The sequence below is a fragment of the Equus caballus genome, chromosome 17 (assembly GCF_041296265.1).
Source record: "Equus caballus isolate H_3958 breed thoroughbred chromosome 17, TB-T2T, whole genome shotgun sequence".
Classification (NCBI taxonomy): Eukaryota; Metazoa; Chordata; class Mammalia; order Perissodactyla; family Equidae; genus Equus; species Equus caballus.
Window position 1 is genome coordinate 15,089,051 of NC_091700.1, and position 238,478 is coordinate 15,327,528.

Below are 238,478 nucleotides of genomic sequence, written 5' to 3' on the forward strand. Positions count from 1 at the left end.
ATCTTTTCCAGACAAACAAAAGCTGAGGGACTCCGTAGTCACACGATCTCCACTACAAGATATCCTCAAGAAGGTTCTCGTACCTGAAAAAAGAAACAAAGGGAGTAAGGGGTCACAAAACACAGAGTAGGGAGACAAATAGATAGAATCTAAATAGGATAGCAAATATCCAACTATAGCATTAAGACAAAGGGAAGGAAATCACAAAAGCAAAGACAATCTTATCACTCTAAGCACAAACTCACATCACAAGTTGGAATAAGAGACGAAAATAATAATTTAGGAGGGGAGGAGGAAAGGGACTGAAACAGCGTAGGCTGAGGAAGTAAGTGACCACCAGAAAATGGACTATGTCATACATGAGATTCTGAATACAAACTTCAGGGTAGCCACTAAACTAAAAAACAGAACAGAGACACAAAACATAAATAAGGAAAAATCTAAGAAACCCAGCAAAAGAAATTGCAGAAGTCAATGGGTAGGCTAAAACACACAGGACGAGAAACAAAGGAAACACAGGAAAACCAGCAACAGAATGACAGCATTAATCCCTCATGCATCAACACTCACCCTCAATGTAAACGGACTGAATTCTCCAATACAGAGACATAGAGTGGCAAAATGGATTAAAGAACAAGATCCAACAATTTGTTGCCTCTAGGAAACACACCTCACCTCCAAGGACAAACAAAGGCTCAGAGTGAAGGGGTGGAAGACAATACTCCAAGCTAACAGCAAAGAAAAGAAAGCAGATGTCGCAATGCTTATATCAGACAAAACAGACTTCAAGATCAGGCAGGTAAAGAGAGACACAGAGGGACAATATATAATGATCAAAGGGACACTTTATCAAGAAGAAATGACGCTTATAAATATCTATGCACCCAACACAGGAGCACCAAAGTTCATAAAGCAGCTATTAATAAACCTAAAAGAAGATATCAAAAATAACACAATAATAGTAGGGGACCTCAACACCCCACTCACATCAATGGACAGATGATCCAGGCTGAAAATCAACAAAGAAACAGTGGAGCTAAACGAAAAGCTAAAACAGTTGGACTTAACAGACATATATAGAACACTTCATCCAAAAACAGCAGAATACACATTCTTCTCAAGCGCTCATGGAACATTCTCAAGCATAGATCATATGTTGGGAAACAAGGCAAGCCTCCACAAATTTTAAAAAATTGAAATAATAACAAGCATCTTCTCCGATCATAATGCTGTAAAGCTAGAAATTAATTACAAGAAAGAAGCTGAGAAAGGCACAACGATGTGGAAACTAAACAATACACTATTGAATAAGCAATGAATCATAAGGAAGAAATCAAAAAATACCTGGAGGCAAATGAAAACAATAACATGCCATACCGACTCATATGGGATGCAGCAAAAGCTGTATTAAGAGGAAAATTAATCGCACTACAGGCACATCTTAACAAACAAGAAAACTCCCAAATCAGCAATCTTAAACTACACCTAAGTGGATTAAAGAAAGAAGAACAAACAAAGCCCAAATTCAGCAGAGGGAGAGAAATAATAAAAATCAGAGCATAAATAAATGCTATTGAAACAAAAAAGACAGTAGAAAAGATCAACGAAACAAACGGTTCTTTGAGAAGATAAGTAAAATTGACAAACCCCTAGCCAGACTTACAAAGAAAAAAAGAGAGAAAGCTCAAATAAACAAAATCAGAAATGAAAGAGGAGAAATAACAACAGACTCTGCAGAAATACAATGAATTATAAGAGAATACTACAAAAACTATATGCCAGCAAAATGGATAACCTAGAGGAAATGGATAAATTCTTGGACTCCTACAATCTCCCAAAGCTCACTCAAGAAGCAGCAGACAATTTGAACAGACCAATCATAAGGAAAGAGACTGAAACAAAAGCCATCAAAAGCATCCCAAAGAATAAAACCCCAGGACCAGATGGCTTTCCTGGGGAATTCTACCAAACTTTCAGAGAGAATTTAATACCTATCCTTTTCAAGCTATTCCAAAAAATTAGGGAGGATGGAACACTTCCTAACACACTCTATGAGGCCAAAATCACGCTGATACCAAAACCTGACAAGGACAGCTCGAAAAAAGAGAACTACAGGCCAATATCACTCATGAATACAGATGCAAAAATTCTCAACATAATTTTGGCAACCCAAATACAGCAATTCATCACAAGGATCATACATCATGATCAGGTGGGATTCATACCAGGGACACAGGGATGGTTCAACATCCGCAAATCAATCAACATGATACACCACATCAACAAGCTGAGGAATAAAAACCACATGACCATCTCAACAGATACAGAGGAAGCATTTGACAAGAACCAACAGCCATTTATGATAAAAACTGAACAAAATGGGCATAGAAGGGAACTACCTCACCATAATAAAGGCCATATATGACAAACCCACAGCCAACATCATTCTCAATGGGCAAAAACTGAACGCCATCCCCTGAGAACAGGAACAAGACAAGGATGCCCTCTATCACCACTCTTATTTAACATAGTACTGGAGGTCCTGGCCACAGCAATCAGGCAAGAAAAAGGAATAAAAGGAATCCAAATGGGGGGGGAAGAAGTGAAACTCTCGCTGTTTGCAGACGACATGATCTTATATATAGAAAACCCCAAAGAATCCATTGGAAAACTTTTGGAAGTAATCAACAACTACAGCAATGTTGCAGAGTATAAAGTCAATTTACACAAATCAGTAGTATTTCTATACTCTAGTAACGAACTAACAGAAAAAGAACTCAAGAATACAATACCATTCACAATTGCAACAAAAAGCATAAAATACCTCGGGGTGAATTTAAATAAGGAAGTGAAAGACCTATACAATGAAAATTACAAGGCTTTTCTGAAAGAACTGGATGACGACATAAATAGATGGAAAGACATTCCGTGGACATGGATTGGAAGAATAGACATAGTTAAAATGTCCATTCTACCTAAAGCAATCTACAGATTCAACACCATCCCAATCAGAATCCCAATGACATTATTTACAGAAATAGAACAAAGAATCCTAAAATTCATATGGGGCAACAAAAGACCCCAAATTGCTAAAGCAATCCTGAGAAAAAAAGAACACAGCTGGAGGCATCACAATCCCTGACTTCAAAACATACTACAAAGCTACAGTCATCAAAACAGCATGGTACTGGTACAAAAACAGGTCCACAGGTCAATGGAACAGAATTGAAAGCCCAGAAATAAAACCACACATCCATGGACAGGTAATCTTCGACAAAGGAGCACAGGGCCTCCATTGGAGAAAAGAAAGTCTTTTCAACAAATGGTGCTGGGAAAACTGGAAAGCCACATGTAAAAGAATGAAAATTGACCACTGTTTTTCACCATTCACCAAAATAAACTCAAAATGGATCAAAGACCTAAAGCTCAGACCTGAAACCATAAGGCTTCTAGAAGAAAATGTAAGCAGTACACTCCTTGACATCAGTATTAAAAGGATCTTTTTGGACACCATGTCTTCTCAGACAAGGGAAACAATAGAAAGAATAAACAAATGGGACTTCATCAGACTAAAGAGCTTCTTCAAGGCAAGGGAAAACAGGATTGAAACAAAAAAACAACCCAATAACTGGGAAAAAAAATATTTGCAAGTAATACATCTGACAAAGGTTTAATATCCATAATACATAAAGAACTCTCACAACTCAACAACAAAAAATTAACCCCATCAAAAAGTGGGCAGGAGACATGAACAGACATTTCTCCAAAGAAGATATACAGATGGCCAATAGGCACATGAAAAGATGTTCATCATTGCTGATCATCAGGGAAATGCAAATCAAAACTACACTAACATATCACCTTACACCCATTAGAATGGCAAAAACAGCTAAAACAAATAGTAACAAATGTTGGAGAGGTTGTGGAGAAAAAGGAACCCTCATACACTGCTGGTGGAAATGCAAACTGGTGCAGCCACTATGGAAAACAGTATGGAGATTCCTCAAACAGTTAAAAATAGAACTACCATATGATCCAGCTATTCCACTACTGGGTATCTATCCAGAGAGCTTGAAGTCAGCAATTCCAAAAGACCTATGCACCCCAATGTTTCTTGCAGCATTATTTACAATTGCCAAGATGTGGCAGCAACCTAAGTGCCCATCAACAGATGACTGGATAAAGAAAATATGGTATATACATATATATATATATATATATATATATATATATATATATATATATATATACAACGGAATACTACTCAGCCGTAAAAAAGAACAAAATCGTCCCATTTGCAACAACATGGATGGACCTTGAGGGAATTATGTTAAGTGAAATAAGCCAGATAGAAAAGGACAATCTCTGTGTGACTCCACTCATATGAGGAATTTAAACCTGTGGACAAAGAGAACAGATTAGTGGCTACCAGGGGAAGGGGGGTGGGGGTGGGCACAAAGGGTGAAGGGTTGCACCTACAACACGACTGACAGACAATAATATACAACTGAAATTTCACAAGATTGTAAGCTATCATTAACTCAACAAAAAATTTTTAAAAAAAGAGAATGAAATATGCAGGAATAAATTTAATCAAAGAGATTCAAAACTCAAACAATGAAAACTACAAAACATTGCTTAAAGAAATTACAGAAGACCTAAATAAACAGAATGGCATCCCGTGTTCATGGACTGAAGGATTTAATATTGTTAAGAGAGCAATATTCCCCAAGTGACCTACAGATTCAATGTAATCCCTATCAAAATTGCAACAGCCATTACTGCAGAAGTAGAAAAGTCAATCCAAAAATTCATAGGGAAATGCAAGGGATCCCACACAGCCAAACCAATCCTGAAAAAGAACGACAGAGTTGGAACACACTCACTTCCCAATTTCAAAACCTGCTACAAAGCTGAAGTAATTAAAACAGTGTGGTACTAGCATAAGGATAGACATAGAGACCAATGGAACAAAACAGAACAGCCCAGAAATAAAACCATACATCTAGGGTCAACTGATATTGGACAAGGATGCCAAGACCACTGAATGGAGAAAGAAGAGTCTCATCAACAAACGGTGCTAGGTGAATTGTATATCCACGTGCAGAAGACTGAAGTTGGATCCCTATCTCACATCACGTACAAAAACTAACTCAAAATGGATTGAGACCTAAATATAAGAGAGCTAAAATTATAAAATCCTTAGAAGAAAATAGAGACGAATCTTCATAACTTTGGATTTGGCAAAGATTTCTTGGATGGCATCAAATACAGATACAACGAAAGGAAAAATAGATAACTCGGACTTCACCAAAACTGAAAACTTCCGTGCATCAAAGAACACAACCGAGAGAGTGAAAAGACAACCCAGAGAAAGGGAAAAAATACTCACAAATCATGTATCTAATAAGGGATTAATATCCAGAACTTATAAATGACTCCTACAACTAAACAAAAAAGACCAAACACCCTAATTTAAAATTGGGCAAAAGACTTCAATAGACATTTCTTTAAAGAAGATACATAAACAGCCAATAAGCACGTGAAAAGATGCTATACATCAGTAATCATTAGTGAAATACAAATCAAAACCACAATGAGATAACACTTTACATCCATTAGGTTGGCTATCATCAAAAAAATAAAATAAAAAGCATTGTTGGCAAGAATGTGAAGAAACTGGAATGCTTATACATTGCAGGGAATGTAAAATAGTACAGCTGCTGTAAAAAACGGTTTGTTGGTTCCTCAAGACATTACAGATAGAATTCCACTTCTAGGTATACACCCAGAAGAACTGAAAGCAGGGACTCGAGCAGACATTTCTACACCACTGTTTACAACAGCACTACACACGATACTCAAAAGATAGAAACAAACCAAATGTCCATCAACAGATGAATGGATAAACATGGTATATACATACAATTAATGGAATATTATTCAGCCTTACAAAGGAATTAAGTTCTGATACAAGCTACAAAATGGATGAACTTTGAGGACATTATGCTAAGTTAAATAAGCCAAACACAAAAGGACAAATATTGCACGATTCCACTTATATAAAGGTATCTAGAAAAGTCAAATTCACAGAGACAGAAAATAGAATGGTAGTTACCAGAGGTTTGGGGGGAGAGGGGATTGGGGAGCCATTGTTTAATGGGTACAGAGTTTCAGTTTGGGACAATGAAAAAGTTCTGGAGATGGATGGAGGTGACAGCTGCACAACAATGTGAATTATTTAATGCCACTGAATTGTACGTTTAAAAAGAGTTAAAATGGTACGTTTTATGTTTTGTAAATTTTATTACAATTAAATAAACAAAGCCAAAGCCAAAGCCTTAAGGTTTTCTTGCAGGTCCTACAAGATGGGAGCCCCTGTTTCCTCTATGGCCTTCTCTCCTACTAAGACAGCACCTGATGAAATTGCAACATCCCACCTTAGAACATCTACTCTGATCAATAATAATATTGAACTCTTAAAATGTACACGACATTATCTTATTTAATATTGACTTCCAATTACTTCTTTACTTTTAATACCCATTTTCGGTAGAGGTAATCATCAAGATTCAGAGATTGAGTTTCCAAGGCAAGCATGGAACTCAATTAAGATTTTAAAAACCCATGTCTTTATTACCATTAAGCTATACTTCCCCTTATACTATGAGAGAAAAGTTGGGTTCCCCATAATGCACAGACATTCGCAAGAATCTCCAAAACTTTTATTTTAATAAATAGTACATAGTAAATTTCATTCAAAATTAGTACGAATTATTTCTCACTACTCGTCTCCAGTCCCTAATCACATTTTACAGCGTTTATAATCTCAGACTAAAAATATCTTGGTTGAAATTGTTTTTTTATACTGAGTATTGCTTGGTCTTTTTAAACAGGTTCTAAATAAACTTGCTTAAATAAAAAAATAAAATAGACCACAATGACATATCACTTCACACCCACTAGAATGGCCATATTTTTTTTTAAAACACCAGAAAAGCGTTGGCAAGGAGCTGCAGAAACTGAAACCTTCAAAGATAGCTGATGGCAATGTTAAGATGTGCCACTGTAGAAAACAGTTCGGCATTTCCTCAATAAGTTAAACACAGAATTACCATAAATTATGATTATGACTCAGCAATTCCACTCTTGGGTTTATATCCAAGAGATATGAACACATATGTCCAAACAAGAAAATGTACATAAATGTTCACAGTAGCACTATTCACCATAGCCAAAAGGGAGAAACAAACCAAATGCCCATCGACTGGTGAATGGATACACAAATGTAGGATATCCACACAAAGGAGTATTACTCAGTCCTAAAAAGGAATGAAGTACTTGGGTTGGCCCTGTTGCTGAGTGGTTAAGTTCACAGGCTCCGCTTCGGTGGCCCCGGGTTTCGCCGGTTCATAATCCTGGGTGCGGGGACACGGCACCGCTCAGCAAGCCACGCTGAGGCGGCGTCCCACACGCCACACCTAGAAGGACCCACAACTGAAAATACACAACTGTGTACCAGGGGGCTTTGGGAGAAAAAGGAAAAATACAATCTTTAAAAGAAAAAATAAGCAGCACAAGAGAAAAACAGCCTCCAAACGCACTTGATTGCTAAGAGGTGGCCTGCCAGGCACAGCTTCCCTTGCAATAAATCTTACTTCCCATCAACCCACGTTAACCAGCTCCCCATCCCTCGTGGAAGAAATAAATAGGCTCTAATTACTTTTGCTCGAAATTTGCCCAGAAAGTGGAGAAACATTTGAGGCCTGCCTTCCCACCCACTAACGCCGGACTTCACAAAAAGTAACGCACACGAGTCCTCCAGGAGGAAAACCCTGCGTTAGTATCCCCCGCCTGAGGTAGACCCAAGGATATCCTTCAGGATCGGCGCACAGAAAGAACGGAAATTCCAGGCAAGCCCTCCCACTCACCCCCAAAACACGGACTGACCCCACAGGCTGCCGAAGAAAACATTCCGCAAGGACGGGGTACCACGAAGCCGTCCCAGGATCTCGCATCCTCCCGCCCGCTCGCCCGCCCCTCCCCCGCTCCCCACCCCCGACCCCCACTGCTGCCCCACGCAGTTTCCAGGCCCCAAGATTAGGAGGAATGACCGGGACACCAACACCCGCCTCCGGCTTGGGAGTCTCAATCCCACCAGCTCCGGAGGATCAAGAGAGGAGGGCGGCTGAGCCGCGGCGGCCGAGGAGGCTGCAGGGAGCGCCCCCACGCCACCCCAACCCCGGCCTGAGTCGAGCGCCGAAGCCTTCTCCCCGAAAGGGAAAAGGATGCCTCTCTCCGCCAAGCAACGCGCGAGCCTCAGCCCTCACGCCAGCGCTTCCCGACGCAGAGGGCGCGGAGGCCCGGCCCGCCGGGACCCGGGAGACGGGCTTGTTTTACCTCAGGGGTTCAGCAGTCACGGTTTCGCTTCAACGCCTTGTCGGCTTCAGCGAGCGGAGGGCGCCGCTCTGCGCTCCCAGCGCCCGGTTACGACAGAAATGCACCGGCCTCGTCGTCATCCCCGTAGCTGCTGCTGGATCCTCCCCACAGCTCGAAGGCCGCTGCCGCTGCCACCGCCGCAGGAGCCGCGGAAACAAAGCGCCGCCGCCGCCGTTCTGTGGGGCCGAGGCTCAGGCAGGAGAAGCGGCGCGGCCTCCCTCTGCCGCGTCCTGTCGTCCACGGGCTCCCTCCGCCGCGGCGCAGGCGCTTCTTGGCCGCGGAGACGCACCTTCGTTGGGGGCCTGTTGCTAAGGCGGTCTGTGTCGTTTGATCCCGTCTACCTTGTCGTGGGGGGTCCAGGTCAGTCCCATTGACCTGAAAGTGCTAGTGACGTATTTTGACTTTACTCGGAAAGTGCTTTTTGACCCGTCTTCTTTTCTTGCACTTATTGACAAAACAATAATATTTTACTATAGAATAATACTATATATGAATACTATTAGTATATTACTATACTAAGCCTTTATCTGGGTTATCTCATGTAATCCTTATGCCCTTTGAGGCAGATAAACGCTCATTAGCTACATTTTCCAGATGAGGAAACCAAGACACAAAGTCCCACAGTCATGGAACTGAAATTCAGACCAGACACTGCCCTCTTAATCACTACTCTGTATGGCCATATTGTATATTTTTTCTTATATTTCAGGTTATCGAGTTCTTTGCTTTCCTAGATGTTTTATATATAATAGTCACCATGCCACAATGCTTAAAAACATAAACCCGCGGCCGAGTGGTTAAGTTCCCGCGCTCCGGGGCAGGTGGCCCAGTGTTTCGTTGGTTGGAGTCCTGGGCGTGGACATGGCATGTTCATCAAACCACGCTGAGGCGGTGTCCCACATGCCACAACTGGAAGGACCCACAACGAAGAATATAATACAAATATGTACCAGGGTCTTTGGGGATAAAAAGGAAAAAGAAAATCTTTAAAATAAAAACAAACATATACACAGACATACCTCGTGTTATTGCGCTTCACTTTATTGCTCTTCTCAAATATTGCACTTTTTACAAATTGAGGGTTTGTGGCCTTGAGCAAGTCTGTTGGTGCCATTTTTCCAACAGCATTTGCTTACTTCATGTCTGTGCACCACATTTTGGAAATTCTCGCAAAATTTCAAATGTTTTCATTATTACTATATTTGTTATCATGATCTGTGATCAGTGGTCTTTGAGATTACTACTACAATTGTTTTAGGGCACCACGAACCTCACCTACATAAGACAGCAAACTGAATAGATGTGTGTTTGGACAGCAATTTCCCTTCTCTCTCCCGCTCCTCAGGCCTCCCTATTCCCTGAGACACAATATTAAAATTAGGCCAATTAATAACCCTACAATGGCCTATGGGTGTTCCAAGTGAAAGGAAGAGTCACATGTCTCTCACTTTAAATCAAAACCTAGAAATGATTAAGCTTAGTGAGGAAGACATATCAAAAGCCAAGATAGGCTGAAAGCTAGGCCTCTTATGCCAAACAATTAGCCAAGCTGTGAATGCAAATGAAAAGTTCTTGAAGGAAATTAAAAGTGCTACTTCAGCGAACACGCAAATAAAAAAGCGAAAGAGCCTTATTGCTGAGATGGAGAAAGTTTTAGTAGTCTGGATAGAAGATCAAACCAGCCACAACATCCCCTTAACCCAAAGCCTAATGCGGAGCAAGGTCCTAACTCTTCAATCCTCCGAAGGCTGAGAGAAGTGAGCAAGCTGCAGAAGAAAAGTTTGAAGCTAGCAGAGGTTGGTCCATGAGTTGCAAGGAAAGAAACCATCTCCATAACATGAAAGTGCAAGGTGAAGCAGCAAGTGCTGACGTGGAAGCTGCAGCAAGTTCTCCAGAAGATCTAACCAGGATAAATGATGATGGTGGCCACACTAAACAACAGATATTCAATGTAGACAAAACAGCCTTATATTAGAAGAAGATGCCACCTAGGACTTTCATAACTGGCGAGGAGTCAATGCCTTGCTTCAAAGCTTCAAAGGACAGGCTGACTCTCTCGTTAGGGGCTAATGTACCTGGTAACTTCAAGTTAAAGCCAATGCGCATTTACCATTCTGAAAATCCTGGGACCCTTAAGAATTATGCTAAAGGTACTCTGTCTAAGCTCTATAAATCAAACAACAAAGCCTGGATGACAGCACATCTATTTACAACATGGTTGAGTCAATATTTTAAGCCCACCATTGAGACCTGCTGCTCAGAAAAAAAGATTCCTTTCAAAATATTACTGCTTATTGACAATGCACCTGGTCACCCAAGAGCTCTGATGGAGATTGCAACGAGATTAATATTGTGTTCGTGCCTCCTCACACAACATCCATTCTGCAGCCCATGGACCAAGGAGCAACTTCAACTTTCAAGTCTTATTATTGAAGAAATACATTTTGTAATGCTATAGCTGCCATAGTTAGTGACTCCACTGATGGACCAGGGCAAAGTAAATTGCAAACCTTCTGGAAAGGATTCACCATTCCAGATGCCACTAAGAATATTTGTGATTCATGGGAACAGGTCAAAATAGCAACATTAACAGGAGTTTAGAAGAAGTTGATTCCAAACCTCATGGATGACTTTGAGGGGTTCAAGACTTCAGCGGAGGAAGTAACGGCAGATGTGGTGGAAATCGCAAGAGAACAAGAATTGGAAGTGGAACGTGAGGAGGTGACTATATTGCTCCAATCGCATGATAAAACTTTCACAGATGAGGAGTTGCTTCTTATGGATGAGCAAAGAAGGTGGTTTTTTGAGATGGAACCTACTCCTGGAGAAGATGCTGTGAAGATTATTGAAATGACAACAAAGAATTTAGGATATTACATAAACTTAGTCGATAAAGCAGTAGCAGGCTTTGAGAGGATTGATTCCAATTTCGAAAGAAGTTCTGTGGGTAAAATGCTATCAAACAGCATCACATGCTGCAGAGAAATCATTCATGAAAGAAAGAATCAATCAATGTGGCAAACTTCACTGTTGTCTTATTTTAAGAAGTTGCCACAGCCACCCCAACCTTCAGCAATAACCACCCTGATCAGTCAGCAGCCATCAGCATTGAGGCAAGACCCTCCACCAGCAAAAAAAATTATGACTTACAGAAGGCTCAGATGATGGTTAGCATTTTTTAGCGATAAAGTATTTTTAATTAAGGCATGTGTATATTTTCAGACATAATGCCACTTAATATTAATAGACTTAATAGACTATAGCATAGTGTCAACATAACTTTTATATGTCCTGGGAAACCAAAAAGTTCCTGTGACTCGCTTTGTTGTGCTATTTGCTTTATTGTGGTGGTCTGGAACCAAACCCACAATATCCCCAATGTATGCCTGTGTGTGTGTGTGTGTGTGTGTGTGTGTGTGTGTGTGTGTAACATAAGACCAACTTGAGATCTGCATACAATTCTTTCAATATTGAATAAATCCAAAACTGCCACTTGGAATACACATACACATCGACCTTTTCCCCAGTCTGATGTGATATTTAGCTCACAGAACAACCAATCTAGGTCTATTTTCTCCTCATTACAGAGGTTTGGCTGGATGAGCTCTAAAAGCCTCTCCAACTTTCATGTTCTATAAGTTAATTGTCGATTGGTAATCTCTGCAAGTCACAAATCAGTTCTCTAAAATCAAATGGCCTCAAATTTTATTTCCAATTTTATTCCGCCATACATGTTTTAGTCCATTCCATTTACTTTTCTTGAAATTTGCAAGACCTCCTGTTGTGTTTAGGTGACAGGGTTGCTGCTTTCTACTGGAATAGCAAGTGATGAGCCTTTCTTGAATGGAACACTTTGATAATCTGATAGACTCAGGCAACTTTTTAATCAAGAGAAGCTTTTACACATTTCAAGTCCTCTGTCAAGTATTCAAGTACCATTGCCAAATATCAAACTAGACTTCTGTATCTGGTATACTGATTTTATTCTTGTCTTCCATACATTAAATGTCACGTAAACATACAATTTGCAGAAGTTATATTTTCCTCCTTGGGAAATGCAATAAATTTGACAGGAGAGCCACTCCATTACATGACAGCACATGACTTTTAAACTAGTTCTTGCTGACAGGACTCCTTAACACTAAACAGCATTAAATGACAAATTCCACAAATAGAGAAACATCTTAATAACAAATTGACAATCACAGAATTTTTAAAATTTGTGAATCATAAGAAAGACAAGTCCAATAAAGGATGACTAACAAAGTTTTACTGATAGATTATTGTACATACATCACTTTTAGTAGATGATTCTCAATGAGTTTCCTTCAGCTATATTTTAGAAAAAGTTCACTGGCCCATATCGCTTTCATATTTTTCATCAAATTGCCACAGAAATCAACATAAAACCCTTTCTTGGACTCTTGACCATAAATGTGTAATTTGTGAATCTGCTTTCGAAGAAAGACAAAGTAAATTACCCTTAAAAGAGCAAATTGGAGGAGAAAATACATGCTCTCATAATTTGTAATAAATACCATCACAAATTGTGACTATTTTATGTCAAAATCATAATGCTTTGGCAATATCTATGAAATTTTTAAATGCGTATATCCTTTAATCCAGAAATTTAACTTGTAGGAATTTACCCAACAGATATATGTGAAAAATGAGATGTTCACAAGACCATTCACTGCAGCATTGTTTGTAACATCAAAGCTTTGTAAATAACATAGATATTCCTCAACAGGACACCGGTTAAGTGAATTGTGCTATGCAGACAACAGAATACCATATAGCACCTTAATATAAAAATTTTTCAAAAATCATTTGCATTTCCATGCACTAACAATGATCAATCCAAAAAAAATTTTAAACAAATCTCATTTACTATAGCAACAGAAAGGATAAAATACTAAGGAATAAACTGAACCAAGGAGGCAAAAGATTTGTACACTGAAATCTAGAAACTATTCCTAAAAGAAAGTACAAATGAATGGAAAGATACGCCATGCTCATGGACTGGAAGACTTAGTGTTGTTAAATGGCCACACCAGCCAAAGGGACCTGCAAATCCAATGAAATCCCTATCAAAGGCCCAACATCATTATTCGCAGAAATAGAAAAAAAACCTAAAATTCACATGGAAGCTCAAGGGACCCTGAATAGCCAACACAATCTTACAAAGAAAGAGCAAAGGTGAAGACTACACATTTCTTGATTTCAAAAAATACTACAAAGCAACAGTAATCAAGATGATGTGGCATTGGCATGAAGACAGATATATAAACCAATGGAACAGAAAAGAAAGCCCAGAAATAAACCTTTGCATATATGGCCAAATAACTTTCAACAAGGATGCCAAGACTACACAATGGGGAAAAGAAAGTCTGTTCAACAAATGGTGTGAGGAAAATTGGATATCCACTTGCAAATAGTGAAGTTGGACCCTCAACTTACACCATATACAAAACTTACCTCAAAATGGATTAAAGACCTAAACCTATAAAATTCCTAGAAGAAAACATAGGGGGAAAGATTCAGGCCATTAGATTTGACAATGGTTTCTTGGATATGACACCAAAAGCACAGGCAGCAAAAGTAAAATAGACAAATGAGACTACAGTTGTGTGCCACATAACAACGTTTCAGTTAACAACGGACCACACGTACAACAGTGGTCCCATAAGATTAATACCATACAGCCTAGGTGTGTAGTAGGTTATACCATCTAGGTTTGTGTAAGTACACTCTATGATCTTTGCACAACTTGGAAACCACCACATGATGCAGTTCTCAGACTTCCCCATCTTTAAGTAATGCATGACTGTATATCAAGCTTAAAAACTTCTGCACATCAAAGGAAACTATCAACAGAATGAAAAGACAACCTACTGGGGCTGGCCCCATGGCTGAGTGGTTAAGTTTGTGTGCTCTACTTCCATGGCCCAGGGTTCCGCCAGTTCGGATCCTGGGCACAGACATGGCACCGCTCATCAGGCCATGCTGAGGCAGCATCCCACACAGCACAACGAGAGGCACTCACAACTAGAATATACAACTATGTAGGGGGGGTCTTTGGGAAGAAAAAAAAAGAAGATTGGCAACAGTTGTTAGCTCAGTTGCCAATCTTTAAAAAAAAAAAGACAACCTATGGAATAGGAGAAAATACTTGCAAATCATATATTGATAAGGGGTTAATATCCAGAATATATAAGGCACTTGTACAATTTAACACCAAAAAACAAATAAGTCCATTAAAAAAATTGGTAAAGGACTTGAATAGACAATTCCCCAAAGAAGATATACAAATGTCCAACAAACATATGAAAAGATGCTCAACATCACAAATCATAAGAGAAATTCAAATCAAAACAACAATGAGATATTACCTCCTGCCTGTTGGAATGGCTATGATAAAAAGACAGGAATAAATGCTGGTGAGGATGTGGTGAAAGGGAACACTTATGCACTGTTGGTGGGGATGTAAAATGGTGTAGCTGCTGTGGAAAACAGTATGGAGGTTCCTCAAAAAGTTAAAAATAGGATTACCATATGGTCTAACACTTCCACTTCTGGATGCATACCTAAAACAAAAGAAAGCAGGGTCTCAGAGAGATATTTGATACTGATGTTTATGGTAGCATTATTAACAATAGCCAAAGGGGGAAACAATCCAAACGTCCTTTTACGATGAGTGAATAAAGAAAACGTGATATACCTCAACAAAATATTGGCAACCCGAATACAGCAATACATCAGAAAGATTATACACCATGATCAAGTGAGATTTACACCAGGGATGCACAGATGGTTAAACATCCACCAATCAATCAATGTGATACACCATATTATGAAAATGAGGAATAAAAATCATATGATCATCTCAATAGATGCAGAAAAAGCATTTGACAAGATCCAACACCCTTTTACAATAAAAACTCTCAATAAAATGGGTATAGAAGGAAAGTACCTCAACATAATAAAGGCCATATATGACAAACCCACAGCCAACATCATACTCAACAAGGAAAAACTAAGAGCCATCCCTCTGAGAACAGGAACAAGACAAGGGTGCCCACTCTCGCCACTCCTATTCAACATAGTAGTGGAGGTTTTGGCCAGAGCAATTAGGCAAGAAAAAAAAAGTTGTCCAAATTAGAAAGAAAGAAGAGAAACTCTCCCTGTTTGCAGATGACATGATTTTATATGTAGAAAACTCTAAAGAATCCATTGGAAAACTATTAGAACTAATCAAGAACTACAGCAAAGCTGCAGGGTACAAAATCAACTTACAAAAATCAGTTGCATTTCTATGCTCTAATAACAAACTAACAGAAAGAGAACTCAAGAATACAATCCCATTTACAATCGCAACAAAAAGAACAAAATATCTAGGAATAAATTTAACCAAGGAGGTAAAAGATCTATACACTGAAAACTACAAGACATCATTGAAAGAAATCGATGATGACATAAAGAAAGGGAAAGATATTCCATGCTCATGGATCTGAAGAGTAAACATAGTTAAAATGCCCATAATACCTAAAGCAATTTACACATTCAATGCAATCCCAGTTAGAATCCTAATGACATTCTTCACAGAAATAAAACAAACAATCCTAAAATTCATATGGGGTAACAAAAGACCCCAAATTTCTAAAGCAATGCTGAGAAAGATGAACGAAGCTGGAGGCATCACAATCCCTGACTTCAAAACATACTACAAAGCTACAGTGATCAAAACAGCATGGTACTAGTACAAAAACAGGCACACAGATCAATGCAATAGAATTGAAAGCCCAGAATGAAAACCACACATCTATGGACAGCTAATCTTTGACAAAGGTGCCAAGAATATACAATGGAGAAAGGAAAGTCTCTTCAATAAATGGTGTTGGGAAAACTGGACAGCCACATGCAAAAGAATGAAAGTAGACCATTATCATGCATCATACACAAAAATCACCCAAAATGGAGTGAAGTCTTGAATGTAAGATGTGAAACCATAAAACTCCTAGAAGAAAACATAGGTAGTGCACTCTTTGACATCAGTCTTAGAAGGACCTTATCAAATACTATGTCTCTTCAGGCAAGAGAAACAAAAGAAAAAATAAACAAATGGGCCTACATCAGACTAAAAAGCTTCTGCAAGGCAAGGAAAGCCATGAAGCAAATGAAAAGACAACCCACCAACTGGGAGATAATATTTGCAAATCATATATCTGACAAGAGGTTAATCTCCAAAATATATAAAGAACTCATACAACTCAACCAAAAAACAAACAACCTGATCAAAAAATGGGCAGAGGATACAAACAGACATTTTCCCAAAGAAGATATACAATAAGCACATGAAAAGATGTTCAACGTAACTAATTATTAGGGAAATGAAAATCAAAACTACAATGAGATACCACCTTACACCTGTTAGAATGGCTATAATCACCAAGACAAAAAAACAGTAAATGTTGGAGAGGATGTGGAGACAAGGGAACCCTCCTACACTGCTGGTGGGAATGCAAACTGGTATAGCTAATATAGAAAGCAGCATGGAGATTTATCAAAAAAGTAAAAATAGAAATACCATATGGGGGCTGGCCCCGTGGCTGAGCGGTTGGGTTCACGTGCTCTGCTTCGGTGGCCCAGGGTTTCATAGGTTTGGATCCTGGGTGCGGACATGCCACCGCTCATCAGGCCATGCTGAAACGGCATCCCACATAGCACAACCAGAGGTACTCACAACTAGAATATACTGGGGGGCTTTGGAGAGAAGAAGAAGGAAAAAAAAAAAAGAAGAAGATTGGTTGGGGCCAGTCCCATGGCCGAGTGGTTAAGTTCGCGCACTCCGCTGCGGCGGCCCAGGGTTCAGATCCTGGGCGTGGACATGGCACCACTCGTCAGGCCATGTTGAGGCAGTGTCCCACATCCCACAAACAGAGGGACCTGCAACTAAGATATACAACTGTGTACAGGGGGGTTTGGGGAGATAAAGCAGAAAAAAAAAAAGACTGGCAACAGTTGTTAGCCCAGGTGCCAATCTTAAAAGAAAAGAAAAAAAAGAAAAAAAGAAATACCATATGACCTGGCTATCCCACTACTGGGTATTTATCCAAATAATTTGAAATCAACGATTCAAAGAGACTTATGCACTCCTATGTTCATTGCAGCATTATTCACTATAGCCAAGATACAGAAGTCAACCCAAGTGCCCATCGACTGACGAATGGATAAAGAAGATGTGGTATATATACACACAATGGAATACTACTCAGCCATAGAAAAAGACAAAACCGTCCCATTTGCAACAACATGGACGGAGTTTGAGACTATTATGTTAAGCTAAATAGACCAGGCAGAGAAAGAAAAACACCAAATGATTTCACTCATATGTGGAAGATAAACAAATATATGGACAAAGAGAACAGATTAGTGGTTACCAGAGCAGGAGGGGGTTGGGAAGTGGACAAAAGAAGTAAAGGGCACATATATATATGATAACTGACAAATAATAACGTACAACTGAAATTTCACAATGTTATAAGCTATTATGACCTCAATAAAATAAAGAACATATATATAAAAAAGAAAATGTGATATGCATACATACATATATACATACATACATAAATACATACACACACAATGGAATATTATGCAGCCTTAAAAAAGAAGGCAATCCTTTCATGTGCTACGACATGAACGAACCTCGAGGATATCACGCTAAGGGAAATAAAGCAGTCACAAAAGGACAAATGCTTTATGATTCCATTCCTATGAAATATCTAAAATAGTCAAAATCATAGAAACAGAAAGTAGAAAAGTGGTTGACAAGGGTTAGGGAGGGGGCATTAGTGTTTAATGGGTATAGAGTTTCAGTTTTGTGAGATTATGCGGTTTGAAAGATCTGTCGCACAACAATGTGGAGATACTTAACACTACCGAACTGCACACTGAAAATGGTTAAAGTGGTAAATGGAATGTTTTGTGGGCTTTTTTGCCACAATAAAAACTTTTTTAAAGAAGGCAGGGCTAGATGTACAGATATGTGAGATGTTTTCCTAGTTATACCATTAATGAAAAAAAAAGCAAGTCACATAACACTGTGCATAGTATTTTAACATTTGTGTTAGGGGTGAGTGGGGGGAGGAGAGAGAAGATAAGATAAGATAAAAAGTGAAATAACTCGGAAAGAATGAAAATTACGCTTGATAATGGTGGCAGCCTTGGGAAAGTAATCTGGTAGCTGGGGGAACAGGGCAGGAGGCGCCTTCACTATACTTCACTATATACTCTTCGTCCCGCTTATATTTTGTACCATCTGAGTGGATTTCCTATTCAAACAATGGACGTAATTTCAATATTAAGGCAGTGTACTATTAGTGGAAGAATGCACAGATAGATCAGTGGAACAGAATAGAGGGCCCAGAAATAACCCCACACAAACAGTCAACTGATCTCTGACAAAGGACCAAAGGCAATTCAATGGGGAGAGGACAGTCTTTTCAACAAATGGTGCTAGAAGAACTGGACATTTACATGCGAAGAAAGCAAAGCTAGACACAGACCTTGCACTTTTCATAAAAATTAACTCAAAATGGATACAGATCTAAATTTAAAATACAAAACTATAAACTCCTATAAGCAAAATGGGAGAAAATCTAGGGGATTGTGAGTTTGGCAATGACTTCTCAGATGCAACACAAAAAGCATGATCTATTAAAGAAAAAATTGATAACTTGGATTTTATTATTAATTAAAAACTTCTGCTCTGCAAAAGACACTGTTAAGAGAATGAAAAGATAAGCCAGAGACTGGGAGAAAATCTTTACAAGATATATCTAATAAAGGACTGGTATCCAAGATATGCAAAGAACTCTTACAACTCAACAATAAGAAAACAAAGACTCAACTTAAAAATGGGCAAAAGAACTGAACAGACACCTCATCAAAGAAGATATGCTGATGGCAAATAAACTTATAAAAAATGCTCAACATCATATGTCATCAGGAAATTGCACATTAAAAGAACAATGAGGGGCTGGTCCGGTGGCATAGTGGTTAAGTTTGCATACTCTGCTTTGGCAGCCTGGGGTTCATGGTTCAGATTCCAGGCACAGCCTACACATGTCTCATCAAGCCATCCTCTAGTGGCAATCCCACATACAAGATAGAGGAAGATTAGCACGAATTTTAGTTCAGGGCCAATCTTCCTCAAGCAAACAGAGGAAGATTGGCAAGACTAGCTCAGGGCCAATCTTTGCTGCCTGCCCCTCCCCCTCCCCGACACACACAAAAGGATACAAAGCACTCACTGGAATATACTAATCAGGGGCCAGCCCCACGGCTCAGTAGGTTAAAGTTCTGTGGGCTCTGCTTCAGCTGCCTGGGGGGTTCGCGGGTTCGGATCCCAGGTGCAGACCTATTCCACTCGTCAGTCATGCTGTGTAGGCATCCCATGTACAAAGTAGGGGAAGATCAGCACAGATACTAGCTCGGGGTTAATCTTCCTCACGCAAAGAAAAAAAAAGGGGGGGATTGGCCAGGGATGTTAGCTCGGGGTGAATCTTCCTCACAAAGAAAAGAAAAAAAACAGAAATATACTAGTCACCACTGATTCTGCAGGCAGGGTTTACTTGAACGCCCCTAAACTGTCACCCAGAAGAGCCTGAAGATCATGCTTCAACGTTTATGATGAGGATTTTTAGGCTGCTTAATTTTAAAATGGCTTATGATGAGGATTTTTAGGCTGGTTAGTTTTAAAACTACAGATGAGATTCAGGCTCCAAGGAGTGGAATTTGCTTGCCCCTTTGTTGGGAAACATTTACATTTCTAAGGGAAACCTCTATCTGTGAAGATGCCTCCCTCTCTGTGCCAGGAAGAGGGGGGGATGGTCTTATCTCTAGAGGCTCTTGGTCAATGCCAGAGGCAAGAACTTAAGTTGGTTGCTGTCTGGCAATCTCATGTAACTGGTTTAGGGTGGTGGTGTCTGACCTTTCTAATGTTTACTTAATCCGATTTGATTCTTGTCTAAAAGTCATGGGATCACCCAATGACCAGACCCCACCCGCACTGATACCATTTTAACTTTTTTTCATGTTCTTTCCTTTGTCTTGTAAAGAGATGAATCATATACCTATGCCTTATAAAATTAGCCCTAACCCTCAACTCGGGGCAGCAGCAGGAGCTCTGACTGCCCGTGGGTCCTGTCCCCACGCACCAGCTCTGCCTGCCCATGGGTCCTGTCCCCATGCCAGCGGGGGCAGCAGCAGCAACTCTGCCTGCCCATGGGCTCTGTCCCCATGCCAGCGGGGGCAGCAGAAGCGGCGGCAGCAGAAGCTCTGACTGCCCATGGGTCCTGTCCCCATGCTATTCCACACTATTTTCTAAATAAAAGAGCACTACTGCCAGATCTTGAGAGTCTAAGAAATCTTTCTTTCGACTCCTCGGCTCACCGATCCCGCATTAATTTCCACCACGAGTCCTACTCTATCCAGCTATACTCACATTTTCAGGACAATGACCAAATACAAAGTGGTGTCAGCGAGGATACATCAATACGGCGTCGGGGCCAAGGCATTAGTGTCTGTTTTAATTTTGAACTGTGGTACAATATACAGAAATTGACCATCTTTGCCATTTGTAAATGTACAGTTCAGTAGCGTTAAGTTCATCACACTATTGTGCAACCTCCAGAATTCTTTTCATCTTGCAAAATTGAAACACTATATCCATTAAAAAATAACTCCCTATTCTCGCTTCTCCCAGCCCCTGGCAACCACCATTGTTTCTGTCTCTATGAATTTTGATGAGGATTTTTAGGCTGCTTAATTTTAAAATGGCTTATGATGAGGATTTTTAGGCTGGTTAGTTTTAAAACTACAGATGAGATTCAGGCTCCAAGGAGTGGAATTTGTTTGCCCCTTTGTTGGGAAACATTTACATTTCTAAGGGAAACCTCTATCTGTGAAGATGCCTCCCTCTCTGTGCCAGGAAGAAGGGGGGATGGTCTTATCTCTAGAAGCTCTTAATCAATGCCAGAGGCAAGAACTTAAGTTGGTTGCTGTCTGGCAATCTCATGTAACTGGTTTAGGGTGGTGGCGTCTAACCTTTCTAACCTTTACTTAATCCAATTTGATTCTTGTCTAAAAGTCATGGGATCACCCAATGACCAGACCCCACCTGCACTGATACCATTTTAACTTTTTTTCATGTTCTTTCCTTTGTCTTGTAAAGAGATGAATCATATACCTATGCCTTAAATTTAGCCCTAACCCTCAACTCGGGGCAGCAGCAGGAGCTCTGACTGCCCGTGGGTCTTGTCCCCACGCACCAGCTCTGCCTGCCCATGGGTCCTGTCCCCATGCCAGCGGGGGCAGCAGCAGTGGCTCTGCCTGCCCGTGGGTCCTGTCCCCATGCCAGTGGGGGCAGCAGAGGCAGCAGCAGGAGCTCTGACTGCCCGTGGGTCCTGTCCCCACACACCAGCTCTGCCTGCCCATGGGTCCTGTCCCCATGCCAGTGGGGGCAGCAGAGGCAGCAGCAGGAGCTCTGACTGCCCGTGGGTCCTGTCCCCACAAACCAGCTCTGCCTGCCCATGGGTCCTGTCCCCACACACCAGCTCTGCCTGCCCATAGGTCCTGTCCCCATGCTAGCGGGGGCAGCAGAGGCAGCAGCAGGAGCTCTGACTGCCCGTGGGTCCTGTCCCCACACACCAGCTCTGCCTGCCCATGGGTCCTGGCCCCATGCCAGCGGGGGCAGCAGAGGCAGCAGCAGGAGCTCTGACTGCCCGTGGGTCCTGTCCCCACAAACCAGCTCTGCCTGCCCATGGGTCCTGTCCCCACACACCAGCTCTGCCTGCCCATAGGTCCTGTCCCCATGCCAGTGGGGGCAGCAGAGGCAGCAGCAGGAGCTCTGACTGCCCGTGGGTCCTGTCCCCACACACCAGCTCTGCCTGCCCATGGGTCCTGTCCCCATGCCAGTGGGGGCAGCAGAGGCAGCAGCAGGAGCTCTGACTGCCCGTGGGTCCTGTCCCCACAAACCAGCTCTGCCTGCCCATGGGTCCTGTCCCCACACACCAGCTCTGCCTGCCCATAGGTCCTGTCCCCATGCTAGCGGGGGCAGCAGAGGCAGCAGCAGGAGCTCTGACTGCCCGTGGGTCCTGTCCCCACACACCAGCTCTGCCTGCCCATGGGTCCTGGCCCCATGCCAGCGGGGGCAGCAGAGGCAGCAGCAGGAGCTCTGACTGCCCGTGGGTCCTGTCCCCACAAACCAGCTCTGCCTGCCCATGGGTCCTGTCCCCACACACCAGCTCTGCCTGCCCATAGGTCCTGTCCCCATGCCAGTGGGGGCAGCAGAGGCAGCAGCAGGAGCTCTGACTGCCCGTGGGTCCTGTCCCCACACACCAGCTCTGCCTGCCCATGGGTCCTGTCCCCATGCCAGTGGGGGCAGCAGAGGCAGCAGCAGGAGCTCTGACTGCCCGTGGGTCCTGTCCCCACACACCAGCTCTGCCTGCCCATGGGCTCTGTCCCCATGCCAGCGGGGGCAGCAGAAGCGGCAGCAGCAGAAGCTCTGACTGCCCATGGGTCCTGTCCCAATGCTATTCCACACTATCCTCTAAATAAAAGAGCACTACTGCCAGATCTTAAGAGTCTAAGAAATCTTTCTTTCGACTCCTCGGCTCACTGACCCCGCATCAAATTTGACTACCGTAGGCGCCTCATATAAGTGCAATCATACAGTATTTGTCGTCTTTTGTGACTGGCTTATTTCATTCAGCATAATGTCCTCAAGGTTTATCCATGTGATAGTATGTGTCAGAATTTCCTTCATTTTAAAGCAGAGTAATATTCCCTTACATGTATATACCACGTTTTCTTTGTCCATTCACCTGTCGAACACTTGGGTTGCTTTTACTTTTTGGCTATTGTGAATAATGCTGTTATGAACGCAGTGGTACAAATATCTCTTTGAGATTCTGCTTCTAATTCTTTTGGACATGTACCCAGAAGAGGAATTGCTGGATCATATGGTAATTCTACTTTTAATTTTTTGATGAATTGCCATACTACTTTCCATAGCAGCTGCACCATTTTATATTCCCACTATGCAGCAGTGCACGAGGGTTCCAATTTCTCTCTATCCTTGCCAACATTCAGTTTGTTCTTTTGATTGTAGCCATCCTAATGGGTGTGAGGTGGGATGCCACTGTGATTTTGATTTGTATTTATCTTATGATTGACAGTCATCAGTACTTTTTCCCCTAATTACGCCCAGGGAAAGTTGAGAGTGAAAGGAAGTACGAAGAGTTCTGAAGAGTAATCTCTAGGCTTCTGCTGCTGTCTCCCCACCCAAATTCTACTTTCACGTATTAAAAGGAGTCAATCAAAACTCCTCCTTACTGCTAAAACCTGCATCAGCCCCTCCGGGCTAATGTCTCTAATTAGGATCCTTCTCCCAACAATTCAGATGTCAGGAAGCAACCAAGGTCGATTAACTGCGGTCAAGGTCGATTAACTGCAGTTTTCGTGTCTCCAGGGAGTAATTTGAATCTCCAAGTGAACCTAATCCATAGGGAATATGCAGCAAAATGGGAAACCTGAAGGCATTTCCGTGGAATAACCTTCAGTAAATTGCTTCATCTCTTTAGGGCCAGTTTTCTTTAGCAGTCAAAATGAAGGGGCTGATTAAATGGCATCGAAGGTCCCTTGGGCTTTGACTTTCTATAATATTAGTATACTGTTACCATTGTTGATCTCATCCTTGTTCATAATTCGGCAGAACCCATCTGAATCAACATCTGATATTAACATATTGGTTCCAAGTGTATCCTTTCTAAAAAATATTTCAATGCATATTATTATACAATTAGCAGCTATAATGGCCCCCATAAGCATTTCACAGCTTCTTTAGAAATCTGACCACAAAACATCCTGCATTTCAGCTGATTTAATTTAACACCAAACCTGAATATCACAAATGATCTCTATTCAAAATGTAAATACATCTTTAATATTTTGCATCATACAACAGTAGTGCTGGAAGGGACACTGAGGTGATTTAGTACAATGCACTCACATTAGAATAAATAAATGGGTACAGAGAGGTTCAGGCGACTGCCCTATGGTCACAAAGCTAGACAGAAAGAGTAAGGACTAAAACCTGTTTAAAAGCCAGATCTCTTTACATCCTGTCCAATGTTTCTACTCCATGTTTGAAAATGTACTATTGCCCAGTCTCATAGAACTTATCATGTCTGGGTAACTGTTTCAAGTCAACTATTTAGTAGCAAAAAGAAACTACTTACAGTGTTTACTGACTGGAACAGAAGCTAGATAACCATTGAAAACAGCCATTCATCCACTCATCTACCTTGGCTGTTTTGACTAAACTAATGGGTGACAACATTAGCGAAGGATAATCTATGAAAGCATGTATCTCAATCTAGAAATCCTTAAGGAAATTGGTCTATCAAATTCACTGTTGTTAAAGAGAAAGAACAACAACAAACATATGGGATTTCATCAGACTAAAGAGCTTCTGCATGCAAAGGAAACCAGGAAGAAAACGAAAAGACAATCCACCAACTGGGAGAAAATATTGGCTGACCATATATCCAACAAGTCATTAATCTCCAAAATATATATAAAGAACTCACATAATTCAAAAACAAAAAAATAACCCGATAAAAAGAATGGGCAGAGGATATGAACAGACATTTCTCCAAAGCAGATGGCCAACAGGCACATGAAAAGATCTTCAACAGCACTAATCATCAGGAGAATGCAAATCAAAACTACACTAAGTATCACCTTACACCTGTCAGAACGGCTATAATCACCAAGACAAAAAAGAACAAATGTTGGAGAGGGTGTGGAGAAAAGGGAACCCTCATACACTGCTGGTGGGAATGCAAACTGGTGCAGCAACTATGGAAAAACAGTATGAATATTTTTCAAAACATTAAAAATAGAAATAACACAATATCCCACTACTGGGTATTTATCCAAAGAACATGAAATCAACAATTCAAAGAAACTTATGCACCCCTATGTTCACTGCAGCATTATTCACAACAGCCAAGATGTGGAAGCAACTCAAGCGCCCATCAACTGATGACTGGATAAAGAAGATGTGTTATACACAGACAATGGAGTACTACTCAGCCATAAAAAAAAGACAAAATCATCCCACTTGCAACAACATGGATGGACCTTGAAGGTTTTATGTTAAGTGAAGTAAGCCAGGCAGAGAAAGATAAACACTGTATGATTCCATTCAAATATGGAAGACGAACAAACACATGCACAAAGAGAACTGCTTAGTGGTTACTGGGGGAAGGAGGCTGGGGGGTGGGCACAAAGGGTGAAGGGGTGCATCTGTATGGTGACTGACAAAGAATAACATACAACTGAAATTTCACAGTGTTGCAAACTATCATAACCTCAATAAAAAAAAGTCCAATATAAAACAGTGTTGCAATATACTCCCTCTTGTGTATGTCTATATAATAAATATCTCATGTGCTGTACTCATATAAAAAAAAAATTAAGGGCTGGCCCCATGGACGAGTGGTTGAGTTCCTCCACGCCGCTTCACTGGGCCAGGGTTTCCCTGGTTCGGATCCTGGGCACAGACATGGCACCGTTCATCAAGCCATGCTGGGGCAGTGTCCCATATAGCACAACCAGAAGGACCTACAACTAGAATGTACAACTATGTACTGGGGGGCTTTGGGGAGAAGAAAAAAAAAGATTGGCAACAGATGTTAGCTCAGCTGCCAATCCTAAGAAAAAAAAATTAGCACATGAAATCAACAACACATAAAAAGAATTATACACCATGACCAAGTAGGATTTATCACAAGTATGCAAGGCTGGTTCAACACTCAAAAGTTAATTAATGTTATCCATCACATCAATAGGCTAAAAAAAACCCCACATGATCATTTCAATAGGTTCAGGAAAAGCATTTGACAAAATCCAAACCTATTCATGATAAAAACTCTCAGTAAACAAGGAGTAGACAGGAACTTGCTCAACTTGATAAAGAATATCTACAAAAATCCTACAGCTAACATCATACTCAATGATGAGAAACTCGAAGCTATCCCACTAAGATCAGGTACGAGGATGTCCCCTCTCATTACTCCTTTTCAACATCGTACTGGAATTTCTAGTTAATGCAATAAGACAAGAAAAGGAAATAAAAAGCATATAGATTGGGAAGGAAGAAAGAAAGCTGTTTTTGTTCAAAGATGACATGATCATCTATTTAGAAGATCTGAAAAAATAAACCAAGATAACTCCTGAAACTAACAAGGGATTACCGCAAGGTTGCAGGATACAAGGTTAATATACAAAAGTCAACTGCTTTCTTATATACCAGCAATGAACAAGAGAAATTTGAAATTAAAAACACATCATTTACATTACCATCCTCAAAAATGAAATGCTTAGAGATAAATTCGGGAAAACATGTACAAGATGTATACGTGGAAAACTACAAAACTGTGATGAAAGAAATCAAAGAACTAAAGAAATGCAGAGACACTCCATGTTCATGGAGAAGAAGACTCAATATTGTCAAGATCCCAGTTCTTCCTAACTTCATCTATAGATTCAGTGCTATCCCAATCAAAATCCGAGCAAGCAATTTTGTGGGTATTGACAAACTGATGCTAAAGTTTATATGAAGAGGCAAACCCAGAACAGCAAACACAATATTGAAGGAGAACAAAGTTGGAGGACTGACACTACCCAACTTCAGGCTACAAGTAATCAAGAAAGTGTGGGATTGGCAAAGAAAAGACAAACAGATCAATGGAAAGGAATGGAGAGCCCAGAAATAGACCCACATAAATACAGCCAACTGATATTTGACAAAAAAGAAAAGGCAGTTAAATGCAAAAAGGATAGTCATCTCAACAAATGGCGTCAAAACAACTGGACATCCATGAGTAAAGAAACAAACAAAAAACACCTAATCTAGACATGGATCTTACACTTTTCTCAAAAATTAACTCAAAATGGATCATAGACCTAAATGCAAAAGGGAAAAATATAAAACTCCTAGAAGATAACATAGGAGAAAACCCAGATGACTTTGGGTACAGTGATGACTTTTTAGATAAAACACCAAAGACACAACCCATGACAGACATAATTGATAAGTTGTACTTAATTAAAAATTTCCGCTCTGTGAAAGACAAAGTCAAGAGAGCAAGATGACAAGCCACAGAATGGGAGAAAAAATTTGCAAAAGACATTTCTGATAAATGATTATTATCTAAAATATAAAAAGAACTCTTAAAACTCAACAATAAGAGAACAATCTGATTTAAAAAGGGACCCAACGGGGGCTGGCCCTGTGGCCTAGTGGTTGAGTTCAGTCTGCCTCGCTTCAGCGGCCCGTGTTCCCGGGTACGGACTGACACCACTCGTCAGGTATGCTGTGGCGGTGACCCACATATAAAATAGAGGAATATTGGGGGCCAGCTCCATGGCACAGCGGTTAAGTTCACACATTCTGCTTCAGTGGCCCAGGGTTCGCTAGTTCAGATCCTGGGTGCAGACCTACGCACTGCTTATCAAGCCATGCTGTGGTAGGCGTCTCACATATACAGAGGAAGATAAGCACGAATGTTAGCTCAGGGCCAATCTTCCTCAGCAAAAAGAGGAGGATTGGCGGCAGATGTTAGCTCAGAGCTAATCTTCCTTAAAAAAATAAAAATTGAGGAAGATTGGCACAGATGTTAGCTCAGGGCTCATCTTCCTCAGCAAAAGACGCCCCCCGCACAAGACCCTAACAGACGTCTCACCAAAGAAGATATACAGATGGCAAATAAGCATTTGAAAAGATGCTCCACATCATCATTCATCAGGGAAATGTAGATCAGAACGAGATACCACTAAACACCTATTAGAATGGCCAAATAGCAGAACACTGACAACACCCAATGCTGAGGATGTGGAGCAATAGGAACTCTCATTCTTTGCTGCTGGGAGTGCAAAATGATACAGCAACTCTGGAAGATATTTTGGCAGTTTCTTACAAATCTAAACATACTCTTACCATATGATCCAGCAATCGTGCCCCTTGATATTTACTCAAAGGAGCTGAAAACTTACGTCTACACAAAAACCTGCACACCGATGTTTACAGCAGCTTTATTCATAATTGCCAAAACTTGGAAGCAACCAAGATGTCCCTCAGTATGTGGATGGATAAAGAAACTCTGGTACATCTAGACAACAGAATATTATTCAGCATTTAAAAGAAACGAGCTATCAAGCCCTGAAAAGACATGGAGGAACTTTAAATGCCTATTACTAAGTGAAATAAGTCAATCTGAAAAGTCTACATACTGTACGATTCCCACTATATGGCATTCTGGAAAAGGCAAAACTGGAGATAGTAAAAAGATCAGTGATTACCAAAGATTAGAGGGGAGGGATGAATTGGCAGAGTACAGAGGATTTTCAGGGCAGTAAAAATACCCTTTGTGATACCGTGTTAACAGATAGATGTCATTATACATTTGCCCAAACCAGTAGAATGTATATGACCAAGAGTGAACTGTAATGTAAACTATGTACCTCGGGTGATTATCATGAGTCAATGTAGGTTCATCAACTGTAACAAATGTAGCACCCTGGTTGGGGATGCTGATAAAAGGGGAGGCTCTCCATGTGTAAGGGCAGGGAGTATATGGGAAATCTCTTATCTACCTCTCAATTCTGCTGTGAACCTGTAAAATGCTCTAAAAAAATAGTCTTAATTAAAAAAAATACAAGTGAGAGAGGTCATGATTGACAGAGCGGGTGGGTATGGGATCCAGGGCACAGAAAAAGGCTTAAGCTTTGAACAAGATCAAGGAGCTTTTCCACTAAGACAAGAAGCAAGGGGGTAAAGACAGGTGCCTAGCTATACTAAGAACTTCAATATTACATAATGGTGGCATAATGGCGGGATTTATGCTGTGATTTACAAAGTTACTTGATAAACTGTACACTTCAAAATGGCTAATTGGGGCCGGCTCCGTGGCCGAGTGGTTAAGTTCGCGTGCTCCGCTGCGGCGGCCCAGGGTTTGGATCCTGGGTGTGGACATGGCACCGCTCGTCAGGCCACGTCCCACATCCCACAACTAGAAGGACCTGCAACTAAGATATACAACCATGTACTGGGGTAGGTTTGGGAAATAAGGCAGAAAAGAGAAAGAAAAAAAAATTGGCAACAGTTAGCCCAGGTGCCAATCCTTAAAAAGAAAAAGGAAGATTGGCAACAGTTGTTAGCCTAGGTGCCAATCTTTAAAAAAAAAAAAAAAAAGGCTAAAATGGTAATTTTTAATGTTTATTTTACCACAATAAAAACCATATATAAAATTACTTGATTACTACCCAATTTCCATATTCTAAAAGGTTAGCAGTGACCATTGCATTTCATGGTTAGCTCAAGTTAAGTTTCTATTTCACTAACTATTCTAGATTTTACATAAGACAAGTCCTATTTAACTTCTTGTGGCCATGGGAAAAGATGTATTCCACTTTTTCCAGTTTACCTATTCCTACTTAATAGAATAAACCAAAGATCTTACCATCTGAAATACATCAGAACCTTCATCAAAATCCACCATAGCAAAAAATATCCTGTTGGTAAATGCACTGGAGTATCGCCAGGAGTTTGCCAGGATCTGGAATTCTTCATCAGCTTGCCTGGATGCAATATGATTTTTGAAGATAACGTATAAAACATTTTTCAAAGCAATCTAGTTCATCAGCAGGAAAACATTCAAAGAAACAAGAGCAGTTTTTACAATGCGGTAAATATTAAAAAAAAAAAAAAAAAAAAGACAAGCAAATCAGGCACTACCGAGAGGGTTAGGACAAACCTTGGAAAACACTGCCATTGTCTTGGCACAAAAGAAGCCTAATCCCAACTGTTGGGATTTCAACAGAAAGTAGTAATTACCTGCCTTGGCTCCATAGTTTGTGCCTGTTTTCTTATCTCAAAGCTCTTTCAGTAGTCGCTGGAAAAATCCAGCTAATAGTCTCTGCAATTTTTTTTTAATTAAGATTATGATAGCTAACAACCTTGTGAAATCTACAACAATTTTAATACCCTAAATTACTTCTAGGAGTTCAAAGACAAGAGTAAAGTATTTCTCCAGAGAAAGTAGACGATAATATTAATCCATTAAAAAAATCTAAAGTACAAAATGCTACTTAGTAAATAAAAATACAGCCAGATGAATTATTAGGGTAAAAGATAAGAAGAATCTAGGGAATTGAGATTAATTGAAATCTCAAATCATGTTTGACTTTTCCTTTACCACCCACGTGCTTTCAGTTTCCAAGATCTGATAATTCTTCATTTGTGATTATTTTTTAACTCCATCCCCTCCCATTTATTTTCATTGCTATCATCTAAAGTCAGATCCTTAATACCTGACATTAGAATATTAAAATACCAGCTCTAGTTTCTCCCTCTCCAATCTTTCTTACACAGTCTTCCTAAATTACCACATTTTGAAACTCTTGAAAGATAGCGCCTTAGAGGGTGGTGGCCTCAATGATCACTGGTCTATCTTCCAGCCTTGACGGTCTAAAGGAGCTCTGGGCGGGCAGGGGCAGCAGGAAGCAGGAACCAGGGGGCAGACTGATGGGAACCGACTGGCTGAGGTTTACTGAGGGAGCCAGGAGGATAAGAGTAAGAGGCCGGGGGAGGGCCGGATGCAGAGAGCAGCAGCTAAGGTTATTGGCAACAGCCCTGGGGTCTCCCTCCTCCTCTTTTCAAGAGCAGTTTCTTCCTGAAAGATCCCAGGAGGTAGAAGGCTGGCCTGATCTCTCCCAGCACAAACAACCCCACTCATTATTTGAGAAATTACCGTTCCAGCTGTGCCCTGGAAGACTCGGGTCTGTGTCAAAATCCACAATTAAACTGCGAATACAATGAAAGGAGTAAAGTACTTCAAATTTTTGACAACCTCTCTTGAATCCAATTAATAATCAACAGACTTTTTTTTAATTTTTAACAGATTCAACTCAAATATGCAGATTTCACTCTAGTTTATCTAAGCTTAAGAATAAGAAAATAGGCCCGATGAGGTGTAAATACCCAATTTACCAAATTTGGCAGTCGCTTGGAGTAACCATGAATCTCTCTCAGAACAACCCTTGCCAAGCCCAGAAACTTCCTAAACCCAAGTTCACTATTCGGTAGGCAATTTCTGTCTTTTAAATTGTAAGAGAAAAAAGTTGAATAAGACCATTCCTTGCTTTCCACGACAGCCTGGTGAGGGTGGTAAACCCAGGGATCCCTAGTCCCAATTCATAGAAAAGGAAATGAAACTATACAAAGGGACTTGTTCAAGGTCGTGCAGCTGAAAGTGACAGCAAGATTAGAAGCAAAGTCTCCTGACTCCTGGTCCAGGACCCTCATCAGCACACAAACTGCTTCCCAGAAAAAGGCGTCCAGTCAAGAAGAGAGAACCTCCCTTAAAGCCCACCCCCCACCCCAGAACACTCACCAGGAAACTGAATCCCACCCTTTCCCAAGCTGACCTGGCCCTTCTGCCCTGACAATCTATGACTTTGCAGCCTTGAGTGTTTGGTTAAGCTTTTGGTTTTAGATAAAAGGGGTCTTTCGCTGGCTGCTGGGAACCTGACCTCAGAGGAAGGCACCACATCCCAGGCCACAACCCCTGCCCTGCCACCCGACTCCGCTCTGCCATGTAAACAAGTCAAACCCTGGGAGCGCTTAAGCACCATGAAAAACAGCCAGGCGCGGCACTTCAGAGCAATGTCTTCCATCTCGGGGGTTCTTCTGCAAAGGGACGGCGACACCTGGGTCACACCGGGCTGGAATGCGAAAGGAGCTCCCCTGGTCTCGTTTGGGGAGGGGAGGGAAAGCTCTCAGAGAATGGAGGCTGGGCAAGACGGCGAGAAGGGGCCACAGACGCCTCCTGAGGAGACGGAGACGAGGGTGGGTCAGGGAGGCAAGGACCCCGCACGTCCGAAAGCCCTGCCAGTGCTCTGGAGAACCCTGGGCGCCGGGAGCGCAGGCGACCGCTGAGGGCCCCAAGGGCCACCGGGGACCGCAGCCCAACTTCCCAGGCCGCTGTCACCCACACAAAGCCCTCCTCTCCGAAGCCACTCCAGGGACGGGCCCAGGACTCGGCGTCGTTGGAGGCGGCGGCTCTGACGCCGACCCGGGAGCTCCGGGACGGGTCCGAGCCCTCTCCCGACAGCGCGGGCCAGGCAAGGGGCCCGGCCCTCCGACCCCGAGTCCCCACTCCGCGCCCGGCGGGGAGGAGCCCCAGCCCCCCGCCGACAGCGGGCCCCCAGCCGAAGTTCGAAGGCCGGACGCTCGTGCCAGCCTTCGGGACCCTGCCCCGCTCTCCGGCCGCCGACGGCGACCACAACGGGGAACACGGCGGCTGCGCCAGACCAGAGGGGCGCCCACGGGCCACCGCACAGTCCTCCGGCCTCAGCCGCCCCGGGCGGACGAGTCCGAGCCCGGCCACAAGACAGACGCCGGGGTCCTGGCAGCGGCGGGCCCCTCCCGAGCCCTGTGTCCCCTCCGCGGAGAAGCAGGCACGTTGGAGTCTCGGCACACCCGGCACGACTCACGCGACGGCCGGGCCGCGGGGAGCGGGAGGAGGCGCCCCGCGGACGACCGGAGAGCCTCCCTTTGTCCCGCGCCGCCCGCGCGCGCTCCCCGCTGCGCCGCGCCCCGGACCCCGCACAGCCCCCCAGCCGGCCGGCGCACCCGCGCCCGCGAGGCCCGCGCGGCCCGCTCACCTGCGTCAGGTCCTCGTCGTTGAGCAGATGGGACTCGCGCGGCTTGAAGCAGTTCTGACTTGCACTTGTTGAAGATGTTGGCCTGGAACTTCCTGCAAGGGTTCTCCTTGGCAGCCGACATGGTCGCGCGGCGGCGGCGCAGGCCCCGAGGCCCGGCCAGGCCCGGCGCGCTGCGCGGCGGACGGCGGACGGCGCGGCGGCGGCGGCAGCATGCACGGCGGCGGGCGGGCCGCTCAGCGCGGGCGCCGCCGCATGCCCCGCGGCCGGCCGCCTCTCACCCGGCCGCGCGGCGGTCGGGGCCTCGCGGGCGCCGGGACGCGGGCGCCTCCCATCGCGTGGAGGCCCCGGGCGCGGGCCTCACAGAGCGCGAGGTCCCCGCCGCCCGCCCGCACGGCCGCCGAGCGCCCGCCGCAGGCCCATGGACGCGGCCCGCCCCCGCCGCCGGGTCTTGCCGCTCCAGGTCGGTGTCGCCGCTGCTGCCCTCGGCGCCGCGCGGCCGCAGCAACTGGGAGCGGAGCGGCTGGCGCGCTCTGGGAGGCGCGGGGCGGGGCGGGGCGGGGCCTCGGCAGGGCGACCGGCGGCCCTGCCGGCCTATGGCAGCGGCTCGCCCTGCTAACAAAGGGAGGCCTCGGCCAATGGGAGCCGGGGGCGGGACGAAAGGCCGCCGTGCGCAAGGTAACTTGTGCAGGCGCAGGAAGGTGGGGGCGCGGCCATGGGACATTCAGGTTTGGCGGACTGGCGCCCAGGCCGCCAAGCCCCTGACCGCTGCTGGGCCGGGGCGGGGGCCTGCGGGGGGCTTGCAGGGGGCGGGGGCCTGCGGGGGCGGGGACCTGCGGGGGCGGGGCAGACCTCCGGCCGGCTCTCCGCAAACCTGGCTTCCAGCCTGGTCTTCCTGCCCCCATTCTGGACACCCGGGCCCAGCTCCGAGCTCTTGTTTTAACACCTACTATGCGCCAGGCTGGGACTGCAAGAGGCAGGCAACACAGGCGGCCAGCTGGACCACCCCCTCCTTGGCCCCCCCATCTGCACCAGGGCCTGGAGGATAGCCAGCTGGCCAGGGCAGGGAAAGGCTGCCGCTCTTTGGCCTGCAGCCCTGCATGTGTCCAGGCTGGCTTATGGAGGTTTCTTTGGAGCCCGCATGCCTGAGTTCTCACCCTCTGGTTCACCAGGTCACTGTAGGGGCCATCCCTCTGCATGCGTGCATGCATTTGTGCATGAAAGTTATGGATATAGCATCTCCTTGGGTGTCAGTGTCCGTGCATGTCCCGGTGGGGTCTGGCTGCCTTTGAGAGTAAATAGAGGCATGGCCACGTTATGCATCTACGTGCATAGTGACCTGTTTATCCGTGGGTCCATGACGTGTGAGTGTGCGTGTGGGTTGTACGGAGGCGTACATCTGTGTGTCTGCTGTGTATGTGTGAGACGGTGCCGCCTGTCTGTGTGTGTCTGTGGGTAGCTGCGCTATCCAGCTGCCCTGATACCTGCATGTCCGTGTTTCTGTGGGATTGCCTGTGTGTTTACACTGTGTGTGTGTGTCTGTCTGTCTGTCTGCTCTGCCTGGTTGAGTTGTGTTTGCTTGCATGTCTGTTGTATGTATGAGCATCTCAGTGCGTCCATGCCTGTGTGTGAGTGTATGTCAGTTTCTGTAGCTGTGTGTTGTGTCTGACTGAGTGTATATATGTGTGCATGCACGTGAGTGTGTGTGTGTGTTGGATGCTGGGGGTCAGGGTTCGAATCTCTCACAATCAGCACCAGCTTCTCAGTTCCCTCTGCCTGTCCCCATAAGACGTACATAAGGTCCAAGCAGCCCCTGCCAGCCTGCTCTGGGGTGCGAAGGGCAAGGGCAGGCTGGCTGCAGGGTCCAGGCTTGGAGGGCTCTGGAGTCCACTCTTGGTGCACTCACACATTGCAGCTGCCAGCCTGCCCTGGCCTGGCTCCTAGAGGCCCCTTGCCCTGACCAGCTGGAGAGTCTGTGACCCAGGACACGGCCCCCACAGCCCGCCACCCCTTCGTCATCTGCCACGAGTGCTGCCTGAGGCCATTTGCTCATGGGCCTGATGTGATCACTCACCACACACAGCCTGTCTGGTCGCCCTTCCTGTGAGGTGGCTGGGGGGCCCAGGGGGGCGATGGGGAGTTGAGGAGATGCGTAAATGAAGGGCATCTTGGGCAAAAGAAAAGGAGCAGGATGCCTCAGAGCCTCAGGACCAGAGGGGCCCTTGGAGACCCTCAGCTCCAGCCCTTTGTTTTATAGATAAAGACACTGGGCCCAGAGGGGGCAAGATCCTGACCTGAGGTCACACTGCAAGTCCCTAGCAGAGCTAGCATTCCAGAGGCCGGCCCGGTGGCACAGCGGTTAAGTTCGCACATTCCGCTTCGGCGGCCCAGGGTTTGCCGGTTCGGATCCTGGCTGCGGACATGGCGCCGCTCATCAGGCCATGCTGAGGCGGCGTCCCACATGCCACAACTAGAAGGACAAGTGAAATATGCAACTATGTACTGGGTAGATTTGGGGAGAAAAAGCAGGAAAAATAAAAAAGATTGGCAACAGTTGTTAGCTCAGGTGACAATCTTTAAAAAAAAAGAAAAATGTAGTTGTATTTTGGCAGGGGACCCTAAAGTGATGTCAGCTCCTGATAGGGCCAGGGGATGGGTCACCCTGAACTTGACCCTCTTTCTCCTGGAGGCCCTGCCATGTGGCTCCTAGGAGGAATCTGGACCCTGAGCATCGGCTCTGAGCATCCCTGTGATAAGGCACCTGAGTGCACCTGAGCTGCCACCTGCAACCAGTTGGCTCCGGCACCCAGAGGATCTGAATAGACGTCCCTTGCACTTTCCACTTATTTCACTGCTTTTCTACATCCGGGGTCTTGTATTCAACCCCAGAACTTATGAGTAAATCAGCGGCTTTTGATCACATGGACTGATAATAAATCTCACTAGAATGTCAATTGCAGAAGAGTGAGGACTAGTCTTGTGCCCGCTGGCTCTCCATCTAGAAGAGTGGCTGACAGTAAGAGGCTTCAGGTGGAGGAAGGACAGTGACCATTTGTTGGGCCCTTTGCAAAAGGCACGGGTACACCCTTAATGTGGATCATCTCCTTCAGCTCGCAGGACAGCCCCATTTTCCAGACGAGTAAATAAAGACTCAGAAAGGAGAACATGCTTGTCCAGCATCACGAGGAAGCAGTGAGGCTGGGATTTGAACCTGTCTGTTAGACTAAATACCTCCTCAAAAAAGGTCAGAAAAGGGAGCTGCCCGAGCCTGCGTTTGGGAACCTGGCCGGGAGGCCAGAGTGGGAGCTGGGGCCAGGCCTCCCTTGCTCTGCCGTGCGAAGCGTTCACAAGGGCCTCTCCTCCCTTCAGCTCTTCTTCTCTGCCCCCACTCTCCTTCCTGGGGGCACAGAGGAGTGAGCAGAAAAGCATGCTGGAGGGCACAGTGTGCACAGAGGGCCCCCAAACCTGTGCCCCACATGGAGAGCAGCTCCCTGCAAGCTGAGTGTCTGCCAGCCAAGGAGTGATGTGGGCATCCAGGGAAGAGACTGAGGGAGGAAGGAAGGAGCCGCTCCTCTTCAAAGGGGCACCTGCTCTCAGTTCCTGAGGGACTGTCAGTGTTTCTGTCCATGGGGACCAGTCCCAAACACGCTGGAGCACAGGCCTTCCCCAGACCCGGGGCCGTCCTCAGAGAAGCCAGGAGGACAGCCTGTTCATCCCTCGCCGTGGGGCAGGACTTCTGGCCAGCCATCTCTTAGAGCCTCTGAATTACTGAGCATCGAATGTAAATATAAAAAACAAAGTAACTTGTGTTCTTTATAGCAGATTTAAAAACACAGAAAAGTATAACAGAATGATAAGATAACCCTCCACTTAGGAATAAACACTTTTCCCCCCACATTTTACGACAAATTTTGAACATCCGAAGCAGTTGGCAGAATCCCACAAAGACCTCCCAGGCTCTCGCCTCGTGACACTGCATTCGCGAGCCCTCCGGTCTTTACACACCTCTCTCCATCCCCCCACCCCGGCATCTAGCCGTCCTTCCATTTCCCTTATGTTTTCATGCATTTCAAACTAAGTTGAAGACAATTTTAGCATGAATACTATTAATTAGTGTAAAATAACTTTTTAAAAAGCTTTTAGTATAGAAATGTTCAAATACACGAAAGTGGAGAAAAATAGTATAACTATACGAGAGCACACATCTCTTAGCCTCACCAACTGTCAACATTTTTCCAATCTTGTTTCATCTATCCCTCACCTTTTTTTATGAAAAATCACGAGTTTCCTAAAAGTAAGTTTTACTTTAAATTGTAAAAGTAATACATACTTGAAATCATCGGGATAATAATTGAGTCAGGCATTTGATGGATGCTAAACTATGAGTAAAAGCTTGGTGGGGAATAGGATATTCACACAGAAATATCACTCAGAAATTACTTATTAATGACATGGGGCCAACCCGGTGGTGCAGCAGTTAAGTGCGCACGTTCTGCACGTTCTGCTTCGGCCAGGGTTCGCCGGTTCGGATCCCAGGTGCGGACACGGCACCGCTTGGCAAACCACTGCTTGGCTTTATATGTGGCAGGTGTCCCACATATAAAGTAGAGGAAGATGGGCACAGATGTTAGCTCAGGGCCAGTCTTCCTCAGCAAAAAGAAGAGGATTGGCAGCGGTTAGCTCAGGGCTAATCTTCCTCAAAAAAAAAAATTTACTTATTAATGACAGAGGGAACAATTACCTCCACACTGGAGGACCTGGCAGACACTACCCTAACCAAGAGGTCAAGGTCAACAACACCAGTGATGAGGAGAAGCCGACTTTGGGTGACTCCTGATAGGATGCACAAGGACAAACACAGCGTCACTGCTGTGAGATCCCAAACCTGCACAGCATGGAGCTAATCACGGGAAAACATCAGACGAACTGAAAGCAGAGACAGTATACAAAGCAACCGTCTACGCACGTTTAAAAAATCAAGGTCATGAAAAAAAAGACAGGCTGAGGAATCATTCCAGGGCAGACGGAAAAGAGAGATGTGACACCTGAAGGCAGTGCGAGGTCCTGGTTTGGGTGGTGGATCGGGGGAAAGTAACACAGAGGATGCTGTTGGGACACATGGCAAAGTTTGAATATCATCTGAGTTTGACCACCATAGAGAAAGCCCTTGATCCTAGGATCTTAGGAGATCACACTGAAGCAATTGCGGGTGAAGGGCATGAGGTCTGCAGTCTGTGCAGGGATGGCTCAGGAGGCAACTTCCCAGACATGTACATACGATGCATCACTATGTGTAACCAGAGCATATCATATATAACATAACTTAAAACACTTTTTTTAGGAAGATTAGCCCTGAGCTAACATCTGCCACCAATCCTCCCCTTTTTGCTGAGGAAGACTGGCCCTGAGCTAGCATCTGTGCCCATCTTCCTCTACTTTATATGTGGGACACCTGCCACAGCATGGCTTGCCAAGTGGTGCCATGTCCACACCCGGGATCCGAACCGGTGAACCCTGGGCCACTGAAGCGGAACATGCGAACTTAACCGCTGCACCACTGGGCCAGGCCTATATATAACTTATAATGTGCAATATATAATATATTATTATACCATGCATTATTACAAAGAGTGAGGGAGAAAACAAAGGTCATAAAATGTTAACAACGGGTGACTCTAGGTGAAGGCTATAAGAATGTTATTTTTTTAATGCTTGTAAATTTTAGATAGGTTTGAAATTATTTCAGAATAGAACATTTAAAGGTAACGCGTGCACACAGCAGAGGTTCCAGCTGCTCACACGGCACGCGCAGGGAGGCAGGGGCCCCACCACCCAGGCCCCAGGCCCTTGTCCGCTCACGGAGGCAGCCTCATCAACCCGCTCACAGGCAATCTTGGCATCTTTTCCAAAATACGCATAGTTCTGTATCCTGCCCTTTTTGTGTAACATCATCTCATGAGCATTTTCCTGTGTTACAAAAATTTCCTCAAAAATACCACTTTTAATGGCTCTCTAGCAGCCTGCCCAAGGTTTCTTTGGGTATTCCCCTCTGTCAGAATGTGTATATTTTTCTGCCTTTTCACCACTGTGAATAATGCTGCAGTGAACAACTTTAAATGCTCATCTCTGCTGCAGCTCTGACCAGTCTCTTCAGGAAGATTCTGAGGAGGGAGACCCGAGGGAGTCTTCTAAAGGCATTCTGCAGGTCCAGGACGCCCAGCAGGTCCGCACAGATTCAGCCGCGAGGTCCGGCGCTGCCGAGGATGTGGGCGCAGAGCCCTGTGGGTGATGGCAAGCCTGCGACGCTCTGGTGGGCAGTTCGGCAATGACTGTCAGGTCATGGAATTGTCACAGTGCTTTCCCTCGACCCAGGAATCCCACTGTAAGGACCGTTCCTGGAAGAATGTTTGTTCAGGCATGCAAGGGGACAGGCATAAAGGTTTTTATTTCAGCATTGTGTGTGACGTTGAAAAGTTGGTAACAATTCAAATTTCTATCACAAGGAGAATAATTAAATTATAGCACGATCACAATGTGGAGAATCAGGTAGCAGCTACAAACAGCGGAGTCAGTCTATGTGGCCTTCACGGAAAGAACATGTGGCGTAAAAAAAGATAAGTTATAAAATGATGTACACATGTATGATGCCATTTATTTATTTATTTATTTATTTAAAGATTTTATTTTTTTCCTTTTTCTCCCCAAAGCCCCCCGGTACATAGTTGTGTATTTTCAGTTGTGGGTCCTTCCAGTTGTGGCATGTGGGACGCCGCCTCAGCGTGGCCTGATGAGAGGTGCCATGTCTGTGCCCAGGATCTGAACCCGTGAAACCCTGGCCGCCGAAGCAGAGCACGTGAACCTAATCTCTCGGCCACGGGGCCGGCCCCAGCATTCATGTATTTAAAAACACAAAACAACCTTATATATTTTCTACTGGTTAGCCCAGTGGTAAGTAAATGTGTAGGAAAATGTGTGCAAGGATATGTGCCAGAATGACAGCAGTCACAGCCGCTGATGAGGGGGGCAGAGGCAGGACCTGCATGAGGATGCGCCCTGCGCAAAGCTGCCCACCAAGGGGAGTGGAGCCAGCCTGTGCTGCCTTCTCCAGGTCAGGCACCTTCAGGCTTGAGTCCACACAGAGGGGAAGCCTTTTTCTCCTTCTCCCAAAGGTGCTACGTGGGCAGCTATCTGTCTTGTGGAGGGACCAGGACTTGGGGGTCAGCACTGTCAGAGGGAGGTTCAGCGATGTTTGAATGGTTTTTCATGAGGAAAATATTTATGAAGTGCTTTTATCATCACACACACACACCCCCCCAAACACTTTTTAGGTGGGGGCTTTGGAGTCACACAGACCCCAGCTTGAGCTCCGGCTCCATCACTTAGCAGCTGTGTGACTGGGAGCCGGGCGGCTGCCCCGTGATCCTCAGTCTTCTCATCTGTTACAGGGCGTCGGCCGGGCTTCTGCACTTTTGCCTGCTTGGCTGCCAGAGAGCCCAAGTCTTCTCTGGGAAGCTGCTGTTCCTGCACTGCTGGTCTGTACTGTCTGGCGGGCCAGAATCATCCCTCTTCAGGTCGGAGCACGTGACAGGGGCCTAGCTGAGCAGGGGCTCAGTGACTGGTTCAAGAAAGGACGCATGGCCACCTTTGGACCTGGAAGCCCCCAGTTTTGTGACTTTCACCGGAAGAGCAAGAGCTGCTCCCTTTCCGTGGAGTTGTGGGGACCCCACATCAGGGGCACCACGTGGAGATGAGTGCATAGGAAAAGTGAGCCAGGGCCTGGAGAAAGGGGACTGCCTGGGACATTACCCAGGGCCCATGTCTAGCGTCTGCTTTCTGGTGACCTGGTCCCTGTCCGTGTCCCCTTGGCCTTCACAGTGGTCACCTGCAGAACTTGCTCACAGGAACTGCATGTGTGAGGCAGGCCAGAAAGTTAGTGCCTCAGGGTGACCCTCCACCACCGAGGGACACGAGCTGCTGAGTAAGGGCCGCCCGGCTCCCTTGCTGTCAGGCACATCCTGAGATGTGTTCTGGGACTCCTGGAACTCCCCAGTGGTCACCACTCAGTAGTGCACCCTGCACGGCCCCTCTTCTTCCTCTCTCACTGCCCTACATCCACACAGCGCTTTCTGGGACCACTCAAATGTGCGCCCATGATGGGTGTCCAGACTAAGACACTGAACCACCAAATCTCTCTCCCCACTCCTTCCCTCTCTCTCTCTCCCTTCCTCCTTCCCTCTTTGGGCTCCCTCTCTCATTAAGCCAGTTGGAGTCAATGTTCTCCACGTGCAACCAAAGAACCCTGATTAACACTCTGACAGTGACGATAACAACTAGCTTACAGCGTTTTCCTCTAAGGTGAGACGGTGTGCGCAGTCCTCGCCCTGCGCCTGCTGCACGGCAGACGTGGCCTCCTGCTCTGCTCCAGGCCCCTGACAGAGACAGCGAGCCTTTCAAGCGGACAGCTGGGAAGGGCCTCCTTATGTGGGTCTGCGGACGGGTTTAGGCTGCCTGGCTAGACATATGCCATATACACGCCCCCTTACCTGCCACAGCAGCTCAAGTACCCACAGCAAAGGTCATTCTTTTCAGTTAAATCCTCTTCTCAAAGCCAACCCAAATGCGAGGGGGCACCCAGCACTTCCGTTGAACTTCCCACGCTCATCACAATACACTTCTCGAGGACTCGTCCTGTGCTGAGCTCCACGATCTGCCAAAGGGAGGAGTAGCGCCCCCTCCAGGTGCTGACAGCACTGTCTTAAGTTCAAGACTCACACAGAAATGTGTGCAAATCCTAATTATATAGCTCAATGAATGTTGAAAAGCGAACAACTTGTGTGACTACAGCCCACATAAGAAACAGAACATGACCACGCCCCAGAGCACCCTTCACCCCATCCCTGCCTTTCCCGAGGGTGATGGTTATCCGACTGTCCACCCACAGGTGAGTTTTGCCCGGTTTTGAACTTTGCTTCAAAATGAAGTCGCACAGTGGATGCTCTTTCACGTCTGACTTCTGCTGGACGTTACGCCTGGAGAGCGATCTGTGTTGCTGTGCACCGGGAGACGGTTCACTTCCATCGCTGGAGAGGACTTCATCGGGGGATGCGGCACAACGCACTTGCCCATTTCACGGCACGTGGGCGTGTGGTTGTTTCCCGTTTTCTCCCACTGTTAGGAATAGTGCTGCTTTGGCACTTTGGTTCTTTGTTACTATAACGAGACTGTAGGATCCACAGAGGGAGAAATGAGACCAAGTGTTTCACCGTCATTTCTCCCTATTCTGTGCAGTACCACAAACTACCCCGGTGTCACCTGTCCCCACTCTGGCCCTATGCCAAAAGGTGGAATTCTCCCATTGTCTGAAGTGGGCCTGGGTCCCAGAGCTCGTGTGGCTTCCTCAGTGATGTCAAGCGGTCACCTGCTCCTGTAGCTGAGTCTCTGTGAGCAGGACCAAGTGGCCCTGTTGAGAGAGGGGCTGGGAGGAGAGAATCCCGTCGTCTCACTTAGGACCAGAACTGTGGACCTGTGGTGACATCTGTGTTAGTTAGGAATTATATCCAGCTGCAAGCAGCAGAGCGCTGGAAAATCGTGGCTGAGACAGAAGGTTTGTTTTCACAGGTCACAGAAGGCAGGGGCTCCCAGGACCAGGATGGTGGTTCTAGAGCATCATTAGGAACCCACAATCCTCTGTCCTTCCCTTCTGCCAGATTTAGAGTTTGGCTCCATCCTCAAGGTCACAAAATGGCCTCTACAGTGTCAGCCATCACGTATATATTCCAGGCAGGAAGAAAAAGAAAGAAGATAAAGAGGGCACACACAAGCTTTTTTGGAGCTTTTCTGGAAGTCCAGCCCAAGAACACCTACTTCTGTATCCTTAGCCATCCTTATTTACCAGGGAAGTGGGAACTGTAGTCTCTTAGCTGCTCACCTGGTCATCTTGCAAGAAGAGGAGACTGGATGTTGGGTAGGCAATGAGCAGGCTCTCGTTCAGCATCCAGCCCTAGTTTTCTTCTCCCTTATTTTGTGAGGGACAAGGAACTCTCTAATGCTAGCAATTTCTAAAAGCAAGTAAGCTGGATTTCTGAAATGAGATGCTTTCAACAGGGACTCTGCTGACATTCCTCCTTCATGAGAGCCCTGCGGTGTGCCCTTGGGAAGGGGGTACAGGCTCCTCCTTAAGAACAGCAGGTCCTCATCAGAGCCTATTAAGGGCAGGGCTCTGGGAGACGAGGAAGGCCCTCTCCCATGGCAATGTCGGCAGGGCTCAAGCTCCAGGGGAGAGCCACACACGAGCCCAGCTGATTCTGGAAGCAGCCTTGAGACAAGCATTTGTGTGCCAGGGGTTTGTACAGGAGAAGCCCGGCCTCAGCCTGACGCTGCAGGAAGCTCAGGGCATCAGCTCCACCTCAGAGGGAGCTGAGACAGGAGCTGGCCTCTCAGACTTCTGCACTTGTCGGTCCTTAGTTGAGGGCCTGGAGTGGGGGTGGAGGAAGGGGGCATTTGTAGGCACTCCCGGCTCTGCTCCAGGAGCCCCCGGGCGCCCCGTGAGGAGGGGTGCAGGGGGGAGGGCTGCAGGGAGTAAGCACGTGGTATCTGGGGCCGGGTGTGCAGACGTGATGGAAGAGCCCCAGGGAGATGTGGGCTGAGCACCAACGGCATCCACTGCATCATGTACCTCATTTACAGCCACAACGCCCCTGAGAGGCCAGGTGGGGAAACGGAGGCTCAGGGAAGGAAAGTAAGAGAACTGTTCAAGTGTCAGAGTTGGGATTCTAACCCAGGCCTAAGTGTCACCAAAGGCCCATGTTCCTGCCAAAGCTTACATTCCTTCCTTGCTTATTCAATAAATCGACAGGCATTTGCTGAATGCCTACTGTATACAAAGCCCAAGCCCCTGCCCTCCAGATGGGGGCTGCCCGCCCCAGGGACCCCTGCCCTCCTGATGAGGCTGCCCGCCCCAGGGGCCCCTGCCCTCCACGTAGGGGCTGCCCACCCCAGAGGCCCCTGCCCTCCGGATGAGGCTGCCCACCCCCGCTGCTCCTGGGCATCATCCTCTCCCAGGCTGAGTGTCAGACTCATCTGTTCATTTTCCTCTGTGCTGGCACCAGGAAGCAGACAATCTCAGACGCAATCAGGGCATGTGGTGTGTCAACTTGGGGCCTCCTGAGGACTGGGCTCACGGGAAGGTGGGTGACGAGGCCCAATGAGGGAGGTCAGCAGATGAGCTGGAGCATTAACCCGGCCGGGACAAGCTTGTCCTTGGAGTGACGGACATGACTCAACTGACATAGCCTGCAGTTCCAGAAGGTGCCACTGGGAGAGGACTTGGAGAGCTTGTGGGTCCTGTCCCAGTGGAGGGGGGACTCAGGGGGCAGACGGCCTATGCACAGGCACACAAAGCTTGGAGCCCTCACAAACCCCAGCTTTACTGGGGTTTTACCACTCGCTGGCTGTGTGACCTTGGGTAGGTTAATGAACCTCTCTGGGCCTCTGTTTCCTTACCTATAAAACGAGAGGAGGCATCATAGAGGGGCTGGGAGGACTCAATGAGTTATCAAAGTGGGGCCGGCACCAGTAAGCAGTCCGCGGGCTTGATGATGATGATGGTGATGATGATGACCATCACTCCCACGGCTGACGGAACTGTCTGGAAGGAGGGCTCCTCCTCCCTGGCCTTGGGTAAGGCTCACAGCGCCCCTATCAAACCTCCCGGCCCTGGGCCCGGTCCCTCAGAGCGGAGCTCTCCTGCCTCAGGCGGCCGCACAGGCTGCTGGCTTTGGCCTTGCTGGCATTCATGAGGGTCAGACTGTCAGGTAAGGCTTCTCCAGGGCCTGCGCGGCTGGACATCTTGCTGAGGAAGCACCTCCCATGCATTTTCCCACGTCATCCCCAACCCACCCCTTTGCTCAGTCGATCCCCAGGCTGGTGGCCCAGGGGGCTTTCGGGCCCTGCTGGCTGCACAGCCTGTGCACCCCATGCTGCGTGTTGGGGGCACAGGGCAGGGCACACACAGTGAGGGCTGAGAAAGGTGGCTGAGCGAGGGGCCCTCGAGTGAGCAGCTTGGGAGCCGTGTCTGTTCTGCAGGACCTGCCTCCTCGGTGCCGAGGGACAGGGGCTCAGGGAGTCTGATTCCAGGCGTTCTAGGCGACATCCAGGCACAGAGGACACCAACAGCAGCCCAGCGCCCGCATGGGTGGGACAGTCACAGCACAGGCAGAGCGTGCTCTCCAGCAGCCCGGACTCTCTCCGCGCTGGGGTGGGCTGGGTGGGTGGGGCCCTGGAGGTCTCTTCGTCTTCTGGCTCCTCCTGCTGAATGCTGCTGGGCCCGTGCCCTGGGGATCCTCGAGCTGCCACCTGCCACAGAGTGGTGCTAAAAAGGTTTCAGAGGGACTCGGGGCGGAGGCGGGGGGGCGCTGCCAAGGATGGATCAATGCTGCAGTCACTGCCGGCAACACCCGCTCAGGGGCAGAGGGCAATAGGGAGCCAGAGGAAGTGCTCCTGGAGAACGTGGCTGCTTTTATCCACCCCCAGGAGAGCACTGGACAGGGAGTCCTGCGGGTGTGGGCCCCCCGTCAGATGGGCCCATCTCTGCCCCTCGTGCTGTGTTGCGGTGTGCTTAAGGCCCAGCCACTCTGTCCTTGCCTTCCTCCTCTGTGAAAGGGGACAGAACAGGACACCCTCATGGATCCGGGACCCCCGCATGCTTGACAATGCGTCAGGCAGCTCAGAGCCCTCTACCTTCACTGAAGTCAGGTAGGCTCCTGACAAGTGAGGACGCAGATGCACCGAGAGGCAGAGCTACTCCTGAGGCCACACAGCTCCTAAGTGGCTGCAGCGGCCACGGTCGCTGCCCTGCCACACCTCTCTCCAGGATCCATCTTTTCATGCCAAAGGCCAGGGACACCTGTGACTGCACCTCAGGGCTCTTTACAGCTGCAGGAGCAGGTGGGCTAAAACAGCCGGGGGTCTGGGGAGTGAGTGTCCCAGAAGCAGTTCTCAGCCCACAAGGTGTGGACGAGTCCCCCTGCTCTGCTCCTCCCTTGAGCAGACTCTGGGACCTGCTCCACGCTGTCTCCCAGGGCTCGGCAAGGTGTCACCCTCGATCACACACCCTTTACTGGCTCCTTCCCTCCCCGGCCCCACAGCCTGCTCCCCTGACAGTACCTCCCAGATCAAGTACTTGCCCTGGAACCGTTGTTGCAGGGTCTGACCCTGAGACCCCACTCCCCAAGTCAAGAGTGGGACCCAGACAGCCGGGCTCCAGAACCAGGTTCTTAAGCACAACTCTCTGATGCCGCCCTTTGAGAGGAGGTGACGTGTAGTCCTCCCTCCACACCAGGCACCCAGGGACAGCGCAACGAGAGGCAACCACTGGTGCAGTTTGTGCTGCTCTTGCCATCTGAGGTGGGAAGCCACACTTTTGCAGGCCCCTTCCCGCTCCCACCTTCCAAGACTCTGTATCCAGTCGCAGAGGGCCTGGCAAGCATCGTGACCTCAGTGAGGACAAAGTGTTTCAAAAGGATGGAGACACCAGACTCCTGGGCATCTGAGATCCTCCAAGAGGACTTCCTACTGCCCCTCGACACTCTCTGCCTGTCTCACAGTATCCCTCACGAATGGTCTTTTAGTCTCTGCTTGCCTACCTCCAGGGACAGGGCGCTCACCACCTCTCGAGGTCACAGCTCTAATCATCTGAAAGCTTGTCTCTATACTGAGCCAACATCTACCTCTGCACTGGCCTGGCTTTGCCATCTAGGAGGTAGTGAAAATCCTGTTCACATGGGAGGGCCGAGGCCCAGGCCATGTGACCCCTGAGCTGTCGCTGTCCATCCCTCAGCTTTTCTTAGACCGCCGAGCTGCAGACAGATCGGGCACACCAGTTCATCACCTCTTCCTCCTACTGCCCCTCGACACACATACGTTCTCTGCCTCTAAACGCACCAGGCAGCTTTGACAGCATTCACGTGTCACGTGAATACAGTTACAGAAATATTACGGGTGCAGGATTTTAGGGATCACAAGTGCTGAGTTTCCAAGGCGAAAAGAGTCTGTCTTTTTTTGGAAAAGGTATTTGAACGTGGGACATTTTCAGGAAAAAGAGTGACAGGCATAGGTGGTTCTGTCTTGGAAACCCACCTTTCCTGGCTTCTCGGCTCAGCGGGGCCGCCGGGTTCCATCAGTCACAGATGTGGTTGTTCTCTCCCGGCTCTGGGTTTAGAACTCACGTTGTAAGCACGAGGCCCACAAGGTGGGTGGCAGAGAGCAGGCTTGTCCTGTGACCTTAGTGGGTCCTTATAGGGGGACCTTAGAGACAAGCATGGGAACACAGAGAGACCTCCATGTGGAGCTCATGGCCTAGCAGGGGAGCAGACCACTAGCACCAACTGTCACTGCGGTGGCCAGAGCCCTGAAGGAGGGCTGCACAGAAGGCCGACAGCTCATGGGGGGGGCATTCATTCTAGTCTGGGAAAAAGGCTTCCCAGAGAAAAGAACTTGCTTATTTTTACTTTTTTATTGTACAAAGTAGGCCCATTTTAAGTACACAACTGGGTGAACTTCTACTGATGTGTATACAGGGGCGATCCCCACCCTGACCAAGACGTAGAGCCTTCACAGCCCCTGAAGGCTCCCTGGGCCCCTCTTAGCCAACACCTCCCTCTAAAGGAACCACTCTGCTCAGCCCTTTTGCCATCGATTAACTTTGCCTTTTTTTGAGCTTCACACGATGGAATCACACAGAACGTGCTCTTTTGTGCCTGGCCTCTCCCCTCAACAATTACATCTGTGAGGTTTGTGTATGTTGTTGCACGTGAGGAGAAGCCATTCTTTTTCATTGCTGTACAATCTTCCATTGCATGAATACACAAGTTGATATGCTCAGTTGATGGCTATTTGTGGTGTTCTAATTTTCATCTACTATGAACAAAGGTGCTATGAGAACGTGACATTTTTAGCTGAGTAGAAGTTAACTTGATACAAGGAGGCAGAGGGAGTAGGGAGGAACCATCGAGAAGGAGGGAATGACACCTGCAAAGGCCTTTGGCAGGAGGGAGCCTGCAGGCAGGTATGGCTGAAGGGGTGCCACTTCCTGGCACCACATTTCTTGGGGATATCAAGGGTACTGGGTCCTGAGCCCCTGCTGAACCGGCATGGTGCGTGGCCCTCGGCATCCATTCCCACCTCTTCAAATGCAGAGGCTGGAAAGCCAAAAGACTACACTGGGCAGGCTCCCGTGCAGCTGGCTCTGGGTGTGGGGGAGGGGCCATCAGGAAACACGCTGAGGGAGGTGAAGGCGGGGCATCTCCGTGCTGCTTTGGGCTGTGTTCCACTGTCCAACAGGGCCACTGGGATGTGGGGTTTTCTGCAGCGGCATCCCAATGTCTGATCTTGGGCTGCTGCGCTGTGGGACAGGCCCTGATCCCAGCTCCCGGCAGCAGGGGGAGCTGTGCCCCAACCAGCCGGCTGTGTGGAGCGGGCAGTGACCTCCCGCCCTGCAGGCCGGCTCTTCAGAGCTCCGGGAGGCAGCCCAGGAGGCCCAGCCGAGGGTCCCTCTGTGACTTTGTAAATATCTGTTGCTGTATCAAATCCGGTGTGCTTCAAACACCTGGAGGCACCGCCCCCACCGCGGAGACAGCTGCTGTCAACACAGAGACACACACGGTGGGAAGGACGTGCAGAAACTGGCACCCTTGCACATTGCGGGTGGGAATGTAAAATGGAGCATCCGCTGTGGAAAGCTGTTGGCAGTTCCTCAAAAATCAAAAATAGGATACCCTATGATCCAGCAATTCCACTTCTGGGTATAAATTTAAAAGAACTGAAGAGACTTTTGTCCACCCACGTTCACAGCAGCATTATTCACAGTAGGCAAGAGGTGGAAGCAACTCAAACACGACAGGGACATGGATAAACAAAATGTGGCATACGCATGTCATAAAAAGTTATTCCTCCTTAAAAAGGAAGGGAACGCTGACACACGCTCCAACATGGATGAACCTTGAGGACGTCATGCGGAGTGAAACAGCCAGACACAAAAGGACAAACTCTGCATGGTTCCACTCATATGAGGTATCTGACACAGAGCCATCAAATTCACGGAGATGGAAAGTGGAAGGGTGGCTGCCAGGGGCCAAGAGGAGGGGCATGGGGAGGAAGGTCCTGTGGACATGGACCATGGGCAGGCAGGACTCTTCCTTCTCGGGCCCACTAGGGGCTCCCTGTTCACCTCTGACCTAGACTGGATCCCCCTGGGCTTCTGGTCCCTGACTCCCAATACCATTTCCTGCTTGTTGTCTATCCAAGGGGAAAGCTGTGGGATGCAGCTTTTAGGGCCTCAGCCAGGTCTCCCTCCAGAAACCCAGTGCTCCCAACAATCTGTTCCAGAAAATATCACCAGAGACAACACTTTCCAACTCATCTTATGAGGCCAGCAGTACCCTAAAAGCAAAACTAGAGTTTAAAATTAGGGAAAACTTGAGAACAGCAAGTCTCAGAAATGAGCAGTTATCGTCTTCTACAAATATTAGAAAACTGAAGCCAACAATGTAAAACAATCATACACCAGGACAAAGAGGAAATTTATTCAGGTATGCAAGGTTGTATCAGCATTCCAAAATCAAATCAATGTGATCCACCCTGTCACAAGCTAAAGGAGAAATTTATACATATCTGTCAGTTGATATGGGGGGGCAAGTCATCAGATAGTACATATTAGATATGTCAGGTTCTTTTTCTATCAATTGCACCTCATTAAAGCTCTTACAAAAATGAACATAGATATAGAATTTACACTTTCACAAACTTTTAGAAAATGGAACAGAGACCTAAATGTAATGCAAAACAATACAACTTCTAAAAAGATTATGCAACAAACTCTAAGTGGACTCGAATCTGGAATTATGTTATTAAGATACAAACTGAAAATGTAATCTATGAAAAAAAACTGATGTTAGACTTTATTTATTATTTTGGTAAGGAAGGTTGACCCTGAGCTAACATCTGTGCCGATTTTCCTCTATTTGGCCTGTGGGATGCTGTCATGGCATGGCTTGACAAGCTGTGTGTAGGTCTACACCCAGGATCCGAACCTGTGAACCCCAGGCTGCCGAAGTGGAGTGCGTGAACTTCACCACTGTGCCAGCGGGCCGGCCCCAAGTTAGACTTTATTAAATTAAAAACTCCTGCTTTGTGGAAGGCAAAATCGATGAGTCAAAGGACAAATTACAGACTGGCAGACGATATTCGCAAAACAGATATATGATAAAGAAAATATGTCCAAGATATATGTAAAGAATTCTTAAAAGTCAACCACAACAGGGGGCTGGCCCCGTGGCCGAGTGGTTAGGTCCGCGCGCTCTGCTGCAGGCGTCCCAGTGTTTCGTTGGTTCGAATCCTGGGTGCGGACATGGCACTGCTCATCAAGCCACGCTGAGGCAGCGTCCCACGTGCCACAACTAGAAGAACCCACAATGAGAAATATGCAACTATGTGCTGGGGGGCTTTGCGGAGAAAAAGGAAAAAATAAAATCTTCAAAAAAAAAAAGTCAACCACAACAAAAAAATAAACAACCTTATTGAAAAATGGGCAAAAGACCTGAATATATCCCTCACCAAAGAAGACATACAGATGGCAAACGAGCCTGAGGACAGACAACCACCACCACAGGTCATTCGGGAATTTCAAATAAAACCTCAATGAGACACTTCTACACACCTGTTAGAACTGATAAATGCAGGAAACTGACAATACCAACTGCACGTGAGGATGTGGGGCAAAGCAAACTCTCATTCATTGCGATCTGGAAAGCAAAATGGTACAGCCATATCAGAAGAAACTTGGCAGTTTCTTACAAAGATGAGCATAGTCTTACCACACAATCCAGCAACTGCATTCTTAGGTATTTACCCAAGTAATTTGGAAATAGGTTTACAAAACACCTGTGGGCTAATATAGATAGTAGCTTTATTTATACTTTCTAAGCACCGGAAATGACCAAGATGTTCTTCAATAGGTGAGTGGAGGAAGAACCGGGGTACGGCTATAAAATGGATTATTATTATTTAGTGATAAAAGGAAACAAAGCATTAAGTCACAAAAAGACATGAATGAATTTTAACGCTTATTTCTAAGTGAAAGAAGCGATCTGAAGAGGCTATTGTAGAACTCCAATTTTATGTCATTCTAGAATGGCAAATGTATAGAGACAATAAAATGTCAGTAGTAGCACGGTCTTCATGGAAGAGGAAGGAGAGTCGAATGGATAAAGCACAAGGGATTTTTTAGTGCAGTGAAACTCTTCTGCATAATACTGTAAATATGGACAAAACCTTAGATAGTTATCAAAACTCTGAATTTTACAGCACAGAGAGTGAAACAATGTGTGCAAGCAAAAAGCCACGTATGTGTCCAAGAAAATTCCCGAAGTGAATGAAAACTGTGGAAAAAATCTAACTGTATTACAAATGTATGAAACAGTCTGAATGAAGGGAGTGGGTAAAAAGGTGCAGAAATATGTAATTTGGGAAGTGAGTCGAGTCTGTAAAACTGAAGATGAAAGAAACTGTGCAGACGCACTGTATTGTAGCTGATAAAGTTGTGACCCGGGGGGTATTGTTAACAATGCTGATACTTCTATCCATGTGGACTGAAAATGAGCAGATAAGTAAATGGACAGTGAACAGTGGGCACAAGGTTATTATTTGGAGTAGGAGTTTACAGATAAGCAAGGAGAAGAGGCTAGAATGATCCACGTGGTGATAGAGTTGGAGACATCAGTGTGAACTTACTTTAGCTGAACATAGACACAGAAGGCTGTGTATAGATAGATTTATAGGTGTTTGAATACACACAGGCTACTACACACAGATATATTTCCCTGCTATGTCCGCTGAAAGAACCTAATGCCCTGACAGCTGCAAACACACCTGGTACCCAGGTCTTAATTCTAATACCACAGTCCAACAAAAGGAAACAGGGTTTCCAATTCTAGGATTCGGGAAGGAAATGTAAGAAAATGAGACTAAAGTGTCATTCAACATAAGAAAGTCATGAAATGCTACTCAAAAAAAGCCAAGAATGCTGGGGGGACGCCAAAGGGACACATCGGCTAACTGAAGGAGCTCTCAATCGCCAAAGCTGGAACAACCTGAGCAACAAAATAAATAAAGTTGTTGGATTATAATCCGGAGAATGTATGAATATCAATACTGTACCAATGTAAATAACTGAATAATAAGGAAATGAAAAGACACAAATCTCCTGTGCGGGAGAATACCAATGATTCATTCGGACATTCTGCTCTAAAGGAGGTTGAGGCTAACTCTCCGCTTCTTAGGCGTGGGCTGCACAGACAAAAGTCCCTACAAAGGGCACGGTGTGGACAGAGGGGACAGAGTGCGCAGGGGAGACATCTGACAAACGCTGCCTCAGCCAGGTGACCAACATTAACATCAGTGGGGGGAAGTCACAGGGAGAGCATGGACCCTTGAAATGATGAGATGAAAATGGCAATTTACCTCTCTGATCTTCTTGCCCCAAATCCATAATCCCAATCTAATCATGAAAATAAAACAGACAAATTCTGTTGGAGAACATTTTACGAAACACCTGACCATTACTCCCTAAAACTACCAAGTTCTTCAAGAACAAGGAAAGCCCGAGAACCTGTCACAGCCAGGGGAGGCTAGGCAGAAAGGACTAAATGTAGTGTAGGATAACAGACAGGATGTGTTCATAAGAGTAGAAACTGCGAACGGAGCTGAGGGAAACTCTCTGTACTATCACAGCAAGTTTTTCTAACTGTACAACTGTTCAAAAAATAAAGTGAATTAAAAATCAGAGTACTAGCGAAATGCAAAATACCTGGAAACCATGAGTTCTGAACATGTCTCCAGACTCCATTATGTGCCCTGCACAAGCACTGTCACTACAGTCACATTCTTCATGAAACAGGATAATGATACCAAATTCATAGTTTCTGGGAGATTTAAATAATGAATATAACATTTCTGGCATTGTTTCTAGTAAAAATTCACTACTTAATGGAAAAATTAATCGGAATTTTGGGATACGTTATTTTTCACCCCTCAGAGACCCGCTCCTCTCCTTCCACTCCCAGGGTTCCCGTGCTGTTTCCGTCCCTCAGTCTCTCTTACACTTTGAAAGCAGCAACAGTCTGTTCCTCACATTGACCTGGGTGACTTTTCCACAGAGCAGACCTGATCACGGCTGTCCCCTCACATGAAACCTGCACTTACCATCCACTAATTTCAGAATCAAACCACAATCCTGTAGCCAAAATATAAGGCTCTTTCTTAACCTGACTGTGTTCTCTCTGACCAGGCTCATTTCCCACCCTCTGCTATGCAGGATTGGTCAGATAGGAATAATCTGCATCACAATTACAATGTCGTATTGCAATTTTATACACACACCTTCCAGTCTAATTACCCCCTAAATGTCCTCCTCTCCCGGCTCATCCTGGAGTGCTCCCACCTCTCGATCACCTGGGAGGATTCCAACACCTTGTTCAAGGCTGAGCGCAGTCACAAGCTTGTCTGTGAAGCTTTCACTAGACTCTCACTGAAGAGTCAACTTCTTTGGATAGACTTCACCAGAGTTCAATGTCACCTCTGGATATTACAGTTTTTTTACATCTCCCATCATGTTTAGCCAATGAGTGCCTTGTGAGAATAAACAGTGTCTTAGTCATTACTTAATATCCAGAATAAGATTTAGTGCCTACCATACATCAATTGCTGGGAAAAAAAAGATTTTTTTAATGACTGTAAAAACAAACTATTGAAGGAGGATAAACAGACATTCCCAAAATGGGAGACAAAGAATAAACCATGAAAGACGGAAATACTATTGAGGAATGAAGGCCCCGTGATTAAGCACAGACACTGGAAAAGACAGAACAGAGAAAGAAGTTTGATTCCTGAGTTTCCTTCCAGAATCAGTCTGTACCGGCAGGGCTTGGTGTCACTACATTCTCTCTAACTTATTTTCCCTAGTGATGCCCCCAAAGTAACTACCAATAAAAAGGCTCCCTCACACCATCACACGTCCCCTCAGCACTTGTGAAAATGCTGTGCTCACCTAGATGTCATCACAGAACAGCCTGAGAGCACCGATCCACCTTCCTCCGTGGACGAGTCATCGCGTTGGAAGTCACGCCTCTACAAAGGTCAGATGGCCCCTCCTGGGCCCTTTCTCACTTGCTGTCAGCGAGGTTCTACGCTTGACACAGCCCTGCATCATCTCATCAGCTTAACAACTGCTGCAGCACTGAACACAACAGCAAGCCGTTACCCTGTAAATATCCGTGCAGATTGTTCACGCAGATGCTAGCGCTGAAGTGACAGGAGTGCTTCACATGGTGACCTGTTGTTAAGTCCAAAAGTTTGGTCACTGTGCCGACCCAGAATCTGAGCGGCACCGTCAGGAGGCAGAGAACACCACCTGCGGCCCCTTCTGCAGAGAAAGCCTTTAAGCGACCTCCCGAGACACCTTCCCTTCTCCAGGGAGCAGAGGAACATCGCCTTATCTACCCAGAAACTTAATGCCAATCACGACACGCCAGTTGCAACAGCATAAACACCAGCAGGACCCAATGGTGACAGGAAATACCTCTGCTTCCCTCTGCAACTGCTTTATGATCATAGACCAAATCCTTCCCCAAACCATCCTGCTCAGCATGGCCTCAAAAGCAAGTGGCTGTCGCTCTGAACTCCTACAAAGAAATGCTGCCCTGTGTTTCCTCCAACGCTTGCAAATTTCAGCCTCGACAGGCGATCCCAGTAAAACAGAGAACAAGAACAAGAACTCAGGAGGCTCTTCGACCGTCCCCCAACCCACCGCCCTCCCACAGCAAAGCAGGGCGTCCAGGTCGTTCCAGGACAGGGAGCTGTGGGGAGACGGGAGGCGTCCACACCAGGCGAGACACAACCAGGTGAGTCGCGGGGAGGCAGGTAGAGAAGCAGGCGGCCTCCCACTCCCTCCGCCCGGACTCAGCCGGCTGTCCCTCCCTCGAGCCCCTGAGAGCGGGGAGCTCAGCAGGCTGCCTCTCTGAGCCTCAGACAGCCGCCAGGACAGCCCCGCCATCGCTGGGGAGCGGGGACGGAGGGGACGGAGGGGACGGAGGCCCCGAGGAGCCCTGTGCAGCCCGCGAGCCCCGCGCCCCGGCCCTCGAGGACAGCGCCCCGCAAGCCTCAGCGGACACGGCGGGCCAAGGCCGCGCCGCCGCCCGGAAGGCTGTCCGGGACCCGTGCCCGGGCTCAGGGCGCGTCTCCCCTCGGAGCGGCCCTCCCGCCCCGCTGCGGCCCTGCCCGCCGTCCTCCGAGGGCCTCCTCGTCTCCGCGGAGCCCCGTCAAAGCGCTCCCGCCCGGGCTCCCCGCGGAAGCGACGCCCGGACCCCGGCGTTGCGGGCCACGGCGGCACAGACCGTCCTCCGCCGGCCGAGCGCCCGACGCGGCGCGCGTTGGACCGGCCGCCCCCGCCCAGGAGGGACGAGGCCTGGACGGGACAGCCCCGCGCGCACTGGGCTGAGGGGAACCGGATCGTCGCGGACGCCCGCGAGGCCCCAGCTTGCCGGCTCTCCGCGTCAGGCACGCCCCTCACGCCGGTCTGAACCTGCAGCCCCTTTCACCGGCTCCACACGCTGGCACCGCCAAGCCTGACGCGGATGTCTGGGGCTTCCCCATTGGCTCAGGGGCGGGGGGCGGAGCGAGTGAGGAGGCGTGGCGAGCGGGGAGGCGCGGAGACAGAGGAGCCGGGGCTGCAGCCTGCAGCCTCACTGGGGAAGGCCAGAGAGCGTAAGTCTGAGTGACAGGCAGAGCGGGGAGGCGGGGCGAGGGGGGCGTGGCGAGCAGGGGGCGTGGCCACAGAGGGGCGGGGCAGTCGAGCCGCCCTGAGTGGGGAGACGGCAGGAGCGCGAGGAGCAGTGTGAGCGGAGAGGCTGTGCCAGCTCGGGAGCACAGCGTGTTGGGAGGCGTGGCCAACAGGACGGCCCCCGTGGGGGCGGAGCCCAGGCTGGCCAACTGCCTGCTCACAAACGCCTGGAGCCGCGCCCCTCCTGCCCGCTGCCTGCTGGGAAATGGAGTCTTTTTTTACTGGAAACAGAGAAGCTGCGTGTCTCTGCCCCTTGGCCTTTGGGAAATGTGGTCCACAGTCGGACCTTCGGATCAGATGCCACAGCCCTCCATGCCAGAAAATCCCAAATGAACGTGTTAGGTCATTGATAACTCTATGTTTAATTTTTTCTAAACAAAATTCACCTTGAGGTGGAAAGTGGCTCCACGAAGTTGAGTTTCGTCCCCCAAAATAACTGCAATATTTTCCGTATTCTGCCTGCAGGAACCAAAACACACTTGTTTGGGTAGGTTTCCCAGGTTTTCCCTGTAAATCGAGATGAGGCAGTAGGTACAGTCCCGGACAAAGACAGAAGAAAAGAGACAAATCCATTTCCGGCATCCATGGCCTCTGACTCTGTCTTGACCCTGAAACAGAGGTTTTCAGCATATTGCTACTTAGGAAGACAGAGGCTCAACACAGGAATGTGAACAGCAACAACCAGAGAAAGCTTTGTGTGCTCGCCCCTGAGGGCTTCCTCAGGGGCCCCATCTGTTCTTAGATTTTCCTAGGTAGGAGCCATCCTTCTTTGTCTCTTTGTATGCTCTGGGGCTTTTGGCAGAAAACTTACCATTTGGAATATTATGACGTGACAACTAGGGAAATCAGGTTCTCCCCCTCCCCAGCGTTTCTGGGGGATGCTGACTGCAATCGATGGTGATAGTTTCTTTAGGAGATATTCTGATCCAACCCTGAAAGTTCTGTAGTGTTTGTCATGTGTGGCCACTGAACACTTGGATCTGTTAGCCTAAGGATCTTCTAGAGATCCTGAGTTCAGTGGGTCTTAGGATGTCCTCCTGGGGAAACAGGGCGAGGGAACACTGTATGTGACAGGGAGAGCGACTGTCTGCTTTGGTGTAGAGAAAGAGCGTGGCAGACTGCATCCAGTTCTCCTTTCATTCTGGCACACAGAAGACTAGGTTTCCTAGCCCTCTTGGTTTTCGAATGGACGTGTGGCTACTTCTGCCCAAGGCATCACTTTTAGGCCAAAGGAGAAAGGAGGGTGTGTAAGGCCCCAGGTGCTCTTTGTGTCCTTCAGTGGCAATGGAAGAAGGCGTGAGTTTCAGATGGTGTAGCAACAAGGTCATAGGGTCTCCATCAGCCTTGCCCAACGAGACTTGGGAAGCAGGGTTCCCTTCACCCCGGCGACCAATATTTGATGTAAATCTGAGGAGAAATACATCTTGAGTCATGGATTTCTTAATCATTGCATTTAATTTCTTACCAGAGCATTACCTAAGGTTGTCCTGAAGATTACGATGACCTACCCTCTCAGATTGTCTAAAGGGTGATTCTCCCAAAGCAGAATTTCCCGAATCTCATATTGCTATGGTCAGAAGTCGTGTCTGCTGACGGCTGCTTGTCACATATCAGGGCCCTGCCAAGAGACTCTAAGTCTGATGGGGAGTATTGCATGTGGAAAGTGTATGGAAGTGTTCTGGAGAGATATCCCTATGGGAAGGTAGCAAAGCAGAGATGGTCGCAGGAGAAGCTGAAGCCCAAGCCTGCTGCCACTGGGTCTCAGCCAACCCTCAGGGATCTCTGGAGCTGGGACGGCCCTTTGGTGTTGTCCCAAATTGAGACAAGGGGACCAGGCTTCTTACTCTCTTATCTGCCAGACATGGGCCCCTGGCTGTCCCTGGAGAGGGCTGCATCCTCTGGTTAGGCGCTTCCCTATGCTGTGGGAATGTCCTGTGAGGGAAAGAGCTGTGAGCTGTCCTCAGCCAATATTCCCAGGAGCTGTGGGGTGGATGCCTTGGCCTTGAGCATGAGTCTGGGCTGAGTCTCAATGTTTCAACGGCACTTCTCCTTCACCGTGGTCTTCCTTCCCAACCCAGTTAACAAACTCCCCATGGGAGGATGTCCCTGGGAGGACTTATGTAGAGCTCTGCCTTTCCCTGTGATTGGCTGAGAGAAAGGCATGGGGGAAGACCAGAATCTCTCTCTCCAGCATTCAGACCCTCTTACCTGGGGGCTTCTGGAGAGCTCCAGAAGGGTTCCGACCTCGGCTGACACTGCTGAAGTTGTTCCTGTAACAGTGGCCACGGATTTGCTGTAGTCCGGCGCTTGTAGTTAGGGAGAGTCCGATTCCCTCCACAGAGCCAGAACAGTGTGCTCTCCAAGGTCTTGGCATCACAGGGACAGGCCTGGTAGACATCGAAACCCAGGGGCAGGTTGGCGAGTCGAGGGGCGTTCTCGTTGGTCTCCTCAAGGGTGAAAGAAAGGCCAGTCTATGCTGGTAATTCTTCCAGACACACCTAAGCCAGGGGGCAGCATTCAGGAGAATGGTCGAGTCATGCCATTCAGGGACAAATCCTAAGCCAAGCCTAGAGAAAGGCAGGGTTCTGGACTCAGGTTACCCATCCAGAGATGCTCCTGTTTTGGCAGATAGAGGGGGTGTGAACATGGTTCCCAGGGCTCTAGAACTCCCTGGCATGGCTCTCTCACTGTGATGAGGCAAATCATGTCCAAATCAGCAAGACGGGTGTTCAGGGCACTGTGAGTGGGGGGAGACGGCATTAGGCTGGATGGTATGGCTGTCAACTGGACAGATTTTTTGTTAGCTCCCATAAATGGAAGATGCATCTGTGCATGGACCACACAGCAAGAAGTTCTCGAGGTCCGTGAGTGAGGAGTACAAACGCCGTCTCATCGACCACTTTGGAAAGACTGAGTTGAATCCCAAAGTGGCCTTGTTTTCGCTTGCACTGGAAGCCAAGATGCAAGCATCCGTCCTTAGACCTGGAATAGTTTAAATGGCACCCAGCTTACCAGTTCCTCAAACATTTTGAGCATTTCCTGCCAACACCATATTCACCTGAGGCATTTCAAGGGACTCACATTGTTACTTTCTCTTCCCCTAAGTCAGCTCCTAGGAAGCCAGTTTTGGTAACTTCTGTGTGCCTTGAACAAGAAACATTTCATCCAGATTTGCTAATTTCTTTCCTCGTGGACTTCCACAACCTACTTCCAATTTGGAAACCCAAAGATGGGATGAATGGTGCCTCCTGTGTCCACAGCTGTACTCCCACAACAAACTAAATATTGCTACCTGCCGGGTCGGCTCTCAGGAGCACCCCAGTCCCGGAGGAGACTCTCTTGGGACACCCATGCCTTCATCCCAGCCCTGGGCTAGCCCTGGGACCTGCCACGACTCTTTCTCCTCCGAGGGACAGCACAGCCTTCCCCACCTTCCTCTGGCAAGTCTCTTTGCTGGGTGGCTGTGCCGCATCAGCAAAGACCTGGGCTGCCGGGGACCAGGATTGATCCTCAGCTTCCCGCGGTGCTGAGATGGCCTCCCTGGCAGAGCCCAGCCTGCCTGTGTCTGAGTGACACTTGCAGCCACCAGGAAGGAGGGGATAACTCAGAAGTGCCAAGCGCTTCACCCTGCCCTTGTCTTTCAGGCTCTTTCCAAGGGACGACATTGCAAAGGGTGGGTGGTCACGCTTTCGCTCCTGCTTCTGGACCCGGTGCTCCTGTTGAGCTCAGAGCAGTGTCTGTTTAGCACCCAGATGGGAAGCATTTCAGCATTTCCCTTGGTAAGGCTGTGTCCACGCACATCCACAGATCATCAGGTTGCTGACATTCCCCACAAGACCCCCAACTCACACCCTTCTTAGGCTTCCTCTTTCAAAGCTCCCAACAGGAAAGGCACACATCCCCATGACAGTACCACAGCACAAGACTGTGGAAAAGAACACACCCAGCCGAGGGGCTGCACACTTGCTGGGCTCAGGCACAGCAACGACTTTAGGAAAATCACTAAAAATACTCCAGATTGTGTAAATTTGGGACTGTCCGACACCACAGGCCTGGGAAGCACACAGGCCCAGAAGTCACCCTCGGCAGCAGGGAGACTGTAGGGTCATTCCTGGTCACGATGATGATGAGAAAGGCTGGGGGCATCTAGGGAATTTCTGCCCCAAGATACAACTGTATGCAAAAGTGCAGAGATGCTGAAAATCCTACCTCACAGGGAGCACTAGGTTTATGGAGGGAGACCTGGCTGAGGCCCTAAAAGCTGCATCCCACAGCTTTCCCCTTGGATAGGCAACAAGCAGGAAATGGTATTGGGAGTCAGGGACCAGAAGCCCAGGGGGATCCAGTCTAGGTCAGAGGTGAACAGGGAGCCCCTAGTGGGCCCGAGAAGGAAGAGTCCTGCCTGCCCATGGTCCATGTCCACAGGACCTTCCTCTGGCCTCGTCCTCTCTATGTGCACGTTTTGAGCTTTTGACGGTATTTTCCCCACTTAGAGCTGAAGCCATTGCGGAGACTGAATCAGAAAACAAGGTCCTAATCTGTGTGCAAGAGAAACTGGGAAAATGTTCCCTCTTCCAGCAGAGTGTCGAAAGGCAGCCACTGTCCTGGGCAGGACGTGTGTTAGGGACAGGCACGTGCTAGTTTGACAGACACACCCAGCTTAGTGGTTGTGGCTCTGCCTGAGAAAACGCCTCCAACCGCTTAGTCCCAAGAGGTCGGAGGGGCCATCTCTGCTCCTGGACAGGGTGAACCACACTGCAATGATCCTGTCCTCGGCGGGAGGGGCACTTGGGCACGTCCTTCAGTAGCCAGGGAGGGGACTGGCACTTCTCCCTTCTCCACATAAACTGAGCCGCTCACTCTGGGAGATTTCTAAATTCGAGGAGGAATGTGAGTTTCTGGATCTGGTTTCCATGAGTGCTGCGAGCGAAAGACTCACACCTCCACTCCCAGGATTAGAAAGAAGCAACAATTTAATATAATACTCAAACGGAGCATTTACCATTGACAGCAAAATATGGCCCTGCCAAATAGGGAAATAGGTGCTGGGCAAAAGGGGGGAGGGGGAAGAGGGGTTGGTGCCTTCCCTCGTGGCCAACAGGGGACCCCAAGAAACGGATCACAAAGTTCTCCTCATCAGAATCAGGGGAGGTGGCCCTGTGCACCCTGAGTGTCAATGCTGTGTCCCCGCTGTAGCTCAGCTGGTCTCAGGAGGGTCATCGACCACCACCACTGGGCCCTTGGTTGGGGGTCTGGTGTCTGGAGAAAGAGAGGCATTTCCTGAGCGGCCTGCCCTGGAACCACAGTGCACACCCCATCCCGGCCCCCACTGCGCTCTGTGCTCAGTCAGCCAAGAGAACCCCATCTGATTTAGCGTCACCCACTTCACAGAGGAGGAAACCAGTCCCAGAAACGTGAGTGCAACCGCCCAGGACGGGACTGCTCAGCAGTGGAGCTGGAACCCAGGGCCAGCTGTCTGCCTCCCCAGGCCCACGCTCAGCCTGAATGTTTCCTGAGCCCATGGTTTCAGCCACTGCCGGTCTGGACACTCACTCTGGCCTGAGCGGTTCTTCTTGCCTTTGAAGAAGAGTCGAATCTTTCTGACCCAGTGGTATCGGGGCTCCAGCTGGCAGGACAGGCTGTAGCTACAGGACAGAGCGGAGCTGGGAGCTCTCAGGAGCCACACATCACATGTGCGTCCTGGAGCCTGCCAGCAGCTGGGGTGGAAGGGCCCCAGGGGTCGCCATGCAATCAGATCAGGGGCTGACCATGGAGCAACGGCCATGGGCTCTGGAGCTGGTCAGCAGAGAGAGGCTGCCCTGCCCTCCCCCAACTCCTGACCCGACTCACCTCTCCTCCTTGCTCAGGGGCTCCACGGCCTGGAACCAGGCCCCAAAGTGCTCGTCGGGCTGCACGGTGTACAGATTTGCAGCCTCCTGGAGCAGCTCGATCTCGTCCATCAGTTTGAATTGCTAGGACAGAGCAAGCACAGGATGCCCACAGGGCCTGAGTGGGGGACCCTGCAGGGCTCGTGGAGGGGGTGAGGAAGGGGGCAAGGGGCCAGTCTGGGGCCTTTGCCCACTTGGGAACCCTCCCTCCCTGCGATTCCAGTCAGGGCTTGCCTGCTGTCACACTTGGCCCAAAATAGCTCCTCCTCCAGGAAGGAGTCTTTGATGCCAGCCCTTCCCCCACCCACCAATGCCATAGGATCCCTAGCTCTGTATATCGAACTGTGCAAATAAATGTTCCACCCTGGGGATTGGGTCAGAGGGGGTCCTGCCCACTGCGGGGGGTTCTCTGATTTCCAACCCCCACCCTCCCCACCGGGAGGCCGCAGCCGCTTACCTCATTCCATTTCCGACAGTTGAGCACATTGCCCTGGAAAGCAGACAGCCGCAGTCCATCAGAAACAGCCCCCTGGGGCCAGCACTAGCCCCCGTCCACACCTCTTGCAATGTTGCACTACTGCCAGTGGGCAGGCCCATCCAGAGCCCGGACTTGGACCTGGGCCAGTCTCTGGGCTCCAGAGCAGGGGGCGCAGAGCAACTGAGGCAACAGACCTTGTGACCCAACCCTCTCTGATGACACGTGGGGAGACTCAGGCCTCAGGCAGGAAGGGACAGCTCAGCCTCTGATGTGCTTCCTGACTGGGAGGGGCCCGACTTCTCTTCCCTCACTGGCAGGGCCAGAGGGAGAGGCTGAGTCCAGCTCAGACACCACCTCCTGCGGCCACACAGTCAGGCAGCTCTGAGCCTCAGCAGCCCAGGGAACCTGGACGGTGGCTTATGCAGAGCCTGCATCACCCACTGGGGAGATGGGCCTGACACCCCAACTCCCACACGAGGCTGGAGGCCCTGCTGAGAGGACCTTTGCCAAATGCAGAGAGCTCAGGGCTCAGGACAGGACTCTCTCCTCCCCACCCTCAGGAGCCTGAGCCCCCGGACCCACCTCCGGGCTCACTCACCTCCACATAATCCTCCATCGTAGCGTCCAGCAGCTCCAGGGAATGGAAAAACGTCACCAGGGAGGGGACGACCCCCTGTGCCGCCATCGGGATGGGCATGGTGATGAGCTCCCGCTCTCAGGTGCCCCCATGAACCTTCCCCTGAAACCCCTCAGCCCAGCCTCCTGCCCACCCCACGCTCCCACACAGAGCAGCCTAGGATCCTCGGGACACCCCAACACACACAATTCCCTCCCCCGCTCCCCTCCAGGAACACCAAACTCCGTCAGTCAAGTCCCAGGGCTGGCTGTTGGCCCCTCCCAGGGGCAGTGGCCCCTGCCCTTCCCCACCCCAAATCTGCCCTGCTGCCAGCCCTTCCAGGCCTCCTCCCGCTCACTGCCACTGCAGGCCCGTCATGCTTGGCAGCCACAGCAGATTCGCCTGAGGAGGAAGGCCCCTCTCCTGAGGGAGGTCTCCAGCTGGGAGGGGGAGCCCCCTCTCCTCTGACTCCTAGGCCCCTCCCCCACAGTCACCCTCACCTGCTGCCGCTGCCTCTCCTGGGCTCCCTGGCGGGCCCTCTCTGCAGTCTTTAACACGGAGGTCGCCTCCTGTCGGGGCCGAGGACAGGGTCAGTGCGCCCATACTCCCCTCCGCATGTCCCCCAAGGCCCCTGATCTCAGACCCTGGCCATCGGCTCCAGTCCCCTGCTGCCTCTGCTGCTCCCACCTCCAGGGTGCTCTGATTCTAGACCAGTCCCAGCTCCAGGACTCAGTCCTGTGTGACCTTGGGCCTGCCCAGGCCTCCCTGGCCCTCTTTCCTCAGCTGAAAAGTGTGAGGAGAACGTCACCTGCTTCCAGGAGTCTCCTGAGGACACAGAGTCATCCGCGTGTCATCACTGCTCTCCCCTCACCTCTCGAGGAGGAGCCGGCACAAATCTCCTCACATTCCTGTCCTCCCTTGGATGGTAGCACCCCGCTGGGAGGCCTGCACCGCTGATCATTTCCCTCCACTTCCCAGAGGAGGAGACGGAGGCCCCCAGAGGGGCAGTGACTGGCTCAAAGACCCACTGGGAGAGGCTGCTCCCCGTGCCAGCTACAGGCCCTGTCCCCGCTGCCTTCACCCCAGCCCTGGCTCCAAATCTGACCAAGGCCCCGACCTCCGGACTCCAGGGGTGCGTCCAGACCCCAGCTGAACAGACAGGGAGGGGGAGGGCAGGGTGTCTTGCAGGGCCTGGCCGAGTGGCCCCGGCCTGCCCCACCCTCACCGGGCTCTCTGACCCCCAGCCTGGGCCGAGCCTTGCCATAGCCTCACCTCCTAGGATCCCCTCGGGATGCTCCCCTCCCCTCTCCTTCTGGCCTCCTTCCAGATCTCCAGCCTCCAGGTTACCTGCACCAGCAGCTCCCTGCTCACGCGTTTCTCTCTCCTGACCCACTTCTTCCAGGTTCGAGAACTCTCCCTGCGGGGTGGGGAAAGAAAGAAAGAAAGAAAGCAAGAAAAACTGTGGGATGCTTGAAGGCAAATCCCATTTATTTGAGAACCCAGCAGATCCAAACCGCCTGGGGCCTGGATGAGGGATTTCACTGGGGTGCTCTGAGCTCTAAGGTCCCCATGGGACTGCGGAGGGGCCTCCCCTCTTGTCCTCGGGGCCTCCATTCCCAGATGTCCCAAACAGATCTCTTTGGAACAGTGTTGGTTTCAGCTGCATAGAGGCTTCTGTTGCTGCAAAGGAAACACTTGACAATCTCCACCTGGGCTCAAGCCAGGATCTGGTCTGGAAGGAAATGAATCCCTGGGACAGAACTGCTGGCCTAAGGGCGCTGAGAGACTCAGAGACCCAGCACCCAGCTCAGTTCCTGTGCCCGGCGTTCGCTGTCTTCCAGGTGGCCTCAGCTGACTTTGGGGGACATGCCGGCCCAAATCAGGCTGCCTGGGCCACCTCACCCTCATGGTGCTTGGCTGGAGAGCAGACTACCCACCTGGAAACTTGTCCCCAGGTGTCTTGGAGACGGGCAATGGCAGGGCTCTGCAGGGCAGAAAGGATTGTGTGGAGGGAACAGAAGTTCCCGAGCCCTCGGCACTCCTGGGGAAGGGAAGAGATGGAGCCGTGATGGGGAGCTGAAGTTCTGCTGCCTCTGGTTTCTGTCCCCTCACGGACTTCCCCTGTCCTGGAGGAGACAGATGCCCAGGGAAGCCAGGGAGGGCACACCTGCCACCCGACGAGTAACACTGCCAGGCACAAGGATTTGTAGCTCAACACAAGGAAGGAAGTGAGCTTGTCCCCACTGGGACCTCAAGTCAAGGTCAATGTGGCCCTGGCATGAGGGTCAAGGGACAGTCCAGGGACTAAGACCCCAGACTTCAATCCTGAGGGCTGAGAAACAAGAGGCAATTCCCACGCATCCAGACAGGGCATGCCAAGGCTTACCTCAGCCACCCTGATCCACAGCTCAACCACCCTGGCCCTGTCCTGCGCTGTCATGCTGGGGTCCCCAAGGCAGGTGACGAGGATGCAATTGGCCACGGTGTTGTCGTGCATCACACTGTCACGGACGGTGGGTGCCAGGTACTCTCGTTCCCTGTTGTCACGCTCGGACCAGATGGAGCCGAGGCAGTGGGCGGGCACCAACGTCTTGAACAGCTCCTGCAGAAGATTCGGAGTGTCACCCGGTCCTGCCGCACCCCAGCTCGGCGTCCACAGTCCCCCATAGGCCCAGGCACGGTGAGATCAGAACTGGAGCTCAGGAAGCAGAGCATGTGGCCTGAGGCTTGTGGGAGTCCCTGGGTTTTGTCTGTGTCCACTGAATGCACCCAGTCCAGGATGACCCCGGACACAGTACTGTGGGGAAGGGAGGGGACATTTGCTCCCAGCCCCGTCTCACTTCCTCCAAGCTCCAGAAGGCAGCCCACACATGCCCACCAGAAGGGCCATTATGCACCCATCCCAGTGCCCCTCGGGTCCCACACCCCATTCCCATGCACATTCCCCCGAGGCAGGGACAACCCCCAGCTTTGTTTGATTGTCTCCACTGGAGTCAATACACATCACCTTCCTGCTAAGTGCTGAGGCTGTCTGGGCCACCTGCGCAGATGGGGGATCCACCCAAGGACCTGGCAGCACTTCAGTGAGTGCCCATCCCCCACCAAAGGGCCAGACTCTGCCCACCTTCCACTCTCTCCCACCTCATTCATCGGCACAGCCACCCTGTACAGCAGGTGCTCTGACTGTCCGTCTCTACTGTCCCCTGTTCGCTAGGGGACAGCGAAGGCTTGGGAGAAAGAAAGCTGCCCAGGTCACAGTGTTGATAAGAGAGGGAGCAGGGATTTGGACCCAGATCATCGGAATCCCGAGCAGGGAATGGCAGGTGTGGGGTGGCTCATGGCACCGGGAAGGCAGGGGCCACCCGCCCCGCGAGCTCCTCTGCTCACCGCAGCCATCCTCGTCAGCTGCTCTGCCACCAGCTGGGGAGGGAAGTCCAAGATGTTCAGCTTCTCCTCCCGCAGCTGGTCCTCGGTGGTCACGGCCCAGGGGCAGTTGGGCTCTGGGGCTGCCTCTAATGGTGGCCCTTGCTCTGGTCCTGGAGTGGCCGACTCAGGGGCTGCTGGCTCCAGCTCTACCACACGTGGTGAGACTGGAGGTGCAGCTGGCTCCAGCCCGGGGGCTGGCACTGGCTCTGGCTCTGGAAGTGGCAGGAGCTTTGGAGCTGGCTCTAGAGCAGGATAAAGAGAAAGTTTCACCCACACACCTGACAGTTTCTGTGCCTTTCCAAAGATAGGAAGGGCTCCACTGCCTCTAAGGGAACGCTAGCCCATGAACCTCAACACAGACAGTCTTCCCAGACTCCAGTCCCCTCACCTTTCCGTTCGGCCTCAATGGCCTTGAGATGCTCCAGGTGGCCTGGCAGAAGGTAGGCATGGCCCTCCACATGGGAGCCACCAAAGCTGACGTGCAGAGTGGCCAGCTGCAGGGTCCAAGCGGGAAACCGCAGGGGCTCCCTGCAATCCTGCCCTTGGCCCAGCCAGGTTCCCAGCAGGAAATAGATAGCACTGCGTGGAGGCAGATGGGCCAGAGAGTCAGTGGCCTGGCCTTTCCTTAAACACCGCCCTCCCAAGGCACTCTTGTTAGCATCTGCGCCCCTTTGCCAGACCCTCCCCCTCCAGAGGAGGGCCCCATCCCAGCCCTGAGCCCTGGCTGGCTGTCCTGGCTGTGGCAGGCCTGCTCATCCAGCAGGCTGAACACAGAGTCTGTGAGAGTCTCTTGTTCCCACCGATACTCTCCTCCCCAAGGGTCTGGACACAGCCCACCCAAGCCCTGCATGAATGTGGGCCACTGGAATGAAGACTCCAGCAGATTTGGGAGCAGCTTGCTCACACACCTCCTACTATGGACCTGGCGGTGGTGCTCACAAGGGGTGGATGTGGAGAAAGGGAGGCAGGAGGGGCTGGGACTCTGCTGGGAGTGGGTCTCTAGGGGACAACGCAGCCCAGTCTCCTTTCCAATTCTCAAGGGGCCTGGGACCCATGCACAGCTGTCTTTGAGTCCAGTCCTGCCGGAGTGGAAGCCACCAGAACTCAGCCCTCCCATGGGAATCACAAGATGGGTGAGATGCAGGGTTCTCCCAGGCCTGACCCGGCCACAGCCTCCATCCTCTCCCCACACCCTGTTTGCAAGAGACAGGAGGCCGTCCTTCTCGACCCAAAGACCACTCACTTTGGGAGGTGGTCCTGTCCTCCAGCATCCCGCACGCAATGGGCCAAGCTGCCTCCATGTGTCCCAAAGGGGATGAGGGCATCGCCCGGGATGGAGGGTAGATGGGACCTGTGAATGATGTCAAGTGTGACTGTCTGACTCTCAGATTAGAGGGGAGGGCCAGGGAGGCTGTCTGCTTCAGTCACTGAGTGACACTTAGTGTGTCCAGAAGTCCTGCTCAGAGTAGGTCCTTCATAGACATTGTTGAATGACCTCCAAGCAGAACCACCCTGGGTGTCTGAGTGGGCCTGTGGCCCCTCTGTGGCCCTAGAGATCCCTAAGTGGCTACACCAAGGACAAGCACCAGGGCCAGCTGGATGGCATCTCAAACTCCTTGACAGGGTGCTCTCCAGGTGCTTTTCCAAACTCAAAAAGCCACAAGCCAGTGAAGGGAGAGGAAGACTACTTTCCGTGGGGGACAGAGAAATAATCACCACCAGCAACCACAGCATGGCCCACCACCCTCTCTGCAGAGCCGGGCACCAGGGCAGCACCTGGAGGGCTGATCCCATTCATCCCTGGGAGAAGCCTAGCAAGTTCATCCTCTCCCACCCCACGTTTCAGAGGAGCCAACTCAGGCTCAGAGAGATGCGGTGACATTCCCAAGGCAAGACACACAGCTGGCAGTGGGCAGAGTCACCACTGTGCTGAGGGGGAGGTGGGCAGTCACCTGGGAAACAGCTGGTCCAGCACCTGGTGGGCTGTGCTGGAGCCTGAGTAGCTGCAGAGGGAGGTGATGACACTGCAGAGGACTCTGCTGGGGAAGGCTGGCAGCACAGTCTCTGAGAGCCTCTGCATCATGCCTGCCTGGAGGGCACGCATCCTGCAGGCCTCAGTGACAGACAGAGTGGACTCATCTTCACTCTGGGTGGGACGAGCAGGGACACAGAGTCAGGGTCACCACTGCGAACCACCAGCGTTATCGGGGTCTGCAGCTGACGCAGGAACTCCTAGCCCCTCCCAGACGTCTGCGACAGGAGAGACAGGGGTCCCAACTCAGCAAAGTTCTGGGCTCTCAAAGTACAATCTGACTTTGGTCCTGCGAAGGATTCCACACTGAGCTCCCTCAAGGCCATTTGCTCGCTGAGGGACAACAGAGCTCCCTCTGTGCAGAGCACCAGCCCAGTGAATCCTCAACAGACACCCCTCTCTAGAGAGGAGAACAGAGGCTTAGGCATGCCAAGTGGCTTCTCTAGGTCCTGTGGCTCAGAACTGAGAACCGCCCAAAGTGAGGGCTGAGGGACATCCCCTCTAACTGCCTGAGGCTTCATCAGACGCTGACCTGGAGGGAAATGTTATGTGGCCACCTCACCCCTCCCAGGTCTGGAAACAGTGTACAGGGCAGTGACACGTTCTGAGAACCCCTTTGACTTTCAAACACGCTGACGGTTATTTCTTTTACATTAAAGGGAGTTTGGAGACCCTTGTTATCGAGCTTTCATTTTCCAAAAAAGGCAAAATTCAAAGATACTCAGGGCCTATTGGGAAGTGACAACGACATCAACGTTTTCTCTAATCTTCCTAGGAAAATGCAAAGAGTGCCCTCCTACCCTCCTATGCAGCTGGTGGGGAGGAGCGGAAGTCCAGATTCCTTTGGGAATGGGACTGTGGGACACTCATGGGGGACAGCCCTGTTAGGGTCCCAGGAGAACGGCAGTTTGAGGTTGGATTCTGGGCCTGCCCTGGTCATCTCAGGGGCCTGGGTGGGAAGACCCCTCTGTGCCCACTCTCACCTCAGAGCAGCCCTGGTTATTGATGGTGGCGCGGTGCAGCTGGTCCCTGTCCAGGGAGATGGAGTACCCGAAGCCATCCGTCAGCTCTTCCACCACCTCCTGCGTGCAGCTCTGCAAAGACAGTGCCCGAGAGCCGGGCCGGGAGGTCTGAGGGGCATGCCTCGACTTGGCCACAGGAGGAAACCCCAGCACAGATCAGGTACCGAGCAGCATCTGCATAGACCTCTAGCCAGGGAGGGAATGAGATGACACCTGGAGGGCTCGGGACTAACCTATGGGTAGAGGAGCTTGGTTCCCAGCACCTACTCTCCCATCCTGCTAGCCACCACCTAGGCTGGGAACACGACACACTGCCAGGCTTCCAACACCGAGCAAATGGCTCCTGCCCAGGGTGGGTCCCCACTCAGCACCGCCGTCCCTCTCTCACTCCCCTCCGACACACAAGGAGGCTCAAATTGTTGTGCGGGTGGCATCCAGTTGTGGCCTAACCCGGTTGGCTTTCCCTGTGTTACCTGAGTGCTCCTCCTGCCAGTTGGACAGAGGCGGTGCAGGTGAGGGCCAAGCCAGTGTCTATAGTGACTGAAAAGGCTCTTTTTCTTGGCTTTCCTGAAGCCAGAGCCTCCACAACTCGGGAGACAGCAGGAGAACATCCTCTTGTCTTCAGTGTCGCCACTCAAGTGGGCTCAATAGGATGCTATGTCTAGAATGTGGACGCCTGGAGACCAGTGTGCTAAGTTCTGTTGGGGTCTGTCTCCAAGGAAGTGAGGTCACTTCCTCAAGTTTCCCTTACCTGGGCGCCTTCTTCAATAACACCCACCGAAAACCTCTCTGGGATCTTGGCTGCTCACCCTCCTTGCCCATGTCACCTCCAGAACTGTACACAAATAGCCAGCACAGATCCCAACACAGGACCTTGAGATGGAACCAGGGTTCCAGCTTGAGGACATCCAGCTGAGTTCCGACCTCTTTTTTCCTACAAGCTCTGTGTCCTGGAAATGCCAATGGGCCTCCCAGGGCCTCCTCAATCACCCAACCTGCACGATGGGGACGAGGCCAGAAATATCTCCCTTGGGACATCCTCAAGTGTAGAACAGACAATAGCGACAACACCTGTGGTCTGGTTTCCATGTGTCTGATGCACACACTTAGAGATGAAAGAATCACAAGAAGGGGTGGGATGTAGTGTGGAGTACCCCTCAAAACAGGACTGGGTTCCAGCTCTGTGACCTTGAGAAAGTCACTGCCCCTCTGGGCCTCATTTCCAGGTCTGCACCTTTAAGAGGTGGAAATTAGGGGAAATTCAGATACTTCCATTCACTGGCATGAAACCTTCCCAGGTCTCCTGTTTGACTTAGAATCAGACCCAAGTGCCTCGTGTCGGCCTATGTAGTGGGCAGCCTCCACTATGGCTCCTGGTGCTCACTGTCTTCTGCTGTGCACGTCCTTGTGGAACCACAAGTGGTCAGGAACTGCCTTGTGAATAGAATGCAGCCAAGGTGATGGGATGGCCTGCCACCCAGGGTTAAGAACAAAAAGCCTGGCCCTTCCTTCTTACTCATTGGCTTTAGTCCCCTCCGTCTTTCCCTCCTTCTGTTTCCATCTCTCTCTCTCTCTGCAGCTTATATCTCTGGAACTGGGGGAGCAAGTGTGCATGTTTTCAGTTGTCCTATGAAGATGTTCCATAGGAGAGAACGGAGGGAATGATCGACCAACAGACAGGCAGGAACTCAGACTTTCAGTCCAAACAAACCCCGTCAACATGCATGTGAGTGAACTTGGGAGCAAACCCTCCACGAGTCGAGCCGCAATATAGCCGCAGCCCCTGCTTCACGGAGACCTTGAGGCGGAGGCACCCAGCTAAGCTGTGCCCCATTCCTGGCACACAGAATTTGTGAGATGTTAAGGATTTGTATTTTCTAGGTGCAATGTCTTAGAGCAGTGTCATCAGAGAGCGACGGGAAAAGCACAGTCTGCCAGTTCCTGCCCTCTGGCCCTGCCTGTCCCCATCTACCCTCCTCTCCCTTCTCAGGCTCCTTCCAGCTACACTGCCCTCTTTCGGACATTGTCTGGTCAGACCCACTTCTTCCTGTGAGCCTCTGCGCCAGCGGTGCCTTCTCCCTGACACTCAAACTGTTCCCAGACACAGGCAGGCGTGCCTCTCATCTGGCACCCTGCTGACAGCAAATGTCACCCCTATGATGCCTTTCAGAGCCTCCCAGGCACAGGCTCCACTGTCACAGGTCTCCCACCTGCAAGGGCATCTCATGATGTCCTCCTCCTTGGTCTCATCTGGATAAAGTGAGTCCATGAAGGAGGGCTTTCTGCTTGGTGGACGAGGAGGCAGCTTCTTCTGGTTTCCTCAGGATCATGACTGTCTCTTCTGGGCTGAATGTTTCCCCTCCCAAGTCCATTGTGAAAGGAAATTCTCATTCCCTTGCTTTCAAGGGTCTGGTTTCCCCAAGAACACAGGGAGACTGGCCTCTCCCTGGAATGCGGCACCAGCCCCTACACCCAAAGCCAGAAAATTAGCACCCAGCTTGAAACACCACCAGATCCTGAAGTCAATTCCTGCTGAGGTCCCCCATCCATTTTGTAACCCCATAGTATCTCCTGATCTCACCTTTCCCCTAAGACACAGCTCCCAGCCTGCCCTTGGCTTCTTACAGGAACAGTGGGATTTCCCAGAAGCACTCCCAGCCTGGGCAAGAAATGTTTTGAAATGTTCTCTATGTATTTTCCAGGACATGGGATATGGGGAGAAGTCATTTTGGTTGTGTATGTGCAACAGTTTTGATGCGAATAGCATCTTTTTCAGACAGAGATCAAAGAGTGGGGCTACCGGGTGTAACAAGAAAATGGATACACTGAGCCAACGTCTTCATGGTGTGAAGTCATAGGGAGCAAAGAACATGGTTAAGAGCAGAGAATATGGAGCCACAACTTAGGTTCAAATTCCACCTCAATCACTTCCTAGATATTGGTAGAGGGCAAAGTACTTACCTCATTGGTGCCTCAGTTTCTTCATCTGTTGTTGGCAAGAAGGATAAGCATACCTAATTTGTGAGGATATGGAGAGTGCTAAAGGAGTTAATGTTTCAAAACACTTGCAACATCCAGCACATTGCATGCCCTGTACGCATACATTACAAATGAAATGTAAATGTTCTTCTGACGCTGTCTGTTTGCTCCAGACGGGAGACTAGGGGCTGGAAGGATGTAGACAGCACTCCCTGAGACAGGATGAATCGATGAATGAGCAACACTGTTGAAGGCATTACCAATGGCAGATCCGCCTCCCTATGGACATTCCCAAGGACAATCACACCCAAGCATCCCTCCTCCGTCCTGCATCGTCTTCTGGGATTCTATCCAGGAATCACGGGGGCTTCTTGAACCCTGGGACCCACACCCACCACAGGTTCTCTTCTGTCTGGCAGCAAACCCCAGGCCTTGTCCTAATGGCTGCAGCCCACAGGCTCTGACTCAGATCCTTTTCTTCACTTGAGGGAGACGTGTCATTCCCAGAGCTGGGCACACAGAGTGTCAGCCTTGGAGGAAATGCCTCCCTGGCCAGTGGCAGGTGGAAGAGCGCCGTGACGGAGTAGGATTTGGGGAGAGTCCTCCAGGTGTGGTCAGAAGGGGCCCAGCCAGGGCATTTGTCAGCAAGGTCTGGTTGGTGGACCTTGGTGGCAAAAGAGTGGTGGGGACAGCATGTTTTAGAGTTCCTGGCATGAGACAATCCACAGGATGGTCATGAAGTCAGAATCAGCCTAACGAGGTCCAGCTCAATCCACTGTCATCTGTTCCCTGACTGGCTCACTAATCCAGGAGTGATTTACAAGGGCGATATTCGTGTTCTACCATCTTTTCGTTGATTGGCAGGAGCTAGTATTCTTTACAAAACTTGTGTACTTTTACATAGGAAAGGATAGGTGAGTTCTGTAACAACCCTTCTTGCAAAGTTCTCACTAACGTATTGAGTCTCTAACAGAATCCGCCGCTGGGAACTTCACCAAAGATCCTGACCTTTACTCTCTGGTTTTAGATCTTCCTGGTTGGTAAATTTTCTTGACTCCTGGCTCCTTTCCTGAGGTTCGTCCACTTAGAGCAATGTAGGACTGCAAGCTCTTGCCACTTGAGAAGTAGTGGTTCAACTCTATGATGATGTTGGTCTTGCTTACTAAGTGTGTGTGTGTGTATGTATGTGTGTATGAGACTGTTTTCTGCATGTTGCCACGTGGGTCAGATTGACTCCTTTCCTTGGAAAAATTGTCCCTAACCACTTTCTCTGGGCTTTATTTTCACGTCTTGAACAGTGCTGTCCAACAGTAGAATTTCACACTCTATCTAATGAAATTTAAACTTTTTTTAAATACTGACATTTAAAAAAGTAAAAATAAACAAGTGAAACTAATTTTTAATGGTATATTTAAACCCATTATAACCAAGATATTACCATCTGTCCAGGCAATCTATATAAAAATTAATAGTGAGATAGTTCACATTTTTTTTTATTGGGATCAACAAATCCATTTACATAGTCTCCATTTGTAAGCTGAAACTTTTTACATATGCGGTTTCTGTGTCCCCCACTCAGAACCTGGGCTGACTTGTTAGAGAGGAAATAAAGCAGAACAGGCATAAGTAATGATCACTGTCAATCCAGCTCAGCACAAACACTCACAACTGACAAAAAGGCTGTCGCTGACCAGGGAGTAGAGGTCCCTCGGGGTCACATGGTGGATCAGCTGGTTCAGCACCCAGGAATGCTGCTCTCTGTCACATGGGGTCTCTGTCACACTCTCCATCATGAGCCATGGGGTCAGGGTGGTAGGTGCAGACAGCTTCCATGCTGGAGGCTGCCCCTTCCTCCGCAGGCCCGGGGAGAGAGGAATGTGGGGACTCTAGAGAGATGTCCTGAATCCTCTGATAATGGGGGCCAGAGGGAGGGAGGAGCAAATTGGCAGTCAGTGGCAAGAGTGAAAACTGCGGTGGTCACCGAAAGTGTTCATGACTCTCATATGCTCAGAAAAGGGACTTCCCTGAGGGAGATCAGTCTACAGCCCAAGACAAGGGACCCAGGCTGCTCTTCTTGAACAAGGATCCAAGCAGGGGAGGAGGCAGGAGGAGGATGAGCAGGAGAGACAGCAGGTGGGGTGCGGCTGGCTGGGACACATCCTGCCGGGAGCTGCTGGCACCAGGGTCTCATCAGGTGCTGCAGGACTCTCTCAGTGGAGTTCAATGTGGCTGAGCTCTTGCTCATGTCTGTCAAATACTGGATGTTGGAGATGGTGGAGTTGAGTGTGAGGGCCTTCAGGTCGTGCCCCTTGGCTGCAAGAAGAGAGGGAGAGAGATGGCCATCACTGAGAGCTGGGCTGAGACCAGATCAGAGTCCTGAACTCAGTATCATCTGTTGCCTTTGCTCCCAGTGGAACCACCACCCAATGCTGCGCTCATCCAAGTTGAAGCCAGCATATCTCTCAGCTCCTCCTCCCTCCCCTGCCGGTAACACCAATTGCACCTACAGATTGCTCCTCAATGCATTCCTTCTGTTCATTCACGTCCCAGGTAGGTCTGATCTTTTCTCACCGGAACCAACACCCTAACATGCTCACTGGATGCATTGTCTAAAGGATGTTCTCTGCCTTGAACATTAGAAGCATTTTTCTGAAATGAAGATCTCACTAGAACACTCCTGCTCTAGCATCACCCATGGCTCCCTAAGGCCTTCAGGGTTAAGTTCAAACTTCTTGACCTGGCACTCAAAGCCCTTGCACATCTGGCTCCTGCTGACTCTTCAGCCTCATTGATGCATTCACTCAGGGTTAGGCTTTGTGCTTCAGGCAAACCAAATTCCTGTCACTTCTCCCGTACACTATGCTGTTTTTGCCTACAGGGCCATTGCTCATGCAATTTCCTCTGCCAGGAACACGCTCCACACCTTATTTCCCTATATAACTCCTACTCCTTCTTAAAGACCCCAATTGGGCAAAACTCCCTCCAGAGAGCTCTTCCCACCCAAAGGATGCCAGGTGCTTCTCCTCAAAGCATCCCACCTTGTATTAGAATTTTCTGTGACTTTCACAAGACCAGGGGCTCTCTGAGGGCTGCATCAGATTGAAATATTGGTCTAATCCTTGTGATCAGCATGCTTGCCCTCAAAGCAGAATTGCACACCTCGGCTTCCCAGCTGCCCAGTAAGAATTGGTCAGTTGAGGTGTGGGGCTGGAGAGCTCCTCTGGGGAAGGAAGAGGGGCCCCCTAGGCCTGTGGTGTCTTCTGGTTGCTCAAGCAATGAGGAAGTAGGCAGGAACATGCTGCCCAGCTCAGGAGCTGTGGAAAGGGCTGTCATCTGGGAGACACAGAGACCCCACACAGTGGGTGAAGCCCCACAGGCTCCTCTGTACTCCAACAGTGGCTGTCCCAGGACAACCATTCACAGGTGAGCCATAAATGTGAGTGACAGAAGGAGGGATTGTGTGAGTAGAGGGATGTTCGAGCCTGTGAGCGAGATGAACCCAAGAGAGACAGTGTGCTTGAAGAAGAGAGACACACAACAAAGAGACAGGTAGAGGCACAGATAGAGGGGATACCTGGATGGACAGAGGAAGAGTGGACAAATGGAGGGTCACAGGGAAAGCAGGAAGAACAAAGACAAGGAAGAGAAGTTGAGAGATGGGAGGAAAGAGGATGGAAGGAGAGAAGAAGGACAAACAGGCGAACAGGCAGGAGGACAGTTGGACAGATTGATACCTGGACAGATGCTTGGGTGGATAGATGGAAGGAAGGAAGGAAAGAAAGAATGGAGGGAGCGAGGGAGGGAGGAATGAAGGATAGGAGGAAGAGAGGAAGGAAGGAGTCTGAGAGGAGGGAGAACTGGGAAAATCACCTGCCCACGTTCAGAGGGTGCTTTAAAGGGAGGGTAAGGCTGAGAATACAGGACCCCTAACTCCCAGGCTTGTGTCCACCTGTCCCAATGCTGCCTGTTATTACTCGTAGAGACGGGCATATGGATGTAAAGGAAACCTTGAGCCCTACCCTCACAACACACAAAGCTCAATTCCTGGACACTTTGACCTAAAGGGGAAAGGTAAAATAATGAAACTTCTAGAAGACAACATAAGAGAACATCCTCGGGACCACAGGGTAGAAAAAACTTCTCAAAGAAGACACACACACACTCTCCATACAAGAAATATCAGTAAACTGGGATTCATTAAAATTTAGGCTTTCGGTTCATCATAAGACACATTACAAGAGGGAATTTGCAAGTCACAGGATGCGAAGAGATTGTCCCAGTTCCAATATTCAACAAAGGATTCACATGCAGAATACAGAAAGTCTTCAGCATATTTATTAGATAAAATGCAGTGAAAGAGATACATATTAATGCTGCTTATTTTAATGAGCCACATTTATTTTACAAGGACAGTGAACAAAGCAATCTGAAAAGCAGGGGGTGGAAAACGAACAGTAGATAAACAGAATCCCAGGAGGGTTTGGAAAAAGCAAGAGAAGCCCCTTACATAACAGTTCATTGGCCTTAGAAAAGGAAAGTACTACTGGATTCTGTTAGGAAGTCAGAAAGATTGAAATATCTAGTGGCTTCAGTGGAAAAATAAGATAGGAAAAAATAACTATGATAGTTATTTGATTTTCCTCCAAATGACTTTATCCCTTAGAGAGCAAGGCACTTTCCTTTTCAATCATCAACACATCAAAGTTTAATTTCCCTCCATTTAGCCTTTTTCGTGGCCATAGGTTAGAAGCAGCAAAGGGGCTGGGCAGGCTGAACCAGTCTGCAGACATACTCTGTCCTGTTCCACACTGGCTCACACACGTGCAAAGTGGTCGCTTCTCACAGGGGAAAAGCCTGCAGGGCTGAGGGGCAGCCACCCCTTGGACCCTGTTTGTTAGTACCATTGGAAATTTCTCCTGAGTCCCTACTCAAAAAGGAAGTGGGTGGGGGGTAGAATAAGAAGGCCATATATTTGAAGGAAATAGGAGAAAATATTTCATTGTGAAAGTAATAAATGTTGCTTTTCAGAAGTCATGTGTATGTTGACAGTCTATGTCTTAAGGTACCATAATGAAACAATGTACACCTCATCTTCTCCCTCTTTTATCTGAGCATTAGGTTAAAATCCATGAAATTCCTAAGCTTAAAAAAACACACAAAAATCACAAGGAAAGTTTTGGAGGTCATGGATGTGTTCAGCACTTGGTTGTGGGGATGATATGATGGGTGTATGCATATGTCCAAACTAATCAATACACATATAGAAAACGTGTGCATTTTTTGTCTATTACTCATACCTCAACAGAGCTAAAAATTCAAATAAATTCCTAAGTTTACTTTTTGAGGGTGTATAAAAGTCAAAATTTCTAATAAAATTCAGATTCTTAATTTCTGAACATAAATAGCATTCCTGCTTTGATGGGCGACCCCACGACTCTCAAAAAAATCAAGAGCAATTGCTACTGTCAATCTCAGTGGAAGTTATTTTCAACACCTCACCCCCTTATTTACACCTCATTATTTAAAAACCAAGGAAATAGTCTTCAGCTTTTAAAATGAAGGAGTAAATGAGTCAGCTTGACATTATACTTTATTCAAGATTTAATGTTAAATAAAGGAAATAACTGAGCACGAGCAGAATCCCTTCCATAACTCATCTTTTCTCCTATGCTGATAATAAAAATGACACTCTACTTAAACATAGTTTGCATGATATATTCTCAAGTAAATTTACTTCACTGCTGGATATTTTATTTTGAGATTCTTATTCAATTTCTTCATATTTATCTATAAAACTTATTTGGCGTCTTTCATCTTTTTACCATTTTCATCTTTTTAACTTTCGAAGGTTTAACTTTCCAAGAGACGATTTTTTAATGACGAGCTAACTGATGAATTTGTGCACCGACTGTTTTTTTGAGACTGAATATACAAATGGACAAAGGCCAGAGCATTTATGACAGTATAACTCTGACCCCCAACGTGGGAAGCAAACATCCCAAGAAGCCAAATCACAGCCCCTGCAGCATTCAGCACAGAACAGTCAGCACTTGGTCAGTAACTGCCAGTTTCCAAAACTCTCGTTCTGCTTTCAACACAGGACCGCCAGAGAAAGCCACATATGCTCCCTAAACCATCACATAGGGTGCCTGCCTTCTACTTAGTGAGCTCCGGCTTCCCCGTGTCAACAACTTCCAATCAGGCCACCCCTCCCCCACTCTCCTGAACTCTGCCACCCTCTCCCCTCCCTTTCCCTTCTCTCCTCTTCTTGTGCATGCAACAATCCTCTCCTGTCGCATTACAGTCTCTGCAATATTTTTAACGTGTGATAGAGCAGCTCCTCCCTCAGAGTTCTTCCTGGTCCATATTTTCCTAGCTTAGCTTATGTGTTTATTTTTTCCATGTAGGATCATTTATCTAACTCAACATAAAAGCTCGTTAAAATTTTTATTGGCATTGTATTCAATTTATAAAGTAATGGGACTGACCATTTAATGAAACTTCCTAACTTAAAACATAGACTGACTTTCCATTTGCCAACTATTTTTAATTGAAATTTATAGTGTGATCGTTGTAGATTCTACACTGCTGTAAGGAATAACTCCAAAAGTTCCAGTGTACACTTTACCCAGTTCCTTACAATGATAACATTCTGCAAAACTATAGGACGATACCACAGCCAGCTTGTTGGCATTGATGCAATCCACTATCTTATTCAGATTTCTCCAGTTTTACTTGTACTAATTTGTTCCTGTGTATTTAGTTCTGTACAATTTTATCAGATGTGCAAGTTTGTGTATCCATCACAGCTAAAATAATGATCAGTTTTATCACTACAAGGTATTCTTGTATTGCCTATTAAAAAATCAATGGATGTTATTTTTTAGAGCAGTTTTACATTTACAGCAAAATTTAATGAAATACACAGTGTTCTCATATAGTCCTTGCCCCCACATGTGCATAACCTTTCTGTTGTCAATATCCCTCATCAGAGTAGTATACTTTTCACAATTGATGAACATACATAGGCACATCATTATCACTCAAAGTCCATAATTTACATTAAGGTTCACTCTTGGTGTCAGAGATCACTAGGGTATAACTCTGTGGTCCATTTCTGGATTCTCTACTCTGTTCCATTGATTTATGTAGCTGTCCTACAATGAAAATGATGATGCTGTGATTACAGTATGTACAAGGCAATACTAAATATTGTTAAAGTGTTTACTGCCGCATTATTCTTCCTGTCATGATTGTTTTAGCTACTCTCAGCTATGTGCCTTTCTATATAAATTTTAGAAAAAGGTGTCTCTGTCTACAAACTGTGGTGGAATTTTTATTAGAATAATATTAGACCTATAGATCAATTTGGGGATAATTGAGACCTGTACTCATTATTCTATCCAGTAACATGGTGAGGACTGCAGAATTCTCAGCACATAACAACTCCTTCCAAACCCCCACACCAGGAGGAGACTCAACCAGACTCTGGCGTGGCTTCTAGCTGCATGAGTCTGTGTAACCGGAATGACTCCAGCCCACCATTAAAATGCCTTCCTGAGAGCTCAAAGCTGACAGAAAAATTTGCTATTTATTTTAGTCAACACCCAATTATAGGCCTCTGATCCCCCTTCTTAGAGTATTTACTAAAGAGGGCTTACAACTGTAGATATGTATCTCTCACAATTCTCTAAAGGACCTAAGAGCCACTCCTTTGAAATACGATCATTAAGACAGATAGAGCCTCTTTCTCTCAACTTCTGAGTGAGGATAGAATCCTAACTTTGATAACTGCAAAGTAACGAACACAGTGGGTCTAATCACAGTTACGCTGACCAACCTTTGTACTTTTTCACTTCTTTGACTCTACTGAGCCCCTGAACCCTGCTCCTTCATTCCCTCTTTAAAATTCTAGATTCACCTCCGTACAAATCTGAGCGCAGCTCAGCTTCTGTCAGCTGTTACTGAATAAAATCTGCTTTCACCACTTTAACTAATTTCTGCTGCATTTGTCTTTGACAATAGTAAGGCTCTCAATTTATTTGCATCTTCTTTAATCACTGTAATCGGTATTTTATAATTTTCAGCATCAGATCCTGTACACATGTTCTTGAATTTATGCCTGAATATTTCATGTTCTTCGGAGTGGTTTTAAATAATACAGCATTTTCAAGTTTATCATCTGCAGGTTCATCATTAGTTGTAGAAATAAAATTGTCTTTTGTGTGTTGATCTTGTACTTTGTACTTGGTGAACTTTTTGTACTCACGTATTAGTTCTGATTTTTTTTTTTTTTTTTTGGAGATTCCCAGAGTTTTTTTACACAGACAACAATGAAACTAGGAATGGTTACATTTTTTCCTTTCTAAACTCTATGGCTTTTATTTCCTTTACTTCTGTTATTGCCAGAAGCTTCAGTATTTTGTTGAATAAGAGTAGTGAAAGTGGTATTCCTTTCCTTGTTCCTTATTGTGGGGAGAATCATTTAGTGTTTCCCTGTTAAGCATGAAGTCAACTGTGCATTTTCTGTAGATGACCTTCAACAAGTGAAAGTAGTTTCCATCTATTTCAAACTTGCTAGAAAATTTTATGACAAACAGGAGTTGGATTGTATCAAATGTTCTCTCTACATCTCTTGCTTATTAACAAGTCTTGCCCTTAAACAAATAGACAGCCAGTTATTTCTCTGGCAAAAATTGGTTTATCTGGGATTAGCGAAGAATAGCCATTTGGAGTGTGCAACCATGGCAAGCCATGCAGGAGCACCCAGCAAGGAAGAGAGGAGAAGCTCTTTTATCTCAGAGTGGGGAAAACTGTGGGGGCTATTGGACACAGTCTTGAGGGCAGTGGCTTTTCATCGGCAGAGTTGTGACTGTCTCTCCTTGGGTTAGTTTCTGACTGGTCAGGAAGAGAAAGTCTTTATTCTTCCTGTTGCACTGCGCCTTTGACATAGGGCATGAGAACTCCCTCTATTAGCCTTCCAACACTATTTCAACTACGTTTCCGTTTATTAACTTTCACATGTCCCCATTTTGATTTCGATCTTTCTCTGAAAGCACTGTTGATCTGCAGTCAGATTTTTCCAGTTTCAGTAGCCTCTCGTCCCTCGATGCCAGGAAGGAGCTTCTCTGGGAGTCATGTCCCAGGTTGGAGGAAAAACACACAGATTGGAAACCTATTGTGGCCACATTTGAGGAACACGGAGTGAGAGGAGGGAGAACTCTCTGGCACTTTTTACCTGAAGTTTGCATGTTATCAAGATCAGAGGCATTGGAGATGATCTGAAGTGTCATGTCATCCTCAAAGGTTTGGCAGACAAACTTCCAACAGACCTGGTCCAGACACCTTGGAAACCTTCGCATCAGATACTGTCTGCTTCCATTTGGAGAAATCTTTATTTTTAAGTCACCAAATGATGTGCAGTTCCCCCCAGAGTTTGTGCTTTCTTCAGGTGTGTCGCATGAATCCAAGTCTTGAGTTTTGTGGCAAAAAGCTTGGCTAGCAGCGCCCGATTGAGGAAAATACTATCATCTTGGTTGAGTTTTGTTAGTTTGAAATTTTTGGTAAGTTGTTCCTTGTTTTCAAGTTGTTAAATTTATGAGAATGGAGCTGTTTATATTATTTTCAATGGCTGAAGAACCTGCAGTGATCTATCCCTCTAGTGTGTCTCAGGCCTTTGAGGGTGAAGAGGCTTCCCCAAAGCTTCTTGAGGCAGAACCCTGTTTGCTGTTGGCCCCTAACAGCTTGAGTGCATCTGGGTTGGGGAGGAGACAGAGACTTCCAAGAACAAGTTGTTTCTTCTTGAAGGAATGCTGAAGATGCCCAAAGTATGGTACTTTGACATACAAATTATTTGGAGCCAAAAGCAATCGAGAGCCAGCAGATGCAGGAAAAACTCTTGATCTCCACCTTGACTGCTTTAAATGAAGGATAGACTTCCTCTTTGGAAAGGAAATTTATGTTTCTAAAGGAAATTTCCATTAGTAAAAGCATCGGCACCAGAAAGAGAATGACTCTTAGAGAATTTTTTTTTGAGGAAGATTAGCCCTGAGCTAACATTCCCCACCAACCCTCCTCTTTTTGCTTAAAAAGATAGGCCCTGAGCTAACATCCATGCTCATCCTCCTCTACTTTATACGTGGGATGCCTGCCACAGCATGGCTTGATAAGTGTTGTGTAGGTCCGCACCTGGGATCTGAACTGGTGAACCCCAGGCCATCAAAGCAGAATGTGTGAATTTAACCCGTGTGCCACCAGGCCAGCCCCTACAGAATTTTTTTTTTTTTGAGAAAGATTAGCCCTGAGCTAACTGCTGCCAATCCTCCTCTTTTTGCTGAGGAAGACTGGCCCTGAGCTAGCATCCACGCCCATCTTCCTCTGCTTTATGTGTGGGACACCTGCCACAGCCTGGCGTGCCAAGTAGTGCCATGTCTGCACCTGGGATCAGAACCGGCGAACCCCAGGCCACCAAAGTGGAATGTGCACACTTAACCAGTGAACCATCAGGCCAACCCCTAGAGAATTTTTTTAACTGAGAGATTTATCTGCATAACAAGGCAAGCTTTATTTATTATACATTTTCTCCCCTCATCTTCCCATAATTTTCCTTCAGCCACTTCCTGCTGCTGCTCACCCAGATGGCTTCCTGCTTCCAAGCTCCCCCATGTGCACTCAGTGTGGACTGGACTTGCAACTGGCAGCTGGTGTGGAGCTGCCTGCTCGAGGGCTGCAGAGCACCATCCTAAGTCTCATCCCCAGCATGACCTACCTGGCCAGCAATACTCAGGATCTGCCACCACTGCACAGGATTGGGGCCGCGGCACTGATGGTTCAGATTGTGGGCAGGAAAAACTCTTGATCTCCACCTCCAGCCCAATTCCCACTCACTTTTGTTGACCACATGCCTGTGCTGTTTGCAGATGGTACAGATTTAAAAGAGAAGTCATATCCTGCTATTAAAGTGGAACTGTTGGACTGACTTGAGGGATTTTTCAACACCTGTAAAACTAAAGAGAAGCTGGGAGAATTATCAGAAGAGTTCTACAAAAATGAACTACTATCGATTGAAATGTTGAATATACATGTCCCTGCAGTTGCTAAATTGAGACGTCTTTTAGACAGTTCTCCTAGGGAAGATTTACTAGACATTCTGACATCACTTATCCAAACAAGCAACAGAAATGCTCCAAATTTTAGATACTGTGACTCTGGAGGAACTGTCCAAGATGATGATACCACTGCTGGTGAAACAAATGCAAGAATTGAAATTGCTTTAAAAAGACAGAAAACTTGGGGCTGGCCTGGTGGCACAGTGGTTAGGTTTACATGTTCTCCCTCAGTGGCCTGGAGTTTGCCGGTTCAGATCCTGGGTGCAGACCTATGCACCACTCATGAAGACATTTTGTGGCAGGAGTCCCACATATAATGTAGAGGAAGGTGGGCATGGATGTTAGCACAGGGCCAGTCTTCCTCAGCAAAAAGAGGAGGATTGGTGGTAGATGTTAGTCAGGGCTAATCTTCCTCAAAAAAAAAAAAAAAATTATAACAATAAAACAGAAAAAGCGAGAAAGATGATAATAAATGCATTATATGAATACGCCTCAATAGGATTTCACACATCCTAGGTACTTTATTTTCTGGCACATTGTTATGGGATGTCATGCAGGTGATTTCGACATATCCTGTGTGTTTTCCATGCGTGTCCGACACCTGATTCTGGCGTGTCCGGCAGGTAGTTTCAGTGAATCAGGCACCTGGTTCCGGCGTATCCAACAGGTGGTCCCGGCATGTCTGGTAGGCGATTCCAGCACATGTGACATGTGGTTCCGGCGTATGCGGCAGGGGATTTCGACGTGTCCGGCAGGTGGTTCCAGCATGTCCAGCACCTGGTTCTGGCATGTTTTGCAGGTGGTTCCGTCATGTCGGCACCTGGTTTTGGCATGTGCGACACCTGTGTCTGGTGTATCTGGCAGGTGGTACTCACAAGACTGGCAGGTGGTTCACATGTGTCTGGCACCTGGTTTTGGCATGTGCGACACCTGCGTCTGGTGTATCCGGCAAGTGGTTCTCACAAGACTGACAGGTGGTTCAGCTGTGTCAAGCAGGTGGTTCTGGCATTTCAGGCACCTGGTTCTGGCCTCTGCTGTACCTGTTTCTGGTGTATCCATCACATGGTTCCAGCGTGGCTGGCACATGGTTCTGGCATATTCGGCAGGTGGCTTCAGCGTACTGGGTGCCTGGTTCCGGCGTATCTGACAGTGGGTTCCATGGTTTCTGGCAGGTGGTTCCTGCGTGTCTGGCATGTGGTTCCGGTACGCTCTGAATGTGGTTCCAGCGTGTCCATCAGGTGGCTACCATGTGTCCAGGACCTGATTCCATCGTGTGCGGTTGGTACTTTCAGAGTGTCCAGGTGTTGGTTCCAGCATGTCTGGCCGTTGGTTCCCGCATGTCCAGGGGTGATTCCGGTGTGTCCGGCAGGTTGTTCCGGCCTTTTCCAGAAATTGCTTCTGGTGTACCCAGGACCTGGTTCTGGTGTATCCGGCAGGTGATTTTGGCGTGTCCAGCAGGTTGTTCCAATGTGTTATGCTGGTGGTTCCGGCCTCCATGGCAGGTGTTTGTGGCATGTCTGGCACCTGATTCTGGCGTATACGGCAGGTGGCCTCAGGGTATCTGGTACCTGGGTGCGGCACATCCAACAGATGGTTCCGAAGTGTCTGGCAGGTGGTTCCGAAGTGTCTAGCATGTGGTTCTAGTACGTTCGGAAGATGGCTCAGGCGTGACCGTTGGGTGCTTCAGGCATGTGCGGGAGTTGGTTCTGGCGTGTCAGAGTCATGGTCCCAGCATGTCCGTCATTTGGTTCCAGGTGGTTCTGGCTTGTCTGGTGGGTGCTTCCAGTGTGTCTGGCGGGTCGTTCTGGCATGTCTGTGTGGTGGTTCCAGAGTGTGTGGCGGGTGGTTACGGCATGTCTACCAGGTTTTTCCAGCATCCAAGGTGCCTGGTTCCAGCGTATCAGGCAGGTGATTTTGGCGTGTCCAGCAGGTGGTTCAGGTCAGTCCGGGAGATGGTTCCGGCGTGTCCAACATGTGGTTCTGGCATATCTGAGAGGTGGCTCCGGTGTGTCCGGCAGGTGGTCCCGTTCTGTCTGGCACATGGTTACGGGGTATCATGCAGGTGATTTCAACGTGCCCAGTCGGTTGTCGAGGCCTGTCTGACACCTGGTTCTTGTGTGCCTGGCAGGTAGTTTCAGTGAATCAGGCACCTGGTTCTGGCATATCCAACAGGTGGTCCCGGCATGTCTGGTATGTGATTCCTGCCTGTGCAGCACATGGTTCCGGCGTATCCGGCAGGTGATTTCGACGTGAGCGGCAGGTGGTTCCAGCATGTCAGGCACCTGGTTCTGGCATGTCTTGCAGGTGACTCACTCGTGTCTGGGACTTGCTTCTGGCATTTCTTTAAGGTGGTTCATTCATGTCCAGCACCTGGTTTTGGTGTGTGCAACACCTGTTTCTGGAGTTCTTGGCAGGTGGTTCTCACAAGACTGGCAGGTGCTTCAGGCGTGTCCAGCAGGTGGTTCTGGCATGTCGGGCACCTGATTCTGGTGTGCCCAGCATGTGGTTCCAGACTGTCTGTCAAGTGGTTCAAGCTGGTCTAGCAGGTGTTTCAGGTGTGTCCAGCAGCTGTTTCAGGTGTGTCCGGCACCTGGTTCTGGCCTGTGCTGGACCTGTTTCTGGTGTATCCGTCACATGGTTCCAGCGTGTCTGGCACATGGTTCTGGCATATTCGGTAGGTGGCTTCAGCACACTGGGAGCCTGGTTCCGGTGTATCTGACAGTTGGTTCCATGGTGTCTGGCAGGTGGTTCCTGTGTGTCTGGCATATGGTTCTGGTACATTCGAAAGGTGGTTCCGGCATGTCCAGCAGGTTGCAACAGTGTGTCTGGGACCTGATTCCATCCTGTCCGGTTGATGCTTTCAGAGTGTCCTGGCTTTGGTTCCGGCCTGTCTTGCAATTAGTTCCCACATGTCCGGTGGGTGATTCTGGCGTGTCTGGCAGATTTTCCAGCCTTTTCCAGAAATTGGTACTGGCGTATCCAGGACCTGGTTCCGGTGTATCTGGCAGGTGATTTTGGCGTATCCAGCCGGTTGTTCTGGTGTGTTAGGATGGTGGTTCCAGCTTGTGTGGCAGGTGTTTGTGGCGTGTCTGGCACCTGGTTCTGGCGTATTTGGGAGGTGGTTTCAGTGTATCTGGTACTTGGTTCTGGGATATCCAACAGGTGGTTCCGAAGTATGTGGCATGTGGTTCTGGTAGGTTCAGAAGACGGTTCCAGCCTTTCCGTTAGGTGCTTCCAGCATGTCTGGAAGTTGGTTCTGGTGTGTCAGACTCATGTTTCCAGTGTGTCCAGTGGGTGGTTCCAGGTGGATCTGGTGTGTCCGGTGGGTGCTTCCGGTGAGTCTGCTGGGTCGTTATGGGATGTCTGTGTGGTGGTTCCAGAGTGTTCGGCGGGTGCTTTCGGCATGGCTGTCGGGTTTTTCCAGCCTCTAAGGTGCCTGGTTCAACCATATCCAGCAGGTGAGTTCTTTCTCAGCTTCCTAAAGAGCTGGAAGCAAGACAGTTTGTGGCTTGTCTCCGCTTGAGGGACGGAGGCAGTGCTTTGTGCCATCCACCTCTCAAGCAATATACGGCATGGTTGAGAGCAAATGGGCCTTTCTGACATAGGGGTTTTCTGACACTCTCTCCACGAATGCACAAGGACAGTTGGTTAAAAGCCTCTTGTCTCTATCCTCCTAAGCTTGTGGAATCACAATCATTTGGGCCTTGGCCCAATTGCTTAAGGGGAAGATGTAGCCATTACCCCTGAGCCGGCTTGGCAAGAGGGAAATGTGGCAGAAGCAGAAGTTCTAAAGCAGCGAGTTAAGGGCTGGGAGGAAATGGCGTTCAGCTGCCTGTGTATGAGAGGTTCCCAATATGCTGTAAGAGCACTGTGGAAAGTGACTTCTTTCTCAGCTTCCTAAAGAGCTGGAAGCAAGATGGTTTGTGCCTTGTCTCCCCTTGAGGGATGGAGGCAGTGCTTTGTGCCTTCCACCTCTAGAGCAATGTAGGGCACGGCTGAGAGCAAAGGGGCCTTTCTTCCATAGGTGCTTTCTGACACTCTCTCCTCCAGTGCACAAAAGCGGTGGTTAAAAGCCTATTGTCTCTCTCCTCCTAAGCATGTGGATGCACAATCATTCGGGCCTCAGCCTCCTTGCTTAAGGAGAAGATGTAGGCATTTTGTCTGAGCCGGGCTGGCAAGATGGAAATGCCCCAAAAGCAGAAGTTCTAAAGCAATGAGTTAAGGGCTCCAAATAAACAGCATTTCAGGTGCCTTTGTATGAGATGTTCAAGGTACACTATAAGAACAGTGTGGCAAGTGAGTTCTTTCTCAGCTTCCCAAAGAGCTGGAAGCAAGATGGATTATTGCTCATCTCCCCTTGAGGGTTGGAGGCAGTGTTTTGTGCCTTGCAATTTTAGGGCAATGTAGGACTCTGCTGAGCAAACTTGGCCTTTCTTCCATAGCTGCTTTGTGAACACTCTCTCCACCCATGCACAAGGGCGGCATGAGAGGTTGCCAGTATGCTGTAAGAGCACTGTGGGAAGCAAGTTTTTCTTAACTTCCAAAGAGTGGTTGGTTAAAATCCTATTGTCTCTCTCCTCCTAAGCATGTGGAAGGACAATCTTTCGTGCCTCGGCCGAATGATTCGGGCGGGACTTGTGTGACCCACCTGCCTTAAATGCTGGAACCAACTGTTGGACACTTCAGAAGCATCATCTGGAAACGGTGGAACCACCCACCGCAGATGTGAGAATCAGGTCCACAACGTGCCAGAAGCACCTGCAGGACACACCAGAACCATCTGACTCTAACGCCAAAATCACCTGCCGGATACACAAGAACCACTTGATGGACGCTCCAGAATCACATGACGGGCATGAAAGAACCATCTCTCAGAGTGCCAGAACCATGTGCTGGAAATGCCGGAACCACATCACTGACAGACATGAACCACCTGCTGGACACGCCTGAACCACCTGCTTCACTCGCCGGAACCACCTTCTGGACAAGCCAAAATCACCTGCCGGATAACCTGGAACCAGGCCCCTTAGAAACCGGAAAAAGCCAACAGACATGCCAGAAGCACCTGCCGCACACCTGGAACCACCATACAGACATGCCTGAATGACCCGCCATACACACCAGAAGCACCCACCAGACACGCCAGAACCACCTGGAACCACCCGCCGGACACACTGGAACCATGACACTGACACGCCAGAACCACCTTGCAGACATGCCAGAAGCACCCAAAGGACATGCTGGAACCATCTTCCGAACGTACCAGAACCACATGCCAGACACACAGGAACCACCTGTCACACACTTCGCAACCACCTGTTGGATATGCCGAGACCATGTGCCAGATACACTGAAACCACCTCCCGAATACGGCAGAACCAGGTGCTGGCCATGCCACAAACACCTGCCAGACAAGCCGGAACCACCAGCCTAACACGCCAGCACAACCTGCCGGACATGCCAAAATCACCTGCTGGATAAACCGGAACCAGGTCCTGGATATGCCAGAACCAATTTCCAGAAACGGCCAGAGCAACCTGCCAGACAGCCTGGAATCCCCCGCCAGGCATGCGGAAACCAACTGTCAAACACGCCAGAACCAACACCTGGACACACTGAATGCACCAACCACACACGAAGGAATCAGGTTCCGGACACATGGTAGCCACCAGTCGGACACGCTGGAACCACCTTCAGAACATACTGGAACCATATGCCAGACACACAGGAACTACCTGCCAGACACCACAGAACCAATGGTCAGATACGATGGAACCAGGCGCCCAGTACGCTGAAGCCACCTGCTGAACACGCCCAAACACTGTGCTGGACATGCCAGATCCATATGATGGATACATCAGAAACAGGTCCAGCACAGGCCAGAACCAGGTTCCAGAAACAGCTGAAACAGCGGCTGGACACACCTGAACCACCTGTTAGACCAGCCTGAACCACTAGATGGAGAATCCTGAACCACATGCCAGGCACACTGTAACCAGATGCCCGACACACCAGAACCACCTTCTGGACACGTCTGAACCACCTACAAGTCTTGTGAGAACCACCTGCCGGATACACCAGATACAGGTGTCGCACACACCGAAACCAGGTGATGGACATGACTGACCACCTGCAAGACATGCCAGAACCAGACATGCCAGATGGGGAAGAGGTGATTTTGGGGGAGAGGAGCTTTGTAGATTTCTCACTTGGGCACTTACCTGTTTTGTTCTCCATCCAGGTTTTTCTGGGAGCAAGTTCTTGAGAAACCTATAATGAAAAGTATGAGCTATCTACATAGGGAGAACTCAGACTTCGTTCAGCAATTCCCTGGGTGTCTGGAGACTCGATAGAATACTTTTTTCTTTTTCCATTGCCAACACCCATGCCCATTCAGGCCTATGTGAGTTTTTACAATGCTCCTCCAACTGGTCTCCAAGCCTCCAGCGTGCCTCATTTCTCTTCATCGTAGAGGACAATAGCAGATCAATGTTTCTGAGGCATGGCTCCACCAGTGCCCTCTCTGATGTGGAAACCTTCCTCTCACTGCCTACCTGATAGACTCCAACTCTCTGCCTTAGCACTCAAGGGCCCCTCCGCCTTTCATGTATCCCACAGTCCTGCCAAACCGAACAGTACCCACTACCCAAAAACACACATTGCATTCTTCTCTTTTACCTCTGCCTGATCAGATGATGGACTTGAAACAAAGCCATCATTTGCTAGTTAAGTGACTTTTGCACAGGTCATTTCACCTCCCTGACCCTCAGTTTCTGCATATATAAGTGATGAATATTAAGATTCACCTCATATTGTTCTTATAAAGAATTAAAATTGACTTAGAGAGCATATGCAAAAACAGTTGGCTCCCTGCCTGACATGCTGCAGTCACCAATAATTATTCGGATCTAAATATTGGCTCATGCCATGCCCTGCTTCTTTTCCTATTAAAACCTTATCCTTCAAAAATCGGTGTGTACCCTTTCTTGAAAACCAGCCCAAGGTGTAAACTGAAGTTCATTTTCCTAAGCTGCTCAGTAACATTTATAACGCAAAGTCTAATGCATTAGATCAGTTTTTTTGTTTAAGCAAAAGAAGCTAACTCTGGCTAACTTCAGTTTTCTTATTAAAGAAATTGACTAGAAGGACTTACGGTAACTCACATAACTGAAGGGAATTTTTGAAAAAATCAACAAACAAAAAGCAAAAATATGCTTTGGAAGACACAATAGAGCACAGCGTATAGTTATTATTACTGCCGTTCACCAAATAGTGTCGGCTCTTCTCTGGCACACAGAAGGGATGTATCTTCTTGGCCCCTTAAAGTCAAATGTGACTTTGTGAGCCTTTGGCAAATGAAACTTGAGCAAAAATGAGGCTGTCTCTTCCAGACAAACCTTTGGCAAACAGTAGGAGTGTGTTTTTCCTGCCTGGCAGTTGTGCAAGAAGTTGGATCGAGCATCTTTTAGCTGCCATCTACTCAATCCTCCAGACTGAGCAAGGATAATACAGAGCCAGCCCCTGATGACATGGAGCATGTTCAAGAAATAAACCTTGGTCACTTTTAGCTGAGACTTAGGAGTTTGTTGTGAATACAGCACAACATGGACTATCTGACTGATGAAAACATATGTAGGGGAGGAAGACATTTCCTCTTCCCAAGTGTGGGTTCGTCTGGCTGGAGAACGAATTAAATTCACATGAGACAGAAAAGCAAGAGAAAATTAAACAAAGCTTTATGAGGAACCGTGGCCCGGTGCCTTTCTTCCCAAAGGAAGAAAGGGCACCAAAGAAGTGGGGTGCACATAGTGGTTATATACCGCCAAATGGGGTGTTTCACATGTGATTGAAATGTCCCTCCCACAATAGTCACAAGATTGCCCTGTCGGCACTTGATGGACACAGCAGGTAGTGGGTCTGCTATCTCAGTGGGCATGGCAGGACTCAAGTCGATTGTCTGGAGCTGGGCGGTCACAGGTGAGCTCAGCAATCAGTTCCTAGCCTAAGGAAAGATGCTTAATCCTTAAGAAATGCCAACGTTGGGAGGGGGAGGAAAGTCAGTTACAGGAGGTTACCAGACTAGCACAATAAAATGCAGATTTAAGTCCTTGCCTTTGGTATTGATTAAGAGTTTTTAGAGAGAAGGTCATCTCCTTTCTTCTTCCTGGTACAGAGAGGGAGGCAACTTTTACAGATAGAGATTTACCTTACAAATGTAAATGTGCCCTAACAAAGGGCAAGTTCCATTCCTCCTTCCCTGTCCCAGTTTATCAAAAGCAATCAGCCTCAAATAATCCTGATGCCAAAGAGACATATCTTGGGGTGGCCATTTCCAGGTCCCCACACATACATATTACCGATTTCCTGTGCTGTTGACCAAAATGACTTCAGTGAGCCAATATTAGAATTCCTTTTCACAAAGGTGGATAAGTGACAGATTAGAAGTCTACACTGTCCCAGGAGTGTAGACAGATACCATGCTTATATCTAGCAAAAATATTTCCTCATTTTGTCCTTTACCTGTCAATAAAAAAGTATATCTATAGAAATCTGGAGGTAAAGCTCCAGACAAAACCAACATGGTGACAAGGAGGAACATTACATACTTGTAAAAGGAGCGACAGATGAGAAAATAATATTAATGGCTGGGAACTTATAGAACCTTGCATTGAAAGGGATCTCATATGGAACTCAGGAAATATTTATAGCTGAAAGCACTACATGACAAAATCTGGTGGATGGAATTAAACAATACTTAGAAGAAAGATACCTTCAACATACGTATCTAAAAAGAAAAATTAGAAACCAATGAGCTGCTTGTTCAAGAAGCTAGACAAAGAGCAAGACAGTAAAGTCAGGAAGAAAGGAAATGAGAAAGAGAAATGCCAAACCTTTGTTTCTATTTATTTGCTCTTTATTTATTGCTATGGACTGAATTCTCTCTCCCCACCATTCATATATGGAAGCCCTGACCCCCCTTGTGACCATGTCCAGACACAAGGTCTTTAGGAAGTAATTATGGTGAAAATGAAGTCATAATGGTGGAACCTAAATCAGATAGGACTGTGGCCTCATCAGAAGTGGAAGAGATCTCTCTTTCTGTTTCTTCACCCGCATACACACACCCCGCCATCTGAGGACTCAGTGAGAAGGGGACCTTATGCAAGCTGAGGAGAGAGCCCTCGCCAGAACCTGACCATGCTGGCATCCTGCTCTCAGGCTTCCAGCCCCCAGAATGGTGAGAAAATAAATTTCTGTTGTTTAAGTCACCCACGCTATGGCATTTTGTTATGGGAACCCAAGCTAAGATGCTTATCTTTCACAGTTTGTTCCTAGGTTCTGGTACCAATTCCAATGTGTGTGGGGTTGGGGGTCAGGGGAGTCCCCCACAGCAACAAGCAATTCTTGGGACACCAGCTGGGTGTCCTACAATTCAACTCGATTCTGACACTATGTACCCAGAGACAGCATCACATCCCACAGGTTAAGGGTTCAGCCCCACAAGACTGCCCCCACTGCGGGTGCCAAGAGCAAGTCTAGGCTGTCACCTATGCTTCTGAACAACTGGCTGTCAGTAAGAGGTTCTCAAGACTCTCTACTCCGGTTCGACGAATTTGCTAGGGCGGCTCACAGAACTCAGAGAAACCTCTTACTTACTAGATTACCTGTTTATTAGAAAAGGATATGACTCGGGAATAGCTCGATGGAACAGACGCACAGGGCAAGGCATGGGGAAAGGGCAGTGAGCTTCCACGCCCTCTCCAGGTAACCACTCTCCCAGAACCTGCACATGGTCACCAACCTGGATGCTCTTGGAAATCTGTCCTTTTGGGTTTTTATGCATAAGCCGTTTATTTATTCTCTTACCCTCGGCTGCTGTTTTTCCTTCCCCATTTATAGCCCAAAGCCAATCAAAGAAGGACATGTGCAGTGTGATGCTGTTCCTGTACATTTTTTAAGTGCATAACAATGTAAGAATTTGTTAACGGAGACATACACATGTATGTCTTGACTATGCATAAAAATGTAATCTTTTGTTAATGGAGCCATGCACATGGATATTCTTGGAATCATAAAGAATGTAATTAATTTTAGGATATTGATACCTATGATGAGGGAGGGAGGAGAACGGGATGGAAATGTGAATTTTAGGTGTGACAGCAACATTTTGCTTCTTAAAAACAGAGATATCGTTGTGGGCTGAATCATGTCCCTGAAAATTCATATGTTGAAGTCCTAACTCCAGGACCTCAAAATAGGGCTGTATTTGGAGAGAGGGCCTCTAAAGAGGTAATTAAGGTAAAGTGAGGTCACATGGGTAGGCTCCAATCCAATGTGACTGATACTCACATAAGAAGAGAAGATTAGAACTCAGACACACACAGAGGGAAGACCGTGTGAGGACACAGGGAGAAGCGGCCGGGGAGAGAGGCCTCAGAAGAGACTATACCGGCCAATGCCTTGATCTTGAACTTCAGCCTCCAGAACCGTGAGAAAATAAATTTCTATTGTTTAAGCCACCCTACGTGTGGTATTTTGTCATGGCAGCCCCAGCAAATGAATGCAACATCGGAAGCAAATAGGGCAGAATTGAACGTCTGTTCTTTCTGGGTATTGGGGCCGGAGATAGAGGTCATACTATGTACTCTTCTGCATATTTGAAATATTTCCATAATAGTTAAGAAAATAACAAGCAGATCCCGAAAAAGAATAACGAGAGAGTAGAAATTTATGTGTGATTACCTTACAGGCCAAGGTGGGTTTCGCGTTGGGCAGGTGGTTCTCTTCCACAGGGTGTGTCAGTCACCCATGAATTCCCGTCTCTTGGCTCTGCCATTCCTGATGCCTGTATCGTCGTCTGCAACCAATCTGCACAAGGAGAAAGAAGGAACATGGAGAAGACACACCTGCTTTCAAAAGTTCCAACCTGGAAATGGCACACACCACTTCCACTCCCATTGCATTGGCTGAAACATAGTCACACGCCACACCTCACTGCAAAAGTTGCTGCGTGACTGCCTTCCTGGGCACCCAGGACAAGGATGTGGACAAGCAGCCAGTAGTCCCACCCACAATGTCATCAGGTTGACCCTGGTCTTCATGCTGCTGCTCAGTCTACAGCGTGTCTGCCAGGTCTATGGTTAGGGTTTAGATATTTTACAAAGGCGCGGGGTTGGGGGTCATGGTTTGGGACTTCAAAGAGGAGGAAGCCAATTCACAAGGAGACAGAAAACCAAATGTTTGCTGGGCCATCTCTAAACAAATGAGAGAGAACTTGTGTAAAATGGGCCCGGCTAGGTACCTTCTTCTCTACCACATCTAGAGTTCCCTACGTTGACAGCTCCTTCCTGGAACAGGCCTTCTGTCTTAAATTCTTTTAGGCAGTTAGGGGCGAGGCCAAAGTTTCTTTTATATATAAATTTTATGTGTATATATGTAATTTATAGAACTAAATAAATGAATTTAAATATAGATACAATGGATTATATATTCTATTATATATCACTATTAATATATATTATATATATATAGATAATCTCCTTGGTTCTCCAGAGAACCCTGACAAATACAGGAGGAGTTAATATTCTTTTATCGATGGCATTTACATTTAATCACTTGAAATTCTTAGTTATGACATTGTTATGGCTTGCAAGGAAGTGTCCTTTTCAGTGTTTCATTTAGAGGCCTCAAGATACCAATGTTAAAAAGTTTCCCATTTTATTTGTTTGGTTTGATAGGCTTTTTCCAATTGAGTGCACAGATAAACCAATTTAGGAATTTCAAAGGAGCCCCATTTAGGCCAGTGAAGCCTTAAATCACCCTGAGTAATCTGAGCCCAGTGGGACAAAAATCTACATGTAGAAGGTCTGTATTCTTTAAAGACAAAACCAGCAGGAGTCCCAGAGTGGGGCTGTTCTTTGGTGGTCCTCTTAGAAAATGGATTTCTCATTTGTATGAACTTACCAAAGGATCAAAGGCCCAAAAAAGGAGTGAAAGAAACAGAAGTTTCTGACAAAGCTGACAACGGAAGGATGGCCAGAACCAGTATCAAAGGACGCCTACAGAAAGAGTCTGGACCTCTACCAAAAATGGGAGGTCCAGGCCCAGGAGGACTTACCACCAGGAACCAGAGCCACCAGGAGGAGACAGCAGAGCACAAAAGATTCTTTGCAGGCACCTTGCTTGTGTCTGTGAAGTGGCACCAGAATTGAAGGTCAGTAGCTAGGGATCCCACTTCTGTCACCATATAAAGTCAGCAAATAAGAGGCATAAACTGCAAAAGAACCAAAAAGTTTATTTGGGGTCTCAAGAATTGCAATTCAGGAGATGTAGATTCGAGTAGAAGCTCAAATGTGCTCCTAGGAAGACAAAGGAGGCAGGGGTAGATAAAAGGAAAGGACACAGGCTTACAAAGGTCTACAGTGAACAGTTACTGACTGGTTCTGGCATGGGGTGAGCTGACTTGCCAGAACATAGTTGGTCCTAGGCAGACTGTCCCTTCTTGGAATGAGGAAACACTTCAAGATGTGACCTCTGCTGTCAGGTAAAGCTCAAAAGTTCAGTTAACATCTGGTGGTGGATGTGGTGTACAAGCATAAGCCCCACTTCCTTAATGGCCTCCCAGCTCCATTTTAGAAGCCTTGAAAATGGTATTCCATTTTGTCATTGTCATCCACCACAGTCACGCACCACGTAACAATATTAACGATGTTTCGGTCACTGATGGACCACATATATGACAGTGGTCCCATACGGGTAGCACCACATAGCCTAGGTGTGTAGTAGGCTCTACCACTTAGGTTTGTGTAAGTACACTGTGTGATGTTCACACAGCAATGAAATTGCCTAATGATGCATTTCTCTAAACATTTCCCTTTCATTAAGTGAGGTACACCTGTACTGATTTTAGTCTAGTGAATGTTGAATAATGAATTACTCATTTCAGTTATTTGAGTCAGCCCCACTGGCTGAGAATGGTAAAGGCTGACTGAAGCAAAAAACTAAAATTTGTTATTCAACATTCACAAAACCAAATGAGTAAAGAAGAACTTTAAGTTCTATATCAGGGTTCATGTAAGGCAAAAACATTCTAAAGGAAAGATGGATTTGAGGACATATATGATTCTGAGTGTAAATGTCTGGGTACAAGCAAAAATTCCAGGGAGCATTTCAGACTTTCGAGGCAGTGGAATTGGTGAAACCAAAGTCAAGCTCTCCAAACAGTAAAGGGGGCCCAGGTAATATCTGGAGTACAGGTGGAACAGGCAGAAAATTTCATTAATGTAATTGTATGATTTCATGAACGGACAGAGTTGGAAAATAGGATGGCAGGGTAGGGCAGAGGGACCTGGAGGGCCCAGGATGGATGGAGAGATCAGCTGGGCTGGTGGGGGGAAGGGGCCATGGGCACACCCTCTTCATGTCCCCTCCCCCACCCTCTGAAACCCTTTGTGACTCTTCAGTGCTCTGTGATGCAGGCCTGGGATTATAAGCAAGTGCGGACACTCTCAGAGCTCAGTTGCCTCAGGCAGCCTTGCGATTCAGAAAATGGAGTTCAGTCAATGGAATGTTCTCTCATTTCTGAATAGCCATATTGAGTTGTTTTTGAGCATCTGCTCAACATTCTTAGATAGTGACCGCAACCTCACCATCGTGTGTGGGTTGTGGTTGCTTCTTCTGTTCCTGTGCTTCCTGGTGGGGATTCCATCTTTACCAACCTTGTGGAAAACCAAAATCTACCAAAAGGTAAGGATCCCTGGGCAAGCCACCAACAGGGATTTTTTATTGTTGTTTCCATTTCTAGTCCCACATTTTTAAATGAGTTGGTCCAGAGAGACTCCTAAGATGGCAAGTCTGAATAGAGGATAGAACATCATCCTCCTAGGGGAATAGGCCAGGCAGGACTAGGGGTTCAGCTGGGACTGTTTCCCATTTAAAACTCACAGACCATCTGGGTGTGGTGGAGGATTCCCGGATAAAATCCCATCAGTGATTTCACGGCCCTGCATTAGGTTATTTAGAGAGTTTGGGATCTGTGTAGGAGAACACTGTTCCCAACACTGGATCACGAGTCACATTCCCATGACGGGCGTCATTCGACCAAACCGTCCTTTGTATTGGGCAGATCAGGAGAGCAGGGCTGAGCCTCTGAGCAGACACTGGAGTGTGAGCTCTGTCCCAGGATACAGGGGCCTATCTGAGGAAGCACAGATGTGACTGTGGGCCTCAGAGTCTATGCCCTCCTTGAGCAGAGGACTTCTGACTGAGAAGATCAAGTGTGGACTCTAGCCAAAAATCCTCCGAGTTTTTCAAAGAAGGAAAAATTGAAAGTATGTTATCACCTTTAGAAATTCAGAAAGGGAAAGAACACAAAGTGCTAGTAATAAAAATAGAGAGTGACATTAATCTTGGATGAATATCTGAATTTCCTAGAGAGAGGAGCAAGCCAACTAAGTCCTCACTCCTCATTCTTTTCTTTTTGTTCTCAGCGTCAGGGCAGAGCCAAGAGGAGAAGAAAAGGTGGAACATCAAGTGGTAAGGTTCCACCTATCCCACCTGAGCTCTCCAAGGGTGACCCTTCCTGTCCTCTCCATGAGGTCCCAGGTCCATGGTCTCTGAGGATCAGTCGCTAGATAGAGTCCCTCTCAGAAAATAGAGGCCTCAGAGGAAAGGCTCATGGGAAGGTAGTCAGAACCCGAGACATTTCTCAGATTCCTGCTCTGCCCAGCTCTGGGCATGAAGCAGTGATGGGCCTGGACAATGGGTGTTGCCCAGTGGGTTGCCGTGGGAGATGTCAAGAGTCAGAACTTCTGTCTCCTGACCTTGTGAAACTACGTTGACTTCCTGGATGATCAGACTCCTCTTTGAGGTAACCATTGACCTATGTTCCTCACATGGTGGTTTTGAACATCCCATGGGATAATGTATGTGACAGTACTTTATAAATGAAGCAACAAACACATGTGAACCTTATTAATATTATCATTGACCGTTTGACCACATCTACTGATTCTTGGGGCTTTCAGAGTTAATATCCCGTTAATATCCCAAGGGTCTCCCATAAAGGGACTCCCGTGTAACACCTATGCTTCTACCTTTATTACATGTAATTCACTCTTCTGGTTTCCCAGGTTGGAGAAACTACCAGAGGGAAACAGAGGAGAAAAGGAGGCTAATTTCTATTCTGAAAAGGTGACTAGTCTTTTCTTTCCTGATCCTTCTTTAACATGTTCTCTGCAATTCCAGGGATTCAGTACAGCCTGCAGTAGTCATGGGAGGGGTTTGCCATAGGAACGGGTATGTGAATGAAGGCCTTGGGGTGAGGGCTGCTGAGTGTATGGTGAAGTCATAGATGTGGGGCATTGTGAAGGGGCAGCAGGCTTCAGGTGGCCCCTCCCCTGACAGGCCAGCAGGTCCTCCTTTCCTTGTTCTGGTCCTGGCTACAGTTTTCTACTTCCTGTCTCCCGCAGGCCCCTAGGCCGGCCTCTCGATACCACCCGCATTCGTCAACTATTATGCCCAGACCCCTCCTGTGAGGTGTGTAATAGCACAACTGCTGAGATCAATCGGCTGCTGTTCCTGGAGGACCTGGAAGATGATACTGCCTCTGTGTCCTCTATGGCTTCCACAGCTTCTGGGACTGAGTCATCATTCACTCTGTCCTCTGCCTTCTCAGAAATCCCTCCAGGAGACCTAACACCATCCCCTCCACCTGACCCTTCCCCACCGCCCCCCTCCGTCCTCTCACCTAACCCAATGACACCCTTAGCTGACTTTCTTTCACCCTCACCACCGGGTCACTCTATGCCACCAGAGCCTTTTCCTCCCTTGGAGTCCAAATTCCCAGCAGACCATTCCCCACCCCAACCCCTTGCCCTTCCCCCTCTCCCACCACATGACACCCAGGCAATGGATCCTATTCTCCAACCAGAGGCCACTCTGTCTCTGAATACGATCTTCTCTCTTGACCGCACCCTTTCCCAAGATATTAACCCCTTACCAAATTTGTCCCAGATAATGAATCCCAGTGACTCACTGGCTTGTCATCACGGACCACCAAGCCTGTCTGTCTCACCACCGACAGACCACCCTTTAACTGTGACTCAATCTAAATCGGTTTCCATTTTATTGAAGTCTGTTCCAGAGAACTCATCTCCAGATAGCCCTGGTGGGTTGTCCACTTATGTCCCAACAATCAGAGGCACTGACCATTCAAGCCTGTCAATTTCAGAATTATCCTGGTGGCAAGCTTGTGCCAAAGACTTGTTCTTAGCACCTTCCACCTTGGCACCACGTGATTTTAATCGAGAGTTTCTTGCCCTCCATTCTTCAGAGTCCTCTCTGGAGAGACACCCTACAGCTAACCTTATAGAGCCTGGTAACCTCTCATTTCTCAGCCCTCATGTCCTGTCACTCCTGGAGAGACAAGTCCGAAAGAGGAGTGATTTCCTGATGTGGAAGGAAAAGGAGAAGGAGAAGGGCTCTTTTCCAAAAAAGCTTAGGCCAGGCCACCAACTAGATCCTTCGGGGAAAATGTCAGAGTCAAATGCTGATGAGTGTGACTCAGCATTCTCCCTTCCTTTCTGGAGCAGTGCAGGCAGACCAAAGGAGCTGCACATGCGTGAGCAGCCCCCATATCCTAAAATCTTGGAGGACCATTTACAGGAAAAATGTATGCAGCTCTTCTGGGGTCTCCCATCTCTGCACAGCGAGTCCTTGCCCTCTGCTATCCGTGACTCAAGTGACTGCACCACAATCTTCCTTTTCAATACCATCTCAAATGCCTCCATGAGCCAAGAATCCCCAGTACCTCTCCATCGCCCACCTCCATCCTTGCCTGAGATCCAGCCCCAACCCTTGCCTCAAACCCTGCCCCAATCCCAGCCCCTACCTCTCACTCAGGTCAAGTCCCAGGCCCACCTTAAATCCCCACTCCCAATCCTACCATCTGGTCCTCTACCCCAGATAAGGATCTGTGGAGTGTGTTACCATAGACCCCAGGATGAATCAGAGTCTCTCACCTCATCTGAAATTCAACAACTGGAATGGAAAGTGTTGCAGAAGCAACAGGAAAGTTTGTGGGGTTCCCCCTCTGTAGTCCAAAGATCTCAGGAAGAATTTTGTTCTTCAGCTCCCAACTTTCCTTACCATCAGGCCTCCCAGGCCCATGCCTCCATCTCCACCCTTCCCGTAGAGTTTCCTCTCAGTGATGAGCTGAGGAAGAAACTGGAACATCACCTTCGAAAGAGGCTCATCCAACACCAGTGGGGCCTGCCCCGCAGGATCTGTGAGTGTCTGTCACTGATGATGCCTCCAAGAGATTTCTCAGAGATAGCTAAGTCAGAAAGCAATCGTGGACTCTCACGGATCTCGGTGAACAAAGATCTAAATGTTGGATTGAGCCAATCCAAAAGCTTCCATGAGAGGGGTTCAGAACTGCTTCAGGTAGAGAAGGAGATGGGGAAGGATCAGGGGCATAGCCCAGAGAACGGCCCAAAAGCTCATCTGTTGAGTGACCCAGAGAGCTCTTCAGATAAGGATCCGGCATATGACTCTGAGAAAGACCTAAATAGTCACATGGCAAGTCTGTCAGGGAAAACTTCAAGGGCCTTGGAGGAAAGTCTAGATCAGAAACAACTTGAAAATGTCCTGAAAGCACATTTGAGCAAGAAGTTTGAGGAAATCAGTGAGGCTCGGCTCCCTGGGACTGTGTGCAGTTCATGGCATGCTAGCAAGCAGACATTGCTGCTTTCTGACAAATCCCGCACCCAAATAACACAGAGGAGTTTGCCACCTTCAGTGGGTGGGGAATCCTCCCTGAATACCTTCCAGGAGCTTTGCTTCATTGATTCCAGTGCACAACAGATGATGGAAACCCATATTAAAAGTTTCCGTATGAGGATGGAGTGGGGCCTGCCCTGCAGGGTCCTTGAATCCATACAGGTGTTTAAATTGGAAGATGCTGCATCCCAGTCCTTGCCCTATTTCTACTGTCCCCCCTCAAATAACCCAACTTTGGAAGTCGACTCCAAATCCGAGGGCTTCGAGCCCCATAGAGGAAGCTCTAAATCTGTTCTTCAAGAAAAAGCGGAAACAACAAATTCAGCCCTGGTCCTGGATCGTCTTTGCCCTGCTACTTCACCTATGGGCAGGGAAGGACAAGGGGTGCCGAGACAATCACCCTCTGGTATCAACCAAGAGATTGCAGAGGTTGTTCAGAGGAGTAAGGGTGCCAGGCAGACTCATCTGCCCGTCACATGGGGCATCACAGGCAAAGCGAGTCAGAAATTTACTCAGCTAGGCAACAGATGCCCCCCAGAGCTGCCTGCAAGGCAAGCTGGTGCCAAACATGAGACAAAGGATGAGAGAGTGAGTTCCAGTGATAGAAGAGAAGGGCGACAGGACAAAAAGATGAAGTCGGAACACTTTTCCGTGCACAACACGGCCAGGGACATATTCAGGGCCAAGGAGCTCAACGCTCTGCAGTCAAAAACTGGTAATGTGTTGACAACCAGCAAGCCAGGAAGCTCCCAAATGATACGTGAGAATCACAGTAAAATAGAAATTACTGGGACCATTGAAAGCCCTGCACCAAAAAGACAAGTTCCCCAAGATCCAAAGTCATCGGATCTTAAGGAACATCTGTTTGGGGAATTAAAGTCGAAACTGGAGAAGAGGAATCAGAGCCAGGTCCAAGGCCAACACACTGACAGGTCCCCTGCCTCAGAGAGCTTGACTTACAAGGCCTCAGCGACTCATGCCGACGGTGTCTCCAGTGGGGACATGGGAGCTTCCCAGGTGCTGCGTGTCCATCTGGAGGACAGTGGGATCAGCAGGCAGCAGCGGCAGGAGCCTTGGGTCCCTAAGAAAGACCTAAAGAGGTCCGAGGATAAGAAATTCCCACCAGCTACAATGAGAGTGAGCCCTCCGGGCCCCAACAAAGAAGAGCTTGGTGGAGGGGATGCAGGGTTGGGGACATCCCAACCTACAAGAAAGAGTTTCCCTACTCAGATCACAGCATCAGAGGAGACGCTTGGGAGCAAGTCTTCCCAGACCTCATCACAGAAGGCACAGCCTCCTCCTGAAAGTCTGTTCAGAAAAAAGATGAACCACATTTTTCAATGGCTTCATCCTGGGACAAAAGGCAAAAAGCAAGAACATCCCCAGGAAAAGGGCAACCCCATATCATCTGCACAGAGCAGAGGCCTGGTTAAAGGGAGAGCTACCGTTACTGGGACCACCACGGCTCAGAAGACCAGGACGGTCCCTGGGAAGTTCCCAGTGGAGAAACTGGGGCAGCGGTGTGCAACAGAGGTCACCCGCCCTCAAGAGCCCCTTCCTTCCCTGAGGAAGTTTGTGAAAACTGAGCAGAAGGCAGAAGAGCAGGCCCAGGCAGAGCCCGTCCAGGGGCATCCTTCCAACTACAGGGCTCCCTCCTGTAAAGTGCCAAACACCAAGTCCTGCCACCAAGAAGTTGTCTTTGCTGGCCGGAATTATCCTACATGTTCTAGATGGATCAGAGACCAGAAAGGACACCCTCAGAAAGTCGTGGCATTTAAAGATCAGCTATTGGATCAGAAGCGTCCCTTATCTGTGCCCCGCAGGGAGCATGTGCCCCATCCAAGCTCCAGCTGCAGGCGTCAAGCCGGCCCAGGGGCCTCCAGCTGTTCTCACCACTGCTAAAGGCACTATGTTTAGGGATCCGTCTCTATGTCAACAGAAAACGCTTTTCCAGCGTTTCGAGAGCGGAAAATTTCCCACCGCAAAATAATTCCTTCTTGTGGAGAATATTAATTCTCCCCAATAAATGATTCTCTAATAATAGTGATGTCTTTTCTGTGTCCTGTGTTGGGGGCATGGGTTTCAGGTAACTCAGGGCTTGTGCTTAGGGAAAAGGAGGAGTGAGTTCAGCTCTTACTGATTGCTTCCTCTGGCTTCTGAAAGGTCACCAGTGCTCTGCAGCTCTTGTTGACAAAGAGATATCACGTGCTCCCAAAAGCCCATTTCCTCCCTGATGAAGTTTGAGGAGGTGGGTTCTGCCTCCTGCCTCTTCGCTTAGCCTTAACGAAAGTGTAGAGCAGCCCACACCTTCCGCTCACTGAATGTTTTACATCCTTCAGAGAGTAGGGAAGACAGGTGTTCTCTATCCGAAGAGGGTCAAGAATAGGTATGCAATTCATAAAACAACAATGAAGAAAAAACAGTGGCTTCATCATGATTTAAAGGTCAGTGACCAGAGGACCCCACAGGGGGTGAACCCTGAATGGGATTTGGGGGGTGGGGGAGGGTATTGCTGCAGTGGATCCTGGGCTGGTGGGGGAGGGGCTAGGAACAGCACAGACACACCTTAAGAATCTGTCATGTGAGTCATATTAATGTGTTAGGGAAGAATACTTTAAACTTTACATTGAGGTTTCCCTACTGGAAAGGCACCTGGGGGAAGTGGTTCCCCTCTGTAGGTATTTCTTCAGACTGCCCAATGACATTTTGTTGCAGAGCAAAAGCATCACTCAGCTGCCAGTAGTAACAATGTTGATCAGGTAGCCACCTACCTCCCAGGATAAAATAAAGCTGAGAGTAAGGAAAAGATGACATGGAGTAAGCGAGGAGGGAAGAAAAAATGAAGAGGGGAAAGAAGGACCTTGCTGGTAGAACAAAGCTTTATGCCTCATCATCCATATGGTGACCCTGTCCTGTTTCCTGTTCCCCCCGCCCCCTCCTCAATCTGATCCAGGCATCACCACCTTGAGGCTGATCCAGGCACTGCACAGCACACTGATGCCTTATTCCAAAAAGGCACTGGGCTGTTCTTTGAATACTAAACAATATCTGCAGGGAGGTCATCAGGCATGGCATCCCCCTCTTTGGGAAGGTGATCTTTCTGCCTTCCTTCCATCTATGCTTAATAAGAATATACAAGATCTTGCCCTTAGTGTGTACAGTTCACCTATCGGGATGGAAGTGCCGCCTCTGATATTCACGGCCTTGGTGGAGCCATGGTTGGTCTCCCCCAGAACACCTGCAGCTCATGAACCAGAGGTGAGTCCCAGACTGTGCACCAGGTTACAGATATATGGGGGTCTCACCATGGACTGCACACATACCCACCCTTACAATAGGGGTTTGGAGGAAAGGCAACTCCACTTAGACAGACTGGGACTCAAAAATTGGCTGAGTGTCAACTGGGGCCAAATTCAAAAAGCATTATGATGGTGAGCGTTAAATACATTAAGTTGTAGATGTCTAAGTAAAATAAAGATGTTACAAGGGTGGAAAAATAAAATACCAATTTTGTTTTCTAAAAACATGATTTTAAAAATGGAAGGGAGGAGAAAAAGGGAAAAATAGAATAAAATGATTGTTCTATAAGTAATATGAGGGGGTCAAGATATAGGTGACAAACGAAATAAGACTCCAAGTAAGGGAAAGGAATTTGAGGACATTAGAAAAGATACAAGTATAATGGTAACTATTGTAACAAAACCGAACACGCATGCGCGTGCGCGCGCGCGCGCGCACACACACACACACACACACACACACACACACACTCTACACAAATGGGGTGAGTATCCCAGAGGGCACTGGAGGTAGTTTTCCCAGAAAGACTTGTGAATGCTAGGTGTTAAAACAAAAACCAAAAACAAAACCGGTGTCCACTACAGCCTCTCTCACTCCACACTTGTATCTTCTTGTCCAGAGTTATGCCATTGACCCCACAATGTCTGAAACTTGAGGTCAAAGAAAGAATGCAGATTCTGTGGAGGTCCTGGGAGGGGGATGGGGCCCAGGGCAGGAGACTTGAAGAGGTGAGGAGGCCATGGAGGGCTCTACCATCGATGTGGATAGACCAGCCAAAGACCAGCCTCTCAGTTTCTGCATCATCTCATCTTAGGGTCCTTTCCTTCCATTCCAGTGTAGTTACTGCCACACTCCAGAGCTTATCACCAGGAACACTTCAGCCATCCAGATTATTACAGTCGGACATTCCACCCCTTGGCCTCGTCTCTCATTCTTCTGATTCACATGCCCCTTGTTAACTTTCCAACTCCAGGCCATTCATTTTTCCACTTACTCCTTGTCTGTCCGTGAAGCTCTTGTTTACATTTCCTCCCTCTCCGGGGTAGACTTGATGGTCTGTCAGGTAACCAACATTTAAACAGCTCCGCTACTAATGGGCCCCATCCAATCCCTTTTAATCCTTCCTGTCTGGCAAAATCCCATCTCTCTGCCTTTCCCAGAAATGCCTTCCTATATCTAATTGATCACTATTGGATTAAATCTCACAATGGAGTCTACCGATGCCACAGTAAATTCAGCCCCAGCACTAGCTGGAAATTACTCACTCATTCCACAAATAATTATCCCATGCTTACTAACATGAGAACAAAACAAATGGAGCTTAGGTCGCTGTTTCCTTACTCCATTCTCTCTCCAGGGACACTCAAATTTATTTCAAATCTCCTCCACTTTCCTCAAATTTAGGCTGTCTCCATTTGCTCAGTAGATGTGCTGGACCACTGATCACAGAGGAACTAGAAGTCAGGAGACAGGAACTTTCCGTCAATAAAGCTTCACAAAAACCTTTTCCCGTTCCTCCTTTCCTTCTTTCCAGTTATATGAAAAGACGTTTCCTTCCTAACCTCAGTGATTACACTTCCTGAAATGTCCTTATTGAGAGAGCTGAACCCTCGTCTTGACGGACTGAGCCCCCTTGCCAGGTCTCCTCTCGTCCCCTCCCTCTCTTTAGGAGGCACCCAGCTTCTTTCATTATTTTAAGCTTCTATTACAGAGATGTTTAAACACGCACAAGAGCCGTGGAACTTCCCATGCACCCCTGACCCCACTTTCACTGTCATCATCTTGCACGTGTGATACGGCCCGTCTCCTACACTACGGTTAAGGGGCAAAAGCCCATGGGAACATCCTGCCGTCCGTCTCTCAGGTGTATGCTTTGTGCCCATGTCACAGCTCTCATGTTTCTTTGACATTTACTACCTGTGGAGCTCACTGACCCAAGACAGATGGACAGAGCCATGGGGAGGAAACGCACTGAGCTTTAGATGCTCTGGCCATCAGTTCTGCTCAGCCCTGTAGTCAAGCCTGAAAAGTCACTGAGTTAACTCCTCCCTCCACCCCACGCAGAAAGGAATCTTCCTAAGCAAATGCAGTGCACGGTGTTGCAGTCCCTCAGTCACACAGTGACTGCAGCACGTAGAGAGCACAGAAGGAGAAAACTGTACATGTGATAAGGACTTCACATCACCATGCAAGTGTTTTCAAAGATTTAGAAGAAAGTTTTTTTCCTGTAATACATTTAAAACGAGCTGCTGTATGATGAGTTAAACACAGGAGATCAAACACTTTTTTATCTCCTCTCCTTCCCCAAAAGTAAAATATTACATGAAAAGATGCTCCACATCATTAGTCACCAGGGAAATGCAAATCAAAACCACTGTGAGATAGCACTTCACACACAGGATGGCTAGAATCAGAAAGTTAGATAATAGCAAGTGTTAGAAGGCCAAGAAACTGAAACCCTTCTATGCTGCTGGTGGGTATGAAAAATGGTGCAGCTGTTTTGGAAAACCGTCTGGCAGTTCCTCAAAAGTTAAACACAGAATTACCATATTACCTAGAAATTCCACTTCTAGCTAGACACTCAAGAGAAATGAAAACATATGTCCACACAAGAACTTGTACACAAATGTCCATAGCAGTATTATTCATAACGGTCAAAAGACAGAAACAACCTAAACGTCCATCAACTGATGAATGGGTAAATAAAGTACGGTATATCCACACAATGTAATATTTCTTGGCAATAAAAAGTACTGATAAATGCTACAATATGCACAAACCCTGACAACATTACGCAGAAGTGAAAGAGGCCAGTCACAAATAACCTCATATGATTCCATTCATACGAAATTGTCCAGAACAGGGAAATCTAGAGAGAGAGGAAGTAGACTAGTGGTTGCTTAGGGCTGGGGGGATGAGAGGACAGGGGCATGACAGCTAAAGGTTATGAAGTTTCTTTTTGAAGTCATGAAAATGCTTTAAAATTGACTGTGGTGATGGTTACCCATCTGTGAATATACCAAAAATCATGGAATTATACACTTTAAATGGGTAAGATGTATAGTATGTGAACTATATTTCAATAAAGCTGCTAAAACAAAGGATTTAAAAAGAATAAGGCCCTTGAGGATGACAAGAAGGGGAGAAGATATGACAAAAGATGTCAACACATTTTTTGAAGACGGAAATCCGGTGCAGGAGTGGTAACTGACTAGCAGAGCAGAGGAAGTGGCGGCAAACCAACTCACACCACAAAACCCCAGCAGACAGACAACCCAGTGGCACCAGATAAGGAAGAAATTAAGGGTTTCATGCTGTACACATGTTGAATATTTTGTTCTTTCCTTTGGTTTTTGTTTTATATTATGTATAATTTTTTAAAAAATAATTTTGGGGGGGGGATGCTCTTTTCCAGTATTTTGTGAAACCCTGTTGGAATGTTAGCACACTTTAAATGTGCAAAGAGGATCCAGGGTTTCTTGCCTGGGACAGAACCTGCGACAACTGTTTTAAAGTCACCATTGCACACTTCTGGGGTCTGGGTACGCTAGCGATGGCAGCTGCGGGAATCAAAGCCAGAAATCTCAAAGGTTAGGCAAAATTTGGGACAACAGCCAACGGTCCATTTTTAAAATGTATTTATTTAAAGATAAACTTGTGGAAAAGTTGCATGGATGGTAAACAACCATATACCCTTTATCCAGGTGTACCCATTAGTATTTTGACCCATTTTCGATATCTCTCCACTTTGTCTCTGTTTCCGCTCCCTCCCTCCCCTTTCTCTCTATATCAGCGCGCGCGCACACACACACACACACACACACACACACACACACACATGAATGTCCATGAATGTGCCAGGTCCGTGCTCAGGATCCAAACCGGCAAAACGCTGGGCCACCAAAGTGGAGTGTGCAAACTTAACCACTCGACCATGGGGCCGGCCCCACCTGAAACTATTGTTGGTGGAGCTTATCTTGCTCAGACTTTAAAGGATGATTTTACAATCATGAGTCCTGGGGACCTTAGGGGCAGTCAGGACCAGACTTGCTATAAAAAAACAATGCCAGAGAAGCAAAGATACATAGAGGGATTTGTCTGAACAGAGACCTCCTGCAGTCGAGGGAGGGTACATGAGAGGGGTGGGCTTGAAGTGTACCTTCCTTTTGGGTAGAGACGATGGTGAAGCTGTGGATGAGGGAGAAGACAGGGAAAGAAAGGAGCTGTCGTTACTGGTAAACCCTCTCACCTGGAGGGAAAGGATTGGGTGTCTGCGGCCAAGATAGATTCATCAGACTCAGCGAGGGAATGCAGGCACGCAAAGGGAAGACATGACACAGGGCTTCATTCCAGCAGTTTAGCACTAAACAATGAAGCTGTAAAAGTTATAACCATTAAATGACTAGCTAGCATGGGGGGAGATGAAATAAATATATATACACCATCAACAAAAATGACATTATTGTTTAAAAAGGTACAGAGATGTCAATGGGAATTTTGGGGAAAAGATAGAAAGTAGATGGGGAAAAAATCATACAACCTTTCATGGAAGAAGTAACCATAGGTGTGATTCAAACAAAATCTAAAGGTACTGTCAAATATGATTACAACTGTGCTCACTAGAAGTTATGCTAAAGAGAAGCCTAGTCCCTAAATCAAGAGGAGTTTGACTCTGCAGGTCATGGTCCAGCACAATTGCTCTGTAAAATAATGGAAAAGTTTAAAATTTTGCTGGGAGGAGGGGATTTGGCAGAGAAAAAGAGGGAGCAGCAGGGTGAGACACCGTATGGGTGGAGGGGGCCAGATTTGAGAACCTTTAGAGGCTGACTAGCCTAAGAGGGATTCGGGGAAAAGAAGAACTACCAAACATTTTCAAGTTGTTTGCCCTGGGTCCACGGATGTGCCACGCCCTTGTGGCCCTCTTTCTCATGCTTTCTGTTGGTTGATACAGGCTACTCTGTTCTCTCATGCTTTTTGGTGATAGTGGATTCTTTTGAGGAGATAACGGGAGGTGGGGCTGCCGCTGAGTGTATCTCTGGTTTCATACAGGTAAAAACACATTATGTATGAGGGGAAGTTTTAGTTGAAGGCCGAGTAGATCTTGGGGATGTAAATCCCTGGGCACAGGACCGACTTTCAAAGATGACGTGGGGGTCCAAAAGGAGATCACCAAGCAATAAAAGGCTCTTAGGTAATAGCTGGGTAACAGAATAAATAGAAAATTTCACCAAGGTGAAATATATGCTATGGTGAATATGTGGAGTTGGAAGTATCTAAAGGGCCTCAGAGGGGTGGACTGATTTGCTGGCCTGGATGGTGGGGGAAGGGTTGTGGGTTCATCACTTCTGTGTTTTCCCCTCCCCGACCTTCAAGAACCTCTGGTGTCTATGCTAAAGCTCTGTGATGCGGGCCTGGAACTCTAGTCTAGAATGTGCACTCTTAACGCCCAGCTGCCTGAGGTGGCAGTGCACTTCTGGTGATGCAGATCACCCTCTTTGTCTGAGGAATGTTAATGCACCATGGCTGAGCTCCAGCTTGAGTTCCTAGGTATTCCCATCCCTGCCTTCCTGTGTGGGGTGGGGCTCCTTCTTCTGTCACTCTGCTACCTAAAGAGGAGTCCATGTTTCCCAATATTTCGGAAAGAGAGAGACATCAATCAGGTAAGTAAATCAGGTCCCTCAGAAATATCAAATCTTTCTTTTCAAATAGATGTATTCAATGCTATCAATTTCCCCCTAAGTACTGCTTTTGCTATACCTTATAAATTTTAATAAGTTCTATTTTAATTTTCATTTAGTTTAAAATACTTTGAGACTTCTTCCTTGACCAATGTGTTTAGTAGCGTGTTGTTTAATCTCCAAACATTTTAGGATTTCCAGCTATCCTTCTGTAATTGATTCCTAGTTTAATTCCATTATGGTCTGAAAACGTACTTTGTACAATCTCTATTTATTTTTGTTAAAGTGTGTTTTGTGGCCAAGAACGTGGTCTATCTTGGTGAATGTTCCATGAGAGTTTGAGAAGAATGTGTATTATCGGATGAAGTACTCTACAAAGTGTCAATTAGATCACGTTGACTGATGGTGCTGTTCAGGTCAACTGCATCTATACTGATTTTCTGCCTGCTGAATCTGTCCATTTCTGAGAGAGAGGGTGAAATCTCCAAACATAACAATGGATTCAACTATTTCTCTTTGCAGTTCTGCCAGTTTTTGCCTCATATTTTGACACTATGTTGTTAGATGTATACATGTTGAGGACTGTGTGTCTTGTTGGAGCATGGTTATGTAAGACCCCTCTTTATCCCTGAGTTTTCCTTGTTCTGAAGTCTGCTTTGTCTGAAATTAATATAGTTACTCCTGTTTTCTTTTGGTTAGTGTTAGCATGGTACATTTTTCTCTGTCTTTATTTGTAATCTATCTGTATCTTTATTTTTAAAGTGGGCATTCTGTATACAACATTTAATTGGGTCTTGTTTTTATATCCACTGACAGTCTCTGTTTTTTAATTGGTGAATTTGCACCATTTATATTTAGTGATTTTTTAAAAATACGGTAGGACTCATATCTACAACGTCTATAACTGTTTACTATTCATTATATCTATTCTTTTTTCTTCTCTTTTTCTGCGTTTTCTGGTTTTAGACAAGCATTTTATATGATTCCATTTTCTCTCATCTCTTACTATATCAATTGTTCTTTAAAAAAAATTTCAGTGGTTGCTGTAGAGTTTGTAATATACGTTTATAACTAATGTAAGCCCTCTGTAACACTGTTTTCATTCCTTTCACCTATCCATATACTATAATCACCCAGTACATTGTCACTATTATTATTAGCTCAATTGAGAATAAGAAAAATAAAAGTTTCATTTTACCTTAATTTATTCCTTCTCTTCCTCTTTTTAATGAAGATCCAAGTTATCATTTTCCTTCTCCCTGAGGAACTTTTAAAAAATATTTATTGCAGAGCAGGTCTGCTGCTGATGAATTCCCTCAGTTTTTGTTTGTCTGAGAAAGGTTTTATTTCTCCTTCACTTTTGAATGATCATCTCACTAGATAGAAAATTCTAGGTGGGTGGTGTTTGTTCTTCTTTCAACACTTTAAATATTTCACTCTACTCTCTTCTTGCTTGCATGGTTTATGATGAGAATCCCACAATTCTCATCCTTGTTCCTCTAGATGTAGGGTGTTTATTTTCCTCTGGATTCTTTCAAGATTTATCTTTTGGTTTCCTACAGTTTGAAGACGATATGTCCAAGTATAGACTTTTTTAGTATTTATCTTGTTGGGGTCTTTTCTGAGCTTCTACAATCTATGGTTAACCTGTCATTAATTTTGGAAAATCCTTGGCCATCATTACTTCAAATATTTTTCTACTCTGTTCTTTCTCTTTTCTTCTTCTGGTATGCCAATTACACATGCTACATATTTTGAAACTGTCTCTCAGTTCTTGGATATTCTGGGCTTTAAAACTTTTTTTCTTTTTCTCTCTGCATTTCAGTTTGCAAAGTTTCTATTGACATATATTCAAACTCACATATTCCTTCCTTGGCCGTATGCAATCTACAGATGAGCCAATCACAGGCCTTCTCTATTTCTTGTAGTGTTTTTGGTTTCTAACATTCCCTTTTGATTCTTTCTTAGAATTTCCCTCTGTCTGTTGGCATTCCTCATCTGTTCTTGTGTGCCGTCTATTTTTTCCATCAGAGCCCTTAACATACTAATCATGGTTATTTTGGATTCTATGTGTGATAATTTCAAAACCTGTGTCAATGTGAATGTGGATCTGATGCTTGCTTTGTCTGTTTAGACTGTTTTTTCTTGCCTTTTAGCATGCCTTGTAATTTTTGGTTGAAAGCCAGACATGCTGTATTAGGAAATAGGAACTGAAATAAATAAACCTTTAGTGTGAAGTTTTATGCTCATGTGGCTAGGTGTTGGGCTGTGTTTAATATTTACCGTAGCTGTGCATGTCAGAGGCTTCCATTTCCTCTAGTGTCCTTGTTTTTGTGTTTCTTGTGTCTTTAGGTTCCCCTAAATCTCCTCCTTAAACAGAGCCTATGCCTTGCAACTCTTTCAGCTATGATCCCATCACTATACTGCAGCCCTGGGGACGTGGTGGAAAGGTGTTAAGGGAGGGGATATAATTAAATCTGTTAGTGGGCCTGTGTCCCTGGGTTGTGACGTTCACAAGTGTTTCTAAGCTTTTTTTTTCTTTTCTTTGAACTCTTTAGATGAGACGGGAAGGCTACAGGGGGCTGCAGTTGGGTAACTGCCCTTCACCCACGGGGGATAAGGCTTGGTAGTCTTTTCCTCTGCTAGGGAGGCTTCTATTATGGAGCACACTCAGGGGATATTTCAAAATCCTTTCAAAATGGTAACCTTTCTCCCCCACCCTCCCGTGCCAGAAACATCAGAGTTTCTTCATGGTTCTTCACTGTGAGAACTTAGTAGGGTTCCTGGAAGTAAAACTCACGAGTAGCTGGGGCCTCCCCTTAAACGGTCCTCCAGGAGTTTCTCACTTTCATGCTAGCCCACATGCATCCTCAGCAATTTGTCATTGTCTTTTACGTGTTTCTACCAGTTTATGGCTCTAGTGGCTTCTGTCCAGGTAAGCTGATCTTAACTGTGATTCTCTGCATTCACCCTCTCTGAAGATTCTGGGTAGTAGTTTGCCCTGCAACCTCAGTTCTCTGGTGACTTCAAGAAAAGCCATTGATTTTCAGTTTGCTCAGCTTTTGCTTCTCCTAAAGACCATAGTAAAGACTCCCAAGCTCTTTAAGTGTTGGAGCTGGAACCAAAAGTCAGTCCTCAAAGAATAATTCTTTATTTTCCCGTTCCCTTTCTCACATTTTTAAATGAGTTTGGCTGGGCCAGAGAGACACCTAAAATGGGAAGTCTGAGGAGAGGACAGACCATTGCTCTCTTAGGGGAAGAGAACAGGCAGAACTAGGGCTTCAGGGAGGACTAAGGATTCCATTTAAAGCTCACAGACTATCTGGGTGTGCTGGTAGGTTCCCAAATAAAATCCCAAACAGTGATTCTGTAGTCCTTGATTCAGTTATTTAGCGTTTCAGATCTGTGTAGGAGAACACCGTTCCCAGCACTTGATCATGAGTCATCTTGCCATGTCAGGCGCCACTTGCCAAGCCTTCCTTCATGTTGGGCAGATCAGGAGAACAGAGCTGAGTCTCTGAGCAGATGCTGGAGCAAGAGCTCTGTCCCAGGATACAGGGGCCTATCTGAGGAAGCACAGATGTGACTGTGGGCCTCAGAGTCTATGCCCTCCTTGAGCAGAGGACTTCTGACTGAGAAGATCAAGTGTGGACTCTAGCCAAAAATCCTCCTTCGAGTTTTTCAAAGAAGGAAAAATTGAAAGTATCTTATCACCTTTAGAAATTCAGAAAGGGAAAGAACACAAAGTGCTAGTAATAAAAATAGAGAGTGACAGTAATCTTGGATGAATATCTGAGTTTCCTAGAGAGAGGAGCAAGCCAACTAAGTCCTCGATCCTCATTCTTTTCTTTTTGTTCTCAGCGTCAGGGCAGAGCCAAGAGGAGAAGAAAAGGTGGAACACCAAGTGGTAAGGTTCCACCTATCCCACCTGAGCTCTCCAAGGGTGACCCATCCTGTCCTCTCCATGAGGTCCCAGGTCCATGGTCTCTGAGGATGTCACTCGCTAGATACAGTCCCTCTCAGAAAACAGAGCCCTCAGAGGAGAGGCTCATGGGAAAGCAGTCAGAACCTGAAACATTTCTCAGATTCCTGCTCTGCTCACATCTGGGCATGAAGCAGTGATGGACCTGGGCAATGGGCGTTGCCCAATAAGTGACCATATGAGATGTAAAGAGTCAGAACTTCTGTCTCCTGACCTGGTGAAAGTACTTTGACTTCCTGGATGATCAGATTCTTCCTTGAAGTAACCAGTGACCTATGTTCCTCACATGGTGTTTTTGAGCCTCACATGGGATGACATACATATATGAATGAAAGCTCTTTGTGAATGATAAAGCAACATACATACGTGAGCTTTATTATTATCATTAACCGTGCGATCTTGAATCCTAATTCTTGGAGCTCTCCAAGTCCAATCTACCAAGGGTACCATAAAGGACATTCTACTCTGCCTCCTAAAAGATCTCTTTGCTTCTGTCTTCATCACTTTCCTGTTTTCCCAGGTGGTAGAGCTTACCAGAGCGAAGCAGAGGAGGCAAGGAAGGTGCTTTCTCTGCTGCAAAGGTGACTAAACACAATCCTTCTTTCCTGTATTCCGCTTCTTAGCAGGGTCTAAGAATTTCTAGGGCCTCAGTGAAACGTGAGATTGATAAGGGAGGGAAAATCCTCAGATTTTGAAATCCAGATTGTGAAAGTCTTGGGGAGAAGGAAACAACATAGATTGTGAGCTCAAGGAAGTGGAGGGATGTGAAAGGACAGTATGCAATGGGTGCCCCTACCTCTGTCAGACCTGCCAGGGCCCCATATATTTGTTCTGGTCCTGGCTGCAGCTATGTACATCCTGTCTCCTTCAGTCCCCGGGGCCAGCATCGCGATACCATCTGCTTTCGTCAACTGCTATGTCCAGACCGTTCCTGTGAGGTGTGTAATAGCACAACCGTGGAGGTCAATCGGTTGCTGTTCCTGGAGGGCCTGGAAGATGATACTGCCTCTGTGTCCTCTCTGGCTTCCACAGCTCCTGGGACTGAGTCATCCTTCACTCTGTCCTCTGCCTTCTCAGAAGTCCCTCCAGGAGACCTAACACCATCCCCTCCACCTGACCCTTCCCCACCGCCCCCCTCCGCTCTCTCACCTAACCCAACGACACCCTTAGCTGACTTTCTTTCACCCTCACCACCGGGTCACTCTATGCCACCAGAGCCTTTTCCTCCCTTGGAGTCCAAATTCCCAGCAGACCATTCCCCACCCCAACCCCTTGCCCTTCCCCCTCTCCCACCACATGACACCCAGGCAACGGGTCCTATTCTCCAACCAGAGGCCACTCTGTCTCTGAATACGATCTTCTCTCTTGACCGCACCCTTTCCCAAGATATTAACGCCTTACCAAATCTGTCCCAGATAATGAATCCCAGTGATTCACTAGCTTGTCATCATGCACCACCAAGCCTGTCTGTCTCACTACGGAAAGACCACCCTTTAACTGTGACTCAATCTAAATTGGTTTCCATCTTATTGAAGTCTGCTCCAGAGAACTCATCTCCAGATAGCCCTGGTGGGTTGTCCACTTATGTCCCAACAGTCAGAGGCACTGACCATTCAAGTCTGTCAATTTCAGAATTCTCTTGTTGTCGGGCTCCTGCCAAGAACATGTTCCTCCCCACATTATCACACTGTGATTTTCAACGAGAGCAAGTTTCCCTCCGTCTATGAGAGACCTGTCTCTGGGGAGACTCTGCTACCAATCACATGGAGGCCAGCAGCCATTCTTTCCTTGGCCTTAACGGCCAGGCATTCTTGGCAAGACAAATAAAAAAGAGAATGGATTTCCAGATTTTAGAGAAGAAAGAAAAGGAGGAAGGACTATTTTCAAAACAAATGTGCTCAGAAAACCAACGGATGTCTTCAGGGAATTCATTGCAGCCACTTGACGTACAAGACACCACAGCCCCCAAAACTGGCTGGGACATCACAGGCAAACCAGAGCAGCTGAGCATTTGTCAACAGCTACTGTATGTCAAGACTTTGGGAGAAAACTTGCAGAAATATACCCAGCTCTTTTGGGCTGTTCCCTCTCTGCACAGTGAGTCCCCGGTGGCCACTCTCCTGGTTTCTAGTAGTAGTGCCCCACTAGGGTCTCATTTTGTCTTATTCAATGGAATCTGTAATGCTTCTGCAGTCAAGATGAGGAATCAAGAATCTCCACCACTTCCCCATTCTCATCCTCCTCCCCTCCCCGATGTACATCCACAACCCTTCTCTCAAATCAACCCCCAATCCCAGCACCCACACTTCACTCAGGTCCAGCCCCATGCCCACCTTCAATCCCCACTCTCAATCCTACCATCTTCTTCTCCATCCCAGATTAGGGACCATGGAGTGTCTTTCCATAGATCCCAGATTGAGTCAGACTCTCATATCTCAACTGAAAATCAACACCTGAAATGGCACATGTTGCAGAAGCAACAAGAAAGTCTATGGGGTTTAGTCCCTGCATTCCAAAAATCTCAAGAAGCCACTTGTCCTCAAGCTCTCACCCCTCCTTTGGTCAGCCAGTCCTCCCATGCCTATGTACCAGTCTCGGTCCTTCCTGGCCATTTTCATATCACCCGTGAACCCCAGGATAAAATGGAGCTCCACATTCCAAGGAGGCTATTCTCACACTGCTGCCTCCATGCCAGTAGGAATCTAGAGTCTCTGTGTAAATGCACAGAAACATCTCAGCAAAAAGGCAGACATGCTCACTCACAGCTCCGTCAGCTTCAGGGCCAGAGTAGCAAGGATCTAGCAGAGACTGAATTGAGTTTCCCAGGAAGCTTCCATGAGACGATCTCAACAAAGTTTCAACTAAGGCAGGACATGAAGAGGAATCTTGGATATATCCTAGAGAAGACCCCAGAAGATAGTCCTCCAAGGGTCTCAGAATGCTACCTACTAAAGAGTCTGAGGGCTGCCTCAGAGACAAAAAGTAGCTGTGTGTGTCACTCAAGGAATTACTCAGGGAATCAACTCTTAAATGTCTCAAGGAAGGACACAGACCAGAATGAAGTGAAAACCATTCTTAGATTATATCTAAGCCAGAAGTTTTGGCAGATCACTGCGGGGAGGATCCCCCTCGGGGTGTGTCATTTTTGGCTGGCTGAGGACAACCCATCCCCTCCTTCTGGGAGTTCCCAGAAGAATATGGAAAACAGAAATTTGAAAAACATAACAGTAGGTGGGGTCCACCCCCAGATGACCACTCCAGAGCTTTCTTTTCTGGATCCCAACACCCGACAGGTGCTAGAAGCCCATATTATAAGGTTTCGCGTGAGTCAGAGGTGGGGCCTACCCCTCAAAGTTCTTGAATCCATAAAATCCTATAAGTCGAGAGAAGCCAAAACATGGCCTCTTCCCCAATTTGACTTTCTCTCAGCCACCTATATTTCTGGGGTGGATTCCAAAGCTGAGGTTTCCAAGCCCCTTGAGGGAAGCTCTAAAAGTTTTCAGGGAAATAAGGTGAAAACAACGAATTCAGTCCCCATCCTGGATCTTCCACTCCCTGCTACCTCACCTGTGGGCAACGAAGGACAGGGGGCCGTAAAACCATCCCACTCTGATATCGACCAGGAGCTTGCCAAGGACATCCAGGCAATCGAGCATGGCAGACAGACTTCAGAGATCCTCACACACAGCTTTATAGACAAAGTGAGTCAGAGTAAGACTGCACTAGACAATAACAGATGCAGCCGAGAGGTGCCCACAAGGCAAGCTGGGGCTGGACATGTGCCAAGGGATGAGAATGTGAGTTCCAGTGATAGAGAGGACATGATTCAGGGCCAAAAGATGGTGGAGAAGAATTGAAAACATTTTTCCACGTTCACCATGAACTTCGGGGAGATATTCAAGGCTGAGGAGCTGTGCGTTCTTACATCACAATCTTGTGACATCTTGACAACCAACAAGTTGGGAAGCTCCCAAATGGTAAATATCAATGTGAGCAAAGTAGAAACTACCCTGACCAGTGAATGTCCCTCACCAAAAATACCAGTTCCCCAAGATTCCAAGCCATCAGACATTAAAAAACAGCTCCTTACCGAGTTGAAGTTTCAATTGAAGAGCAAGGAACATAGCCAGCCTAAAGGCTCTCCCGCTGACATATCCCTTACTTCAGATAGCTTGCCTTCTGACTCCTCACTGACTCAGTCCCAGAGCGTCTCCAGTGGGGACATGGGAGCTTCCCAGGTGCTGCAAGTCCACTTGGAGGACAATGGGCATTGGCGGGAACCCTGGGCCTCTAAGCATGTCTCATGGAAATGCCAGGATAGGAATTTCCCACCAGCTGCAAAGACAGTGAGACCTCTGGACTCCAGAGCAGGAGAATGTGGAAGCGAGGATTCAGGAGTTGGGACGTCTAAAGCCAGAAAGAAGAGCCACTCTATTGAGGACAGAGAATTAGAGGGTGCTTCCCTGTATCTGTCACAGAATGAACAGTTTCCTCCCAAAAGTTACTTCAGAAAAAAAATGAGGCAGTTTTTTCAGTGGATTAATTCCAAGAAAAAAATCACAGGGCAGGAAAGTCCCCAGCAAAAAGCCAAGTTCACGTCAACCTTTGCACCGCTCCGAGACCCAGCTCAAAGTGCAGCTCTCGTGAGCTGTGGGCCTCCTGAAGCTCATGAGCTCATGGCAGCCATCGGGAAGATCCTAGAGGAGAAACTGGCATGGAGATACGAACCTGAGGCTGCAGAGTTAAGTCAGCATAAGGGGGAACTGCAGGCCCAGGTAGAGCCTGACGAGGGACATCCCTCCAACTACGGGGCTCTCTCTGACCCACAGCCAGGGGAATGGGCAAGGACCACATCCTGCAGCCAAGATGCTGTCCCTCCTGACAAGAGTTTTCGTACAAGGGTTAGACAGAAAAGAGACAGGATCAGACAGCCCTGGAAAGTTGTGGCCTTCAAGGACCAGCATTTATGCCAGAGTCAACCCCCTTCCCCACCCTACAGGGAGTCTGTGCCCCATCCAAGACCCACCTGCATGCATGATGTATCCCACGTCCCTGCGGCCACCCTCACCTCTAATGAAAGCACTGTGTTCAGAGATCTGACTCTTCTATTCAAACAGGAAATGCTTCTCCAACACTTCCAGGGAGGAAAAATGTCCCCAAAGAAATCATTCAGTCCTTGTGGAGAAAGCATTGCCGTTTTCACGAGAACACATCCTCTGATGAGAACCATGGTTAGCACAACCAAGGATACTGATCGTCCTCAATAAATGTTTCTGCCAAGAGAGAGTAGTGTTCTCTGTGTGGTGCTTTGGGGGAGTGGGTTTGGGGTTCCCAGCGCTTATGCTCAGGGAAAGGAAGGAGGGAAGTCAGCTCTGACTGATTTCCTCATTTGGTTTCTGCAAGATGACCAGTCCCTTGTTGGGGGCCTGACAGTGGCTTTCTCAGTTTTATCTTGGGTCCTGTATTTGACCTTACTCAGATGTCCTGTACTTAAAACACTTTACTTTTTCATAAAAAGTACAAAAAGTTTACTCTAAAAACTTCCGGGCGTTTTCAAAATGAGAAAAACCCTTCAAGTCCAGAACTTGGCTCAACTTGTCTTTCCATCTGCTCCCTCACTATCCTGAACTATACACAGCTGCAGGGTGGGATGCGTTCCTCTGGAAGGATACAGCCAGAATTTCCCCTTGTTGCCTCAGAAAGTTTTGGAATTGGAAGTGTGGGGGTGTTTAGGCCCTGAGGTGAGTGGCAGGGGGAAATGTTGCTCTTGGATCTCTTGGTGAGGAATGAATGTCACCTGCTCCTAAGAGCCTTTCTCTCCCTCAGGAGGTCTGGGTGGTGGGCCGCGTCCCCACGCCTCAGCTGACCCTAACGAAAATGGGGGGCAGTTCACCCTTGCCCTTCCTCTACCCTTCCTGGAGCAGACGGGAGGAGAGACCTTGCAGCTCTGAAAAGGACCAGAGATATGAATCTTTTCCTGAAAACGGTAACTTACCTTCATTTAGAAAAAGTTGCTGATTCCTGAGTATCTCACAGGTGAGCAGTCAGTGCAGATGTGCGTATGGGTGGGTTTTGCGATTGTGGACACTGGAGTGGCCAGGGCAGGGTCCAGGAACTGGGTGGGTCCCGCTGAAGAATCTGTTATATGTGGGGTGGTAATCTGTCTGGAAGGCACATTCTGAGCTCAACAATGAGGTCTCCCTGCATGTGAGGACACCTCAAGGAACGCGAAGAGCTGCTCCCGAGGGAAACTTCCTCAGGAGGCCCAGCTTGGTAGAATTATTGCAAGACCAAGAGATCACCTGGCTATCATTTGTAGGAATGGTCGTCGGGCAGCCACCCAGAATTTGGGGCAACAGGAGACAACAAGTAGGGAAAAAGGAATGGTGGAGTGAGTGGAAAAGGAAAGAAAAAATGAGGAGGGGAAGAATGACCTCATCATCACTCCTCATGGTCCCTGAGGGTCACTTTGAGCTCAAAATGTCCCTTCCAGACAGATTAACACCCCACATCCTGGCCATCCACTCCACCCAGCACTACCTTACCTAGGCCTCACCTCCTGGAGACTAATCAGGGCTGGGGGGAGCACAATGATACCACTGCAGCTAAGAGAACTTGGGATAGTCTTCGAGATTGAAGACAGTGTCTCCAGGAATGTTGTCAAGGAGGTTGTCCTCTCATTTGGTGCCTGCCTTCCCAGCCATGCTACATCTTACACCAAGGTTACAGTAATTTAGGGGTGTGTTAGTTACTATATAACAAATACCCCAAAAGTTAGTGGCTAAAAAAACCAAGTATTTATTAATTCATAGTTTCTGTTGGTGAGGGATCTAGGCAAGGCCTACCTGGGTTCTCTGCTCCAAGGTCTCTCACAAGGCTGCAATTAAGGTGGCAGTTGGGGCTGGGGTCTCAGCTGAAGGCTTGACTGGGGAAATACACACTTCTTCGCTCACTTCTATAGCTGCTGGCTGGATGCAGTTCCTCAAGGCCTGTTGGACAGAGAGCCTCAATTCCTGGATGGCTGTTGGCTGGAGTTGGCCGGAGGCAACCTTCAGTTCCTTGTCATGTAGGCCTCTCCACCATGGCAGCTTGCTTCATCAAAGCCAGGAGAGAGTCTGCTAGCAAGACAGAAGTCACAATCTTGTAAACTAATGAGGGAAATGATATCCCATCACCATTCCCTTATTCTATTAGTCAGAAGCAAATCACGAGGTCCAGCTTACACTCAAGGGGAGCAGTTTATACAAGGGTGTGACTAGCAAAAGAAGGGATCTTTGGAACCTTCTTAGAACTCTTCCTAACACAAGGGTTTCTTCTTGGACATCCCACTGAGTTCACTGAAGCAAAAGTGACCAAAGGGACCAAGTGGATCCTTGTGCTCATCCATATCCACGTCATCAAAGGTAAAGCTGTTTAATGGCTAAGCGGAGAAACGTCTGGTAAGAAAAACATCAAAGAGATTGAAGCATCCAAAGAAGGAGGGAAAGGTGGCATGGAGGTAAAGGCGGTGTGGGGTCATCATGAACGGTAAAGTGAAAGGAGCCCTTAGAACCACCTGCCTCACCACTGCCAGTATTCAGACTTAGAGGGGAGGAAAAATTAGGAGCAAGACGGCTCATCCTCGCTCCGCCACCAAATCTCCACTCTGCTCTAGCTCCCCGACTATAGGCCTAAAGAAGCAACCTTCAGTTCCCATAGAGATAGCCAGGCTTATCGAGGAAGCAAACCCTACAGCTTGCAAGGTTTAACTTCCGCTCTTATTGATATATTTAATATAGCACATCCATCATTTCAAATTTGCTTCTCACAGCTTGAACATCAGAGAGAATGAATCACACAATCGATGGCAAAGCCAGTACTAGGGAATTCAGCATGTAGCTCCCATTCTGGGATGTTTTCCATGAACCCATTGCCAAAGAGCTTCTAACCAAGGGAGAGCTGGTGGCTCAAAAGGGCTGACTTACTGGCTGGGGTCACAAGACAAGTCATACCTGGTGCCCAGATATTTGCTTCTATTCAGAGAAACACTGGATGAGGCAACGAGACAGAATTTGCACACTCAGCACATCTAGGCAGTGAACTGTCCAAATGAGGTGACAGTACCACCCAGGAGTGATCCCACACTCTTGTTCTGCTTCTAGTACTGTTTTCCTTTCTCCCAGATTCCAGTTCCTATGGGAAAGCAGGACTCTTACCAAAAGAAGGAAAACGTATTAGCTGAACAGTGACTGGAGAGATGAGGAGGAATTTCTCTAGATTTCATGGGCTTGCTGCTTATACCCAGAGATCAGTGCTGTGCAGCTTGGGGGGCGTGGGGGGTGGGGGTGGGGGTCTCATTTACATGGTACTCTGTGGCACCTGAAGAATTTTCAGTGACATAGAATGTGATGGGAATGGGTTACCTGAATTTTTATACCCTCAAGCCCACACTCCAAACTTAATGTCAGGGCGAATAAAATGCATGAATTGACTGGTACCTTGATGTGGCTTGGGTATGGGAACCCCAGATCTCAGCTTCAGGCACTGTGAATTTCTCTGGTACCAGGTGCTGCCTAAGGGAATCAGCTTTCTTGAGGCAGCCTTCACATGGATTAACACTCAGAACTGTGCCGTAATCTGCAGCCACAATGAAGGGGCCCAGGCTATGAGAAGGGGCTCTTCTCTCTCTTTTTTTTTTTTTTAAAAGATTGGCACCTGAGCTAACAACTGTTGCCAATCTTCTCCTTCTTTTTTTCTCCACAAATCCCCTCAGTACATAGTTGTATATTTCAGTTGTGGGTCCCTCTAGTTGTGGCATGTGGGACGCCGCCTCAATGTGGCCTGAGGAGCAGTGCCACGTCCACACCCAGGATCCGAACCAGTGAAACCCTGGGCCGCCAATGCGGAGCGTGTGAACTTAACCACTTGGCCACGGGGCTGGCCCCGGGGCTCCTCTTGAGGCCTTTCCTCTGGAACTTCCATTGGCCCTGGATCAGAGCCTAATTTAGGCTATTTTCCTGGGGTCACAAGGACACGTTTGGTCTTCCTTAGGGAGGCCAAGTGGAAGCTCAGAGATTTGTGGAGGCTGCCTCCCTATCTCTCCCAGGAGACTCGGGGTCTGTTCCTTCCTTCTATGGGGGCCAGGAGGTAGAGAAGGAACTGAGTATTATGCAAGTTTAGCAATGCTTCACTGTGGGAGGGGGTTGGGCTGACAAGAGTAGGTAATTTTCCTTTGCAGGGATTCTTGCCCAGCTTGAGGCAACCTTCATTTGAAGCAGGATAATGCTGTTTCTACCCTCCACCTGAGGGGATTCCAGAAGGAATAAAAGTTACCTTTCCTCATTTGTCTTACAGGAAGTTCTGGGCTTCTGGGTTCAGGAGTTATTAATGGCTTTCATGTTTCCTGAACCCAAGCAGAAGTTGTGAGATACCTGTTGTACAGTCCTGTCCAGACCCTCATGTGGGAGGAGACTTTAGCTGGCTGCTCCAAGGAGAGAGGAGATAGGGGTTGACACAAGTGCTGGGGTGAGAGAAGGAGAGTTGCCTAAAGGTAGCAGTGGCTCCAAGACCCTGAGAATCAGGATGTAGAGACGAGTCCCTTAGGTGGACGGGTTCTGTGTGGAAGTCCTCTAGGAGACAGCACAATGTTTTAAGGGATGAAGTGATGATGCTGAGATGACTAATCATCAAGCCCCATCATCTTGAGAGCTGTCGCAAGACACGGCATTGCTCACACTTAGCACAGAGGCTGTGCAGCCACTGGCCTTTCAATGGGCCTGAAGGGCTTGGGCAATGAAAATCCCAGGGGCAACCAAGATGGACTCAAGATCACAGGCTCTTACCTACATATTTGATGGTGAATACTTAACTAAATAGGCAAAAAGCTCCCATTAATGACTACTTTTGTATATCTTCCTACCCTTTAAAATGGGGTCTTTGAGCCAGATTTAATTTAATTTAGAAAAATTAAGTACTGCTTCTTGTACTTCAATGTTGTGAAACAAATTTATGCTTTTTATGTATATTATCCCATTTAAACTTTACAATGCTTTGAAGTAGGTTTCTTTACCCTCTTTTATAGAAGGGCACGACCTGAAGGACAGAGAAGGTAATATATATTCAGAGTGCTAGCACAGAAGAGGGAGCCAGGGATGGAGAGCCCCCTTACGCTGTGAGGGATTCTTTGGATGTAAATGATGGCAAGCGCAATTCAACTGACTTTAAAAACAGGATCTGTTGACTCAGGCACCTGAAAAAGCTCTGGGAGTAAGGCTGCCCTCACGCAGGAGGATTCATATTGGGGCTCAGCTGATGTCATCAAGTTTCAGTTTCTATCCATTTCTCTGCTCTAGATTCTGGACTGGCTACCTTGTAAGTCTGTCTGGCAAGTTCGTAGCTACATCTTCCAAACTAAAAGCGCAGCTAAAAATGGGTTATTTCTCCCACTAGTCCCTTCAAAAGTCCCACTGTGCCTTATTGTCTCCTGTTGGGTCACATGCCCATCCCTGACCAATCACTGTTGCCAAAAGCATGGACCAATCTTTTTGGCCAAGCCTGACTTCAATGCCCTCCTTTAAAGTAAGAGCGTTAGTGATAAACAGCTCCACTTCACATGGACTGAAACTGACAACGGGGTTAGATCCCCAGAGGGCAAAAGAAGGACTATTTTTAGAAGGTGAGTGAATGCTGACTGTCAAAATAAAAACAAAAACAAAACGGATGTCTACTTCAACCCTCTCTCTCACCACCCCATTTCTGCCTTCTTGTCCAGAGTCATGCCATGGACTGAAGGTTAGAGTTAGAGGAAATGCCAATTCTGTGGACAGGAAAGGAACTCAAAGGGGAAGGAATGAATCAGAGGCCCCAACATCCATGCAGATAGACCATCCAATGATCTGATCTCTCACTGTCTGCTCCTTCTCATCTTAGAGTCCTTTACCTTCATTCCAGTTCAGTTATGGCCATATCCTAGAACTTATCACCAGCAACACTTGTGTGTTCTGAAAAAATACAGTCTGACATTCCTCCCTTTATCCTCTCAGCTTCTGCCCTCAGCATGCTAATGCCTCAACCTATTCAGGAACTACAAGTCACTCCATACTTTCCCCTGCTTACCTGACAACCTTTGTCTTCATTTCCTCCCTCTCCAAGGAAAACTTCATGGGGCATCACTTAATCCTAAACCTAAATATACTGCTCTGCTCTAAACAGCCTACCCCCTTCTTTCATTCGTCCTGTCTAGCAAAATCCAACTCTGCCTGTTTTAGAACTGCCTTCAAATAAGGGCCTGCTTCCTCTTGGATAAAATCACACAAGTGTGTTTGTGCCCCATAAACTTCTGTTCTACATCTGTTGCTCAGCTCCACCACTGCCTCAGAATCCAGTCATTCCTCCTGTGTTACCATGTGCCAGACGCTCTTCCAAGCACTTGGGACACCCAGTGGAGGCAACAAACAGAGGCCCTGTCTCGGGGGAGCTTCTGTGATTGTTTTCTCAGTCAACTCGCTTGCCTAAGTTCTCAAAACAATTCCACTTTCCTACACCTTGTCCACACTCCTCGCTCATTGATCATATGTGCTGGACCACCAGAGGGAAACAGAGAAGTCATCAGATGGGAACTTTTCTTCATAAAAACTTCAAAACAAAACAAAACCAAAACCAAAATGAGATCCTCCATCTCTTCTTTCCTCCTTCCTTCCCACCATACTGAAAGGTTTCCCTCAATGCTTTCCTTAATCCTCCCAACCTGGGATCTGCCCACCCTTTCCAAGTCACAACACTTTCACATGTGTGGACTATCTGCCTTAATTATCTACTTTTCCAGAGGACCAAGACTACATTTACCTCATCACAGCTGGAAACACCAAGCAGAGCTCAGAATCCTCTGGAGGAATACATTGGCAATGGGAGGGATCTGTGGGGAGGTCCTGCCCAGCATGCTCTGGGGCGGGGCCACGTCCGGGGGCAGGGCCTGAGAGACTCCGAGAGCCTGTTTGGCTTCTTGAGGGCGACGGCACTAGCAACACGGCCAGACATCTCACCTCAGGCTTCTGGAAGATATGAGTTGAGATTTAATTCAAAGACAGGTTCTGAGGAAGGTTTCTGGATGCCTGAGTGACCTTCCCCACTGCCCAGCCTGAAGGATCCTTTCCTCCATCTGCCATTTCCATTACGGTGGGCAGGCCCTCACAGCCCCTGGGCCCCCAAACTCTCACTCCAGGCCCAGCCTGAGAAGGCGCTCAGAGGCCTGGGGGCGGGCTGTGCCTGCCCAACACCACCCCCTTTGACGATGGCACTCTTAGGAACTCCACCAAGGTGAGAATAGTAATAAATAGAGTAACAATATTGACAACTGTTAAGGCTTCACCTTACACTGGCTGCCTGGCCTTGCACAAGTAGCCTGAGTCTCAGATCTCATTTATTATGTGCAGATACTGATGTGTACTCATAGGGTTGGTCCTCGGAACTGGAATGAATGAGTAAAGAGTTTTGAACAGTGTTTACCTAACACTAGAAGTTTAATATGTGCTACCCCATTATTATCACTCATTTAAAATGCTAGGCCTCCTCTTTATTATTTTAGAAGTATCAATTTACCACTCATTCATTCTTCCTTCCTTCAGAATGAATTTATTTAGTACCTAACATGTGCCAGACACTATGCCAGGGTCTAGAATACAATGGTAAGCAAAAAGGTAGAGTCTCTGCCTTCATGGATCTTACAGTCTAGAGGGGAGATCAGGCAGAAATTAATCATACGAGATTGTGTAAATGTCCCATGTTACATTCTATGAAGGGTTCATGAGCTGGTTGTCGGGGCCAAGGGAGTTTAAAACATGGGGATTTGGCCTAACCAAGGAGAAGAGGGTCTTCCTCACCCACCCCTCAGGAGCTGATAAGGCTTAAGAGGTAAAAGGTGAGTAGGAGACAACTTGGCAAAGCAGGGAGGGAGAAGTGTTCCAGGCAGAGGAATCTGGGTGATGAGAGCAGGGAGAGTGAGGAGGGAGGAACGTGATGCAGCAAGAAGAGGGAAAAGCGTGGGAGGCACCGATTAAGCAGAGTTCTCTGGGCCAAATCAACTAGTTAAGTCTTTGGAGCAATGGGGAGCCAGGGGAAATTTTTAAGTTAGGATTTATTTATATGTGTAGGGTATTCAGATTTTAGTTGTATTATTTGAGTTTCCAAAAGATTACTGTGAATTAATGAATTACAGTGATTTAATGTGAAGAATGCTTTGGATGGGGTAAACAGGATGTGAGAGACCAGTGAGAAGGCCACTGCGGTAATCTACGAGAGAAATGATGTCAGCATGGACCACAATGGTGGTGACCAAAGTGGAGTAACGTGGACGGATGTGAGTGGCATGACTTCATTAATTCTAATAAGATGGAACATTTTTCCTTTTGTTTCGCTCCAGTGCCCAAGAGGTACAGGTTGGTGCAAGATGTGGGGTCTTTTATAGAGTTGGACAAGTCAGCAGACACGAAACATTTGAAAAGGCTGCTTGAACTGCTGACTAGCCAAAATCAAAGAGGAAGTTGACCTTCAACCCTTTGTTTTATTCCAGCTGCAGAAGTCATTTTCAGTTACTCCCTGACTCAAGTAAACACCACTCCCTGTCACCTTATCCCTTTGAGGGTTGGTTCACTTCTACATTTTCACTGGGACATGATTCTCACCGACAGTAGAAAGTTCGGCACCCAGACCTGCAGCTGTGAAGACACTTGCTCCTCTCTCGAACTATTAGTACTTCTGGGAAACACGTCCCAGTGCCAAACTGTCCTGGTCCTGAAATGACCCCGTTATTTGGGGAGGTAGTAAAGGAAATTACATGTGTTAAACTCCGAGCGGCACTCTCTTTGGACATCGAAAGGTGTAAATGATAAAATACTTACTAGACTTAAAGACCAGGGAGTAAACGGGGGGCCGGATGCTGCCCAGACTCTGTGTGTCAGCAAAACATATCTGAGCTCAGCGAAGTAACCCAGGACCAAGTGTTTTCCTCAGTGGAATAATTAGACAACAGAGGTGGGCAATTTAGAAAAGATAACTTCTTCTGTCCCTGCTTCAGAATTTCTATTACAAACAAAACCCAATCCTTAGCAAGATTTAAGAGCATGGGACAAAGACTGCTAGATGTTGAACTGCTGGGAGTGGAGCCCACGTTTTATTTATCTTTGTATCCAAGCACATCCGCAGTGCTTGCCACGAGGCAGATACTCAGTGAATGTTGGGTGGATCAAGGATTCCTCTGTCTTTTCATGGGGTATTTATATGGTATGGGAATTCAGTCATTTTTTGCCCCACTAGGTAGAGATGGATGCTTTCTGTTCTCCATGTTTACTTTGAACACCATTTAGCTACAGGGATGTTCTAAAATGAAATAATAAGGAAACCAGCTTTAATACGATTTTATATATACAGACAGATACACTTTCTGACCACGTGCAGATATGAATGCTCTCCCTGGAAGATGCTTTTGTAACCTAAATTGCACTAGAATGAGGTTAGAGATGGGGAAGAAAGGGAAAGTAAGGCAAAACTCACAGCTTAATTTCTAGACAGGATTGCTGCTTTAAAAATGAATTTCAGGTGCTTCTTGGCATACTTGGCCCAAGCACTGGAGATTTAACAGTGATTTGTGATTTGGTGTGACCCAGAACATGGCCCAATGGTCCTCTATCCTTTGAAGCCGTCAGTCTGTTTTCTTGATTGCTGTTCTGGACTTTCTCACCGTCACTAACCATCAGGGCCCCATTCCTTCTGCTCTGTCCTAGTGGAACAGTCCCTTGACCTTCCTTCTCCCACTACTCTAGTCTCGACTTCTCCTTGTTGCCAGATTACTCTATTATTGCTTCTCAAATTGTGGTTCCCAGACCAGCAGCATTAGCATTGCCTGGGAACTTATTAGAAATGCAGATTCTCGGGCCTCACTCTGGACCTACTCAAGAAGAAACTTTGATGTGGGGCCCAGCAATTTTAACAAGCAAGGTAATCTCCAAGGAGAGAACCACTGCTGTACGTAAAGCTCAGTTCTGAGCATATCACCCCTTTGCCCAATACCCTTTATTGCTTTCCTGCCGACAACCACATGAGAGTGTGTGTGTGTGTGTGTGTGTGTGTCTCTGTGCGCGCCCTTCTATCCAAGGCCTTCTGCAATCAAGCACCAGCTCAGGTGTCCCCACGCAGGGAGGTATGTTCCACAGTCATCCTAATGGGTCACCTGCTCTTCCCTCTGCTCTCCTGCCGCCTCTCTCTGTTAATGTTGGGTCCTCTGCTATAAATACCCACCTCCTCCCTCTCCTTGGAGAAACCTTACTCATTCTTTAAGGCTCACTTAAAAATTAATATTTATCTAAGGAATCCATACCTGTGCCTTTAAAACCAAATAGTACTGAAGGCTTTATAAAGAACCACGGCAGGCCCTCCCCCACCTCACAACCCCAATCCTTCCTATCCCCCCAGTTCCATTCCCCATGGAAACCACTTGAGCCGTTTCTATCACAGTTGTTCTGGTGTTTACCTCTATTTATATAACTAATACGCAAATACTTGTATTTAAAAGTAATTTTAAAATATTAGACACTAACTTCTTGCCGTGGTAGATAAAATTTGAGTAAGTAAAATTGCAGGTGGATGAAATTTGGTCGACACCCCATTCCCCTCTTCACTCTTCTCAATCTTTCCTCACTTAAATCTTTATTCATGCAAAGTTCATCTTGGCATGGAAGGTGACTCCTTTCCTGGAACGTGTTCAGAGACTGCTCCTCCCCTGCTCCCACAGAGCTGTGTATCTCTCTTAGTGCACTGTCCCCCTTGCCCTTCCACGTTTGTATGTATGTGTCTCCCATTCCCACCAGCTTGTAAGAGCCAGAAAAGTCTAATCCGTCTTTTACTTTCCCAGAATCCTCCCAGGGCAAAGCACAGGGCCTGGGATATAGCACACACTGAGCAAACGTGGCCAATTTAACCGTAAAGTAAAATATCTGCCTGACCTTTGAAGCTTGCTGGTGTGACAGCAGTACTTGGAATGAGTCTTCCCGTTCCAATGTGGTTTTCCAACATTATTGTGGGAAATAGTAAACTGGAGTCAGGAGACTTGAGCCACACCACCTTCTTGGTGACTTCTTTTAAGACCTTGGGGAAGGCACTTAATGGTTTTGCTTCCGTTTTTTCATCTATAAAGTGGCAACAATAATATCTATGGACAGAGTTGTAGGGAGGACCAAATACAACAGCACAGGTTATCAGGTATAAGGCATTACATTGATTCCTTATGTTTAAAACAAAAAGGCAAACCATTTTCTGGTAGCACATAGGGCTATAATGAACATTAAAACCAACCTTTAAATAGAAAACTTTATTTTTAGATGATCCAGGGGGTCTTTCTTCCAAGATCAGCCTAAGATTTTTTCGGAGGAAACTGTATTCTCATTGTCCTGAAATTTGAAGCAAGAAAACTCAATCGTTTAAGACCATTTGCCTATTCTTACTTGTTGATGAGAAATCACGACTACTGCCACCCTTTTAGCCTCTGAAGGAATTGTAAGCTTTGTCTTGATTTGATGGCTCAAAAATAAAATCTACCAAAGGTACGTTTTCTAAGCCTCGTCTGGCTCTACCCATTAGAAAAGTGTGAGCTACTGTTCTATCAAAACTAATTATATTTTAAATCTACAACCAAGTCTCAATTACCAAGGCTAATGGGACTACATACATACATAATTCTCTCTTACATTTATCCAGTGTTTTTAACTTCTTCAAAGCACTTTTCACTGTACTGCATATATAAAACAGAGGCATTTTTTTAAATCCACAAATAAGGTAAAAAATAAATCTTCAGATCAATAATTTCAACTTTGTACCTGTCAAAAGCTATTAGAACTTGCAAAATTGTCTAATAGGACTTTCATTGCCCTACTCTCCTCTCGACCCCTCTCAACTAAGGCCAGAAAAGACCGAAAGATCTGGAGGAATCTCCAGAGGAGAGGAAGCCAGAGAGGGAAGGAAGCCAAGGACCTGGGCCATCCACAGCCTGGATCATTAGCTCCAGCGTAATTGAGAATAACTGACTGTATGTGTGACTATGGCCAGAAAATCCAGAAAGAGATAAAAAGGCAAAGAAAATGACGTGTGAGTAACAGTATTTACAGGGTCTGTCTTTGTCATTCTCTCAACAAGCATTACTGAGTGCCTACTGTAATGACAGGTGCTTTCAACAAAGAGGATGGACACAGCATGAACAACCCAGGCAAGACTGCTATTTTCATAGTGATGACCTTCCTGAATGGTGCAGACAGACAACAAACACAAAGACACACAACTTCACATAAACGAGATAACTTCAGGTGGCACTAAGCTCTGTGGAGTCCATAAACACAGGAATGTGATAGAGCCTTGGGGAAGGGATGCTGTTGTAGATAAGGTTGCCAGGGAAGGCCTCAGGGTATCGGAGCTGCAATCTGTGAGAAGAGCCCACCCTGTGCAGGTCTGCAAACCAGATGATGGAATGAGTGAACTCGCCAAGTATGCTAGAGGGAGAGGGGTCCAGGCCAGTTTCAAGGGGTTCCAGGAAAGTCACTGTTCTGTGGTTATTCACTTTGTGTCCTTTTAGGGATATTACTAAAACCTCTCCAGGACCCCGGATTTATTGCCTCTACAATGCGGGTTGCTAACACTGATCACCTGGACAGGGGAGCGCTGAGAAATAATGGGTAAACAATTGTGAGGAGCCACATAAATGCTAAATAATGCTCATGGTAATAAGCTTTTATTAAAGTCAGCACCTTGATAGGCAGCTCACAATCGGATACCTTGGCAAATGTGTAAATTGACGTGGCTGCTCCCTGTGCACACCAGCACCATCCTTTAAAACAGAAAAAAATAAATGAGCCTATGGTCATGATATTCGAAGTAGTTAGTGATCAAACAACTGTCTGGAGAGAAAGCTGGTGTGTGAAGTGTACAATGGGAGCAGGAAGATAACGGCACATCACAGCCCAGCTCACGCAGAGGATAACTCATGAATTGACTGGATGCTTGCTGGTGCACACACCATCCGCTCCAGGGTGGTACTCTAACCCCGTCAGGACTAGGTGCTGCCACCAAAAGGCCCAGCAGACAGGAAGGGGAGTGAGAAGGAGCCAGAACAGAAGCATCTCTGGCAGCAGCCCTCTCTGGCCCTCTTGGCCTTGGAAAGCCACCCCTGGGGGAGGAATGAGCAGCCAGCACCAAGGGCCCTACCTTGGAAGGGCACCAAGGAAGTGGTGGGGGGTGTGAGGGAGGAGGGATGAGCATTGCATTTCTCCCTACGAGAATGAAATATGCCAACGCCAGGAGAGACTTCAGTTGTCGTTGTAACTGAGCCTCCCCACACAGAGATATGAGTCCACCCCTTAGAAGCAAATCTTCCTCCCCCAAAACCTCCCCCCAAAATATAACATTAACATCACAAAAAATGAATTCTTTTTTGTGGGTCCTACCATCTCTTTGATATAAATACACAAGTGCCTAAACATTCTTTCCCATCTCCCATCCCACATCGGCAATCAGATTGTGACACACACACACACACACACACACACAAGCACATGCTCACACAAATACCACACACACCCAATTCCTTTGTTAAGCCCTGGCTCAGCTATTATAAGGTACCTGTGGAGTGTAGGTCACATAGTAGAAAAGTTTAAATTACTGTTGCTTCTACTCTGAAAAGCAGACAGGAAGAAAAGACAATAAAAAAGAAAACACTTATTTTAAGGCTGATACTAAACACTCTACTCCACGTTCACTGAGGTCAATTTCCCACCATGGGATGGGGAGAATCGAGATGATCTCTGAGGTGCTATGAACCCACAGTGCAGACTTCACGTTTTGAGGCTTGACTAGAAACGACGGGGACGTGAAAAAGAACATGGCGAGATAATCCTAGTCTTCAGGAAATTATGGTTTAAACTGGGCTGGAGAAAGACCAAGATCCTCAAAAAAATCTAATTGATTTTAACCAAATGGAGTAATTTTAAAATGTTAAATACACTGGGATATCATATTAAAAGTATTCTGGGAGAGCATGCCGCATGGGACGTGGTAAGTGCTGAATTTCCTGCTGCTAAGGGAGGCATTCCTATCTGCCAGTGTCTCATGCTGCTCAGACCTGAACCATTCATTTAGGTAGACCATTTGTCCAAGTGCGTCATTTCCCAAAATAGCCAATGGAGGACTCCAGGGAGAACTGTCCTGAGGAGATGTGGTCATCCTCAAGGCCAAATCAGTCTAGACTACGATGGTTCTTAGCAAGACTGCCCAAAGGGCTTCTAGACTTTGTTTGGTAAGTGTTGTTAATGCCTTGGTAACAATGGACTGTTGATAAGGTGGGAGATAATGTCAGAAGGAAGGAAGGTATCCGCTCACATCTTTTGCTTTTAACTTAAGCTAACCCATAAAATCCATTATCAAACCCCAAGGAATGCTCCCAATTATTGTCTTGGACCCTTCATTTCGCTTTGCTTTGTTTTTTTATTTTTTTTTCAACTCTCTATTTCTGTTTTTACCTGGCACTGACTCGCTTGACTCCTCTTCTCCTCTCAGCTTCTGGCTCTGTGCTCCCCCTTTAGACTTGATGAGTAATTTTGGTTTTCCTGCTTTTCACCTTTGGCACCCCTTCAAAAATGGGTTAGGTTTATCTTCTGGCTCTTTCTACTTCTGACTGCTTGGAAGTTTGGATCATACTTAGCCAAGTTTTGATCCCAGGACCTTTCCCTGGCTTTGACCTGTCTCAGTGGCATCTGTGCTGGGCTTGACTCCTCCAGGTGAGGGCGTCGGCAAGAGGGAGGATCAAGCAAAGATCAAGCAAGGAAACAGGAAGAATACCTGGCTCAGCTTAAACTGTGCAGGGCACTGAGGCCTTGCTGGCCGTCCAGTCTCTGCCTCCTTCTTCCTCTGCTGCTTTCATTCCCTCCCGTCTCTGACTTTCAATTTTTATTAAGTTTCCACCTTCTGACTGCTCAATCCTCTTCTAGCATCCCTTTGTAAGATTGAAATGGGAGTGGGAGTGATATCCATTAGCCAAAATAAGTTCCATAGCTGGGAGAAACTGCTGAATCTCTGGTGTCTTTATAGCACTTATCAAATCCCAATTAACCATCTTAGTTGGCAAACTGCTCTGGCTTCCCAGGCAGTCAGCTGGTAGGTGAGTCAATAAATATCTGTCAGATGGATGGATGCACACTCACTAGTTGTGTAGCATGGCATCAGGTACTTTAAATAATACAAAGTATAAGACTTCATCCTTGGCTGAAGAAGGACATCTTCTCACGGCCATTCACAAAAGGACTGTTTGGAAACATCACCAAGCGCTAGACCAGCTTCGCTACTTCTTCTAGAAAACAAGAAGAAATCTCTTGTTTCAAGAGATGTTTGTGTCATCTCTTAATGCACAACTGGCTTCATGTGGGCAAAAGGGAACATGAGCAAAGCCCTGGTTAAAGCATAACAGACACCCTTGGGCTAATGAACTGTCGAAGGTAGTAGTGTCAGCGGATTTTCTACATAACTGCTTTGTAAACAGCAACACGCATAAACCATAAACAAGGAGAATGAAGTGAGCACCCACAGACCCACCACTCATGTCAAATCATACAATGTTGATATCACCCCAGAAGCCTCCACTCTCCTATCTGATAATCTTTCACTTACTTTTCTTTATAATTTCATCACCTTTATAGACTCCCATAAAACATTTAGTTATATCCAGTTTGGGGATCAAAATAGATGAAAAAACAACAATTGCAGGTGCATTCAACATTGGACATGAAAAAGAAAACTGGTTTTTTAATAAGATACTTCAAGTGTACACTTTCCGTAGGTGATCAAGACATTTACTCTTTCGTCCATTTTTATGTTTGCTGACTGCCAATCACTCTACTCCTTAATACTTCAAAGGTATTTTTCCCAAAGCTGCCTTTTGTCTTACACTAATGCTTTCCCGGACTCAAGTGAATTTTGAAGGAGACTGAGCTCATCATGATGAAATGGATGTTGACATTCCATAACCATCACTGTAATTATTCCTAATTTGTACTTTGCTTCAAAAACTCTCTTCCCTTGCCCCCTAAAGTCTGTACTTTCAGAATAGCATCTACAGCTTTAATTATACCTGACAATAAACTACTCTCACCACAAAATCTTGTTAATCACGGTGTACGTTACTATCTTCAAGTATCCTGTTTTTTTAAAACTGCATTTATATCAGGTTCCCAAAGAGTTACAATATTAGCAATGAATGTTTTAACTGTTTCTGTAATTACCGTTTGTAATTACTACAAATCAAAGTTGTACAAACTTTGGATTGGAGGCTGGTTGAATTATCTACCAAACTGGGGTGAATGGTCTTTTAATCAACTGTATACTGAACAAATCTACCGAGTAAAAACTGAGATGGAATTTGAGTGACTTGGTGTCCATCGAGAATCAAATCTGATGCTGTAGTGTTAACAAGGGACTTCAGGTCCAGAATGATTCTGTTAATCACACGTCTTCCAAATTAGTCAGTTAATGTTGTGGGTCCTGATGAGACAGGATTTAGGAAGGCAGAGAGCGGCGGGGAATGCTCCTGGTGATAGGATCCTTAGAGCAAAGGACAGAAGACAAAAGGAGAAGGCTGTATTCATGAGAAGTGAGCTGGACCATAAGCGCTATAATTAGAAGCTTATAATGTCACCACACTGCTTTCTGTAATGTAATATTTTTGTTGTCTGTTATTTTCCTTGATTCAGGTTTTGTATTTTTCATGATGTAATAGTGAGATCTAGTCTCATTTTTCTGTGTATTTGGATACATTGAGTAGAGTGCTCTGGCTGAGTAAAGAGTTTCACATATGGGAGACTTGAGAAACAAGAGTGGCAAGGAAAGTTAGGTCAGATTATGAAAATTCTTAAAATGTTTATATTGGACTTAATCCTTCAGAAGTCATTTAGTGTTCTCTTTTCTTTTTTTGTAATTGAGAGCACCATGAGGAAAGGAGTGTTTTTGATGATCTATTTTATTTTATTTCTTTCTCTTTTCTTGGAGGAAGATTGGCCCTGAGCTAACATCCGTGCCCATCTTCCTCCATTTCATCCGTGGCTCGCCTGCCACAGCATGGCCTGATCAGCAGTGTATAGGTCTGTGCCAGAATGGGAACCTACAAACCCCAGGCCGCCAAAGAGGAGCACACAAACTTAACCACTACACCACCGGGCTGGCCCCATTTTTGATGATTTCTAAGGGGTAAAAACTAGGCAGGGAGATTAGGTAAGATGATATAGCAAAAATTCAGGCATTAAGAAATAAGGTTAGACTAGGCTGGCGATGGCGGCCATGGATTGGAAAGGAAGGAAGGATGGATGCAGCATCATAAGGGAAAAATTTGCTTCTTTCCCTTTGTCTTTTCAGCCATTTGGGCTTAACGGTGTTCAGTGCTCCTGATTTATTTCCCTTCCCATTTATATTTTCCTTCTTCCCTCGATAATCTACTTTTGCTTTCCCATTTTTCCCTCTCTTCTCTCCTTTGCTTGCATTCTTATCACCTTCCCTGATAGGACGATGACTGAATCGGGCAGGTAGACATGAAATGGGAGATCTGAGTAGAAACTAACTATAAGATTTACTAATTAGAGTATGTTGCTGCTTAACACATTTTTTTTTAACCTTTCATCTGCAGTTAAAAAGAAGAAAAGAAAGGTGAGGAGGCAAAAAAGGAGTAGAGAGGAAAAGGGAGAGACTCATTTATCCATTCATTCAAGAAGTGCTGTGTTTCCAGAGAAAGAGAGAGTGCCAAAGAGATAGAGAAAACACCACACAATAATTTGTGTTATTGTAGTTGTATCATCTATTTCCCCTTCTAACTCAGTTGGGTAAAGTAGAGATGCCAGATGGGAGGCTAAAGACTAAGGTGAGATGGGCAGTCTCCCTCCCTCCCTTATTGCCTGCTGCTTCTCATATCAAAAGATGGAGTCTACATCCCTCCCCCTAGGCCTCAGTGACTGGCTCAACCAATAGGATGCTGTGGAGGTGACTTTCTGGGACTTCTGAGGCTAGGCTGTAAGAAGCCTGGTCTTTTGGAATATATCCTCTTGGGATGCTTTCTTTTGGAACCCAGCCACCACTTTGAGAGATGCCCAAGTCACATGAAGAGGCCACATGCAGGCCCTCCAGTTGGCAGCCCCGAATAAGAGAACAGCCAGCATCCTCAGCAAACACAGAAATGAACCATCTTGACATCCAGCACAATAGAGGCAAAGAGGATTTCAGCCCAAGCTGACATCTGACTGTACTTCCTAGGAGACCCCAAGCAAGAACTGCCCAGCGAATCCCAGCCAATCCACAGAACAATAAGAGACAAGAATAAGTTACTGTTTCAAGCTACTCTACTTTGTTGTGGTTTGTTATACAGCAATAGATAACTTTTTTCATCCTTACACGAGACACAAAGAATATCGAAAGTTTGAAGATTCATGATGCCACCCGGAATGCATGTATATTTTTTACGTATTTTTTTCCTTTTAAAGGTCACTTTCTTATTCATTAGCCTTGAAATTGGAATTTGAATTGACCTTGATCAGAAATCCTAAGAAATGCTTAAGCAAATATTTTAAGCACTATCATATTTTGAGTACTAGTTCAGGATAAAGTGGTATTGATGTGACAAGAATAATGGATGTGTAATTAGAAGATGGAGTTTAAGTCCTAGTTCTGTCATTTATTACTGTGTGGCCTACAACAAGTTATTTAACATTTCTGCTTCCTAGTTTCCAATGCTATAATGTAATCGAAGGTATTTAGTGATGCATGACAAGACACAAACATTCAGTGAATTTCCATTTCTTTCCTTCCTATGAAAGTCCTGTACTCATAAGTGCAACCATATCAGAGCCTATCATACTGCTTCCTAAAACTAAATATTTTTATTATGTATCAAATGTTTCCCTTGATAACTATTGCATAAGCTTCCATAGTGTTGCCTTTACTAGTGTGATCTGCCTCACTTTTCCTGTGGGATAGTTTATTTAATAGATTTTGGGGACTCATCCTGTTGCTGGATTCTTACAAAGACTCTTTTGTGATAACCTTCTTTGGTTTTCAAGGACATGACCCTGTTTCTCGAGTGTGGTTCCCTACTGTAGCATAAATGTTAACAAGTTAAATGCATATCACATAAGAATTTTAATTGTTCATCATATGTTTATGTATTGAAATATAGAGTCGAATTGATATAATTGGTAACATTACCCATTTGCTTTGATTTGAGATGTCAAGTGATTGAAAAAATTTTTAATTCAGAATTGAATTACCTTGCTTATTTGAATTTATCATTTTTGCGTAATTAGGATGAACTAATTTTTTTTTATTAATGTTATGATAGATTACAACCTTGTGAGATTTCAGTTGTACATTTTTGTTAGTCACGTTGTGGGTACACCACTTCCCCCTCTGTGCCCTCCCCCCACCCCCCCTTTTCCCTGGTAACCACCGATCAGATCTCCTTATCAATATACTAACTTCCAACTATGAGTGGAGTCATATAGAGTTAGGATGAACTAATTTAATTTGCAGTTATCCTTAAATGACTTAACTGATGTCTGCTGAGGTTCTCAAGGCCACAGGATTATGGAGTCATGCTGAACATCACTCTGTCTCTTAGGGTTGGAAGTACAAGTGCACCTTGTGAAGCCTGGAGACAGAAGTTACAAGCTTGATTTTTTCTCCATTAATGTTTTTTTTCTGTTTTGTCCCCCTCACCTCACTCTAGGCTGCGTCATGTTTCCCAGAAGGACCACATATTGCATTTGGAGGTGGTCCTCCTTTTCCAACTTTGTTCTGATTTTATGTCATTTTTACTTGGTGTTGAGCTCACATCTCAGTTCTGCAAAGGAAAGCTGGTTATTTATCTGGTAACTTGTGGTTGGAATCCCCAAGAGAGTGCTCTTTATAGAGACTGAGGGTCCTTTAGCAAATATTGCTTTTTGATGATGCATTTTAATAAGCCTTTTAAAAATCTGGATACCAGACTACCGGCTAGGGTACCTGGAAGCAATAATTTTAAAATAGTGCTTTTCAAACTGCAGGTCCTGACCAACTAGTGGATTATGAAATAATTCTAGAGAGTGTGACAAGCACTTAAAAAACAATGAAACAAAATGGAATAGATAATATTAGAGTGTATTACACGTAAAAAGGTAAGAACAGTTTCATAAAATTTTTATATTCCTTTGGTGTGTGTGCGTATATACTGATTTACGATAAAAAATAATTTATAGATTTATTTTGTGAGTTGCCATCAAAAGAATTTGAAAGTCACTGCCATGGATTTAAAGTTATCTGAAACACAGTTTTGTAATATAGCAGTTTGAAATGAAGCCCCAACAATATATGTAACAAATAAAAGCGTAGATAGGTTTTAGCTGCAAATTTTAAAGGGATTGGCAAGTTACTTTTCCTGAGAAGTCTAGCCCTGGGATGACTGGGTATTTTCCAAAGGGCCAGGAACCAGTTATCCCAATAAACGGTAGGGGCCTCAATGCTCTCTCCCTGGGAGGCTCTGAGGTAACGTTCCTCATCTCACTTGTAATGCTGCTGTTGCCTTGCTGCAGTGGCTGTTGGAAGTACTGCGTCTTCCCTAACCAGATCAGAAGGACCCAGTTTTCCCAAAGTCTTGGTCTGCCAGAAAGATGGCATTGCACTTCTCCCCGATTTGTGGGACCTGCACCCAGCTTGGAGAGCTGGAAAACTCCAGCCCTTAACTCCCCTCTTTGCTAGGGAACCACGTTTTCCTTCCCACTGGGTCCTTGGAAGATGGGAAGCAGCAGTAAGGTTACTTGTGTTTTATCCACACCATGTGCGTCTGTGTTTTTGTGTGAAGGCTGACTCATGTGGAGGAAAGTTCTATGCCTAGAATTATAAAATTAATGCTAATCAGAGTAATGCAGCATGCCACTTCCAATCTGCTAATGAGCTTTGGGGAGAGATGGCACATCTTCCTGCAGCTGATGGATGCCCCTTTTAGAGGATCTACGACATCCTCCCCAGGTCTTCACTCAGCTGGGCTAACACACTTCAGAACAAAATAATCCTCAGGGCAGGATGGGACCCCTTGCTTTTTGGTTCTTGTCCCTTGAATCAGTCTACTCTCTGTGCCACTAAAATGGCTGCCTATTAAACTCATCAGTGGAATCTGCCATACTGTGTCACTTAAACTTTTTCCATCTGCTTATGGTTTTTACTTGTTTTTCATAGAAAGCCCTGACCTAAATCTCTACTCTTCTTTTATAATGCTTTCATTTTGACCTTACTACTGCTGAAAGTCAACCAAACTCATTCATCACTGTCCCTCCCCCCAATCTCCATGAACATTATCCTGTTATCCAGGTTTTTAACATCCACTCAAGAGATTGTCAACAAAAATGGACTAAACCTTTACATGGAACTTCTTTACCCCCACATGGGACATTTTCAAGAATAGGAGCTTTCAGATGAATTAGCAATGTAGATAAATTTGTTACCAACACTAGAATCTCATTCTAAAATATTTTCTACAGCTCAAAACATGGCATAAGGCAGATTCCTATTTAAGAGAAAGGGCCTTCTTTTAAGTTGTCTTGAAGATTCTGAGACTGTCCTTACGAGCAGTGCTATGAGAGGATATGAGGCACAATCTCAGTCACCCCAAGAGTTAATTTAAATGGAGAAAGTGAGATGGTTTCCCAAAACATTGGAATTGATTTTTCCCTGAGTCTCTCCATAGTTGTAGATTCTGATAATCACAGAATATAGAGAAGGAAGAAACTTGGTGTTCCTTCTAACTGCCTCATTTCACAAACCAAGAAATTGAGGATCAGAGACATGAGGTCATTAAAGTCATCCAGTTACTTAGTTGCTTACTTCGACTAGGGTGGTTTCAGAAAGGATGCAGAAAAGTACAAGTATTTGAGAGCTAGTTAGGGACTGTATTAATCAACACTGTAATAATCAGCTCTGTGTCCTTGGGTGCTGCGACAGCTGGGGGTCCACTGCTGCAGCTGACAAATAAAGTGTGAGGAAGAAACAAAAACTGAGGGAGTCCATCGCCACTAGACCTGCCTTATAAGAAATGTCAAAAAGAGCTCTCCTGTCTGAAATGAAAAGGCAAAGGATACAAAGCTTTAAACAAGTTGATAAATAGATAAAATCAGAAAACTGCAACTCTGTATCAGAACATGTTAGTAAACAATTATGATGCAAAGGTTAAAGGGAAAGAAAGCATTAAAAATAACATTAACCATTCCAATTTGGTAACAAATTCACAATACAGAAAGAAAGAATTTTGACAACAAAAATAGCAAGGGAAGAAGAAAAGGACAGAACTTGCCTAGTCAAATGAAGCAAAAATGCTATCAGCAGAAAAAGAACTATCTCATCTGTGAGACCTTTTATACAAACCTCATGGTAACCACAAAACAAAAATTAAGGCAGAGTCACGAAACATAAAAAAAGAGGAAACTGAAAAACACATCACCAAAAACCGTCAAGCTGAAATTGTAGTGAGAAACACAAGGAAAAAGAAACAAAGGAAATATAGAGCAACCATAAAACAAAAGATAAAATGGCAATAGTAAGTCCCTATATATCCATAATCATCCTAAATGTAAATGGATTGAATGCACCAATGAAAAGACAGAGAGGCTGGACAGGTTAAGAAAAAGACCCAAAAATGTGCTGCCTCCAGGAGACCCATCTCAGCTCTAAAGAAAAACATAGGCTCAGAGTGAAGGGGTGGAAGATGATACTCCGACCAAATGACAACCAAAAGAAAGTGAGTGTAGCCATAATTCTATCAGACGAAATAGACTGCAAGCCAAAAAAGACAAGAGACAAAGATGGGCATTATATAATGATAAAGGGGATAATCCATCAAGAAGACATAACATTTATTAATATATATGCACCTAACGTAGAAGCACCAAAGTCTATAAAACAACTATTAACAGATCTAAAGGGAGAAACTGACAGCAACACCATAAGAGTAGGGAACTTTAATACCCCACTTACATCAATGGATAGGTCTTCTAGAGAGAAAAATCAACAAAGAAACGTTGATCTTCAATGAAACACTAGACCAGATGAATTGAACAGATACATATATAATATTCAATCCAAAAGCAGCAGGATATACATTTTCTCTCAAGTACACATGAAACATTCTCAAAGATCCACTGTTTGTTGGGAAACAAAACAACTCCCAATAAACTTAAGAAGACTGAAAAGATATCAAGCATCTTTTCCAACCACAATGGTATGAAACTAGAAATCAACCACAAGGAGAAAGCTGGAAAAGTCACAAATATGTGGAGCCTAAACAACGTGCTATTCATTAACTATTGGAACAACAACAAAATTAAAGGAGAAATGGAAAAATATCTGGAGGCAAATGAAAAGGAAAATACAGTGTACCAAAATCTATTGGATACAGCAAAAGCAGTACTAAGAGGGAAGTTCCTAGCAACACAGGCCTACCTTGTGAGACAGGAAAAATCTCAAATAAACAATCTAACAATACATCCAACAGAATCAGAAAAGAAGAAAAATGAAGAGCCCAAAGTCAGGAGAACAAAGGAACTACTAGAAATCAGAGCTGAAATAAATGACATGGAGAGTAAAAAGAAAATAGAAAAGATCAGCGAAACTAAGAGCTAGTTCTTTGAAAATATAAACAAAATTGACAAACCTTTAGGTAGAATAAGACAAAAAGAGAGAAGCCTCAAATAAATAAAATCAGAGAAGAAATCACAAGCAATATAACAGAAATACAAAGGATTACAACAGTATTCTTTATCAATGTTATAAACTACATTAACAAAATGAAGAATAAAAATCACATGATCATCTCAACAGACGCAGAGAAAGAATTTGACAAGATTCACCACATATTTATGATAATAACTCTCAATAAAATAATTATAGAAGGAAAGTACCTCAACATAATAAAGGCCATATATGACAAACCAACAGCTAACATTATACTCAATGGTGTAAACTGATAGCTATCCCTCTAAGAGCAGGAACAAGACAAGGATGCCCACGCTCACCCTTCTTAGTCCTAGCCAGAGCAATCAAGTAAGAACAATAAATAAAACATATTCAAACTGGAAAGGAAGAAGTAAAACTGTCACTACTTGTGGATGATGAGATTTTACATATAGAAAACGCTAAAGAATCCATCAAAAAACTAAAAACAAACGAGCAGAAATAAAAAATCAAGAATACAATCCTATTTACAATCACAAAAAGAATTAAGTGGGTAGGAATAAATTTAACCAATGAGGTGAAAGACCTATACACTGAAGACTATAAGACATTGTTGAAAGAAATTAAAGAAGACATAAAGAAATAGAAGGATATTCTGTGCTCATGGATTAGAAGAATCAACATAGTGAAAAAGTCCATGTTACTTAAAGCAATCTGCAGATTCAATGTAATCCCTATCAAAACCCCAATGACATTTTTCACAGAAATAGAAAGAAGAATTCTAAAATTTACTGGAAACAACAAAAGTCCCCAAAGAGCCACAGCACTCCAGAGAAAAAAGAACAAAGGTGGAGGCATCACATTCCCTAATTTCAAAGTATACTACAAAGCTGTATTAATCAAAACAGCACGATACTGGCAGAAAAGCAGACACAGATCAATGGAACAGAATTGATAGCCAAGAAATAAACCCATACATTTAGGAACAGCCAATTTTCAACAAAGGAGCTAAGAACATACAATGGAGAAGGGAAAGTCTCTTCAATAAACACTGTTGGGAAAACGGACAGCCGCACACAAAAGAATGAAAGTAGACCATTATCTTACACCATGCACAAAAATTAACTCAAAATGGATTAAAGACTTGAATGTAATACCTGAAACCATAAAACTCCAAAGAAGAAAACATAGGCAGTAAGCTCTTTGCTATCATTCTTAGCAGTGTCTTTTTGAATATGTCTCCTCAGGAAAGGGAAACAAAAGAAAAAATAAGCTAATGGGACTACATCAAACTAAAAAGCGTCTGTATGGCTAAGGAAACATCAATACAATGAAAAGACAACCTAGCAATTGGAAGAAGATATCTGCAAATCATTTATCCAATAAGGGGTTGCTATCCAAAATATATAAAGAACTCAACAACAAAAGAACAAACTTAGTCAAGAAACGGGCAGAGGATTTGAACAGACATTTTCCCAAAGATATACAGATGGCCAACAGGCACATGAAAAGATGTTCAACATCACTAATTATTAGATAAATACAAATCAAAACCACAATGAGATATCACCTCATGCCCATCAGAATGGCTATTACTAAAAAGACAAGAAATAAGAAGTGTTGGAGAGGGGCCAGTGCCATGGCCGAGTGGTTAAGTTCGTGTGCGCTACTCACTTCAGCAGCCCAGGGTCTTGCCGGTTTGGATCCTGGGCCTGGACACGGCACCACTCATCAAGCCATGCTGAGGTGGCATCCCACACAGCACAGCCAGGATATACAACTAGAATATACAACTATGTACTGGGAGGGTTTTGGGAGAACAAGAAGGAAAAAAAGATAGACAACAGATGTTAGCTCAGGTGCCAATCTTTACAAAGAAAACAGAAGTGTTGGAGAGGATGTGGAGAAAAGGGAGCCCTCATACACTGCTGGTGGGAATGTAAATTGGTGCAGCCACTGTGGAAAATAGTACAGAGATTCCTCAAAAACTTAAAAATAGAATGACCAGGCATGACATCAGCATCACGGCGGAGTGAGCTCTTCCCTTAGACTCTCCTCCCTAAGAAAGAATGAAAAGGACATTCATAAACCAACAGAGGACAGGCACACAACACAAAAGACATCTGAGAGACCCATGCAGCCAAATGCCTGAAGGTGGAGGTGCTGGACCCCCCAGGAGGAAGGAGGAGGAAGTAAGGGGATCTCCTCTCCCTCCCCAGCAATGACCTAGGGCACAGGACCATGCACAGCTCTGAGAAAAGAGGGGCCTGGGGGGAGACTCTGTAGGAATGCCTTCGCTCTCCAAGTTCCCTCACATCCCATAGGAAAGCTCCACAGAGGAGGCTAAGCTATTGTGAGGTTGTCTTCATGAAGCCAGCACGCCAGGAGGACAGACAGCGAGGGCAAACAGAGAACACCCACGGGATGGCACATGCAAAAGAAGTGCCCCTCCCCCTGCTGGGCTCACAAGCTCAGCCAGTCAGCCAGAGCAAGGGACCCCCTCTAGAGTGCCCGTGCGTACATTAGCAAAGCAGCAGCTACAAGCAGGCAATCGCAGATGGGTCCTGTCAGCATAGATTCCAAAGGACAAGCACAGACACCAGGGATCACAGCAGGCTCAGAATACACAGCTCCTGAACCTCCTCCAGTGGTGGCAGGTGGAATCTGCAACCAGATACTATCTATGTGAAGGCACAAACCAACCCCATCAAATAGTATGAAGAAATATATTAATAGTCCAGACCAGAAGGAAAATGAAAAGCACCTAGAAATCAATCCTGAAGGCACACAAATTTACAATGTAAACGACAGAGAATTCAAAATAGCTAACATTAAAAAACTCAACGAGTTACAAGAAAATTCAGATAGTTCAATTAAATCAGGAATAAAATTAATAAACAGAGGGAATACTTCACAAAAGAGATTGACCCTACAAAGAGAAACCAATCAGAAATGTTGGAGATGAAAAACACAATGAGATAAAGAAAAATCTGGATACCCTGAATTACAGAGCTGACGTTATGGAAGACGGAATTAGCAATCTGGAGGACCGAAATATAGAAAGGCTTCAGATGGAGGAGGAGAGAGAATTAAGACTAAAAAGAACCGAAGAAATTCTCTGAGAAATATCTGATTCAATTAGGAAATGCAACATAAAAACTACGGGTATTATAGAGGGAGAAGGGAGGGAGAAAGGAGCAGAAAGTCTGTTCAAACCTGGAAAAGGAGCTGGAATTACAAGTAAAAGACGCTAACAGAACTTCTGATTACATCAATGTAAAAAGACCTACTCCAAGGCATAGAGTAGTAAAACTGGCAAAAGTCAGTGACAAAGAAGAAATATTTTTAAAGGCAGCAAGGCAGAAGAAAATAACTTACAAACACCATATCAAACTTTCAGGAGATTTCTCAGCAGAATCTTTACAGGCTACGAGAAGGTAGAATGAGATATTCAAAATTCTGAAAGACAAAAACCTTCCGCTGAGAATACTCTATCCAGGGAAAAATATCCTACAGATATGGTGGAGAAATAAAAACTTTCCCACATAAACAAAAGCTGAGGTAGTTCATCGCCACAAGACACCCCAAACAGGAAATGCTCAAGAAGACCTTCATACCTGAAAAAGAAAAAAAAGAGTTCACAAAGCCTTGAGCAAGGAGATAAATAGGCAGCCAAAGTCAGAAAATTGCAGCTCTCTACCAGAAGAGGTTAGCAAAAACTTAATTATGACATGAAAGATAAAGGGAAGGAAAACATCAAAAATAACTATAATCTTGTGATTTTAACCACAAAATCACAACACAAAACAGAATGTGTTATGACCAACAAATCAGAGGAAGAGGAAAGGGATGGAACTGGCTTAGACCAAGGAAATAAGAGGCTATCAGAAAATGGTATATCTTATCTACGAGATTTTTTATACAAACCTGATGGTAACCACTAAACAAATAATCAGAACAGAGACACAAATGATACAGAAAAAAAGAAAACTGAGGGGCTGTCCCAGTGGCATAATGGTTAAGTTCACGTGCTCTGCTTCAGCCACCCAGGGTTTGCAGCTTCAGGTCCCAGGCACAGACCTATGCATCTCTCATCAAGCCCTGCTGTGCTGGCATCCCACATACAAAAAACAGAGGAAGATTGCCACAGATGTTAGCTCAGCAACAATCTTCCTCAAGCTAAAAAAGAGGAAGATTGCTTACAGGTGTTAGCTCAGGGCCAGTCTTCCTCACACACAAAAAAGAGAAAACTGAGAAAACCATCATAGAGAACTACCAAACTGAACTGGCAGTCCAAAATACACAAGACAAGAAACAAGGGAAATACAGAGCTGCAAAACAAGTGATAAAATGGCAGCGTTAAGCCCTTATATATAAATAATCACTCTAAATGTAAATGGATTGAATTATCCAATCAAAAGACAGAGTGGTGGGATGGATTGAAAAACAAGACTCATCAATATGCTGACTCCAGGAAACACTCTTAGCTCTAAAGACAAACACAGGCTCAGAGTGAAGGGACGGAAGATGATACTCTAAGCTAATGGCAAACAAAAGAAAGCAGTTATTGCAATACTTATATCAGACACAGTAGACCTCAAGATAAAAAAGGCAATGAGAGACAAAGAGGGGCAGTATATAATGGTAAAAGGGACACTCCAACAAGAAGACATAACACTTATAAATATACGTGTACCCAACAAAGGAGTACCAAAGTACATAAAGCAACTATTAACAGACCTAAAAAGAGATATTAACAACAACATAATAATAGCAGGGGGCCCCAACAGTCTACTTACATCGATGGATAGATCATCCAGACAGAAAGTTAACAAGGAAATAGTGGAATTAAATGGAAAACTAGACGAGATGGACTATATAATAGATATATATGGAACATTCTGTCCAAAAATAGCAGAATACACATTCTTCTCAAGTGCACATGGAGCATTCTAAGGACAGACCATATGTTTCGAAACAAGATAGGCCTCAATAAATTTAAGAAGATTGAAATCACATCAAGCATCTTTTCTGACCAAAATGCTATGAGACTAGAAATCAGCTACAGGAAAAAAGCTGGGAAAGTGACAAATATGTGGACACTAAACAACATGCTACTGAACAACCAATGGATCATTGAAGAAATTAAAAGAGAAATCAAAAAATATCTGGAGACAAATGAAAATGAAAATACACCATACCAACTCATATGGGATGCAGAAAAAGTTGTCCTATGAGGGAAATTCATAGCAATACAGGCCCAGCTTAAAAAAACAAGAAAGATCTAAAATAAGCAATCTTAAAATACAGTTAGAAAATGGAGAACCAACAAAGCCCAAAGTCAGCCGAAGGAGGGAAATAATAAAAATCAGAGCAGAAATAAATGAAATTGAAACCAAAAAAGAAAAAAGAACAGTAGAAAAGATCAGTGAAACAAAGCGCTGGTTCTTTGAGAAGATATGCAAAATTGACAAACCCTTAGCCTGACTCTCTAAGAAAAAAAGAAAGAAGGCTCAAATAAATAAAATTAGAAATGAAAGAGGAGAAATTACAACAGATACCACAGAAATATAAAGGATTATAAGAGAATACTATGAAAAACTATATAGCAACAAACTGGACAATCCAGAAGAAACAGATAAATTCTAAGACTCATACAACTTCCCAAAACTGAATCAAGAAGAAACAGAGAATCTGAATAGCCCAATCACAAGTAAAGAGATTGAAACAGGTAGCTTAGTGGGAAACTACTTACCCTGACAAGGTTACCCACTCAAAGCTAACAGCCAACATCACAATTAATAGTAAAACACGCTATATTTTTCCTCAAGACTGACTTGATTTCTACTATTTCAACTTCTCCTTTTCCTTTAATGCATGGATCCTGCTAAACCTTATAAATCCATTACAATATAAAGTGGGGAATGAATAAAGAGCTCACCTGAGGGATGTTCACTCTCTGTGGCTCCTGGGCGAGTACAGAGGACTGTGGTTCAGCTGAGGGGACAGAAAGAAGACAGGGGTCCTGAGATTTAGCTGTCTTACAGCTCTTAGATTCACCTCCTCAAATCTCAGCACCCCAGTTGGGGATCATCCTCCCCATAGGCACAGGGCCCTCTGGGCCTTGAAAAGGCACAAGAAGGATCATGGACAGGCAGCAACACCTGTCTTTGTGTGATTCTGAAATGACCATGGAGCTGAAATCTGCAGTTTTTTACTGAGTGAACATAAACTTTACTCGATTGATTTAACAATAACGCATGCGTCCTTCTGGATAACAGAAAGAAATAAAAACAACCGATCAGTTGAATTAAAGTACGCCAAACGACAAGACACTATTCCTTCATTAAAGTTAACTTAGCAGAAAAATGCTCAGTATGCATCATTTATCTATTTTTCTCAGTAATATTATTCAACCCCTGGTATACACAATCCACGGAAAGCCTAGTAAAAGAGATGGGAGGATTTAAGGCAGGAATTTGTAATTGTTCATTTCAGCTGGGAAGTATTTCTCAAAAGGCCCTTTCGATAGATGCTTTTGGTAACTTACCTGTGAGAGAGTGAACTGTCACAAACTGCGTTTCCCTGGACAAGTCACTGAAATTTTCAGGCCCAATGTCTTTAAATCTTTCAAAAGAGTTAGAAGTAGGTGACCTTGGAAAACTCTTCACAGATCATCATTCTTGGATCCTGTGACATCAGGATAACGTCACTAATGTCACATGTGGTGGTGGACATGTGTGACAGCAGCGCATCTGTAAATAGCGGGGGCCATTTAAGGGGACTGGAGACAGAACTTCCTCCCTCTGCCTGGTTGTCCCTTACCCCCAGACCTTGCCCTCACGGCTCTCCAACAAAGCAGCCTTTCCTGAGCAGCCTGCCCCTGGGCCACCCCAGCTCACCTGTACTTCCCAGGGACGGCCCAAATGCCCCACTGTCACACAGTGTGGTGGCTCCTGAAGGTGGCATCATCATCAAGTCTGGTTCATTCTGGGCAGGAGGATCAAGACCTGCTTCTGATCTTGCAAATCTAGCATCTGCTCCTTTCTGGGCTCTTGTCTCTGCTCTGAAGCTCTGGAGAGAGGTCTAAGGTCAGAGGGGCGCTCTCTTCCAGGTAAGACTCCCTCACAGAGGCCCCCTGCTTCCTGCCTCACAAGGGCTGGTTTGTTTCAAGGCAACTGGGACATGGATCTGAGAAATAAATTCATCTTAGGGGCAAAAAGGCTGACTCTTAGAATTCATTATAACGTCAGACTTCAAGGACAGAAAGCCTGACAATGCAGAGGGGGCCAGGCACCTCTGTCTGACCCAAGGGACCTGAAAAGACACTAGAAATCCCAGGATACATGTGACACATGGTGGGATTCCATCCACATCCTTTCCTTTACATCCCTGGGGACGCAGGGACAGGCCATGTTCCTAAGTGCTGTGAAGGCTGTAATGCCAGTCTTGGGCAGGTGTGACATCAGACAAAGCCTGAGACTGAAGCCAAGCACACCTGCCCTCGAATCCAAATTCCCTGGCTGGGAGCTCCTGACTCGAGCACATCGGGCCACCGACCCGAGCCTCGGTTTCTGGTGAAGTGGTTGTCAGGGTACATTAAACTATCCAGTAAAAAAACAAAGCGTCCTCTAACTATAACAGCAGTTGTCACTTACTTAAGGCTTCCTACCTGGCACTTGTCTAAAATAGTGATCTATGTTTCCAAACGTCGCCGTGAAACAATCATTATTAATATTTATAGATGAGAACCCTGACTCTCGCCCAGGTTCCTTCTGTCGCCCCTGCTAACAGGTGACAGAGCTGGCACTGACCGGGCCTGTAGTGCTCCAGAGCTCGGGCTCCACCGCAGACCCACGGTCACCGTCCGCCTGATAAACGCACTCCTCCCTCCCGCACCCACCGCCGCCGACACGGGCTTCTCTCTGGTCGGGCTGCAGGCGGGCTGGTCACACGATCCTCGGGCATCCCGGACCGCCCCGAACACCTGCGCCCCCCGGCAGCCCGAGGGTCGGGGTCTCCCCCATCGGCCTTACCCGCTCTGACGGCCCGCCCGGGTTTATACACCGCCGCGGGGGGCGACGAGGTCCCAGACACTTCCTGCTCCCATCCCCAAGCACAGGCACACCCTTCCCAGCTAGTCCCTCGCCCTCGGTGCGCACCCTGCATTTTCCGAGCACACCCCAAAGTTCCCCAACGGTTCTCTGGAGTCCTGAGAAGACAAACGAGGAGGCTACGGCTGCACATGCGCAGAAGGAGCGTGGCGTCCCCTTCCCGGAGTCCAGGCGGTGAACCTCACCTATTTAAAACTACATTTCCCATAGGCCTCCGCGTCTACATTTCAAGTCACTTTTGGCCTTTCCGCGAAAGCGGGAGGACGGTGTTCTTAAATCTCTCCTGCCCAGGGTCCTCCGAGCCTGAAGAGGTTAAGGGTTAAGCCTGAACTCTGCTGTCAAATGCAAAGGGTAGTCCGCTATTGGCTCCCGATTAAAATAGCATTTTTTTCATAAGTCATTTGGAGGTAATTGGGGAAATTTGAATACGGATTGGATATGGAAAATATTAAAATATTACTTAGATGGTGTGAAAAAAATTTGGAGTTAGGTAGGAAAATTGACTTTGTAAAAAGAAAAAGACATGACGACTGAAGTAGTTAAATTATATAGCTGTAAAATTATAATTTTACAATTTTTCAACCTGGGACCTCCACCCTGTTCCTTTACAGCCGCCGGACCCACCAACCCCTGAGCCCCATCCTGGCGCGCCTGGGGCCCAGTGTGCAGATTCTACTGAGGGTCTGCACAGGTGCTCCAGGGGTGGATGTTTATAGGAAATCTGTTGGGTCTTCTACATTAACATTGATTCTTGCTGAATTCTCTTATTGTTTCATAAATTTTTATGTTAAATATCTTGGATTTCCATGCACATAACGACAAGTTTGCTTGCTTTTTGCTGACGTTTATAATTCTTTGTCATTCTTTACCAAATTACAGATAAAAGCACAAGAATGCTGGTTAAACTATATTAAATCAATCATAATAGACTTTAACATAAAGATCACGAAGGAGAGAAAGTGGTCACACATATGTCGTTTAACAAACATTTATTGAAAACTGACTGTACAATCGACATCATTCTAGGTGCTGGGATAGCAACATCAAATAAAAGAGAGTAAATTCCCTACCCCCATGGAGTTTATGATCAGGCTTGTTGTGGGGCCTATTAGTCAGGGTCCCCTGAAGAAACAGGTGTCAGTTGTCAAGAAACCATGGGACACTTGAGGAGAGTCTAATAAATAGGGCTCTAAAAATGTGGGTAGGGTTAGTGAAGCATCCTGTAACTAGTGTTGGTAGAGAGTTATCATCACCCCCAGGGCTGTAGTGAGAGTAGGTGACATTATCAGAACTTAGCACAAAAGGCCACCCTTATGAGAGCTGTGGTCTTAGGAAGAGAAACATTGTGAATGCCCATTACATGGCTCAGCACGGAGAGCCAAAGGAATAAATACCCAACACCTCACTTGTTCTCTTCCCTCTGATATCCTATCCTCCGTTAAGCATTTATAAACCCCATTCAATACCTATTCTTAGAATTCCATCCGCATGTGTCTCTTCTAGACCTTTTGGTCACCAATTTTCCAGTCTTATTCTTGTTTAGCCCCCTACTACCTGTCAACTCACTGAGCTACTGGACATAAATCAGTATAAATCGAAACTCAAGTACATGTCAGTTCTTCACAAAGTGAACTAAATATACCTCCTTAAACTCTACCCACTGGGAAGATTTTTTTTTCACCACACATTTCAGAACCACCCCTAAGTGAGACTGTAATCGTAGCAGCCATAATTTCCAATGATGCCACCATACACTGTAAACCCAGTTTGAAGGAGAGTTGATGGGTATGTGGCCACAGGTCTCCCTTGGGGACTTTTGGGGAATGTTTATTTGTATATTCTTGTGACCAAGTTATGAGGAATTTTGTCAAAGGGACCCAGCCTTCCCTTTAGTCAAAGCCTCCTGTCTATAAAGTAGGATATATCAAGGATTTAGAAAGAGAATCTAAATCCCTGTTGTGGTGATTTGTGTTCGTTTTCTGCCCACAAGATCCAGAATTTCACATGTATATAGATATATATCTCAAGAAGCATCTTAGTAGAATACCCATCTATTTCATTTCAATGAACTTCATGACCAAAGAGCCACCACCACTGATCCCTTCACATCACCACAAAAGATGGCTGCACATGAGAAACACTCTAAGAGTTTCAAAAAACATTTGTCAGTATCCCATTAGAGAAAATACATATTTCATTGCTTTGAAATGCAACATGGGCTGCTCCTGAGTCCACAGGGAGTATACTCATATTGATTAATTTGAGCCTATCCAAACATAATTCATCCTTCCTAATCTAATATGGTAAGGATCCACCCCCTTATGTGCTACCTAGTTTCTGCTTTATTGGGCAAGATCTTGAGTTCCTTTTGTGTTTTTGGTTTTTTAATTTCTGGATTTCTTGCAATTTTACTCTGAACATAGCTGGTTTTTTATTCCTATTATGGGCCTGGAGCCAGTAAGGAAGTTCGGACAGGGCCTGAGGATAGTGTGTATCTCCTTCAGGGGTAACTTATACTAGGATCACCCCTTAGGATTTGGAGAGAGAGAGAGAAGTGAGACAGACACTGTCAGAATTCAGTTACTCTTCACTTCTTTTTCTAAGCTCCTCAAAGCAGTGACTTTTAGTATACCTTAAAGGCCTTAAAATTGCAGAGTGTGTGGCAGGTACAACAAACTTGAACTGTCTAATAAGCCTCAAAGCTGTGCAGAGGCAAGTGTACACCTGCCAGGCAAAGTGCACAGAGTTTAGAACATCTGTTCTGACCAAGTAGTAGTATATGTTTGACCATATCCTTCTCCTCTGATAATAACTTTGGGCTTCCTAGATGCTCGGTAAATCCATGTAAGTGAAGGAATACAATTTCTTCACCTTAATCTTGACCTCACACTGATCCATCCTCGCAGTAATTGGGGGAGGTGTACTTACCTGGCATTCACCCTCATATGGCTAGTGATCATTTTATAAAATATTGAGGAACATAATGTCCCTCTTGAAGATATTCTTGTATTCAAACCTTATCTGAGTGAGTAATTGAGGCAATCTATTGAGAGCCCCAGTATATTGGATCACTTTTCAAACTGTTCAGACACCTCCATCTGGGAACTGTTTCTCTCTACACCTGTCAATATTAGATTAGTTTTATCTTTTTAGGGTTTCATGCAAAAGGAATCATACAGTGTATTTTTGTGTGGCTTTTTTTTCACTCAGGATAATGATTTTGAGATTCATCCTATAGTTGAATACCAGCAATGAAGGAACAGCCTCACACAGGGAGAAACAACTGCTTATGAAATCAAGGGAGACTCATTGTGCCCAATGAGTTCAGCTATATGTGAATCCAAATACATGTAATCATTCCAATTTCCAGGTTCCTAGACTTTCCCAGTAAATGTCCCAAATCTCATGTAATACACCTCCTCAAATTGTGGATCTAATAGTTATTGTAATTGTTTGAAGAAATAATGTCCAAAACTTCCCAAAGTTGATGAAACAATGTTAATTTACACATCCAAGAAGCTTACTGAACTCCAAGTAGGATAAATACAAAGATATAGTTTTACCTAGACACATCATAGTCAAACTGTTGGAAGCCACACACAAAGAGAAAATCTTAAGAAAGAGAAAAACAACTGAACATGTACAGGAGAGCATCAACATAAATAATATCTAACTGCTCATCAGAGAAAATAGACCCTAGAAGGCAGTGAAATGGCATATTCAAAATACTGAAAGAAAAAATGGTAACGAAGAATTTTTTTATCCAGCAAGACTATCCACTAATTATAAAGGTGAAATAAGGACATTCTTAAATTTAAAAGGACTGGAAGAATTTCTTGATATCAGAACTGAATTGTGAGAAATACTAAAGGAAATTCTTTGGGCTGGAAGAAAATGACATCAGACAGTACCTCGAATCAGCTGGAAGAAATTAAGAGAGCCAGAAGTAATAAATTTCTGGGTTTTAAAAAAAAGAATCTATAAATATATTTTCTCATTTCTTCTGTTAAATTCTTTAAAAGACATGAGATTGTACAAAGAAATAACTGTAACATTCTAGTATTGGTTTTGTAACATATATAGATATAATATATATAAAAACAAGAGCACAAGAGGGGAAAGTAACAGAGTTACATTGGAGGAAACATTCTATATTTCATAGGAATTAAGTTAATATTCGTTTGAAATAGACCATAGTCAGTTAAAATGCATATTGGAATCCCTACCACAGACACTAGGAAAATAGCTCAAAAACAGTAAAAAATATTCAATAGAGGAATTAAAATGATATACTGAAAGATTTATTTAGCACAAAAGAAGTTAATAAAGGAAGGACAGAGAACAAAAAAGCCTGAAGACAAAGAAAACAAATAGCAAAATGGCAAATGTAACTCTGATCCTATCAATAACTGCACTAAATGTGAATGGTCTAAAAAAAACAATTAGAAGACAGAGATTGGGAAAATGAATAATAAAGCAAGATCCAACTATACGTGATCTACAAAAGACACATCTTAGATTCAAAGACAAACAGAAGTTGAAACTAGAAGGATGGAAAAGACACATCACACAAATAGTTACCAAAAGATTGCTGGAGGGTTGTGTTAATACTGGACAATGTAGATTTTAAAACAAGAAATATTATTAGAAGCAAAGAGGGACATATCCAAATGACAAAATGTCATTAAATCAGAAAGATATAAAAATTATCAATGCTTACAAATGTAACAACAGAGCTTCAAGATACGTGAAGTAAAATTTGACGGAAATGAAAGGAGAAAGAGACAATTCAACAATACTTGGAAATTTCAACTGCCTCCTGTCCATAATGGATTAAAAAGAGGAAAGACAATCAGCAAGGTTATACAAGACTTGAAGAGCACTATCAACCAAATTAAATTAAGTGACGTGTATAGATCACTGCACTCAATGACTACAAAACACACATTCTTTTCAATACCACATGGAACATGCTCCAGGATAGACCGTGTACTCAGCCATAAAATAAATTCAACAGATTTAGCAAGAATGAAATTATATAAAATATGTTCTCCAACCACAATGGAATGTGAGCTATCAAGAATGGAATATATCTGGGATATCCACAAACATTTGGAACTTAAATGACACCCATCTGAATAACATATGAGTCAAAGAATAAATTGGGAACAAAATTTGAAAGTACTTTGAAGTGAATGAAAATTTAAAAAATAGAATATCAAAGTCTATGGGATGTGCCTAAAGCAGTACTTAGAGAGAAATTTAGAGTATTAAACACCTATAGTGGAAGAGAGGAAAGTCTCAAATCAATAATTTAAGTTCCTACCCTAAGAAAGGAAAGAAAGGAAAATAAACCAAACTGAAAACAAGCAAAAGAAAGGAAATACAAAAGATTAGAACACGTCTGTGAAGTACAAAACACAAACATCAATAAAACCAGAAATTGGCTGTTTACCACATAAAGTTGACAATCCCTTAGCTAGCATCCCCAAGGAAGAGAGAAGATAGAATTTACCAAAATCAGAAATTAGAAAGGGACACCCACAGAGAAATTAAAGGATTATAAGAGAATATTATGAACAACTTTATGCCACAAATTAGACAATTTATAAGATATTGGCAAATTCTTAGATCCAAATTTCCAAAACTGACTCAAAGAGAAATAGAAAATCTCCATAGATCTGTAACAAACAAGAAAGTTAAATTACTAATTAAAACCCTTTCAGGGAAGAAAAGCCCAGATTCAGATGACTCAACTGGTGAATTCCATTGACTATTAATGGAGAAAATAATCCCAATCTCCCACCATCTATTTCAGAAAATATTAGAAGGAGAGAGCTGGTCTCACATCATTCTATTAGGCCAGAGTCACCTTAATTTCAATGGCAAGTGAAGACATCACATGCAAAGACAAGACCACTATCCCTCATGAATATAAATGAAAAATCCTTAACGATGTGTTAGTGAGTGATGTCACCAAGATGGGGGAGTAGGAGATGTTAGCCTCTGTCCTCCCAGAAAGATCAACAATTAGACTGCTACCTACCCATGATCAAAAAGAGTTCTGGGAGAGCTCTAAAGCCCTCTTAAGAAACTTTAGCAACATAGCGGAACAAAAAATGTGAGAATAACCACACATAAAGAGAAAGAAGAACAGCTTCATTTTGCCTGCATCACCCCGTCCTTTAAGCTGGCATTACTCAGTGCTAAGAGGGAACTCCTCAGCTAGAAAGAGCTCTCCTTTCAGGGAAAGAGAGAGCAGAGTGAACGACCGGCGTCCCAGCCTTTCAGGGCACACAGGAAGTACCCACTTTGGTTTCCCCCCACCCAGAGACTGGCAAAGCAGAAAGATATAGAGATGGCTAGGGACAGGGAAGAAGAGCAGGGTTTACCAATATCGGGCACACAGCAGTAAAGACCACAGCTGTGTGACCTGTTCTATAGATAACCCCAACGTGGAAGGGCAAGGGGAACAGTGCACTAAGAGAGATACACAGCTCTGTGGGAGCAGGGGAGGAGCAGTCTCTGAACACGTTCCAGGAAAGGGGTCACCTTCCATGCCAAGATGAACTTTGCATGAATAAAGATTTAAGTGAGGACAGACTGAGAAGAGTGAAGAGGGGAATGGGGTGTGGACCAAATTTCATCCACCTGCAATTTTACCTACTCAAATTTTATCTACCACGGCAAGAAGTTAGTGTCTAATATTTTAAAATTACTTTTAAATACAAGTATTCGTACTAGTTATATAAATGGAGGTAAACACAAGAACAGCTAGGATAGAAATGGCTCAAGTGGTTTCCATGGGGAATGGAACTGGGGGGATAGAAAGGACTGGGGTTGTGAGGTTGGGGAGGGCCTGTCACGGTCCTTTATAAAGCCTTCAGTACTATTTGATTTTAAAGGCACAAGTATGGATTCCTTAGATAAATATTAATTTTTAAGTGAGCTTTAAAGAATGAGTAAGGTTTCTACAAGGAGAAACTTGTAGTTTCTCAGTTTACTTTTCCTGCCACTCTAGTGCCTACGACCACAGGGCGTGGGAAAGCCCTGGCCCCGGCTTCAGAGTGGCTGTGGCTTCACGGGAACATGGATGATCTGTCCCTGTGGTACCACAGCATCACGTCTGCCTGCGATCCTGCTCTAAACCAGCAGCCTCTGATACTGCCAGAATCCCAGCATCATCCCCGCTGGCAGTTCTTCGTGCCAGGCCCCACCCACTGGACCAGACTCCTGAAATGCTGAAATGGACCTGAATCCCTACTTTCTCCATCCCTAGTTCAGCCTCTTCTTTTTATACGTGGCCCACGTCAGCCTCTGGACAGCATCCACGATGCACTGATGGTCTCCCACCAGAACTCATTTGTACATTTCTGCCTGTTCCTCCTTCACCCGCTCTCTTCCTGCAGAATGGCTTGGCTGCTCCTTGGAGCTCATGCAGGATCGATGTATCACTTAGAGCAGCTCTAAGGAAACATCTGGTGAGGGGGAAACAGGACTCACTCCAGGCAATTACCAGACGTAGGAGGTACTGCCGATTTCCACAACCAAATAATGCACTGCACCAAGCTCCAAGGCAGGAAAGGGCAGAGATCCTAGAGCCAGGCTGCTGAGGTTGGAATCCCTATAATACCACTTACCAGCTGTGTGATTTGGGGCTCTTGATTGAACCTCTCTCTGTCTCAATTTTCTAATCTGTAAAATGGGGCTACTAATGGATCATGGAGGATCCAAGCCGAAGATACTGAAATTGGTTAAGAGGTTCTTGCATTAATCCAGACAAAAGACAATAAGGGTCTGAACTGAGGCAGTGACAGGGAGGATGAAGCTGAGGAGACCGAATTAGAAAGTTATTTCGGAGGCTGAATGGCACAATTTGGTACCAAGTGACCATGGGGGATCAGGCACGAGAAGAAGGGGACAGGTAGGAGGAGAGAGAAACCATTTAAGTGTAGCTTCTAATTTTTTTATGAGGGTAGCTGAGTAAATGTGGATGCTATTAACATTGACAGTTCACAAAAGAGACTCATATTTGCTGTGTGTGTGGCAGGGAGGGGCATATTCCAGAGAGTTCTGTTGTAATGATGACGTATCTCCTTTCATTTTCATCACCACACTGTGGTTCCGATCCTCAGATGATGAAAGTGTGTCTGCAGCCTGACATTTGTTACCTCACTTAATCCTCACACGAGCCCCATGAGGTAAACGTGCTGCTACTATCTCTGTGACGTAACAGGGTACTTGAGTCTCAGAGAGGTAAAGCAACCTGCCCAAGATCACACAGCACCTTGGCTGGGATTTAAATCCAAGAGGATTGGACTCCTTGAGCTATCAGCCTTCCAGTATTGCACAGTGCCTCTCAAATACACTCTTCCAGAGAGGCGTCCTAGATATTTTCATCTGTGCAGTCCTCCTGCATGAAATAGTTCAGATTCTTCTACCTAATTTTCATTTGAAACTCTCCTTGTATACTCTAGAATTTGTCCCAGCTGGTGAAAAGGTGTCTTACCATATTATATACTTGTCACAGCTGCTCTATAAACCTGCATGTGTGCACTGTGTTGGTACGGTGTGGTTTCTGTGTCTAATTACAGTGTTGAAAGCTACTACATGCACAGATAGATATGTATATAGAGATTAGGAACACAGAGCGGTTCCCCTTTCACATAAAAGTGCATGTGCTGTAGAGGAAGAATAGCATATTTTTAACTCTTGAGCACTATTTGCTTAGCTGATAGCTAAGTGAAATGAGGGGGTGTTAGAAAGCTGTGAATAATGTTCAATATGAATATTATAGGTTACCTGGGGAAAAGGGGTTTTACAGTATAAAATGATACTGCCAAAATCCAGCAAAAGGCTTAAAAGTCCAAACCACTCTAAACATTGATTTGACTCAATCGTGCCATTTAGAACATTCCATTTCCCCAGAAAGAAGTCATTCCTGAGAAAAACTGTGCAAATGGAATGTAAGAAGGAGAGAGAAGAAAAAGTAAGATTGCAGATCCACAATGAACAGCGTCCACTTTCACCTTTTGGGAAATTTATTTCTACCCCTCAAAAAAAGAGAGCCGCAAATAATGGTTTTCCCGATGAAACCACCCCAGCTGGATCATGCTAAAAAGCTTTCAGGAGGGAAGCAGTAAGTAAACTCAACTGTTCAGATGCATTTGGAAGTCATCCTAAAGCAGCAGCCCCAGTAATCGCTGCGCCATCAACAACTAAAAGGATCCAGACTATTAGATGTGGACAACAGAGAAATAATGGATGCTAAAGAGGTCGGACACAGAAATGATGGCATTCACCCACTACATAGCTTCAAAGCGGATGACGGGAAAATGGAGGCTCCATTTTCTAACTACTGAACTATTAAAACACACACACACACACACACACACACACACAGACTGATAAATGCCAGTATCAGTTTTATCACGTAGGTGGTTAAACAGTCACTTTCTTCTTCAATATTTTGAAATATACAAGGACTTTGGTCTTCTACTAATTTCAGAGTTGAAGAGGCAGGACGGCTTCCTTCTCTGCCAACGTGCAGACTGGGAAGATGTGATGCTGGGGCACCCAAGGTTCCAGAACCTTGGAGGCAGGATGCTGGAACATAAGGCAGGCAGGGACGCACAAAATGTCTATCCATGAGCTTAAAGAATTGTTGGATAAGAACCAGTTCTGCTTCTCCAGCCAAGCTTTCGCTACTTGCCAAGAACATTATGCTTTGGTAGCCCAGTGATTCTTGCAGTAAGGACCCACGAAGTCTGCTTACATCAGAATCAGCTGCATCCCTTGTTGAAATGCAGATGCCCAGGCCCCAACCTACTGAAGCAGAATCTGTTGAGGTGGGGCAAAGATTCTCATGCCACTGTCCTTGAGACTTAGCAAGGTAATTAATGTGACCAGATGTCCTGGTTTGACTGGGACAATCCGAAATTCCAAGATCTTCGAAGTATTATGATATAGACTAGGGGTCCACAAACTACAGCCCATGGACCAAATTTGGCTGCCGTTTGTTTTTGTAAATGGGTTTCAATTGGAACACAGTCATGTTCGTTCATTTTTGTCTTTGGCTGTTTTGACCCTACAACAGCAAAGGTGGATAGTTGCCACAGAGACTGTATGGCAGGCAAAGTCTAAAATATTTACTATCTGGCACTTTACAAAAAAAGCTGGTTCACTCCCAATGTAGACCAAAGGTTTTCAACCATTTCTGCACATCAAAATCATGTAGGGATTTTTATAACACCACTTCCCCAGACCTAGTCCCAGAGTTTCTGAATCAATTGGCCTGGGGTAGGACTGGATATAGCTATCATTTAAAAGCCTGTTCAGGTGATTCTAATGCGTGGCCAGGAAGAGGCCAATTGCTCTAAGGGAGACTGCACATACTTTGGAACCAGGCTGAAAAGACTCTGCTCCATAATCCCTCCCTTCATAATCCGGCTGAGTGTCCTTGGGCAGCCCGTGTAACTTGCATGAGTCTCAACTGCTTTATCTGTAAAACAGAGCTACCAATAGTCACTTTGTTGGGCGAGGTATTAGGAAGATGAGAGACTATATACGCACACCTCCCGAGACAGGGCTTAGCATCCTGTGAGACTAAATAAATGGTACTGGCGGTGATGAGGAGGATGATAATGATGATAACCATGATAAAGGGTAATGCCTATGGCTTCAATAATGCAATTGGATATACATTCATTAAGCACTGTCTGTGTGCTCTGGAAGGGGAAACCTTGATAAATAAGATGTGATGACCACCTGAAGGAGCTCACAGTCAAGTAAAACAAACAGGCACGTAAGATAGCGACAGCAAGAGAAAAGAAAAACGGGCCAAGAAGATGGAAAAACGAGTCACAAGAGAAACTAAATTCTAATAAATATAGACAAACATGTCAACTTCAGCAATAATCAGGGAAATGAAAAACAAAACTCGAATGAGACATTTTCTCCCAGCCAATAGGCAAATATTAAAAATATCCCACCTTCACAGAAGCATAATTTTTACAGGCTTTTTAAAGGGTGAATTGACAGGTTAAAATCTGCACACTTCAAATCCTCTATTTCCCTTCTAGGTATGTAGTCTGGAGAAACACATATGCTCTAACAGACCTGTGTAGGAACTTTCACTGTGGCATGGCTGCAGCAATGCGAACCATCTAAATACCCATAAGATGGGGAATGGCCAACTAAATCTTCATGCCTTCATTCTATCTAATTCAATGCTAAATTATTTTTTAAAGTGATTTAAATGCATACAGGTACAAAACAGACAATCACACAAAGTACTCTGTGTCAAAGATGCAAATCATAGAAAATGCCAGAACATAGGTATAATAAAGCACACACATGCACACTCAAAACAAAACTTTACTTTTTTATCCATGTATGTGTATGTAAATTCCCAGACAAGATTACTTCTGGAAAGGAAAGGTAGATTTTGAGAGTAGCCTAGAGGAGATCTTTCGCTTACTATATTGTTTGAATATTTAATAAAGTGAATGTATTCATGTACTGCTTATGTACATCTTTTAAAAGAAAAAAAAACACCAGACAATAATTGAATGTAGTGAGTATTATTAGAGAAGTATGTGTAAAGTATGATGGGGGAACCAAAAACAATGCTGCTGGGGTGGGATGGAGAGGAGGAGGTGCCGCAGAGATAGGGTAATGCTGAGCTAGGCCTTGAAGGAGAAGATGATGGTGGGATCCCAGACAGAGAGGGGACCATATGCAGGGGCTCAGGGGCATGGCATGTATGCTTTCATTCATTCATCCCATTATTCACTCAACAAACATTTGTGGAGTGTCACCTCTGAGCTCAGGAGTGTTCCAGGTGCTGGAGAGACAGCAGGGAACAGACAGACAAAGGTCCCTGCCCGCACGTTGCTTCTCTTCTAGTCTGTCTAGATAGATAACATGCAAGAAACAATCAAGACGCATAGTGTGACGGGGAGTGCTGTGCGGAGAATAATGCAGGGAAAGGAGGTGGGAGATGCTGCGGTGGGAACGGGGCCCCCTATTTTAGTTGGGGTCACCAGAGAAGATTGTGCTAGGAAGTAGCATAAACAGAGAGCTGAAGGAGCTGAAAGAGCTAGCCATGGGGACAACCAAGGGAAGAATGCTCCAGCCACAAGGACAGCAGGTGCAGAGGACCCCATGCAGGGCTGAGCTTGACGTGTCTCAGCGACCACCAGAAGGACAGCATGGCTGGAGTGGGTCAGCAAGAGGACAGAGAGACGGTGGATGGAGGCTGGGAGGTGTCGTGCAAAGCTTTGCGAAATGTGGAAAGGATTTTGACTTTTCCTCTGGGCGGGGTAGGTGGGGGTGGGGAGCGGTCACCGTAGGCTTTTAAACTGGGAAGTGGCTTGATTCATTATATGTTTAAAGATACCTCTGGATGCTTGACTGAGAGGACTCCAGGGGGCTAACGTGGAGGCAGGGAGACAGTTGGGAGCCTCCGGCATTTGCAGGGTCTGCTCAGGGCCTGGGCAGCTGAGTCACGGGGCGCTGGGTCACTAGACACAGGGGTGGGAACACGGGATCTCAACAGCACGTGGACATCACTGGCCTCTTCCTCGGGTAGCAGCATCCTGATGCTCTTTGACCGACCTGCCTATACCCTTGCAGGACCCAGAGGAAGCGTACAAATGAAGCGCCATATACCACATGCCCAGGGATTTGAAAGTGATAAAGCAATCTATTAAAGTGTCATTTAAAATATGTACTATCCTCCTATCTTCATAATGACCTGGAAGGCCAAGTTCAAATTTGGAATCCTCTGGCTTCTCAGATTTTCTTGCCAGAATATAGCAGCATGGGGAGAGCTGGCTCCTGGCTTATGGCTCCCGGATCCCTAGCCTCAGCCTGTTCCCCACTTCTCTTCCTACTCCCAGCTCTGCCCATCACTGTAGTGGCTTTTTGTACGTGTGTGAGTACATCATAACCTGCACAGTGAAAATGGGTGGACAGCAGTCTTTACATCCCCTCTGGCTTTCATGTGCCATGTGCCCTCGGGAGGACAGATCCAGGGAAGAGCCAACTTGGGCAGGGAAGTCCAGGGTCTCTGTGACCAAGAGAATGGTCCAGAAGAGAGGGTGCAGGTTGAGGTGGGCAAGTGCCCTTGGCCTGTGGCCTCCTTATCCCCTGGGAAGACGTGATGGGAGAAGGACTAGAGTGGAGACTTCTAGGGCGGATGACTCAGTGCAGGGATGTTTTCTGCATGGGCTTAAGAATGGCGCTGCCCTCCGCAATCAAGCCGGCTGAGCTTAGGTCACTGCTCCTTACCCAAGGGACGTGGGACACCTTGGTTGGGATTTCCTCTAAGAAGCCACACAATGGTGGTGGGAGGTGGTTCTTAGGAATTTAAATCATGAATGGAGGGGCTGAGGGAAATGTCTTGGAGCTGGTTTGTACCAGCCACAGCGTCTTGAAGAGAGTGTCGCTTAAGTCCTATTCTCTGGATTATTGGAGGTCTGCTGGTTCCAGTCCTTTCTTAGGCTTCTTTGATCAGCTATGCCTTCCATTCCATGAGCTTTCTAAGGCTTGCACCATTCAGAGATAGTTACTGTGCCTGTAACCAAGAAACCCTACAAGATGCAGGCTGTGTTACAAAGAATTCCATGTGCCACATTAGAGCGGCTGAACTTTAGTCTGCAGAAAATTGGAGGCTTTTAAACAGAGAGCTGGCTTTTTTTTTTTTTAATGTCTCTAGAGAGACACAGAAGATGGGCTGAAAGGGAAGAAACTCATCTGGCCTTCCTTGCTCCTCCAGCACTTCAAACGGTGGATTAAACAGAGGCACCTATTATGAAATATAAGTTCAACTTCAAGAAAGAAAGAAGAAATCTTCAGGGTAGGTAGGTGAGAGAGACACCAGGAGACTGGCGATGAGTAATTGAGCTCATTTTCAGGCAAGAACAAAGATTCAAGGCTGACTCCCAGGAATTAGAGATCGGGCAGTACAACATCATATCCCAGTTCAATTCTAGAAGACATTATAGAACAGATGGTTTCTGAGCAGGGAGAAGCCAACGGAGGTTCAGTATGACCAAGTCATGCCAGACTCCTGTCAGCCCCAGCCTGCTCCTGTATAGCTCCATGAACTGGAAGTCTTCAGCAGTCAGATGCATATTAGGTGCCTTGGCCTCACCACTAGTGTGGTCTTACTAACGCTGCCCTAAACTTGATATACGTGCCCTGATTCCACTCAGTCAGCTTTTCCCTAAGCCTCTAAGGTCTCTTAGTCTCTTGCTGAAACCATTATCTCAGCTCACCTGTACAGGGTCTTGAAATCCTGTTAATCTCTTGCAAAGTTCTTCCTTGACAAAACTCTCCCTTGAGAGACTGTCCTTGTAGTGGATGTCTGCTGTCTCTCCATGACCAGCATCCACTTCTCCTTGTGCTGTAACAGCTTCGTACCTGGCCTTGATAAAGGATCCTTCCTCCACTCCCACTTCCGTGCTCAGCTCGGGGGAGCTCACTTTGTCTCCAGCTCTAGAGCATATCTTTATCATATGAGCAAGGAGCCGCCACTGAAGAGTTTTAGTATGTCCCTATGAGGACAGAGTCAATGGCAGGATGGTGTGATCAGAGACGCATCTGGGGAGAATCCCTCTGGGTGCAGGGTGAGGAAGAAACTGCATGCAAGAAGACCAGCTGGAAGACTGTGGGGAGTTTTGAGGAAAGAAATGGCAGTTTGGACTAGCATATTGGCAGGAGGTGGAAGAGAAGTAGATCGACTCGAGTGACTTTTAGGAATTAAAGTCAACAGGCTGGTGATGAATTGGATATGGGGGATGGAGGGAGAAAGAGATGTCACAAATGATTCCTAAGTTTGCGCTTTGTGCAAGTGAATGGATCACGGTGACTTCACCGATAGAGGGAAATCAGAAAGAGAAGCAGACTTGAGGAAGGGAGTCATGAAGAGCATGGCTTCAGTTCGGAGTATTTTGAAACACCTAAGAGAAAGTGTTAAGAGGCAATTGGATATACAAATATGGAACACTGAGGATGTATCTGAGTTGGAGATATTAACTTGCCAGTCCACGTAGAAAGCCAAAGACGTGCATTATATCAGTGAGAGGAGAAGAGCGAGCCAGAGACCAACCTCATAACTGCCCCCTCTGTGTTCCCTCCGACAACACTCTCTTTCCATCTTACATTTATGCTCTTGGATTTTCTACCTCTCAAAATGCACGCACACATGACTTGTTCCTACTTAAACCCAATATCCCCCCCTGCTAATTTCTGCAGATGGTATTTTGACTTTGTTGAATATTTTTCATGGCAGAATCATAGCAATGCCTTGCACAGAGATGGCAAAAGAGATGTGGGCAAACGATGAGGCTAATTCTACTTTGTCTTTTATTGGTTCTTGAAATGGAGACACCAGGCATCTGGAATCTGAAACCCTGTACTCTATGCATCCAGACCTCCTATTCCATACTTCATGAAGCATCTCCAGTTTGGGAGATTATACATTAGGACAGGAATGGATGAACTAGTTTATGTCCTGTGGACAAGGGTCCAGCACAGAGAGCAGGCTGGAAGCCATGCAGGATGGGGAGCAAGGTAACTTGGGGATATTATCTGACTTATTCCATGTGGTCCCAAGAATAAGGGCAGGATCCATGACTTACGCCTCTTGTGTTCTTGGGCCAGGACAGGCCTGTTACAAAGCGGGCTTCAATAAATGTGTGTTAATAACTCTGCAGATGATGAATATACGGAGCAGTGATGAGGCCTGGCTGAGGATGCTGAAGATGTCATTCAGACATCCTGGCATATATTACCCTTAAGTGCTGCCTCGGTGGTTGGGCATCTGCACTTAGAACCCAGCAGAGTCTTGCCCCTGATATCAAGATATCCATGGGCCTGCCTCCCGCCGTCCCTCCCTCACCCTACCCTCCGCCCAAGAACCTGTGGAATTCAGTCAGACGCCAGAGACTCCAGGAAGGTCCTAGAGAAGAGGCGATCAGGGGTGAGACTCTCTCAATCATTTATTGCAGCTCTCATTGGCTTTCCTAGAATCAGCCAGAGCTGAAATCTGATTGTGGAACCTTGGATTCTGGATTGCGGGGGTATGGACCCAGGGAACATTTATTAAGCAAGAGTATATGTAATGTCCACTTAATTCTCACTGCACACTGGCGTTCTTATTACTTTTGCTTAGGGAACTGAGGCTCAGAGAGGCTGAGATTGTCCAGCCTGCAAGCAGTGGAGCATGCATCAAATCGAGACCAGCCCAATTCCACAGCCTGTGTTCATTCCACTCAACTTCACAGCCTCTCTTCAAGGTCTTGATGAGGGGGTCTCACCTCATACACACTCTCCAGTGAATGTAAAGAGAACACCTGAGCTAGAGCCACTTTCTCCTAACGTATTATGAGGATACTCTGGCTTAGAGTAGAAATCAGAACTCAAACCACACCTTACTCTCCGCTGGGCCATGCTGCCGGTGAATCAGGCCAGCGCCCCTTGTTGACACGCTTTCTAAATGATCATACTTCTCTTTCATTTTTTAAATTTGGAACCAATTTGCTCCTCTCTGCTTGATAAGGATCTAACACTTGCCTAGTCAAAACAAATGGAGTGATAATCAGAGCTTGCTTTTGTGCAGCGTGTTGCAGTGGGTGCCAGCCTTCCCCAGCCCCTCCCTGGCTGGAATACAAACACCTTCCTCAGGTAAGCTAAGCTCTACCACGATTCTAAGCTTACTCTGATAGAAAAGAGTGAGATGAGAGCCTCATCTCTGCCTGAGGGAGTTGGGGAGCATTCTTCCTGCTGCTGCGTAAGTGGAAACTGCCACGTGACCTACAGCCATCTCCTTCCCCTCGTTCTGCTGGAGAGGTCCATGCACCTGGTTTTCACTTCAGCAACTCTGCTCATCCTTGCTGTGGCAGATCCCTCTTCTCAATCCCTGCACGCCTGGGCAGGAGCAGGGACAGGCAGTCCTGCTCCGAATGGAGCCCTTGGCTAGACCCACAGTGTTCCCACCCACCTGACTTGAAAATATCCACAGCCATTGCTTTCCTGAGCGTCTGCTATGTAGGGGCCTGTCTCCATGCTAGGTACTTTACATAAATCATGCTATTTAATTCTCTCAACAATCCCTTCCTTCAAATATTTATTTTGCACTTCCTGAGTGCTAGGCACTGTCCGAGGGATGCAGCAAAGAACCAAAGCAAGCAAACCCCTCTCCTTGTGGAACTTATGTTCTTTTGTGGAGGAGCACCTCTCTAAATGATACTGCTACCCCCATTTTTAAAGAGAAAAATAAGGTTCTGGGAGTTTTCATAACTTGGAATTTCACACAGCTGGTAAAGAGAAGAGATGAAATGTAAGCACTGGCTTCTAAGACCCGAACCTATGCTCCTTCCCTTACATCCTACCTCTTGCAGCTGATCGCAGGTCTTACTCCCAGAATTCCTAGGATTGAAGGGCTAAGATCAAGATATAACAGCTTGTGCCTGGGTTCGCACAGCTAGCAAGTTCCCGGGGGCAGTTGCAAACTGGTCCTTACTGATTCTAAAGGTCTTTCAGTTAATCAGGTCACAGAGCGTGGAAAAGCATCATAATTCTAGCTTATGGACAAGAGTACCCACTCTGCAAAGGCATGGCTCCAGCTGCTGTGTCTGCATGGGTTCATCTGCTCCTCCTAGCTGACCTGTGAATGTAGGTAATTTTAGTATTATTTCCTTCTTACAGATGAGGAGACTAAAGGATTGAGTGTTTATGAAACTCCCCCAAAGTCATGGAGCTAGGAAGGGGCAGAGCTGGGATGTGAACCCAGGCTGGCTGGTGCCGGGTCCAATTCCTCCCCACTATGTCTACTCACTCCTCAAAGATGAGATACAAATTGATCTTGCATTAAAGGAAGCCTAGATTCCCAAACGTCTCCAGGGCTATACTATCATGCCACTTGCTCGCAAGTTTGAAAGGTCTTTTCTCATAAAGAGCAAAAGATGTGGAGGACTAGGAGTTCAGTCTTGACAGGCATGCAGGGGAAAAGTGTTACTGGCAAGAGGAAAGGGTGTGCAAAGGTCCAGGGGTAAGGAAGAGCACATCCTGGTTCCCCAAAAAATGGTCCAGATGATCACTCACTCCTTTTGACACCAGATGTGGAAACGGTGCTCTCCCAACCAGGAAGAGCCCCTCCCTGGCCAGCTCCTTCCGGGGAGCATCTTTCTCCTCCTGGGACTGGTGCTGTAACATGTCCAGGGGATCTCCAGGCAGAGCAGCTACAGACTTTGTGGGGCCCAGTGCAAAATGAAAACGTGAGGACCCCTGTTCAGAAATTATTAAGAATTTCAAGATGGCGACAGTAGATCATTAAACCAAGCGTGGAGCTCTCCTAAGCACAGGGCCCTGTGCAACTGCACAGGCCACATGCCCACAAAGCCAGGCCTGCCCCTGGTCTCCCTGAGCTACAATGTCACCTCCCTTATCTCATTTTTTCTTCATGACAATTCTGGGAACTGAGTGTTGTCACGCCCAAGTTCCAGCTGAGGAAACTAAATCTGTAAGGCCAAGAATGACTTGATCAAGTTCTCGGAATTAGTAACCATGTCAAGATCAGAATAATAATGAAATGACAACTAATGCATAACATTTGTGGAGTCCCGGGGCTCAAAGCTGAAATCCTCTGACGCCAAAGCCCATGTTCTAACACAGTCTGCTACTATGCCTCCTGCCCACAGCTCAGGGCTTCTGTGTCTAATCCTGACTTCAGACGGTTTTGTGCCTGGATTGTAAAAAGGGCCTGGACCAGTTAGGCTTTGCCAAGAGATGGAATCAACACATGTCAACAACCATCCAGTGCCATGAACATCTTCCCAAAGCCTAGAGAGGAAATCCAAGTGGAGACGCCGGGTAGCCTGAACTTCTTAACAAACTGTTGTTGCTGCCGAGGCCACCTCATCCCTGGGCTATCCCAGGGACCAGGCCTCCACGCTGCACTCAACAAGCAGATCGAGAAGCTTCTCTCCTTGATAACCAAACACATCCATTCAAGGCAACAGAGTTTTCTATTCAATTATCACAAATTTTAAGGAGGTTTAAAAACAGAACCCCAAGTTCACACCCACTCACTCTTTTACCCTATTTAGTCCATTTAGACCAAAATTAAGAAGACTCTGTTATCCAGGTTGTTTCTTTCCCGTGTGATGGAACATAATCCAACCACATCCTGAGATGTGCAAAGTGCTTAAGACCCTGGAGTCGGGCATAACTGAGTTTAGGCCCAGCCCCTCGTGGTACCAGATGTGTCAACTTGAGCAAGTATCAAACCTCTCCTCAGTTTCTTCATCGTGTAATAAAGGAATGCCCAGTTCATAAGGTTGCGACTCTTAAGCGCCCAGCACATTGGTAACGTGCTTCATGGGTGTTAACCATTAGTAGCGGCGTGATTGGCAGTAATGTTATTAAGTTGTTCTCAGCTAACTCCTCTGCTGGTTCAGTCACGTATTCATTCATTTATCAACATATAGAAATATTGCTGCATACTTCCTATGTCCAGCTCTGCACCACAGTTTGGAGAAACAGAATGAGATTGAGGCCCAGATCCAGAGGAGCTCACAGACTAGTCAGCAAGGAGGAGGTAAATGTGGACCTAAATAACTAGACTACAGAGAAGACAATGTTCATGGAGAACTGGAAACAGGACCTCAGACTGGGTGAACTAAGGAAGTCTTCTTGGAAGAGGAAATATTAAGCTGGGCTGTTAGACTGAACAGTAAGCACTCAGTAGGTAGTGTTTCAATTACCGGCCAACGAAAGCCACACTACCTCTTAAGAATGGACCTCTCTATAGTTCCCCGACGGCATGGCTGCATGCAGATATTCTCCAGCTCAGAGTTTGACTTTCACTTTTGAAAAGGTAAAACAGATTTTACTTCTGAAATTAAAAAGAGTATTTTTTCATATTCCAAAGGTGTATAGTTGGGACTCGGGCAGTAGAAATTTATGAACAGGGGCCCTTTGAACGAGGAGGGAAGACAATGACTTAGGACTAAGGATTCTATCATGTGTCGCAGGATATTTTCTAAATGCTTAGCCCACAGATGTATGCACATAAAAAGGTTTGTCATTTATCATTTAAGTGACCCATAACGACATCTACTCTCCCCTTTGCCCTGTGGCAGCAGGTTCTCGTGGCTCCTTCTTTGATGGCTTGAGCACCAGTGTCCATTTCCCCATCTGCCTTAGAGGACACATCTGATTAATCCAAAACAATTATGATGATCCCATTTCTCTTGCCAGTGATTCATGCAGGGGAGCTATGTGACCCAATTCTGGAGAACAGACTTGAGCAGAAATCAGCTGGGCGGCTTCCAAGAAAGGTTTCCTCTCTGATAAAAAAAAAAAAAAAAAACGGCACCAGAAATGTGGTGTCATATCTTGTTTTTCACGTTCTTGTTCCTTTGGATGGTGTTGATTCTGGGTGTGATGCCTAATATTGCTGAATCTACTTCACGACCATGAAGAAAAGCTAGCTTGTACAGAAAACTGACCTATCACAACAGGAGAGGAGAAAGCCAAGAATAACCAGATCACCAGTGACATCATTGAGCTGCTGAATTATCCAACCTTGGCGCCACCCTACCTTCCAAACTTCTCCTTATGTGCAGTAACGAACTATTCTTATTGTGTAACCTGAAAGAATCAAAGCTCTTTGTTACGTGTGGCTAAAAGCACGCTTTCTGATGAAGCTCTAATATAGCAGCTTTTGAAATCAAAGAATTGGTCCTGGAAAGGCCTTGTAATTTTCATTATATAGGTCCTTCACTTCCGTAGTTAAATGTACCCCAATCTATTTTTATTCTTTTTGTTGCGATTGTGAATGGTATTGTATTCTTGAGTTCTTTTTCTGTTGGTTCATTACTGGAGTATAGAAATGCTACTGATTTATGCAAATTGATTTTATACCCTGCAACTTTGCTGTAGTTGTTGATTACTTCTAACAGTTTTCCAATGGATTCTTTGGGATTTTCTATATATAAGATCATGCCGTCTGCAAACAGCGAGAGTTTCACTTCTTCGCTCCCTATTTGGATTCCTTTTATTCCTTTTTCTTGCCTGACTGCTCTGGCCAGGACCTCCAGTACTATGTTAAATAAGAGTGGTGATAGAGGGCATCCTTGTCTTGTTCCTGTTTTCAGAGGGATGGGGTTCAGTTTTTGCCCATTGAGTATGATGTTGGCTATGGGTTTGTCGTATATGGCCTTTATTATGTTGAGGTAGTTTCCTTCTATGCCCATTTTGTTCAGAGTTTTTATCATAAATGGCTGTTGGATCTTGTCAAATGCCTTCTCTGCATCTATTGAGATGATCATGTGGTTTTTATTCCTCAGTTTGTTGGTGTGGTTTATCACGTTGATTGATTTGCGGATGTTGAACCATCCCTGTGTCCCTGGTATGAATCCCACCTGATCCTGATGTATGATCCTTTTGATGAATTGCTGAATTCTGGTTGCCAAAATTTTGTTTAGAATTTTTGCATCTATGTTCATCAGTGATATTGGCCTGTAGTTCTCTTTTGTCGTGGCGTCCTTGTCAGGTTTTGGTATCAGCGTGATGTTGGCCTCATAGAATGTGTTAAGAAGTGTTCCATCTTCCCTAATTTTTTGGAATAGCTTGAAAAGGATAGGTATTAAATCCTCTCTGAAAGTTTGGTAGAATTCCCCAGGAAAGCCATCTGGTCCTGGGGTTTTATTCTTTGGGATGTTTTTGATTGCTGTTTCAATCTCTTTCCTTGTGATTGGTCTGTTCAAATTGTCTGCCTCTTCTTGAGTGAGCTTTGGGAGATTGTAGGAGTCCAAGAATTTATCCATTTCCTCTAGGTTATCCATTCTGTTGGCATAGAGTTTTCTGTAGTATTCTCTTATAATCTGTTGTATTTCTGCAGAGTCTGTTGTTATTTCTCCTCGCTCATTTCTGATTTTGTTTATTTGAGCTTTCTCCCTTTTTTTCTTTGTAAGTCTGGCTAGTGGTTTGTCAATTTTATTTATCTTCTCAAAAAACCAGCTCTTTGTCTCATTGATCCTTCCTACTGCCTTTGTCGTTTCAATAGTGTTTATTTCTGTTCTGATTTTTATTATTTCTCTCCTTCTGCTGACTTTGGGCTTCATTTGTTCTTTTTTCTCTAGTTCACTTAGGTGTGCTTTAAGGTTGCTTATTTGGGATTTTTCTTGTTTGTTAAGATGTGCCTGTATTGTGATGAATTTTCCTCTTAACACAGCTTTTCCTGTATCCCATATGAGTTGGTATGGCATGCTATCATTTTCACTTGTTTCCAGGTATTTTTTTATTTCTTCTTTAATTTTTCTTCAATGATCCATTGCTTGTTCAGTAGTGTGTTGTTTAGTCTCCAAATCTTTGTGCCTTTCTCAGCTTTTTTCTTGTAATTAATTTCTAGCCTTATAGCACTATGATCTGAGAAGATGCTTGTTATTATTTCAATTTTTTTAAATTTGTAGAGGCTTGCCTTGTTTCCCAACGTATGGTCTATCCTAGAGAATGTTCCATGTGCACTTGAGAAGAAAGTGTATTCAGCTCTTTCAGGGTGGAGTGATCTATATATGTCTATTAAGTCCAATTGTTTTAGTTTTTCATTTAGCTCCACTATTTCCTTGTTGATTTTCTGTCTGGATGATCTGTCCATTGATGTGAGTGGGGTATTGAGGTCCCCTACTATTATTGCGTTGCTTTTAACATCTTCCTTTAGGTCTGTTAATAGTTGCTTTATGAATCTTGGTGCTCCTGTCTTGGGTGCATAGATATTTATAAGCATTATTTCTTCTTGATGAAGTGTCCCTTTGATCATTATATATTGTCCCTCTGTGTCTCTCTTTACCTGTCTTATTTTGAAATCCACTTGGTCTGATATGAGAATTGCAACACCTGCCTTTTTTTCCTTGCTATTTGCTTGAAGTATCGTCCTCCACCCCTTCACCCTGAGTCTGTGTTTGTCCTTGGGGCTGAGGTGTGTTTCCTGGAGGCAACAAATTGTTGGATCGTGTTCTTTAATCCATTTTGCCACTCTGTGTCTTTTTATTGGAGAGTTCAATCCGTTTACATTGAGAGTGATTATTGATGCATGTGAACTTAATGCTGTTAATCTGTCGCTCATTATCTTGTTTTCCTGTGTTTCTTTTCCTGTTTGCTTTAGACTACCCATTTAATACTGCAATTTCTTATGCTGGGTTTCTTAGATTTTTCCTTATTTATGATTTGTGACTCTGTCCTGTCCTTTATTTTAGTGTCTACCTTGAAGTTTGTATTTAGAATCTCGTGTATAATATAGTCTATTCTCTGGTGGTCTCTTACTTACTTGACCAATACTGATTTAGACCCTTTGCTCTTCCCCTCCTAAATAATTATTTTCATTTTTTATTCCAACTCGTCTTACTAATTTGTAGTTAGAGTGCTAAGATCGTCCTTGCTTTGGTAGTTTCCTTACCTTTACCCTAATGCTATAATTGAATATTTGCTATCCTGTTCTGGTCCTATCCATCGGTCTCCCTAGTCTGTGGATTGTGTCCCCTTTCTCCCTTTTTTCTTTTTTCAGGTATGAGCGCCTTCTTGAGGATTTCTTATAATGGAGGGCTTTTAGTTACAAATTCCCTTAACTTTTGTTTGTCTGGAAAAGATTTAATTTCTCCCTCATATCTGAAGGAAATTCTTGCTGGATAGAGTATTCTTGGCTGAAGATTTTTATCCTTTAAAGCTTTGAATATATCACTCCATTCTCTCCTAGCTTGTAGGGTTTCTGTAGAGAAATCTGCTGACAGTCTGATAGGGGCTCCTTTATAGGTTATTCTCTTTTTTTCCCTTACTTCCCTGAGTATTCTCTCCTTATCTTTCCTATTTGCCAACTTTACTACTATGTGCCTTGCAGTAGGTCTTTTTACATTGACAAATCTAGGAGATCTAAAACCCTCCTCTACACACATTTCTCCATTGATCCCTAGATTTGGGAAGTTCTCTTTAATAATTTCGTTAAGCACACTTTCTGTTCCATTTTCCTTTTCCATATTCTCGGGAATTCCTATGATCCTTATGTTCTTACTCCTCATTGAATCCATTATTTCTCGGATATTTTCCTCATTTTTATAATTCTTAGCTCTCTTTCTTCCTCTGTCTGGCGCCATTCAGCCTGTCTGTCCTCGATTATGCTAATTTGCTCCTCTATGTTGCCTACACAGGAATTCAGGGCATCCATATTCTGTTTTATCTGGTCCATTGTGTTTTTCATCTCAAGTAATTCTGTTTGATTCTTCTTTATGATTTCATTCTCTTTTGTAAAGTAACTCCAGAACTCAGCTTGTTTCTCTATCTTTCTCTCTACCTCATTGAGTTTTTTGATTATAGCTGCTCTGAATTCATTATCACTTAGTTTACCTAATTCCAAGTCCTCAGGACTTAATTCTGTGTTTTTATTGTTTTCCTTCTGGTCTGGGGCTTTTATAAATTGCTGGATGGTAGAGCAGCGTTTTTTTCGCATGGTAGTAGAATTCAGTTGCAGTCACAGCCTGTCGCCACTAGATGGGGGTCAAGAGCCGCGTGTTATGAGCTCTCCACCTTGGGACAAGATGGCTGCGCCCAGTGGTTTTGCCGGGGCGGGGGGGGGGGGGCTGTTACTCACACGCACTAGTCTGGGTTCAGATCCCTTCTGTTCTCTGATCTCCCAATGCCCTTGATTTATGGGGTCCCCGTGGACGGAAGCTTTCCCCCCGTCAGCGGGTCTCCACTGAATCAGCGGCAGGAGTCCTGGATGGTCCCCCGGTCGCGCAACCCCTCCCCTGCTTCTTCCCGACCCGCGCCGCAGCGATCGCAGACTCTAGGGGAGGGAGCGATGTTCTCTCTACCGTTCCAGCGCCTCCGAAGGTGTAAGCAAGGTTATGATCTCCGCCTTCTTGGTATTGTAGGTCTCTAACAAGCTGGCATTATGTTTATTCTCTGAAATTCAGTTCTTCCGATCTTTTGTTGTATTTTGGAGGGGAGAGAATCCCGGGTCAGCTCACCCCGCTGTTTTGCTCCTATGCTCGAGTAGAAGTCAGGCTTGAGAGGCAAGATGGAGGGGAGATCGGATGAGAAAGAAAAGTTGAGTAGCTGGCAGCTTCCACTTGCAGGATAAGAATGTGATGTTTGCCATCCTTTGTTAGGGGTTGCAAAGTCACATGACTACGGGAGACAGGTGGTGCCACAAAGGGAATGGAGATGGGGTGACTGTGTTGAAAGTAAACACCTACTTGCTATTCAGCTCCTGTCAGTTTTTTGCCACGAGGAAGCATGGGCCCAGCGTTGCCAGATCTTCTGATTTTCAAGAGAAACTTGAAAACTTGATGTTTGTCTGAATTTCCCAATTTTCCAAACACTATGTGAGCCAAATACAATGTTTTTGAGGACCAGATATGGCTCCTGATGCACTAGTTGTGGTCTTTGGTGTAGTTTCTAATACTTAAAAGCAGAGGTCAGGATATTGTGTCCTTTCCTGACCTTGTCAACAGCTGGCTGTATTACCCTTCCCTCTCTAGGACTCAGTTTCCTCATTTGTAAAATAGAGTCTTCTAGGCTGTAAGCACTTTGAGGGCAATTATTATGTCTCTTTTGCTCACCATGATCCCCCCAGAGCACAGCAACATGCCGGGAGCATAGCTAGTGCACAGAAAATGTTTGTTGAATGACTGAATAAATGAAAGAATGAGTGAGGGTCCTAACATCCAGTCTTCTGGTTCCTTACTGTCAGTTCTGACCAGTCTTCTCTCTGCAACTCCTCGTCCTGTTGACCAAGACATAAACCCTGGTCCCCAACTCTGCTGCTTGCTCAATTTATATTTCCCTTTATCCACTTTCACTCATTTAGTCATTCATCTATGAAATCTTAACGTAGTCCCACTCTCCTAGGTTAGGTCCCGTGCTGGGCACTGGGCATAGAGACAACGACCTTAGCTCTGCTCTCAAGCAGCACCCAAACTAGAGAGATCGAATAATAGGTGAGCCTGGAAGAGGAATGCCATGTGATCAACTCTCTAGTGGAGATGTGTGCAAGGAGCCATTTTGGCATATCTTTTTGACTCAGCTGTCTAACTCACCCATAATCCTACCTTAGAAAACACATTCGAGAATCCTGGTGCTGCTCCCTGACTTCTGAAAATTCATGTCAGAAGTCCCTCTCTGCTCCCTCCTGACAGTTCTTCTCAGCATAATCCTGGCTGTCCCAATCTCCCTCGGGTACCATCCATGGAGCCTGCCTTTCCTTCCAAATTGTGTTTTCTTCTCAAGGCTCTTGCCCCCCTCAGCCCTTCAGCATTAAATATCCTAAACCTATATCTTAGCCTTATTCATCAAGGGAGTTCCTTGAAGACTCTTTCCAACTTGAAGAACCCTAGTTCTGATTTCACATGAACTCCATGATTCTGCTGATGACTGATCCTGGAGACGTGCCCTCCTGACACAGGGGACTTCATTTAAACAGTAACTCCTCAACAGAAAGAGTCAGCTCCGGACAGCGCTGCCGTAAAGGGTTTCCGTTTTTGCCAGAACTACATATCTCCTGTTCTATGACTATGATTATGCAAACAATTGCTGGAATCTCTTTATTCATTTATTTTTTATTTCTGACTACAAACTGACCAATTTTTTCCCAGCTCATTGCTTTCACACAATATACTGCCACATGCAGCCAACACACACTCCTAGTATGTTATTTTCCAATTCTTTCTTAGAGCCATCAGTCAATCACATACATGGTCTGCCTCCCAAGTTATCACAAGGGACAGTGTGACCAAATGTTTGCTGCTGCCCACTAGGGAGAACCATGCTAGTGGCCTCTGACAGCAGTTTCCAGGCGCCTCATCTTCCAACTGCTAAGCTAATGCTGCATATTTTCAGTTGTTGTTATAAAATCACCCCACTCCTGGTACTAATTTCTGTGTTGCAAACAGAGCTAGGCTATGTTGTAATAACAAACGAATCCTGAGGTGTCAATTGTCTAATGCAGACAATGCCTACTTCTTGCTCATGCCACGTGCCCAGTGTTGGCTGGCAGGAGATGTGCTCTGCCCCCACCTCAGGGAGGCTCCACCAGAAAGTGCTTACGGTCCTCTCAGCACATGGCTTCTGGGTGGATGGTGGCTGAGTGACAGTGGGGAGATCATGTGGGCTACTCCCTGCCTCAGCCTGCCTCTGAGCCAGGACTAATGTCCTGGCCCTGTCTACCTGCAGGAAAACGGGACAGAGTCCCCTTGGATGCCCAAAGGGAGGACCAGATATGAGTGAGCACCACAAGTTTCTACCACATTTACTTAATATTGTCTTTCAATTGAATGACTTTTACATAAAAAGCTCTCATTTAAATTAGAACTTGTACTTCTTGAGAGAAATTATATGTATAAGGAAACTTAACATAACTGGTATCATTTGCCAAAAATAGATGGTAAGCACAAATATATCAGAAACAGAAACGAAGTACACTTTAAAATTTTACGTAGATATTGTCGATAAAGGGTCCAAGTCGAAAACCACTCTTTATAAAAAACAAGGAGGGAAGCTAACGATAGAGAGGTGTTAAAGATACACTAGCCCCAAACTCAGACACTCTCCTTGGCAAAATCAGACAGAAAGAGAAGTAAAATGTGAGTAACGTCCTAATTATGTGACTCGGTGTTATTTAACGCCCTGTCCACGTAGCTTCTAGAATGATGTAGTATATACCAGCCGTACTCACACCTGTGAGCTACTCTGACCTAAAGCATGTCTGGGTGAACAGAATCAGATATTTGGGGCCTGGTCTGACCGCCACATTTGTAGGCAGATTCCTATATCCTTACCTATAAGGACAGCCTCATCAGAGTTGCTGTGTTTGCAGGAGCAAGACAGCATGTGAGAGGGCAAAATCGGTCTGCTCATATTTTGGTAACAGTCGCACCACCTCCCACCACAGTTGTGACAACCAAAAATGTCTCTCCTACCTGGCAATGTCCCTGGGTGGGATTCCAAGAACTCTTAGCTGAGAAATGTTGGTTTAACTTAAATCCAAAAAATTGGAGAGGCAGCTTGAGGAGTAAGGAATTTGGCCTCTAGAGAGAGGTCTGACCTTTGTCCTCGCTCTTGGGAGAATTTCCTGAGTGACTGGAATGTCTCTGTTATTCATGAGGGGCCGCACCCGAATAGTTTATGCTAATGAAGTTCCTCAAAGGGGGCCCAGAGATAGTTTATAAACTGTTACCCAACTGCCTGAGAGGGGGCTGGCCCTGCCCGGACCACAAAGACCAACCCTGTGCTCAGAGGCTTTGAGCTTCACAGCAGCAGCCTGACGTGGGTGGAGGGGAGGAGGGCTGGAGATGGAGCTCAACCACATGGGCAATCACTCAATCAGTCATGCCGAAGTCATGGAGCCTCAATGAAAACTCTGGACAACAAAGCTTGGAGGAACGTCCTGCCTTGGCAATACCACATGCGAATGGCCACACTTGATGTCCGGAGGATGAGGCATCTCTGAGGAAGACAGAAGCTCTGCATTTGGAACTGCCTGCCTGATTCTGCCCTATACGCCTCTTCCTTTGGCTGGTTCTGATGTGTATCTTTTTGCTTTAATAAAGCACAATCATAAGTATAGCACTTTCCTGAGCTCTGAGAGTCATTCTACTGAAATATTGCACCCGAGGGTAGTTGTGGGAACCCCAAAATTTGTAACCAGCTGGTCTGAAGTGAGAGTGGCCCTGAGGATCCCTGAACTTGTGGCTGGAGTCAGAAATCTTGGGCAGACTGGGCATCTAGAAGACTATATCCTTAACCTCCCGTTTGGCTAACTCCAAGTACAGGTGTAATAGGGTCATCTATTTTTAACCATCAATTTTATTAATTTTGTCTTAAAAATCTTTTCTCTGGTGGCTCAGCATAGCTCCTTTGGGGGAAGGGCTGTGTTCCAGAGCTTTAGCTCACTGTAACAGCCAGGAGTAGTTTCCAACACATTAAGTCACATAGGTGTGGTGGAAATAGCCTGGACATCGGAATCATGACTATAAATCCTAATTCTGTCCCTTTGCTTATATATAGTGGGCAAGTGACTTCACCTTTTTGAGACATGCTGTCCTCATGTGTAAAATGGTGATGACAGAACTTTCATTCGTCCATTCACTAAGTATTCAGGGAGTGCCCACCATGTGCCAGGCACTGAACCGGCCCCCAGGGTACAGCAGCGAACAACACGAGGTCCCTGCCCTCAGGGAGTTCACATTCCAGTAGGAGAGATGGACCACAAATGAACAACTTCAGATGATGAAAAGCGCCACCAAGGAAATGAAGCAGGTAAGGGAAGAGAAAGTGACAATAGGAGTGGGTGTTCTTTTCAACAGAGCCCTTTGAGAACACCTGAGGAGAATCATTTGTGCAAAGGTCCTGAGGTAGGAACAAGTTTGGCATATTTGAAGTACAGAAAAACACAGTCATCAAGGATTAAAGAAAATTAAGCCTACAAAATTAATGAACTCAATACCTGGCACTTAAATGAAAATTCAAGGATCTTTTAGGTGAACCTGCATAAATGTGTGTTGAATGTTACCAGAAAACACCCCAGGAATAATACTGATTGGATTCTATTGTGTGCTTCCCATAGATTTAATATCAACTAATGTATGTGATGCTCACAACAACCTCCTGAGGGAGATAACGTTCTCTTCACCATTTTGATAGATGAGGAAACTGAGGCAAGTGTCTTAAGTGAATTGCCCAAATTCACACAGCTTTTAAGTGGTAAAACTAGGAATAGGAACTGGGCAGTTGGCTCTCGATGACCTTGCCCCCGACCACTCTGCTGAACTGCACGTTTTAACAATAGCTCCAATCTAAGATCTGGTCTCTTTGTTGCGACCTCTCCAAACACACTTGGGCTTTTACCGTGAATTTCTTATTTAATAAATTAATTTATTCAACAAGCATTGATCAAACACCTGCCAGGTTCCTGGCCCTTGAACAGGCACGGGGAATATAAAGAATGTGGCCCAGCCTCTATACCTCCTGGAGCGCAGGGGTAGAGACAAGGGCAAAATTATAATGTACTATTTCAAGCCTCGAAATGCCATTTAACTGTCTCATGCTCTTCAGCTTGTCTTCCCAACAGGGACATGTCAGCCGAGGCTGTGATGTACAAAATTTATTGCTAGGGTACCTGGACATTTTCATAAACAATGGAAAAAATATTAGTGGCTTCTGAGAAACAAAAAACTGTGGTAGTGGAACTACAAATTTCAGGAAATCTTCAATAGCGCTTAGAAAAGATTCCGCTAACCAGGTTTTCTCAGCTGCCTGAATCTTGATTTTCTTCTCCCTGGAGCTTTCTTTATTAGATTTGGCTCATTGGATGAGGAACAAACCTTCCTTTCTTTTTAGTGTTCTTGCATATCATTTCTCCTCTCCCTGCTCCTCAAACTCATACACTTTGACAGGAAAATGCTGAGTCCTTTCCGCAGATGCCACGTGAGAGGAGGTAAGACGTGAATCTGTGTCTTCCTGTTTGACGGTAAAATGGGCTTGTCTGCAAGCCACTCTCTGCTGGCTTATCTGCTGAGACACAGGCCCTGTTGCCTTGGTTAATTAATCCTTGAGATTGACTTGGAACTTGTACATATCTCCTTCACAATCATTAAAAAGGCATTAACTGATTATTCAGGTGTAGAATCTACTCTGTTCTCCAACTTTACAGCCCTCTCAATCTCTTCCAGAAACTCCAAAGGCTCTTTGACCCTGGCCCGGCTTTCATTAATTTTGGTTTGAATAACACATGGGAAGGGAAGCCTGGAATCTATAGATTTCATATCCTCACTTCTGTAACTCAGATCTCAACCTCATATAGCCCTTGTAATTTTGCCTCCCTTTCTATCATAATCCCTCACATTGTCTCCATTCCAAGCCCGTTTTCTGCATGCACACGCACACAAGCACACACACTCATGACCACACACATACCTGTTATCAGGCTGTTATTGGCAGTCCACCAGCCAAACCCAGCCTGAAGTCATGATTTATTGTACCTGCTCGTGCGTTTTAAACAGTTAAATTTCAATGTTTTCAGGCAATAGGTGGGCTCTCCAGTTTGCCATAGTCTCCACCCATCTTTATTCTCTGGTTTCACTTGCTGATCTTACCTGCCTGGCCCCTGGAGGAATTTGAGTTAGCAATCCATAGCTCTAGTCACATTGAACTACTTCCACTTTCCTAACCATGCCAAGCTGTGTCTTAGCTTTCTGCCACTGCACACGTACCTCCATACTTGGACTCTTTTTTCCTTCTCAAGCTGGTAATGATAACTGCGAATGTGGTATGTGTGCTAACCGTTCTCGCAACAGGGAGTGTTGTCATGTCCATTCTTACAGAAGAGAAACCCGGGCTTAGAGAGATTAAGAGAACTGTTTAATATCATGTAGCTGATCAATGGCAAATCCCAGACTAGGAATCAGCTATCAGCTCCAAAACATACTCTCTCTTCTAACAAGTTATCTAGTCATTCTGCCTTCTTCTTCAATACCCAGTTCAGACAATCTCTCCTCTGTGAAGGCTTCTTTCACTTCCCACAGGCAGAATTAGTCATTCCCTCTTGAGGATTCCCTCAGCACTATACATAACGTGTCTTTGTGAAGTCATCAGACTTTGTTGCATTTATTTGATTCCATGTAAATATCCCCCTAGACGAATACTTCTCAGACTTGACAGTGACAGACATCCAAGAATATATCCAGAGATTGCCAGGTTTCCTTGAACCTCAATTTAAAAGCCCTACCTTAACAAACAAAACTATATTTAAAAATTACACTTTCCACACTGTAAAGCCACTTAGACTATAAACACATTAAAAACTCCCACCCATACTAGTCTATAGACCTCTTGAAGGCAGGGACCACACCCTACTCATCTTTGGCCTCATTGCTCACCTTGGGCCTGGCCCAGAATGCAGTTTCTGAAAATGTTAGTTGAAGGAATGGAAGAACGGATGCTAATGTGGGCTTCCTAAGAGCAAGGGAGATGTGGCCCACGCTGCCAGGATAAATTAAGCTAAAATGGAAGGCTGACTTGGCAGAGTTGATTCCCCAAGGTCAGTGGCTGTAGTTCACACAGGTCTTATAGCCAAGACGGTTAAACTGGTTTTTACACAGGAGCATTGCACTTCCCACCCCACTGAGGTTAGGCAACAACATGTGACCTGCTTTAGCCCATACAATGTGAGTAGAAGTGAAATATGTCACTTCTGGGTGGAAGGCTATTTAAGAGCTGGTGCACATTTGGCCACACTGACCATGCAACAGTCCAGATGGCAGAGGCTGCCTCTGCCTACAGATCTGCGAAAGGATGACATGCGGCAGAGGCTGGAGCCTACTGCTGTCGACAAGAAGCGTGCCTGAAGGGGAAAGACCCCTTTGCTCTGTTAAGCCACTGGAATCTGGAGATTGCTACTCCAGGAAAACCTATTCTCTCATTCACTTGAAAATATTTATTGAGCACCTAATATGTTCTAGGCACTATGCTGGGAGCTAAGGATATAAAGGTGTGCAAAATCAGATATGGCCTTTGACCTGAGACAAGTGCAAGTCTATCGGGGAAGACAAATACTTATTAAAGAGACTACAGGGTAACAATGACAGACGCTTTGAGAGGAGGAGCATGAGGTCATGAAACAAACTAACAGAATCAGGTGATCAGAAGACATTTCCCTGAGGAATTCACAATTGAGCAGAGAGCTGAAGGAAGGGAACAAGTAACTAGATAAAGGGTTTGGGGGAGAGGAGAGGCACACATGAGACAGAGGAAACAGCATGTGCAAAGACTCCAGGACAAGACCCCACCGTTTAAGGAGCTGCGTAAAGGCCAGTGAAGCACCAGCGAAACTAACTCAGAACGTCCCACTTTCTCTGACCACCAGCAGGACGGAAGCTGCCAAGTGAGACAGTACAGGAGAAATTACTCAGGACCTCAAGGTCCTAGGAGCTAATTCACAGACGCCAGCTGAGTCTGAATCCGTGCTGCATGTCCTGAATGCCTGACTTCCTGCTTGATTTGTGTGTGTGTGTGTGTGTGTGTGTGTGTGTGTGTGTAACGGGGGCACTGTATCTAACTGCCTTGGTCCCCAGAAGTTTGTCCTTGAGGGGAAAGAGAGAAAAGTAGTGTTGAAGCAGCTTCCCTTGATATTGCCTCATAAACCCCCATTTCCCCTCATAGTTCATGAAAACAAAGCGTGGCGGCCCTGACGGCCATTGTCAGCTGATGGATAGAGGCTCCGGTCTCCAAGGCCTGAAAAGATGCAAATGAGAAAGAGAGGAAATGGCCTAATCTTATGAGTCTGCGCACCTTCGGAACAGAAGCCCAGGGGCATTTGAAAAAGTGAGACAGAGGAGCAACATTTATTAAGTTCTAGGGCTTTCAGATATGGTCCCTTTTAAGTCTCTAACTTCTCTAAATTGTATATGTTAACATTCCCATTTTGCAGATGCTCCTGAGGCTAAACCATACAACAGATAAGGAAACTGAGACACAGAGAAGTCTCAAAAGCGGTAATGGTCAAGCCAAGACCCAAGTTCAGTTCCATCTGAGCCCAAATCCTCCTGGCGTGAAGGGATACGCTTCTGACAGTGCAAAAGTTAAAGCAGGAGTTAGAAAAGCAAATGCCTCCAGGAGCCAGTGCAGGCAAATGAGAGAAGCAGCCTGGGAGAGACACAGCAGAGGGGGGCCTGGACAGCATGTGTCTTTTTGAAAAGGGACAGCTACTAACCACCTCCTGTTGGTAATTACCATGTGGCACTGAGGACAGATCTCCCCATATTTCATGAGAACCCCAAAATGCAGATAATTACGTGAAATCTCCAAACTATTAAAATGCTAGCATCTAATACAACGACATACACACATACATACATGCCTACCTCTGCAGGGACCAAAGCTATATTTGAGCCTCATTTAACCCAGTGGTTCTCAATCCGGTGTGATGCTGGCTCCCAGGAGATAGTCGGCAATGTCTGGAGACACTTGTTTGTCAAAACTTGGGGCAGGAGTGCTACTCTCCTCTGCTGGAAGGAGGCCAGGGATGCTTCTAAACATCCCCGCCATGCACAGGATAACCCCCACCAAAGAACTATCCAGCCCCAAGCGGCAATAGTGCTGAATTTGAGAAACCCTGGTTTCACATGTGGTCCCTCGAGCTCTGATGCCTGGTTTAAAGTTTTCTTCATCCAGCTAAGTCTTCTCCGCCTCTTATTAACCCTCACAGCTGTCCTATGCCAGGGATGGCATGATACTTGCTTTTCATTTGGTTTGCCTTGTTCCAGACCTGGGCTAATTCTTGAGTTACACTTGCAAATCCAGCTTAACGTTCAAGTGTATAAGAAACAGGAGCAATTCAACTCCAGTCAATAAAGTAAACAAAGCCTGGTTGAGATAAAGCCCATTACCAGGCCCGAAGTGGCCCGGGGCACCTCTGCTACTGCTGATTAGCCTAAATGCTAAACACAAACCAATTAACACACTCTAAGGCTGCTTATCTCCCATCACTTACTGTGGAAATAAAGCCCAAGGCTAAATACACATATTGATTTAGCCATTAAATCCAGCATCACTCAAAATAAAACTCATTATATTATTGAGTAAAAACAAAGTCACCTTAGTTTTCAGGATGGGGTATTATTAAGAAATTCCACTTTTACACTTTCCCATTGATTTCCCAAACCGACCTGAGCACTTCCTTCTACCTGCCACCTTCTGGGTCTTAACCAGCCCCAAGGCTAACTTAGAGAGTGGAGTTTTTGTATTCACCTTAACAGGATCTTTGCTTTTAGCCCTAAAAATACACACTCATATGGGAACCCTTTTTCTTTAAAATGCTATTTCAGCATAGGCGGGGAAATTTTATGCTTGAAAGAAAAGACATTAAATGGGAAGATGAGCTCGGATATTAAGTAACAACAACAAATACAAAAACCACAGGCATTATAATAAAAATGGGTTAACTCTGAACATTAACCACAGGCACTGAGCTGATGCTTATGGACAAAAAAACAGAAATATCTTCCCAGTTCAGGTGGAAACCACTAACTGAAGAGTCTGAAAAAACGTAATCAGGAAATCACTTTGACCAGGTATTTTAATTTATTCTGTATAACATGCTATATGTCACATCCCACAGTGGGCCTTTTACTATTTTGGCAGCCATCACATTTTACCAAAATATTTTAGTCCTTCTAATGGGAAACAAAGCCCCAGTGGATGCTCTGTTTTATTCACCTTCATATCCCACATGCTGGCCCAAGGTGCTGGCACCTAGAAACACTGTTGCATATGTAACGCAGAGACATTGGCCATGAGATGTCTCATGAAATGGATGCTTCCAGAAGTGCCCACAGAAGTTAAGCATCTGCTTCTTGTGTTGAGTTTCCCCACAGATCTCATTTAAGGGCTCTTTTACCTTTATTTATGATTAATAAGACTGGACACATGATCTTAACCATTGTACATCTCTCTACCAAATGCTGTCCTTACCACAGCATCTTTAAGGGTACTTACTAACCAGTTTCTTCACCAGCTGCTCTTAAAGCATAGTCTGCTGTGCCTCCCATCAATGGTAGAGAAAGAAGCGTCCTCACTGCTCAGGGAAGCAGGCAGAATCCATAGTCTCTCCTATTTATCCAACACATCTTATTGAGGGAAACCGTTATACTCGAGAACAGTATTTGTCAGCACGGCAGGAATCACCGCCTTAAGAAAACTTTCTGTAGGGCATCAAGATTACAAGGTGGAATGAACATGTGCATTCTTCTCCTTTCTCTCCAGAAAGTCCACTAACATGACTGTAAATACACGTTAAGTAGCGTAAATATACACGGATAAAGTGAACTTGAGAGGGGACAAGAGTGGGTGACAAAACTGACTTGGCAGCATGGAAAAAGCTGGAATTAAGCACCCACACTGGCAGACACGAAAAAGGAGCAAGCAAATTTGTTCCAAAGGAACGTGGAAGGCCTGGGACTTGGGGGTACCAGGCACTTGCAAGAGGTGAGTGCGTGGCATAAAGCTAAATACAGCAGGATTGGTTAAAAGTCTACTTTTCTCGTCCTGCACTGCCAGGCCATCCCTTCACCCGCTTCCAACCTACCCTCTCAAGTGTCACGATGAAAATACCTTCAGTATGAAAGAGAAGCAAACACAGTGTTTGGCTCCAGAGGGAACATTAGTCTAGTTCATTCCACTGCCCTTAGTGACCAGTTCAGTGATGGCCATTTTACCTAGTTCCAGTGAAAGTCACCCTCGGAACCTTTTTTTTTTTTCTTTTAAAGATTGGCACCTGGGCTAACAACTGTTGCCAATCTTTTTTTTTTTTAATTTTTTTTAAGGATTGGCACCTGGGCTAACAACCGATGCCAATCTTTTTTTTTTTTCCTGCTTTATCTCCCCAAACCGCCCCTGTACACAGTTGTATATCTTAGTTGCAGGTCCTTCCAGTTGTGGGATGTGGGATGCTGCCTCAACGTAGCCTGACGAGCGGTGCCATGTCCGCGCCCAGGATCCGAACCCTGGGCCGCCGCAGCAGAGCGCGCGAACTTAAACCACTCAGCCACGCAGCCGGCCCCTTGGAACTTTTGCTGGAAATATTAAGCAAAAGACACATTCCTTCTGCCGGGATTGCTAACCTGGTAGCATCGAGCCTGCAGCTTCTGGTGGTTGTCTTTGCACAGGGGAGAGCTTGCCTGAGATCAATGTCAACAGGAGAGCCAGTCCAAAAACTGGCAGAGGCAGATTCATGCAGGGCATTGTTGGAACACCAGTTACTGCGGGATAAAATTAGCCAACGCTTACTAGCAGTTACTCTGTCAGACCCTGTTCTAAAAGATTTACTGATATTAAATCAATTAACCCTCATGCAGCCTTACGACCTAGGTACTATAATTGTCTCTGTTTTCCTGATGAGAAAACTGTTTGGATAAGTAAGTAGTGGAGCAGAGATTCTAACTCAGGGTGTCAGGTTCCAGAGCCTAAAAGTTTAAACATTATACTGCATAATCCCTGGTGGTGAGTTCCGTGAGTCAACACACTCGTTTAAGTCAGTTGGAGGTGGATTTCTGTCCCTTCTGTCGGAGAGAGACTTAACCAGTCAACTATCTCGTCTACCCGGAAATCTTTACTGATGGGAACCTGACAAGCAGAGAAAGACTATTTGTGTAAAATGCCTTAATAAACACTTCTGTGACTCGTTTTCAAGTAAGGAACTCTAGCGATGCGTTTGGGCAGCTAAAGTCCTTTCTCTGGAAACATGCAATGATCCAATTCTTGTGTTCTGTCTAAAGGCATATGTTCAACAGCTCTTATTTCTGGATAGCCCCCAACACCTAGGCCCACCTTTCCACCATTCGCCTGGATTTGCCAGCTACTCAGATTTCTGGTCAGCAAGGAATTTAAGTCTTAACCTCTTCCACCATTTCTGAGTTATTTCCTCGGTAATAAACAAACTAGGACTTTGCCCAACTTGTCCCACTTGGCTTCATGAGATATATTTCAAGCGTGGTGAATTTTTATTGTCCCAGGAGCTCTGGAGTGATCCATAAAAAGCAATGATCCCAGAGTCCTCTCCTTTTTCATGCCTCCACTTTTCCTGAGGAAGTCCAGCCGTCCCCAAGGCTTTATGACCACCTATGCCCTGAGGACCCGCAAACTTCACAGGGCGTCTTGACTCTTCTTCTCAACACCATACCTCTCATTCCAATCTCCTACTCAATACGTGCAACTGGAAATCCCTTAGAGGCAACAACGCCAAAACAACCTCATTCTCTTCCACGTTGCTCCAGAAGCTCCATCCACCCACTTCTCTACCTCTATTTCAGTTCCGCTAACGGCATTATCGTTCATCAGGATTCGACAGCAGACAACTTGGCTTTTTCATCATCCTTGCCCCGGCTTCCATGTTCAATTAGTTACTAAGTCCTGATAATACTCCCTTAAATATCTCCCAGAGACATTCTCTCTTCTCTTCCCCTCATTGTTTCTCGGCAGAACTATTGCCAAGAGCCCACTAAATACCCTCCCACCTCCAGGTCATCTCCATTCTAATGTGCCCTGGCCATCGTAAACAGCACAATCTCTCTTTAAAAGGTGTTTCCGATTTTTAGAGAAAAGGGCACAGCAGATATAAGCAGTGAGGAAACCCTTTCCTGAATTCCCTTGAAAATGCCCTCAAACAACCAATAAGAGCATGGTGTGAGATCTCTGCCAACAAGATGAAATCAATCGCGTTCTGAATCAGGGCTGAGTTGACATTAATTGCAGTGTCTTTTGAAATAGATTTTAAAATGTATCGTATATCACAAGCTTGTTGAAAAACTTCAATTACTTTGCTATTGCCTAAAGAAAGACAAATCCCAATATATTTTTAAACGTTACATTTGGAAATAATTTAAAACTTACAGAAAAGTTGAAAGAATAAAAATATTACGAAGAATACCTGTATACGCTTTACTCAGATTTACCTATCGCTAACATTTTACTTTATCATTTGCTCTATGTAAATATTCAGACACACCACACAATTATTTTCCAGAACCACTTTAGAGTATGTCATACATATCACGGCCTTTTACCTTTAATAGTTCAGTGTGTATTTCTGAGAATAAGAGGTGTTTTTACGTCACCACTGTCCAGTTATCCTCTTCACTAAATTTAACACTGATTCAATCCTTTCATCTAATCTAACGTCTGAATTCCAATATCGCCAAGTGACCCAATAAAGTCCCTTACTGCAGTTTTCTTCCTTCTAGTACAGGACGTAGTAGATCACAGATTGCATTTACTTGCTGTGTCTCTTTCGTTTCCTTTAATCTGGAACATTCCCACAACCTTTCTTTATCTTTTATGACATTGACTTTTTTTTGTAGAGTCCATTTTTTTCTTTTAAATGGAACTTTCCTCATTTGGGTTTGTCTGATGTTTCCTCATGATGAGATTTAAATCAACCATTCCCCGACTGGATGCCACATAAGTAAAACCCTGTCCTCCTTAGGGTGACATGTCTAGGAAGCCCAAATATTTTCAATGTGGCATTCAAGGTCTCTAAATTTTGACTCTTCCTAGAGTCCACACATTCCTCCTTTTGATATTACCCATGAACCCTGTCTGACTGAACACCTAGGGATCAGCCATTGTGGAATCTGTTTGCCTGTCCAATATCCATTCCTTTGGGGAACGCCCCCCCCAACCCTGAATTCCTTACTAATGCTGCTCAATCTTCATTTTTTCCATGGGGTAGATCCCACTTCTGTGGTTCTAGAGATATCATCAGGGACCAGGAATGGCCAATCAAGGTCCTTCCTCTCCTGAGCCACAGAAATGCAAGGATGGGCACATATCCCAAGTTGAGCTGTCCTGGGCTTTCTCCGGACTTCACAGGACGTACCTCTTTTCCTCAAGCCTTGTGAATTATAAGGAGTGCATGTGTGGATCTGTAGAGGAAGGGCAGCTTATTACAATACAGAGAGAGAGGATAATAAAGGAAAACATAGCTACAACTTGAAGTGTGTGTGAAAGAGAAAAAGAGAGGACGAGATATGTGATGACATCATTTAAGCAGCTGATTGCATCATGCCTGTATCCTTCATTACCCAGGACTTTTCAGTTGCATGAGTGGGTAAATTCCTGTGTGGATTAAGCTAACTTGTCAACTGCAAGAATCTGACTTGATGCTCTTTTTTCATACTGGCCTGTGTTGCTGAAGTCCAAGCATGGTAACAGACTCAGGTGATAATACACACACTTACTCTTCAACGTTGTGCACATTTATCTACAGAACAGATCAACATTTCTTAGATTCTGCGTTCACATATTTCTGTAAACACTGTTCAGCTTTGCTCATGAGTAGTCAGGTAGAAGACGTAAGTACATAATTATTTAAAATTATACTTTAAACAGAAAGTTCAATATGAATTCCTGAGAACCCCTAGGATGTATCAAAGGAGGTCTCAGAGGAAAATTCATAGTTCTAAATGTTATGAATTTTAAATTATACAAATGAAAATAAATTATACTTAACTCAAGGAAAACAGATGGCAGCACTTTCCAAAGATAAAAGCAGAAATTACCAGATTATGAAATAGAAAAAAAAAAAGTTGAAATGATGAATACAACTCCAAACATGGTTTTCTGGGGGAAAAAAAAAAATCTGTTCACTTAATAAAGAGAAGAAGAATAAAATTCAAATTCTCAATATTGAAGAATGGAGAAAGGGTCTCAGACACAGAGGCAATCCAACTTTGCAAGAAAAAATACATGCCTAGAAAGCTTCAGAAGTGAATTCTGTCAAATCTTCAAGAAATAGAAAAGTCTTATGTCATTTAATCTGTTATAGAACATTCTTTTAAAGCATAAGGTGATAAATGCTCACAGAGAAACATTAAAAACTTATCAGGGCACTTCAGCAGGAGCATTTTGCTAGTTCTCAAAATTAGACTATGGATTCATCAAATGGATGGGAGAGGGACGTTCATCCCAGGCAATGGGAATCTGGAGGGCAAAGGCTCGGAGGGATGAATACATGGAGGAAATAAATATTCATCAAATGACACAAGCCTGAAAAGAATGAAAAAAGGACTAAATGTCAGGACTAGGAATGGAAAATAGTCCAATAATCTGGAGTGATGGAGCTGATTCTAAAAATACCAAATATGGTACTAAACTTTGGTAGATAAGACCGGGAAAGTAGTCACATCTGTGATGTCAGTTATTCAACACTAACTCAAAAGGACTCAGAAATATGATGTGGTTAGCAAAAACGTGAAGAATCTTAGGTTATACTGCAAAAGTATACTGTCTAGAAAGAAGAAGATAATAGTCTCCCTCCACAGTGTTCTGGTCAGTACACTTTAATATAGTACTCAGTTTTAAAGGAATATTAATTTCTTAAAAAGAGAGAGAACATATCCAGAGGAAGACTAGGATAATGAGAAGTCACTCGGTGGAACGTGTTGTTTTGCTGATTCTCATTCTTTAGGGAACAACACTTCATTTTTCCTTAGGGAATCATCTCTCCCATCCCCATTCTTAGCCCATGCTGGGCCTTAAAATCAGCCAGAGCAATAGGCATATAATCCAGGCATGTCCCGTCACAGTTTCATCCTCTGGGCAAAAGCGACTGATTAGTTTTGAGGCTCATGGTCACCAAATCAGATCAGGATTTCAGTTGGAACTATTAGGAAAATGTGCACTTTCTGTTTGGCTTGCTGCATTGAGGGGACGTAAGTCTGGGGTTACTAGAGGACAGTGTGGCCATGAAGCCAGTGGAGAGAATATCACAGATGGAGAGAGACAGGTTCCTGACGTCATTAATGAGAACCTTGGTCCAATCGTTCCTGAAGCCAACATGAACTTTACAGTTATTTGAATTTACAAATGTTCTTTACCTAGTTTAAGTTCAGTTTCTGCCATTTGCCGCCATAAGATTTCTACCTAATTCAACCTTAAAACATGTCTTATGAGATACGAGTAAAGGAACTGTTAATTTTGAAATTGAAATGGCACATGGACATCAGGACTGCTCTCCTTAAACTCTCAAAAACCATTTCATTGACATCAAGAACAAGGTAAAGATGCTCTGCACACGAGCATTAATTTTCATTTTGGGGGAGGTTTTATAAAATACAATAAGACAAGAAAAATGAATGATTGCTGAACTACTGGAAAAGAAGAGAAAATTTTTTTATCTTTGCTGACACGATTATAAATATAGAAAGTCCAAGAGTCTACACACAAAAACCATTTTAGCAGCAGTTAGCTCAGGGCTAATCTTCCTCAAAAAAAAAACAAAACATTTTAATTTGATAAAGTGGCTGTATGTAATATAAATACACAAAAATCAATACATTTCTAAATTGAGCACTCAGAAATAAAAATGGGAAAAACATATTCATAAACATGATAAAAGCTAGGAAATATTTAGAAATGCATTAAACGCAAAGATATGGGAATTAAATGAAGAAATCTATAAAATTGTATTTAAGAATATGAATGTAGATACAGTAAGTGGGAAGATAAATGTCCATGGATGGCATGACAATGTATTAAAATATCAACTATTTGAAAATTATCATATTAATTCAATATAATTTCAATTTGGATACCAAACTTTTGTCAATTTTATAAAATGATGGTAATTTTCATTTGGAGAATTAATTTCCCCAAATAACCAAAAATACAATAAAGAAGAATACTGAGGAATGACATGCCTTGCAAGGTATTACAACATATAATGAAATTATCATAATAAAAACAATGCGGTATTAACATAAATAAATAAATAGATGGGGGGGTGAACCTTGAGATAAATTGCATTATAGATGACAATTGTAAATAATGAAAAATGCCAGTAACCAAAGCATACTTTTATTTAACAAATAGTGTTGGCACAACTGCCTTTTATCTGGGAAAAAAATGAAATCCGTTACTTTATACTGTATATTAAATTTTAGATAGATTAAAAATCTAAATGTAAAGAAAAAATAATATGGTTAAATCCTATCTTATAATTTTAAATGATATGCATCTCTCTAGATATTTAAACCACACAAAACAGCTCTAAAATTCTCTCCTAGCACTTTCTCTTGTCCTCAGTCTTATCCCAGCCCTCTGGTAGAACAGGACGGGTATAAAGCAATCAGTCATACAACAAATTAAGGATTCTCCTGAGAACCTAGGAAGGTATCAGGATAGAATGTTACCACCACCAATGTCTGCAGAGAATTGCTATAAACAACAATTAGAAAGCATTTTCATCCCAAATCTTATCTGGTCTCGGATCACATTTCTTTTTTGGTTCTCAGCAAGGAAAGAATTTCCTGTATCATTATTTTTACTGATTATCTCCTGCTCCATCTTATCTACAAATATACCATTTTTTATAAGGAGGAAGAACAAATCAACTAAAGCAACTACGCTTCTTACTAAGGTGACACACCATTGCTGTTCCAATACATACTCCTGGGAGAGTCTGGGAAAAATGGAGGTGGAAGCATCAGAAGAGAGTAAGAAAACTCACACTTATTGTTCACCCACTACATGCAAAATATTTTTGACATCTCATCCAAACCACAAGCAGAGTAAGTATGTCATTCTTCCTGTCTCATAAATAAGGAGACCAAGGCTCAGCAAGGTGAAATAATTTGCTCAAGGTCATTGTGATAACTTTCTTGATGAAGCTTCCTGACTGTTCTCTCCTTTCAGGACTCTTGATTTCTCTTTGAGAAACTATCCACCCCCATTCTGAGTCCTTGTGCATCCAGGGATGTGCACATGGCTGAGGCAGAGCCAATCACTGTGTTTCCCTCCCTGGACACAGAGATTGGTTCAGAGATAGGCACGAGACCTAGCAAATGCTACCTTTGAACTCTGCATATACATAGACTGATAAATTCCTCTATTTACTTAAATCACTTTACATTGGGCTGCTGTCCCTGGTATGGAAAATGTCTTGATTAACCGAGTCACCACAGAGCCAAGAAATGATAAAGCCAAGATATAAATGTCTTTCTTCTTGACTCCAAAGGTCATGATCTTTCTACAAGGCCCTGTTTCCTGGTAAAACACTCTTAGCTGGAGGAAAATAGAATAATTCACTCAAGAATCTGCTGTGATACCTGACACGTCCTCAGCCTGCTGTGAACTCTACACTGTCTTTGATTAGTGAAGAACATTCTGGGAAATTTGATGGAAATGAGATTTCAATTGTCCTGAAAAAAAACAGTGAAGTCCAGTTCCCAAGGATTTGGCTTTATTCAACAGGTGCATGGTCCTGAAGCAAAAGAACATGTTAACATGGAAAGAACAATGGGCTCTGAGTCAAAAGAAAAGAAAGAGAATTCTGCTTCCACCATTCAGCTATGCGATTTGAGTCAAGAGGGTGCACTTTTCTGAACTTTAATTTTTTCTCTTCCTCCTGGCAGAGCTTTTGCGAGACAAAAATAAGATCTTGGCTATTAAAGTACTTTTATTTATTTTTTTAATTGCAAAGGGCTCTAATGTAATATTGCTAAATGTTGCTGGGGTATCTGGGTACAGCTTAGAGTTCCAGTGCCATTATTACAACAGATAATCACCGAGTATTTAGACCCAGCATTAAAAACAAATAACATATTTAAAGAAACGAATATTGGTTAAAAAATAAATAAGTAGGATCAACTTAATTGCATTTACTAATAGAAGAAATTCGCTCAAAGGCAGTCTTAGAAAGATAAAAATGGTGACTAGAAAATAAACACTGTATATCATGTTCTCTTTACAGTATCGTACGAAATGGTAAGCTATGTAGATAACATAAAATAAAATGGGTAAATAGAGAGAATAAGTTATAATAAGATTGAAAAAATAAATCTAAAACATTAAAAATACCAAACAAGACTACATAGAACAAAAAGAAAAATATGATAAGGTAATAATAGGAAAAAGGAAGATATCATACAGCTAACGGAGTTGAATAACATACTAAGAGGAGCAGAAGGATTCAAAGCCAGGCAGCTCACTGGATCTGCTGGCGTTTACCGCGTGGACGGTGTGTGACAGGTACGGGGGGTTTTATGTCCCGTATCCCATCTATCCTACCAATAGCACTGCAAACCCAGGATCAACATTCCTATTTCACAAAGAGGGAAGCTGAGGCCCGGAGTGACTAAAAGATGTGCCTGAGGTGTCACAGCGCGTGGAAGTGCAGCTTCGACGGGAACGCCGGTGTTGGGGTTTCTAGAGCAGACTGGCTTCCTTCCACGCGACCCCTGAAACAGCTGGGGCTCCCCCTCAGCGTTTCCCCAAGGCTGGTGTTTGTCGTGGGTGTCACTGGGATTTCAAGAGAGCACTGATATCCTTAGGGCATGAGGTAGTCTCGCAAGAGCCCGGGATCCACCCCCCCAGCCTTTCAGTTACAGCCCCATTTCCCCCCACCGGAACCGTGTCTTGGACACGCGCAGCCCCTGCCCAGCTGGCGTGGAGCGCCCAAGCCCGGCCTCAGCCAATCAGCTTATCGCATTCCCTTCACAACAGCAAGTGTTCCAGGGAGAGCAGTCGGCTGAAGCAGGCCAATCAGAGCCTGGGGTCTCAGATGGCAGGGCTTCCATTTGAGCTTAGGTTGTCGCTCGCATCCCACCCCATCCTGCGTATATGGTCGGGACTTCAACCGACAATATGAAGAATCACAACGGCGAGAGCCATCCACCCCACAAGGGGGAGCACCTGCCTGGGAATGGGCCACATAGGGTGCAAGACGGAGCCAGGCAGTGGAGAAAGAACCACCATTCTGCTGGCACTGCTTTACCCTCAGTCACGCCAACGCGAAGGCAAAATGCTCCCCGCACCTTACAAGCGCTTGAGCTGGCGAGCCCGGGGATTCCTTCCTCACAACCTAACATTTACAGAGACATCCCCTTGAAGCCTTACATCGCTGTGTGAGAAACCATGAAGGAAGCCAAGAACAATTCTCATGCCTAGCTTCAAAGCCCTAAGATGCTGACTCTCTGGGACCACGGACGTCACTGTCAGACCACCAAGGCACGAACTAGGAGCCGTAGGCATATCTCAGACTACTTGGATGCTTGCTTTGAGGACTAGATATTTTAATTATGTGGCTAAGAAGAGCACGGGTTCCCTTTTGTGTTGGGTTTCAATACAAAGCGTCAGATAAACCTGGATTCAGACATTAGCTTTGTCACATACTAGAGACACGAGCCTTGGGAAGTTAGTGGTTCTGCCCTACCACTGTGCCTTGGTACATAATATTCCCTCTACCTGGCACACGCTTCCACCCCTCTTCCACCTCCCCTGTTTGCCTGGCTGAGCCCTGGTCATCATCCAGATCTCAGCTTAGACATCACTTCCTCCAGGAAGCCCTCCTTAACTTCTCACCCTAAGGTCTAAATGAAGTTTGCCTTTTCCAGGTTCCCAGAGAACCTCCATTCTCTGCTTGTCCCAGCACTTGTTTCACTATTATAATCATCAAAAATAATCATAAATATCTAGTTCCCCCACCAGAATAGAAGCTTCCTGAGGGCAGGGAGTGTACTATAGTATTCACGATCTAAGCCCCGTCGTGAACTAGCAGGGCGCAAAAGTTTTACTGAATGAGCAAGTATCTCAGTCTTTCCATTTCCTCCTCTGTGTAACGCACATCGCTGTAGCCAGCCTCACAGGACTGCTTGGAGATTTAATTCAGTATGTAGATAGCCCAGCACACACCTGGCACACAGTAGGTGCTGAATAAATGTTAATTCCCTTCTACTTCGTTTACCCTTTCCAAGAAATGTGCGTGTTAAGGACTCATTCTTTGCTAATCAATAACTTGATCTCCCTGAGTGCCATTAATAAAACTAATAAAATCCTCACTATTTCCTCAAAAGACCAAGGCAACTCAGGGGTCAATGATCATCTGTCTCAGCTTGACAGTAATTCCTGGGTCACACTCACCGTGGAAAGCTCTTTTTCTCTCAGTAGCTGTCAACACGGAATAAAGTGATTAAAAGTGTTAAAAATCATATATAATAAATGGCGCCAATATAAAACTTAATGCCCCTAATATTTCCTCAGAGTTGCTACCTTTTCATTAATTGAAGCAAGAAATGTTCCACTTAGTTAAAATAGCTACTTAGTATCCTGCTCATAAACACATCTGCAGCCCCAGTTCACTGGTTCAGTGGGTTTAAATTAGTTGGTATCAATGTTATTGATGATATGAGGATTCAGAGCGCGTGCTGAGGCTGTGAGGAGGGTGATGCTCTGGGCTTCCGTATTCTCCGCACGCACGGACTCGGGGCTCTGCCGGGGTGTGCTGGCGAGCTGACCGCAGGGTCTTATAACAAAAGCTGCAAGGAGGACAACCACAGGCCACCTGATGGAGACCCTGGCATCACAGTAGATCCTTTGCTCCAATGAATGGAAACTGATCCTGCTGTGTGCCTGAGGGAGAACAACACTGTTATTGAACATCTATCTAATATACAAGGCAAGGCAGAGCCCAGTGGTTAAAGGCACTGACCCCAGAGTCAGGCAGCTTTGGGTTTCAATCTGGCTCTGCCACTCCCTACACATCCTTGGGCACAGCAGTTAATCTCGCTGAGCTGCTGTCTTTATCTGCAAAATGGAGATAGTAACAGCACCTGAGTCCCGAGGTTATTGTGAGGATGAAGTCCACCTGTCACTTAGCACAGCGCCAGGCACGTGCCAAAGCTTAGATATTCTCCTTTTCCTAATACATGTGTGATGTCATTTCACCTTCACACTGGTCCTATTAGATACGCATTATTATCCCACTAGAAGGTTCACTGGATTTAGAGCCAAAACATCTGGGTTCAAAAGTTTTTTAGACTGGCCAAAATCCAGACCACTGACACCACCAAATGCGAGTGAGGATGAGGAGCAGCAGGAACTCTTGTTCATTGCTGGTGGGAATGCAAAATGGTCCAGCCACTGTGGAAGACAGTTTGGCGGCTGCTCACAAAACTAAGCATACTCTTACCAAGGACCCAGCAGTTGTGCTCCTTGGTATTTACGCAAAGGAGCTGAAAACTTATGTCCACACAAAAACCTGCACGTGGATGTTTACAGCGGCTTTATTCATAACTGCCGAAACCTGCAAGCAATCAAGATGTCGTTCCACAGGTGAATGGATAAATAAGCTGTGGGACATCCAGACAATGGAATATTATTCTGTGCTGAAAAGAAATGAGCTATTAAGTCATGAAAAGACACGGAGGAAGCTTAAATGCATATTACTAAGTGAAAGGAGCCAATCTGAAAAGGCTACATACTGTATAATTCCAACTATATGACATTCTGGAAAAGGGAACACTACGGAAACAGTAATAAGATGCGTGTTTCACAGGGTTGGGGGGCCGGGAGAGAAACAGGCAGAGCACAGAGATTTTTTAGAGCAGTGAAAATATTCTGTATGATACTACGATGGTGGGTATACGTCTTGAGAAATGTGTCCAAACAAATTTATGTTGTACACAGAATGTACGACACCAAGAGTGAACACTAATGTATACTCTGGACTTTTGATGACTAAACAAAAAACCTGTCCCAGAGATAAAGTAGCTGTGTCACCTTAGCTCATGCATTCAAGCTCTCCCAAAGTCATGTTCTTATCCATAAAATGGGAATAAATAACCCAGGTGAGGTCACTATGAGTTTAACTGAGGTCATGCCTTAGAAAGGGTAAGGGGACCAATAGGTCACTGGTAGACCCAAAATAAAAGGCACCCACAGTTCCATGGGGCCTCAGCTTGGGGAGGGCACCTGTTTCAGGAGGCACAGCCTGGGGCTGGGAGACCTGGAAGCAGGCACAGAGCCAGCGCTGATGGGAGGAAGCTGGAGTTGTTTACATTCCTAATTACAGGAATCAAGGCTTCAGCACAGCCAGGTGTCATTCCAACAGACAAGGTTGATAGGATGTGAACGGGCCCAGCTGCCACCACTCTGCTCGCGGACGACAGGCGTGGCGATGAAGTCAGATGAATTACCCTGCAGCCTGGCCGTGCTGGTCAACTTCAGCTGCTTGGAGGCACAGATTAAAATTCAGTCTTGCAAATTCTACGTTTCTCCCAAAACCTCCTCGCGGTTGCCTTAGGTCTGTTCCCCAGAAAGGCGCCGCCACGGGGAGCAGTGTGCAAGTCAGACATTTGGCCGGTGGCCTCAAATGTGGTCCCCTTTCCCCCTCCAATGGTGAAGTTCAGGAAGGAGGAATGTACTAAGAGCACCAGCTTCAGAGTCCAAACCCTGCCACGTGCAAGGTGTGTGAAGTGCCGCCAATCATTTAAGCATTTTGGAATTCAATTTCCTCATCTGTAATATGGGAATAGTCCTTTTAGGGTTGCTGTGAGGATAAAGCACTTACAGGCACATAGGAATCTAACTCAATAAATAGTAGTGAAAATTATTAGCAGTATTGCTTTAATGGGCTACCTGGGCAAGTTCTGAGCCCAGGCATCCATCAATTTATAGTCCGCGCCCTACCAGCCGGCAGCCGCTTTAACTAGACCGATTAACAACCTGTTTCTGATCAATGATTTATCACTTATGTTTCCCTGTTAATGAAATGTAATTGCCAAGCCCGAGATGTAACACGGCAGCAAAACAAACCACCATCTGAAAATTATATCCCTGGTCCCATAAGTAAAGCGGCAGCAACATGCTGGAATGCCTTATGATCAGAGGGAGCGTCACCAGGCCTGGCCTTCGAGGCGCTTGTTCTGTTTGAAGGTGGAAGAGGTACTCCTCGCCAGTGTATTCTTCTCCATAAAAATTAACGCTGTAACAGGACGCCAAATGGCTTCAGCTAATGTGCTTTTGAATGAGGACTAAATTTTATTCATAAGCATCAGTGTCAGGACTAAAATAACATTTTTATGGACGCTGCAAGCATAAACAGCAGTGCTGACTGAAACAGGACTGCCACTGAACTGACTTGTTTCCCTCCGCGTGGCTGCTCAGACAGCAGAGGACTGGGAACCAGAGACCCTGGCCACGGGTCTCGCTTCTGGTCTCTCCTGTTTTGTGACATTGGGGGCAAATTAACTAAAAACGAAAATGAAAACAAAGCACTCCCCCTAACCTTCAGCCTCATCGTCTGTAAAGTGGGGTAGTAATACAACTGACCTCCCAGAGATATTGTGAATATTAAGCTCATTTATTCATTCATCCATAATGCCAGTTTCCAGGCTTGGTTCTGGGCACACGGAAGTAATCAAAACAGAAACAACTGCTTGTGTGGAACTTACATCCCAGTGGGAGAAGACAGACACTAGGAAATGAATAATTACGTTGGATGCCACGTTAGGGAGAGGTAACTGTTACTGAGAAAAATTAACTGAAAGAAGGAGACTGGGGATGCTAATGGGCGGTGGAGGATGCAGGCAATTTTAAATAGAGTGGTCAAGAAGGTCATACTGAGAAGGTGACATTTAAACAACCTGGTGGGTCTACATGCATCAGGACTTGAGCAGAGAGCCAGACTCACACAGTAAATATCCAATAGATGGTAGGTATTGCTGTTCCCAGGAGAATGGTATGAAAATACATATATGAGAGAGCTTTCAAAACGGCAGAGCTATATAATCCAGATGAGTGGGTTAATGTGTGTGAATGACTGAGTAGACTTCTGACACCCCATCCTGCAATCAAGAGTGACCCTAAGATGGATGCCATGGGCAGGAAAAGCTGCGTTTGACCCCAGGAAGGCCAGAGGGTCCTGGGTCATGTGTTGAACAACAGGCGGCCTCCTACCTCCTACAGTGTCCACATGTGGTGGGCGCTCAGCTGTTGGCCCAGAGACTGAACGAGGCCAAGGGGTGTGGAGAGACAAGGAGGGGCCTTGGTTTCCCCAAGAGCTACCTGAATTCCTAAGGGCTTTTATGGATGGAGGAGGATGCTACCGTGTCATTTTAGCCCTTGAATTTCTAGAGATTCCTAGAGTTGAACTTCCTAGATTGTGATTTCCCCTGTCTGGAATCAGAAGACCAACATTCAAATCTGGGCTTTGAATCTTCTTAACTGTGTGATATTGAAAGATGTCACGTATCCTAAAATGTGCACCGTGAGAGTAGCTCATGAGTCACAAAACCAGTACAGGGTAGAAGTGGGACCTAAAGGCAGGTGTTTCTGACTCAAAACCCCACATTGACATGGATTTGGGATGGTGGGAGCACAGCTCTGTTAGGGCGAGGTAAGACTCCACACGATTCAGCCCTGCCTTAGCTATCTAATTGTCTTTCCCCCCAACAAAGAGCTTTCTGATAAAAGGAGGGCCATGTCTCCGGATTCAGAGCACATTACACGTGTTACTTACCTTCATCTGAAAGGGGGGAGTCAAACTAACCTCATGTCACTGAGGGAAATAAAAATAATACGTTTATCGAATATTAATGTGACAGACACAATGCTAAGCACTCTCTGGGCATCACTGGCTTTAATTCTTTTCTTTTTCTTTCTTTTTTGTTTTTTTTTGAGGAACATTAGCCCTGAGCTAACTGCTTCCAATCCTCCTCTTTTTTGCTGAGGAAGCCTGGCCCTGAGCTAATATCTTTGCCCAGCTTCCTCTACTTTATACATGGGACGCCTACCACAGCATGGCTTGCCAAGCTGTGCGATGTCTGCACCCGGCATCCGAACTGGCAAAGCCCCGGCCACCGAGAAGCAGAAGGTGCGCACTTAACCGCCGTGCCACCGGGCTGGCCCCCACTGGCTTTAATTCTTACAGCGAGGTGGTACTATTATTCCCATTTTTCAGAACAGGAGACTGAGCCCTGGAACGTGAAGATTTTGCCCAACATCACACAGCTTGAAAATGACGATGAAACTCAAGCATCCGCCTCCAGAGACTGTGCGATGACTCTCGACTATCCATAGCCCTTCGAGGAGCTCGATCACTTGTGGGCACACAGCAGGGACCTAATCAAGAGACACTAGCCCTAACCTTTCTGTGAGGGCAAACCCTCTCCTCAGTGCCCCTGCACACATCTTCCCACATCTAAGTCTTTGCGAAGAAGGGGCTCCCTGCCTGAAATACCTTTCCTGTTTCTCTCCTCACCACAATACCCTCCATGTTTATCAAGGCCAAAGGGAAGATCTACCTCCTCCAGGAAGCCAACAGGGATCACACCGGGACAAACGGGTTAATCTGAAACTCCAAATATTCTATCTGTAGTGAAAGTATGTTTTCTCTTTTATTGCCTGCCTATGTCATTAATCACTCCTTCTGGAAGTAACCTCCAATCTTCTTTTGAGGGAGCCAGCACATCCAAATTATCAGTCCAGGTGATTTACCTGAAGCTCAACTCCAACCCCAGGCTCCAAGAATGAGATACCACCCAACCTGGGCCAACTACCGGACCTCAGGATGTTTGTTAAACCTATGTTGGGAAATAGACACAATTTTTATTCTGGGGAGGACAAGCTGGTAGGGTGTAGACCCTGGAGATGCCTGTGCCCATCTTTTCCCTTACTGAGGAGAGACTGGTTAAGAATCAAGAATAAAACAAAAGGAGACATATGCCCAATGGCATTATTTGAACTCATTGATCCAGCCATATCTGAATCAGTTAAGTCTTCCAATACATGTATTCTTGTCTCCTGAAGCCATTTTGAGTTGAGTTTCTACCACTTGCAACTAAAAGACTCTTAATGCACACACATTCTTCAACATTTTAGCCCTGCAGACTCACGCTTTCATAATTTTCTATTACAAACAATGTATTCTATAACCCCAGAGATCTTACAGGCTCCTTAAGGACAGCAGCAGATTCCTTTTCTAAGGGACCAAGAACTTATACCAGAGTTCAGGGTACTTTGTGCCTGATCACGTTAATTGAAATAACCTGTTTAGCACCTATGGCACTATGCACAGAGATGGGGATATAAAGTCAGGTTCTAATACTGATTCTACACTTTACTAGGTGGGTGACCTGGGCAAACACCTTTCATCCATCTAAGTCTCAGTGTCCTCATATAAACTGGAGACAATAATGTCCAGGACTTTGGGTGTAAGAATCAAGTGATCTAGGCTACTGAAAAGGCGTTTATTTCCCTGGGATAATTTTGACAGCATTAGATTGTTTTCCCAAGAGCAGCCAAGTCGAGGGAGATTATTTCGAATTCCACGGTGCTACAGATGCGGTCAGTAGCAACTGCAAGCTGGAAAGGAAACAAAGTTGGGTGTAATCCATTCAAGTTCACACGTTTCACCAGGGACAGCCTCCGAGCCTTTAATACTTATGTATGCATTTATCCATTTATTTAATCAACCACTACTAACGCCTACTACAGGCCAGACGCTGCTCTAAGTACTTTACGGCTATGAAATATCCTCTCACCTTTACACTCACCTATGGAGTGTGTATGATAATCATCCCCGTTTGACAGATCAGGAAACTGACACACAGAATGGTACGGTAACTTGCCCAAGTTCACACAGCCCGTAGGTGGCAGAGCTAGGACCCATTTGACAGAGTCTGGCTCCAGAGTCCACGCTCCGAATCACCACGCTTAGTCTCCAAAAACCTATAGAAAGCGCCAGCCTTAACCGAAAAGTTTTGTTTTCCCCACCCTACAGTCCCTACGCGGCCCCAGGCTCCAGGGCACTCTTTCAGCTCCTCTGACAGGCCATACTCCTCCCTTGCCCCGTCCCAACGCTCTCCCGCACAAGTCCTCCTTTTCTTGTAGGCATCTGCTCTCAGCTTCAACATCACTGCCTAAGCCACAAAGGCTATCAGTAAATGCCGTATTTCTCAGCACCCAACACGAAATAGTTTTTACGTATCTCCTAGGTAACTAGTCGCTGCCTATCTGTCCTTTCCAACTAGGCTGTGAGGCCCAGTACGTCAAACACCCTGTCAGTCTTGCTCACCAAGTGTCCAGACCACTGAACAACGCACCGACCAGAGGAAAGGAAGGACTTGTCCCAAGGTCAGCTCTCCAGACTTTCTGTGGAAGGAGGGAACGAACGGAGCACCCTCGAGCCTCACGCTTTCTCTGCCAGACTTTCAAGTGTGGGACACACACCTGTGCTCACAACGCTCCCCGGACAGCCCCCACCGCACCCCTAACAGCTAGACTTCCGCACAGTCAAGGGCTTTGGAAAGCACTGGCTCTGCACACAAACGTCACGTGGCCCTCGACAGGCCACTTCCCCTGAACCGGCCTGAGCTTCAGGGGCACAACAGGCTTCAGGAAAACCCCAACGGAACGTAGCCTCTAAAGGAGGGAGACCTGCACTCCTCAGAACGCATCGAGACCAGTGTCCTTATCGACTTCGCGTCTGTCCCTCCAAGAAGCCAAGACCCCGGGGGCCGCTTCAGCGCCCGACTCCCGGGCACCGCGTCCCCAGGCTGGCCCCGTGCCCGGCACACACCGCCCGTTCCATGAACGAGTGACGCGCACGAAGAGACCCCCACACACACACCCCCCCCCGGCCCCCCCCCCCCCCCCCCCCCCCCCGCTCCGTGCGCCGCACAGCTGTCCCGTGACCTGACGGGCACCTCTCGGCGCACAAGCCTATTCCTCAGAAACACGCTCGCCTCCCACCAGCCCCCAGGCCCACGCCCCCAGGTACCTCTCCCAGATGGCATCATCTTCGCAGGCGCCCTGGTCGTCCGTGTCCGGCGAGCAGGAAGAGCGGGAGCTGAACGAGGGCCACCTCAGGCCAGCGGCCATGGCTGTGGAGGGCCCGGGCTGCTGTGCCCAGCGGGGACACGGAGCGGCGTCCACGGACGAGCCCGGCCCGGGAGAGAGCCGCAGAGCGCGGCCGGACTCCGCGGGGCTCGGCTCTGGCCAGGCAGGCGCGGCTCGCCGACGCCTCCCACGCCTCCCGCGACGGTGGCCCGGCAGCCGCGCGCGCGCTCCTCTCCTGGCGGGCGCGCGCCGCCGCCCAGACGCTCCCAGGCCGTTGCCCCGCCCCCTCCAGCGGTGGACTGCGGACAGGGACAGGGACACCCTCCTGGGAGAACTCCTGGGGCCCCGCCCACACGCTTCGGACCTTCGCGGAGCGGGAAGGTGCGCTGACAGGGACGCAGGGTCCCCGCCAAGCTCGCTCTCGGGGAACTGCAGCCTCCTCCCTCGGGTTTTACTCGAACGTCAGACCCGAAACCACGCAACGTCTACAAGCAAACCCTTTGACATCAGTCTTAGCAGCCTATGTTCAAGTACCACGTCTGACTGGGCAATGGAAACAAAATACAAAATGAACAAACGGGACTACATCAAAGTAAAAAAATCTTCTGCACGGCAAAGGAAACCATCCACAAAACCAAAACGCAACCTACCACCTGGGAGAAGATACTTGCAAACCGTATGTCGGATAAGGGGTTAATACCCAAAATACAGAAAGAACTCATACACCTCAACAACAAAACAAATCAACAACCCAATTAAAAAAACGGGCAAAAGATCTGAGCAGCGACTTCTCCAAAGAAGATATCCGGATGGCCAACAGGCCTATGGAGAGGTGCTCAACATCATGAGCGATCAGACAAGTGCAAATGAAAACTACCATGAGACTTCACCTTACTCTGGTCAGAATGGCTCTAAGCAGCAAGACAAGAGACAAGTGTCGGAGAGGATGTGGAGAGACGGGAACTCTCCTGCACTGCTGGTGGGAGCGCAGACTGGTGCAGCCACTATGGAAAGCAGTAGGGAGTATCCTCAGAAAACGAAGAAGAGATCTACCGTTATGATCCGGCTATCCCACTGCTGGCTATTCATCCAAAGATCTCGAAGACACAAATGCAGAAGGACACGTCCACCCCTAGGTTCACTGCGGCATTATTCACGACAGCCAAAACTTGGAAGCAACCTAGGTGCCCATCAAGGGAGGAATGGATAAAGAAGATGTGGTACGTATACACAATGGAATACTACTCGGCCATAAGAAATGATGAGACCCGGCCATTTGTGACAACCTGGATGGACCCTGAGGGTATTATGTGAAGTGAAATAAATCAGAGGGAGAAAGTCAAACACCGTGTGATCTCACTCATGAGCAGAAGATAAAAACAATCACAAACACACACAGAGCCACGGAGATTGGATTGCTGGTTACCATAGGGGGAGGGGGGGAGGGGAGCGAGCAAAAGGGGTGATGAGGCTCACATGGGAGGTGACGGACTATAATTAGTTTTTGGGTGGTGAACACGATGTAATCTACACAGAACTCGAAATATATTACAACGTACATCTGAACGCTATATGACGTTAGAATCCACTGTTACTGCAATAAAATAAAATAAAATACAATAAAATACAATACAATAAAGAAGAGTAGGAGCCTCAAGAGGCTGACAGGCTTTTGAAAAGTTATTCTAGGGATTTTTACGGCTTAGCTCAGGGCGGCAGACACCAGCCTGAGACACAGCTGTGACACAGTCACTAACTTCAACTAAATTATATTCCGACCGGAGGAAAATCAAAACTACTATAATAATAATAATTTATCAAAGGCCTCACTTTGTGCCAGATCCTGTGCTCACTGCTTTGCACCAACTATCTCATTTAATCCTCACATCCCAAAGCTAGGTTACCGCTACTCTCCCCATTTTAAAGGTGAGGAGACGGAAGCAGAATGATGGCAATCTGCCTGGAATTCACAGAAGGATTCTCTATGTAATGACGTGACTTTTGGACAAGACTTAAAGGTTTAACACATTACAGTGAAGACGCAGATCCCAGTATCACAGAACGCGAAAAACACTGAGTCCTGCCAAGTGCATTAAAACACTAATTATGGATCCTCACAATCTCTTGGCCTGTTTTCTCAGATGAGGGAAAACCCAGTGTGAAAAAGCCTTGATGAGAGGTCTGCAGAGGAGGACTACGTCTGGTCTTTAAAGCCGGGAACTATCCCAGTAGATTCGGAGTCAGTGGGCCCAGAGGAGGCCTTGAGCGTCTCTGTTCTTGGAAAAAGCCCCACAGGCTACACTTCCGTGCCCTTGGAGTTGGGCAGTTCAGTCATGCCCTACATCGGGACGTTTCAGTCAACAACGGGGGTAACAGAAGATTAGTCCCATGTGGCCTAGGTGTGTAGGAGGCTCTGCCATCTAGGATTAGGAACTCCGTGGTGTTTGCACAGTCTCGAGATTGCCTGACTGTGACACACTCCTCAGAACTGATCCCCACCGTTAAGCAAAGCATGACTGGACTGCCTTAGATTCTCCACGGTTCCAGACCCTGCACTGTTTACATGACTGCACACGCAGAGGGCACCGTGTCTGAGGCAGAGAGCAGCTGGAATCACACAAGCTCTCGACAGAGAGTCAGGGAAAGGCGTGCTCTGCTTACACGACTCTCTACTTTTCTCTGTGTCTGAACCATTTCATAGCTAATCTGCTCTTTTTAACCGAACAGCTTTGCAGAAAAGAGAAAAAAAAAAAAGGTTACCAACAAATACTAAACAAACCAATATAAACAATACATATCAAATAAGCCTAACCCTACCATGCTACTGAAAAGGCGTTTATTTCCCTGGGATAATTTTGACAGCATTAGATTGTTTTCCCAAGAGCAGCCAAGTCGAGGGAGATTATTTCGAATTCCACGGTGCTACAGATGCGGTCAGTAGCAACTGCAAGCTGGAAAGGAAACAAAGTTGGGTGTAATCCATTCAAGTTCACACGTTTCACCAGGGACAGCCTCCGAGCCTTTAATACTTATGTATGCATTTATCCATTTATTTAATCAACCACTACTAAGGCCTACTACAGGCCAGACGCTGCTCTAAGTACTTTACGGCTATGAAATATCCTCTCACCTTTACACTCACCTATGGAGTGTGTATGATAATCATCCCCGTTTGACAGATCAGGAAACTGACACACAGAATGGTACGCTAACTTGCCCAAGTTCACACAGCCCGTAGGTGGCAGAGCTAGGACCCATTTGACAGAGTCTGGCTCCAGAGTCCACGCTCCGAATCACCACGCTTAGTCTCCAAAAACCTATAGAAAGCGCCAGCCTTAACCGAAAAGTTTTGTTTTCCCCACCCTACAGTCCCTACGCGGCCCCAGGCTCCAGGGCACTCTTTCAGCTCCTCTGACAGGCCATACTCCTCCCTTGCCCCGTCCCAACGCTCTCCCGCACAAGTCCTCCTTTTCTTGTAGGCATCTGCTCTCAGCTTCAACATCACTGCCTAAGCCACAAAGGCTATCAGTAAATGCCGTATTTCTCAGCACCCAACACGAAATAGTTTTTACGTATCTCCTAGGTAACTAGTCGCTGCCTATCTGTCCTTTCCAACTAGGCTGTGAGGCCCAGTACGTCAAACACCCTGTCAGTCTTGCTCACCAAGTGTCCAGACCACTGAACAACGCACCGACCAGAGGAAAGGAAGGACTTGTCCCAAGGTCAGCTCTCCAGACTTTCTGTGGAAGGAGGGAACGAACGGAGCACCCTCGAGCCTCACGCTTTCTCTGCCAGACTTTCAAGTGTGGGACACATACCTGTGCTCACAACGCTCCCCGGACAGCCCCCACCGCACCCCTAACAGCTAGACTTCCGCACAGTCAAGGGCTTTGGAAAGCACTGGCTCTGCACACAAACGTCACGTGGCCCTCGACAGGCCACTTCCCCTGAACCGGCCTGAGCTTCAGGGGCACAACAGGCTTCAGGAAAACCCCAACGGAACGTAGCCTCTAAAGGAGGGAGACCTGCACTCCTCAGAACGCATCGAGACCAGTGTCCTTATCGACTTCGCGTCTGTCCCTCCAAGAAGCCAAGACCCCGGGGGCCGCTTCAGCGCCCGACTCCCGGGCACCGCGTCCCCAGGCTGGCCCCGTGCCCGGCACACACCGCCCGTTCCATGAACGAGTGACGCGCACGAAGAGACCCCCACACACACACCCCCCCCCCGCCCCCCCCCCCCCCCCCCCCCCGCTCCGTGCGCCGCACAGCTGTCCCGTGACCTGACGGGCACCTCTCGGCGCACAAGCCTATTCCTCAGAAACACGCTCGCCTCCCACCAGCCCCCAGGCCCACGCCCCCAGGTACCTCTCCCAGATGGCATCATCTTCGCAGGCGCCCTGGTCGTCCGTGTCCGGCGAGCAGGAAGAGCGGGAGCTGAACGAGGGCCACCTCAGGCCAGCGGCCATGGCTGTGGAGGGCCCGGGCTGCTGTGCCCAGCGGGGACACGGAGCGGCGTCCACGGACGAGCCCGGCCCGGGAGAGAGCCGCAGAGCGCGGCCGGACTCCGCGGGGCTCGGCTCTGGCCAGGCAGGCGCGGCTCGCCGACGCCTCCCACGCCTCCCGCGACGGTGGCCCGGCAGCCGCGCGCGCGCTCCTCTCCTGGCGGGCGCGCGCCGCCGCCCAGACGCTCCCAGGCCGTTGCCCCGCCCCCTCCAGCGGTGGACTGCGGACAGGGACAGGGACACCCTCCTGGGAGAACTCCTGGGGCCCCGCCCACACGCTTCGGACCTTCGCGGAGCGGGAAGGTGCGCTGACAGGGACGCAGGGTCCCCGCCAAGCTCGCTCTCGGGGAACTGCAGCCTCCTCCCTCGGGTTTTACTCGAACGTCAGACCCGAAACCACGCAACGTCTACAAGCAAACCCTTTGACATCAGTCTTAGCAGCCTATGTTCAAGTACCACGTCTGACTGGGCAATGGAAACAAAATACAAAATGAACAAACGGGACTACATCAAAGTAAAAAAATCTTCTGCACGGCAAAGGAAACCATCCACAAAACCAAAACGCAACCTACCACCTGGGAGAAGATACTTGCAAACCGTATGTCGGATAAGGGGTTAATACCCAAAATACAGAAAGAACTCATACACCTCAACAACAAAACAAATCAACAACCCAATTAAAAAAACGGGCAAAAGATCTGAGCAGCGACTTCTCCAAAGAAGATATCCGGATGGCCAACAGGCCTATGGAGAGGTGCTCAACATCATGAGCGATCAGACAAGTGCAAATGAAAACTACCATGAGACTTCACCTTACTCTGGTCAGAATGGCTCTAAGCAGCAAGACAAGAGACAAGTGTCGGAGAGGATGTGGAGAGACGGGAACTCTCCTGCACTGCTGGTGGGAGCGCAGACTGGTGCAGCCACTATGGAAAGCAGTAGGGAGTATCCTCAGAAAACGAAGAAGAGATCTACCGTTATGATCCGGCTATCCCACTGCTGGCTATTCATCCAAAGATCTCGAAGACACAAATGCAGAAAGACACGTCCACCCCTAGGTTCACTGCGGCATTATTCACGACAGCCAAAACATGGAAGCAACCTAGGTGCCCATCAAGGGAGGAATGGATAAAGAAGATGTGGTACGTATACACAATGGAATACTACTCGGCCATAAGAAATGATGAGACCCGGCCATTTGTGACAACCTGGATGGACCCTGAGGGTATTATGTGAAGTGAAATAAATCAGAGGGAGAAAGTCAAACACCGTGTGATCTCACTCATGAGCAGACGATAAAAACAATCACAAACACACACAGAGCCACGGAGATTGGATTGCTGGTTACCATAGGGGGAGGGGGGGAGGGGAGAGAGCAAAAGGGGTGATGAGGCTCACATGGGAGGTGACGGACTATAATTAGTTTTTGGGTGGTGAACACGATGTAATCTACACAGAACTCGAAATATATTACAACGTACATCTGAACGCTATATGACGTTAGAATCCACTGTTACTGCAATAAAATAAAATAAAATAAAATAAAATACAATACAATAAAGAAGAGTAGGAGCCTCAAGAGGCTGACAGGCTTTTGAAAAGTTATTCTAGGGATTTTTACGGCTTAGCTCAGGGCGGCAGACACCAGCCTGAGACACAGCTGTGACACAGTCACTAACTTCAACTAAATTATATTCCGACCGGAGGAAAATCAAAACTACTATAATAATAATAATTTATCAAAGGCCTCACTTTGTGCCAGATCCTGTGCTCACTGCTTTGCACCAACTATCTCATTTAATCCTCACATCCCAAAGCTAGGTTACCGCTACTCTCCCCATTTTAAAGGTGAGGAGACGGAAGCAGAATGATGGCAATCTGCCTGGAATTCACAGAAGGATTCTCTATGTAATGACGTGACTTTTGGACAAGACTTAAAGGTTTAACACATTACAGTGAAGATGCAGATCCCAGTATCACAGAACACGAAAAACACTGAGTCCTGCCAAGTGCATTAAAACACTAATTATGGATCCTCACAATCTCTTGGCCTGTTTTCTCAGATGAGGGAAAACCCAGTGTGAAAAAGCCTTGATGAGAGGTCTGCAGAGGAGGACTACGTCTGGTCTTTAAAGCCGGGAACTATCCCAGTAGATTCGGAGTCAGTGGGCCCAGAGGAGGCCTTGAGCGTCTCTGTTCTTGGAAAAAGCCCCACAGGCTACACTTCCGTGCCCTTGGAGTTGGGCAGTTCAGTCATGCCCTACATCGGGACGTTTCAGTCAACAACGGGGGTCCCAGAAGATTAGTCCCATGTGGCCTAGGTGTGTAGGAGGCTCTGCCATCTAGGATTAGGAACTCCGTGGTGTTTGCACAGTCTCGAGATTGCCTGACTGTGACACACTCCTCAGAACTGATCCCCACCGTTAAGCAAAGCATGACTGGACTGCCTTAGATTCTCCACGGTTCCAGACCCTGCACTGTTTACATGACTGCACACGCAGAGGGCACCGTGTCTGAGGCAGAGAGCAGCTGGAATCACACAAGCTCTCGACAGAGAGTCAGGGAAAGGCGTGCTCTGCTTACACGACTCTCTACTTTTCTCTGTGTCTGAACCATTTCATAGCTAATCTGCTCTTTTTAACCGAACAGCTTTGCAGAAAAGAGAAAAAAAAAAAGGTTACCAACAAATACTAAACAAACCAATACAAACAATACATATCAAATAAGCCTAACCCTACCATGCTACTGAAAAGGCGTTTATTTCCCTGGGATAATTTTGACAGCATTAGATTGTTTTCCCAAGAGCAGCCAAGTCGAGGGAGATTATTTCGAATTCCACGGTGCTACAGATGCGGTCAGTAGCAACTGCAAGCTGGAAAGGAAACAAAGTTGGGTGTAATCCATTCAAGTTCACACGTTTCACCAGGGACAGCCTCCGAGCCTTTAATACTTATGTATGCATTTATCCATTTATTTAATCAACCACTACTAACGCCTACTACAGGCCAGACGCTGCTCTAAGTACTTTACGGCTATGAAATATCCTCTCACCTTTACACTCACCTATGGAGTGTGTATGATAATCATCCCCGTTTGACAGATCAGGAAACTGACACACAGAATGGTACGGTAACTTGCCCAAGTTCACACAGCCCGTAGGTGGCAGAGCTAGGACCCATTTGACAGAGTCTGGCTCCAGAGTCCACGCTCCGAATCACCACGCTTAGTCTCCAAAAACCTATAGAAAGCGCCAGCCTTAACCGAAAAGTTTTGTTTTCCCCACCCTACAGTCCCTACGCGGCCCCAGGCTCCAGGGCACTCTTTCAGCTCCTCTGACAGGCCATACTCCTCCCTTGCCCCGTCCCAACGCTCTCCCGCACAAGTCCTCCTTTTCTTGTAGGCATCTGCTCTCAGCTTCAACATCACTGCCTAAGCCACAAAGGCTATCAGTAAATGCCGTATTTCTCAGCACCCAACACGAAATAGTTTTTACGTATCTCCTAGGTAACTAGTCGCTGCCTATCTGTCCTTTCCAACTAGGCTGTGAGGCCCAGTACGTCAAACACCCTGTCAGTCTTGCTCACCAAGTGTCCAGACCACTGAACAACGCACCGACCAGAGGAAAGGAAGGACTTGTCCCAAGGTCAGCTCTCCAGACTTTCTGTGGAAGGAGGGAACGAACGGAGCACCCTCGAGCCTCACGCTTTCTCTGCCAGACTTTCAAGTGTGGGACACACACCTGTGCTCACAACGCTCCCCGGACAGCCCCCACCGCACCCCTAACAGCTAGACTTCCGCACAGTCAAGGGCTTTGGAAAGCACTGGCTCTGCACACAAACGTCACGTGGCCCTCGACAGGCCACTTCCCCTGAACCGGCCTGAGCTTCAGGGGCACAACAGGCTTCAGGAAAACCCCAACGGAACGTAGCCTCTAAAGGAGGGAGACCTGCACTCCTCAGAACGCATCGAGACCAGTGTCCTTATCGACTTCGCGTCTGTCCCTCCAAGAAGCCAAGACCCCGGGGGCCGCTTCAGCGCCCGACTCCCGGGCACCGCGTCCCCAGGCTGGCCCCGTGCCCGGCACACACCGCCCGTTCCATGAACGAGTGACGCGCACGAAGAGACCCCCACACACACACCCCTCCCCCCGCCCCCCCCCCCCCCCCCGCTCCGTGCGCCGCACAGCTGTCCCGTGACCTGACGGGCACCTCTCGGCGCACAAGCCTATTCCTCAGAAACACGCTCGCCTCCCACCAGCCCCCAGGCCCACGCCCCCAGGTACCTCTCCCAGATGGCATCATCTTCGCAGGCGCCCTGGTCGTCCGTGTCCGGCGAGCAGGAAGAGCGGGAGCTGAACGAGGGCCACCTCAGGCCAGCGGCCATGGCTGTGGAGGGCCCGGGCTGCTGTGCCCAGCGGGGACACGGAGCGGCGTCCACGGACGAGCCCGGCCCGGGAGAGAGCCGCAGAGCGCGGCCGGACTCCGCGGGGCTCGGCTCTGGCCAGGCAGGCGCGGCTCGCCGACGCCTCCCACGCCTCCCGCGACGGTGGCCCGGCAGCCGCGCGCGCGCTCCTCTCCTGGCGGGCGCGCGCCGCCGCCCAGACGCTCCCAGGCCGTTGCCCCGCCCCCTCCAGCGGTGGACTGCGGACAGGGACAGGGACACCCTCCTGGGAGAACTCCTGGGGCCCCGCCCACACGCTTCGGACCTTCGCGGAGCGGGAAGGTGCGCTGACAGGGACGCAGGGTCCCCGCCAAGCTCGCTCTCGGGGAACTGCAGCCTCCTCCCTCGGGTTTTACTCGAACGTCAGACCCGAAACCACGCAACGTCTACAAGCAAACCCTTTGACATCAGTCTTAGCAGCCTATGTTCAAGTACCACGTCTGACTGGGCAATGGAAACAAAATACAAAATGAACAAACGGGACTACATCAAAGTAAAAAAATCTTCTGCACGGCAAAGGAAACCATCCACAAAACCAAAACGCAACCTAACACCTGGGAGAAGATACTTGCAAACCGTATGTCGGATAAGGGGTTAATACCCAAAATACAGAAAGAACTCATACACCTCAACAACAAAACAAATCAACAACCCAATTAAAAAAACGGGCAAAAGATCTGAGCAGCGACTTCTCCAAAGAAGATATCCGGATGGCCAACAGGCCTATGGAGAGGTGCTCAACATCATGAGCGATCAGACAAGTGCAAATGAAAACTACCATGAGACTTCACCTTACTCTGGTCAGAATGGCTCTAAGCAGCAAGACAAGAGACAAGTGTCGGAGAGGATGTGGAGAGACGGGAACTCTCCTGCACTGCTGGTGGGAGCGCAGACTGGTGCAGCCACTATGGAAAGCAGTAGGGAGTATCCTCAGAAAACGAAGAAGAGATCTACCGTTATGATCCGGCTATCCCACTGCTGGCTATTCATCCAAAGAACTCGAAGACACAAATGCAGAAAGACACGTGCACCCCTAGGTTCACTGCGGCATTATTCACGACAGCCAAAACTTGGAAGCAACCTAGGTGCCCATCAAGGGAGGAATGGATAAAGAAGATGTGGTACGTATACACAATGGAATACTACTCGGCCATAAGAAATGATGAGACCCGGCCATTTGTGACAACCTGGATGGACCCTGAGGGTATTATGTGAAGTGAAATAAATCAGAGGGAGAAAGTCAAACACCGTGTGATCTCACTCATGAGCAGACGATAAAAACAATCACAAACACACACAGAGCCACGGAGATTGGATTGCTGGTTACCATAGGGGGAGGGGGGGAGGGGAGAGAGCAAAAGGGGTGATGAGGCTCACATGGGAGGTGACGGACTATAATTAGTTTTTGGGTGGTGAACACGATGTAATCTACACAGAACTCGAAATATATTACAACGTACATCTGAACGCTATATGACGTTAGAATCCACTGTTACTGCAATAAAATAAAATAAAATACAATAAAATACAATACAATAAAGAAGTGTAGGAGCCTCAAGAGGCTGACAGGCTTTTGAAAAGTTATTCTAGGGATTTTTAGGGCTTAGCTCAGGGCGGCAGACACCAGCCTGAGACACAGCTGTGACACAGTCACTAACTTCAACTAAATTATATTCCGACCGGCGGAAAATCAAAACTACTATAATAATAATAATTTATCAAAGGCCTCACTTTGTGCCAGATCCTGTGCTCACTGCTTTGCACCAACTATCTCATTTAATCCTCACATCCCAAAGCTAGGTTACCGCTACTCTCCCCATTTTAAAGGTGAGGAGACGGAAGCAGAATGATGGCAATCTGCCTGGAATTCACAGAAGGATTCTCTATGTAATGACGTGACTTTTGGACAAGACTTAAAGGTTTAACACATTACAGTGAAGATGCAGATCCCAGTATCACAGAACGCGAAAAACACTGAGTCCTGCCAAGTGCATTAAAACACTAATTATGGATCCTCACAATCTCTTGGCCTGTTTTCTCAGATGAGGGAAAACCCAGTGTGAAAAACCCTTGATGAGAGGTCTGCAGAGGAGGACTACGTCTGGTCTTTAAAGCCGGGAACTATCCCAGTAGATTCGGAGTCAGTGGGCCCAGAGGAGGCCTTGAGCGTCTCTGTTCTTGGAAAAAGCCCCACAGGCTACACTTCCGTGCCCTTGGAGTTGGGCAGTTCAGTCATGCCCTACATCGGGACGTTTCAGTCAACAACGGGGGTCCCATAAGATTAGTCCCATGTGGCCTAGGTGTGTAGGAGGCTCTGCCATCTAGGTTTAGGAGCTCCGTGGTGTTTGCACAGTCTCGAGATTGCCTGACTGTGACACACTCCTCAGAACTGATCCCCACCGTTAAGCAAAGCATGACTGGACTGCCTTAGATTCTCCACGGTTCCAGACCCTGCACTGTTTACATGACTGCACACGCAGAGGGCACCGTGTCTGAGGCAGAGAGCAGCTGGAATCACACAAGCTCTCGACAGAGAGTCAGGGAAAGGCGTGCTCTGCTTACACGACTCTCTACTTTTCTCTGTGTCTGAACCATTTCATAGCTAATCTGCTCTTTTTAACCGAACAGCTTTGCAGAAAAGAGAAAAAAAAAAAAGGTTACCAACAAATACTAAACAAACCAATATAAACAATACATATCAAATAAGCCTAACCCTACCATGCTACTGAAAAGGCGTTTATTTCCCTGGGATAATTTTGACAGCATTAGATTGTTTTCCCAAGAGCAGCCAAGTCGAGGGAGATTATTTCGAATTCCACGGTGCTACAGATGCGGTCAGTAGCAACTGCAAGCTGGAAAGGAAACAAAGTTGGGTGTAATCCATTCAAGTTCACACGTTTCACCAGGGACAGCCTCCGAGCCTTTAATACTTATGTATGCATTTATCCATTTATTTAATCAACCACTACTAACGCCTACTACAGGCCAGACGCTGCTCTAAGTACTTTACGGCTATGAAATATCCTCTCACCTTTACACTCACCTATGGAGTGTGTATGATAATCATCCCCGTTTGACAGATCAGGAAACTGACACACAGAATGGTACGGTAACTTGCCCAAGTTCACACAGCCCGTAGGTGGCAGAGCTAGGACCCATTTGACAGAGTCTGGCTCCAGAGTCCACGCTCCGAATCACCACGCTTAGTCTCCAAAAACCTATAGAAAGCGCCAGCCTTAACCGAAAAGTTTTGTTTTCCCCACCCTACAGTCCCTACGCGGCCCCAGGCTCCAGGGCACTCTTTCAGCTCCTCTGACAGGCCATACTCCTCCCTTGCCCCGTCCCAACGCTCTCCCGCACAAGTCCTCCTTTTCTTGTAGGCATCTGCTCTCAGCTTCAACATCACTGCCTAAGCCACAAAGGCTATCAGTAAATGCCGTATTTCTCAGCACCCAACACGAAATAGTTTTTACGTATCTCCTAGGTAACTAGTCGCTGCCTATCTGTCCTTTCCAACTAGGCTGTGAGGCCCAGTACGTCAAACACCCTGTCAGTCTTGCTCACCAAGTGTCCAGACCACTGAACAACGCACCGACCAGAGGAAAGGAAGGACTTGTCCCAAGGTCAGCTCTCCAGACTTTCTGTGGAAGGAGGGAACGAACGGAGCACCCTCGAGCCTCACGCTTTCTCTGCCAGACTTTCAAGTGTGGGACACACACCTGTGCTCACAACGCTCCCCGGACAGCCCCCACCGCACCCCTAACAGCTAGACTTCCGCACAGTCAAGGGCTTTGGAAAGCACTGGCTCTGCACACAAACGTCACGTGGCCCTCGACAGGCCACTTCCCCTGAACCGGCCTGAGCTTCAGGGGCACAACAGGCTTCAGGAAAACCCCAACGGAACGTAGCCTCTAAAGGAGGGAGACCTGCACTCCTCAGAACGCATCGAGACCAGTGTCCTTATCGACTTCGCGTCTGTCCCTCCAAGAAGCCAAGACCCCGGGGGCCGCTTCAGCGCCCGACTCCCGGGCACCGCGTCCCCAGGCTGGCCCCGTGCCCGGCACACACCGCCCGTTCCATGAACGAGTGACGCGCACGAAGAGACCCCCACACACACACCCCCCCCCCCGCCCCCCCCCCCCCCCCCCCGCTCCGTGCGCCGCACAGCTGTCCCGTGACCTGACGGGCACCTCTCGGCGCACAAGCCTATTCCTCAGAAACACGCTCGCCTCCCACCAGCCCCCAGGCCCACGCCCCCAGGTACCTCTCCCAGATGGCATCATCTTCGCAGGCGCCCTGGTCGTCCGTGTCCGGCGAGCAGGAAGAGCGGGAGCTGAACGAGGGCCACCTCAGGCCAGCGGCCATGGCTGTGGAGGGCCCGGGCTGCTGTGCCCAGCGGGGACACGGAGCGGCGTCCACGGACGAGCCCGGCCCGGGAGAGAGCCGCAGAGCGCGGCCGGACTCCGCGGGGCTCGGCTCTGGCCAGGCAGGCGCGGCTCGCCGACGCCTCCCACGCCTCCCGCGACGGTGGCCCGGCAGCCGCGCGCGCGCTCCTCTCCTGGCGGGCGCGCGCCGCCGCCCAGACGCTCCCAGGCCGTTGCCCCGCCCCCTCCAGCGGTGGACTGCGGACAGGGACAGGGACACCCTCCTGGGAGAACTCCTGGGGCCCCGCCCACACGCTTCGGACCTTCGCGGAGCGGGAAGGTGCGCTGACAGGGACGCAGGGTCCCCGCCAAGCTCGCTCTCGGGGAACTGCAGCCTCCTCCCTCGGGTTTTACTCGAACGTCAGACCCGAAACCACGCAACGTCTACAAGCAAACCCTTTGACATCAGTCTTAGCAGCCTATGTTCAAGTACCACGTCTGACTGGGCAATGGAAACAAAATACAAAATGAACAAACGGGACTACATCAAAGTAAAAAAATCTTCTGCACGGCAAAGGAAACCATCCACAAAACCAAAACGCAACCTAACACCTGGGAGAAGATACTTGCAAACCGTATGTCGGATAAGGGGTTAATACCCAAAATACAGAAAGAACTCATACACCTCAACAACAAAACAAATCAACAACCCAATTAAAAAAACGGGCAAAAGATCTGAGCAGCGACTTCTCCAAAGAAGATATCCGGATGGCCAACAGGCCTATGGAGAGGTGCTCAACATCATGAGCGATCAGACAAGTGCAAATGAAAACTACCATGAGACGTCACCTTACTCTGGTCAGAATGGCTCTAAGTAGCAAGACAAGAGACAAGTGTCGGAGAGGATGTGGAGAGACGGGAACTCTCCTGCACTGCTGGTGGGAGCGCAGACTGGTGCAGCCACTATGGAAAGCAGTAGGGAGTATCCTCAGAAAACGAAGAAGAGATCTACCGTTATGATCCGGCTATCCCACTGCTGGCTATTCATCCAAAGAACTCGAAGACACAAATGCAGAAAGACACGTGCACCCCTAGGTTCACTGCGGCATTATTCACGACAGCCAAAACTTGGAAGCAACCTAGGTGCCCATCAAGGGAGGAATGGATAAAGAAGATGTGGTACGTATACACAATGGAATACTACTCGGCCATAAGAAATGATGAGACCCGGCCATTTGTGACAACCTGGATGGACCCTGAGGGTATTATGTGAAGTGAAATAAATCAGAGGGAGAAAGTCAAACACCGTGTGATCTCACTCATGAGCAGACGATAAAAACAATCACAAACACACACAGAGCCACGGAGATTGGATTGCTGGTTACCATAGGGGGAGGGGGGGAGGGGAGAGAGCAAAAGGGGTGATGAGGCTCACATGGGAGGTGACGGACTATAATTAGTTTTTGGGTGGTGAACACGATGTAATCTACACAGAACTCGAAATATATTACAACGTACATCTGAACGCTATATGACGTTAGAATCCACTGTTACTGCAATAAAATAAAATAAAATACAATAAAATACAATACAATAAAGAAGTGTAGGAGCCTCAAGAGGCTGACAGGCTTTTGAAAAGTTATTCTAGGGATTTTTAGGGCTTAGCTCAGGGCGGCAGACACCAGCCTGAGACACAGCTGTGACACAGTCACTAACTTCAACTAAATTATATTCCGACCGGCGGAAAATCAAAACTACTATAATAATAATAATTTATCAAAGGCCTCACTTTGTGCCAGATCCTGTGCTCACTGCTTTGCACCAACTATCTCATTTAATCCTCACATCCCAAAGCTAGGTTACCGCTACTCTCCCCATTTTAAAGGTGAGGAGACGGAAGCAGAATGATGGCAATCTGCCTGGAATTCACAGAAGGATTCTCTATGTAATGACGTGACTTTTGGACAAGACTGAAAGGTTTAACACATTACAGTGAAGATGCAGATCCCAGTATCACAGAACGCGAAAAACACTGAGTCCTGCCAAGTGCATTAAAACACTAATTATGGATCCTCACAATCTCTTGGCCTGTTTTCTCAGATGAGGGAAAACCCAGTGTGAAAAACCCTTGATGAGAGGTCTGCAGAGGAGGACTACGTCTGGTCTTTAAAGCCGGGAACTATCCCAGTAGATTCGGAGTCAGTGGGCCCAGAGGAGGCCTTGAGCGTCTCTGTTCTTGGAAAAAGCCCCACAGGCTACACTTCCGTGCCCTTGGAGTTGGGCAGTTCAGTCATGCCCTACATCGGGACGTTTCAGTCAACAACGGGGGTCCCAGAAGATTAGTCCCATGTGGCCTAGGTGTGTAGGAGGCTCTGCCATCTAGGTTTAGGAGCTCCGTGGTGTTTGCACAGTCTCGAGATTGCCTGACTGTGACACACTCCTCAGAACTGATCCCCACCGTTAAGCAAAGCATGACTGGACTGCCTTAGATTCTCCACGGTTCCAGACCCTGCACTGTTTACATGACTGCACACGCAGAGGGCACCGTGTCTGAGGCAGAGAGCAGCTGGAATCACACAAGCTCTCGACAGAGAGTCAGGGAAAGGCGTGCTCTGCTTACACGACTCTCTACTTTTCTCTGTGTCTGAACCATTTCATAGCTAATCTGCTCTTTTTAACCGAACAGCTTTGCAGAAAAGAGAAAAAAAAAAAAGGTTACCAACAAATACTAAACAAACCAATATAAACAATACATATCAAATAAGCCTAACCCTACCATGCTACTGAAAAGGCGTTTATTTCCCTGGGATAATTTTGACAGCATTAGATTGTTTTCCCAAGAGCAGCCAAGTCGAGGGAGATTATTTCGAATTCCACGGTGCTACAGATGCGGTCAGTAGCAACTGCAAGCTGGAAAGGAAACAAAGTTGGGTGTAATCCATTCAAGTTCACACGTTTCACCAGGGACAGCCTCCGAGCCTTTAATACGTATGTATGCATTTATCCATTTATTTAATCAACCACTACTAACGCCTACTACAGGCCAGACGCTGCTCTAAGCACTTTACGGCTATGAAATATCCTCTCACCTTTACACTCACCTATGGAGTGTGTATGATAATCATCCCCGTTTGACAGATCAGGAAACTGACACACAGAATGGTACGGTAACTTGCCCAAGTTCACACAGCCCGTAGGTGGCAGAGCTAGGACCCATTTGACAGAGTCTGGCTCCAGAGTCCACGCTCCGAATCACCACGCTTAGTCTCCAAAAACCTATAGAAAGCGCCAGCCTTAACCGAAAAGTTTTGTTTTCCCCACCCTACAGTCCCTACGCGGCCCCAGGCTCCAGGGCACTCTTTCAGCTCCTCTGACAGGCCATACTCCTCCCTTGCCCCGTCCCAACGCTCTCCCGCACAAGTCCTCCTTTTCTTGTAGGCATCTGCTCTCAGCTTCAACATCACTGCCTAAGCCACAAAGGCTATCAGTAAATGCCGTATTTCTCAGCACCCAACACGAAATAGTTTTTACGTATCTCCTAGGTAACTAGTCGCTGCCTATCTGTCCTTTCCAACTAGGCTGTGAGGCCCAGTACGTCAAACACCCTGTCAGTCTTGCTCACCAAGTGTCCAGACCACTGAACAACGCACCGACCAGAGGAAAGGAAGGACTTGTCCCAAGGTCAGCTCTCCAGACTTTCTGTGGAAGGAGGGAACGAACGGAGCACCCTCGAGCCTCACGCTTTCTCTGCCAGACTTTCAAGTGTGGGACACATACCTGTGCTCACAACGCTCCCCGGACAGCCCCCACCGCACCCCTAACAGCTAGACTTCCGCACAGTCAAGGGCTTTGGAAAGCACTGGCTCTGCACACAAACGTCACGTGGCCCTCGACAGGCCACTTCCCCTGAACCGGCCTGAGCTTCAGGGGCACAACAGGCTTCAGGAAAACCCCAACGGAACGTAGCCTCTAAAGGAGGGAGACCTGCACTCCTCAGAACGCATCGAGACCAGTGTCCTTATCGACTTCGCGTCTGTCCCTCCAAGAAGCCAAGACCCCGGGGGCCGCTTCAGCGCCCGACTCCCGGGCACCGCGTCCCCAGGCTGGCCCCGTGCCCGGCACACACCGCCCGTTCCATGAACGAGTGACGCGCACGAAGAGACCCCCACACACACACCCCCCCCCCCCCCGCCCCCCCCCCCCCCCCCCCGCTCCGTGCGCCGCACAGCTGTCCCGTGACCTGACGGGCACCTCTCGGCGCACAAGCCTATTCCTCAGAAACACGCTCGCCTCCCACCAGCCCCCAGGCCCACGCCCCCAGGTACCTCTCCCAGATGGCATCATCTTCGCAGGCGCCCTGGTCGTCCGTGTCCGGCGAGCAGGAAGAGCGGGAGCTGAAGGAGGGCCACCTCAGGCCAGCGGCCATGGCTGTGGAGGGCCCGGGCTGCTGTGCCCAGCGGGGACACGGAGCGGCGTCCACGGACGAGCCCGGCCCGGGAGAGAGCCGCAGAGCGCGGCCGGACTCCGCGGGGCTCGGCTCTGGCCAGGCAGGCGCGGCTCGCCGACGCCTCCCACGCCTCCCGCGACGGTGGCCCGGCAGCCGCGCGCGCGCTCCTCTCCTGGCGGGCGCGCGCCGCCGCCCAGACGCTCCCAGGCCGTTGCCCCGCCCCCTCCAGCGGTGGACTGCGGACAGGGACAGGGACACCCTCCTGGGAGAACTCCTGGGGCCCCGCCCACACGCTTCGGACCTTCGCGGAGCGGGAAGGTGCGCTGACAGGGACGCAGGGTCCCCGCCAAGCTCGCTCTCGGGGAACTGCAGCCTCCTCCCTCGGGTTTTACTCGAACGTCAGACCCGAAACCACGCAACGTCTACAAGCAAACCCTTTGACATCAGTCTTAGCAGCCTATGTTCAAGTACCACGTCTGACTGGGCAATGGAAACAAAATACAAAATGAACAAACGGGACTACATCAAAGTAAAAAAATCTTCTGCACGGCAAAGGAAACCATCCACAAAACCAAAACGCAACCTAACACCTGGGAGAAGATACTTGCAAACCGTATGTCGGATAAGGGGTTAATACCCAAAATACAGAAAGAACTCATACACCTCAACAACAAAACAAATCAACAACCCAATTAAAAAAACGGGCAAAAGATCTGAGCAGCGACTTCTCCAAAGAAGATATCCGGATGGCCAACAGGCCTATGGAGAGGTGCTCAACATCATGAGCGATCAGACAAGTGCAAATGAAAACTACCATGAGACTTCACCTTACTCTGGTCAGAATGGCTCTAAGCAGCAAGACAAGAGACAAGTGTCGGAGAGGATGTGGAGAGACGGGAACTCTCCTGCACTGCTGGTGGGAGCGCAGACTGGTGCAGCCACTATGGAAAGCAGTAGGGAGTATCCTCAGAAAACTAAGAAGAGATCTACCGTTATGATCCGGCTATCCCACTGCTGGCTATTCATCCAAAGAACTCGAAGACACAAATGCAGAAAGACACGTGCACCCCTAGGTTCACTGCGGCATTATTCACGACAGCCAAAACTTGGAAGCAACCTAGGTGCCCATCAAGGGAGGAATGGATAAAGAAGATGTGGTACGTATACACAATGGAATACTACTCGGCCATAAGAAATGATGAGACCCGGCCATTTGTGACAACCTGGATGGACCCTGAGGGTATTATGTGAAGTGAAATAAATCAGAGGGAGAAAGTCAAACACCGTGTGATCTCACTCATGAGCAGACGATAAAAACAATCACAAACACACACAGAGCCACGGAGATTGGATTGCTGGTTACCATAGGGGGAGGGGGGGAGGGGAGAGAGCAAAAGGGGTGATGAGGCTCACATGGGAGGTGACGGACTATAATTAGTTTTTGGGTGGTGAACACGATGTAATCTACACAGAACTCGAAATATATTACAACGTACATCTGAACGCTATATGACGTTAGAATCCACTGTTACTGCAATAAAATAAAATAAAATACAATAAAATACAATACAATAAAGAAGTGTAGGAGCCTCAAGAGGCTGACAGGCTTTTGAAAAGTTATTCTAGGGATTTTTAGGGCTTAGCTCAGGGCGGCAGACACCAGCCTGAGACACAGCTGTGACACAGTCACTAACTTCAACTAAATTATATTCCGACCGGCGGAAAATCAAAACTACTATAATAATAATAATTTATCAAAGGCCTCACTTTGTGCCAGATCCTGTGCTCACTGCTTTGCACCAACTATCTCATTTAATCCTCACATCCCAAAGCTAGGTTACCGCTACTCTCCCCATTTTAAAGGTGAGGAGACGGAAGCAGAATGATGGCAATCTGCCTGGAATTCACAGAAGGATTCTCTATGTAATGACGTGACTTTTGGACAAGACTTAAAGGTTTAACACATTACAGTGAAGATGCAGATCCCAGTATCACAGAACGCGAAAAACACTGAGTCCTGCCAAGTGCATTAAAACACTAATTATGGATCCTCACAATCTCTTGGCCTGTTTTCTCAGATGAGGGAAAACCCAGTGTGAAAAACCCTTGATGAGAGGTCTGCAGAGGAGGACTACGTCTGGTCTTTAAAGCCGGGAACTATCCCAGTAGATTCGGAGTCAGTGGGCCCAGAGGAGGCCTTGAGCGTCTCTGTTCTTGGAAAAAGCCCCACAGGCTACACTTCCGTGCCCTTGGAGTTGGGCAGTTCAGTCATGCCCTACATCGGGACGTTTCAGTCAACAACGGGGGTCCCATAAGATTAGTCCCATGTGGCCTAGGTGTGTAGGAGGCTCTGCCATCTAGGTTTAGGAGCTCCGTGGTGTTTGCACAGTCTCGAGATTGCCTGACTGTGACACACTCCTCAGAACTGATCCCCACCGTTAAGCAAAGCATGACTGGACTGCCTTAGATTCTCCACGGTTCCAGACCCTGCACTGTTTACATGACTGCACACGCAGAGGGCACCGTGTCTGAGGCAGAGAGCAGCTGGAATCACACAAGCTCTCGACAGAGAGTCAGGGAAAGGCGTGCTCTGCTTACACGACTCTCTACTTTTCTCTGTGTCTGAACCATTTCATAGCTAATCTGCTCTTTTTAACCGAACAGCTTTGCAGAAAAGAGAAAAAAAAAAAAGGTTACCAACAAATACTAAACAAACCAATATAAACAATACATATCAAATAAGCCTAACCCTACCATGCTACTGAAAAGGCGTTTATTTCCCTGGGATAATTTTGACAGCATTAGATTGTTTTCCCAAGAGCAGCCAAGTCGAGGGAGATTATTTCGAATTCCACGGTGCTACAGATGCGGTCAGTAGCAACTGCAAGCTGGAAAGGAAACAAAGTTGGGTGTAATCCATTCAAGTTCACACGTTTCACCAGGGACAGCCTCCGAGCCTTTAATACTTATGTATGCATTTATCCATTTATTTAATCAACCACTACTAACGCCTACTACAGGCCAGACGCTGCTCTAAGCACTTTACGGCTATGAAATATCCTCTCACCTTTACACTCACCTATGGAGTGTGTATGATAATCATCCCCGTTTGACAGATCAGGAAACTGACACACAGAATGGTACGGTAACTTGCCCAAGTTCACACAGCCCGTAGGTGGCAGAGCTAGGACCCATTTGACAGAGTCTGGCTCCAGAGTCCACGCTCCGAATCACCACGCTTAGTCTCCAAAAACCTATAGAAAGCGCCAGCCTTAACCTAAAAGTTTTGTTTTCCCCACCCTACAGTCCCTACGCGGCCCCAGGCTCCAGGGCACTCTTTCAGCTCCTCTGACAGGCCATACTCCTCCCTTGCCCCGTCCCAACGCTCTCCCGCACAAGTCCTCCTTTTCTTGTAGGCATCTGCTCTCAGCTTCAACATCACTGCCTAAGCCACAAAGGCTATCAGTAAATGCCGTATTTCTCAGCACCCAACACGAAATAGTTTTTACGTATCTCCTAGGTAACTAGTCGCTGCCTATCTGTCCTTTCCAACTAGGCTGTGAGGCCCAGTACGTCAAACACCCTGTCAGTCTTGCTCACCAAGTGTCCAGACCACTGAACAACGCACCGACCAGAGGAAAGGAAGGACTTGTCCCAAGGTCAGCTCTCCAGACTTTCTGTGGAAGGAGGGAACGAACGGAGCACCCTCGAGCCTCACGCTTTCTCTGCCAGACTTTCAAGTGTGGGACACACACCTGTGCTCACAACGCTCCCCGGACAGCCCCCACCGCACCCCTAACAGCTAGACTTCCGCACAGTCAAGGGCTTTGGAAAGCACTGGCTCTGCACACAAACGTCACGTGGCCCTCGACAGGCCACTTCCCCTGAACCGGCCTGAGCTTCAGGGGCACAACAGGCTTCAGGAAAACCCCAACGGAACGTAGCCTCTAAAGGAGGGAGACCTGCACTCCTCAGAACGCATCGAGACCAGTGTCCTTATCGACTTCGCGTCTGTCCCTCCAAGAAGCCAAGACCCCGGGGGCCGCTTCAGCGCCCGACTCCCGGGCACCGCGTCCCCAGGCTGGCCCCGTGCCCGGCACACACCGCCCGTTCCATGAACGAGTGACGCGCACGAAGAGACCCCCACACACACACCCCCCCCCCGCCCCCCCCCCCCCCCCCCCCCGCTCCGTGCGCCGCACAGCTGTCCCGTGACCTGACGGGCACCTCTCGGCGCACAAGCCTATTCCTCAGAAACACGCTCGCCTCCCACCAGCCCCCAGGCCCACGCCCCCAGGTACCTCTCCCAGATGGCATCATCTTCGCAGGCGCCCTGGTCGTCCGTGTCCGGCGAGCAGGAAGAGCGGGAGCTGAACGAGGGCCACCTCAGGCCAGCGGCCATGGCTGTGGAGGGCCCGGGCTGCTGTGCCCAGCGGGGACACGGAGCGGCGTCCACGGACGAGCCCGGCCCGGGAGAGAGCCGCAGAGCGCGGCCGGACTCCGCGGGGCTCGGCTCTGGCCAGGCAGGCGCGGCTCGCCGACGCCTCCCACGCCTCCCGCGACGGTGGCCCGGCAGCCGCGCGCGCGCTCCTCTCCTGGCGGGCGCGCGCCGCCGCCCAGACGCTCCCAGGCCGTTGCCCCGCCCCCTCCAGCGGTGGACTGCGGACAGGGACAGGGACACCCTCCTGGGAGAACTCCTGGGGCCCCGCCCACACGCTTCGGACCTTCGCGGAGCGGGAAGGTGCGCTGACAGGGACGCAGGGTCCCCGCCAAGCTCGCTCTCGGGGAACTGCAGCCTCCTCCCTCGGGTTTTACTCGAACGTCAGACCCGAAACCACGCAACGTCTACAAGCAAACCCTTTGACATCAGTCTTAGCAGCCTATGTTCAAGTACCACGTCTGACTGGGCAATGGAAACAAAATACAAAATGAACAAACGGGACTACATCAAAGTAAAAAAATCTTCTGCACGGCAAAGGAAACCATCCACAAAACCAAAACGCAACCTAACACCTGGGAGAAGATACTTGCAAACCGTATGTCGGATAAGGGGTTAATACCCAAAATACAGAAAGAACTCATACACCTCAACAACAAAACAAATCAACAACCCAATTAAAAAAACGGGCAAAAGATCTGAGCAGCGACTTCTCCAAAGAAGATATCCGGATGGCCAACAGGCCTATGGAGAGGTGCTCAACATCATGAGCGATCAGACAAGTGCAAATGAAAACTACCATGAGACGTCACCTTACTCTGGTCAGAATGGCTCTAAGTAGCAAGACAAGAGACAAGTGTCGGAGAGGATGTGGAGAGACGGGAACTCTCCTGCACTGCTGGTGGGAGCGCAGACTGGTGCAGCCACTATGGAAAGCAGTAGGGAGTATCCTCAGAAAACGAAGAAGAGATCTACCGTTATGATCCGGCTATCCCACTGCTGGCTATTCATCCAAAGAACTCGAAGACACAAATGCAGAAAGACACGTGCACCCCTAGGTTCACTGCGGCATTATTCACGACAGCCAAAACTTGGAAGCAACCTAGGTGCCCATCAAGGGAGGAATGGATAAAGAAGATGTGGTACGTATACACAATGGAATACTACTCGGCCATAAGAAATGATGAGACCCGGCCATTTGTGACAACCTGGATGGACCCTGAGGGTATTATGTGAAGTGAAATAAATCAGAGGGAGAAAGTCAAACACCGTGTGATCTCACTCATGAGCAGACGATAAAAACAATCACAAACACACACAGAGCCACGGAGATTGGATTGCTGGTTACCATAGGGGGAGGGGGGGAGGGGAGAGAGCAAAAGGGGTGATGAGGCTCACATGGGAGGTGACGGACTATAATTAGTTTTTGGGTGGTGAACACGATGTAATCTACACAGAACTCGAAATATATTACAACGTACATCTGAAAGCTATATGATGTTAGAATCCACTGTTACTGCAATAAAATAAAATAAAATACAATAAAATACAATACAATGAAGAAGTGTAGGAGCCTCAAGAGGCTGACAGGCTTTTGAAAAGTTATTCTAGGGATTTTTAGGGCTTAGCTCAGGGCGGCAGACACCAGCCTGAGACACAGCTGTGACACAGTCACTAACTTCAACTAAATTATATTCCGACCGGCGGAAAATCAAAACTACTATAATAATAATAATTTATCAAAGGCCTCACTTTGTGCCAGATCCTGTGCTCACTGCTTTGCACCAACTATCTCATTTAATCCTCACATCCCAAAGCTAGGTTAACGCTACTCTCCCCATTTCAAAGGTGAGGAGACGGAAGCAGGATGATGGCAATCTGCCTGGAATTCACAGAAGGATTCTCTATGTAATGACGTGACTTTTGGACAAGACTGAAAGGTTTAACACATTACAGTGAAGATGCAGATCCCAGTATCACAGAACGCGAAAAACACTGAGTCCTGCCAAGTGCATTAAAACACTAATTATGGATCCTCACAATCTCTTGGCCTGTTTTCTCAGATGAGGGAAAACCCAGTGTGAAAAAGCCTTGATGAGAGGTCTGCAGAGGAGGACTACGTCTGGTCTTTAAAGCCGGGAACTATCCCAGTAGATTCGGAGTCAGTGGGCCCAGAGGAGGCCTTGAGCGTCTCTGTTCTTGGAAAAAGCCCCACAGGCTACACTTCCGTGCCCTTGGAGTTGGGCAGTTCAGTCATGCCCTACATCGGGACGTTTCAGTCAACAAAGGGGGTCCCAGAAGATTAGTCCCATGTGGCCTAGGTGTGTAGGAGGCTCTGCCATCTAGGTTTAGGAGCTCCGTGGTGTTTGCACAGTCTCGAGATTGCCTGACTGTGACACACTCCTCAGAACTGATCCCCACTGTTAAGCAAAGCATGACTGGACTGCCTTAGATTCTCCACGGTTCCAGACCCTGCACTGTTTACATGACTGCACACGCAGAGGGCACCGTGTCTGAGGCAGAGAGCAGCTGGAATCACACAAGCTCTCGACAGAGAGTCAGGGAAAGGCGTGCTCTGCTTACACGACTCTCTACTTTTCTCTGTGTCTGAACCATTTCATAGCTAATCTGCTCTTTTTAACCGAACAGCTTTGCAGAAAAGAAAAAAAAAAAAAGGTTACCAACAAATACTAAACAAACCAATATAAACAATACATATTAAACAAGCCTAACCCTACCATGCTACTGAAAAGGCGTTTATTTCCCTGGGATAATTTTGACAGCATTAGATTGTTTTCCCAAGAGCAGCCAAGTCGAGGGAGATTATTTCGAATTCCACGGTGCTACAGATGCGGTCAGTAGCAACTGCAAGCTGGAAAGGAAACAAAGTTGGGTGTAATCCATTCAAGTTCACACGTTTCACCAGGGACAGCCTCCGAGCCTTTAATACTTATGTATGCATTTATCCATTTATTTAATCAACCACTACTAACGCCTACTACAGGCCAGACGCTGCTCTAAGCACTTTACGGCTATGAAATATCCTCTCACCTTTACACTCACCTATGGAGTGTGTATGATAATCATCCCCGTTTGACAGATCAGGAAACTGACACACAGAATGGTACGGTAACTTGCCCAAGTTCACACAGCCCGTAGGTGGCAGAGCTAGGACCCATTTGACAGAGTCTGGCTCCAGAGTCCACGCTCCGAATCACCACGCTTAGTCTCCAAAAACCTATAGAAAGCGCCAGCCTTAACCGAAAAGTTTTGTTTTCCCCACCCTACAGTCCCTACGCGGCCCCAGGCTCCAGGGCACTCTTTCAGCTCCTCTGACAGGCCATACTCCTCCCTTGCCCCGTCCCAACGCTCTCCCGCACAAGTCCTCCTTTTCTTGTAGGCATCTGCTCTCAGCTTCAACATCACTGCCTAAGCCACAAAGGCTATCAGTAAATGCCGTATTTCTCAGCACCCAACACGAAATAGTTTTTACGTATCTCCTAGGTAACTAGTCGCTGCCTATCTGTCCTTTCCAACTAGGCTGTGAGGCCCAGTACGTCAAACACCCTGTCAGTCTTGCTCACCAAGTGTCCAGACCACTGAACAACGCACCGACCAGAGGAAAGGAAGGACTTGTCCCAAGGTCAGCTCTCCAGACTTTCTGTGGAAGGAGGGAACGAACGGAGCACCCTCGAGCCTCACGCTTTCTCTGCCAGACTTTCAAGTGTGGGACACATACCTGTGCTCACAACGCTCCCCGGACAGCCCCCACCGCACCCCTAACAGCTAGACTTCCGCACAGTCAAGGGCTTTGGAAAGCACTGGCTCTGCACACAAACGTCACGTGGCCCTCGACAGGCCACTTCCCCTGAACCGGCCTGAGCTTCAGGGGCACAACAGGCTTCAGGAAAACCCCAACGGAACGTAGCCTCTAAAGGAGGGAGACCTGCACTCCTCAGAACGCATCGAGACCAGTGTCCTTATCGACTTCGCGTCTGTCCCTCCAAGAAGCCAAGACCCCGGGGGCCGCTTCAGCGCCCGACTCCCGGGCACCGCGTCCCCAGGCCGGCCCCGTGCCCGGCACACACCGCCCGTTCCATGAACGAGTGACGCGCAAAAAGAGACCCCCCCCCGCCCCCCCCCCCTGCTCCGCGCGCCGCACAGCTGTCCCGCGACCTGAGGGGCACCTCTCGGCGCACAAGCCTATTCCTCAGAAACACGCTCGCCTCCCACCAGCCCCCAGGCCCACGCCCCCAGGTACCTCTCCCAGATGGCATCATCTTCGCAGGCGCCCTGGTCGTCCGTGTCCGGAGAGCAGGAAGAGCGGGAGCTGAAGGAGGGCCACCTCAGGCCAGCGGCCATGGCTGTGGAGGGCCCGGGCTGCTGTGCCCAGCGGGGACACGGAGCGGCGTCCACGGACGAGCCCGGCCCGGGAGAGAGCCGCAGAGCGCGGCCGGACTCCGCGGGGCTCGGCTCTGACCAGGCAGGCGCGGCTCGCCGACGCCTCCCACGCCTCCCGCGACGGTGGCCCGGCAGCCGCGCGCGCGCTCCTCTCCTCGCGGGCGCGCGCCGCCGCCCAGACGCTCCCAGGCCGTTGCCCCGCCCCCTCCAGCGGTGGACTGCGGACAGGGACAGGGACACCCTCCTGGGAGAACTCCTGGGGCCCCGCCCACACGCTTCGGACCTTCGCGGAGCGGGAAGGTGCGCTGACAGGGACGCAGGGTCCCCGCCAAGCTCGCTCTCGGGGAACTGCAGCCTCCTCCCTCGGGTTTTACTCGAACGTCAGACCCGAAACCACGCAACGTCTACAAGCAAACCCTTTGACATCAGTCTTAGCAGCCTATGTTCAAGTACCACGTCTGACTGGGCAATGGAAACAAAATACAAAATGAACAAACGGGACTACATCAAAGTAAAAAAATCTTCTGCACGGCAAAGGAAACCATCCACAAAACCAAAACGCAACCTAACACCTGGGAGAAGATACTTGCAAACCGTATGTCGGATAAGGGGTTAATACCCAAAATACAGAAAGAACTCATACACCTCAACAACAAAACAAATCAACAACCCAATTAAAAAAACGGGCAAAAGATCTGAGCAGCGACTTCTCCAAAGAAGATATCCGGATGGCCAACAGGCCTATGGAGAGGTGCTCAACATCATGAGCGATCAGACAAGTGCAAATGAAAACTACCATGAGACGTCACCTTACTCTGGTCAGAATGGCTCTAAGTAGCAAGACAAGAGACAAGTGTCGGAGAGGATGTGGAGAGACGGGAACTCTCCTGCACTGCTGGTGGGAGCGCAGACTGGTGCAGCCACTATGGAAAGCAGTAGGGAGTATCCTCAGAAAACGAAGAAGAGATCTACCGTTATGATCCGGCTATCCCACTGCTGGCTATTCATCCAAAGAACTCGAAGACACAAATGCAGAAGGACACGTGCACCCCTAGGTTCACTGCGGCATTATTCACGACAGCCAAAACTTGGAAGCAACCTAGGTGCCCATCAAGGGAGGAATGGATAAAGAAGATGTGGTACGTATACACAATGGAATACTACTCGGCCATAAGAAATGATGAGACCCGGCCATCTGTGACAACCTGGATGGACCCTGAGGGTATTATGTGAAGTGAAATAAATCAGAGGGAGAAAGTCAAACACCGTGTGATCTCACTCATGAGCAGAAGATAAAAACAATCACAAACACACACAGAGCCACGGAGATTGGATTGCTGGTTACCATAGGGGGAGGGGGGGAGGGGAGAGAGCAAAAGGGGTGATGAGGCTCACATGGGAGGTGACGGACTATAATTAGTTTTTGGGTGGTGAACACGATGTAATCTACACAGAACTCGAAATATATTACAACGTACATCTGAAAGCTATATGATGTTAGAATCCACTGTTACTGCAATAAAATAAAATAAAATACAATAAAATACAATACAATGAAGAAGTGTAGGAGCCTCAAGAGGCTGACAGGCTTTTGAAAAGTTATTCTAGGGATTTTTACGGCTTAGCTCAGGGCGGCAGACACCAGCCTGAGACACAGCTGTGACACAGTCACTAACTTCAACTAAATTATATTCCGACCGGAGGAAAATCAAAACTACTATAATAATAATAATTTATCAAAGGCCTCACTTTGTGCCAGATCCTGTGCTCACTGCTTTGCACCAACTATCTCATTTAATCCTCACATCCCAAAGCTAGGTTACCGCTACTCTCCCCATTTTAAAGGTGAGGAGACGGAAGCAGAATGATGGCAATCTGCCTGGAATTCACAGAAGGATTCTCTATGTAATGACGTGACTTTTGGACAAGACTGAAAGGTTTAACACATTACAGTGAAGATGCAGATCCCAGTATCACAGAACGCGAAAAACACTGAGTCCTGCCAAGTGCATTAAAACACTAATTATGGATCCTCACAATCTCTTGGCCTGTTTTCTCAGATGAGGGAAAACCCAGTGTGAAAAACCCTTGATGAGAGGTCTGCAGAGGAGGACTACGTCTGGTCTTTAAAGCCGGGAACTATCCCAGTAGATTCGGAGTCAGTGGGCCCAGAGGAGGCCTTGAGCGTCTCTGTTCTTGGAAAAAGCCCCACAGGCTACACTTCCGTGCCCTTGGAGTTGGGCAGTTCAGTCATGCCCTACATCGGGACGTTTCAGTCAACAACGGGGGTCCCATAAGATTAGTCCCATGTGGCCTAGGTGTGTAGGAGGCTCTGCCATCTAGGTTTAGGAGCTCCGTGGTGTTTGCACAGTCTCGAGATTGCCTGACTGTGACACACTCCTCAGAACTGATCCCCACCGTTAAGCAAAGCATGACTGGACTGCCTTAGATTCTCCACGGTTCCAGACCCTGCACTGTTTACATGACTGCACACGCAGAGGGCACCGTGTCTGAGGCAGAGAGCAGCTGGAATCACACAAGCTCTCGACAGAGAGTCAGGGAAAGGCGTGCTCTGCTTACACGACTCTCTACTTTTCTCTGTGTCTGAACCATTTCATAGCTAATCTGCTCTTTTTAACCGAACAGCTTTGCAGAAAAGAGAAAAAAAAAAAAGGTTACCAACAAATACTAAACAAACCAATATAAACAATACATATCAAATAAGCCTAACCCTACCATGCTACTGAAAAGGCGTTTATTTCCCTGGGATAATTTTGACAGCATTAGATTGTTTTCCCAAGAGCAGCCAAGTCGAGGGAGATTATTTCGAATTCCACGGTGCTACAGATGCGGTCAGTAGCAACTGCAAGCTGGAAAGGAAACAAAGTTGGGTGTAATCCATTCAAGTTCACACGTTTCACCAGGGACAGCCTCCGAGCCTTTAATACTTATGTATGCATTTATCCATTTATTTAATCAACCACTACTAACGCCTACTACAGGCCAGACGCTGCTCTAAGTACTTTACGGCTATGAAATATCCTCTCACCTTTACACTCACCTATGGAGTGTGTATGATAATCATCCCCGTTTGACAGATCAGGAAACTGACACACAGAATGGTACGGTAACTTGCCCAAGTTCACACAGCCCGTAGGTGGCAGAGCTAGGACCCATTTGACAGAGTCTGGCTCCAGAGTCCACGCTCCGAATCACCACGCTTAGTCTCCAAAAACCTATAGAAAGCGCCAGCCTTAACCGAAAAGTTTTGTTTTCCCCACCCTACAGTCCCTACGCGGCCCCAGGCTCCAGGGCACTCTTTCAGCTCCTCTGACAGGCCATACTCCTCCCTTGCCCCGTCCCAACGCTCTCCCGCACAAGTCCTCCTTTTCTTGTAGGCATCTGCTCTCAGCTTCAACATCACTGCCTAAGCCACAAAGGCTATCAGTAAATGCCGTATTTCTCAGCACCCAACACGAAATAGTTTTTACGTATCTCCTAGGTAACTAGTCGCTGCCTATCTGTCCTTTCCAACTAGGCTGTGAGGCCCAGTACGTCAAACACCCTGTCAGTCTTGCTCACCAAGTGTCCAGACCACTGAACAACGCACCGACCAGAGGAAAGGAAGGACTTGTCCCAAGGTCAGCTCTCCAGACTTTCTGTGGAAGGAGGGAACGAACGGAGCACCCTCGAGCCTCACGCTTTCTCTGCCAGACTTTCAAGTGTGGGACACATACCTGTGCTCACAACGCTCCCCGGACAGCCCCCACCGCACCCCTAACAGCTAGACTTCCGCACAGTCAAGGGCTTTGGAAAGCACTGGCTCTGCACACAAACGTCACGTGGCCCTCGACAGGCCACTTCCCCTGAACCGGCCTGAGCTTCAGGGGCACAACAGGCTTCAGGAAAACCCCAACGGAACGTAGCCTCTAAAGGAGGGAGACCTGCACTCCTCAGAACCCATCGAGACCAGTGTCCTTATCGACTTCGCGTCTGTCCCTCCAAGAAGCCAAGACCCCGGGGGCCGCTTCAGCGCCCGACTCCCGGGCACCGCGTCCCCAGGCTGGCCCCGTGCCCGGCACACACCGCCCGTTCCATGAACGAGTGACGCGCACAAAGAGACCCCCCCCCGCCCCCCCCCCCTGCTCCGCGCGCCGCACAGCTGTCCCGCGACCTGAGGGGCACCTCTCGGCGCACAAGCCTATTCCTCAGAAACACGCTCGCCTCCCACCAGCCCCCAGGCCCACGCCCCCAGGTACCTCTCCCAGATGGCATCATCTTCGCAGGCGCCCTGGTCGTCCGTGTCCGGAGAGCAGGAAGAGCGGGAGCTGAAGGAGGGCCACCTCAGGCCAGCGGCCATGGCTGTGGAGGGCCCGGGCTGCTGTGCCCAGCGGGGACACGGAGCGGCGTCCACGGACGAGCCCGGCCCGGGAGAGAGCCGCAGAGCGCGGCCGGACTCCGCGGGGCTCGGCTCTGACCAGGCAGGCGCGGCTCGCCGACGCCTCCCACGCCTCCCGCGACGGTGGCCCGGCAGCCGCGCGCGCGCTCCTCTCCTCGCGGGCGCGCGCCGCCGCCCAGACGCTCCCAGGCCGTTGCCCCGCCCCCTCCAGCGGTGGACTGCGGACAGGGACAGGGACACCCTCCTGGGAGAACTCCTGGGGCCCCGCCCACACGCTTCGGACCTTCGCGGAGCGGGAAGGTGCGCTGACAGGGACGCAGGGTCCCCGCCAAGCTCGCTCTCGGGGAACTGCAGCCTCCTCCCTCGGGTTTTACTCGAACGTCAGACCCGAAACCACGCAACGTCTACAAGCAAACCCTTTGACATCAGTCTTAGCAGCCTATGTTCAAGTACCACGTCTGACTGGGCAATGGAAACAAAATACAAAATGAACAAACGGGACTACATCAAAGTAAAAAAATCTTCTGCACGGCAAAGGAAACCATCCACAAAACCAAAACGCAACCTAACACCTGGGAGAAGATACTTGCAAACCGTATGTCGGATAAGGGGTTAATACCCAAAATACAGAAAGAACTCATACACCTCAACAACAAAACAAATCAACAACCCAATTAAAAAAACGGGCAAAAGATCTGAGCAGCGACTTCTCCAAAGAAGATATCCGGATGGCCAACAGGCCTATGGAGAGGTGCTCAACATCATGAGCGATCAGACAAGTGCAAATGAAAACTACCATGAGACGTCACCTTACTCTGGTCAGAATGGCTCTAAGTAGCAAGACAAGAGACAAGTGTCGGAGAGGATGTGGAGAGACGGGAACTCTCCTGCACTGCTGGTGGGAGCGCAGACTGGTGCAGCCACTATGGAAAGCAGTAGGGAGTATCCTCAGAAAACGAAGAAGAGATCTACCGTTATGATCCGGCTATCCCACTGCTGGCTATTCATCCAAAGAACTCGAAGACACAAATGCAGAAGGACACGTGCACCCCTAGGTTCACTGCGGCATTATTCACGACAGCCAAAACTTGGAAGCAACCTAGGTGCCCATCAAGGGAGGAATGGATAAAGAAGATGTGGTACGTATACACAATGGAATACTACTCGGCCATAAGAAATGATGAGACCCGGCCATTTGTGACAACCTGGATGGACCCTGAGGGTATTATGTGAAGTGAAATAAATCAGAGGGAGAAAGTCAAACACCGTGTGATCTCACTCATGAGCAGAAGATAAAAACAATCACAAACACACACAGAGCCACGGAGATTGGATTGCTGGTTACCATAGGGGGAGGGGGGGAGGGGAGAGAGCAAAAGGGGTGATGAGGCTCACATGGGAGGTGACGGACTATAATTAGTTTTTGGGTGGTGAACACGATGTAATCTACACAGAACTCGAAATATATTACAACGTACATCTGAAAGCTATATGATGTTAGAATCCACTGTTACTGCAATAAAATAAAATAAAATAAAATACAATACAATACAATGAAGAAGTGTAGGAGCCTCAAGAGGCTGACAGGCTTTTGAAAAGTTATTCTAGGGATTTTTACGGCTTAGCTCAGGGCGGCAGACACCAGCCTGAGACACAGCTGTGACACAGTCACTAACTTCAACTAAATTATATTCCGACCGGAGGAAAATCAAAACTACTATAATAATAATAATTTATCAAAGGCCTCACTTTGTGCCAGATCCTGTGCTCACTGCTTTGCACCAACTATCTCATTTAATCCTCACATCCCAAAGCTAGGTTACCGCTACTCTCCCCATTTTAAAGGTGAGGAGACGGAAGCAGAATGATGGCAATCTGCCTGGAATTCACAGAAGGATTCTCTATGTAATGACGTGACTTTTGGACAAGACTGAAAGGTTTAACACATTACAGTGAAGATGCAGATCCCAGTATCACAGAACGCGAAAAACACTGAGTCCTGCCAAGTGCATTAAAACACTAATTATGGATCCTCACAATCTCTTGGCCT

General features: G+C 46.7%; 1 protein-coding gene and 3 long non-coding RNA genes across 49 annotated transcripts; 2 read left to right on the forward strand and 2 right to left on the reverse strand.

Moving 5' to 3' along the window:
* Positions 1-49,790: 49,790 nt before the first annotated feature.
* Positions 49,791-55,607, reverse strand: LOC138918480 (uncharacterized). Its single transcript, XR_011427893.1, has 2 exons — positions 54,335-55,607; positions 49,791-51,032 (listed from the first exon to the last, which is right to left on the reverse strand). It is a non-coding gene; the product is annotated as an uncharacterized lncRNA (long non-coding RNA).
* Positions 55,608-61,080: 5,473 nt separating this feature from the next.
* Positions 61,081-227,823, reverse strand: LOC138918311 (ral guanine nucleotide dissociation stimulator-like). 46 transcript variants are annotated; one of them, XM_070239325.1, is made up of 24 exons: positions 151,318-151,454; positions 150,058-150,229; positions 149,706-149,910; positions 149,097-149,152; positions 130,739-130,833; positions 126,239-126,444; positions 121,261-121,530; positions 95,793-95,948; positions 94,418-94,543; positions 72,549-74,879; positions 69,549-69,659; positions 68,486-68,679; positions 67,777-67,884; positions 66,922-67,112; positions 66,495-66,775; positions 65,494-65,709; positions 65,045-65,148; positions 64,455-64,524; positions 63,608-63,676; positions 63,090-63,164; positions 62,471-62,503; positions 61,976-62,097; positions 61,679-61,770; positions 61,081-61,384 (listed from the first exon to the last, which is right to left on the reverse strand). In XM_070239325.1, the coding sequence occupies exons 12-24, from the start codon at positions 68,635-68,637 to the stop codon at positions 61,323-61,325; spliced, it is 1,575 nt and encodes a 524-aa protein (XP_070095426.1). In that variant the 5' UTR covers positions 68,638-68,679; positions 69,549-69,659; positions 72,549-74,879; positions 94,418-94,543; positions 95,793-95,948; positions 121,261-121,530; positions 126,239-126,444; positions 130,739-130,833; positions 149,097-149,152; positions 149,706-149,910; positions 150,058-150,229; positions 151,318-151,454; the 3' UTR covers positions 61,081-61,322. The 46 variants fall into 46 exon arrangements, 11 of the variants coding, with proteins under 11 accessions (XP_070095426.1, XP_070095430.1, XP_070095428.1 ...); XM_070239329.1 differs by lacking the exons at positions 130,739-130,833; positions 150,058-150,229 and adding exons at positions 89,896-89,944; positions 130,390-130,572 and having other exon boundaries at positions 151,318-151,421; XM_070239327.1 differs by lacking the exons at positions 130,739-130,833; positions 150,058-150,229 and adding an exon at positions 130,390-130,572 and having other exon boundaries at positions 151,318-151,421.
* LOC138918314 (uncharacterized) lies at positions 97,192-99,800 on the forward strand. Its single transcript, XR_011427524.1, has 4 exons — positions 97,192-97,420; positions 98,164-98,209; positions 98,806-98,866; positions 99,145-99,800. It is a non-coding gene; the product is annotated as an uncharacterized lncRNA (long non-coding RNA).
* On the forward strand, positions 110,277-114,997 carry LOC138918315 (uncharacterized). The gene is made up of 3 exons (XR_011427525.1): positions 110,277-110,415; positions 114,295-114,340; positions 114,936-114,997. It is a non-coding gene; the product is annotated as an uncharacterized lncRNA (long non-coding RNA).
* Positions 227,824-238,478: the final 10,655 nt, after the last annotated feature.

Excerpts from the sequence above, each read along its gene's own strand:
- LOC138918311 (XM_070239323.1), bottom strand. The coding sequence starts at position 70,198 with ATGTTCTCCTGCTGTCTCCCGAGTTGTGGAGGCTCTGGCTTCAGGAAA. Across the intron at positions 67,113-67,776 it reads GGACAGGACCACCTCCCAAA|TGCTATCTATTTCCTGCTGG; the intron begins GTGAGTGGTCTT and ends GCCTCCACGCAG. Across the intron at positions 61,385-61,678 it reads GAAGAACCGCTCAGGCCAGA|ACACCAGACCCCCAACCAAG; the intron begins GTGAGTGTCCAG and ends CTCTTTCTCCAG.